Source organism: Misgurnus anguillicaudatus, chromosome 15 (genome assembly GCF_027580225.2).
Source record: "Misgurnus anguillicaudatus chromosome 15, ASM2758022v2, whole genome shotgun sequence".
Classification (NCBI taxonomy): Eukaryota; Metazoa; Chordata; class Actinopteri; order Cypriniformes; family Cobitidae; genus Misgurnus; species Misgurnus anguillicaudatus.
This window is the reverse complement of record NC_073351.2, coordinates 13,580,971-13,830,153: the sequence shown is the minus strand read 5'-3', so window position 1 is coordinate 13,830,153 and position 249,183 is coordinate 13,580,971. Positions and strand designations below refer to the sequence as shown.

Sequence of the window (249,183 nt, the reverse complement as noted above, 5' to 3'; positions counted from 1 at the left end):
CATTTTTGTTTACATTGGAATGGTTGTGTCAATCTCAAAGCGCTTACATTTTTTACACTTACCTGTGAGGAGCAGTCCCATTTGGTAGATTTGTTATCCATTTCTTAAAAAAAAATTAATAAGCATTAAAAAAAACATCTGAGGGCTAAAACACCACCATTGGCTGTATGATGCAACTTCCTTCGTTTCATTTAAGTTTGTGTATCCTAAGGGTTAATCGGTCATTTGGAGCTCTTGATTATTTAAACTTTTTTTAATCTGACTTTCGCACTATTCTGTTCTTCTGGTCAGTCTATTCTTGGTTATTTACATTATATTATTGCATGAGCTATACATTACATGATAACATTTAAAAGCGTCTCACATCTGTTTTTAATTCACATGTCAGACAGCCCTGGAGGAGCATCTCGTTCCTCACGTAAGCACTGACCAAACCATTACTAAGGTCTGAATCAGTTTGAAAACAGAACCGAATTAAAAAAAATTGTAATTCCTATACCAAGAAAGTGACAAGATGAAAAGTACTTTTTTCCATTACAAACTTTCAAATAGCATCTTTAGGTTATAATAACATTAAAAATTCAAATCCAGAATTTGATTTTCAAAGATTTATTATAAAAACGAATTATTTTTCCCTCAAAGTGCAATAAATTCAAGTTTTTTTTATTCTATAAATCTATTGAATCAATGTATAAATGTGCATTCATCTTTGCCATGTTATAGTCATTTAGTTGACTAGTGGTATACACTGATAAAAAAATAAACAATAATGGCATTAATCAAAACACTTACTTTGTTACATTAAGAACACTGTCATTGCTGCTGTCATCATTTAACTTTTTTGTAAATTATTCAATTTTGATGGCTAAGTTTCTTCTCTGCCACAGAAAACCACAACAGGTTTATCAATGCCATCAAAATAATTATTTCGTTTTTGTTTGTTTGTTGATCACGAAGTACAAAGAAGATGAGGAAAACTAGGATTCTTTGTGTATTCAAAGCGCTGCCATTGTTTGTTTACAATGTGTGGAATGGTGCGCTGTGATTTGTTGAGCGGATTTATTGCATTCTGCAGAGAAGCAGGACTGGCGTTTGTCACGGTTTGGAAAAAAAACGAGAAAGATGAAAGAATAACACGGCGGATATCGGATTTTTCATAAAATTAAGAATTTACTTTTTAATACTGACCAGGGCCCGGTTCCCCAAAACGTTCTTATCGCTAAGTAGTTCTTAACCTATTCCTTAACCTCTCTCTTAACTCTATGGCACGGTTCCCAAAACGTTCGTACGCTAAGTATATCTTCTGTAAGTCACACTTTCGTAATGTTGGTCTGGACCATTCGTAAGCTCTCTCTTAGCGTTGTTTGAGCGCAAAACGCTATCGCCGCAGTCTTTAGAAATCAGCGCAGCGCAGTACAAGTCAAACTATGGTATGCTGACAATGATTTTATGTTATGGACATTTTTAAGACCTATAATAGAATATGTTTGCAATGGATAGAGGACTATTTATGCAGTTGACTTTATTTGGTATCAGAACTAATGAATCAAAGACGGCGCCGGTGTTTGTTCCTCATTGAAGTCTGTTCCCTCTATGTTTATAACGTATTCATCACGTTATATTTATAATTTAATTCGAAAGATCAAAGATTTCAATTGGTTATACTAAAAAGCAATAATATCATGTATTCTATTACACAATTTATTAAATATTTCATATTTGACAGTTTTATGTCTTTTAACATATAGCCTGTCATTTTCTTTTCTTTTTTCTCTACTGTTTGATTTAAAACTGTTATGTTTCCAAACATAATAAATATATATTATACATATAATATGATTCATACTGTAAAAATAATTGACTTACAATCAAGAACAGTCAAGATACATTACATAAATGCACACATATACATCTCAGTAGCCATTAAAACTTTCAATGTATATAAAGAATAAACATATAATGTGATAAAAACGCGATAAAAAGACTAAACTAAAGGGAAACACAGGGGGCAGTGCCGGTCCTAGATGCTGGGGGGCCCTAAGCAAAGCTTTGTGAGGGGCCCTCTGTCAGTGCATTCAGACCCTGATAGCACACATGCATCTTGAAGACGTCTATTTGATGTCTGCGTTTACATCTGCAAGATGTCTTATTTAGATTGTTTTCTCATCTGCAATACGTCTGTAAGACGTCTCCTAAAAGATGTCATATAGACATATTGAAGACATCTGCAAGACGTTTTTGATTTAGAATGTATGTAAAGCAGCTCTTTTCCTTTATAAGATGTTTTTACCCACCAGATGTATTCCAGATCTCCAGATCTTTACCAGACATCTTACAGACGTACCTGTGCTATCTGGGTAAAACCCAGTCAATGTTGCTGTTAGTTAGTTGTTAACTAACCACATAGTGTATTATCTTATAGCTGTATATCATTCCCATATGCACATTACTTTGAAACCCTGACTGATAAACTTGCTGATTATAACATGAAACATGTATTTGCTGATAAGTTGTTTTGATTTTAAATGTGTTGTGAGAAGCACTAAAAAATTAACCTGATCTAAATGAATGTAATGAATCAAATTAAATTGAATATAAATACATACTGTTAATACACAGGGGTTAAATTGGGATTTGTTATGTGGGGGGGGGGGGGCTCTGTGGGGAGGGGTACTTTGAGGGGTAACATGTTTAATACTGATGACAGCAAAGCCACTGGTGTGTTTCAATGACATTCTGGACCTCTGATAGGATTTGATAAGTTTCAGCTTTAAAAGAGCATTTCACCCGTAGAAACATTAATCTTTATTGAAAGTGTTATATTTGTAGTCGAAATGTAACATGCATTTAGAATTTGGTGCCTATTTTACAAAGAAAAGGGGTGTTTGTAGTCTCACTCCCTCAACAAAGATATTGCACTTCCTTCTTTCAATGATGCAAAATGATGAAGTGTCCCTTTAAAGCTGTCATAGAGGTTGACCCCAAATATTTTAAAAATAGTTTCTGATTTTAAATATTGCAAATCTATGAGTTTGACACCCTATATCCATTTGTTGCACATGTCATTATGCACAATTGATCAAACTTTAAAGGAAGTTAAAAGAATCAATCTCCTTGAATAATTCTAGGCATAAGATGCCCCAAAGGACTAAGGTACAACACACAGTACTGTATCAGCAACATGTCTTATAAATTAGCCATAGAGATTCCCTATGCTGGTCAGCAGCTGAAAACAATCATATAGTTAGGTTTGATTTGTGTAATCAAAATACATTATTTTATTAAACTATACAATGAGTTATATCCAGTGTTATCCAGTTATTAAACGAGTGACATACACTTTAATACTTTACAAATTTCACGTCTTCTAATAAGTTTTCTCGACGTGGGCACCATTCTTACCTCTCTCTCTCTCTCTCTCTCTCTCTCTCTCTCTCTCTCTCTCTCTCATGATGTCAAATTATCCTGCGCGAGAGCGCGTTCTTGAAGTTCAAAGGGAAAAGCGCGTGTTTTCGCGGCAATTGCGTCACCCAATTCGCGTCATTTGCATCGCCCCATGCTAGGACGCGTGTGGATGCGTCTTTGCATTGCTTATATATGTAATCTGCTCGCGCAAATCCTTTATCTTGTTCCCTTGCTTCACGTTTTTTCCCCTTTATTCTGCCCCAGACGGATAGCTTTGTTTTAAATCAATGGTGGGCATATAATATGCGCATCGTTACCAAATCACTCTTCTGCGTCATCCACGCGGCCGTTTCTAAATTTGAAGGCTGCAACCTCCGGATGTCGCATTTGCGCGCTGCATACGTCATCAAGCCTGATTTATTTAAGTTAAATGAGCATTTCATTTGCAAGTCATAAACATAATATAACAATTAACCATTAACTAAGAATAATAGTCAACATTATAATTGTTAATATTCTGAAATACGTTTTTATGACGCATATGCAGCCTACAAATGTGACCTCTGAAGGCTGCAGCCTTCGGATTGAGAAACTGCCTGCATGTTGTCCGAGTATATCACTGATTTAAGAAATCATTAAGTATTTTTAAAAACCCGCATAAATTCGGAAGTTTGCAAATTATTTAAATTTTAGCGTCTTGTTTTCATTAAACATAATAATAATTTTTCTTTGATATAATGGTTTTAAATAATTCTGAGATCAAGGGGGCCCTCTAGTGGTGCGGGGCCCTATGCAAATTGCGTAGTTTGCGTATAGGAAAGACCGGCACTGACAGGGGGAACAGACTTTCACACAACACCGGTAACCCCGTAACCGTTTAGTCCATGCCGATTTTTTTTATTCGGCAACACTTAAAACCTTTTGACAATTTGCCTGACGTGGCTAAATAAAAAAATTGCCTCCCAAGACAACCCATTATGGAGCTGCTGGATCTTCTCAGACCATAATTCTGTATCTAATTCTCTCTCTCTCTCTCTCTCTCTCTCTCTCTCTCTCTCTCTCTCTCTCTCTCTGTTCATTGTAGATATTGCTTTTTATTGAAAACATTAAACAATGGCCAGCAATACCGCATTAAACTGAAGTAACTGCAGCTGCTTGCCAATCAATTCTGATCGTAGTACATTACCATTAGTATAAAAGGGTATTAAATATTTTTTTAAAGTCGTTAAACCCATGTTTAACGTGGATGATTAAGGAGGAATACCCGGTTCGTCTACCCGTATTAGTGACAATTTTATAATTTAATTAATAGTCTATATTTGACGGATAACTTAAACTGTGTTAAAATAAATGTTACTGGAATAATTTGAGTAATGTTCCATGTGTATAGAGCGTGTTGTCTTTCTTAACGCCGTAATGCACCTTCGCGTGAAGTGGAGAATCGATCCCTGAGAGATCGATCGCAAATAATTCAGCACCTTAACTTGGGACAGCGACATTGTTACGTCGTACTTAGAGGCAGCGTGTTAAGAAGCTTCCTAAGAGACACTTCGGGGAACACACTTAGGAACATAAACAACTTTGCTAAGATATATCTTTTTGAGCCTTCTTAGCGTGCTAAGAGTGAGCGTTATCGGGGAACCGGGCCCAGATACAATACTGATTTTGGTGGGACCATCCCCCTATATATACTATAATCTCTGATCATAATTTGTGTTCATTTCTTTTATGCCAAAAATCATTAGGTTATTATGCAAGGATCCATGAAGATTTTTTTGTAAATTTCCTACCATAACAAAACTTTATTTAGTCAACTTTAAAGGAGATTAATCTCAATTTTTTTTCTACTAGTTGTATCTCGGCCAAATGTCCTATCATAACAAACCATACATCAATGGAAAGCTTATTTATTATCTTTTGATGATGTATACATCTCAATTTAAAAAAAAAATACCCTTATGACTGGTTTTGTGGTCCAGGTCACATTTATGTTCGATGCCCTTGATTTTCAGCTGCTGGGCCTTTGCAATAAAGTGCACCTATTTCATTGCTAAAAACAATGCTATTTTGTGTATTTACGATAATACAATGGGTTCACATGGTTTATGGTTCAAAAACACATTATTTACCACATACCGTACATTTTTGTTGCTCCAGATTTCACTCTCTTCCTAAATACACGAATTTTGTACAAAACTCATCGATTTGAAAAGCGGTGGGTCCCTGATTTGCCAGTTGATCTGTACGATGTGATTGGCCTGAATACCTCTGACGTCAGCCGGAAATGTGACGCTCCTTAGCATGTTTGAAAAAAATTGCTCAAAATGCAATGCTAACAGGAGTTAACTTACAGACTGTGAGTCCAAGCGGAGGAATTATGATAATGTCGGTCTTGTCTACATCACCAATCCCAGGAAGTCAACTTTTGCCTACGTCCATGTGTTTGTTGTAGTCCAAGAAAAGAGATTAACGTTGGAAACGATACTTTGCATCATCGTTTACTTTGGGGTTTTGTACCTTTTGTATATCCTTAACATGAACTAATACACACTTACACACCAAAGGAAATGTAAAAACGTGAATCAGACCATAGATGCTCTTTATTAACTCCACACCAGAGACAAACATTAAAAAACACATACAGTATAATGTTAACCATATAGTGTGAATCTGTCGTTTTATGCTCATGTTTATTCATCTTAATATTGCACATCCAAGTCCAAAGCTATTATTACTACAGTTGAAAGAAAAGTTAAATTCTTGCCTGCATATGTAACAAAGAATAAAGCAACTGCAATATTTTAAAACCTGACAGGGGCTTAATACACTTGATCTCCTGCTAAAAAAAGCATATCAGAGGTTGATACATAATCCCCTTGTGTCTGAGAGAAGAAAATAAAGGGCTGTTTTTGTATATGGTGAATTTAATTTGTGGAAGGAAGTCCAGTAAACTAAACCCTGTGATTCAGCATCACACCATGTGGAGACCTTCTGGGAAACTGCGTCTTATGGGGATCTTAATGACTTCTGTCAGTGTGACCAAGACTCTTAAACACTGCAGATAGAGGAGATGAATGTGTCAGTGGTATGTTTTGGCCAACACATCCTGAGTAAGATTTCTAAGAAGACCATCCTGAATAATAAGAAGACTTCTGGAACAGAGCTGACTCCTAATGTCCTAATATCTGCAGGATACTGTATGGGATCAGAGATGAAGAAATCCTCCTTTCATCAAACCCTTCCTGTGGAATATATTTTATAATTCGCATGCATACGTGAGCCAGTCTGTTTGCTTTAGACAAAAGAACAGTGTGAACTAATAATCAGTAAGATTAAGAGTCCAGATTGAATTTTGGGAAACAACCGTATTTAGGCAAATGTTTGGTATTAGGTCACTGTTAATGTTATGACCAGACATTTAGAAAATCCTTGAGAATAAGCATAATAAGTTAAAGACAACAGATTAAATAGATGTTTTGACAGGCCACGATGACACAAAAAGAATAAATGTACAATGTGATTGGAAAACAATTATCACAATTAATGTAGACATGGCCATTGCATTCATCACCAGATGTCATGTCACTTTAAATACCCAATTCCTGCATTTAAACCCATGGGTATGGGTATAAGACAGATTTGGATATGTCTTCTAATCCAGGCCAAGGAGAAAAGGTCTGTCTGGCTGACATGGTTCATTTAGCCCCCTGCTATACACTGTTAACCCTGATATTGTCTTTACTTAAACAATCAAATAAACATCACTTAAAATTTTCTGTTTTGAAGCCAAAGCTTAAAAAGTTTAGTTGATTTAACTTTTAAGCTTAAAAAATCCATTAAACTAAAACATTCAAGTAGAATGAACTTAAAATTATTAGTTCATGTTGTGAGGAATACCCATAATCCTTTGCGCCTGAATACTTTGATTATTTTCTGCTTTTTCACAGAATAAAAACTGATAAGAACTTTCACTACTTAAATATTTGTAAATAAAATGTCATATAGGTTTAAGCTCTTATATTATTGATGTTGTTTTTTTGTAAATTATAATTTTGTAAAGTCACCGTTCAGGTGATCAGTGTTTCCGTACATGAAACCTGTCCAGAACCCTTTATTGTATTTCTCTCCACAGTACTGGCAATGCATGTCAAAAACACAGTTTTGTGTGTGTTTCTGTGGAGAATCACGTTTATTCAATGACTGACTTAAAATCAGTCATCAATTCTGTGTTATAATACCATTTATAACATCAAAAGTAATATAAAGTGATAAAAACTAAAGTTATATGCAAGGGGTTTCCTCACAAATTTCTAGTAATGTCAACTAATCTGGGTTAAGAGTGCAGGAATATTGGAAGAAGTCTATTCAACTTAAAATTGTTGTTAGAACAGTTTATATGTTTAAGTAAACTTCACTTAAAGTTTTTAAGTAATCATTGCTTAAAGTTTTTAGGGCAACAAGTTTGCTTCATTTTTTTTAAGTATATTCAACTTATCTGGGCTTACAGTGTGGTACTGAAGATGTCCAGCCTGATCTCATGGGAATTTGTTAGTATTTCATGAGGTGGCTAATTCCTATTAATTCATACAATGTACAGATATCATATGAATTCACCCAAATAAGCCAACTCATAAAATAGCTATGAATTTGCCAAGCTACATGCCATAACCACGCTATTATTGGTATAGGTGTGAGAGAGACAGCTTGAAAGAGTTAAACTTTATCTGTGGTTCTACATCAGTGATGTTCGCTGGTGTTTTGGGGTGTGCAGTTACTTGCTGAGTGGCTATTAAATGCACAGACGGCAATCACACAATTGGTTTATTTCCTGCAGATGGTAAAGTGTTCAGATCAGAAGAGTCAGACAGAGGACACAGGTCCTTTCAGGTCAAATGTATGAGAGTAAAAAACAACAAAATGTGCTGAGCTTTCAAGCTGAAACAGACCTGCTTTTTTCACCAGATCTGTGAATGTCCATAAGACTGCACAGATGCAATTTATTTGTGAAAGATGTTCGTTTAAGTAAATGGGATAAATAACATCAAAAACAGATTTCAATCAAACCAAAGAACACGGGTCCTGCATCAGGAACTAAGCCTTTTAACAATTTATTTAAAGATGCGTATGGGATAAACTCAGTATCAGTGTAAATAAACAAGATATTCTTTATAATCTTAAATGCCATGATCGAAGACAAAATATAGGTTATACATACACTATATGAACAAACAATATTAACAAAATAATTGCATTCATGAATATTATAACATACTGTATTACTATTTCATGTTTATACTAACAATGTAGAAAATATAATACAAATATGTAATGTTATACATTATTAAATAATGAATATTTATTTTATCATTTGATGTAACTGAACTTATTATGAAATGACCTTTTATTCTATCTAATTTGCACTCATTAACTGCTTTTCTCATGCATAATAACTTAAGTAAACTTAAATAAAGACAAGTTGTGAAAATTATGTAAATGGCATATTATGTATATAACGCAAAGCATGCTCAAGAACTTTAAAATTATTATTTTTTACAACCACTGGAACAATATAATACGTTCTGTATGTCTCTGTTCATTGACAAAGCACAACAGAGTGTCTTTAAACAGGTTCCCATTGCACTTTGGCAGCAACCAAAGCACTCTTTGTTTTGAGTTGTTTGTTCTTATAATACAAATGTCCTTTAGGTTAACATGTTTCTTCTAGTCTGAAAGACAAGAAGAAATGTGTGAAAAGTCACATAAAGATTGCAGAACTTAAAATATTGCATCAGTAACACTCTTATAAATATACAGCAAGCAAACTCTAAGCAAATTGGAGATCAGTCATTATCGTTTATCATTATGTTAATACAAAAGTCATTGTTTTGACTCCTAGGGATCACACATACTAATATAAGCAATGTATATATTGAATGCACTTTAAGTTGCTTTAGTGAAATGCACCTGCCAAATGACCAAAACAGTTCAATGTTGCAGGCATGCTTTGTAATTGCCATTAACAGTTGATGAAGCCTTTTTTGACCTTGTACTTTTAAATCATGTTTTTGTACTTTGGATATCTTTTGTTTATGCAGAAATGAAAGACTATCTGTTTATGAAAATGGATGAAAATATGTATGGAAAACATACAGTTAGAAGGTCACAAAATCATTTTTTTAGGGCGATTAGAACCCTGACTCAAGGTAAAAGCAGTTAATTTGTTTGTAAAGGCCGGCTGACTTGTGTCAAGCCAATGGTTTTATAGTAGGCCTATAAAAATATAGTTGTTCAGCATTTAATAATTGTTGTTAATGTTAGTTAATGTCAATAAAGTTTTTCATTATAGTTCATGGTGCATTGTGTTAATGTTTAATGTAACAGTTTAAAAGAACAGTATGTAAGAAATTTATATCAATGGATCATAAAATGGCCCTGATATGTCACTAGACATTAAGAAATCATTTTCATTTCCAATACTTATATCACTGACAACAGTGGTCTGGCCAGGATATTGTCATTTAAAACGTGGAGTTGCAGCCCTCAACTGATGTTTTCACGGCAAACGCGCCACCATATCGCGTCATTCGCATCGCCCCACGGGAGGACGAGTCTGATCGCGTCTTTGCATTGACTTTGTATGTAATCTACTCGCGCAAATCGTTGAACTTGCATCTGGTGTAAACCCACAGTAAGACATACAGCTGTTTGCCCTAGGGCGATAATTCCGGGTTTTATAAGTTGCGGAAGTGCGCCACCTGTTGGATAATAGCGGATTTGTGGATTGACGAGATAACTTGTCAATGGTGGGGAAAGAGTTAATAATATATCAGTAAAAGCTAAAACTAACATGAACTTAGATTAATGCTGTAGAAGTATTGTTTATTGATAGTTCATGTTAGCTAATATATTAACTAATTGTTAACAAATACAACCTTACTGTAAAGTGTTACCTATAGATGCACCGATAGGATTTTTTTGGGCTGATACCGATACTGATTTAAACAGACAACTTCTGGCCGATACCGATGCCGATACCGATTGCTACTTCAAAAAAAGTTGGACTTCTTTCCCCCCACTAAAGTGCAGTCTGTTTCTTTTATTGTTCAAGACATTTGAGACAGCTCAACAAAGGTTTTCTGTCGGTGCTTAAGTATAGTGCACAACAGAACATTAAATATTTTTAATTGAACAACAGACATGCAATTCATTGCCTTTATGTGGTTAATTAATAAACAATCGGTATCGGCCTTTCTTGTGCTATTGCCGATATGCCGATGGTTTAAAATTCATAAAAAATCGGCCGATAAATATCGGCGCCCGATACATCGGTGCATCAATATAGACATAAAGAAATATACAAATATTTATGATCTCACTTGCAAAAAACATAAAGCATCAACTTAAATAATGAAAAAAAACATGATGAGTTCAAAGGCAAAATCCGCTAAATGCCAGATAATAGTATTGACCGAATGGTCTGAGCACACATAATATGTTATGTATGTATGTATGTATGTATGTATGCGCTTAGAGGGTTTTGCATCTGAGCTCTCACGAGAATTCGTACATATTTTACGAGTTGGCTAATTGATATGAATTCATACAAAGTTAATTGTGCAAAACATAAGATTTTCATGAAAAAAAACAACAACAATGAAACCCAACCCCTAACCCCAATGCCACAGGGGTCAAGGCAAATCGTACAAAAATTTACGATCGTATGAATTAATACGAATTAGCCAACTCGTAAAATATGTACGAATTCTCATGAGATTGCATTGACTTTTCAAATATATATTTTGTCTATTTTAACCAACATGATCTCACGAAGTGGGATAGTCACTGAATTTTGTGCTCATTTTTCCGTGGCATTCTCACGGATCTCCGCATTTTTCCGTGGCCCTGCTACGGACTGTCTTTTTCCGTGGCATTCTCACGGATTGGTTACTCAACTGCTTTTTCCTATTTTCAAACCATTTTCGCTTCGATTTAGGGTTAGATTTGGTGTTTGCGTTAGTATGTTACTTTAACTATTGGTTCATACTATTTTTTCTGATTTATTCTTTTATATTTTCTAAACTTTAAACAATTGTCCCCTGGCGTTGGGGTTAGAGTTGGGTTTGGGTAGGGAGGTCATTTCATGTAAATCTAACCCTAAACCAAAGCGAAAATGGTAAGAAAATAGGACAAAACAGTCGAGCAACCAATCCGCGAGAACGCCACGCAAAAAGACAGTCCGCAGCAGGGCCACGGAAAAATGCGGAGACCCGCGAGAATGCCACTGAAAAACGATCACAACACAAAAATTAATTGTAAAGAATCTAAGAGACAATATAAGAAACATTTACCTCCATAATAAGATAATCTAAACTCTGTTTCCATTGGAGCATGAGATGGCAGAATGATATTTCCCTAAGGCACATTGTAAAGTTGAGTTGGTGGTGTGCCCCTGTGTCTCCACTGACTCCGGAGCCAAGCACACAACCTGTGTTAATCAGACACTCCATTGTGTCACATTTCTAAAATCACACTATGCCCAAAAACAGCTCTTTTGCCAAACTCCTGAAGAAAATAGCAGGAAAAGAAATACACAACACGTAACTACTACCTCTTAAGTCAGCCGCACCACAGAGCAAAGTAATGGATGACAAGTAATGGATGATAGGATCTCCCTATGGCGAAATATTTTGGGTCTAACCTTTGGCATTTAAACAACACAGTCTGTTCATGTTTACTCTATATCCCTGTACTAAAAACACACAGAATGAGTTTACCACAGTTTAATTAAACACTGTAAAACATAATGTCTCACTTAGATCCAGCAGAGCATTATTAACTTACACAGAACAGAGGAGAATTATAGGAATTAAAATGTGTCAGGTGTAATTGAATTAAAGAGGTGGAATGCCTGTAACCCGGAGAAGATGAGATTCAGGATTATTCATGCAGTAATGATATTTTGCACATATGTGCACATAAAAATGTGTGTGCACACTGGACACACTGAAGCCGACAGAGTTCATGATTAGCCAAGTTTGTTAATGTTATAAAATGGGACTGACCAAATTAAATACCCAACTAAATGGAAAAGAAGAAGACTTGTCACTCATAATTCATCTGTATTTGTTTGCTGCAGTATTATTTACCATTCATTTGAAAAATTTTGTCCATGCATGTTAAAGTACTGAAATCATATTTCAGAAGCTATACAGTAACCCCAAAAGTGTAAACAACACTGTTGCTCTGTGTGCTTTTAACCAAAGTGGTCATGATTTGTCTGGACATCATGAGCAAGTGAGCCTCTGCTGGTAGAGACTGGTTACTGCACCATTTTGCTACCAGACAGCATCCTAAAAAAGCGGGTAATGTGTAGACCCACTGGACAACCACCATCTGTCCCTAATTTAGCATTGACTTACACTCACCAACACATGCACTTTGATGTGCCTTATTCAGAGACATGTTCCCGGATTTGATTTAATAACAGAAGGATTTGATAATCATCACATCTGGAATCTGTGTTGATCTACAGTACAACTGGACTTTCAAAGGGGATTTACATAATACCAGGCTTATATAACCAAACTATTAATAGAATACGTGGTAACTTTTAAACTCAGAAAAATCAAAAGGTTGACATATAAAGCATTATAATTTAACCAGTTAGGGAAACTTCTGGCGATAGAAGAGACTGAAGTTACGGCATACTAAAGTGTGCTAAAGTGTGAAGGATCAGGTGGTCAGGCTGTGTTCTTGCACACTACGGGGTCTAAAAGGCACAGGCACACACCACGGCTACCACAACAATGTTGCCAATAGTTGCAATGACAGCCACCCACAGCCAGATGGCATCGCTGGAGAACTTGCCCTCTTCTTCCTGTTCGGCTGGTCGGGAGAAGTTTGCATTGAGGTTGGAGGTGGAAGTCTGATGGGATGAGTTGTCATTGCATGGAGAATCCATGAAGGCCCCGCTGACTGCTTGAAAATGCTGTAAGAAGAGAAAAACCCATGAGGTAAGGCACAGATTATCACTGTGAGCAAAGTCAAAATGACTTTGAGCAGTTTGATTGTGAAAACATTTAATAATTTTTGTGTTTATCACAATACGTTTCCAAAAGCTCCCATTTGTGTCTGGTAAATGATGTCAGCGGTCTGGAGAAACAGAGGCAGGGCATTATTTGTCCTTTTGCTTCTCTGATCTCCAAAATGATAAGAGCACTGTAGAAATTCCTTGTTGCACTTACATTTTTAAGTTTAATCAACTTGAATTTACAATTCATTTCAATTGGTAATGCTCACCAGGGTTCCCCCAACTTGGCTAACTTCAAATTCAAGGACCTTTCAAGGACTTTCCAGGTGCAATACCCTCAAATAATTCAAGAACTAAATGTGGGGACACATTTCAAGTGAGAGCAATTACATTGTGTTACCTTTTAAGATACATTGTTACAGTTTCCTTTCGAGGGAACTCACGCTGGGTCACTGCGGTGACACTTTGGGGACGACTCCAGGGGTAAGTGCGTCTGAATGTGTATATCAAAATCAACCAATGGTGAGGCTTAACGGCAAAGACAGGGTGCAGGAAGTATATCGCTATCTGAAATATTGCCAAAGACGGCGTTACAAGGATGCAGGAAGTATGACAAGGGAGACGCAGCGTCTCGTTCCCTTCTCGGGGAACAACAGTTACATACATAACCCGAGACGTTTTCACGTGTCAAACACAACTATGCAAAAAAGCATTTTGGTATGAATCAACATTCACATGCAGAAGATATAAGCATTTTAGCAACAGTTTAGCACGTGTGCTTAAAAAGTCTAGAATTTTTATGATATTATCCTACACTACACAGGGAATGTGGATTTTTTTCCAGAAAAAATAGATTCAAGCACTTTCAATGACCTGTATCTATGTATGTATATTTTCAAAAACTTCCCTGGGCCTTGAATTTTTTCACCCAGATTCACACACTTTCAAGGATTTTAAGGACCTGTGGGAACCCTGGCTCACTTATGAGGGGTCCTCCAAGAAAACAGTAATTTTTTTCATAAAATGAAAGATGTCTGTACGTTCTTTTAGAGCAGGCATGCTTTAGGCAACTATCAGTTAACCAAACTCGACAGAGAAGGGAATACCATCACATGTCTCTTCAAAACACTGCCCTTAAGAGAATGAATCATTTTAATAACTTTCCTGTTAATGCTGAGATGCATGATATTAGAGTATGCAGCCGAAATCTGAAAAATAAAATTAAACTCTAACCAAATTAAAGACTGAACAGAAATTTAGTTGAACTGGACTGATGTAAAACAAACACAAATTTTCAAAAGTGCAGCTTTTTAAACACATCACTCTAAAGCTGTGCAAATGTCACTTATAAAAGTTTTATAATGTCTTTTGCCTCAGTTGACTCCACAGCCCCATCATAAAGAATTAAGTACCAACCATCACTAAACCAAATCCACTGTCAATATCTTCCTTTCCATAAAAAAGATGTTTAATGCAAATAAACACATCAGATATACCAGGTTACCAAAGTTTGCAAAAAATCTATTTCAATGTGAACTCCATTGTTATTAAAATCAGACCGCCAAGCATTTGCAAAAGCATCATACTGTCAAGTCATGGATGGATAAAGTCAAGATAATGTATGCATACATGCAAATAATCACAAGCACACCTTGAAATGGGTTATAGGTTAATTTTACAACAAGGATGACATAAAGGAGAGACATGCCTAAGCAGTAAATATCAGTTAAAACAAATAAAATTAAAGTACCTTTAGTCGGGTTTCAGTTTAAAACAGACTGAAGAGGAAGATGTCTAACACATCACTGAGACAGATTGTATCCAGATCTGCATGTGTGTAAGAGCGAGAGTAATCTGACTGCAGTGGAATTGCTTCAAACAGATTACAGTCATCCTCTACTGATCTGCTGTCTTTATTCATCACACAGTAAATCCCACATTATTCAGCTACTGGCACGTCTATTACAAACAGCCAAAGCTGCTTTTCCTGCTTTATCTAACCACACTTTCTAGATCCACATGCATAACTACAGTGTGTGCATATCTACATGTGTATTTAAGTGTTTGTGTGTCAGACAGTATGTGCTTGTGTATTTGATAGTTAGAGCATACATGTGTATGTGCTATAACATCAAGGTTTGGGCTCACTCTTTCTAGCTCAGTCAAAAAACAAGAATTATGGGTAATAATCAGTAAATGTACACTTTAATTCAGGGGTGGGGAACCCTGGGTCCTGGAGGGCCACTGTCCTGCAGAGTTTAGTTCCAACCCTAATCAAATGCTGCGTCCGAAACCGCATACTGTATAGTAAATACTGAATTAGATGAAGTACCTACTTACTTGGCGTTAAAACAGTAGGTACTGTATAGTATGAATCCTGGTAGTATGAATGAGATTCGGACGTACTACATCCACCATACATCACGTAACATACGTCGTCATCACATTATTGTCATTTCAGCGCGAAAACAGCCGCATGCCTCTTCTTCTTTGGATAACTCCTCTCCCGGGGCATCATGGGATAGTGAAGTGTCCATCGTATGCACACTGCATAATCTAACCGGAAGTAGTAGGTCATCCGGGTACTTTTCGCATACTGTTTTTCGAATACTATGTATTCGGACATACTACTCGCCTCGCCTACTGCTTTTCGCGTACTATATGAAGTAGGCGGTTTCGGACGCAGCAAAAGTCTTCAGGATTACTTGAAAATTAAATTCAGGTGTGTTTAATTATTGTAAAAAAACAGTGTTACTTGCAGGTGGTTGTCAGTCATTTACCATAGATTTAAATTTGAAGAGTTTCGTTGCAAAACGAGATAACTTAAAAAATACAGCTAAGTAGCACCATAAAACTAAATAATAACATGATAACATAATAATAAACATGTGTTGACAAAAATGTTAAAAAATGGATTTATCTCGTTTTGCAACGAAACTCTTCATTTGTTATTTATGGTACGGTAAGTTACCGGCAACCAGCTGCAAGTAACACTGTAATTTCTACTGATTTTTTTTACAGTTGGAGCTAAACTCTGCAGGACAGTGGCCCTCAAGGACCCAGGATTCCCCACCCCTGCTTTAATTGGTCAGGCATAGAGATAACCCGATCTCAGAAATTCTTTTATATTTTAAAAGTGGGCTAATTCGAAATGAATCATACAAAAATGTACGATTATTAAAAAGAAAAAAAAAACAATAATGATACCATAACCCTAAACCCCGCCCCTAAACCCAATGTCATAGGGGCCAAATCAAATTTTCAAAGTTGGCATCATATTAATTACCAAATATGTACAAATTGTCATGAGATTGTGTTGTCTCTGCGCCATAAACTGCGATAGGAGAAAGTATTTTAATAAAAGAAAATTAAAGTTATGTCACAAGGAAATAAAACTGGTTTTAAAGATAAGACTATTAATGGCTGAAAGCATGTTTTGTTTTGTTTTACTTTTATGTAGTAATTTAGTGGAAAAGATTATTGGGCGGATTCCCGGACAGGGAATCGACCTAGAAAATCACAACTTTTCATTTTCTGTCGGTCTTACTACACAATGTAACTACAGAAGAGTCAAGTTTTAAAGGATTAGTCCATTTTCTTAAAAGAAAAATCCAGATAATTTACTCACCACCATGTCATCCAAAATGTTGATGTCTTTCTTTGTTCAGTCAAGAAGAAATTATGCTTTTTGAGCAAAACATTGCAGGATTTTTCTCATTTTAATGGACTTTAATAGAGCCAAACATTTAATACTTAACTCAACACTTAACAGTTTTTTCAACGGAGTTTCAAAGGACTATAAACAATCCCAAACGAGGCATAAGGGTCTTATCTAGCAAAACGATTGTCATTTTTGACAAGAAAAATAAAAAATATGTACTTTTACACCACAACTTTTCGTCTAGGTCCGGTGCAGCGCGACCTAACATAAATGCGTAGTGACGTAGGGAGGTGACGTGTTACATATATAAAACGGACATTTGCGGACCATTTTAAACAATAAACTGACACAAAGACATTAATTAGTATCATTCCACATACAACAACGTAGGGACGGTCCTTTTCTCAACACTTGTAAACACTGGGGCGGAGTTTCGCGTTCGTCCTCTGTGACCTCTTGACGTCATGACGTATTGCGTGGGGTCAGCTGGCGCATCACGACCGGATCTACATGATGAGAAGTTGTGCTTTAAAAGTGTATATTTGTTATTTTTATTGTCAAAAATGACAATCGTTTTGCTAGATAAGACCCTTATGCCTCGTTTGTGATCGTTTATAGTCCTTTGAAACTCCGTTGAAAAAAACTGTTAAGTGTTAGGTTAAGTATTAAATGTTGGGCTCTACTAAAGTCCATTAAATTGAGAAAAATCCTGGAATGTTTTCCTCAAAAAACATAATTTCTTCTCGACTGAACAAAGAAAGACATCAACATTTTGGATGACATGGTGGTGAGTAAATTATCTGGATTTTTCTTTTAAGAAAATGGACTAATCCTTTAAATAGGAAAAATATCAAAACTCATTAGCGTGATGCTAATGCTCTAATCAGATTCAATTAATTATGGTAAGCTATGCTAAAAGTGGTACCACCAGAACCGGAGATCAGGTGAATGAATTCCAAAACTCAGATGTTTAACTCTAGGGGAGCTGGAAAATGAACATATTTTACAAAAAAAGTGGAGTGTTTCTTTAATTTAACATATCTTAAAATATATCAGTGCCATTTTTTTTTGTCACAAGATGCGTATTGTTTTAACAAAGGCGTCTTTGTAAAAAATACTTAGATGTCCTAATTGGCCTAGTCCTGGATTAATCTATACCCTGTCCAGGAAAACTGCCATTATATCTTTATATAAGATATCTACATCTTAAACATAAATCAAAGCAGTCAAAATAATATACACTACAGTGAGCAATTTTGTAAATAACATCTCTTTACTGGGATAAATTGTGTATATCTGAAACATCATTTTTCTTCGTCACCTCTTTTCTGTTTATTTGTTTCATCTCTCTTCTAAGTTAATAAACCAGCTTAGATTTGCTCTAGTGCTAGTTAGATCTTCTGCAAAATGCATTAAATATCATCCATCATCAATGTAATCCAGTTAAATTTCACTATATTACTACAGTAGTTTTCATCAAGACCTCAAGGCAGACTGTACTGTAAGTGGAAAGATCTATCCATCTACCCAACTGCTTTGACAGTCAGATTAAAGAAAGTTTTAGCCTCAGGTAAAACAATATTTCTCATTTCTGCATGGTTATATTTGAATGTAAAGCATACAAAGTTTTAAATAGTATACATTTTAGTATTCATAAACACACAATTTTGCTTAACAAAGTCAAGAAATCTGTAATTATTATATTTATTTGATCAATCATTTAGAGATTATATGTTTTTACTACAAACTCTCTTGAGATCTTTTTGGATTTTACTTTAATTTGTCAGCTCTGTGTGTAAGTCAAAGATTGCCTTTTTTAGACATGTTTTAATGATTACTAGTTTCTATCTATCTATAAGAACTACTCATTCTCTTTGAAAGTTGAATGTTGCTACCTATTCTGGATGAATCAGCTGGATGAGTGAAACAGAACGTGCCCGCCCAATTCCCTCCGCCCTCAGATGCTCTGCCTCATCTGTCACTGAATTATGTTGCAGAGATCTCTGTGACCTGCTGGGATAGATATGGGTGGAGCTGGATGACATTGCTTCTCACTGTCATTTCCTGCCATTGAGCTGCTTATGAATCTCTGAGATGCCTTTCATGTAAACTTTAGGAAAGTCATCTTCACATTAGGTCATATTTACAGTGTAAAGGTGGCACATCTACAATATGGCACTTAGATGAATTTATACACACTGTTAAATGTTGCTTAGAGGTGGTACATGAATTTACACGGCAATTAAAATAGCATGAGTTTCATGTTTTAAATAGGCTTATACCACGGGTCTGTTGAATGCTGTATTCTGATTGGCTGAGAAATGTGTGGGTGTGCATTAATTTCTGATAACCGCACACCTAACTTTTCAAATGTCTTAAAAATAGGCACCAGAGCAATGTTTGTGGTAACCGTGGTATAAGAGGAATGCACACCCGCGGTGTAACGGATTAACGCATTGCACCTTGGGTGTGCATTATTTTCATATAATTCAATGGCCCGTCATCAATTATTCCTTACATATAAACATACAAACAATGAACATATGAATCTAAATGAATTATATAATTTGCTGGTCTGTTTTAATTATATAAGGTAATCAGCCAGACATTATTAAAAATAAACTATTGATAGGAAACACCAATACTAAATATCTGTGAATTAAATATTAATTAAAATATAATAATTTTATGTAGCCTGAACATGAGACATGTATTGTCTGTTTGAATGCATACCAAACATTTCATAGTTCATAGTTTATTGTTTATAAACAGCCAGTCTGTGTCTATGGCACATCCAATCATACAATATATCCAATATGTAGACATACAATTGTCTTTAAATCATTACATAGCAGTTTTTTGCACTATACTCAAACTATGCAAAACACACAATGAATAACTGATAATTTGCATTACTTTACATAACACAAAAACTATCACTGAAAAAAATGATTCATTCATCTTTTAAGGTAAGTGGTTGCAAACAATTTATTTAAGCTACATTTAGACTGAAAAGATTAGTAAAATAAAATAAAATAAAAAACTTATGTTTAAATGTACCTTAAAGGAACAGTATGTAGGATTGTGGCCAAAACTGGTATTGCAATCACAAAACTTGTGGCTAAAACTGGTACTGCAATCACACAACTGGTGGCCAATACACAAAATGACAACATAAACATCAGTTGAGGGCTGCAACTCCACTTTTAAAATGACAATATCCTGGCCGGACCACTGTTGTCAGTGATATAAGTATTTAAAATGAAAATGATTTCTTAATGTCTAGTGACATATCAGGGCCATTTTATAATTAATTGATATAAATTTCTTACATACTGTTCCTTTAAATAAATTGATTGCAACCACTTACCTTAAAAAATTGAGTAGATTGAATGAATAATTTTTTTTCAGTGCATTTTTCACATTTTGCTATTCCTATTTCAAAAATTTTGTGTTTTGGATTAATAATGAGTATAGGTAATTTCATTAAGTTAAACAACTAAGTTATGTCAACATATCAGAAGTCAAAATGTAAAAAAGTAGGTAGAAGTGACATGCATAATTAAGTTGTTATTACAAGTTGTTATCATATATATATATATATATATATATATATATATATATATATATATATATTTTTTTTTTTTTTTTTTCATTTAATAAACTTAAAAAAAAGTTTTACAAATATTTTACTGATTTCTAACCAGAGATTATTAGAATTAAATTGTATTATTACATCAATACTATTTATTAGCAAAACTAGACTTCCAGTACATAAATAAGTTACCTTCCATAAATACAAAAGCAGACTTTAGTCACAAAAAGCAAAAACGTAATTTCATGAGTTCTTAAAAATACTTTAGCCAGCAAAAGTTTATTGTACATATACGTTACATTGAAAACAACATACCAGTGAATTATATAGAGTATGTGGCACCACTGAAATCTTTCCCAAAGATTATTCATCTGACAGCCTGACACGTCACATTTGTATAAACTTATGCTAATTATATTTCAGAAGGCTATAAGCACAAATACGAACACATCATGCACCCCACATTAAAATATTCAGTAGGCTACCTTTATTTGTTGTTCTTGAGCCAATGAGAATGTAAATCATACCTGCGCTGCGATCAGTGATAACTCCATGTTTATCTTCTGCTGTGTGTCTGTGGCATGTGTAAAGATAAACTCTCTTCTGTGCTTCTCATTCAGAGGCGCGCCTCTCTCTATGCGCGCTATTGCCCGGCTGCGCGCACTTTAGTGAATACAGCTGCGGACATGCACGAGCGCGAGCACATCATCCTTGCAGAATTATTTATGCGATTTTTTCTTTGACAGTCAAATCATTTGACACTGCCCCAGCCCCACAGAACTATTGGGCTGTGAACAATATTGCTTTTATATTTTTGATGAATTATTGATTCACATCTAGTAACATTAACAAAATTGGAGAGATGAAAAAACTATCATCTTCCTTAGCAATGCTGTTGTATGCTTTTTAAAAGCTTTCTTAACTTCTTTGTTATTTTAGGCTATGTAATGGCTTGTTTCTATACAGTGAATTCATGTCCTGCTTTGGGGGCATATATCTTTATTTCTGGACAGTAATAGTTTAATAGGAATAGGTTTATATGTATATATGTGATAACAATTTGTAATAACAATTTAATTGCAAGTCAATTCTACCTACTTTTTTAAATTTTAACTTCTCATAACTTTACATAACTTAGAAATTGTTTAACCTAATTTGTAACATAAATGTGTTAATATGATATAATCTTTACAGTGTTCAGTGTATATGTATATTATAAAAGATATTATAAATTAAATTACATATACTCATTATTAATATATTTTCTCTCAATCAAAACACTAAACTTATGAAATAGGAATAAAAATGTGGAAAATGAGGAAAATATATTTATTGGATTACTGTGGTGAAGTAAAACTATCAATATAAATATATATAATATATTAAATAATTATTATATAATATATATCATTCATTCATGTAATTTAATAAACTTAAAAAAAAAATGTTTACAAAATATTTGACTGATTATTAACCAGAGATTATTAGTATTAAATTGTATTATTACATCAGGTTTCTTAGCAAAACTTAAAAAATATATTTTTAAATAGTTAGTGCTGCATGTTAAATTTGAAAGCTTTTATAATATGACATTATGCTCTTTAAGGCATATTCACAAAGCGAATAATGCAATACAAATGTCACTCAGAAACACTATTTACAATTTATATCCATGATGTGAAACAATGGCTTTGAACGAAGTGAAACACGATGACTTTATGAATCATCAAACTATTTGTTATTCTTAAATGTTACAAAGCTATTATTATTTTTCTTTAAAAGAAATGTCACGTTCCCTTTAAATTCTGCACAAATTGTGAGTCTCCTGGGTATAACAGCATCTGGAAAATGACTGCAGAGCATCACTAATTGTCTAGGGTTACTGTATATCTGCCAAACAATTTGGCACATACATCACAGTTTTACTTTTGACCAGATGTGTAATAGGTATATTACAAAAAAAATATGCACGTTTACTTCTATATATAGAGCAGTAATGTGTTATAAAGTAAACCTTCAAGGAATTCTTAGTCATTCTGAGCCAATCTGTTATTCACAGACGTCTTATTGCTAGAAGCTTGAATCACTTTAACTGTTTCATATTATTAACCTTCAGGCTAAAACAATTTTTGAGCATTTGCTCTATTACAGTAAGTTATAGCAAAAGATGAGGAACAGCTTCAGGATGATGGAAGCAGACATCTGTGGACTACTGTACAAACAGCATCGTAAAATCAGTGTTGAAGAATAAGTGTTAAAATGCAGTGAAGAGAGAAATAATATCCATTATAACGCCTCCAACACTATAAAAACAAGAGTTACTTTAGGTGTTTACACCCCTTTATTAGTTACCTTACATTTATGCATTTGATAATAACCTACTGTGCTATAGTCAAGTTTAATGTCCCGTTTTGTGGTTCTGTGTTTATAATACTGTACAGTGGACAGTACAGATACAGCCACAGGCACTGGTGTGAGCCCTGATCACGCATGATGAGAGTCAATGCTGTGCAGTGGTGTGTGTGTGCCCAGTCTACCTTTGACTCAGATGTTCATCATGTGACGTGACATTAGCAGACCTGCTCTGTGTGGGATTGATGGGCTCATCACGTTGCAGGGTTTGTTAATGCTTCATGCAGTATACAGCACTGTGCCAGCTGCTAGTTATCTGTGTGATATAACAGCATGAGACCTTGAGATGAGATGAGCTGGGAAAGCGAGGATTCGTGCAAACGTCTGTATATTTGCATGTAGTTCTGCCTATATGTTTGTGCATTGTTTAAAATTATAACAGTGTTGGAGACATTGCAAAGAATTTGTCTATATTGTTTCATATGTGTGAGGTAAACAAGCCCACAATATTCAAATTTCAATATTTTAGGAAACTACAGAAGTTATTAAAGTAATGCAGTATGAATACTTAAAGCTATTGTAGTATCTTGAAGGATTTATTTCATTCGAGCCATTTATAGGGACATCAAACAGATAATAAGATAAAAAGAATGCAGGAAGTAAACAAGTAACCAAATTAAACATGGACTTATTGCATAAAAGTAAAGACTTGCTTTCTGAAATGAGGGTATAAGACACTTAGTGCAGGAACAGATGGGACTTCTCAAGATCACAAAGCACCCCCCTCCACAGACACACGCACACACACACGCACGCACACGCACGCACGCACACTCATTTTATGAAACATGACAGAAAGGAACAGAATGTGTCTTAAGCTGAGATGGAAATAAATTGCTTTGGGGTGTTTACCAGCACTTCTGTCAAGAGGACAGAAAGAATGATGGGTGCATAGTGTTTAGTGTGAGTGGCATTGTGAGATTACAGTAAGAAATGGATTTAATAGTCATATTCTGCAGCACTTCACAGCATTTTAATCTGACATCTGTAAAAGGACAGCACATTTGGTTTTTACAAATTTAAAGACGTTTTGGTACCTCAGAACACGCAAGTCAAAAAGCTGAACAATAGACCCCTTCACAGTTCACGCCACAAGCGGTTCCCACTGCGCATGTCGGGGTCAAAAAAGTCATTACAGCAGATTGAGTTGCGTATTATTCGGTATCGTCAAAAACGCCTACTTGCGTTGTGGGCTTTGAAAATCGCACCAGGTCTTCCGTTAAGTTTTTCGGGATTCCTGCAGAATCTCAAAAACAAAAAATACAACATATGAGGCTGCAAGCAATTAACGTGCAGACTGGGACAATGCAAAGATCAAAGAGGCTTGTGTTTGTAGGGCTCACTTCATTTCAGGTAGGCTAAGTCATCATTTTACAGCCCTGTTAGATTAAACTAGAAAGCCTAAGTGGTAACAGTTTGACCCCATGCTGCGCGCGCACCCGATAGTCATTCAATGTACCTTGAAGGGTTTATTGCAACAAGTTTGTATAATTCCTACAACACCTATTCCCTTTAATTTCTCTTTCAGTAAACTGTCTTTGGCAAAAGATTGAGAACTTACTGTAAGTTTCTTTTTTTACAGAGATCCCCTCGCTCAGATTATCTTCCACTCTGCACCGCAGGCCGTTTCTCAATCCAAAGCCTGCAGCCTCTGGAGGTCGCATATCTAGGCTGCAACGTCATTAAGACTGTCGTATGAAAGCAATTTAACTATTATAAAGTTGACAAATATTCTATAGTTAATTGTGAATTGCAGTAATATGCTTATGACTTTCAAATGTAATGCTTAGTTAACTTAAATAAACCATGATTGATGACGTATGCAGCCTGCATGCGACCTCCGCAGGCTGCATACGTCATCAATCATGGTTTATTTAAGTTAACTAAGCATTACATAAGAAAAGGTCATAATCTTGGTTTACATTGTACCCCTGATTGAGAAACAATGATTTAGAAAACTTTAATCGATATTTTTCCGTTTCTGTAATTCCATTTTTGTCAACTAGTCGGCGCTGGATTAGAAGAAGTAGGCCTATGATGCAACAAAAACTTTGAATGGATGTAAGAGTCTTTCGTTTGTTGTGATGTCATTCTTTTCTTCTTTGTTTCTCTATTCATTAAAGATTGCTTGAGTACAATATAATGCACGCATTTCCTGCGCAAATCCAACACACTGTACTAACTGTTTTGCATCTTTTACGCTTTTTGCAAATATCCATGCAGTTTATAACATAAGCAACAGAGGGCGCAATAGCACTGATGAAATGTAATTCATTTTCAAGAAGAGAATCCACAGTAATACATCTCTCTCAGTTTAAACTTTTGAGGATTATTGAAAACCATTTAGATTACACATAATCTATAACAGAGGCCTACAAAGTGTTTTAGTTAGTTATTGTTAAAGATGATTTTACAGTAAGGATGATACTTTACTCTTGAATGTCTGGGAAGGCACAACACGTCTACAGTAATTTTATCAAACCCTACAATCCATAATGGTTTAATGATGTGCGATTTTAAGCTCGTTGTGTTATCATTGATTGTTATGGTCTGTCGAGTTATAGATAAGATGTAGAGAGCTTTCATTTATTGTTATAAATTAATACTGCGTCAAAGGAAATCAATTAGTCAATTAATACATTACTAGTCACTGTGAGCAAAACATAAAAAATACCACATACACACAGCTTTATGATTAATATTCATATTATAGAGTATTATCTGCAGATTTTTAATCAAATAAGTTTAGGAAACTTTTCTACAACCACCACAAAATTAATGCAGATCTATATTGCCTATGTAATCTTCTTTGGTTTCATTTAGTGTCTTAGTACTCGAGACTGGTGGCCTTGGCCTTGTCTAAGTCTCGACTGTGTTTGGTCTCAGTCTTATCTTGGTCTTGGTCTTGGCCCCTCAAAGTCTTGGTCTCGACACCCTCTGGTCTTGGTCTCGGTTTAGGTGGTCTCGACTACAACACTGGTTTTATGTTCTGTGAATCTCTCTGAGGGACACACAAGAAGAAGCTATTTACTATGTGGGGATTTCCATGCACCCTGACATTTTTCTCTACTTTGTGACACTCTTTATATCTTTTATAATGTGGCATCAAAGAGCTCATTCATTATAGACAGTATAATGGACAACACACTGAGCTTGTGTATTAGAAAACTTATCTAAAAAAATTTCTCCAACAACCACAGTGTTGGTTTATCATACAAATTCTGAATGTTCAGTTCTGTAGCAATTATAAGCATGTCTCACAGTGAATGTGCAGTGTTTAGGGCAGGGCTAGTCAACTGGTGGTCTGCTGGCCAAATGCGGCCCTCCAATTATCTTTATTCAGCCCGCCGGTCATTTTTGTCTAATTTAAAATCAGAGTGGTTACTTTTACTTTTCCACTGTACATGACAAATGAAAACGAAAAACTGGAAAGAGAGTCAGAAATGGGCTGCATGGGATGCCAACCATCTGCAGGTGCATAATTATTGGATCCAATTTGAGCTTTGGATGCATAAAAAATAGGGCTGGGAAAAGATTAATCGTGATTAATCGCATACAAAATAAAAGTGATTTTTGGCGTAATATATGAGTGTGTGCTGTGTGTAATTATTATGTACATATACACACACATTCATGTATGTATTTAAGAAATATTTACATGTGTATATATATTTATTTATATTTTTATATATTCTATATTATATATAAATAAAAAAATTATATATAAATAAAAAAATCTAACATGAGTTGATTATTAACACTTGCACTTTTTTGTGCAATGTTCATAGTTGAACTATAAGAATTTGGTTTTGCAATGTTTAACTGCAATTGTTTTTAAAATATTAAAAAAGAAAATATGAGTTTTCAGTAATTAAAAGGAAAAAAAACTTGTTACAAGAAGTGTGCATCTTTTTTGAAAATGCATGTTTTTTATTAATGCCCTAATAATATATAATAATTTAATAATAATAATAGATTATATATAAAAATATATATAGATCTAAAAGATAAAAATAGGGTTAAAAGTTTGGTCCCCATCATCATATTTACAATGTTAAAATCTGGCCTTCGAAGAAGAGTAGTTGAAGATCTCTGGTTTAGGGTAACATTTCCCTACTGAATGATTTAATGAATGACTTTAACTTTCGGAAATGTTTACGCAGACGCCCTTCATCCGGCACTGCCATATCTCTCTTGAACACCACTTAGTCCTTATCAGGACCTTCATATTAAATATTGATCATAAATAGTGTCATAGCATGTAAGTGCTTTCTTAAGAACCTGCAAGGCCAAAACCTCTTAAATATATTTTTTGTTTAATAAATTTGAAAGCCATGTGAAATTAAAAGAGTCAAGTAATGAGTTGAATACCATTTGGTGATCTCCACCTTGCAAAGTTAACAAACGCTTGATAAAAAGTGAGAAATGATTAATTCATATGGACTGTTTACTATTATTAAAATAGTAAATCTAGTGTAAAGAGAAGTGTGTGGGACATTGTTGTGCAGGTTTGCTTTAGGCAACAGTGTTTTCGCGCTGGTTTTACCATTGCAATGCGAATCTTGCGTTGCACCCTGTGAATATTTCATCAGCCTCTCTTCTAAAAATAAAAGAGCCTGTATAAAACACAGATATTTTGATGGAATTCGGCAGGACTCCGCCTCCTCCCCATGTTTTCTCATTCTGGCATATGTTACGCCTCTGTCCCCTCTGTGTCAGCTTTATCTGTCTCTGCATACCTACTATTTCTCTTTCTCTCTCTCTCTCTGTCTCTTACTACATCCTTAGTTTCCTGACTCACATGTCTTCAGCAGGCTGCTTTTGATGCGGTAAAAGTCTCCCTGGAGGCAGTTGCTAAGCAACTGGCTACTGTTGGATTATGGGTTAAATCAGAAGCAAGAACCATGGGAGATGGTCTGTTATGTGTGTGTGTGTGAGGCTGACTCAGGCCAACTGAATATGGTGGAGACCCCATTCCCCGAAAACTCTGTAATGGATGTTAATGGAAGGATATTATCACCTAAAATATCTGCATCCCTGGCAAAAGCTTTACTCCCTGTTGGCAATATTTGTCCATATGAAGGGTGTTATGAAAAGGACAGTTTACTCACCTGTGCTGAGTCATTTTAAGTACATATGGGGACTTTGAGAAGTTGAAAGAAAGTGCACAATTATTTATGTTAATTGACAGCAATGCATTTGACAGCACAGAGAATTAAATCTACATCTACACTGATAAAAAAATATTAATTCAATTTACTCAATTCTTTGCAATCAATTTATTTAAGCTATTAAACAAAAAAAGATAGAAAAATAAAACCAAATTATTTTTGTTTTTTGTTTTAATGTAGTGTAAATAAATTGATTGCAACCACTTACCTTAAAAAAATGAGTAAATTGAATTAATCATTTTCTTCAGTGAGATTACGCTCTTGAATAAAAGATCTTAGTAATTTTGTATATTTCAAAGATCTTAACAATTCGCCATAATACCAAAGTCTGCCAATAAATAGATTTCAGTATAAACTCAAATGTCTTGTTGAATTGAATTATAATGGATGAATTATTATTTTACACTGTCAAAAACGGTCAAAACTGGTTCCTCTGTCACTGGGACAGCACCCTTTCAAAAAATGCACATTTGCCATAGTAAAGAGTCCATATTATTACCTTAGATGCACATTTTGATCCAAAAAGTGCATATTAGTATAGCTCAAAAGTCCCAAATGTGTGCATTATGTATACCTACTGTAAATGGTTTTATATTAGGACCTTTAGAATGGGTACTGCCCCAGTGACAGCTTGGAACCATTTTTTGACCATTTGTTCTGACAATCTATAACTTTCTACTCTTACATTAGGTCAATAACTTTTTAAATGTCATTTATGCTTAAATGAAGCATAACTTTGATGTCAACTCCCAAGCTATGAAGCAGAAACTTTTGAGCAATGTGATATTGGTTTCAATATAGATGGTTTCAGCAGTAACCACATAAACAAACGGCTTTCGTGGTCTTCACGTAACTTCTGGTAAACTCCGCGAAGAATAAATAACAACAAAGTCCTTTAAAGTAGTTTATTTATATAACAAGCAAAATAAACAACATGTAGATTACATAGGAACCCAAAACACTTGTTATTCTCGACAAGGTATTTGTTTAAGAGTTCAGTTTCAGCAACTAATCAGACCATTAAACAAACAGAAACCGGAAGTAAAATTCGGACCAGACGGTCTATAGGGCTCTATCATACACCCGGCGCAATGCAGCGCAATGCGTGACGCAAGTATCTTTTGCTAGTTTCAACCCGCCGCAATTATAATTTTCACGTTTAGCGCCACTTAGTTTAAATAGCAAATGCATTTGCACCAAGTTTTGCGCCCATGGGCGTTCTGGTCTGAAAACGAGGTATGTTCAGCCGCATTGTTGGCACGTTGCTATTTTGAGGCAACTAAAATAGACTACGCCATTGACCAACAAAAACCTAGTCTAAAGTCAATTGCGCAATATGTTTTTTGTTATTTAAAGAGTGCATTAGTAATATGCGCCTATAAACGGGACGACAACGCGGGTTTGCTTATCACATACATGAATGTGCAGCAGCACAAAAATGCTTCTTAATATAATAGATTAAAGGATTGGAATGTAAAAGATTAAAGGATTGAAATGTAAAAGATTATTATTGAGTCTTTTGGATAAATGAGGACCGATTATGAGCTGCTTCACCTGTAACCTGGTAAGTAAATAAATGCTTTACTTTATACAAATGCATCTATTTTTAAACGTTTTTTAAAATGTTTTTAAATGCTACCCTACGGATTTATTGTATATGATAACTTTGTACCTGTGGATATGGTGAGGTGAGAAACATTTTAAGTAATGCTTTTTTTAAAAAAAAACATGGCACTGTCCAAGTGCTGAAACGCTTCGGCTTTCCGAAATTCTTTATCTCTTGTTTATATTTTTAGAGCACAAACCCTTTCTTGCATATTTGCTAATTATTTTATGAGTTTACAATGAATATGTAGGATATCAATACATTTACAGCAATTAAAAGCCTGCTATTTGTACTTCTATGACTGAAAGTCTTTTAAAAGGCTTTTAAAGGTTTTAATCCAAAAAAATAACAATTTCATTAAAAATGAAACAACACATTTTTTTAACATTATTCTTAAACTGGGGTCTCCTTAATCCGCTTAGTTTTTCAGTTTACAAAGTCCGTCATCTAAATAGGGATTAGACATAGCGCCCGCACAACTGGCTTTTAAAGGGGATGAGAGATAAGACTCTCATTGGTTACGCCCAAAACACACCCATTACTCATTAGAAGGATAAGAACAACCCTTTTCGACCATGCGCTCAGCGCATAAACCATTTTTCCCATCGTTAAATTAGCAAAAGTGGCATTGGACATGCCCATTTAGACTGTGCGCCGTGCGCTTTAGACAATGCGCTTAGATTATTAAAATGGGCCCATAGTCTGTAAAGTCAGATTGTATTATATATGCATGGATATGGGCTCATATTAACATGAAAAAATACAGTAATAGGTGCTATAAAAACTGACATTGGCTGCATTTCAGAATATCCTTCAGTTGGACAATCCACAATCACATTTACATTGTATTTGGTTATATGTGTGCGTGCATGCATGCATGTGTGTGCGTGTGTGTTTTGTGGCCAGTGATATGAATGAATCAGTCTGTTACTGTCTCTGGGATCTTCCATGTGAACCGAGTGGGGGTGGCAATGGTAGGGGTTTACAGAGAGTGGGTGAGCAACACAGAGGAAGAAAAGAGCAAGGGAGGGAGGAACTGATGAAGAGAGAAAGAGACAGAGAGAGAGAGCAGCTCTGAGCAACACTGAGAGGAAGAATCACGTCGAGAAGATGCCAGCCAAAATATAAAGTGAAGAGGAAAAATCGGAGCAGATAACTTGCATGCAAATAAAGCTGGGACTGATTTCTCCTGCACGGATGAAAAAATAAACTTACCACAGATTCTTAAACCAAAGGCTGCAGATTAAGAAAAGCACATCTGAACGTCAAAGCAAATTTGGGACATTTCAAGTCATCTGGACATTGGTTGAGGTAACTGATGTTTGCTCTTTTATGTCAGAAGGGATGGCGATATTTAATGATGCCCCCTGATGCCTCCTCCTCCCACCGATCCGGCTCTCTTCTGGAACTTATTGCATGATCCTTCTGACCTTTGACCGCTTATCTTGCCATCTCTGTCTATTCTTCCCTTGGCTTGATCTTTAGGTCTTCCAAGAAGGCGTCTTTCAGAAGCAAGCAAAAGCTGTCTTCCAGTAAAAAGAGAATCAATCTTCCATTAGAAAGGTCTTCCAGCTTGTATTGCAATTACTTCAGTTCCACCTTTAAGTGAAACATGATTTCTGAGAGACCGTACAAAGGATCATTTCTGTAAGACTGCAAGACAGTTCGACCAAGAATTGCAACTTCTGTCATCCTTAAATTCAACACAAGCTGGGCAACATCACCAAGGCGGACATCCAATGCCTACTTGATGAATGAAGACAGCAGGATTGACGAACTTCAGAATGATGACTTTACAGCAAAAATAACACAGCTTTATCACACAACACATCAACAAGCTAAATTACTCTGTGGTAGAGGAACAGTCTGAAAAATCTTTACAGAATCTGAACCAGAATCTGGTGAAAATTGTGACAGAATTGTGACAGAACTGGACCAGGCGGACGACAGGGTGCAGGGGCACAGGAGCAGGGCTGCAAGGGGCTACCAAAGGCTGTCGCAGGTCCTGAAGGCATGGATCCAATACAGGAATAAACAACAGGACGGGAGGTATCAGCTTTCCCACTGGTACAATGTGTGGTGAGAAACGGCACTGTGTGAGAGCTTCACGTGAGTTTTTTCGCTGGATTCATTTGGTTTTATTCTTTAAACAATAAGACTTAGTGCTTTAAAAACATTTTGATGACCAAAATTCACAAAAGATGTCGCCTGGATCAGGGGTTGTGCAGTGGTCACCACCTATACTGTAAAAAAATTCTGTAGAAATTACAGTATTTCTGGGTATTACTGGGAACTAGCTGCCAGAAACTTACTGTAGATTTTACATTTATGTTATTTACTGACAACAGTTTATTCAAAGTTAAATGGACATGAAACGTTTTCAATCTTTATCTTTTACAGTAAGTTACTGTCAACCAGCTGCATAATTACAGCAAATATTTTACAGTGTATCACTGATTGATTTAATTCTGTGTAAAAAATGTAATCATTATATTAGTTTTAACAAAAACCCTCTAGCTTAAAATTATTATTACAGAAGGCAAATAATTTTGCTGAAATAAAGTAGTACAAAAAGTATGTACATTCATGCATTGCTGTTCAATGTTATGGTTGCAATAAAGGCATCACTTTAAAAAAATTGCTGTAATTTTGCAACTGGTTGCCAGTAACTTACTGTAGAAGATAAAGTCTAAAAATGTTTCATGTTCATTTAACTTTGAACAAAATGTCGCCAGTAAATAACACAAATGTAAAATCTATGGTAAGTTACTGCAGCTAGTTGCCAGTAATACCCATTAATAATGTAATTTCTACAGAAATGTTTTACAGTGCATTCAATGGGTTGGTTTATTGTACATATGGCTCCAAATGTGCTTCAGCTGACACACTGTAAAAAAATTCCGTAGAAATTTCAATGTTATTGCAGCTGGGTTGCCGGTAATTTACTGTAGATTTAAATTTATGTTATTTACTGGCAAGAGTTTGTTCAAAGTTAAATACATTTTAAATATTAACAAGTCTTTATCTTTACGGAATAAAACTATACAATAACAGCCTCATGCAAAGCATTCTGGGAACCAGAAATCATCATCAACCTTTTTCTGTTTTTTGCTTCAGATTTTGTTTCCCAGAATGTTTTGCTTGATGCCGTTTTTTTGTTTTACTCTGTAAAAACAAAGACTTGTAAATGTTTAATGTTCATTTAACTTTGAACAAAATGTTGCCAGTAAAAAACATAAATTTAAATCTACGGTAAGTTACCGGCAACCCAGCTGCAATTTCTATGGAATTTTGTTTATGAGATAGTTGTGTATGATCAAAAAATGTCATGACTTATGAGGGATCCCTCATAACAATCAAAGGGATAGTTCACCCAAAAATGAAAATTCTGTCATCATTTACTCACTCATATGTTGTTACAAACCTGCATTTATTTCTTTATTCTGACGAACACAAATTAAGATATTTTGAGTATTGTTTGCAACCAAATCATTCATTTCCATGTTATAAATTTTTCCTACTATGGAAGTGAATGTGGCTCATTAAAGGTTTGGTTTCAACCATTCCTCAATATATCTTCCTGAGAGTGAGTAAATGATGACAGAATTTTCATTTTTGGGGTGAACTATTCCTTTAAGTGAACTGTTCAATTTGATTACGGTTGTCTAGCTAGTTAGGGCACAAATCAGTGTCCTTAAGCCATTTCTAATGCCGATTTTCCAGTGCAGTGAAAAGAAGACAACAGATTTATGAAATGTTTCCTGGCTACAGCTCTACAACAGGGAGTGTAAGTGAAGCGAGGGGGTGGAGGGGAGTTGATCCTTGAACAGTCTGAGCTTCATCACCTCTAATGGCCTCGAGTGATTGTACACAAGTTATTGATGCCCATAAACACCCCCCTGGGTGTTAGAAAATCTGTCCTCCTTAAGTGTGACAAATGTGAATCACTGTGAAGGCAATGATCAGGCATTCATCTTAGTGGGAAATTTCTCTTTTCATGTAAAAACTCTGTCTTCCTTACTAAAAAAGTATTATAGTTACCATCTGGCAAATTATTTACCAATTATTTACGTATTACTATATAGATTAATATCTGCATGAGAGTTTTAGAATATGTTGTGACATTACCTTTAAGAATCAGTTTGTGGAATGTGCATCATAGTAACAAAGCTCTGAACAAATTAAAAAATATATAAACAAAATGTAAATATTGTAGAAATAAAATAGCCTACCCATAAATTCCCCCATCTCAAAAAACGACAATTGAATCAAAGGTTTGGAGTTACCTTAAAGGAATCAATTCATTGCATGCAGAAGTTGATTACAATCATCTCTTAAAATCTGTGGAAGTTCACAGTAATAGGCTTTATGCCCAGCTGCACTACTTCCTGAACTTCAGCCAGCTCCTTGTTTTCTGTCTGCCATTATTGGACAAACTGATTAATCCAGGTGTCAGGCACACCAGGATTAATCAGTTTGTCCAATATTGGCAGACAGGAAACAAGGAGCTGGCTAAAGTTCAGGAAGTAGTGCAGCTGGGCATAAAGCCTATTGGTAGGACCATGTCTGCCGAAAGTTTACATACAGGTGTGCATGATTGGTTTCATATGCATCACTGCATTACTGAAAAGTTGATTACAACCATTTCTGCAGGAGAAACTGTTTAGATGGTTTCAATTCACTTTTTATACCATTAGCAAAACATTTGTTTTGTCATTATCAGGACAACTCGGAGGTATCAAGAACCGGAAGTGCACATTAAATAGCGCAAGCTTCGTCAGATAGTGTCTACTTCAAAATGCAAAATATACGTTAGCAGCCAATGTTAATCATTTATTATTTGGGACAAATATGATGTTATTTAATGTTAAACTATTTGCTGCTCTGTGGTGCGACAGGGATTTGAGCAACTTCCTGAGTTGTAGCTGGGCGGCGCGGACAGGCGCCACCTGTCGTTGCCGCCACCTGGTGTGCGTATAATACTCATAGAAAGCAATGTGTTTCGAGTTTTTAAGAATGTGTCCTGTGTGCGACCCCCTTAAGAATCAAAACTCTAAGGCAGCATCTCCAAATTGCATAAGCAGTGTTTGCTTCAGGACTTACATCTGACATTAATATACAGTAGGCCCACCCAATGATTCACAATACAAAATACCAACAAAATTGTCAGGCTAAAATTGATTAATGTTTGCATGATTAGTGTTCGGGAAAGTTACTTTTAAAAGTAATGCGTTTGATATTAAGTTACTCCCCAAAAAAGTAACTAATTGCGTTACTTACTTTTCATGGAAAGTAATGCTTACGTTACTTTTAAGTTACTTTTGCGGTACGTTTTCTTACTTGGCTTGCTGTCTTTCAGGCCTTGCATGTGTTTTTATGAAGTTCTGCATTCAGAAATTGCATATTTTCATTGCAAAAATGTCAAGCTTTGGCCTGCCATCTTCATTTCTGACTCAAACTGTTCCCGCTAAGGCACGCATAGATTGCGTAATTCTACGTGACTACAATTAGTTTAATTCAGTACATTTTTTTATCAAATTAACTCTTTCACCGCCAGCATTTTTCATGATTTTCACAAAAGTTTAATGCCTTCCAGAAAATGCTTCTTTTAAATATATAAACATACAATATATGAAATAAAAGAACAGACCATCTGCTTTCAAACAAAAAAATCTGTTTCATCCTACCTTCATGTGTTCTGTTTTTATCACTTCTCAAATATGTGTAGGTTTCATCAAAAACACCAAAGTTTGAGCAAAAAGCTGAGATAATTACATTTTTGTGAAGGACTTTTGATAGAGATCAGATGCAGAGCGATCTTTAAAACATACACGGACATACAGCTGTTTGCCCTAGGGCAATACCTCCGGTTTTTATAAGTTGCGGAAGAGCGCCACCTACGTGGTGGATAATAGCGGTATTGCAGATTGACAAGATAACTCGTTAATGCCGGGGAAAGAGTTCATTAAACTGAAAAGTAACTAGCATTATTTTTTTAAAAAAGTAACTTAAATATTAACATATGTACATTTGTAAAGTAATGCACTACTTTACTCGTTACTTCAGAAAAGTAATATTATTACGTAATGCACATTACTTGAAATGCATTACCCCAACACTGGAAATGACAATATGCAAAATTATGAACATGTCATGCTGAGAGTGCAAATACATTAAACACATTTACATATATGCATTTGACAGACACACTTTGGTTTGTCTTTTTTCAGATTTAACCAGCTATTTTTGGTTAGGAAGAACCAATGAATATATTAACCAAATATCTTTGAACATGAAGCAGTGTAATTGTCCATGTTTGTGTACAACAGGTTCCAGTTACACAGAATTAAGTATTATGGTGGAAACAACCTAAATAAATAAAAAATATTGGAGGTTAAAGTGATTTATAGTGAATTTAGTCTATATGTTTGTATGTGTGTTCACTGGTAATTAAGCACACGACCTTTGTGTTTTTATGGCAATGAGTTATTATTTGAGCCAAAGTAGCACAAGGCAACGTACTGATGCAATATTTGCCCAAATGAAAATTGCAAATTTGCATTAAAACACTGTATTGTAAAGATTTGAATCATTGCAAAACCTATTGCAATGATAAGAAATGTTTAAAGGTTTTCTTCCATTATAAAGATGATGTTTATTTTGCGCTTCCAGCTGTGCACTATTATGTTGCTGGCTGGATTTCATTATTTGCATTCTTCCCATACTGCAGCCCTATAAGATTAGAATGTGACCCAATTCTGGCTTGCAACACACGATGTGCATTAGCATGTGTATTTACATTTATATTTTTCATTGTGTGCTTTATAAAATATCTGGAAGCCCAATCGATTACCACGGTTGTAACCACTGCTCCAGCTGTTTCACAAAACTGAACATGACAGGAAAATCTATAATGAAATGAAAAAGTTAGGGAAACAATCTATCCAAATCTTGTGCTCAGGTCTCTTTTTGCCCCACCATGGTAGCATGAATCATCAACTCTTTGTGTGGGTGTATTGGTGAGAGAGAGAGAGAGAGAGAGAGAGAGAGAGAGAGAGAGAGAGAGAGAGAGAGAGAGAGAGAGAGAGAGAGAGAGAGAGAGAGATGTATGTGAGTAGGATGCCGACAGAATGACCACATTAGTAAATATGTCTGTTATGACACGTTAACGTGTTTACAGTTCTCCTTTAACAAATACGGCACACAGTTCTACTTCTTTAAGGAAGTACCAACGCACAATCATAATCAGTCTATTCCCACTTCTTGGGAATATCGTTGTCGTAAAATTCTCACTTTCTGTGGGCCTTAAGGTCTTCAGCATTGAATTGGTTCAGTGACCCATAGTAATCTCATTATTTCCTCTGTTACACAATCACTCAAAACTCTTCATGCTCATCATTTCAATTCAGTGGGTGTGTTTCAAATCATATCTATGCATGTCTTTGCCTTATTATTTACATCTTTACCATGGACCTCTCTCTCTCTCTCCAGTGCCGTGGTTGGATAGTGCAGATCAAGGGGTGGTATTATTATAATAAGATCCCCTTCTGACATCACAAGGGGAGCCAAATTTTAGTGTCACATTTTTTTCACGTGCTTACAGAGAATGGTTTACCAAAACTAAGTTACTGGGTTGTTCTTTTTCTAGATTCATTGAAGCATTTGGGACTCAATTATAGCTCTTAAACATGGTAAAAGTCCGATTTTCATGATATGTCCCCTTTAAAGACATCTAATAGAAACACAGCCCAGATAGGCTTAAACAAAGTCAAAATTTGGGCTGTCAGTGAAAATTTAATAGATGTCTAACCCAATAATCTAATTGATTGTAGGATTTTCGAGCATCTTGATTTCAGTCCAGTATGTAATAATGCAAAACAAAGTTACTTTGAAGTTACCATGAAGTTGTACTTTAATTTTTAGAGGAAATTCAGTTCACCTTCAAAGGTGAATCCAACCTGATTTTTAAATGTATTTAGAGATATCTGCTATGTGAATGTCCCCAACTTGTCTGGTCAGAGAGAGTAAACCAGCTTGGTGACTTTGAAGGCAGGCAGAACTAGGCCATAGACGGTCCATTAGGGAGGAAGATCTGCTATTTTGAGTCCTTGGGCATAAGAGGTCTTCATGTCAGACTAATTGTGTTTTTGGGACTCTGAAAAGAAATGGACATAAAATCAAATGTTTGGGCTTTGATGTTTTAAAAATAAACCTGCTGTACAAAACCTAAACAAGTCAAAGTTTTAGAGCATTCTGTAATTATTTATTTTGTGTGGCGTTTTCATTTCTTTTAAGCAGTTTTGTTTTATTCTTCAATTCCTGTTCCCTTGTGATAAGCTATTGTTTTCTTATGGCCTAAGCTGAAAAGAAACTCATGCACAGACGGTCATCCAGGCTGCTCCTCTTAATGTGTTACACTAAACCAATGAGAACTAGGGCATAAGTCCAAAGTATCTCAAGACAATTAATTGCTTTGATTGTTTTTGTGCCAGATAGAAATTTGGCATCTCTTCAGATGGACTTCCTGATTATCATTGATATGATTTGATCTGACTGCTCTCTCTTCACAATAGAGATGTTTATAAAGGGTCATTCTAGGTCAATAATTCAGATTGAACTGTTTATTCTTACTTTCTGAAAGTGTTCTTGTGGTGTGTCCCATTTTGAATACTATCTAACCTAAATAGTATTTGAAATTAATAGTAGTGTGCCCTAAATCCTAGTATGTTGAAATTAGTATCATTTGCAGTGAGAATAAGTACAAATGCATGTCCACAGTAACGGGTTATATTACCTGATATCCATCAAGAAATTAAAAAAGTGATGCTTTACTGATTAAAATATATATTTAATAAATATAATACAGTAACTTAAGAAATAATGAATTAAGAAAAGCTAAGATGCAAGAATTGTATTTTGAAATTATGTACATTTAGATCAATCACTTATGTTATGCAATAGTACCAAGGCCGCCTTAATGCACGGGCTTACCTGGGCTGAAGCCCAGGGGCCTCCCAAGTTCAAGGGCCTCCCAAGTTTGCGATCATGATGAGCTGAAAAGGTCATATTGTTTTGTAACTTGTCAGGTTTTCTGTCAATCACTCTAATTGCACGTTTCATGGCTGCTGATTGGTCCGTTGTAACTTAACGTGAAATAAAATGTTAGACGTAACATATTTTTTATTCCGCGTAATGTAATTAAGTGCGCGTTGTCAACTTGACATTCCTGCACGATAGACTGAGTGTGACAGAGAAAGGGAAATAATCCACCAACAAATAAAAGAGTAATTTCTGAAATTATATAATAAAAACTAGTGAGGTGCAGGTCTCTCTCTCTTTCGTGCGCGCGCTCGCTCGTTCGCTCTCTCTGTGCTCCTGCAGCTGTCTGAGTCTCTGGCATGCAGAAGTCTCTCCAAACGTACGCAAGAAACTGTGCCGCTAAATTAAGAAAGGAGTTCCCGCACATAATGCTCTTAGTTGTTATAAAGTTTAAGTTTACTCGCGTTTATATCAGTGACGCGTGCGCAGCTGGAGCGATGTAGTTTGACGCGACGTTAGCTCACAGTACACAAATCTGTTGGTTTAGAAAGACGAGAAAGAGACGCAACGGTAAAGGTGCAAGTCTAAGAAAGTAAAGAGCGACAAGACCATCTCAAATGATCATCCCTTGATAGCACCATTATAATCTCATTATCTAAAGATCTTATATACAGGTATGTTCCCTGTCTGTCTTGTGCATATTCATACTTGGTCGTTTTACATGCTTGTATGCATAAATACTAAATACAATGCATACTATATCTTCAATAGCCTACAAAATAAATAAATGATTAAAAAACAAGATTATGTCTATAAAGACTTATCTTTTGTTATCATTAATGCATTTAACAAGATTCTGTCTATAAAGACTTATCTTTTGTTATCATTAATGCATTTTCACTTTAAAACTAACTTTAACTTACTATATTTTTAAAACGGTGGTGAGCATTTAGTTAGTGAGTGGCAATTTTCTGCAAATTTGTATATTTCAAAAACTATATAAATATAAAGCTTATAAACATATATACTTTCACACATTTTGGTTTTATTATCACCACATGTTGCTGTGTGTGGTTGTTAAATAAAGTGTCTTGTGTTTATGCTCAAGTGGGCTCAGTGATATGTTAATAACAATATTATGGTGTTTTCTGGCTCAAAGAGGGAAAACTCACTGTTGTATGTCTCGAAAGAAACTAATGCATTTTGATATGTAGATTACCTAGATATTACACTTAAAAAAATTACACCATAAACCGAGAGGAAGGGGGGCCTACAAAACCTCTTAGCCCCGGGGCCTCACATTAGGTTAAGGCGGCCCTGAATAGTACAGAGGTCTTCGACCTTTTTTAGGCCAAGGACCCCTTTATGGATAGAGAGGAAGAGCTGGGGACCCCAGTACATGTATCAAATCAAATTATGGATGTACATACTTTTTTATTATAGTTACATTACAAAGATATTAAAACCATTATTTTTTGTATACACAAATACTTACTTTCCATACTACATTGCATGACTGTATTAAAATGAAGGTTCCCCATTTTAATCAAGTTTTATATCATTTTATATATGAACCATCATTTTAATCAAGTTTTTTTTCATTTCTATTATTAGACTTTTAATGCGTTTTTTTTTTTGATACCTAATTTCATTCAAAATAATAATTAATTTAAACAATATTTGGAGGCCCCCCAATAATACCACCACGGACCCCCTTGGGGCCTTGGACCCCCTGTTGAAGACCCATGCAATAGTATGTACTGGTAACTGCATACTCTTTTGCTATGCACTCACACACTTTTTCCATCACAGAAATATAGGACATGCTTTTTGTGTATATTAATGTGAACTGGGGTGCATTAGTGCTTTAAAGGAATACTTAAACAATTCAAATTAGCACATCACCTTAATGCCATCCTGGTGTATACTGTATGACTTTATTTCTTTAGCCAAACACAATTTAACGCTAGGCCTATATTAAATTTAGAGTCATTTTATAGGCTCCTTGTAATAGTACTAACTACTGGTCACGTGTTTGAAGCCCATCCATCATCAGAAAAGGAAATTGATAAAACTCCTGTGGGTAATGTCTAATGTGTCTCATAAATGCAGGTTTTCTCATGACACCTATCACGACTACTCACAAAACTCATAAATAATCAAAAATCGTCTTATATACTGACGTGAAACCTAGATTTTTGTGTAATCTGAATTCTTTTAAACGTGTATATGCAAGTTATTGGTCTCATGCTTTAGACATACTTTATTCACAGTTCAAATCCCTTGAAAAGTCTCTAAATCAATCTCATGGTTTTATATAATTAAATATCACATCATAATTTTTAATTAGCTTATTCCTCATAATAACACAAAATAACTAGCAATAATTATTAAAGCAGAAAATAAGTTTGTAAATCTGCTATACTGAATAATACATGAGGCACATTTGAAAATAATATGCTGCTTCTTATCCTGCATTATTATGTAATATAGACATTTCAGAAACTGATTGACACCTTCGAAGTTAAAGCAAAATGGCCGATGATGAGACTGATCAGAACAGCTGAGTGGAAAAGGTTTAAAAAGAGTTCCTACTTACACACTTACACTCCTTCTTCTTTTTTATTTCTTTCTTTACACACACACACACACACACACATAAACTTTCATTGGATATATGGCGATAAAGCCGCTGTGGCTGGTTACACGCAGGTCAAGGTGAACCATTAAATATATGGACACTCCATTGGTAGTTTCAGCAGAAAGTAGGAGACCTGTCACAAGGGCAGAGACCACAGAGACCCAGAAACTCATCTTCTCCTTGACAGATGCCCAAGGGACAGAAAATCAAGTAGTCTGAGAGCGGTTAGACTGAGAGAACGATCATATTGAGTGCTCTTTAACCCTTCAGTGGAAATTTAGAAAAGAGAAAGAAAGAAAGAGAACTTCTACTGTTTGCATTGTACTGTGTCCTGTTTATACTCGGATAGGGACTAAATTTAACCACATTAAACACACTTGTGTCTCCTTGAGATCCCTTATAATATTAATATTGCAGCATAGGCACTTGTAATGTGGGGATGTCTGAAGGGTTATGACTAATGTATGATTTGTGGACTGAACTAAAAGTGTATCACTGGACTTCTTTCTGAATTTAAACTGCATGAACAGATGCTTTCTAGAGTCAGAACAATCCGAATGACCTGGTGAATTTATGTCAGTCAATAAATGTTTATTGTAAATACACTGTTGATATAATATACACTCACCTTAAGGATTATTAGGAACACCATACTAATACTGTGTTTGACCCCCTTTCGCCTTCAGAACTGCCTTAATTCTATGTGGCATTGATTCAATAATGTGCTGAAAGCATTCTTTAGAAATGTTGGCGCATATTGATAGGATAGCATCTTGCAGTTGATGGAGATTTGTGGGATGCACATCCAGGGCACGAAGCTCCCGTTCCACCATATCCCAAGATGCTCTATTTGGGTTGAGATTTGGTGACTGTGGGGGCCATTTTAGTACAGTGAACTCATTGTAATGTTCAAGAAACCAATTTAAAATGATTTGAGCTTTGTGACATGGTGCATTATCCTGCTGGAAGTAGCTATCAGAGGATGGGTACATGGTGGTCATAAAGGGATGGACATGGTCAGAAACAATCCTCAGGTAGGCTGTGGCATTTAAATGGCACTAAGGGGCCTAAAGTGTCCCAAGAAAATATCCCCCACACCATTACACCACCACCACCAGCCTGCACAGTGGTGACAAGGCATGATAAATCCATGTTCTCATTCTGCTTACGCCAAATTCTGACTTTACCATCTGAATGCCTCAACAGAAATCGAGACTCATCAGACCAGGCAAAATTTTTCCAGTCTTCAACTGTCCAATTTTGGTGAGCTTGTGCAAATTGTAGCCTCTTTTTCCTATTTGTAGTGGAGATGAGTGGTACCCGGTGGGGTCTTCTGCTGTTGTAGCCCATCCGCCTCAAGGTTGTGTGTGTTGTGGCTTCACAAATGCTTTGCTGCATACCTTGGTTGTAACGAGTGGTTATTTCAGTCAAAGTTGCGCTTCTATCAGCTTGAATCAGTCGGCCCATTCTCCTCTGACCTCTAGCTTCAATAATTCATTTTTCGCCCACAGGACTGCCGCATACTGCATGTTTTTCCCTTTTCACACCATTCATTGTAAACCATAGAAACGGTTGTGCGTGAAAATCCCAGTAACTGAGCAGATTGTTAAATACTCAGACCAGCCCGTCTGGCACCAACAACCATACCAAGCTCAAAATTGCTTAAATCACCTTTCTTTCCCATTCTGACATTCAGTTTGGAGTTCATGAGATTGTCTTGACCAGGACCACACCCCTAAATGCATTGAAGCATCTGGCATGTGATTGGTTGATTAGATAATTGCATTAATGAGAAATTAAACAGGTGTTCCTTATAATCCATTAGGTGAGTGTATATACTGTATATATTGTAACTTTTAAATAGAGTGGTAATGATTTAAATATATTTTATAAAATGTTTAATTAAATTTTATAAAGAAGATATACAACACCATGTCAGAACCGCACCATGTGTCTGTCACAAATAGCATAAAACAAACGTAAGTCAACTGAACAGCAGCAGTGCTGTTTTGGTCTTGTGCTAGCATTGAATTATTTTAAAGAGGTACTTCGTACAATGGATAGAACAAGGTTGAGTCATTGAGTTCATTAGATTATGCTTATTTTTTTGACAGTAGTTTTAGGCTGTTGGGTTTGCACAGAGAGTCAACAAACACTGTAATCTTGCATTCTTCCTTTCCACCCCCACCTTTATTTCTTTTTTGTTGTTCTTTTGTTCTTATTATTCTGACACAGTGCAGGGGTTTTCTACAAGCTCTACAAGTTGTTGGGTTTTAAACATTTCCCTTGTATGAGGAACATCTCTGTGGGCCAGCAGGTGGGTAGTGTTTTACAACCTATCCTATACGACTGTTTAGGTCATTTGTTCATTCCCCCAAATGCGACCCACAGATGCGTTTATTATATTAGCAGGTGGAATTTAATATATTGGTGTGTGAAATTATATACTGGGGTATAATTTTGCAATGATGACATGCATTGGGAAATTATTTTCAATTTAATTGTTTTAATTGTATTAAAAACATAGTTTTTCATGCTCTTTTTTTCAAATCCAAATTTCAATCAACCAAAACAACTTATTTTTGCTTTTAAAGAAGTCTCACTTCCTGCTCCTTTATGTCTCCCCATCTCTGTGTTTCTCTTTCATTCTGCTTCCACTCCCCCTCATTTCCAGCAGCCGTTTGGATGCTTTGCGTGGGGATGTGCAATGTTCCTTTGAGCTTGCGAGGCAGTCGGGCCATGTGCGAGTGGCTTTCTGAGTGGGCCTGGAGCATGGAGGTGCCACTTGTATTTTCCCCTAATTGGGTTGGAAATAATTGTGTTTCACCGCTGAATGGTTACGCCAAAGCAGAGTGGAGAGAGGGTGACAGCCTTGTCTCACAGGGTCTCGTGGGTCTTTATGCTGCTGTAACAGCTGCCTAACTCACTGCTGTTTACCCCCGGCCATCTTCTGTGATGCGAAACTGTTAACAAACACCTGAGAAAATGTACCGTTTTGTTGGGCATATTTCATGGAAGCCCTCGAAGACGTGTGCATCTACTTGCTTCCCGTCCAATTGATTAGTCTTTTAATGACGAGGTGGCAAAACTGTCAACCCGTTATTACACTGAGCACGGATTATAAAATATTCACTTTGACATGTGGATCATGTCAGATTAGAGGGGTGGCCAGATTCATGAAACGAGACGGAAATGAGCTCTAAATTTAGGACATGCCCTTCAGTCATTTTGTGGATAATTGTAACATGCTCTTATGATTTAAACATTTGTTAGATTTCTCAACTTCAAACCAAACACGAGGACTCATGTGTGTGCATTACTGCAGTCTCAAAAAATATGAGTATTTAACACCTTACAAAACTTCAGTTTTACTATTCAGAAAACGTTAGCAACCACATAGCATCACGTTTACAACCATCTAAAACACCTCACCAGCCACCTACACCATAGCAACAACCCAGAACACCTGCAATGTCATAGCAACATGCTAACAACTATGAACTAACAAACGTCTTAGCATTTTAGCAGCCCAGCATTTAGTATGTCTTGCATGTATCTTCTTTCCTTAAATTCTCTCTCTTTCTGTTTCTCTATAGCAGGCTTGGCGCCTCCTGGAGGTGGCGATCAGTGATATTAAACATGCTCCCCCATGGCCATCATCACAGGTGCCGGGCCATTGTGGAGGAGTCGGAGAATGATCGGGAGGAGAGGATTCTTGCAATACTAGGGATTATTGGGACTGTGCTGAACCTACTGGTAGTCATCTTTGTCTACATCTACACCACTTTTTAAGATCCTAGGTTACAGGATGCCCTCATCAGCTAGAGGAATGGCAAAGGGGCAGAGAAGAACAACTGTGGGAAAAGACTTTTCAACAAAAACCTACAAGCAGTGCCTGATCTGTTCAGTCGGTCTACAAATGCTGAGATGTTTTAGATTCAGTTTAGTATAAAAGATTATATTTCATTTGTTTAATTATTCCATGTATCTGTTCATTTTGTATAGTCTTAAAAATAACTGCATGTTGTCTGATTTCTGACATAACTATTGCCGTATATGCTGTTTCTTTCAGATTTGTGTAACGTTCACTTACAGCAGACCTGATGTTGTCTGGGTCCAGAGAAGAGTAACATAAAGATCTACAGTACAGGGGATATTAAGGCACTAAATTCTGCTTTTAAGCATGCAGAGTTAGGAGAGAGTCTCTTTATTAGATTTGTCGATTTATTGCTTTAGTCAGATTTCTCTTAATATGAAGCACAAAACAGCAGAATAATAACTTTGATTTGTTCTCAGGCATTTAGCAGGCTAAGCAAAACTGGGAACTGATGGCCTCTTTTGTTGCTGTCACACTCATAATGTACCCTTTCTACTTAATGTACTTTTTGACAAATTTAAACCTGAGATAATAGTGCTGTAATAGTTTTGTATAACAAATGTGGTAAGAAATTCTGCACAATAAGAGATATGAATCATTTTGAAATGATAGAAAAGACAGTGTTGGACGAATAATATTGTTTTGAAAGAAAATGAAAGAAAATTAATAAAGTTAAAGAGAAACTGCATCCAAAATGTGTACTCATTTTAAATAATTTACCATTTCATTTTTTATCTGTGTGTGTGTGTGTTTATGGTTGTAGGTTTTAAATGGTGATTAACAGCTGATGATGATGGCAACCGAGTCATTACAGTGTGAATCCCTTGGAATTTCAAATGCAGTTGGGCCAGCTGGCAAAAGCATGAATTAAGACCTTTGGTGTGTGTTGCTCTCCAACACACAGCCATAGGAAAATAAACACAAAGATGATGTCTGTGGGTATAAAATAAAGATTTCTCTCTCTCAGATAAAGACGTCAGAAGAGAGAGAGAGAGAGAGAGAGAGAGAGAGAGAGAGAGAAAGAGAGAGAGCAGGAACCACTGAAAGCTGACATGGCTCCAGGAGACACATGCCATCTGCTCTCCTCATGAACAGTGGAGTTTATACCCACATTATGTCGTTTTATAGTTTTTAGTTTTCCTGTGTTGTTCTATAGAAATACACAATGTTTACATGCACTATTTTGTGTTACTATATTATTTACAAAGTGTATTCTCTACACTGTCAGAAAAAAAGTGCTGTCACTGGTACCTTGTACCTTTTAAAAAGGTACTAATGTGTGCCATTTAGGTACAGATATGTACCTTTGAGGTAACAGCATGTACTTTTGAGTTACTAGTATGCATCTTTTAGGTACAAAATTTGTATACTTTTTGAAAGGGTCTGCCCCAGTGACAGCTGTTCTTTTTTTTGCGAGTGTACATTATATTGTACAGTCACCTAAAGGATTATTAGGAACACCATACTAATACTGTGTTTGACCCCCTTTCGCCTTCAGAACTGCCTTAATTCCACATGGCATTGATTCAACAAGGTGCTGAAAGCATTCTTTAGAAATGTTGGCCCATATTGATAGGATAGCATCTTGCAGTTGATGGAGATTTGTGGGATGCACATCCAGGGCACGAAGCTCCCGTTCCACCACATCCCAAAGATGCTCTATTGGGTTAAGATCTGGTGGCTGTGGGGGCCATTTTAGTACAGTGAACTCATTGTCATGTTCAAGAAACCAATTTGAAATGATTCAAGCTTTGTGACATGGTGCATTATCCTGCTGGAAGTAGCCATCAGAGGATGGGTATGGTGGTCATAAAGGGATGGACATGGTCAGAAACAATGCTCTGGTAGGCCGTGGCATTTAAATGATGCCCAATTGGCACTAAGGGGACTAAAGTGTGCCAAGAATACATCCCCCACACCATTACACCACTAGCCTGCACAGTGGTAACAAGGCATGATGGATCCATGTTCTCATTCTGTTTATGGCAAATCCTACCATCTGAATGTCTCAACAGAAATCGAGACTCATCAGACCAGGCAACATTTTTTTAGTTTTCAACTGTCCAATTTTGGTGAGCTCGTGCAAATTGTATCCTCTTTTTCCTATTTGTAGTGGAGAAGAGTGGTACCCGGTAACTTCTGCTGTTGTAGCCCATCCGCCTCAAGGTTGTGCGTGTTGTGGCTTCACAAATGCTTTGCTGCATACCTCGGTTATAACGAGTGGTTATTTCAGTCAAAGTTGCTCTTCTATCAGCTTGAATCAGTCGGACCCATTCTCCTCTGACCTCTAGCATCAACAAGGCATTTTTCGGCCACAGGACTGCCACATACTGGATGTTTTTCCCATTTCACACAATTCTTTGTAAACCCTGGAGATGTGAAATACTCAGACCGGCCCGTCTGGCACCAACAACCATGCCACAGTCAAAATTGCTTGAATCACCTTTCTTTCCAATCCTGACATTCAGTTTGGAGTTCAGGAGATTGTCTTGACCAGGACCACATCCCTAAATGCATTGAAGCAACTGCCATGTGATTGGTTGATTAGATAATTGCATTAATGAGAAATTGAACAGGAGTTCCTAATAATCCTTTAGGTGAGTGTATATTGTTGTATTTGTATGAAATACACATTCATTCTTGACCTAATGTTTTATTTATTTGAATAATATGTAAAAAAAACACACATTTCATACTAAACAGGTTGTGAATACACATTTTACTTTTCTGTATTTCTCTAATGATTTGACTGTCCATCAATTGTAAACAAGTAAAAGGTTTCTTTCTTTTAAAAATGCTGGGTTGTTTTTAACCCAGGGCTGGGTTCACCCAGCAGCGTGTTCTGTCCAATAGTGACCCAGCCCTGGGTTAAAAACAACCCAGCATTTTTTAAAGATACTTTATCATTAATGTTATGTTTCTCGTTTTACAAAAGATTTACAAAACTTGTGACTATCATATCAAAGTGGCATAACCATCATAGAGGTAACTATTTTGTAGTCATGTGACAATCGCTCTTTGTCCTTGTTGACAGTACCCATTAACATCTATAGCAGGATAAAGAAATAAAGTCAATGGGTACAGTCTACTGTGTGCTTACCAACATTTATTTAAAAAATATCTTCTTTCCTGTTTTAAGGGCACCTATTATGCAAAATTTTACAAGTATGTGTGGGTACAAATGTGTGTTGGCAACACAACCACCCTTCAATGAAAAAATCTACCCACTTCTTTTTTTAATCCCCAAACTAGACATGCTGTCTTGATTCTCTTAATAATGTGATGTCATACTGATAAAGCCCCGCCCTGACCACTGACTGACAGACCTGCTTTACCATAGTTTCCACCCTCAGCGAGTTGTCTGCCATATTTCAAGAGTGAGACAGTATTGTCTCAGACTGTATTCAAAGGAATCAGATATATTTTAACTGAATGCGTTCACTGTCTCTTTTAGTAAGGGAGTGAGAAGCTGTAGCTCATTTGCATTTAAAGGTACAAACAAAAAAAACAGCAAGTTTTTGCTCCAACTCTAATAAGGGCATTACTATAATAAATTATCTATGGGGTATTTTGAGCTGAAACATTACAGACACATTCTGGTCAAGGCCGGGCTTTATTACATCTTGTAAAAATGGCCATAATAGGTGCACATTAAAGATATAGCGGAAGATTTTCTTTTTCCGGGTGGATCATCTAGACTATTGGTCATCCCAGTTGTCAATCATTCTGATGATATGTTGACGTAAGGCCGTCATACGTGTTCGTCCATAGGTTTGCTTTCTGCACATGCAAACTTTCAGGTGTATATGTGCGGTGGGTTATGGTTTCAACCATTAATTGAAGCTTGCATTCTCTCTGGAGCAGGTAGAGTGTTGCGCATGTGCATTTTTTTTTAAAAGTGGAGGGGCGGTTCTTTTCAAAAATTCGTGAAAATCTTCGGCTATACCTTTAACAGAATAAAAAGAACTCATACAGGTTTAGGACAACATGAGGGTGAATAAATGATGACAGAATTTCAATGTTTGGGTGAACTATCTCTTTAATGCCAAATGAGCAGAAAATTATTAGTCTAATCACGTGAATAGTACATTTTTGACTATTTTCAAATAGCAAATAGCTACAGTCATACTTGGATTACTGGCTTATCTGTAAAACCAAGTACCAGTAATGCTTTGATGTTTTAACTGAGTTTATTAAGAATACAAGGAACGCAATAACATGCTTTCATATTCCTATAGTCCTGAATCTTTTAAGTCTGTCAGCCACATACTAAAATCTTTTAAATATAAAGGCACTTAAATATTTCAATACCGTCATGAGACTGTTTGGTTTTTGTCTAAGGAGAACATGACTCTATTTAGAAACAGAATGCTTCTTTAATGGCGGATAAAGGGGATGCAAGGGAACTTCTTGTATTTGTTTTATTCCCTAATCAGGCATTACCTCTATATCAACCAAGCCATGGCAATATCTCAGAGAGATCAGTCTTTAGATCTGCTTGTCTGCTACACATCTCTACACGTTGTCCCAGGTACGTCAGACGCAGAGAACAGCATGTTCTCAAAATACAGACTGAGAAGATCCTGCAGCCCTTTCGACTGTTTCCTTAATTTTTTACACAGACCTTCTGTTTGGATTCTCTGTTTTAAAGGATTTTTATGTATGAATTTAACCATAAATGTTAACTGAGGCAGAAACATCACTTGTTACTACAAAACAGATTACGGTTTTAAATATACAAGAGCGTTATTCCAAGAACTACAGTGATCTAGAATAAATCTTTCACATAAAGCCCCACAACATAAACAAACGGCTTTTGTGGACCAAACTTAGCCGGAAGTTAACTTGGGCCCAGACGCCAACCATGTGCGTGCTTTCGATAAAAGGTCAATGATAAAAGAATATATAAAGGTATTGGATTAACAGGCAACATTTTTTGCCGTTTTCACTTATTTTACTATCATACTATCATGCTTTATACTATGTACTATCATGCTAGTTCTTTTTACTTCAGGACCTATTATCACACATTACGTGGCAGTGCAACACAGCACCTAACTAATAATGACCTTAAAACAAACTGATATGAAAGTGTGCTTAGACATCAATTTAGGGTTAGGGTTAGGTTAGGGTTAGGTTAGGGTTAGGAAAATATCTCACTACACACTATCAGAAAAATTGTCAAAATGGTCCCAAGCCGTCACTGCGGCTGTACCCTTTAAAAAGACCCTCGTGTACCATACATTTGATATCATTGTGTATACCTTTGCGGTATTAATATGCACTCTTTGGTACAAATATGTACTGTACCTCAAAGTCAGGTGCAAATGTGTACTTTTTAAAAGGATGCTTCCCCAGGGACTGATATGGACAATTTTTGATCATTTTTTTCTGACAGTGTGGTATCTTTAAGATTATGTAGCTTTGCATGGGGAAACACCCCACACATTTCTGCAGAAAATCTAGAAATCTAGTTGTCTTAATGAGATCATGCAGTTACATAATACAGCATAATGCAGCAACATCACTGAATATCTTATATATGCATATACCTTATACAGTGTACTCAGCCCTCTGGTGTAGCACTGATGAAAGACTCAGATATTGTCATAGGCTTTATCAAAAGTATGAGCTTCATTTTTTTCTCTGTTACTGGCTTTAATAGCATATTAAACACATTAATTCTGTTCTTTTCTTCAGTCTTTGTAGAAAACAATGTGCAGGACTAACAAAAAGCAAATAACTGCATATTAAACTGAAATAAAAAAAAATGCAATTTTCAATTTTATCCAAAGCGACTTAAAGTGATACTCCAGCCAATTATCAAAATGACCCCATGATTTGCTCACCCACAAGCAATCCAAAATACTTATGTCCATCTTTTATCAGACAAATACATTTGGAGTTATTTATGTCTTTGCTCTTCCCAGCTTAATAGAAAACAAGGGATCAGACTTCAAAAAAACTCAAAAAAGTGCATTCATCCTTCTCAAAGGTAATCTGCATGACTCCAAAATTATTCTAACAGTTTATAAAGTTTAAAATATGGATATTGTTCTTACGAAATTGCATTAACCCCTTGGAGCCGCATGGATTACATCTGTGAAGATGGATGCAGTTTTTTGGGCTTCAAGTCAAAAGTTGTTTCCTGATCCCTGTTTTCTATCATTATAAAGCTTGAAAGAGCAAATAACTTCAAATGTGTTAGTCTGAAAGATCATGGGCATGTGTATCTCGGATTACATGAGGGGGAGTACATCATGGGTAATTTTGATATTTGGCTGGAGTATCACTTTAAAGTGCATACAAGATAAAAATGTAACATGTGTTCCCTGGGAATCAAACCCCCAACCTTTTGTGCTGCTATCACAATTTGTTATCTTTTGAGCTACATGGACACCTCACTTTTCATTTCAAAATTTAAACCTTTAAATTCAATTTCTTATGAGTGACATTTTTTGAGTGTTTCTTGTCTGGTTCTTGGTCCCACGTTCCTCTTCTGACCTCTGGGCTATATATTATTGATCTCTGGCCTTTAATTGTTTCCCAGCTCCCCATTAGGAGTGTATTCAGGTAAGTTCAGAGTAGCTGTAATTGCCCATTATAACATTTTCGAGTTTCTTTCTAAGGTCTTATGCAATTAACCCTATGTCAGGTTTTGCCTGCCTGGTCCACAGGGTTTATGGTTTCTCTAGTGAAGGAAAAATTAAGTCATAGGACATGTCCCTAAAGATCCAGGCCAACAAATGTGTCTTGTTTTGTTCACTATGGGCCAGTACATTTCATTATTATCACTACAAAAATTAATAGAGCAACACAAAAGTACTTAATATGACTTATGCACTATTTATGGATCATATAGCCATTCTGTTTGACAGCTTTATAAAATAAGACAGTTTAAATCATTATTCATCTAAAATATTGACATTAAAAATCTTGCTTGACAGCTATTGTGTGGTCAATTTTTACATTTTCCTCAGCTTGGACGTTCTAGTAAGCAAGTCATGAGTGACTTCAAAAAAATCATTTTTGAGTGATTGATTCCTTTAATGAAGATTGATTGTCTCCAATCAATCTTCACGTCTCCATTCCTGTCGATTAAGGAAAGCCTTTGAAACCCATTGGGTCAATTTGGTCTCCGTGGCCTTTTGGGTAAAGCTCGGCAGTCAAAGGCTGTAGGCTTAAACAACTAGACAACAGAATGTTTGTTGAGGTTGGAATGAACACAGCAGGAGCCTTTCCATTCCTGATCGTAACCCCAGTCCAAAACCAGTGCACAGCAGATAATAAAGCAGTCCATATTTGAAGAAGGACTCTGCATTCATTTAGAGGGACACTAAGTGTATCCTGACTCTTTGTGAAAGATCTCCAGAGGAACACTAAGGAAGGAATGACAGTTGATCTGAAGACTAAAAGGGATATACAATTCAGTTGTGTGAAAAACAAAAGAACTATGGCTCAGGACAAAATACTTCAGGTAAAGTAAATAAGAAACATTGTGTGTGAAGTGCCTGTATATTAATAATTATAAGTCTATTTACCAAAATGTTTTTTGTGTGTGTGTGTGTGTTGGCTGTGTCTTTGCATGATGGTTTTAAACGTATATGCATGCAAAACAACAATAATGGAATTACCTCTACTTTACTTTTTACAGTTTTGCTGTTTCATGACTTTTGTGCTTTCAATTTGTTTAATTGTTTATTCTGTCTGGGTTAACTTACTGGGGCATGTTGTCACAGCCCTGCTCTGTATAGTGAAACACATCTGGATTTTAGTGCCATCTAGTGAATGTGAAGCAAAAGCACACATTAAGAGAAAAATATTCTTCAGAAAATGTATTTGTTGCTATTTTTCACATCGCATTCAATAAATAAATAAACAAATACAGTACTTTGTCAAATATATCAATATACATGAGTTTATGACAAGAATATAGCCAGTCATAGAAATTCTGTTTAATAATCAAACACAAGGGCTACAAGGGCAAACCAAACCAAACTGCATAAATGTACAACTTTGCCATGATAAAACTAAAATAACTGAATTAAAACCATAATACATTTCAAAATGGATAAAGCACCAGTTTCACTGAATGTTAGGACACAAATATGTACGTGTTTGCAAATCAAATCACAGAATAAAGGCGATGGAATTATATAAAAAATAAAATATTCCCAAATTCTCTGTCTCCTGTCTCACAGGAACAGCCCACACAGGTCGTAGCATTGGCCCCTAGTGAGGAGAGGCCGGTGGTGAGAGAAGACGATGGCAACAAAGATTGTGGAGAGAGAATATTCTGCCTTATCGGGGTTTCTGCTATCGTCCTCAATCTTCTAGTGGTGGTGTTTGTGTACATTTACACTCCTGTGTGAAGAGAAGTTCATTACTTTTGACCCAACCACCAACCTTCAGACATCTGGACTTTGTCACCACTCAGTAATGCAAAGGATTAAAAATGTATTTACAAATTGTGAGAACATATATGATTGTTGTTTTTATGTTGGTTTTATATGTCTTTTGTTACTGTCTTGAAATAATGCATAGCTGTGATGGATTAAGGTCTAGGCTAAAAGTAGAAGTAAAAGTCCTTCTTTGCATGTTGCATATTCAGACTGCTTATTCTAATTAAGAAATAAATATAAAAAGTCAAACACTTGGATTATAAAAAAATGAATAAATGTTTTATATATACATTTAACAATGACTTTATATCACCTTCACATTATTTATTGTTAATGGTCTGGTGTGTAGTAAGCATATTCTGTTTCAAGCATAGGTATACAGTATATAGGCTAGATTTTCTGTGAGGGTTTAATTTTGAAAAAATGCTAATTTGTGCACATACGATTATGACCAATTCTCATTGTTTCATTTTTAATGGGTTACAATAAAAATGAATAGTTTAATAATTTTTATAAAAAGAAAAATTTCACATTTTGCAGCTCCTGAATAAAACGTTTTATACATTTTGTAATAATTATATTTTTTGTATAAATATACAGCTAATATTATATACAAAGATAATAAAACGTAAATCGATTATGTAAATTAAAATCTGTTTTGAAACTGGTAACATTAAATAGAGTAACATGCAGCGTATTTGCTCGAATAATGTAGCGCTGCGCAGATTGTTTGGCATATGACATCAGAGTGCCGCGAGAGCGATTAGAGAGCAGGCTGCTCTGTAAGCTTTTCAATCTGTATCGCGATTCTATGATGTCATTCCTTCTGCGCAGTGCCACCCGACGTCGAACACAGCTATTCTGATTGGCTGAAAGTTTTCACACATCTCTCCTATTCATGTCACTCATGGAGTCTGAACACCAGCGAGTTTCAGCAGCCAGTGCAGAGATGGAGATGACGCCGTTACAATGAATGAATGAATCACGCACGAGTGATTTTATCTCCGTTTCAGAAACGTCGTGGAAAACTCATCAATTGAAAATTGCTACGATTTGAAAAACAATGTCAAAACAAAGGAGATTGTCATTGTGCATGTCTGGAAGTCTATTTATAGCCGTTATTTCACTCGCGATCGCAAACTCGTCAGTCAGTAATCAGATGTCACATAATATTCAAACTCGGAGCAAAGCACAGAGACACAGATCTCAGACCAGCACAAGGATACAGATAGATTTAAAAGGGTAAGTGTGTTATTTACACTCATTTCAAACGTCTGATATTTCATTTACACCTACAACTGTAAGAATGTATGTACTGTATGTAGGCCTATGTATGTAGCCTACTGTATGTGAAATTAGGAATTTCATCAGCAAAGCTGTGCATAATTTTAATACTTTTTAGATGATTATGCTATATTAAAACTAAAATTGACTTGAACTTCGGATGATATTATATAAATATATACGTTTTAGTAGTCCTGATGCTAGAGCTAAACCATAAACATAAAAAACAAGAAGACATACGTTTATTTTATTCTTTGCTTTATTTTGATTTTCTCCACATACACAAAGTACTTTACTGTAAGTCATTAAATTGCAGACAGACGCCATTGGATGATCTCAAATGTATGTGCTTATAATGCTTAATATGTATATAATACTTTTATTTATAGGATGTCCCTTATGTATACATTAGAAAGAGGTTGTATACATCTTTTAAGGTGTTTTGACTGTGATACCAAGTCAGATTCTTGTAAAAGAAGAAACGTCATGCTTTTAACCAGACATCAAATCCCCGACTTGTCCTGGTGTCTAAACTGTTGCCTTTTTGTCTCCATTTCGGGAAAGTGTTTCACATTTACAAGAAGATTACTGTATATGCTCCATTAGACAGCACATCACTTAACTTGGACCAGACTCCCACCACTTTTATAAAGAATTATCATAACACCAATAAAACATTCGCATTGATACAGTGATTCTCACATTTACTCCATGACCCTGTCTGTGAAATCCAGTCCCTCATAATCTAATTTTGAGATTTGGAGCATCAAAGTTTGATTTCACATTGATTTTAATCTTTGATACAATCTAACTGAGTCGATATTAAAAATATCAAGGTTATATTTTCACAGAATTTCCTTTATATGTAGAAAACCCAAAAAATGACTTTAGATTCAAAGACTGGGTCTCAAATGCTTCTCTAGACTTTGTCACCTGAAGTGTTGATCCTTCAAGCAATGAGAGGAATTCCTGATTATCCTGCAAAAGCTGAAACACAGTGACTGGTCTTTTTAAGCCAAAGCAGGAAATTACTTGCCCTCACAAATTCATATTGTGAGTGCAAATCATGCCATTGAACCATTGCAAAAGTTCATCAAGGATGCACCACTGCTCTTCTGAAACAATCCCACCTCCTCTTGACTTCATTGTGCCTACAGGTCAACCAAGGACATTGATTGTGTCCAAACGTGTCTGTTGTGGGGCAGCGGGGTTTTGCCGGGCGGTCGGGAGGATATAAGTACAGGCTGTGAAAGGAAAAGGAGGTGTTGTTGTGGAGTTCAGTAATGCGAACAGGCCAAATGCAGGTTCAACAGTTCAGCGCACGGAAGGCAAGTTTAGATACCGGCTCCTATTCAGACCCCATCAACACAGTCCTCTGAAATTTCAAAGGGGGACAGAAACACTATTATTTCCTTATTGATGGTGGTGCCATGCAAGTGGGAGCTTTGTGATAATCCAGCAGTAAATGCACATGTTTGACCTCGAGGATTGCAGTCAAAGCTTTATTGAAGTCTCTCTATGGCCCTCTGTTTTGGGATGCTAGGGGATAAAGTTGGGACCAAGAAAACCATAAACTTTTATTAGATTTTTTTGGATAGCCCAAGAAGTTATATATTTTTTCTAATTCAAAAGGCTAATTTAGATTCTTTGTTTTAAAGACTGTGAGGTGTTTATGGAAATATTTGAAGTTGTTTGACGTCTTAGAAAAACTGGCTTCTTTACAATCTTCTCACATAGGGAGAACAGAAAGTTGAATGTCGCCTGTAGGCCGAGAGAATGCAGCTGCAAAAACAGCTGGTAAACAACACATTTTAAATGTGAGATGATACCCAAAAGCCAACTTTAATTGTCCTTAAAATAAAATAAGTGCTGTGCATGATAAATAACACTCTTCTAACATTAAAGGAATATTCCATTTTCTTAAAAGAAAAATCCAGATAATTTACTCACCACCATGTCATCCAAAATGTTGATGTCTTTCTTTGTTCAGTCGAGAAGAAATTATGTTTTTTGAGGAAAACATTGCAAGATTTTTCTCATTTTAATGGACTTTAATAGACACCAACAATTAATACTTAACTCAACACATAACAGTTTTTTTCAACAGAGTTTTAAAGGACTATAAACAATCAAAAACGAGGCATAAGGGTCTTATCTAGCAAAACGATATATGTACTTTTAAACCACAACTTTTCGTGTAGGTCCGGTCCAGCGCGACCTAACGTAAATGCGTAGTGACGTAGGGAGGTCACGTGGTACATATATGAAATGCACATTTGTGGACCATTTTAAACAATAAACTGACACAAAGACATTAATTAGTATCATTCCATATACAACAACGTAGGAACGGTCCTCTTTCAAGACATTTGTAAACACTGGGGCGGAGTTTCGCGTTCGTCCTCTCTGACCTCTTGACGTCATGACGTATTGCGTGGGGTCAGCTTGCGCATCACGACCGGATCTACATGACGAGACGTTGTGCTTTAAAAGTGCCTATTTTTTATTTTTCTTGTCAAAAATGACAATCGTTTTGCTAGATAAGACCCTAATGCCTAGTTTGGGATCGTTTATAGTCCTTTGAAACTCCGTTGAAACTGTTAAGTGTTGAGTTAAGTATTAAGTGTTGGGCTCTATTAAAGTCCATTAAAATGAGAAAAATCCTGCAATGTTTTCTTCAAAAAACATAATATCTGCTCGATTGAACAAAGAAAGACATCAACATTTTGGATGACATGGTGGTGAGTAAATTATCTGGATTTTTATTTTAAGAAAATTTACTATTCCTTTAAACAAAACATATTAAATTATACAATGTAGTGCTGTTTGTTAGTAGTCTTATTTTTCTGAGGTTTAATTACAGAGAATTGACGATAAATGAATGCATTTTATAAAGTGTTTTAAAACGGATACCATCTTGCACCCCCCAAGGGAGGCCCACCCCCCAGTTTGAGAACCACTGCTTTAATGGGATGTGCATAATGTCACTTCCCTCACAGCTATGTAAACATTGCTCAGGTCTAATCTGGAATGTATCATTTAGGTGTCGAGTCCACATTAAAACCCAAACGGGGTATAAAAGCTGACTGTAACTTTCTGTTTTGTCATTTCAGGCATTTCCCTATTTGGGTCTAATGCAGGCCAAGTGAAGGGTCAAGGCCTAAATTTATGAGATTTATGAGACAGATAGGACGATGTTAAAGAGCTCAGTGTTACAAAGACGTTGTAACACAGTTTCAGTTTAAGGATGAATAGATGCATATTCATGTTTCTGTAACAGCCTGCGCTACTACTTATGCTGGGTCTTATTTTATGTAAAAATATCTGCATTACTGTATGGCAGATCAAATAAAGAGTGTCGAAAGAGATCTATTTCATATCTGTTTTACAATGGAATCTATCAAGCAGTATATTTTGAAATTTAATTGCACAAACATAACATTCATGTTTAAACCTCTCGTTCAATATTGTGTGGTTAAAGCTAAATCTTCACTTATGTTAAAAAGAGAGACTCACCTGTCTCTCTTTCGTACTTGAAACACCAGTAGTCGCTGTTTATAAGGTGCAGAATAAAGGCAGAAAACTAACTAACAAGCAAATCCCTCCCAGTGTTGTTAAAGGGTCAGGTGCTCAGGGTTATGCATGCTGTTCATGCACACAATAAAAAAGTAACTTGAATTAACTTGTAAATAACCCAGCATTGGGTCAAAAAGGGACAAACTCAGCTGTTTAAATTTTATGAAAATGTTTATAATTAACACAACAATGGGTTAAAACAGCCCAGCATTTGGGTCTGAAACAACCCAGCATAGGTTAAATACAACGCAGATAACCCAGCAGTTTTTAGAGTGTAGCATTTCAAGCAAGTTATCAGGATGGTTGGTTGCGCTAGTGTGCTTTTTGTGTTCACTCCTAGAAGCCACAAGACAAACAGATGATGCCATGGGTATCTGAAGACTCTTAATCCACCAAAGCTTACCTATCTGAGAAGTGCCGCGGCAGAGGCTGCCTACACCACTGTGGGAAACGCAATATTTCTCATGTGCCTGCGTGCAGAGGCCCAATGAGAGGGGCGTCCATAACACACTCACACCCCCTCTCGTTTTTATTCATTGCCGCTATTTGTCCAAGCTGAATACAACACGGGGTGAAGGGTCAGCTTAAACCCAAGCCTATTCACCCAGTCTAATGCATCTTATGGGGCCCGGGGCCACGGATTGTAAGTCTTTTAAAGCTGTCCTTTCAGAGGTGTTTAAATCGCGATTAATGCCGGACAGATTGATTCGGCGTGGAATCTGGAAAGTTGGAATAAAAGTGTCATATTTCTTAACTGTCCCTGTCGGTGTCTTAAAAAAGACTTATTGATTGCTAGAGGGTTGGCCTTTAGTTTTTACTTATTATATTTTTAATAACCTGAAGTTTCACTTTCACTTACTCTTTCTGCAGACCCAACATTTGTGGCAGCAGGTGTTGCCTTTCATGGGTAGTCAACCCCAAGACCAGACAATGCACAAAACGTGAGTAACTTTTTAAGCTTTTGATTCTATATAGAAAATCTATATAGTTCTATAATGTTTCTACAAATAAACACATACATCTCAATCCATTAACTCTTTCACTGCCAGCATTTTTCATGATTTTCACAAAAGTTTAATGCCTTCCAGAAAATGCTCCTTTTTATATATAAACATACAATATCTAAATTAAAAGAACAGACCCTCTGCTTTCAAACAAAAAATCTGTTTTATCCTACCTTCATGTGTTCTGTTTTTATCACCTCTCAAATATGTGTAGGTTTCATCAAAAACACAAAATTTTGAGCAATAAGCTGAGATAATTCCATTTTTGTGAAGGACTTTTGATAGAGATCAGATGCAGGGCGATCTTTAAAACATACATGGACATACAGCTGTTTGTCCTAGGGCAAAACTTCCGGGTTTTATAAGTTACGGATAATAGCGGTATTGCAGATTGACGAGAGAACTCGATAACTCGTCAATGGCGGGGAAAGAGTTAAAGGTGCACTTTGTAACTAATAGAGTAGTATTACATCCTTCATATCTCTGCAGTCTTTAGTTTTATCAGATTTATAAAAGACAGATCAGCTTTACTGATTCTTTCAAATAACATACAAAAAATTCAGAAGGAGGAGTTACGGGCTGCGGGAGGAACAAGTCACGAAGCATGCAACACTTTCTACAAATCTGACTGGATAATTTATGATTCACTACATGTTTGTGACGTTTATATAATATGCACTTATGTGCCTATTTCCAATATAACACAAAAGTCTTATTTACCACATGCAACTCATGACCCGGTTGGGACTTTTTAATGAAATCCAGTGTTAAACAAACACACACGCAAAACTCTGTAACATGTCCAACTGCTTTTTTGACAATTTGCATTTGTTTAGCATGAGGAAACCAACTCTTAAACTGTGTTTATAAATCATAATGCATGAAATACCGTTAAACCCCCTTTAATTGGTCTCACTTGTAAAATGTGCAAATGCACGTTTTCTTAATGAATAAATCTTAATGAATTACGGTGAAATGCCGCTACATCTAAAAGCCAAAGGGCGGCTCGTGCAGAAACTCCATTTGGGCGCATAAGAAGTACCATTACAAACACTATTCCAGGAAATGTCAAAAAACATATTTATATTGCTGTTCTTCAAATTGTTTTGGGTATAATAAAGAATATTTTGAACAACTGTGTTGACAAATGTTGCTTTTTTAATTATATTAAAGACTTGCATCATGTACAGTTGATTCATTTCAGTTTCAGCAGTAAAAACATACATTTTGTTTTTTTTAACCTATGCCTAAACATTACAGCATTCCTCTTAAGTAGGCCAACACTACTACTGTAGGCCAGTAGCAGGTTGAGGTTGCTTAAAGCAGCCTGATCTCTGTAGCATAATTAATCCAGTACCTCAGCTTTCTTCATCATAATCCTCACCTGGCTAATCCTTATGTCTGTAGATTTACACTTTAATAACTAACCCCTTGACCCAAGTGCCTTTAAAGAGCCAGTACAACTCAAACTCAGGGGAGACCAACTAGGAACACAGACTTTTTGATCCAAATTAGGGAGTGTGCACACCAAGGCGTTTACGCCTGTGGCCGGCGTATGTTTTCAATTGTTTACAACGCCAGCAGCTGGCGGGTTTTGTCCGTGCTGAGCATTGAGAGTTGAAAAATTTCAACTTTGGGTGAAACGCTCATCTTGTCAATGGCACTTCTCAATCCAATCACAGTGGAGGGGGCGGGACAAATATCACAACAACCAACGAGTGCATCGTTCAACGACTGATAAACAAAGCAGAAGTATCATAGCAACAAAGCGCTCAACTGATAAAAGGATGGCAATGCAGTCGGCATCCACCTGGTATTTTCAGCTGCGTTTAAATGCTTTGTTGTACACGCCCCCTAAATGTGGACAAAACTGACAGAAAATGGTAAAAAAAAATGTGTGGTACTTTTTGTCAATTTAGATTAGTTGCAACAGTCCAGTTTGCAAAGCTGTGAAAATGAGCGGGAAAGCACTGAAAAAACTGTGAAGACATTTTGCCAATGCGATAAATATTTTTTATTTGTCACTTTGTCACTAGCGAGATGTCATCCTCGATGCCACAATAAAGCAATTTGTCGTCGAACAAACATCTGTCAGTGTCGTCCGGGCTTCCACGGCCATCGATGTGAACATTCTAGCAGTTCTTCAGCGCCAAGCTCCTGGTTTAAGGCCCAGCTTGCTCCCACCATACCTTCAACAGCAGCCACATCTGCGTTCACTGCAGTTTCTACCATCACAACCACACCTGAGTCCACCACCACCCACCACAACATCTCTATGTTTGACTCAGACCGCCCTCCCAGAGATGCCAACCCAGATCTCCGTAAGACATACTCATCACACTGGGAACCACTCAAGTAAGTGAACTTAACACAGTACACGTGCAAGAGGGTTTTCAAACAATAGTGTTGTAAATTTCTGTTGCATGTTATTACTCCAGTTCAGAAGATGGGTCTCGGTTATCCTATAAGAAGTAAAGACTTAAAGGTGCCAAAGAATCCATTGATACAATATGTTAAATTGTTCTCTGATATCTACGTAGAAGGTATCTGGCTTTATTAAGTGCAAAAATTATCCAGAGATGGTTTCACTTGTCCATTTATAATCCTAGGATTTGTCCCTTGAATGAAATGGGCTTTTATTACCTTATTTGGAAGGGTCATAAATAATAATACTGAGCTCTGCTCTGATTGGCTTTTCACAGCGAGGCTCATGAGGCTCACATCAGTAGCTCACATTAGTAAACCTCATATGCTTGAGCCTGTATCAGACAAAGATACAGATTTTAATGAACAACTAATTGTTCAGAGATTGTTAATGGATGTTTCTGAGTGGTAAGTTTATTTTTTTTCAGTATGGACCTGAAAAAATTTCAGTCTAAACTTTAGCATATAGCATTAACTAGCATATAGCGCTAAAAAGCAGTCAACACTTTGATTTTAGCATTGTAACAACATTGTAATTAATTTAATGTTGGGGCGAACATTACAACTGTTACATTTGAAACAATTGTGTTTGAGACTCACAATATGTCATTGCTATGTACAGAACTTGTATTATTCATCTATGGCTAGGTAAATCTAGTTTTACATTTTATGGCACTTTTAAAGGCAGGGTCCATGATCTCTGAAAGCCTATGTTGACATTTGAAATCACCTAAACAAACACGCCCCTACCCCAATACAATCTGGACCTTCTTTTGATAAACCCGCCTCACACATACGCAACCCAGGCAACGATGTTGGTTAGCAGACACGCCTCTTGCTGTTGATTAGCTACAATGTGTTTTGGTAGTTGGCCCAACTTTCTATTCCAAAGCATTTTTCAGATATTGTGTACTCCACCTTTAACCAATTTTTAGTTGGGATTTAAAAAAAGCCACTAATATGTACCATTTAGGTACAAATACATTTGGTACCAATATGAACCTCTGAGGTACTAATATGAACTCTATAGGTGCAAAGATGTATTTATTAAAAGGGCACTGCCCCAATATAAAAAATATGCACAAAAAAAAGTGCTGCATACTGCAGAAATAGTATGGCACTATGTCATTCTGAAATTCCTATATAATAAAACTAGTCATTTTACTGTTAGGAATGCTGTATGCTCCGGTTTTGTTAGAAGTCACATTAGACTGTAATAATATTGTTGGAATAAAATAGTTTTCTCTCTTTATTTATTTATTCAAGCTTTAAATTAACACACGTTATCACTTACAGTCAGTCCTGCAGATGAAACCCACATGGTAATTTTGAATAAGGTATATACTTTTAATTTGTCTTATGTTTATTGGGTTGGTAAACATGATAACATCATATAATTCTCTCTTAAAACTTACCTTATGACTAAAATGGACATACACAAAAAATACATTCTGTATACTAGAACTTGCCTACAGAGGGCATTGTTATACTTCATATTCACATGGTCTACTGTAAATTCCCACACTACTGTACCTCACTGCCATCATGCTGCAGCACAAGACTTGCACACTGTATACTATGCTCCTTTAAGTAATCTTATGTTTATGTTTAGGCCTATATATTCTGTTCAATGGGTACACAGACTGTTGTAAAGAAATTATGTCAAATCAACATATATTTTGTTACTTTAACTTAACAAAATACATAAAACAATTTCAACTTGTTATAAAGTGTTATAAATTAAGTCACCTTATCACAAGTCAAAAAATAGTAGGTTGGATTGACTTGCACAACCAATTTGTTTCAACTTCATTCTGCATTGATTTTACGGTGCAGCTGTAACAATTGTATGCAATGAAGTTAGTTAATTTTTCTTTCTATACAGCTAGAGTCCTTAAGTTACCCTTATCTTTTTACAGCTTGTTCTCCACCCTAATGCAAAAAAAATCAAGCTATCACAATAATCTCACTTAATGTACTGCCAAAGCAAAATAATCTGAGCAAGATGATGGACTGTTCACTATTAAACTGACATATTAATGTAATAAGCAGCAGATTTGATTTAAAGAAGTCTTTTGTGTTGTGTTCAGATGCGAAAGAACAAAGGATGATCTTGTTTTAAAGGTTTTGAGGAAAATATTATTTTTGGAGAGCCACACCTTATCTGATCTCGGATTGATTTGTCCTTTAGAAGTTTTGGTATCCAAGATGGAATGGATCTACTCGCTCTCAAAACAAGATAGAAATAAAGATAGAAAGAACATTGGCAGTTGTGGTTCATGGTTGTCCAGTTGGATCTTAGAGAAACTATTTATATGTGGTTTTTAAAGGAACTCATCAATGCTAAACAAAAATGACAAGTTTAGGTTTTTTGTCTACAACCCAGTGATAATAGATTTTATTTGGATGTGTTCAGATTTAGGTTCTAAATCTCTTTTAGGCTCTGAAATAGTAAAACTCAATACACTTGTGTCCCAGTTTAAAGCTCATGTAACACACGCTGTTTCTGCATTTCTGATGTTAATCTGGAGTACCTATAGAGTAGTATTACATCCTTTATATCTCCGAAGAGTCTTTAGTTTAATCAGATTTATAAAAGAAAGATGCGCTTTACCGAATCTTTCCGATAACGTATGAAGGAGGAGGAGTTACTACCGCTGGAGGAACGATAAGAGTCATGCAACACAATACAACACTTATAACTTATATGATTCACTACATGTTCGTGTCATTTATATAATATGCACGCGCCTATTTCCAACATAAGACAGAAGTCTTACTTACCGCATGCAACTCATGACCCGGTTGGGAAAATCCAGCGCATCAAACACACACGCAAAACTACGCTGCTACCCCGGATAATAAACTATATCCATTGTTTCCATAAGGCTGGATTTTTTCTCCTTTCATCCAAAAACACACTTCTTCTTTCTTGCCATTGTTGAGTTTTAAAATGAAACAAGGCTTTGCCGCGTGATGTGATGTTTGTAAGTTCTAGCGCCTCCCGCTGATTGATGGGTGGGCAGGGTTTTCCGGGGGAAGTGCCAATATAAAGAAGTGATACGTATAGAAAACCCCTGAAACGTCAGCTGGACCTGTAATCGAAAAAAACTTACCGAAACTTGTACGAACCCTGACGAAGTGCATTCGGCACAGAAATACTCTGTAACACGCCCAACTGCTTTATTGACACTTTGCCTACGTTTAGCATGAGGAAACAACTCTATAACTGTGTTAATAAGTCAGAATGCTTAAAATACCATTGAACCGCCCCTTTAAGAGCTTTACTGCCTGTTTTAATGTAGTTAAGACCCACTTGGACTTTGCCATGATCTCAACTGTTGAGCAAGTTCTTCTCCGATGTTAAGTTTGGGAAGGAAGGGCCTGGTCCCGTAGAAACAGTTTGCTCACAATAGACTATTGAAAGTCTCCGCTTCAGGGTCCGCTTCAGTGATCTACCTGATGGGAGAGTGTTGCTTACCCAGTGTTGACAGGCTTTGGTTTCCCACAATTTTAGAAGCTTTTGTGATATCACATTCATTGTACAGTATTAACAAGATTGCATGATAAGTCCTTGTTTTTTTGCATGTCTCTATGCCAGGCAACTAATCCCAGAGGAAATAGTTGCAAAAACAGCCAAGTTCTGCTGTTATTTCCATGGCTTATCTGGATATGAATGCTTACTTTTGTCTGGTGTGAAAGGCATGCGGTCTATGTTTATCTTTTAGAAACCAAAAAGGTTGTACCACAATACAGAAAGGTTTAAAAATGTCACTTATAGAAAGTGTTTAGTGGACTTTTCCAAAAGCACAATTTGGTTTAGAAAGAAACAGTGGTGAGATCCATGGTGTATATGTAAAATTATTAAAATTGGAACTGCTTTGTCATTTTTTTTGTCCGTTTTGTTATAGGAAATCTCCAGGGCTGTGTATTAGGACCTGGCCAGTTGTCGCATGTCATGATTTTCTGTAAGGCCTTACTCACATACTCTCCTGTGGCTAGGATGTGTGTTTACATTGTGTCTGTGACACTGATTGTGGCATGTGGTCTATGTTTATCTTTTAGAAACCAAAAAGGTTGTACCACAATACAGAAAGGTTTAAAAATGTCCCTTATAGAAAGTGTTTAGTGGACTTTTCCAAAAGCACATGTTGTGTATATGTTCTTCACTGAGGTTCAAAATATGTCTCATGCTAAGATAGATTTCCCCAATTTGGTTTAGAAAGAAACAGTGGTGAGATCCATGGTGTATATGTAAAATTATTAAAATTGAAACTGCTTTGTCATTTTTTTGTCCGTTTTGTTATAGGAAATCTCCAGGGCTGTGTATTAGGACCTGGTCAGTTGTCGCATGTCATGATTTTCTGTAAGGCCTTACATCCTCTCCTGTGGCTAGGATGTGTGTTTACATTGTGTGCGGTCTATGTTTATCTTTTAGAAACCAAAAAGGTTGTACCACAATACAGAAAGGTTTAAAAATGTCACTTATAGAAAGTGTTTAGTGGACTTTTCCAAAAGCACATGTTGTGTATATATGTTCTTGACTGAGGTTCAAAATATGTCTCATGCTAAGATAGATTTCCCCAATTTGGTTTAGAAAGAAACTGTGGTGAGATTCATGGTGTATATGTAAAATTATTAAAATTGCTTTGTCATTTTTTTGTCCGTTTTGTTATAGGAAATCTCCAGGGCTGTGTATTAGGACCTGGCCAGTTGTCGCATGTCATGATTTTCTGTAAGGCCTTACTCACATCCTCTCCTGTGGCTAAGAGGTGTGTTTACATTGTGTCTGTGACACTGACTGTGGCATGCGGTCTATGTTTATCTTTTAGAAACCAAAAAGGTTGTACCACAATACAGAAAGGTTTAAAAATGTCCCTTATAGGAAAGTGTTTAGTGGACTTTTCCAAAAGCACATATTGTATATGGTCTTGACTGAGGTTCAAAATATGTCTCATGCTAAGATAGATTTCCCCAATTTGGTTTAGAAAGAAACAGTGGTGAGATCCATGGTCTATATGTAAAATTATTAAAACTGGAACTGCTTCGTTATTATGTTTTGCTATAGGAAATCTCCAGGGCTGTGTATTAGGACCTGGCCAGTTGTCGCATGTCATGATATTAAGTGAGGCCTTACTCACATCCTCTCCTGTGGCTAGGAGGTGTGTTTACATTGTGTCTGTGACACTGACTGTGGCATGCGGTCTATGTTTATCTTTTAGAAACCAAAAAGGTTGTACCACAATACAGAAAGGTTTAAAAATGTCCCTGATAGGAAAGTGTTTAGTGGACTTTTCCAAAAGCACATATTGTGTATATGTTCTTGACTGAGGTTCAAAATATGTCTCATGCTAAGATAGATTTCCCCAATTTGGTTTAGAAAGAAACAGTGGTGAGATCCATGGTCTATATGTAAAATTATTAAAACTGGCACTGCTTCGTTATTATGTTTTGTTATAGGAAATCTCCAGGGCTGTGTATTAGGACCTGGCCAGTTGTCTTATGTCATGGTTTTCAGTAAGGCCTTACTCGCCTCCTCTCCTGTGGCTAAGAGGTGTGTTTACATTGTGTGTGACACTGACAGTGGCTGTGTGGAAAATTCATATGGCTTGTTTAATAATGTGTTTTGCTATGGACTCTCACCAGCTTGTTGCGAGTTTTGAGAAAAATGCATTGGCATTTTAGTCAGCAATAGTACAGAGCTGTTTCTTTTACTCTGCAATATGAAACTCCAGGGTGGTGTGTGTACCTGTGCCCATTAAATTTTTGTATAAATATTCAAAGATGATGTCATTTTTAATGTCAAACCACTCGCTGTCAAATTTCACTCAAATGTTTTCATGTTTACTTGATGAGTCAGATGGTGGGTTTGGAGCAAGCAACATTTGGTTCAGCTTGGACATGCTGTTGTTCAGGAAACCACTGCAATGTGAGAAGAACATTGGTTTCTTCATTTCTCATGGTTGCTCTCCTGTAGTTTAAGCCAGAGTTCTTTTAATTATATTAATGGACTGTAAAACCACCATGCACAATTTGAATTAAAAGCAGAAATTTTAGATGGCTTGAATGAGTTTTCAGTGTAACAAATGTTTAAAATCTTGGAGGGTCTTATTTTGAATGGATTTTTCAAAACTTATGAATTAGAAGTATTATTTGTCTGTCATACATTTTAATGTACCAAACCTCAGATGTTCTCTTTGATCCTAATTCAAATTGAGATGCTTGTACATCCTTTTATAATGTATAACACATGTGCTTTCATATGGGTATGATGTTTTTCACAAAATGTTACTCTTGCATTATTAGCTTATACCTTTAAGGTTCCTGTTTATCATTTGGATCATACACATAATGAAATCTTTCTGTTTAATAGATTCCTATTTGTTCTGACAGTGTTTTGATTTGGCACCTTTTCTTTTATTACACTCATGGCTAATAAATGCATTGGTTTCATTTAAGGTTTAATATATTCACTGTATGTTACTGTTTCAGGTTTATGGAGGCACAGTCAGGTGTGTTGAAGAGGGCGCTGTACACTGGAACTGTTGGGGAGAAGATCACAGGTCTTATACTGAAATATATTGAATCAGAGAGAAGCAAACTGAAGTCATTCTCTTCTACTGGAGCAACAACACTGTCCAGCACAAAGACCTTCCACACTCAACGGGGCCAATACACCCTTATTTACACAGCAGGTCTGTCCACATGACATGAACAAATGTTAAAATATCTTGTTTATGCATACACGAGTGTATAAACCTTGCAAAGTATAGTTCTTTGTACTCATACACGTGCGCTGATGTTTGACGCATGCGCATTGTGACAACTTGCAATACTTCTTGTGGCCTACATACCACATGCACTGTTTCAGAAATAGTGTACAGTACAAGCGCACTTCTGATGACGATACTTGCGTCTATGCACTATGCGCAGACCCTCACGTACATGTAAAAAATGCACCTTAATGCCAAAAAAACACCTTATATTCCTCCCTAAATTAAATCTCAATTGTTTATCCTAGACAGCAATGCAATCATTTTGTTGTGGGAGTCTTTTGTTAAAGGCTTCTCATATTTTTCTGCTGACAAAAAGATCCCAGTAATCTCACCTGTGAATTTTCCTGTCTCAAACTATGCTCATATTTGCCAAGATACCAAAGTCTGTCAACATTTACCAACGAGTACCAGTAGGTTGCTGACAAGCTTTGGCTAGCTTGCTATGATTTACGGATTTCTTATTTTTTACTGTCTATAATTCTTACGGATACAGGAAATGGCTACAGAAGACAACATTTCACACCTTGACTGTCAAAGAAAGAAACGATACTTAAAAAAATATCTTGGTTAGGTTGTGATGCCTACTCGATCCCTGATGCGTTCTTCCAGCCGCTGTCCGCTGCTTCCGAACTAACATTTTTACAACACTAAGAAGGCTCGACACAACATGAAACTTTGCTTGAAGTATCACCTGGATCTCTACACATGAACGTGAACATTGAGAACATTGTTTGTGTACACAGAGTTTACTAAAAAGAAAGGTTTTGAACAACTGACTTTGGCTGTTTTGGTGTCCGCTCGCAATATTTGCCAGACATAAAGAATCGATCTCCGAATGTGAATTAATGAATCTCATACGAGGCTCCTTTTTCAACTAGAAGGTCAATATTGTTTTTCACTTGCGACAAAACAACAAATTATCCGTGCATTTATATGGAGCTATGCTTTAGGAGCTATCCCTCCTTACGTCGCATTCAGAGATCGATACATCTTGACTGGCAAGATGGCGGCGAGCGGACACCAAAACAGCCAAAGTCAGTTGTTCAAAACCGTCTTTTTAGTAAACTCTGTGTACACAAACAATGTTCTCAATGCTCGAGTTCACGTGTAGAGACACAGGTGATACTTTGAGCTTCTTAGTGTTGTAAAAATAGCGATTTTGATCCTCACAACATATTAAAGGCATAGCTTCTAGTTTTTTTGCGACCACTTCAGGTACTTAAAATGGCGGTTTGAGATGTGAGTGAAGTCAGCTGATATTCATGAATAGAATAGGCTATTTAATCTTTTTTTTTCTTGATACTCATATGTACTGTAATAATAATGTTGTATAACAGACCTTTTTTAAAATAAACGTTTCACACAACATACATAGGTTTTTATTAACATGTAAACCTTTGCACAGGGTGCAATTTGCTAGGGGGATTGGGGGGATTATCCCCCCTTTGGTCTTTATATCCCTGCCTCTGATGAATAATTTTTATCCCCAAAATGAATCTCTCTCATGATTAATGGTCATCAAACGGCAATATAAACGGACTAAAATTTTGTCATGACCGTTTTTTAATCCATGCCTGGATTTTTCAAATGTCGCCAAGACAAATAAATAATGAAAAGGATTCCAAGCAGCATATCATCGTATTTTACAGGACCATCACAAAACAAATCCAAGAAATATTACTATTGCCAATGAGACAGCCGAAACTACTGTTGTTAATCAAGGGGAACTCCCAGGATGACACAGGAAAGCAAAAAAAGAGGTCTAAAGTCGGTCATCAAACATGTCTTGTCTAAGTATGCATATATAGCCTATTTATTGTTCTATTGAGAGTATGTTGTGCATTGTATTTTTTTCTATTAAATATTATGATAACAAACAAGTGTTTTTGCATGTCTGGAGCAAAGCATAAAGAAGGAAAGCCTTCTGGCATGTACAGTACAGGTTAGGTTCCGTAATTGTTTTATTAAGTTTTTGTAAAGCCACACCAGAGCGGTTCGAATCTCACTTAGGACGGGTGCGAGTAGGACTGGATACATTTCTTTGTGTTAAATATTTTTATTAGAGATTTTAACTGCAAGTCCATTGTAATTACATTTTTTTATGCAGAACAAAACTTACATTTAACAAATACGCATTAAAAGAAAAAATACAAAACCCACACACAAGAGACATAAAAATTACTATTAAACAGAAAATATAAATAAAATTACCCTCCCCACCTAAAAAATACAACCTCTAAGTGCTATCCAATGGTGGTAATAGGTAAAGTAGGCCTGGTAAACAAATTAATCAATCACAAGATTGCAAAAAGGAAATAAAAGGGGACCAAATTTTTCCAAATATCAAAGTCTTGTCTATTAGCGTATATCTAATTCTCTCCCGATGTAGTGTCAGCCATAGTTTAAGAGCTGGCACTTCCTTTTTCTTCCAGAACAAAAGAATACGATTTTTAGCAGTTATTATCCCATACGAAAACAAACTGTTGTTGTACCTGAGTAAGTCTCAAAAATTCTTCTGAAATTCCAAATATAATTAAGGATCTGTCATGACATGGTAGGAGAGACAGGACGCAAACGCAAAGTTCGAAAATAAATAACATTTAATGATAAAACACGAGGGATAACATGGTGAATACAGTGAACACAGGAACATCCAACACAGGGAACAGACGAGGTAGCAATGACAATGACAATCTACCGGCAACCGGTGTGACAGAAACAAGGCATATAAATACAAAGACAATTAAACATAAGACAGGTGTGGTGTATTGGCTTAATGAGTCAATGAGAGTCCAGGTGAGACGGATCAGTGCAATACACAAAACATGACATGGACTAGCCGTGACATAACCCCTCCCTCTACGAGTGGCTACCAGACACTCAAATAAACACAAAAAAAAACAAAGTCTGGTAGCAAGAGTCCAAGGGAGGGGTGGAGGGCTTGGGGACCCTGGCGAAGCCTGCAGCCGCCGGGACGAGACCAACAGGAACGGTTGGCCGGACTGCGCCAGGAGAACCGGAGCGATCGCTCCGAGAACCGAGGCAGACAAATTACCCCCCTCCTGGGAATCGTCGACGATCAGCTGCCCCCGGAAGTCATCTCCCATCCCCTTGCGGAAACGGAGACCCTCTCTCGGTAGCCACCCCGGGGAAATGATCGGGCGTGGTCCATTCCGGATCCCCCTGCGAGCAGGATGGTGGTCCTCCGAGGGACCGTCGACGACGACTCAACCGTTGGGGGACCGCCTGGGCCGATCCTCCGCCCGCATGCTTGCGGGAGCGAGCGATCGCTCACGGGGGTCCCCAAGAGACATCGGGGCTGATGGGGAATACCCCCCGATGTCACTACTCCCCCTCGACGAAACTCCTGGGGGAGCCGCCCTCCGTGAACCCGCTGCGTCCAGTGCTGGCCGGATCATTCTGTCATGACACGGTAGGAGAGACAGGACGCAAACGCAAAGTTCGAAAATAAATAACATTTAATGATAAAACACGAGGGATAACATGGTGAATACAGTGAACACAGGAACATCCAACACAGGGAACAGACGAGGTAGCAATGACAATGACAATCTACCGGCAACCGGTGTGACAGAAACAAGGCATATAAATACAAAGACAATTAAACATAAGACAGGTGTGGTGTATTGGCTTAATGAGTCAATGAGAGTCCAGGTGAGACGGATCAGTGCAATACACAAAACTTGACACGGACTAGCCGTGACAGGATCAGGTTCAATAAGAGTATCCAAAGTATCTGAAAATACCTGGAAAATTTTGATCCAGAAACTTTGTAATTTTGGACACATGACATGAGACATCTGTGAGACAGGTTAGAGTCTAAAATTTGACATTTGTCACATACTGTAGACACTTCTGGGAAAATTTTATTTAATTTACACTTGGAATAATGAAGCCTATGAAGCACTTTAAATTGAATGAGACAATGTCTTGCATTAATGGAACATCTGTGGACCAGTTCAAGACTTTGTTCCCAAATTTCACTAGGAATTTCTACTGCAAGTTAGGACTGGATACATTTCTACACATTTTCATAAACAAAAATATTTGAAAACACCCCCCCCCCCTCTCAGATTATTTCACAAATCCCACCCTGCCTTGGCATTAATAGAAAGAGCAATGGCTTTAAAGTGCACCTATTTCATTACTAAACACAACGTTATTTTGTTTATTTAGTATACAATGTATTCGCATGGTTTATGGTAAAAAACACATTATTTTCCACATACCGTACATTTTTGTAGCTTCAGATTGTCTTCCTGAAATGTACGGACTTTGTACAAAACTCATCGATTTGAAAAGCGCTGTGTCCCTGATTGGCCAGCTAATCTGTATGTTGTGATTGGTCTGAATACCTCTGATGCCGGCAGCCCGAAATGTGACGCTCCTTACCATGTTTGAAAGATTCACTCACAATGCAATGCTAACAGGAGTTAACATACAGGCTGTGAGTCCAAGCGGGAGGAATTATGATAATGTCGGTCTTGTCTACATCACCAATCCCAGGAAGTAAACTGTTGCCTACAATCCGTGTGTTTGTTGTAGTCCAAGAAAATAGATTTACGTTGGAGATAATAACTCATGTCATAGTTTACTTTGGGGTATGTACCTTTTGCATATCGTTAACATGTATTAATACACACTTACACACAAAAGTAAATGTAAATCGGAAATCGGACCAATGGTGCTCTTTAAAATAAACAGCCCTTGGTAGAGAAGACAAGTATCTTGTTTTAAAAATTTGACATGTTTCCTGGTATGAAAATCTTTAGGTAGCGATAAGGTTTATCTGCCTGTAGATTCAGGCTCGTTTGGATTTAGACAGCCCCTGATATGCCATTGTAGCTTATTCCTGCCATTGTTTAGTTTGGCCAAGAGGTGTTGGTGCAGTTATTACTCAAGAGATGGATGTGGTGTTTTGCTAATGGGAACCCCTGTGTCTCCATGACCTCATGTGTTGGAATGGCCTTCTGTGGCAACAGATAGGAAGTGTGGGGAGACTGACCTCCTTTTCACTTACAAACACACACGTTGCAGAACGCATGCCTTCTGTTGCTTATCTCTAGATTTATGTTTTTAAAGCTCTTGAATAATCCAGAGCTGATAGGTGAAGGTCTAGGCATCCGAGATCAAGCTGCACGTCACAGTTTTTGTTTCTGTAATTCAAGGAATTTGCTTAAAATGAACCATGATTTTGTTCAGCTCGCTGAAATATTTATTTTGGTTTCTTTGAGCTTGTCTATACAATTTTACTCTGGCTGAGTGCAGTTTAACACAATGAAGTGTAGGCTATAGCAGATGCCACAAATATTTCCCAGAAGGCTCTTCTTAACATCAGTCCTGGGCCTTTAAATCTAGAGCCAGCGTGTAAACAACCTTCCGCTACCCGCGTAACCTCAGGGCTTCCCTGTTTGCCTTTCTTCGCCGGCATCACTACAGTAGTAATATACCTTTTCTGCTCACAGACTGTCGACGTTCGAAATGGAAAATGAAATAAGGCGTCGCCTGCCATAAAAAAAGACTAAAGCAGTCTAAAGCCAAATCTCTTGAAATCCAACACTTGATGCAGACTGTAAAGGTAAAGGTCCAAGTTTCCACGTCGGGAGAGTTCGTAATGTGGAGAGTGTCACATAGAAGTTGGGCATTCCAGTGAATTAGGAGACTTGCTTTTTTTATGAATGACCTATTTTTGCAACGACGAGCGAAATGGCACACTTTATAAATATTTACACTCATGTGATGATAGTTGTATTTCCCCAGTGTTATGAGTAAATAACACGAGAACAGATTGCAGCAGTCGCAGTGATATTGCTGAGGTTGGACTTGATGAAGACCTACTGTAGATCTTTATTGATGCAGTCAGGAGTTTTACACAATAGCTTGTCCCTCATAATCAACATTTAATTGTAGAGGTTGTTGCCAGATGTGAATGCTTGTGCGTGATGTTGTTAATAGTGGATTTAGAAAAGAAAAAAACTGATGAATAGTGTATTTTCCAGTGTCTGTTTTTCTTTCTGGTAAATGGCAAAGACTAAATGAGAATAAAGCTCTTTCATAACTTGAAGGTTAAAGGTGCAATGTGTAACTTTTAGATGATCTCTTGACAGAAATGCAATATAATATACATAACTATATTATCAGTGGTGTATAAAGATACATATACATAGATACAGGTCATTGCAAGTGCTTGAATCTATTTTATGCAAGAAGTTTTCTGGAAAAAAATCTGTTTTCTTCCCTGTGTAGTGTAGGATAATATCATACAAATTCTAGCTGTTTTAAGCACACATTTTAAACCGTTTGCTTTAAATGCTTATATCTTCTGTATGCAAATGTTGATTCATACCAAAATTATTTTTTGCATAATTGTGTTTGCCACATGAAAACGTTTTGGGTTAAGTATGTAGCTGTTGTTCCCTTAGAAAGGAATGAGACGCTGCGTCTCCCTTGCCGTACTTCCTGCGTCCCTGTAACGCTGTCTTTGGCAATAGTTCAGATAGCAATATACTTCCTGGCTCCCGAGTCACCCTGTCTTTGTCGTTAAGGCTCACCATTGGTTGAATTTGATATACACATTCAGATGCCCTTACCCCTGGAGGCGTCCCCAAAGTGTCACCGCAGTGACGCAGCGCAAGTTCCCTCGAAATGGAACTGTAACAATGTATCATAAAAGGTAACACGGTGTAACCTTGCTCTCACTTTAAATGTGTCCCCACATTTAGTCCTTGAATTTGAGGGTATTGGACCTGGAAAGTCCTTGAAAAGTCCTTGAATTTGAAGTTAACTAAGGTGTGGGAACCCTGAATGTATTTTGGACACTGAAATTAACTATTTTTCCTAACTGTTTTTAGTCGATAGTCAGTTCTATTGAGCGTTAAACTGCTACCCAATTAAAGTAACATGTTGTGATGAATATACATTTTGATGAATATATTGTGATGTAATAGCCTGGTAATACCATCCTCTGCTATTTTGCTTCGCTTCATAGACAGAGTCTGGCTGGGCATAATTGACAATCGTTTTCCTTCTCGTGGGAGGGGCTTGTCTGAAGTTTAAAATCATTGGTCTAAACGTAAGCCAATCACACATAACATTTGGATATGATGTGCTTTATGCGCCGGATCAGCCGCATCGAATCTCTGCTGTAAAATACACGTATGATGTGAAAACAAACCCATCGAGCGAAATACCAGAGTTAACATGGCTATGAACGACTTTTGCAGATTATGTAAAGTAAATCGGGCCAGAGCTAGTTGAACACTATCCTTACGGTGGCTTTCCACTCACGTCTAACGGGAGGAAAGCCCCTCTCTCCTCTCAAACTCTTCCACCAGACAACAATAACCATATGTAAATTAAATCTCCCTACCTTATTTTCTGGTTAATCAGGAATGTCACCAAAGAATGCTTGCCCACGCGTCCTCCAACATTAACTGTGAACAATATAATTCCCTTCCATGATTTCTCGATCGTTGTGCACGTCAAGCTGTGCTGCACACAGTTTCTCGCTGACGATCGGTAAAGTTGATAAATTAAACTTTTCCAAAAACTTGTCGGGAGCAGGGCAACAACATAATCTCCATTCAAATGTTTAACAAACACTTTTCTTGTTCGGGTTTAAGTTGGCAAGTGCCGGTTCTCCACAACAGAGCTTTCTGTAGGCTTGTTCGGCTTCATGCGGCGCCGCTGGAGCTGACAGACGGATGGCGTTAAGGTGCCGCGAGAGCGAGACGAAATTACACTTCGTATGATTTCTCGAATCGTTCTCGCGTTACTTTGACGTCGTCCGGCTGTCGGTTCTTGCGGCGCCGCGTGAAGTCGAACAAGCCTTGTGTCTTCATGTCCACAACAGACTACAACCGTGATTCGGCGTTTAGCGTCTACGTCACGGCTCTCAGCCCGCCCTCTGTTCGTTGATTGGACGGTCGTTTTGAGACCGGTGGAAAACGGTTTGAATGGGAGGTATCTCAGACTGAGTACAGAAGCGTAATGAAATTTAGCGGAAGTACGAAGTCTGACGTAGTCAGGCTAGTGATGTAATGCAATGAGACTCAAATACTTAATGATATTTTAAACAACAAGACTGGTTGCCATGGTAAAGCATGTTTGCCATTAACATGTATGTCTGAGATCATGAAACAGTGTGACAGCTACTCCCACATGACTGAATGACTTATGTTCCTGTCCAATTATAACAATCAGTCTGCATTATTTAATAACTTAAACTTTGTATTATTGTAAACGTAACAGCCTTTTGTTGTTACTGTTTTGCAGTGTGCACTAAAACAGTTTGAAATAAATGTTTTTGCATTCAAAAAGTACTGCTGTAATTCTTCCTGCAAGAAGGAATTGTATAGTCTTTGATACCATTGATAGACTACAGCAGGAGGTCATGTAAGGTACTCTAAAATGAATCATCATTCATACGGAGGTGAGCGGGGTCGAATCCTCCCCACGGTAGCGATTTAAATTTATCATCCCTCAAGGCTTCATTTCAGCAGCTGCAGTGACTCGCAGTCAATGTTTTGGACTACAGGTGTTGGGGAGAAATTTGTTCTTCTCCCAAAACAGAGTTTCCCCTTGAGTCTCTCACACAGAAAACAGGGTCATTTCTACTAGATTCAAAAACTGTGTCAGGTTGGACTGAATTAGAATAGATTTCATTTAATTTAATTTTTTAACATAAAAAGACGCAACTATAAACATTCATTCTGAATAGAGAAAACCATGTCAAATAGACGAAGTCTTAAAAAAACTGAGAAATAAAAAGTAAAGACCAAGTTAAATGCAGAGACTGGCTCTTATATTTTAATGGCCTTTAAAGCTGTTTTTATCTCTATTTTATTTATACTGTTCACTAAATTTGACAGCAATTTGTCTGACACTTAGAGGCTGTTTACACTTGGGCTTGGCATTAACATGCGTTTTTATCGATCGGATCACAAGTGGATGACGTTAATGCCAGGTGTAAACAGTGTTCAAAACGTTTTGAGCTCGTCCACTTTCGACCACTTTCAACCACATTCAGAGGAAGTCGAAACCACTTTTGATCTGATTGCGTTTGTATTGTAAACGCACATGTGGTTGAATGTGTTCAAACAGCCACAAGCGACCGCCTTCTCTCCGCCCATTTATCTAATCTGAGACACTAAACACAAATTTTACATCTTTTTTGACTTCTGGCATGAACAGACGGTGAACAGTGCTATTTTTAGCCTTTCATTGATAAAACTAAAGCGTCTGATCTCCGTAGTTTCGTTTTGAAAGCGTGTTGCGCGATCCTATTTCATCTATTGCGCTGAAAATTCAGAGAACGCTCTAACATATAAACATACAAAACACTGTGCAGCATGTTTACTTGCTAAACAAGCAGCGAACTCTGGCATAATATTAGTTCGCGTCCATATAAACTCATAATTACTCCCGCTCGCGTTTGAATGACAGCAGAGAGATTCGCCCACCGTCTCACAGACTACCCCCTCAGAGTATTCAGGACAGAAGCGGTCAAAAGTGAACAAAAGAGACGGATTTAAATACCAGGTGTAAACGTAATGTGTCTCTCTCGTCCACTTGTGATCCGATCGATGAAAACTACCAAAATGTACTTTTGAATGCAAACCATTATTAAACTGTTGTTGAATTGTATACTAAGTTTAATCATTCTGATTCCTAAATTTAATTTAATTTACAGAATCCAGAAAAATTAAAACAGAACAATGTTGTAAACTGTAAACGAAAAAAACAGAAAAACAGGGCCCTAAATACATATGCGCAATTTCAGTTGATATTTACATGCATTTGGCAGACTTACAGTGCATTCCATTGATACAATGTTTTGATTATCTTGATTTTGTTTTGATTATCTTTGGTATCTTGGCAAGCATGTTATATTGTTAATCTAGTTCACCCCCCCCCCCAAATGACAATTCTTAACCCATATTAGACCCATATGACCTACAGTGTAACACAGAAAGGTGTATTTTTAAGGTTTTTACTCCTTAAAAAAACTCAAGAATAGAATATCAAAATGAATCTATTTATTCACCAAATTTTCTGTCTAATCAGACACTAGTGCAAAGATGTATGGGCTACTTTTTGGATATTTTTTTGTTTATTTTTGGAGCTTGATGTGGAAAAAAACTATTTTCAAAATGTCAAATGTTGTGTTCCACAAAAAAGCAGAATTGTGCTTTTGGAACAACATGAGGGCAAGTAAATGATGATCGAGTTTTCTTTGTGGGTGAACAACCCCTTTAATGTTTCGAGGACACTGCAGGGGAAAAGTAAAATCTTGGCAAATGACAGTGTTGAAAATGTAGAGTAAAAGAAAAATACACCCTCCCTTCATCAACAAGCCCCCAATACATACACACACATTTAAAACAGCACTGACCTCACCCCCATGTGTAATGCCAGAGACTCAAAGTCTCTCTCTCTCCCCCCCTCTTGTTCTCTCTCATTCCTCCTCTCGTTCGCCGCCCACTCTGTTTCTCCTCCTCATATGAAAGAGAAACTTCTCCTCATGTAGCGAGCGCATGGAGAAGTCTGTCAGTGTGTTTGTCAGCACAAGACCGAGAGAGTTGGAGCGAGTGATGAATGGATACAGCCTCGCATAGCGTTTGGATTACAGCCACACCTTGCTTACAAAAACTTACAGGACTTCAAATACCAGGACAGCTCTCATCTACTTAACAAACCACTTTTTTGCACTTCTAAAAATATCAGCACACAGGTGCACAGGTGGCATGCATTACCCATAGTTCTTTGCACTGGAATTCGTAAAACGACTCTTGGGATATTGCAGGGAAAAACAGCAGGCGGACGATAAAAGATCAAAGATTATAAGAGACAATACTCCTCATCTTTAGCCACTTGGTTTGAGAAGTGTGTGACCGCATGTGTGCATGAGTCTGTGATGCGTCTGTAACCATGCGTCCTCACAGACTGACTTTGCTGCTCTGCTTTTCTCTCTGCCTCTGTTTAGTCAACGTTCAGCCGTCATCCGGCCAACATTCACCTGTAGTCGTCCGCGGGGGCGGCGAGCGGATCAAAGTTTTGTTCACCCCCACCATCTGCAGACTGCGCTGCACGCAGGGACGCTGCACCAACTACTGCGAACGTGGAAATGTCACCACTATCTACAACAGCGAACAGGGACAACAACCAGTGCCCGGATCTGGCTTCAGAGCTTGTAAGTACACACACAGTCAAAAAGTGGTACAATGTAACTGTTATATACTTACCATAACTTGTTTTAGAGTTTTTCAACTCAGTTAAATATTGTGGACAACCCAGAGGTAATTTGTCATGTGTAGCTCAACCAATTTGTCCCCAAACTATGTGAAGTATACATGCACAGACCTGCAGGTGTGTAAGACATACGTCTAAAAGTATTTACAAGCCGTTTGTGTTTGTATTTAGACATCTGTTGCACTGGTGCAGTTCAGGGACAACAAATATGAGGGTGTGGTCTTCACTGATGTTTAACAGCCTTGTGTTAAATGGTTTCATCAGCCTTGAGAGATGAAGGTCATGACCTGAACATGTGGTCTTATCAAACGTCAGCTTGGTTTATGGATTTTATCAGTAATGCCATGATATTCCTATAATGTACTTATGTAAAGGTGCAGGAGAACAATCTGAAAAATGGTGGGGTACAAATTGGCAGGTAAAAAACATTACACTATGACTTTGAAATATCTAAATAACGACTTTTGTAGCATTGCATATATGTCAAAAACCTGCAAGTAATGCATGTAAGCTCAAGGCAACTGTTGCTTGTATTTTGAATCTCTCACACATGGGCTGTACACTGGACATCGGTTTGCTTTCAGCTCCAACAACAACCCAGAAACATTGTGACCCATTTTCGCAAGGACAGCATGTTATCTTCATCAAGAGAAGCCCATTAGGGCTGCTGAAATGAACTTGTAAAACAACAAGCTTCCTCTTATACGGGGAAATGATCATTTGTCCATTGTCTGGTAAACATGCTTTCCCTCCATAAAAGGAGATTATTTATCAACAAGATCCAATGGTGTGGCACCCACATGCGGCCGACTTGAGCTGTTTAGACATAAATGTGCATAATCACAAATTTTAGGTTTGTAGAATCAAAGGAAGGGCTTTGGCTTCCAGTTCTGAGATAGCTGCAGGTATGTGTTGTTATCAAACTTTGACTCTATTTTAAACTCTATTATGGAAAATTAAGGTGCTACACAATCCTAAAGGCCCTTTAACATCCACAGAACCTTTCTGTTTCACCAAAGGTTCTTTGTAGTGGGAAAAGTTGGAAAAATTGGTTCTTTTAAGATCCTTTACCGAAAGGTTAAAGGGAACCAAAAACTGTTCTTCTGTGGTATCCCTGTGAAGAACCTTTTGTAGAGTATTCTGCACATGCTGACAAATGGATTCTGAGATCGGATCTTCTTCAGTGATTTTATAGTCAGACTGGTATCCATTGTTGAGTGCTGTTTGTAATTTTTTGAACCCATACTCCAGCCAAACATCAAAATTACCTGTGATGTATACTCACCCTCAAGCCATTTGAGATACATTTGTCCATCATCTTTCAGACAAGAAATGAACTTTCACTTTGGCCAATTTTACTTAATCCTTTTATGTTGTGATTACTTAAAGGACAAGTTCGGTATTTTACACTTAAAGCCCTGTTTTCAGATTGTTTATGATGAAATAGAATGGTTTTGACTGAAATTTCGACATATGCGGCTGCCCCGAGAATTTTCGTGTGTTTGTGTGTCACCTCTCACCTCTACAATGGGTTTATAGGTGCACTGGAACAATCCTTCCTAAAATGCATTAAACTTTCGTACAAATAATGAATTGCGTGTTTCCAAGATGGCGCCGATATGGAAGCTAGTTATTATGGTTCATAAAGTGAAGATATTGTTTTTAAAAATATTGCATTGATTACCCGTAAAAGACCTTTATTAACCCATTGAAGCCGTGTGAATTACTTTTGTGAAGGATGGATGAGCTTTTTTTAGGTTCAAAGTCAGAAGTTGTTTCCTGATCCCTGTTTTCTCCCATTATAAGCTTGGAAAAGTAAGGACATTTACTAAAATAACTCCAAATGTGTTCTTCTGAAAGATGATGGACATGGATCTTGGATTGCTTGATGGAGAGTACATCATGGTCATTTTGATATTTGGCTGGAGTATTGCTTTAACCCTAATAAGATCCTTGGGGTCAATTCTACCCCAAGCCACTTTTCTTTAGTTTAAAAAGGTAGGCCTGGTACCAGAGCACAAATGTTACATAGAAAATACATGCTCAATCACACACACACACGCACGCACGCACACACACACACACACACACACACACACACACACACACACAAACACACACAAACAAACAAACACACAGACACAAACACACAAAGGTATGACTGCCACAGAGAGCATTTCTTATAGAATTTGGCAAAAAACAGCCACAGATGCAAAACAAAGATGTAAAACACACACACACACACACACACACACACACACAAACACACAGAAACACAGAGTCACACACAAATAATTACACACACATAAAGACACAGACACACACACACACAGGCAAAAACACACGGACACACACACACTTACATTCAATCAAATTTCTGTGGCATTTTGTAAAAACAGACATTTCAAAATGCATCAAAAACTACAAAAAATTCTACTATTTGAAATAATATTTATTTTTAATGTCCTTTCTCAAGTTTATATTAACATAAATTCACAAAATGTTTCACTAAAGTACTGATGTTGAGCAGTTGGCCACATTCAGTGAAATGAATGTGTCTCTATGGGCCTCTGCTGGTCGAAGTGATTTATTTCCTAAACTGTAACCATAAAACTGTTTTTTTCTAAACACCAAATGGCTGAATTCAACACAAAACATCTAGATCAATATCTAAAAACAATTTCAATCAAATTTAGATCATAATTTATGTGAATTTTTCATAAAAATTTTAGATTTTTCAGGCAAGCTAATGGTGTAGTTGAGGAATTGAGTGGTAAATGGGTATAAAAGTACTTCATATCTCCCAAAAAACAGCATTAATGTATAGGTGGGAAGTAAATGAAAAAATTATATATTATTTGTATCATTAAAAATGTATATATTTTTTGTAATCACTCTTTTAATCTCTGGGGTCATTTTACCCCCAAGGGATTATAACGTATACAGAAAAATAGGGTATTATGAGGGTTAAGTAACATGACACCATCTGGACCCAAAATCCCATTTTCCTAAACGGTAATTAAAAAGTAGTTGGGTATTCCAATGAAATTACATTTTTGCAAGTGGCATATAAATCACAGCATGTTTATATTATAGCACTTTTTGGCACGTTTGGCTTTTTTGACAGGCTCAGGTGCAAGTGCCACCAGCATATCAGCACTGGTATGATGTCATCATTTTCCACTGGCTCTAAAGTAAAGAAAGTTTTTGGCTCGGGTGATTGCACGCTGCATTTCAGGTGGGGGCTGTGGTGGGTCCTGAACCAGCTGAGCAACTTTCATTGAGATGAATGGGAATGCCAACTGAATTATAGACCTCCTTACTTAGTAATGCCACATAGTAAAACTTGGACAAAAAGTCTGCATTCCTCTCTTCCCTTTACTTTTTATATAAATTATATTTACATTATGCAAGCCATGTTTCTGTTCATCTTGATGAATCTGGTTGTGATGAGAGTCATTTGCTTCCATAATTTTTCTAACTCTGCTCACTCTTTATTGTGTGGATTCATTTTAAGAATAAATTATACTTCCACTGATCTGGAAATGATTGTCATATGGTACTGATTTGATGACTTAACAATAGCTATGCATATAGATATCTAGCATATGTCTTCTATCCGAGGCACGTGTACTGTAGTCCCAGTTATAAGAGCTTGAATCCATCAATAGCATATTGCAAGTTCTGGGTGAACAAAATGTATAAGCTTGCAATCTTTCTTCTCCTTTAGCTGGAATCAGTGGGGGAAAACTGAGAAATGTACTTCCTGTGTGCATTCATTAATGTGTCTGTCGGAAGAGCAATCAAGCAACCATTACTTCTCACGCTGTACATGTGCAGTATCTCTCGGGGTTAATTCATTTACCTGCAGTAGACCTCAGGGACCCCAAACATCTGGACGATGGCACGGGGCCAGAGAATATTTTATGGCGTACCTCAATGTGTGTGCATCTGTTATTGCCCATGCATTTACGTGTGTGAATGATGTAACTACTCGCTAGTTGTTACAATAAAATGTATGCATGCTTTGATAGTGCAAGTATGCTTATGTATGTTAATGGATTTGTTATATATTGTACAGTAAACGTTTTAATTCTGGTGTATATGATAGATTATCTTTGTGTACCTTTGACATGGTTATTGCTGGATAGCATAATCTAGGCACTTACACTACATACTTGTACTGTATGCTTGGCTAGTCGAGCAACTGTAGTTAACACAAAACCACACAGACATGTTGAGTTTTTATTTTAGTTTTTTCTCTACTTAAAATTCAAATGGTACGATCCCAATTAAATCTATGCATTCCCAGCGTAAACTTCAGTGTTAAGTTCCCCGTATTGAAACTCTCCCACATTTATACATTTTAATAGCATATGTTTTAAATTTACCTCAGAGTATTTCTCCCTTGTCTTTATGACTTTTTGATTTAAGTGTTGATGCAGTCAGCCTTGAAGTTTATAGAGATAGACGCACATGAAGCCTTGAAGTTCATAGCTATACAAGTTCATAGAGATACTGTATGTGTGTATTTGTGTGTGGTGATACAAACTCCCCAAGGGTCTTCTTCAATAAACACTTTTTAAAGACCTGCTCTTTACTGAGATCTCGTAATTAAAACCATTAACTGTTCTCAGATCATATGGTAATTCACTAAGCTATCTCTGACAGGTTGGTTAGATATTTGTTTCTTAGCTGAAGTAACATGGCAGATAGTAACTGCGCTTTCCTATGGGTGAAGTTTTGAAGTGTATGAGAACGTAACTGATGCTCCATGCTTGGATCTTCTCCAATAAAAATCCCTCTTTATTACATGTGTATCCTATCAGATGTTTTATAATTTTGTTGTTTCAGTCAAGCAGAGAGTATTCCCGGTGTTTCTTCATTTCAAAAGAATTTTATTTACATATTTTCCCCTCGCTGAAGAGGCTTCCTGTTTTCTGAATGGAGCCAATATTTATCTGAACCCTCGATGGTTTCAAAACAGCAGAGCATCTATGGTCTTAAAAATTTATAAACTGAATATAGAAAGCAAACAGCTGTAGTGTTCTGAAGTGCAAGCTTACTGTTAGCTGTTTTTGTTTGCATGATTTAGCTAAAGGATGGTCAAAAATTTGTCTCTATCTGTCACTGTGGCGGTAGGTAACCATTCAAAAAGTACACATTAGCACCTAAAAAGTTAATATAACTACCACAAGGATACATATTGGTCCCAAATTTATACATATATGTACCTAAATGGGACATATTAGGACCTTTTTAAAGCGATCTGCCCCAGTGATGGGTAAGGGCCATTTTGTAAAATGAGACCTTCATCAGTAGTGGCTCCAAGGGTTCTCCCCCCAAGGGAAAACCTGTTCTGTATGTTCAGGGTTAAGCACAATTCTTTCATTCCCTGTCTACAGTACATGAAGAAAATGTGTCTCTCAACCAGGGACTGACCTTGGGTGCGCAATGTCAGACAGAGAGGCTGTTTACACATGGCATTAACATGCGTTTTCGTTGATCGGAATACAAGTGGATGACGTTAATGGCAGGTGTAAACGGTGTTCAAAACGTTTTGAGCTCGTCCACTTTCGACTACTTTCAACCACATTCAGAGGTAGTTGAAACCACTTTCGATTGGATCGCTTTGGAGTTGCGGAACGCACATGTGGTTGAATGTGTTCGAACAGCCACACGGGACCGCCTTCTCTCCACCCATTTATCTAATCTGAGGTACTAAATACAATGTTTTACGTCTTTTATATCTTCTGGCATGAACATACGGTAAACTGCGCTATTTTTAGCCTTTCATTTATAAAACTGAAGCGGCTGATCTCCGTAGTTTCGTTTTGAAAGCGTGTGAAAGTTGCGCGATCCTATTTCATCAATTGCGCTGAAAATTCAGAGAAAGCTCTTACATACACACATACACTCGTCCACAATGTGCGGCATGTTTACTCGCTAAACAAGCAGTGCAATCCGACATAATATTAGTTTGCGTCCATATAAACTCATAATTTCTCCCGCTCGCGTTTGAATGACAGCAGAGAGACTCGCCCACCGTCTCACAGACCAACCCCACACAGTATTCAGGACAGAAGTGGTCGAAAGTGGACAAAAGAGATGGATTTAAATACCAGGTGTAAACGTAATGTGTCTCTCTCGTCCACTTGTGATCCGATCGATGAAAACACATCTTAAAGGCGGAGTGCACAATGTTTGAAAAACTCTTTGGAAAAGGAGACGGGCCGACTACCAAAACACACTTATAGCCAATCAGCAGTAAGGAGCGTGTCTACTAACCGACATCCTTGCCGGGTTGCATATGTGTGGGGCGGGTCTTTTAAAAGAAGGTCCAGATTCTATTGGGGTAGGGGCGTGTTTGTTTAGGTGATTTCAAATATCAACATTGGCTTTCAACCATTGTGCACTCCGCCTTTAATACCAAGTGTAAACAGCCCCAGAAACGCCACTCACAGGTTGGGGAGCAGTAGTGGAAGGCCGCTCAGTAAAAAAGGCCTGTGGAGAGGGGCGCATCTCTTGCTGGCACATAAATTGCCTAGAGATGATAGGTGTGTTTTGGGCATTGAAACACTTCCTCCCAGTTTTCAGAGGACTTCATGTTCTGATAAGAACGGACAATATGTCAGTGGTCTCTTACAACAATCACCAAGGAGGTCTGAGGTTCTGTTGAGGTAGGGGCTGAGTGCCAGGGAATGAAGACTCCACCCTGAGGAGGTGGTGAAGCAGTTTTTTGTCCACAAATTGTCTAACAGATCTATTTGTGTCTCAGGAGACAACCCATTTGCCCTTTTTGTTTCTTCCAGACCCATCAGGGCTGGACGCTATGGTACAGAAGTGGCAGAGGCAATGCCTGTACAACTTCTTTCCCAAATTGTTCTGCTTCTTGGGGTTCTAGAGAACTGACAGCCATGGGTTTTTTTTGCAGCACAAGTTTGGTTTTCAGACCTCCTAGGAGGTCAAACTGATGAGCTTCTTCTGATGAGGCACCTTCTGATGTGGGCCGGGGGTGCCATATTTCCGGAATTATGGAAATTGTTGGTTTGGCCCCTATATGTGATTTGTGAATCAGTGTCTCTCAACTGAGGTTGTTGAGACCATACCTAACTCTCTCCCACAACAAACACTATACAATAAAGTGAAGAGTTTTCACTTCATGTGTAATAAAAGGCATATTGACCCAGTTAACTGTCTTGTGGCTTAAGTTCTGGAATTTCTACAAGAACTGATTTCCTCAGGTCTTGCGCCCTTTACTCTAATATTATATACTGCAGCCTTAGCTGCTTTTCACTTTCTCTCTGCGGAGGGTAGGTGACCTTTAAGCATTATCTGCTGCTTTATCTTGTCTGGAGTTTGCTCCAGGCAGAAGTAAAACCATTCTATAACCAAGTCCGGGATATATACCTAAGGTATGTGGCCAGAACCTTAATTCTTCAGTTCTTTTATCCTCACGAGTTGGCGGATCAACAAGATTATTCTTGTTATGCTGTTTTAGGGCATTTGAAGAGTATGTAAGAAGGTTTTCTCTGTGGAAAAGATCTGATAAACTTTTGCTTTGTTTTGGAGCCTTTAACAAGGCGCCTCCGAGCAGACCATCTGTAAATTAATTTTGGAAATTATTTTGCTAGCTTATGAGGTGCGCAGAGTGCCTTCACCTCTGCTAGTCGGGGCACATTTTACTAGGAGTATGGAATCTTCTCAGGCCCTTCTATCTGCGGCCTCCATGCGATATGTGTGTGGTGCTGCAGGATGATCCACCCCGCATATGTTTGTACCAGTTTGGACCTCTTATCTTGAAAAAACAGGTTATTATGTCCTGATCTGTGCATTACACCTTCACAACAGGACAGGCACAATCCTTTGAAAGTGGGCATTTAGTTGCCAAAGTGTCGTTTCATAACACAGCGTTGAGTTCCCTCGAAAGGAAATGTCTCGTTATGACTGTAACCTCTGTTCCCTGAGTTAGGGAACAAGACCCTGCATCTCATTGCTAGTCTTTGTGCCTGTAGCACTCGCTTCACTTTATTCCAGAAGCTTATATGCACTGTTTGCACTTCCCTTTTACACCTTCCGGTATCCGTCACACTTGTGACGTCATCTCTCGTCAGCTATAAGAGAGTAGTTTCTTAAATTATTCAGATGCTGGAATGCTGGTGCTGTTCCCAAAGTGCAATTTCATGACGCAGCGTCTCGGTCCCTATCTCAGGGAACAGAGGTTACTGCCAAGACGTTTTGGCCATTAATCTATCTTTAGGTCACTAAGTCAGCCATCTTGGTCTCTCCCCAAGCAGCTATTTTCTGTCTAGTTAAAGCAACACTATGTAGTTTTTTTACCTTTAAATAATGTCTCTAAAATTATTAACTTTTAACTGGACAAATTGTACTGTTGCTGCAACCTGAGCAGCCTCCTAGCTGCTACAAGCACACTCTGAAAGTGGCGGTGGAGGGTAGGAAACACAGCCCCGCCCCTCCCCCTGCCTGCAGAAGAGTGTCTGATACCAGGCACTGTTGCGCTTTTCAACCACATGGGGGAGCTGTAAGTAATTTTTACATGGAAACTACATAGTGTTGCTTTAATAGGCAAGAAACGTTTGCGAATATTACAGTAGCGTTTAATTCAGTAATAAGATCCTGCAACATATTTATTGTGAACCTTGTAATCATTCAGGTTTGCGTTAAAACTTGAGGTTTTACAGTATGTTCAGGGCTTTTGTCAGCTGCTACATATTCAAGTGTTCTACAGAAGAGCTATTCCAGGTTATGGATGTCACATGAAATATAAATTCTCTGAGAATGTATTGAACCATCTGTTTATTTTTTTCCTAGACCCCTGATGATTAAGTCCAGACATAAGAAAATAACTCTATACATGTGTTTTCTTTTTTAGTTTATGAAAATAAGCATGTGTTATGGATGTGACAAAATAGGAATTTTGCTTTGTATGAATTCTGTGAATTTATATATTTTATATGTGCATTTATGAGGAAGAAACAACATTATGCATGTGATATTTCTCTGTTATGAAGAGAGAAAAAATGGTTTAAAAACTTTAACATAGACTTCTTGTTCTGAGGTTCTTCAACACAAATATCCTTTCAGAGTAGCGAAAAGACTTGTAATGATACTAAACTACTGTATAATGATACTAAACAAGTCCAGTTGTAGTGACTGAACATTACATTTCATGTGACCTTAAAGAATGTGAGATGTTATCTGGACCAGTTGTCGGGGTGAAAATTAAAATAAACAACTTGCATATATCCATTGACAAGATGGAAAAACTAGGTCAACAAAAAAGATCCCTTAAACCAGATCACCTCCTGCTTCTTTTCTTAAATCGCTTCCTGTGCAATAAAACAATAAGTGGCGTAAAACAACAGCTCATTTATGGTGGAGAGATTAGAGTAGATTAAACCTAATAAAGAAATTGAAGGAAAGTGGTTTTTATGTAAGCCCATTTGCCAGTCACACTACACAAGGCAGAAACTATGTACTTAGGTCATTTCCTCTTTACACGACTGTAAGCCCTGTTTTTCCTTACCTGCTGCAATGGTGACATTAGCTTTTCATTTTCTAAGATGTATAGTAAGAATAATTGACATTTGGTCTCAGTCTCATCATGACCCTGGTAAAATATGTCATGATATGTTGTGTTTTGAATGTTGGTTTTATGATATTCAGCTACCTGGTACCAATTCAGCATAGAAAGTCATGAAGTAACAGGGCCGCTGGAAGTCATGTTGAACAGGGGGTGCTGGGATTTTTTTTTTTTACAAAAAACCTATGAGCCTATATGCCTATTTAAAATACATTTTAAAAATAAATACATTGAGTTTCACTACTTTATGGTCATATACACTTCAGTGCACACAGCCAGGGTCTGAAACACACAGACATCATCAGTTCTCATGTGAATATAAAGTATATGCGCTATTAATCAGAAGCAGGAATACTTTTAATAATATTAATTAAAAAATAATATTAATTAAATTTCACAATTTTCAATGTCCATGCAAACGAACATATTTTACTTTCGTTTTTAAGTTAGGATCACACGTCGATTAACAGTGGTAAAATAGTCACACATTAACATACCTAGTATATTTTTATATATTTTTTAGATATACTTTTATAAAGAAATACATGGTGTATAATTACATTTTAAGATTATATTAGGCTTTATATAAGGTTTGTACTCTAAAAATACTTTATTTGTTACAAACAAGAGATAAAGAATTTACAAACGTACGGAGAGCCGTTTCAGCACTCAGACAGCGCCATGTTTTTTTTTTAAAGCATTACTTAAAAGTGTTTCTCATCTCACCATATCCACAGGCACAGAGTCATTATATATAATAAATCCATGGGGTAGCATTAAAAAAAAAAAAAACATTTAAAAATAGATGCATTTGTTTAAAGCAAAGCATTTATTTACTTACCAGGGTAGCTACAGATGAAGCGGCTCTTTACACCTTCTAACATCTCATAATCGGTCATCATTTATGTCCAAGAGACTCAATAATAATCTTTTACATTTTAATCCTTTAAGTTTCACATTTAAAAGTGTTTTTCTGCTGCTGCGCATCCATGTATGTTATAAGCAAACCCGCATTGTCATCCCGTTAATACTGTATGCGCATATTAGGCTACTAACGCGCTCTTTACTTTAGCAAAAGACACTCACGTCACACATCCATACACAGTATTTAGTTCGATTACATCAGCTCTAATTAAATAACTGGAAAAATAAGAGAAATCCCTTACTTTACTTTTCAAAGAAAAAGTAATTAAATTACAGTAACTAATTACTTAGTAACTAGTTACACCCAACACTACGTCCAACCCTAGTAAAAAGTGGACAAAAGAGATGTATTAAAAAAAGAGGTGTGAACGGGAATGTGTCTCTCTCATCCATTTGTTATCCGATCAACCAGACGCATCATAATACTAGGTGTAAATGTGCTCCAAGAGCCTCTAAAAACATGTTTAAACCAACACACATGTGTCACCAGCCTAGAACCCTGACATAAAAATGATGGATACGTGTGGACTTTGGATGTCGTTCAGCCATTCGGCTTCCGCTAAACCTTGGCTAATAGATGTGCTTGTCTCTAAGGAATGAAAGGTAAAACTCATCTAACTGAACATAATTGGTTGGATGAACTCAGCGCCTCAAGTCCAAATTTAAATCAAATCACAAATACTTTTGTCACCACCAGCTGGGAGGAATTGGGCCAGCCACCCTTATGAAAATTAATCATGGTTTTACTACAGTAAAAAATGGTTTTACCAATACACCAAAAAATCATTGTTACTACACGTTTACAACAAAAACATGGTTAATTAAAAAGGGCTGACCTTTTCTCCTCGCCGAAACCTTACAGGATAACAAGATTGCTCATCTAATATATTGTGTAATTTCAGTAACTTTGTGGTTTCATTTAAACAGGCCCTCGCTGCCGAGTTTCCATGCTGTTCTCACATCATTCTTGTTAATATTTGAAACACAAGAGTATTTTACTGCTTTGGCCAACACATTTTGGCATCTGGTTTATACAGTACTATACTTTCACTGTAAAACCTCTTTGGTTAGATGACACTGATATAAAACAATCTGTTCTTATTTAAAGTCAAAATGAAACCCCATTAATTTTCTGTTTTCCTTTCATAATCTGATTTGCATAATCTAAGTGAAACAGGATATTCAAAGGAAAACTGCAGCATGGGACTGAAGTTTATTAATCGAAAATTATAGCGTCATGGAAAGTGGGCATTAAATCAATGAATGAAGCCGGATGGTTGGAGCAGCAGGGTTGAAAAATAGATTGATTTGTAATGTTGATTTGTAAAGAGTACCTCGACTATGAAGACTTGTATGCTTTAATATTTTGCATTTGCCTTTTAACACAAAAATCCTTTAATAGAAATAAACAAAATCAACTAATTGAAACCATTATGTTTTGCACATAATGCATTCTGGGTCGATGACGTGTAAAGGTTGTCACAAAATATTACTATAGTTTACTACAGTTAATACTGTGGTATCTGGGTCATTCTACAGAAAAGGTGGAATTCAGGTTATGGAAATTTGCTTAAATGAACTTCTTTCAACGTACCCAAAAATTCTTTAAAAGCATTAATTAACTTGTCAAATCTATGAATCCGCAAAACAGGGAGCTTAATCTAGGTTTAACTTTTTAAAACATTTTAATAAAGAATCCATTAGTAATTTATTTGTCATTGGTGTTACCAATGACAATTTACAGAAAAAAAATAATATTTTAACAAAATGGCTGCCATTAGCCATGTGCTATTTCATCAGAGATGTAACAATCACATACTTATTCAGTATAATGTATTTTTATGTAAAGATCTTAACACTCCCAGCTATAAAAAGAGAGTAACACTAATGACATCCAAAAAATCTTATCTCAAAATTCTTAGATATATCATGATATTTTAACAAATAAGGTAAGACATCTCAAAAACCTTTTGCCTTCCTCCACTGCACTTCTTTCACTGACCTCTTGACCCATGAAAAACTTGCATTCATTGTTTCAAAATAAAAGTGTTTTGGGGGACAAATATTTATTTGATATAATTCATATTAATAGTGTATTTTTATCATTTCAGTGTTGTAGTAAATTCATACAAGGTTAAAGTTAAATGTAAATTACAAAAAAAACATGGTTTTACATAATACGTACACAGTTCAACTTCCATGTATGATCAAAGGGACAGGGCAATTTTCAGGACCAGACATTTAAAAAAAAGTTTAAAAAAGGAAAAACAGAAAATTAAATAAATAAACTCTCTCATCATTTTAAGGACAGTCTATATTTATTAAAGGAATAGTCTACTCATTTTCAATATTAAAATATGTTATTACCTTAACTAAGAATTGTTGATACATCCCTCTATCATCTGTGTGCGTGCACGTAAGCCCTGGAGTGTGCTGCGACACTTCGATAGCATTTAGCTTAGCCCCATTCATTCAATGGTACCATTTAGAGATAAAGTTAGAAGTGACCAAACACATCAACATTTTTCCTATTTAAGACGAGTAGTTATATGAGCAAGTTTGGTGGTACAAAATAAAACGTAGCGCTTTTCTAAGCGGATTCAAAAGAGGAACTATATTTTATGGCGTAATAGCACTTTTGGGAGTACTTCGACTCGGCGCAGTAACACCCTCCCTCTCCCATTATGAGAGTGAGATGGGGAGCGGACTTTTCAGGCGAGTTGAAGTACTCCCAAAAGTGCTATTACGCAATAAAATATAGTTCCTCTTTTAAATTCGCTTAGAAAAGCGCTTACGTGCACGCACACAGATGATAAAGGGATGTATCAACAATTCTTAGTTAAGGTAATAACATAGTTTAATATTGAAAATGAGTAGACTATTCCTTTAAATATATATCATTATGGGATTATTGGGTCAAATTAAATGATTAAGAGGTCTGCAAAAGCAAGGGACAAGCATTTCCACCTTTTTTGTAGAATGAACCATCTACTGTGTTTCTCATGAGCGAATGTTTTACTCTCACTTTCTTATCACTCCGATCGTCTTTACTTTATGTTTTTTGTGTTGCTCTTCATTTGTGTTACTCTCTGGTTTATATTGAAATGGCTGAACAGAAGACATTGATGTGTTTTTAATGGCATGCAGGTGTCAATACCACATACCGCCACCTGCTGTCTGTGTGCATTCATAACTCATTCATTTATATATTATTTTACAGTCTACTGACTGAAGACTTGTTTAGTTTGTTTACCTCCCTGTAGCATTAATATAAAATATACAATTTTAATTGCAATCGTTGATGTCATGTATTGTAATGTAAACAAAAAGTAATTAATTTCCGAATTAAAAAAGTACTTTTTTCAAAGTTTATTAAAACTATGACATTTGTACTGTTTTTAATTTCACATTCATATACCCAGTCTATAAAGCCATACCCCTGCACATGTGTTTATAGGCGGGGTTCCTTTAAAGGAAGTCATTTAAGTTACTGATAGATTGCGTAGACAATATTTTTTTTTCTGAAATAACGTTCCCCTGAGGGTTGAAGAATAAGCAACCAGTAATAAGCATTAGCAAAGTACTGTTAATTTTTATTTCTTGTTTACATTAGATTTAGCCTGATTTTAGTTAGATCATGTGGTTTGGTCATGTTCTCTTTCTTAATCCTCCTTAAAATCAAACTTGTTGTCTCTCTCGTTCTTTCTTCGTTGCATTGGGTTTGTTATTCCCTTCATGTAAGGAGCTCTCCTTTGCATTTTGTTTGTATGACAGATGTGTTTGGATGTAGAGATTGCATTAGAGCGATTGCAGATGAATATTGTAAAAGCTCAGCTGACGACCACAGAGAGATCTTTTTCTCTAACTTTGGATCATATGCTACATTTATTTTCATTTATTTAGGCATGGTCCTGGTATAAGCTTTCCAAATGCATTAATACATCACAGACATTTGATATTGAAAGCATGTTCAGGCCCTAATGAAATAAAAGAAACAAAGCGAAGAGAAGGGATTGCATGACATTGATGTTTTTTATACCCAGAGGATATCTTGAATTAAGCTTATTTTTGATCCCACGCCATGAGTTTTTTATGTTTAAGCATAAATCTCACTCAGTTGTGTTAGATTTATGCTTACACGAAGACAAAAAAATGCATTTTTAAAGTTTACAGCATTTTTTTTCACATTGTTCATGTTAATTTCAGCATTTACTAATACAGCATGTTAAGTTGTATCTGTTAACATTGGTTAATGAACCTATAAGAACAATTGTATTGGAATTATTAGTTCATGTTAGTTAAACTGCATTTACTTATTTTCTCTTGTGTTTATATCACACATGATTTTTCTTTTTAGTATTTTTGATATCCTGGAGATATGCAGTATGATATTTGATTATTTGTTGTATCTTTAAGCTAACTTTCTTCTTCTCTTTCTCTGCAGTCGTGTGTCCTATGTTGTGTAAGAATGGAGGTGTGTGCATACAGAAGGACCAATGCCTGTGCCCTCCTAACTTTACTGGGAAGTTCTGCCACATCCCCGTCTCATCCGGCTCTTCCACCAATGACATTGATAAATCACCGTCAGGTGCCGTCGATTTAGCCAGTCCTCCGATGACCTCTGAGTACCTCCTGCCACTGCAGACTCCCGAACAAACCAACAATAATGGTAAGAGTCAGTGTGCACAGGATTTGATTTCTAAAGACATTTATACGCATTTATTTGTAAGCCAACAGTTTTTGCACCAATATTTAGCGAATCATGGGTTAAAGCTATACCAATTTTTTTTAAAGGGTACAGACTGTTGTCAGTCAAATCTGAAAGCAAAACACTGGAGCTTATAAGTAACTGAGTGTGTCTATTATAGGTTGTTTAATAGATTTAAAGGAATATATAAAGATTAAAATAAATACTGTATATCAATACCACTTGAATTCAGATACTTATAAATATGAGATGACCTGTCCCCAAAAATAAGAAAAATGGGCCGAAGTATACATCTAAAACTACTTAAAGGGGTAGTTCGGCCAAAAATGATATTAAACCCATAATTTACTCACCCCGAAGCCGTCTGAGATGCATATGTCCATAATTTTTCAGACGAACACATTTTCAGTTATTTAAGAAAATGTTTTAGATCTTTCAGTTAATCAAGTGTGAAGTTATGGGGTCCACGTCCTTCAAGTCCAAAAAATGTGCATCTATCCTTCACAAAATAAATGATAAACAATGATGATAAACAAAGGCCTTCTGAGGGAAATCCATGCCGTTTCGTTGTAGAAATATCCACATTTAAAACTTTATGAACGAAAATAACTAGCTTCCGGTAATGCCGGTGTTATGAGCAATTCAGTCCCCCCTGGCAATTCGGTCTCCCCTAGGACCCCGATTGGTACCTAGCACTAATTCCTGTTCAAAAATGTGTCATTGCGATATCTCGTCTGCGTTAGCGGACTAGCAAGCTAATTATGTTGTACAAAATTGAAGCATAAACATATTTTTTTAATAAAAGTTAAGCAAAAAAATAATATAATAAACTAATATTCATGTTGCAGACATGTCAGTACTTTTGTGACATCATCTGCTTTACAAAAACAATACTTTTTGGTAAATTATTAACACACTACACTTTTACTATTTAAAAAAATGCACTTTGTAAGGTATGTAATCATGGCTTATAAATTATAATTTTGATACAAATTTGTAAAGGGTACAGTATAATAATCTAAATAATAAAATGACACAAGCAATGTGTAGATTTCCCACCTATCGCTTTACTATATCATTTAAAAGACATCAATTGTAATTTTAACAACGTTCTAACTACATAAATCATAACGTGATTTTGTAGGAATTGCAATAAGGCGCTAAGAAAACTACCCATGAGGAGTTTTTCAGCCAATGGAATCACGCGGGGGTCCTAGGGGAGACCGAATTGCCAGGGGGGACCGAATTGCTCATGCCACCGGCATCTTAGTCGCGTCCACATTCAAGATGAGAGCGTACGCAGCTTACGAAGGTTTCTCTGCTGCTGCTCTGTGCTCCCACCCTCCGAATTTGTCATAGGTCACTAAGAAAAGTGCGTACACTACGCTAATACTCTTTCCTGAACACAGAGGAGTCTAAGATGGTGGCACTAACGGAAGCTAGTTATTTTCCTTTATAAAGTTTTAAATATGGATATTTCTACAACAACACCGGGCGGATTACCCTCAGAAGACCTTTGTTTATCATCCTGGAGCCGATTGGATTTCTTTAGGACAGGAAATATGCCCATTTTTTGGACTTGAAGGACGTGGACCCCGTAACTTTACTGTTTAGCAGCTGAAAGATATAAGACATTTTCTAAAATAACTGAACATGTGTTTGTCTGACAAATGATGGACATATTCATCTCGGACTGCTTTGGGGTGATTTAATCATGGGTTTATTTTCATTTTTGGTCGAACTATCCATTTAAGTACTTAATATTTCACACACATTATTTTTCACTTTGTACTTTATTTGTACAATGAATATATTACTAAGCAAGACTAATTGCATAAAATTGAATGAAAATTCTGAGAAAGGCTAAATATGTGCTTTGGCAACAAGATTAGTTATGTAACCCATGACCACATACGGAGACAGGCTGTTTTGATGATGAAAAATAACGGCGTCCCAGATTGGCGACATTTATTTTCTGTTTTCATCTGGCTGCGGCACGCAGTTTGGACGAATCCCAAAAGTGCCAGTATCAGCCCAGCCGTTGATGCAAAGTACAGTGCTGAATTAAAGCAGAAACATGCCCGATACATCATGCAAATGTCAGTCACATCTGGAATGTCTAAACATGGTAGTAGATCATGTGTCTGTCAAAACATCAAGACAGGATAAATGTGTGTTCATTGTACTGAGATTCCTGACTTGTACCGCATCCACAGAGAAACATAAGTTCTGAACTTTAACTTAATCAAGAAACTTTGGCCAGTCTCAGGTTGTGGCCCCTACTAACACATGATGGCATTTTTTTTTCTTTTTTTGTGGCTTTTTTGAAGAGTGAGAGAAAGTGGGTGGGGGAAAGGACCAGAACACATAACAGGCCAAATTTAAACCTGCATCTCCAACATAAGCCATGTGTCAACCTTTATAGCTCATGAATGCATGCTCCAATTGCTCCATTGACAATTTATAGGGCCATAAGAAAAAGTGTTTTTAACATTCAGTTTTGCACCATGCCTTGGAAAAATGTGGTAAAATGTCTATAAATAATTGCTTTGGGTGACTCATATTATTATTGGATCATTTTAACTATTAGTGTTGTCATATCTGTAGAGTGACAGTTGACATGTTAGGGTCTCTTGGCTATAGATCAAAGCACTTGTGATTTTCTCTGTTACACTTAGATGACTGACTAAATGTGTGTGTTTGTTATATGTCAGTCTGGTATGTCTAGAGACATTGTGTCAACAGATAAACTCCTTACTGTTCAGCTGTGACTTTTAAAACTATAATTACAGTCTGACAGACATCGCTCAGCTACTTTTTAATAAAATGACCTTCATGTTTATTTGTTAAATTTTTATTAATGAACACATGATTGATGTTTTTTCCATCTTTTATGTTTTTGGGTAGTGTCAGGTGAGTCAATTTTTTTATGTAGAAAGTAAACAGGCACACAAAGGCCTCCTCTGTAGCTTTTTAGGACCTTCTGCACTGCCTCTGGCCCTGTCCAAAAGGTGCATTTCATGTGAAATTGGGGTTTTCGTTGACTTACAGTGACCATGGTTTGCACATGTATGTTAGGTCCACAAGACCGTAGGTGTCCCATTTGATAATACTCAATGAACAACAAAACCTCGCAATAGCACTATTCAGATGGGATTCGTTTTCCAAACAACGTTTGGGTTTTACGACGTCTGTGATTTTATGTATCGCTTCGGATGGGACTGAAATTCACAGGCTATTCCAAAGGTGGGAGTGTCTGTTTCGTGCATTTGAGCATTCTGGATACGCGTGTTTGTGATGTTTAAAATTTTGCTTTAAATTTAAAATTATTACATGTAATTTATTAATTTAGTTTTAACAAATCAAAATAACTTAAACAAATCCTACTTAAAAACTGCATTTTGTGTTCACTTGTGTTATCTCTGACTAATATTTGAATTTGTTTGGTAGTCTGAAACATAAAAGTGTGACAAATATGCAAAAAAAAAATAAGAAATCTGTAGGGTTTTTAACTTTTTCACACCATTTTAACCCATGGTTGGGAAAATATTGAACAGTACCAACCGTTGTTTTTTTGTTTCAACCCATGTTTGGGTACATTAACAACAACAAAGCATGGGCTTATTTGGTTGTTTAATATTTTCCCAACCATTGGTTAAACCAACCCCTCCCCCCAAAAAAAACAACCATACAGTATCATCATCATCCATTGGCGTGGTTGCTATTTCAATAGTTCCTGTTTTTTAGTGTGACAGGCCTTTAATCTTGTGATGAAAACAATTATCTGAAGTGTTTCAGCTTTATTGTAAGAAATGGCTTCAGTATGACATAAAATTATAGTTCAGTTAGCTATCTTCCACCTTGTTAGACAAAATACTACTTTGGCATTTTGTTTCACTATTTTTTTAACTATATATTGGTTCTCATGCTCTTAGAGGTCAGTGCCATTCAGGACCACTTATTGTGCAAGCATTAACTTGGATCTGGGATTTAAGACCTAAATACTGTCTACACTGTTGTGTAACAATCCGATTCTCAAACTGAACCTAATGTTCCCTGATGGTGCTGGAGAGATGTGCTGCTCAAAATAAGCCTTATACTATCTGTATTTCATATCTATCCCCGCATTATATGAAAGGACTATATGTATTTAGTGCACAAATATTCATATAGTCTTTCAAACCATCTGCAGTTCTCCTTATATAACATGCAAGACGGGAAAGCAACATCATTGTGTTTTACTGTCCGTTTGGCAAGGAGAGGGCGATCCTGGAGGAAAATTGAAAAAGCTCTTTGCCAAGTTTAATCTGTGAGAGGCGGGAGGTGGCAGTGACTCACAGTTCGAACATGTTTTAGGAGAATAAGTGCTCTGTTTTCCGAGATCGTACTGCGTCTCTCCCTGTGCTTTTCTCTTTCATTGTGTTATTTCTGGAGCATCAGTCTGTTTATGCGAAAGACAGTAAATGCATTAAAAGACTTAGGACTTTCTTTTGCTCTTTCTCAAGGGGCGTGATTGACAGATGAGGCGGACTGTAAATTCCTGAACTTGGGTGCATTGTGTGTTTCACAGATAGTGTTATGATATGACCCGTGACAGCTGGCCTAGAAACAATGACGGAGGGGTCCGAATATTTCTGTGAGTAATGGTTATACAGGCCTTATTTAATGTTTACAGGCTTGTTCATGGGAAGCGGAGGGTTAGGATGTGTTGTTGTTTTTTTCCCGGGGCTTGATTTTTATTGCAACTAACAGATTCAGGTTTTTTCCTTCTGGTATATGTGGGTCACAGTTAATGGTCTTGGAAACTTTCAGTGTCTTCATCATTTATTTTTGCTCGTTTCCAAGCACCATTGATATATTGATTTTATTGTTTTACTTCTATTCTCAGATTTTCAACCTTTAGTTAGTGCTTATGTTAACTCTTTCCTTCACTGCAAAAAATGACTTTCTTACTAAGTATTTTTGTCTTGTTTTCAGTAGAAATATCAAAAAATTCTTAAATCAAGATGTATTTTCTTAATGAGCAAAATTACCTAAGAAAATAATACTAGTTTTTAGACAAAAAATATAGAATTTAAGTGAATTTGTGCTTAAAACAAGCAAAAATATCTGCCAATGGGGTGAGAAAATTTTACTTGAATTAAGTGATTAAGAAAAACAAAATCTTATTTCACCATTTTTTTCTCACCCCATTGGCAGATAATTTTGCTTGTTTTAAGGACAATTTCACTTAAATTGTATATTATTTGCCTTAAAACTAGAATTATTTTCTTGCTCATCAAAAAAGAAAAAGCATCTTAATTTAAGAATTTTTAGATATTTCTACTGAAAACAAGACAAAAATACTAAGTAAGAAAGTCATTTTTTGCAGTGTTGTCAGCGTTTTTAAAAAAAGTTGGCAGAATATTTTATGATTTTATTATTAAGTTTAATGCCTTCCAGAATATGTTATTCGTTAAATATATAAACATACAATATATCAAATGAAAGAACAGACCATCTGCTTTAAAAAAAAAAACATTTCATCCTACCTTTATTTGTTCTCTCTTTATCACCAATTGTGTTTTTGTGAAGGACTTTTAATAGAGATCAGATTCAGAGCGATCCTCAAAACATACACGGAGTTCTTACTGTTTGCTCTAAGGGGTTGCTTCTGGGTTTTATAAGTTGGATAAGAGCGCCACCTAGTGGATAATAGCAGAAATACGGATTGCCGGAAAAACTTGTCATTGGCAGGCAAAGAGTTAATACAGTGTGTATATGTCTACTGCATGAAGTTTATAATAAGCGTATACAGTCTGTTCAAAAACTATACGAACCAGACTTAATATATTTTACTATTATGTGTGATTTTCACCTACGACAAAAGACCTAAGGTCGATCATATTTCGATGCCAATCAAACAATCATGTTCAAAGTATGTGTTTGCATTAGCAATAATGTTGATCTGAGAATATGCTGACAGTCAAAAGTTTGTTTTATTCTCTCTGTCCTTCAGGTTCTCCCATGGTGAAGGTAAGAGTTCAGCACCCTCCAGAGGCCAGTGTAAAAATCCACCAGGTACTAAAGGTGGGTTACGGCCCCACCGTGCACGAACAATCCGAAACGGTCACTTGGTCTTCAGGGCTGTCAGGCGCCCGCCCGCGACACCTGCCAGGAGAGAGAGCGGAGGCCCCGCCCCCACGGATACAAGCCCAGACCATACGCGGTGATTCAGTCTACACCGAGTCATCTGGTTTCAAATACTGCTTTAGAGAAGTCCGCAATGGACAGGTAAGATAAAAACTCTCTGGTTCAAAACTATGTTCTCTCTGTTCATTATTTACATATCTTTCATCTTAGCAATAGAGCTGTCTGACTTTAGACTCAGATACAGCTGAAACAAAGCCAAGCAGTCTCTAAGCCTGGACTATGGTTGATAAATTGAGGTTGACTTGTCTATGACTCTGTGATATAATATTTTCAAATGACTCTCTTACATGATTAAAACATACTAAACTAGGTGGTACTAGGTCAGGTGGCCTTTCTTTGTGGAGTTGTGCATGTTTACTCCAGAGTTTATGTGGGTTTACTCTAGGTCAGTGGTTCTCAAGAACCACTGCTTTTGGGTAATCTGGTTTCCAGTTCGGCCTCCCACAGGCCAAAAACATGCAGGTTAGGTGAATTGGAGAGGCAAAATTGCCCCTTTTCCATCCAGTGTATGGATTAACCAGTTATACAGTTAGATTAAACCAATATACAGTAGATGCTGGAATGGCGTAAACATAAGACTAAACAAACAAACATAACTTATTATATCACTTTTTAATAGGTCCTGTGCATTTTTATCACAAAAATACATTCATATTTAAATTTGATAATTGTCTACCCTCTCTTCTAGGGTAGATGTACCTTTAAATAGATGTACCTTTAAGTAGTGGTACCTTTTTGATGTACCTTTATGACTTTAAATTTACGTCCTCACGTACTAATTCCATGCATATTGATGAATAGTTAAAGGCGGGGTGCATGATCTCTGAAAGCCAATGTTGATATTTGAAATCACCTAAACAAACACGCCCCTAGCCCAATAGAATTTGGACCTTCTTTTGATAGCCCCACACATACGCAACCCAAGCAATGATGTTGGTTAGTAGACACGCCTTTTACTGCTGATTGGCTACAAGTGTGTTTTGGTACTCGGCCCGACTCCCTTTTTCAAAGTGTTTTTCAAAAATCATGCACCTTGCCTTTAATATGTGAGTGGCCATATGTGAAAATGCTCATGGGTGTGATGTCATAACCATCTCTCGCATTACAGTGCAGTTCTCCTTTGCCTGGTCTGCGGAGTCAAGACACATGCTGCAGGGGAGCCGGGAAAGCCTGGGGTATCAACGAGTGTACGCTCTGTCCAACAGGCTTAGGTGAGTCTTGTTTCAGCTGGGTCGAAAACCCATGTCCCTGCTGTTGGACTGAACCAAATTTCCAACAATAAACACAAGTGTTCCTGTAGTTTTAATGGGAGAGTTTGTGTTAGCAGTGCAAAGGTCATGGGTTCGATTTCTCTTGAATGGACCGTAAGTCACTTTGGATAAAAGTATCTGCCAAAGCGTAAATGTAGTGGGATAGTTTATTTCCCTTCACTGTCAATTAAAATGGTCAATAAATGGTCCCTAGCTGTCACTGGGGTGGTACACTTTCAAAAAGTACACCTTTGCACCTATTAATACATCATGGGTACATAAATGTATAGATATCCGTACCCAAATGATACTTATTAGGAGCTTCTTAAAGGGTACTGTCCCATTGACACATTGGAACCATGTTTTGTCATTTTTTTGACAGTGTTTCTAGCAGCACAGTTTGTACTTTGAGAACAAAGTGTCAACAAAGTAAATAAAAACAGGTTTGCTCCTTCTGAACTCACAAGCACATGGATATCAGGTCAGCTGGCTAAACAAACACATGTCTGCCTTCCTTTAAACAAAATAATAAAAGCAGCAGACTCTCTGACTTCATATGATAAAATTAGCTTTGTTTTTTCTTTGAAAGGCTTTAAGTGTTGTTACTATGTTATTTAAACAGTCACTGTGTAAGCATCAAACAACTGAACATTACAGAGTATTTAATGCACTTGATTAAGTTGATAAATACTACAACTTTTCCCTTTATAGCTTTAATAGCAAGTGACATCATGTTTTATTAAACATGGTGATAAAAGATCAATAATCAAAAGTTATTTTATAAAACATTAATACAGAAACATGCAGTCTTGGACACAATGGTGCCAACATTTTATGGGGAATGTTGTCACACTGTATCAGGTATCAGGTTTAAAGGAATAATCTACTCATTTTCAATATTAAAATATGTTATTACCTTAACTAAGAATTGTTGATACATCCCTCTATCATCTGTGTGCGTGCACTTAAGCGCTGGAGCGCGCTGCAACGCTTCGATAGCATTTAGCTTAGCCCCATTCATTCAATGGTACCATTTAGAGATAAAGTTAGAAGTGACCAAACACATCAACGTTTTTCCTATTTAAGACGAGTAGTTATACCAGCAAGTTTGGTGGTACAAAATAAAACGTAGCGCTTTTCTAAGCGGATTTAAAAGAGGAGCTACATTTTATGGCGTAATAGCAGTTTTGGGAGTACTTCAACTCGGCGCAGTAACACCCTCCCTCTCCCATTACGAGAGGGAGAAGGGGAGCGGACTTTTCAGGCGAGTCGAAGTACTCCCAAAAGTGTTATTACGCCATAAAATATAGTTCCTCTTTTAAATCCGCTTAGAAAAGTGCTACGTTTTATTTTGTACCACCAAACTTGCTTGTATAACTACTCTTCCTAAATAGGAAAAACGTTGATGTGTTTGGTCACTTCTAACTTTATCTCTAAATGGTACCATTGAATGAATGGGGCTAAGCTAAATGCTATCGAAGCGTCGCAGCGCGCTCCAGCGCTTACGTGCACGCACACAGATGATAGAGGGATGTATCAACAATTCTTAGTTAAGGTAATAACATATTTTAATATTGAAAATGAGTAGACTATTCCTTTAATAGATCAACAAAAACGTAAAAGTTTATAAATAATGTAACCATTGATTTTAAAAAAGACCATATAAAACACAGGTGCCAGCTTGCCCCGCCCTGACATTTATGACCAAACCTTTATCTTGACAATGTATTTAGTTGAAATGTACTTGTTTTGTGTGCTTGAGTGGTTGGCTGTATCATATTCATTTGTTTTAATTTAAAACTAAATGTTTGAAACCAACATGAAAAATACACTGTTAAAGAAAACAAAAATTTTGGCAACAGGACTTTGGACTCAGAACTCAGTACTGAGACTTTTCTGTTGAAATGTCTTTTGGCCATTTTTGTTGCTTCTTTGTCTTGTTTGCCAAAGGAATATTTTCATAACTGATTGGCGACCCTAAAGGGTTGATAACATTGAGCACATGGTTATATAACCCAGTGCCGTAGCATGGCTAATACAACACAATGGTTTGTGTGTGCACAACGGCCCAGAGCCACAAATATTTAACCTCACAGGGACAAACAGTTATTTTTTCTCTTCGTGAGGCATTGTGGAAACTATGCCCAAGTCGCTGGAAGGCTTTGTTGTGAAAAATAGATCAGTGAACATGTCCTGTCGCATAAAGAGAAAAGTCACTCTGGATTAGATGATGAGGTGCAAAGCTTTGTACAGTTAAGTTCAAGAAAATGAAGGTTTTGCCCAACAACCAAAAGTTATAAAACATTTTCCTACTAGTAAAGCAAAAACAGGATATTCTGCTGAAGAAACCATCTTAGTCCAGTCTACTGTACACTAGTACAGGTTGGCAACATATAGGTTAAACATAAACATGTTTCTGTAGCTCATTTGGTGTAACATTGCGTTAGCAGCGTGAAGGTCATTGGTTTGATTCCTAGGGAACACACATACTGATAAAATTGACAGTATATTGATGATAAATCTCTTGCTTTGGCTTTTCCTCTTCAGAGGAAGGCAGTAGACAAACTCAGGTCACTGGAGCTCAATGTGCTAATATCTTTACAGGAAACAGTGTGAATGGACAGGGGAGTTGCCCGAAAGGCTTTGAGAGGGTCAATGGGACGCAATGTGTGGGTAAGAATCTTCTGCACTTTTCCTGTACTGGATGGATAATAGTGTTCATGTTCTTTTTCACAGGGGACAATACTACATTCATCTTCCTTTCATTCAGACAAATGCAAATCTTCGAATTCACTCTACTATAGTTGTTCTTAATTCGTGACTTTCATGAATCATGCATTTTGTAATTAAATTTATGAAATTTTATTTCATGTTGGCTAACTATTGTAATTGATGGCACAGTCAAAGTAATGGTCAATATATGTACCCAGCTTTCATTGGGACTGTACCCTTTTAAAAAGTACATCTTTGCACCTACAGAGTTCATATTATCTTAAAGACACATGTTAGTATCTCAAATTGTTCCTATCCATTGTTTCCATAATGCTGGCTTACTTCTCCTTGTTAGTGTCTCAAATACATGTGTTGGTATCTTAAAGACACATGTTAGTATCTCAAAGACACATGTTAGTATCTCAAAGACACATGTTATTATCTCAAAGACTTATGTTAGTATCTCAGAGACACATGTTATTATCTCAAAGACACATGTTAGTATCTCAAAGACACATGTTATTATCTCAAAGACACATGTTATTATCTCAAAGACTTATGTTATTATCTCAAAGACACATGTTAGTATCTCAAAGACACATGTTATTATCTCAAAGACTTATGTTATTATCTCAAAGACACATGTTAGTATTTCAAAGACACATGTTAGTATCTCAAAGGTACATGTTATTATCTCAAAACACATGTTAGTATCTCAAAGACACATGTTAGTATCTCAAAGACACACGTTAGTATCTCAAAGACACACGTTAGTATCTCAAAGACACACGTTAGTATCTCAAAGACACACGTTAGTATCTCAAAGACACATGTTAGTATCTCAAAGAGCCACGTTAGTATCTCAAAGACACATGTTAGTTTCTCAAAGACACATGTTAGTATCTCAAAGACACATGTTAGTATCTCAAAGACACATGTTAGTATCTCAAAGACACATGTTAGTATCTCAAAGACACATGTTAGTATCTCAAAGGTACATGTTAGTATCTCAAAGGTACATGTTAGTATCTCAAAGACACATGTTCGTATCTCAAAGACTCTTCCATTGTTCCTATCCATTATTTCCATAATGCTGGCTTATTTCTCCTTGTTAGTATTTCAAAGACATGTGTTGGTATCTCAAAGACATGTGTTGGTATCTCAAAGACACATTTAGTATCTCGAAGGTACATGTTAGTATCTCAAAGACACATGTTAGTATCTCAAAGACACATGTTAGTATCTCAAAGATACATGTTAGTATCTCAAAGACACTGTTCCATTGTTCCTATCCATTGTTTCCATAAAGCTGGCTTACTTCTCCTTACATCCAAAAACACACTTCTTCTTTCGTGCCATTGAGTTAAGTTTTGATATAAAAGAAATCTCGATTCTCGCTCTCCCACTGATTGACGTGTGGGCTTGCTTTTCCGGGGGAAGTGCCCATAAAAATAAATTATACGTAAGGTCTACCCATGATACATAAGATGTACCCATGTTCAAAAAAACTGGCGAACCCTGGGGAAGTGCATTCGGCACAGAAATACTCTGTAACTTGTTCAACTGCTTTTTTGAAACTTTTTGACACAGCCTATGTTTATCATGAGGAAACAACTCTTAAACTGTGTAAATAAGTCAGAATGCATGAAATACAGTTGAACCCCCTTTTAAAGGTACATGTCAGTATCTCAGAGGGACAGGTTAGTATCTCAAAGGTACATGTCAGTATTGCAGAGGTACACACTAGTATCTTAAAGATACATGTTATGATCTCAAAGTTACATATTAGTATCTCAAAGATACATATTAGTATCTCAAAGGCACACATTAGTGTCTCAAATATACATATTAATATCTCAAAGATACATATTATTATCTCAAAGGTACACATTAGTATCTCACATATACATATTGATATCTCAAATATACATATTAGTATCTCAAAGATACATATTAGTATCTCAAAAACACATGTTAGTACCATGTTAGCTACATATTGTCACCAAATTTATACTGTACTGTACATAGCAGTGCCTAATGGTACATTTTAGGGCTTTTATAAAGGGTACTGCCCCAGTGACAGCTGGGGTACATATTTTGACCAGTCGCCACACATGAAATACTCATAAAGCAGAGTGAATGCACTCTTTTGTTTTTCAGCTAACAAACAAATACGACCAAAAAGAACCACATTTGCTATGTGTTTACCGATTTTTATCATGTTATCACTGTACTCTTGAAAAACACATTGGACTACCATCTAAGTACTATGCTTCATACTATGTACTATATATATATATGTTAAAGTGCCATTTTATCACCATCTGAAATGGTACAGAATTTTTATTTGTTAAGGACCACTGGAAATCATAAGAGATTAGGAACATTGCTCAGCTATGCTTTAGTTTTGACTAAAGTACCATGAAGCATATCTAACATGGTTTTGCAACTCAAGAACAAAAAATATTTCAGTGCATAAAAAATCTGTTAACTCCAAGCAACAAGATGTTTGTAATTATGACTGAATAACTCTTTTTGTGATGTTTTATGTGAATATCTGTGAAAGATAATTGTAATACAGAAAGGAGGAGAATCTGCAGCATTGTTTCTTAATCTACTTTTCAATCTAGGCAGCTGACCAGGAGGTTTGATAAACAGACTGTAAAATCAGTTCATCAGGTTATACCTGGAGATGATCCGGTGGATCTCCACATCTATCTCTCTCTCTCTCTCTCTCTCTCTCTCTCTCTCTCTCTCTCTCTCACTCTCTCTCTCACACTATTTTTTGGAAACCATTGTGAAAAACATAATTTCAATAATTTCTTTTATCCTCATTTTCTGTTCAAGATGGTCTGACATAAACTAGCATACAAACACGCACACTGTAAAAAAAACTTTGCTGCCTTGGATTTTTTGTTGAGTCAACTCGGATTTACAAGTCATGTCAACAGAGATGAGTTGTCACAACTTATAAAATATAGTTGAGAAAAGTCAACTGAATTTTATAAGTTATAACAACTCACTTCTTGTCAAGATAAATAATAGTAAGTTGAGATGAATTGTAATTTCGAGTTGATTCAACAAAAAAATTTTAAGGCAGCAAAGTATTTTTTACAGTGCATCAAAATGGACACATGAACACATTTACTGTGTTGTGGGTTTGTGACAGCCGTGTTTCCTCCTCTGGTGTAGATATTAACGAGTGTTTGCAGCCTGGTTTCTGTGAGAATGGGAATTGTGTTAACACCCGAGGGAGCTACAGTTGTATCTGCAATAACGGCTACTTATTGGACGCCTCTCACGGGATCTGCGTCTGTGAGTATGGAGCTGTCGGATGCCAAGTTGTCGGCCGAGAGGACGCTGCTAACGGGAATACGGCAGGGCAGCCGTGCCGCACAGCTAATACCTTCAGTCATACATTGACTTAATATTAATCTGAGCCTTTTGATAGTTGCATGCCAATACACCTGCTGAAAAGACCAGCGTGGCATAAGGTCGGTTTATGCTTGCTTAGCTGGGTGAGTAGCATAAGCAAGATGTTAACCAGCTAATTTTAGTAAACATTTTTTGATCCACAGTAAACGTCAAAGCAAATGATTTGAAGGTTTTGGCTGTGTAGTGCTGTAGTTCTGTCTATTCCAGCAGGCATTTCTTGGCACCTGATTCTGCTTCAGAGATGACTGTTAGGTGGAGCTGTCCCTTGAGTCTTTGCATATGCATCTTTGCATCAGGGCCTGCCTGACCAACCCTGAACGCCAAATGTCTCCTGGTTTTCCATTTAATTTGGGGCTGCCTTTCGTTGGCTGTGTTGTTTGCAATTAGGGACTCTGATTCTGTTTCAATAACATTTTCTTCTTCGTCTGAATGTTGTCAAGCCTCCTTTAGACTCTGAGCGCATGTATAAGTGTGAGTCAGACTTCAGGTAAGTTTCCTTACGTGTACAGTCCACGTGTGTGTTAGATATGCGTGAGTCTGTGCACATTACTGCAGTGATTGCTCAAGCCGATCCGTATGTCATTTCCAGTGCCTCTGTGGCTGATTATTGTATGCCTGGCTCTACTTTAAACCATGTTTGTGCTTCTTAACCATTTAAAAGTGACAACTGTGCAGAATGATGTATGTGTGAAATGAATAACAAAGATATTTAATTCCACAGGACTGTTTTGTTCATTGAGTTGAATTAAAATTAATTAAATTCTTAGAGTAGATATCCCATACGTAACACGCCAAACCAGTTAGGGTGTCTCTATTAGTCTGACCTTAATATAATGAAACAGTTCAGCAGATAAATATATAAATAAATAAAAATCGGTCATTATTTATTCACTATCAAGACTATCCTAACAAATGGGATTTTTGGCAGAATGTCCAGTGCAAGTGTTGTTTAAGTCAAACTCGTGAGACAAAAAGTTCTGGTTTGTCTTTGACAGCCCTCGTATTCTTAATATATACAATAGCATTTTATGAAGAACAGACCGTTTATCTTTACAGAAAATTTTGCGAATTTTAATTTGTGCTTGCGCAATTGGCTTGCGAAGATGCGTCTTACAACGTTTGATCTCAGTGATTCTGAACATCATCTAGTAAATAATATGATATGTTTTAAATGGACTTAAAGGCGGAGTGCACAATGTTTGAAAGCCAATGTTGATATTTGAAATCACCTAAACAATCACGCCCCTAGGCCCCCTACAGAATCTGGACCTTCTTTTAAAAGACCCGCCCCACACATACGCAACCGGCAAGGATGTCGGTTAGTCGACACGCTCCTTACTGCTGATTGGCTATAAGTGTGTTTTGGTTGTCGGCCCGTCTCCTTTTCCAAAGCGTTTTTCAAACATTGTGCACTCCGCGTTTAAGCTGAGGCCTACTAAAAAATTTAAAAAATTGTAAGGAATAATTGAGGACGTTGATTTATTCGAAAATATTTTCAAATCATTCAGAGGAGAGGAGTCAGTCATTTCGCATATACCACGTTTACCACAGACATTGCTAAGACATTTCTCTGGTTGTTATTTAAAGACATTTGACAGGTTAGGTGTGCGTTTATCAAAATATAATGCATAACCGTGTAACATTTCACCAATCAGAATAAAGCATTTAACAACCCTGTTTATAATAAGTTATAATCTCATGGCCATAAATGTCTGAATCTTTGGATACTACACTGTCAAAAAAAAAAAGTACATTTAAAGGGGTCACACTCACAGTTGTCCATTTAGGTACACATATGTATACATTTGGTACCTTTAAGGTACTTATATGCACTCTTTGATACAAAGATGCACCTCTGACTAAATGACATCTTTATGTGCAAATGTGTACTTTTCGAAAGGGTACCGCCCCAGTGGTAGATAGGGATCATTTTTCTGACAGTGTATCATGACCACCAGTGTATCATGAATGTCTGACTCTTGATTATTATTATAAAAAAAGAATGATCCAGCTGTACTCGCAACACAATTAGAAAATAGATATGGGCGTAAGTAATGATGTAATGATGTAAAACACCTGACAATGAGATCATCGGTTTGCAACTGTATAAAGAAGGGCCGTTTTATATAAAATGGTTAGATGATCTCTAGGCATCTCAATTTTTTAGCTGTGAACAATAAAGTTTGATTGGCTTCTGGAACACTATTTAGAAGAGATTTCTAAAAACTTGGACAATACTCACAGATTTCTCCTTTAACTCATTCCCCGCCAGCATTTTTTTGGGATTTTTACAAAGTGCCTTCCAGGAAAGTTTTCTTCTATAAACATACAAATATATCAAATGAAAGAAAAGACCTCTGTTTCCAAACAAACAAACAAAGGGGGAAAAAGTTTCGTCTTCATTTGTCCTCTTTTTATAACTTCTTAAAGGTGCAAGGTGTAATTTTTAGAAGGATCTCTTGACAGAAATGCAAAATAATATTTAAAACTATATTATCAGGGCTGTATAAAGACCTTTCATAATGAACTGTTATGTGTTTATTACCTTTGAATGAGACGTTTTTATCTGCATATACAGAGTGTCCCCTTACATGGAAGTCGCCATTTTGTGCCGCCATGTTTCTACCGAAGCCTTTAACGGACAAATTTTGGGACAAAGTTGTCTGCGACAATGACGTGTTTGTCCGGTGGCGGCTACCGTAGCTTATCTATGTGTTTCAAAAGCGAGTGTTGAGCAGTGGTTGCAATTATCAACCTCACCACTAGATGCCGCTAAAATTTACACACTGCACCTTTAAATAAGGTTAGGTTTCTTCAGTGTTGGGGAAAGTTACTTTTAAAAGTAATGCATTACAATAGTAAGTTACTCCACAAAAAAGTAACTACATGCGTTACTTAGTTACTTTTCATGGAAAGTAATACTTACGTTACTTATAAGTTACTTTTGCGTTACTTTTTCTTACTTGGCTGAAGTTTGATCTCTTTCAGGCCTTGCAGGTGTTTTTTATGACTGAGAAGTTCTCCATTCAGAAATTGCATGTTTCCATCGCATTTCTAATTTATAAAACTGTGCGTAGGATCCTTACTAAAAGTCTACGTACGCAGAAAAGCCAAAAATGGCATACACTAATAAATATTAAGACTTAAAACAAAGCAATGTCCCCTTTATAAATCACAGATCACCTGCAAATGTGCTTACATGAATCATCCTCAGATCCCACGATGCAAGCCGATTCTCACGTTAAGTTTGTTTTTTATAGATCACAACCACATGGGAACTGGCGTACGCATGTTTCCATCCCCGTTTGGTGCGTGCGCACACTTTATAAATGAGACCCCAGGCCTGCCATCTCAGTTTCTGACTTAAACTGTTCCCGCTTAAGCGCACACGCATAGAGTGCATAATTCTACAAAACTACATTCAATTTAATTCAATATTTTTTAATAAAATGAATTAAACTAAAAAGTAACTCTTTTCAAAAAGTAACTCAAATATTAATGTGTACATTTATAAAGTAATGCGTGACTCATTACTTCAGAAAAGTAATATTATTACGTAATGCACGTTACTTGTAATGCGTTACCCCCAACACTGGGTTTCTTCAAAAATACCACATTTTGAGCAAAACGCTCAAATAATTGCATTTTCGTAAAGGAATTTTGTTAGAAATCAGATTTAGATCGATTATCAAAACATACAGAGTTTGAAATGTGTAAAATTCGTTTTTGCTTCAGTTTTCTTATAAATTAGGTAAGAGCACCGTCTAGTGCATAATAGTTGAATTACAGATTACCGTAAAAACTCGTCAGGAAAGCTCATTGGCACGGAAACGTTTTTCTATCAATTGACGAAATAACTCATCAATGGTGGGGAAACAGTTAATACATTAAAATTATGCAAGTAAGCAGAATTAAGACAAATCTCTATTAAAACTGCTTTGAAGGAATGTATCTGGAGCTGCATGTATGTTCCCGCATGTTTAGATCTCTGTTGCTGTTAAAAGTACAGTACGTATGATCTGCAAGTCAATTTTGTAATCCGTGAGTCTTAAGTAAGTATTATTCCACTGTTATAAATACAGCGCACATGGTGATATCTGAAGTGAAGGACCAATGTTTCCGAATCGTAAATCAGGCCTCCTGTTCGCTACCCATCTTGAGGAACATCACCAAGCAAATCTGCTGCTGCAGTCGAGTTGGCAAAGCCTGGGGGAAGAAGTGCGAGTTGTGTCCTTACTTCGGCTCAGGTAAGAAACGTTTCGGATTCACGAATCACACAGTATGGACGTTTGTGGAATGCATTTCCTATAAATTCCACTGGAACATCTTTGGTGCAGAGGAAGAGCGGATAAAGATGAATAATAGGACTGAGGACATTATTTAGTACAGAAGAATTTGAAACAGCATGAATTGGTTAAGCACAAAAGTTTTAACTGTTCCTCAAGGATGTCTTCCCACCCGCACGTCAGCAGTATTTCTTTGAAAATATCTGGCGGGATACCAGAAGAGTCAATATTTACCGTGCAATTTGTCTGTCTTCTTTCACATAACACTTGGGTTTCAAAACCAGTTAAGTTTGTTGTGTTGTCCCTCTTGACCGTTCCAGATAACTCTCAAGGTTTCTGGCACAACAAAAGCTGTTTATAGACTTAATTCTCTGATTTTTACATGAGCATTGTGTCCAAAGATGCTTTTAAAGAGATCTGTCCTGCTGGACCGGGGTACCATTATTCTGCGTCGACCATCAAGTTTAATCAGAAGCTAGCTGAGATGCTCGATACTGGTGGGCCCCCTTTGGTCTCTGAGAATGGACGCTCATCCGTGCATGAGGTGGGACTCCGACCTGCTGGGCCGGAAAGCACGCAAACCATTAGAGTCAATCAACCTCAATCAAGACCGGTCCAACCTGTAATCCGTCCTGGGAGCGGCGCCACGGCAACCAGCCAGCCAACCAGAGTGATCTCGAGTGAGTGACAGCATTTCTGATCGAAATTCGATAGATGCGCATTTATTATTGCGTTAGTTGTTGTGTATAAGTTCAATCTAATTGTTTTCAGCTTTTGTCCGGACCTACACCAGCCGGCCTTCTGTTAACAGACAGCCGATATCTCCAGCAAGACCACTTCCTGTGCCAGCGACGCCCCGCCCACTTCCACCTAGACAAGGTATGGTGGCCATTCCATTCTGATGGCCTGTCATACTTATAAGATAAGAAATATGACTTAGGCTTCTTCGTTCTTGTCTTATTTTTGCGACGCTGTGACGTAAATGACTTTCACAATTAATCTTTTCTTTTAGTAATGCAGATGTTGAGTATAATGAAGTAAATCTGACTCATAGATTGTTTAGAGGATGTTCTTATTATTTTTTGGCTTTAAGCTGAAAGGTAAAATTAGTAGCTATTCAGCTCAAGCAGGAACTCAAACAAAAAAATTAAACCGAACGTTACGGCGACTGGACTAACACAAAGACTTGGTTGTTGAAGAAATTGCCAGCACGCCAGGAAAACTCATACTTGACACAATGATGCCAATTTTATATCAGCATTTAAAAATGTAAAGCTGGAGAAAGCGTCGTAATGTTCTCATTATTTATGTGCCTCCAAATATACGCTTCAATAAAAACAGCTTGGAGAAGGATGAAATAGCGTCAGTCAAGAGCTCAGCATCTGAGATGTTATTTGAAACTGGTTATTGTGTGTGCTTCCTCCATATGTACGAGTTTGTGAATCAAGACCTCAGGTGTGTGGACCGGGTCGCTGCCATGACCTGCCAGGTGGCAGACACACCTGTTTGTGCAACACTGGGTATATATTCAATCCTCAGCAAGCTCGCTGCCAAGGTATGAATCTGTGTTATTGCATGAGATGAATAGAAATACAACGGTGTTATTTATATGATGTTAAAAGCAATTTTTATAGTGCAGATTGAGATTGTCAAGGTTTGTGTGGAACGAACCCAAGCGCAGACGTTGTAGAAAAAACTGAAGACTTTTATTTAACAAACAGAAAACAAAAACCCAGGATGGGGCAAAACCAACATGAAACAAGATATACCAAACACAAACAGGACTAGACTAGACTACATTAAACAATAGACAAAGAACTGGACTAAACTAGACTAGAATGACAATGAACAAAAACTTGACTTAACTTGATTCGAAGAACAAAACAGTACGATCACAGACAGAACAAAGAGCACAAGGACTTTAAATGGGGTAAACTAATGAGGGGAACAGGTGAAAATAATAACAAGTAAGAGAGCAGGTAAAAAGTGACGAGACTAAAGGAAATACGTGGTCTAGTATAGTTAATATAGACCATGTATTCCCCACACAAAACATTGTACTGTCAGAACCCTGCCTTACTGGGCTAAAACATAAAACAAGACAAGGTTCCGGCAGGATCCTGACAGAGATAACTTATAATATAGTTAAACTTTCTAAACATGCTTTCCAAATGCACATCTTAGATGTTTCATCCAAACTAAAGTTCCCACAATGTTTACTCTCTTCATGACTCAGTGATATTTGGCATTATTCAAGGATTCCTCTTTGTCTTTCTCCTCTTTCTCTCCACAAACACACACACACACACACACACACACACACACACACACACACACACACACACACACACACACACACAGATATAAACGAGTGCGTGTTGGCAACCAGGCCATGCTTTGCAGGACAGTGTGAGAACACAGAGGGAAGTTTCTTCTGTATGTGTCCATCAGGATACCAGACCAATCCACAGAAGACCCAATGCATGGGTCAGACATGATTAATTTTTTATTAGATTATGGTAAATTTGTCTTTATTGAATTTGCATGGATAGGAAATGTTCTTAAACAATTATGGATTAGGGTTTTGTTAGAATGCGAATAATACAGTGACCCAGTCTGTGTTATTCTTAAAGGAATATTCCATTTTCTTAAAAGAAAAATCCAGATAATTTACTCACCACCATGTCATCCAAAATGTTGATGTCTTTCTTAGTTCAGTGGAGGAGAAATTATGTTTTTTGAGGAAAACATTGCAGGATTTTTCTAATTTTAATGGACTTTAATAGACACCAACAATTAATACTCAACTCAACATTTAACAGTTTTTTTCAATGGAGTTTCAAAGGACTATAAATGATCCCAAACGAGGCATAAGGGTCTTATCTACCAAAACGATTGTCATTTTTGACAATAAAAATAACAAATATGCACTTTTGGAGCACAACTTCTCGTCTAAATCCGGGTCGTGATGCGCTAGCGTGACCCCACGCAGTATGTCATGACGTCAAGAGGTCACAGAGGACGAACGCGAATCTCCGCCCCAGTGTTCACAAGTGTTGAGAAAGAGGACCGTTCCTACGTTATTGTATGTCAACTGATACTAATTAATGTCTTTGTGTCAGTTTATTGTTTACAGTGGTCCGCAAATGTGCGTTTTATATATGTAACACGTGACCTCCCTACGTCACCACGCATTTATGTTAGGTCGCGCTGAACCGGACCTAGACAAAACGTTGTGGTTTAAAAGAGCATATTTTTCATTTTCCCTGTCAAAAATGACAATCGTTTTGCTAGATAAGACCTCGTTTGGTATTGTTTAGAGACCTTTGAAACTCCGTTAAAAAAAACTGTTACGTGTTGAGTTGAGTATTAATTGTTGGTGTCTATTAAAGTCCATTAAAATGAGAAAAATCCTGCAATGTTTTCTTCAAAAAACATAATTTCTTCTCGACTGAACAAAGAAAGACATCGGCATTTTGGATGACATGGTGGTGAGTAAATTATCTGGATTTTTCTTTTAAGAAAATGGAATATTCCTTTAAGTCTTAAGACCCAGTCTTGAGTTCTTTTTTGGGATTTACTGTTTTCTGCAAAAAATCATCCTACTTAATATAAAATAACCTTGATATTTTTAATATTGACTAAGTAAAGCCCGGTATACACTGTGCGATTTTAAATAGTCCTCTAGGATTGTGTCTTGCCACACTGTGCGATCAAGATCGTAGTTAAGTCCATGTCACACTGTATGATCTCAGTTTTCATCAATGTCAGACTGTACAAGTTTAAAGACTTTTAAAAATTGGACGCACGCAATCAAACGCTTTCATAGTTTTATGTCAGCGATCGGCGATGGCTAGCAAACCGAAACAACATCTACCGTTCATTTATTTATGACTTGTCTCGAGTATAAAAAGAAGAAAAAATGAAGGAGATGAGTACCTGGCATTTGTATTTCCAGTGCGATTTCTCTACAAGCTGCTTCCCATGGGTACAGTGGCGATGACACGTTCATAGTTGTACAAACACTCTTTATTTCTCCATAACTCCACAAGTTTCTCCTCCTGCTGTACAGTCTCACAGCTCTTGTTGACATTTTGTCTGTGTTGGTTTGTTGTTGTTGCACTACCTGTAATTGCATCATCGGGTTCTGTGCTTCTATTGGTTCTTGGTCTGCCGGTTGTCATATAGGGAGATGTCACACAGCAGGATTGTGTCTCAAAATTTCTGACACTGCCAGAATTTTGTCAGAGGATAATTTTGATCGCAACAGTCATTAATCGTCTGTCTGTGAAGATGTCATCAATCAAAGACGGCAGATTTCAGCCTAGGATTCCAGGAATCTTTTAGGATTTCAAAATTTGTCCCAGAAAATTAGTAAATCGTTGCTAAAATCTAACAGTGTGCACTGGGCTTAAGATCATGTCAAAGATTGAAATCAAACTTTGATGGGACTTTAACCTACGTTTTACAGACAGGGTCACAATACTACATTCATTGAGATCAATTGTTATAATTAATAAATATATAAATATTTCAAATGTCACAGAAGTTGATGAGTGCCGTCAGGTGCCTAACCCCTGTATTAATGGCCGCTGTGAGAACACACTTGGCAGCTTCAGGTGTGTGTGCAGACTTGGATACAAGCTAGAGGGAAATAGCTGTATAGGTAAGTAATTCATAATGGTAACATTTACATCAGAGTTAGAAAAAATAAAATCTTTTCTAATAAAGGCAGCATCAGAAAACATTTTTTGAATCTCAAATATCTTCTTTATATAGTGAAGATTAAAATATTTACTTAATATCTCTATTTTTTTAAGTAAATAACTTTGGTCAAAAGGGTTCGGCTGAAAAAAGTTTTTAAGTAAATATTTTAATAATGTAATTTAATAATTTGCATGTTTATATATATTAAAAAAATCATACATTTTAAAGTTTTTATCAGTCCTATTTTACAGAGTTATTATCATTGGACCTTCATCTAGTAATTTTCTTTTCTTGGTACATAAAATGTGTCTGTCCATTTTGCATGAGTTCTCAGTTTCCTGATATATTTTAGTATTGTGTAATGGCCACATAAATTGAAGATGAAAGAAATTAAATACATTATACATATTTTTGTTCATTATTTATTTAAATTTTATGATTTAATTATAATTGATATTTTTTATCAACTCACGAGTTTGTGAAACCCTGTATTTAGATATATTATCAGGATGTGACAGTGTAAGATAGTAAATTCAGTTATGTCACCTAAAAGTGTAAAATGATACGTTGTGTTTTGTTTATTCTTAGACATAGATGAGTGTGTTGATCCTCTTCGCTGTCCTGGTCAGGAATGTATTAACTCTCAGGGCTCATTCAGGTGTGTTTCCTGTAAGCCTGGCTTTGACTTACTCAACGGACAGTGTTCAGGTACGGCACATCACAGTCGAACGATTATTAAAAAGCACCAATGGTCTGATTCACAATTTTACATTTCCTTTGGTGTAGTAGTACAGGTTAAAAGAAAACACCACTGTTTTTCAATATTTTACTATGTTCTTACCTCAACTTAGACAAATTAATACATCCCTATCTTTTTTCAATGTTTTTTTCAATCTTTTTTCACTTTTAATCTTTGTACAGCGCTTTGTGAATGTGTTAGCATTTAGCTTAGCCTTATTCATTCCTATGGCTCCAAACAGGGATGAATTTAGAAGCCACCAAACACCATGTTTTTCCTATTTAAAGATTGTTACATGAGTAGTTACACAAGTAAGTATGGTGGCACAAAATAAAACTTTTGCCATAGGAATGAATGGGGCTAGGCTAAATGCTAACACATTCAAGAAGCGCTGTACAAAAATTGAAAGTGCACGCACTGAAAAAAGATAGGTATGTATTCATTCATCTAAGTTGAGGTAATAACATATTAAAATATTGAAAAATTGTGGTGTTTTCCTTTAACAATATACAAAAGGTACAAACCCCAAAGTAAATGATGATGCGAGTTATCGTCTCCAACGTAAATCTCTTTTCTTGGACTATAACAAACACAAAGATTTTAGGCAACAGTTTACTTCCTGGGATTAGTGATGTAGACAAGACCGACATTATCATAAATCCTCCCGCTTGGACTCTGTAAGTTAACTCCTGTTAGCATTGCATTGTGAGCGAATCTTTCAAACATGGTAATGAGCGTCACATTTCCGGCTGAAATCAAAGGTATTCAGGCCAATCACAACGTACACGTTAGCTGGCCAATCAGGGACAGTTTTGTACAAAATCCCTGCATTTCAGAAAGACAGAAACATCTGGAGCTACAAAAATGTACAGTGTGTGGAAAATGTGTTTTTAACCATAAACCAAGCTAACACATTGTATTATACAAAATACACAAAATAACTTGATGATGATAGGTGCTCTTTAATGAACATTTATTGTATAGTATTTTAGATGTATCTGTTGCACAACAGGGTGAAGTAGTAGAGTATATTTCTGTTTCAGATATCGATGAATGTCGTCGCACCCCGTCCCCCTGCGGAGAAGGCCGTTGTGAGAATACACCAGGCAGCTATAGGTGCTTGTGTCGAATCGGGTACAGATTCCAGGGTAACACTTGTGTGGGTAAGAAAACATCAATCATAAAGAGTTTGATTTGGTTATGCCTCGTTTCACAGACAAGACTTAAGTTTATAGTCCCAGACCAAAATGCATGTTTGACTGTCTTAACTGAAAACAGCTTGATCTGTTTTACGTTCTCCATTGGTCTAGGGGTTAGGGAAGGTAACGAGGTTTTGGTGAAGAGAAAGACATCTGGCTCTTGGTAAATGTACTAAACCACAATTGTGTGTGTGGTGGGTTTATGTGTACAGATGTAGATGAGTGTCAGGACCAATTGCAGTGTCCTGGTCAGGAGTGTGTGAACTCTCAGGGTTCGTACAAGTGTGTGTCGTGCAGACCTGGATTTGGCACCATCAACGGAAGGTGCTCAGGTAACAACAGCCATATACATACAAGCTCTCAAACCACCAGAAGGTGAAGTTATGTCCCTATAAAACAAAACACAGATAACAGAATGATAACCGATAATTATTATTTATTGATTTAGATATTGATGAATGTCGTCAGACACCGTCTCCTTGCTCTAACGGTCTGTGTGAGAATACACCTGGCAGTTTCAGGTGTACGTGCAGAACAGGATACAGACAGCAGGGCGGCACCTGCATAGGTACAGTTATTTATATTGAACTAATAATAAAAATGCAGTTTTGTGATTGTGTGTCGTGCATGTGTAAACATGTACGCTTGTTTCAGATGTGAATGAGTGTGAAGATCCCGCTCAATGTCCTGGTCAGGAGTGTGTGAACTCTCAAGGTTCCTATAGGTGTGTTTCCTGCAGGCCTGGATTTAACCTTAGAAATGGAGCGTGTGCAGATATCTAATATAACTCCCAAGTTTTAAAGACAACCAAAATAGTGACCCTGTCTGTGAATCCAGAATAATATGTATTATTTTAATAATAATGAAAATATTTAAAACATAATATAATAATAATTATTTAATTATGAGATTTTGAGCATCAAAGTTTGATTTTAATTCCACTTTAATTTCAATCTTTGACATGGCCTTACCCAGTCAATATTAAACATATCAATGTTATATTTTCACAAAATGTTCTTTACATTATGTAGAATGATTTTAGGTAGGAAACAGTAAATCACAATAAATGACTTCAGCTGGGTGTTTACAGACTGGGTCACAGCTAAGTTGAAATAATCATAGATATACATAATAAAGGCTAGATGTCTTACGCCGGAGTCTCTAACGTCATCACCGGCGGCCATCTTGTCACAGGCAAGCTTTCCGGTGTGCTCTGTGGTACCTAATGTAAGGTGAGTGATATGCACGAATACTCTTATCTCGCTGAAATCGTGACGGATTTACGAATGGTTTGGTTTCTTACAAACGTGGCTATAATTCTTGCATGCTTGAACATGTTTCATGAACATTATTCATAAGTATGCAGTGTCATAAGTACATCTCTGACGTTTATAACAAACCAAACAGTTTGAAAATCGGTAGAAATTGAGCAAGTTATGGTTATTTAAAAAGTGCATGCGCCATTAAAACAATGAGTGAGCGAGCTGCCTCTGACAAGATGGCCGTCAGGTGCCGACGTCGACCTACATTGGCCAGCGGGGCGGACAAGACATCTAGCCTTTATTATGTATATTTATATCATGTTGAAGAAAACAGGTGACCTGATGACATGATAGTCTACCAGGTCAACCTTAGTTCACTGCAAAAAAAGAGACTTTCTTTCTTGGTATTTTTGTCTTGTTTTCAGTAAAAATATCAAAAAATACTTAAATTAAGATGTTTTTTCTTGATTAGCAAATTACCTAGGAAAATGATTCTAGTTTTTAGACAAAAATATAAATTAGTGCTTAAAACAAGCAAAAAAGTCTGCCAATGGAATAAGAAAAAAAATTATTGAATTAAGTGTTTATTAAAAAAGTAAACTTATATCAATATTTTTTATTTTTTTTTGCTTGTTTTAAGCACTAATTTACTTAAAATGTATATTTTTTTTGTCTAAAAACTATTTATTAAAACTACTTTTACTACTTAAAAATATCTAAATTTTTGGATATTTTTACTGAAAACAAGACAGGGATACTAGGTGAGAAAGTCATTTTTTGCAGTGCTGTCTTCGGACCATTTAATGACCACAATGCAAAAAAATATTTTCAAGAAAAAATCGTGGTATTTTTGTCTTGTTTTCAGTACAAATATATAGAGGTTCTTGGATTGGGATGCTTTTTCTTGGTGAGCAAAATGACCCAAGAAAATAGGTCTGGTTTTTAGACCAAAAATATCAAATTTAAGTGATTTTGTGCATAAAACAGGCAAAAAGTCTGCCAATGGGGTAAGCAAAGAGATCTTGAACATTTTTCTTAAACACTAATTTCAAGAAAAATTTGCTTACCCCATTGGCAGATTTTTTTGCTTATTTTATGCACAAAATCACTTAAATTTTATATTTTTGGTCTAAAAACTAGACTTATTTTTATTTTATTTTTTATTATTTTAATCTTATAATGTAAAGAGCTGTCTTTTTTATTTTTATTTTTATTTATATAATGCAAACACAGAAAGTGAATCTATTTACATGTGGTAGATAACAATGTATAGAATAAAACAGAAACAATAAATATAGTCATTGCCCATACATACCGTGTTGTAAGTGTATGTGTGTGTGTGTAAAGAATGAGGCGTTATTTAAAGTAATGCATACATGTTTAGCAGTAGGTAATTCAATCAATAGATACATTTAGGTGAATTTATTTGGTTAGAATAGAGGAAGAGAAAAAAAAGGGGGGGGGGTAGAACAGACAGGGGGGTTGAAAGATGAGGGAGATGACAGAGAGTTGTTTTACTGTAACAACAGTAGAGCCATTTTTATTGCCATAACTAGACTTATTTCTTGGGTCTTTTGCTTATCAAGAAAAAGCATCTTAATTTAAGAATTTTTAGATATTTTTACTGAAAACGAGACAAAAATACTAAGAAATTTTTTCTTGAAAATCAATTTTTTTGCAATGCAGCTTCACCCATCAAACCATCTACCTAGATTTAGAAAGTCTGTATGAATTAAAATGTAGTGTCTATAAATATATCTCAGATATCGATGAGTGCCGCCAGACTCCTACACTGTGTGTTGACGGACGCTGTGAGAATACTGCAGGAAGCTACAGATGTCTGTGTCAACCTGGCTTCAGACTGGATGGAAACAAATGCAAAGGTATAGCAACCAGTGCATGAAATAACCATCAGTGCCGTTATATTACGTAACACCTTCTTAAACTCAACATTTTATTGCATTTTATAAGTTTCGCACTTATAGGTTATATAAAGTAGCCCAGGTCATGAAATAATGAAGTTTCTTTCTCCGTTCCAGATGTGAACGAGTGTGAAAATGGATTACAGTGCCCAGGGAAACAGTGCGTGAACTCGATCGGCTCCTTCAGTTGCGTGTCCTGCCAGCCGGGCTTCGAGGTTCTTAACGGCCAATGTCAAGGTAGCACTTCGGTTTTTAATAAATATGTGAAAACCCAGCTAGATTCATTTTTCGTGACATTGTGTAAGAACATATCTTTAATATTGACTTACGTCACGTCTAAGTTTGAAATCAATGTGAGATCAAACTTCTCTAGTAATCTCATATTTATATTATTAGACTGTAGCCTGGATTTCACAGACAGGGTCACATATTTTGCAGTCGCTATACTTTAGCTAACATATTCCTGCTTTATCTCACTTGTTTCTTTCCAGACATAGACGAATGTGTTCGAAATCCCTCACGCTGCGCTAACGGCGAGTGTAAAAATACTCCAGGCAGCTACAGATGTATTTGTTCTCTAGGCTTTCAACTAAAGGACGGTACCTGCGCTGGTAAGAGAGCATGCTGGGTCATTACATCATCATGCGATTTCTTTAATCTCATTGACGCAAGCTTTACGTGTTTCTTTATTAGACATAGACGAATGTTTGGATCCACTCCAGTGTCCCGGTCAGCAGTGCTTGAATTCTCTGGGCTCGTACCGTTGCGTTCGTTGCAGAGATGGGCACAGCATGCAAAACGGACGCTGTACAGGTTAGACGAGCCCTAAAATCTAAAACGCAGACCACAGGCGTTTCCGACATCTGGATCTATAAAACCACAATGACACTTTAAATCTTTGTAAATAGTTGTTGCGAATGCTTCTTGGAGCGACCCTTTATATTGTGGATCTTATAAATCCTCTTCAAGGTTATTTGAGTATAAACAGCTGCTGCTTTAGAATAAAGGATGTACTGGAGAAAGTTGGCTTTGGCAGACCAAAAACATTTAATGTGTCAGTACAGAGCCTCATTCCTCCAGGGAATATCTTTCTTACCTCAATTCGCTCTTCCTTCCGCTGTCTCTGAGATGAGGACAGGGGTGTTTAAGGGGGCATGTGGTCCACAGATGGCAGAACTCAAATCTCAGCCACATGTTTGAGCGCAATTATCTATATTCACGTAATGTTACTGTTTGAATCACGAGGGCGGCGAGATAAAGCGAAAAAGCAAAGTAAAGGTGGTGGGGTCGGGGGAGTGTGGAAAGGATAGACTCAAAACATCTGTCTGAAAGATCTGTCATCTGTCTACTTTAAGGATAGCTATACTTATAAACAACCCACTATGGAATCTTCTTAGTGTTGCGATGTCTATTTTGACATTTTAACTCTTTCCCCGCCAGCGTCTTTAAAAAAAAAAGGTGCCAGCCAGCGCCAGCATTTTTTATGATTTTCACAAAAGTTTAATGCTTTCCAGAAAATGTTCTTCTTTACATATATAAACATGCAATATATCAAATGAAAGAACAGATCATCTGCTTTCAAAACAAACTTCATCCTACCTTTATTTGTTCTCTTTTTATCACCTTTCAAATATGGTTAGGTTTCTTCAAAAATAACACATTTTGAGCAAAAAGCTGAGATAATTTCATTTTTGTAAAGGATTTTTGTTAGAGATCGGATTCTGAGCGATGATCAAAACATACACAGAGTATTATCTGTTTGCACTAAGGGAATACTTCCGGGTTTTATAAATTGGCGCCACCTGGTGGATAATAGCGGAAATACGGATTGCCTGAAAAACTCATCATTGGCGAGGAAAGAGTTAAGGTACAGAGCGTGCATGTGACACAATATTCGTCAGCAGAAGTGCCTGCGTGCTGTACTCGCACAGCCAGATTTTTGAAACCATGCGTACATTGTAGTGATGCACCGATGTATCGGCCGCTGATATTTATCAGCCGGTTTTTGATGAATTTGAAACCATCGGCATATCGGCAATAGCAAGAGAAAGGCCAATACCGATTGTTTATTAATTAACTGCATAAAGAAATCCATTATATGTAAAAAATGTGTTAATGTTGTTAATAAAATAAATGCTGACTAGCAAAAACCACCTTTGAAGGTTGTCATGCTGTCTTATTATATTTGTTTTAGCTTAATTTGTGCCTCTCTTATTATGTTGGTCAGTTGAATGTTAATTAGATCCAATCCATGTTCAGTAAAAATCATTTGCTAATAGCTAGCTAATAGACCAACTGTATAGTATTGTATACAAGTGTTTAATATCGCCATCGGCCAGAAGTTGTCTGTTTAAATCGGTATCGGCCCAAAAAAAAATCCTATCGGTGCATCCCTAGTACATTGTACGCGTAGGTTGCGCAATGCATTGCAATTTGTCACAATGTGCATGCGTCGAGCATCTGCGTACATGTTAGGGGTGGAACAATACATGTATTCGTTTCGAACCGAATCGGTACGGGGGTCGCGGTTCGGTGCATGCTTTTAAACGGAGAATACACGGTATGAAAATAAAAAAAACTAGCGTGCAAAATAATTAATGTAATGCGGAACTACTGTTAGATACGCGGGTTCTTTATGGACAGCTAATCTGTTGCCCCGCTTTAGCTCTGAAGCTCTGATTGGCGCCGATGCAGCCGAGCTCTGCCTATGTATGCGCTCTATCAGAGCCCGTCTACATTCTCTGGCACTCTGCATTTTTTGTGTCACGTCGACGCTGGTCCAGTCAGTGAATGAGCAGCCGACAGCGAGTATGGCAAGTTGTGTTCCACAAGAGTTAGACGGTCCGCCAGCCTCTTTAAGATCGCAAGTTTGGCAAAACTTCAGTTTTCCAGTCAGTTACAATAGTACAGGCGAGAGATTGGTGGAAAAGACGAGGACTTTGCATCGCCGTTGTTCAGCAGTTGTTAGGTATGTGAGTGGAAATACATCTAATCAGGGCTCTCAAGTCTCACGCATTCACCTTGACAAACACGCATTTCAGTCAGTTCAAACGCCACACTTTGTATTTCTCACGCTGAGAAGTAGGAGATAAATTGTCCTGCTATATACAACAGGCATACGCAGGGCAGTTCTGTCGAGTTCAGCTGCTTTCAGTTTTTTAAGCGTGCTCAACTTTACGCAGCGCCATCAGCGTCAGAGTACCGCGAGAAATCTTGCGGAGGAGGCTGATTTCAAATTGCTCTCGCGTTACTCTGACGTCATCCACTTGTCGTTTCTTGCAGCGCCTCGTGAAGTCGTACACACCTATTAATTCATCCTACAAGCCTATTTTTTGGTTCTTTTGTACATTAATATGAAATAAGGCCAAAATGTAATTTTAAAATGTATTTAGGTAACACTTGTAATACATTTGAACCCATATTTGTATGAAAGATGAGTACAAGATTACTTAAAGAGGTATACATTTTTGAAATACGAGATAGTATGTTAAATGCATTTTAGTTCATATTCATGACATCTGAAAATAACACTGATAAGGACACCTATGTTTTTAAGATTAGCTTAAGTACTAAAAAAAGGCCTTCTTCATTTTTGTTTTGCTTTTCCCTCCATTGTACCGAAAGTGAATCGAACCGTGGCGCCTGAACCGAGGTACGAACCGAACCGGGACTTCTGTGTACCGTTCCACCCCTAGTACATGTACGAGTCAAATAAACTACACTTTGCAAGGCTGTGCGCGTACGTGTGCATACGTTCATGTACACGTAAAGCACAGATTACAGTCTGTTTTTTACGTGCACGGTCGAACGCACAGCCGTGTAGGCTTTTAAAAAATCTTGTGGTGTGCGTACAGTACGCACGCACTCTTCTGATGACGAAATTGCAGCATGCGCAATATATGTGGACCCTTTGAAGCTGTAAAAATGGCCCATACTTCGGCCTTTTAAAAAAAAAGAGACTGTACTCTGTTCTTAAAGGGACACTCCACTTTTTTTGAAAATATGCTAATTTTCCAGCTCCCCTAGAGTTAAACATTAGATTTTTACCATTTTATTCAGCTGATCTCTGGGTCTGGCGCTAGCACTTTTAGCATAGCTAAGCATAATCCATTTAATCTGATTAGACCATGTTACGGCAGCAACGTCCTTGATTATTACGCCAAAATGAGAGTATAGTTCCTAGCCATATCTGCCTAGAAAATCGCAACTTTTATATTTACGTCGGTCTTAGTACACAATTTAACTGCAGAAAAGTGAAGTTTTAAATAGGAAAAAATTGAAACTCTTTGATTATTTTTGAGCGCGATGCTAATGGTCTAATCACATTCAATGGATTATGCTAAGCTATGCTAAAAGTGATATAGCCAGACCCGGAGATCAGCTGAATGGATTGCAAAACGGAAAAAATCTAATATTTACCTCTAGAGCTGGAATATGAGCATATTATTAAAAAAAATATGTTAACTATGTTAAAGGGGTCAACTCTTAATGCTCAGGTTTCAAAAAAATGCTGTATAGACCATTTCAAAAGATGTAAACAATACTGGTCCAGAAGCACTTCCTGTTTCCGTTTTTTAACACTAGATAAACGTTGGGATAAAATAAACCAACAGAACATATAAACCTGAATTAAATGAAGTTAAATAAACATCTTAAAGATAATAATATATGTAAAATAAAAAAATAACTGTCACAAACTGTAACAGGAAGTGTTTCTGGACCAGTGTTGTTTACATCTTTGAACTGGTCTATATGTAGCATGATGTTACAAAACATTGTAACTATTTTACAAGGTGGCTACTTCATTAGTTCGTACAATGAGAGTTGTACAAAAATGTACAATTGTTATAAAAAATCAGTAACGAAGCAACACCCTTAACCCAAGGTCACTGAGGAGAAAGAAAATCATACATAAACATACAAATAAGATTATCCACTTTTTAAATAGTTATCCATTATACTGTATGATGCAAGATAGTAAGACTAAGCCTATATCACCCGATCAGTCAGATATTTCTGTCTGTTGCGGTCTTGCACAGTCTCAGAGAAAAAGTACAACTTCTTTATATATTATTAGTGCCTCAGAGGTACATTTGTACCTAAATGGTACATATTTAGGGCCTTTTAAAAGGTACCATCCCCATGACAGCTTTTGTACCTAAGGGTCTAATACATGCTTAACATTAAAGGCTTTAACATAGCTTGTTTGCTTTTCTTTTCAGACATTGATGAATGTGCGAGCGCTCAGATCTGTGGATCACAGAGCTTGTGTGTGAATACAGACGGGTCCTATCGCTGTGACTGTCTGCCTGGATACAGAGCAGCTGGTGCCAGACGGCAATGCAGAGGTCAGCGAGCAGTTAACTTTACATCAGCCCTCATTCAATTTATTATACACAGATTCGGGAATTTTTCACACTTAAATTTCTTAACCCAGAGTCAAGCCTAACCCAGAGCAAATGATTATAAACATAATAATATATTTTTTATTCATATTTTATGAGGTAGGAACAGAGGACATTTATGAGTGGCTGTTTGTTGCCAACACTGATATCAGATCTAATTCTGTTGTTAATCTCTTTTAGACATTAATGAGTGTCTCGAAGGAGATTTCTGCTTTCCAAGAGGAGAGTGTGTGAACACGGACGGCTCGTATAAGTGCGTTTGCGCGCAAGGCTACAAGACCGGCATCAACTCGACATCCTGCCAAGGTACACGAGACATACACGAGATGCATATCTATGCATCACAAGGTTATACTGCCATCTATCAGAAAATGTGCAGAATGAGTGTTGCTATTGTCCTCAGAAATCTCAGACTATGGATTTGTGGATTTTTCAGGGAGTTATTTAACCCTAGAATGCATAAAGCTGGTCAAAATGACCCATATTGGATTTATTTTTATTTTTTTCATAAATAGGTGTCTAATTAATTAAACAATTACTGGAACACATATGCTTATTTATTCTTCTTCCTCGAATATGCACATTAGAAAATATTAAATTTATTAGTTATTTTATTAGTTTATTTATTTATTTATTTATTAGTCACAACATAATTTCTTTAGCTTTATTTGTGTTGTTACATTGTTTTCATAAGTTTTTATTTATAATTCAAAAATGTGGAAAGCAAAATATGAGTTAGTGACTTCACATTTTGAATAGCACTTAAAATATAAAGTTAACGCAAACCAGGTTAAATTCGATATTAAACTGAATTTGCAATTAATTTCTTAATTTCCCTACTTTAAAATGTGAGTTAAAGGCGGGGTGTATAATTTTTGAAAAACACTTTGGAAAAATCAGCAGTAAGGGGCATGTCTGCTAAGTTGCCTGGGTTGCGAGGTGGGTCTATCAAAAGAAGATCCAGATTCTATTGGAGTAGGGCCGTGTTTGTTTAAGTGATTTCAAATGTCAACATTGGCTTTCAGAGTTCATGCCCCCACCTTCAATGATGATAAGTTTAAATTTTTGGTACTAGAAAGTTACAAAAGTTGACACTGGCATGGCACCATTTTAAAAGACCAGTATGTACTAGAGGTCTCTACATGTCCACTTGGATCCGAAAACCCGAGGTCCGACCTGAATCATACAAATTACTTTTGTTTAGAATGATGTCATACTTTGCGTGCCTGTGTTATAAGATGACGATGAGTGTGCACGAGAGGGAGTTTGCCAGGACGGCCGCTGCATCAATACTGAGGGATCATTCCAGTGCCAATGCCGAACCGGATTCACCACCAACCCCGAGAAAACAGCCTGCCTGGGTACAAACATACATACACATGCAAAATTCAGAAAGAGTTTAGAAGTCAACTGGAATAATTTAACTCTTTCCCCGCCAGTGACAAATGATCTCGTCAATTAAGAGAAAACGCTTCCCTGCCAATGACTTCTTTTTTTGAAACGCACGATGCGAAGTTCGTAACAACATGTATGTAGCTTGTCATGTGTGTGGTTCGTCATTTCAAGATATGTGTTCTGCAGAAACCATGTGTGCCTCACGTGTCAAGCCAAGTAAAGTGCCTGCTGCCTTGAACTTGAAAGGAGATGCTCGCGTGTGCCACCTACTCGCACAATCTCATGCGTAATCAGAGTTTACTATTAAGGGAGTGTCTTGCGTGTATTTTGGGAACCCGTATGCAGCGGTCACTTGTTTTGGCAGAACACGTGATGCACACAGGATCTCTCCAAACGCATGACACATGTTTTGGAAAAGGGAACCACACACGTGACAATCCAAACACTTATTTTGAATTAGCGCATCCTTGGAAGAGCAGTCACGAGCCGCCACTGTTTTACCGCAATCCAAATTTCCGCTATTATCCGCTAGGTGGCACTCTTACCCAATACTAAAGCATACACTGATCCAAAAACAGTAAAAACTCTATGTATGTTTTGATCATAACTCTGAATCTAATCTCTCTTAAAAAGTACTTTAAAAAATGCAATTATCTCAGCTTTTTGCTTCAAATTTGAAGAAACCTATATAAATTTGAGAGTGATAAAAGAAAACAAATGAAGATAGGATGAAACTTTTTTATTTTTTGAAAGCAGATGGTCTGTTCTTTTATTTGATTCATTGTATGTTTATATATTTAAAGAAGAAATCTTTCTGAAAGGCATTAAACTTTTGTTAGAATCATAAAAAGCTGGCGCTGGCTGGCAACTTTTAAAAAAAATGCTGGTGGGGAAACAGTTAAGAAGTTAAAGTTTGACAGTGATTTGTTTTTGGTTTTTTTTTTTTCAATTACAAATTATATTGGAATGACATAAAGAGGAATTTGCAATTTAAGAAACTAAAAAAAGGATTCACAGAAGAGTCAAAAAATTGATTAATTGTATCACTGCAACACAAGATATGCTCCAAAATATAAATAATTAACTAATTCAATTTCATTTGATGGCACCCGACTTCCATAGTAGGAAAAAGTCAACTGTGTGTTTAACATCATTTACAGTATCAAAATATCGTCTTTTTTCATGTTAAAAATCTTTTAAATCCATTTATCCATTAATGATCATCTAACATTTTTGAAAATTCCCTTTATACTCTGTGGAGTCTATAATAACATGTCTGAATCTGATCTGAATTTTTCTTAAAACAGTTCAAAAGTCTCACAAAAATAAGTTTGCTTCAAGCTGTTTTCCCCTGCAGATGTAAATGAGTGTTTGGACTCCGAGGGAGCCGTGTGTGGATCCCAGCGCTGTGAGAACACCATTGGCTCTTTCCGCTGTTTGACATCCTGTGAGCCTGGATACCACATCACAGCAACAGGAGATTGTGTGGGTAAGATATAGAGCACCTATACAAATGACACAAAATAAACAAATAAAAAAACAACTTGTTTCTCACGCAGACATCAACGAGTGTGCCAATGAGACGGTTTGTGGAGACCATGCCTTCTGTCAGAATCTGTTTGGCACATACCAGTGCATGTGCGACCGGGGTTATGAGTCCGCAGGTGATAGGCAGGCGTGTATTGGTAAGTCATGTGCATAGAGACTCAGTGCTGCCCAACAATTCAATTCACATCTATTTGTACACAATGTAACATACATATCAAACACAAATCAGATTGTAGATAGTTAAGAGTAGTCCAGAATAGGCATCATCTGTCATCTTTCCACCTATGTGTTCATCTGATGGAGGCAGGACAGGTCCAGACTGGGAGCTAGTGCACAGTATTCGTCTAAATGAATGTTTTTCCCCAGACATTAATGAGTGTGAGACGATGCAGGGCGTGTGTGGCTCCGCCCGTTGCTGGAATGTGGGAGGATCTTTCACATGCGAATGTGAGAACGAACTGGAGGAGTTTGACCTGCATGCAAGGCAGTGTGTAAACAGAGCGAAGCCAGGTAAATACACATGGTCACACAAACACAAGCGTTATCTTAAAGGGAACATTTCACAAGACGCCAAATAAATTTTTGGTGTCCCACAGAGTACGCGTGTGAAGTTCTAGCTATAGATAATTTATTATAGCATGTTAACATTGCCACTTTGTGAGTGTGAGTAAAAATGTGCCGTTTTTGGGTGTGTCCTTCACAATGTAAATGAGTTGATCTCTGCACTAAATGGCAGTGTTGTGGTTGGATAGTACAGATTAAGGGGTGGTATTATTCCCTTCTGACATCACAAGGGGAGCCACATTTCAATGACCTACTTTTTCACATGCTTGCATAGAATGGTTTACCAAAACTAAGTTACTGGGTTGATAGAAGCACTTGGGACCCAATTATAGCACTTAAAGGAATAGTCCATTTTCTTAAAGGAAAAATCCAGAAAATTTACTCACCACCATGTCATCCAAAATGTTGATGTCTTTCTTTGTTTAGTCGAGAAGAATTTATGTATTTTGAGGAAAACATTGCAGGATTTTTCTCATTTTAATGGATTTTGATGGACACCAACAATTGATACTTGGCTCAACACTTAACGGTTTTTTTCGATGGAGTTTCAGGGGACTGTGGACGAGCCCAGGCGGGGCATGGGGGTCTTGTCTGGCGGGGCGATTGTCATTTTTGGCAATAGAAGTGACGAATGTACACTTTTGGACCACAATTTCTCTTCTAGATCCGGTCCAGCGCGACCTAACGTAAATGCGTAGTGACGTAGGGAGGTCACGTGTTACATATATAAAACGCACATTTGCGGACCATTTTAAACAAAAAAACTGACACAAAGACATTAATTAGTATCATTCCACATACCACAACGTCGGAACGGTCCTCTTTCGAAACACTGGGGTGGAGTTTCGCGTTCGTCCTCTGTGACCTCTTGACGTCATGACGTATTGCGTGAGGTCACGCTGACGCTTTCAGGACCAGATCTGGACGAGAAATTGGGGTTTGAAAGTGTATATTTGTTGTTTTTTTGTCAGGAGTGGCGGTCGTTTCGCTGGATGGGATCCTTGTGCCTCGTTTGGGATCGTTTGTGGTCCTTTGAAACTCCGTTGAGGGGAAGTGTTGCGTGTTTAGTTGAGTGTTGGGTGTTGGTGTCCGTTAGGGTCCATTTAAGTGAGAAAAATCCTGGAATGTTTTCCTTAAAAAACATAATTTCTTCTCGACTGGATTTTCTTTTAAGAAAATTGACTATTCCTGTAAACAAGGAAAAAGTCAGATTTTCATGATATGTCCCCTTTAAGCAGGAAGATGATCACTGTTCCAGTGCTGCCCTCTAGTGTTTATATTTTCCCCCTTGAGGTCCATGTATAACGTTTGTTTTTATTACTAGTTTTTATTACCAGAGAATATGTTAAACTTTGGTGCATAAATCTAACCGTCACCATCAACTTCAGCCATTTTACCATAACCAATATGTTACAATTTAAGCAGGTATTATTTTTGGAGTTTCTGTTTGTGAATTTACAGCAAGTCGCCCAGGACAGCCAGGCGGTGGTTCTTCTACCTCAGTTGGTCATGGATCGGTGGGTTCTTCTGGGTCAGGATCTGCTTCTCTTCCCAAAGCTCGTCCCGGAGAACTGAGAGAGTGTTACTACGGTATCTCCGACTCATACTCGTGTAAGATATTGTCTCCAAACAGCACACTACAGGAGTGCTGCTGTACGGCTGGCCAGGGTTGGGGTCTCCGCTGCCAGTACGACATTTGCCCAGAAGCTGGAACAGCTGAAAAAATATTCACGCTTTTTAGAGATTCGTCACACCTTATGCCTCTCATAACCTCTCACCATTAATAACTCTTGCCATTTAGCTGAATTCCAATCTCTGTGTCCCAATGGAAGGGGGTATGTTACTACAGAAACAGGAGCGTTCAACTACAAGGGTAAAACATAATGTTCACACATACACTGTATAAAATTTGCACATTTGTTCATTCTAATCTCTGTGCGTTGACCTCCGAACAGATGTGGATGAGTGTAAGCTGTTTGATACAGAGGTGTGTAAAGGTGGTGTGTGTGTCAACAACATTCCTGGCTATGCTTGTTACTGCACCAGTGGATACTACTATGACACAGAGGCGCTGGAATGTATCGGTCAGCATTCAAAACATTCCCAAAACTCATACGATCTGTTAATATGCCAGTCTGCATTATGTGAAATTTGGTAGATGTGATTAAAAAATTGCTACTGTAGTTAAACCATATAAACCATACTATGTCTATATAGTTATAGTTCTTGGTGTGAATGGGGTCTAATATGTGTTTTTCTATTTATTTCTGTTTCTTTAGATAATGATGAATGTCATAGTGAAGATTCGTGTACTGGTGGATTATGTGTAAATACATTGGGATCATTTTACTGTACGTGTGAGCCCCCCCTAGTGCTGGATGACACACAGCGCAGCTGCATCAATGCAACTGGTCTAACTGCAGGTATATTAACACACCAAATAAATTTTACACCCCTACCAGTTGTATGTGAATAAGGAAAATTTGTGTTGTACCTCTAATTAAAAAGAAAAATCTGGACACTACTATTCTAGTGAACTACCAACCGATATCAAAGCTTCCTTTTATTTCTAAAATCTTAGAAAAAATTGTTTTTGCATAATTACAATCCTATTTAAATACAAACGATACTTTAGAAATTTTTCAATCTGGTTTTAAAGCTTTTCATAGTACCGAGACTGCACTTTTACGAGTTTTTAATGATCTTTTATTAACTACAGACCGAGGGGACTCGGCGATTCTTGTGCTCTTAGATCTTACCACCGCCTTTGACACAATTGATCACGGCATTCTTATTTCTCGCCTAGAGCGTTGTGTAGGCATTCGTGATACTGCCCTGCAGTGGTTCAGATTATATCTATCTGACTGATTTTTTTCTGTAAAACTTGGTGACTTTACATCATCTATCGCCCCCCTTCTCTGTGGAGTCCCTCAAGGCTCAGTTCTTGGACCACTACTGTTCTCCTTCTCCCGCTTGGTAATATTTTTAAAAAACATGGCATTTCCTACCATTTTTATGCAGATGACTCACAAATCTATTTACCATTGAAAAAAGATGTGCACATTAAAGCTGCCCCTACCCTCCACACTTTTAAATGTCGTTTAAAAACATATTTCTATTCCCTGGCATTCCCTGCACTATGAAAGCTATTGTGGTCTTCGTTGTCGCTGTCATTGTTGGTGTTATTTTATTTATTTGGTGGTTCTGTTTTTATTATTATTTTATTATTATTTGGTCTTCTTTCTTTTCATTTTATTTTATATCTGAAAAGCACTTTGGTAACCTTGAGGTTTGTTTAAACTGTGCTCTATAAATAAAGTTGGATTGGATTTTATTGCCTATGCCCCTTATTATTTTTGCTAAAATGATTACCTGACATCTCTCTTTTTACCTGTATAGATGACAACTTAAATTTCTGTTGGCGCCATGTCACGGCAAGTCTGGTCTGTCAGAGCCCTCTGTTGGGAGCTCAGCTGAGCTTCACCGAGTGTTGTTGTTTGTATGGTGAGGCCTGGGGTATGCAGTGCGCCCTCTGTCCCCGCAAAGATGATGGTACACACACACGACCGGCCCTTAATCGGTAATTTTCTTCTCATGATTCTTTACACTGTCATAATGTTGTTAATGTGTTTTACTCCTGATCAGAAGCCCATGAGGCTTTATGTACTGAGTTCGGTCCACCTCCATATTCTCCTCGTTATTATGAGCGCTACGGCCCGGACACTCTTCCCGGGAGAGAAGGATACAGTCCGCCTTACGGCCCCCCTGAGTTTCCCGAAACCTTTCCTGGACGATCGGATTACACCCCTACTGATTATGATGACTACAGCATTTATAGGGGAGGGGACAGGAGGTCTGGGCTGAGAAGTAGACCGCCGACTTCATATGGACGCCCAGACCCCCCGTATAGACGCCCAGGTTTAGGGTAAGAATTCTTTTTTTATTAATTTTCCAAAAACATAGTTGGGTGATTCTCACGAAAACTTGGTTTTAAAAATGTCAAGCATGAAAATGTAAAAATTGCTTAAATTTACTTTTTTTTCCCACCAGACATTGAAAAACAAAGTCTGGAGTAAATGGGAAAATTAATTTAAAAACTTTTACTTATCATTTAACACTTTTTGTAACATAATTTAAAAAATTAGTCCTAAAATATCTCATTACCGCAACAGTCAGAAAACATCAACACTGAAATATTTTCAAAATGACATGACAAACCTGAAAGAACATAATTTGGAGATTCTGCACATGCATTTAAAATCAAAGTATTATGCTTCTATTAATTAAATTAACATTTAATAAGCATCTGTTGCGGTAATGATAATCAAAATGTTGTGTAAGCATTCTGACAAGACAATATTTCAAATTAACTGTAAAAAAATGATCTTACCTGGTAGTCATCTTGAAGTAACTGGTCCATGTGTTCGTCACACAAAATCAAACTTTATTAAAATTCTGTATGTGTGCTTAAACTGTTCTCAAAAAGTGTTGCGGAGGATGAGAACATCAGGCATGGACACATCATTTTCCTAATTTTTCTTCATTATTATTATACATGAATATTCAGTTAATATTTTTTCTGTCATCTAAAGTAGTCTAGCAAAACATCCATTTATTTTTTTCCCTAATATTTTTGTGTTAATTTGATTAAATGACAACATAACGCATGTTCAAACACAGCCGGACACATTGGGGTAATGAGAATTTCAGCAGAAAATGAGATAAAATTTCCAATTATAAATTCTTATGTTGAAATCACACATTGTGCAAGGTAGAACACAGTATTGTGTTAATTCTGATGATTTTTAATGTTACTATATTACACATTTTAAAGCTAAAATCATTAGTGCCGTGGTGTTTCAATGGTTTCGTGAGAATCACCCAGTTACTGTACTCACACCATTATTTTTTATTTATATGAATCATAAATGACTCTTAAACTGTAAAAAATCGTATTGATCACAGAGTGCTATTTATTTCCAGCGGAAGTCACTATTATGGGGGGGAAGATTACGAAAGCGCCCCTGGCCCTCCCTTCGGGATCCCGGATCCTCGCAGCGAGCGAGGGTTCGAGTCACGACCCCTGCCATCCCGAGCAGACGGGATGCCACTGAGTCTGGCCCCCCTCCCGGAAAATTCCCCCTACGCTGAGAGTGAGGGAGAGGAGACATGGAGAGCCCAGCCCCCATTCCCAATCCACCCTGACAGACGGGAGGGACCCCGGAGAGCCTATGACCGGAGTAAAAACACAGAGCACAGTTTTTATGTTTAAGGATGGGATTTTCTCTTCATTGTGATTACTTAAATTTATTGTGTTTTAGGGAGATACGAACCGTATGGAAGTCTGAGTTCAGAGGAGTGTGGAATTCTTCAGGGATGTGAGAATGGCCGCTGTATCCGTGTGGATGAAGGTTACACCTGTGACTGTTACGACGGCTACCATCTCGACATCACCACCATGACATGCATAGATGTGGCTTTATTGTGTTTCTCTCTCACACCTCCATGCTTTTAATTTCATTCGTTTTCTTTTTTATCCAATGATGGGTATTGGAATAGACTCAAAACAGAGCTTAAGTGTAATGTGAGGGCTTTTTGGCTTTGTTTGCTCGAGATAGGAGCCTATACGGTAGCCCGACTGGTAGAGCATAATGCGTTCAAATCCCAAATGACCAAAATACATACAGTAGTTTGGATGTATTAAGTTGTTTTAGATAGAAGCACCTGTGAAGTGAATACAGTGCAGTACATGGCTTGTCCATTAGGGGGTGCTTTAACAATATTATGACTTAAACCATATGCTTATGTGATTTTTGTAGATGTGGATGAGTGTGAGGAAGAAAATACAACAGACTGTATTAACAGTCGGTGTGTAAACACAGAAGGCTCGTACAGGTGCGTGTGTCTCAGGGGATTCATCATGTCCCGAAGACCCAACTACTGCATTCCTGCTTGAGCACACAAACCCCACAAAACACATTTATGTAAGTGCAAAAGCTGGACTGTCAATCATCTGTCAGACTGGAGTTTATTATCCGGATCGGTAGTAATTGTTTTTTGTTTCTTCCACTTTTCAGTGATGTAAAGTGTTTATTACTTTACAATATTTGTATGTATCAAAAAGCCCAATGCTGCAGCTTTACAAATTACACACACACACACATGAAAGACTTAAATACTATTGTATTCAACATAAAAATGATGTTTTATGCCTTGCAGTAAAGAATATCCAGTACTATATAAACCAGAAGCGCTTTGAACTAGTAAAATCTATATTGTTTACTTAAATGTCATATTTATGTACACATTTCAATGAAGGCAATTTCACGTATACTATGTAAAATATAAATGTATTTAGATGATTTTTTAATTTTCTTGTTTTATAGTCTTCTATAAGTCCATGTTATTATTTGATACTGTAAACTCTCGAATTTTCTGCCATTTGTTTCCTTTCGTCTGTTCAAACTAGTCTTGTCGCAAATCTTTTTTTTATGTAACATAAATGCACTGTATTTGTGGAGGAAATGCAGATGTGTGAGTTTTCATGCAACTACTATTGTACATTTTTTTTAAAGATGTCTTCGATGTTTGTTACAGTGCATATTTGTATGTATGTTTTTGATATCTTCTAAAACCATCTGAAAAATATATTTGCACACATTTTATTGTATTGCATGTTTGTTCTGTCGTTATTCATTGCAGAGGGATGCCCATTTTCGAGCCAGATAGATTTAGATGCATGCAACCTCCAAATCAAAGAAGCGTCCATTGATCTGTACTTGTCTTTATATCTGTTTAATATGCACAGTATTATCAGTTCTTTTGATCATGTTACATGCTACTTTATTCAGACAGCAAGTGCTGCAGATGCAGACGTCATCAGCATCTGAACTCATTACTGCTGCATTTTGCTATCTGAAAAATTAAAAAGCCATCAGGAACGCTCACAACATTTTCAAACCGCAGTACGGTAATGTGCAGTTAACCTCCGCTGTGTAGAAAATGTATGATTCAAAAAGTGACAGTCTTAACATGATAGCTTTCTAGATACATCATGGTACAACCCCAGAGTTCGCGGGGCACAGAGTCACATACTGTACATGTATTCTTACATATAAGGTCAAATTTAATGCAAAAAATGCATTCCTCTAATAATTATATATGAACATATTTTTGAAGGTCCTATAACACATGCTGTTTCTGTGTATCTGATGTTAATCTGGAGTACCTATAGAGTAGTATTACATCCTTTATATCTCCAAAGAGTCTTTAGTTTTATCAGATTTATAAAAGACAGATCAGCTTTACAGATTCTTTCAAATAACGTACGAAAAAATAAAGAAGGAGGAGTTACGAGCTGCGGGAGGAGCGAGTCACAGGTCATGCAACACTGACTGGATAACTTATGATTCACTACATGTTCGTGTCGTTTATATAATATGCGCTTACACGCCTACTTCCAACATATCTTGCCGCATGCAACTCATGACCCGGTTGGGACTTTTCAATGAAATCCAGCGTTAAACACACACGCAAAACTCAGCTGCTACCTCGGATAAACAAACTATATATGTTTCCATAATGCTGGCTTTCTTCTCCTTACATCCAAAAACACACTTTTTCTTTCGTGCCATTGTTGAGTCTTGATATAAAACAAAGCTGTCGCATGAAGTAATGCCTGTGACTTCTAGCGTCCTCGGTTCTCACTCTCCCGCTGATTGACATGCGGGCGTGGTTTTCTGGGGGACGTGCCCATAAAAAGAAGTGATACGTATAGCTTACCCCTGAAACGGCAGCTGGACTCGTATTTGAAAAAAACTTTCCGACAAACCCTGGCAAAGTGCATTCGGCACAGAAATACTCAGTAACACGTCCAGCTGCTTTTGTGACAAATTAGCATGAGGAAACAACTCTTAAACTGCGTTAATAAGCCACAATGCATGAAATACTATTGAACCCCCCTTCTGTTAATGTTTTTAATATTTGCAATTTTAACAAGTTGAAAATAACCTAAATAAAATAAATGCTGTAAAGTGTAGATTACAGCATTATTGCTTTTGCAGCGTTGAACATTAAAGGAACACGCCCACATTTTGGGAATTTAGCTTATTCACCGTATCCCCCAGAGTTAGATAAGTCCATACATACCTCTCTCCGTGCGTGCTGTAACTCTGTCTGACGCAGCCCCCGCTAGCTTAGCTTAGCACAAAGACTGGAAGTGGGTGGCTTTAGCTAGCATACTGCTCCCAATAAGTGACAAAATAACGCGATCATTTTCCTATTTATGTGTTGTGATTTGTATAGTCAAACCGTGTACAAATAACAAGGTGATATGAGACACAGCGATCTTTTAACAGTATACATACTGAGAACTATATTCTCTGAAGACGAAGCACTGCCGCATGGGCGGAGTGATTTGCACAATTCTGACCGAACTCTCTGCTCCTCACCAGGGGCTTCTCGTGTGCTGCGAGCAGATCACTCCGCCCATGCGGCAGTGCCCCGCCCTCAGAGGATACAGCTCTCAGCATGCACACTGTCAAAAGATCGCCGTGTCTCACATCACCTTGTTATTTGTACACGGTTTGACTATACAAATCACAACACATAAATAGGAAAATGATCGCGTTATTTTGTCACTTATTGGGAGCAGTATGCTAGCTAAAGCCACCCACTTCCAGTCTTTGTGCTAAGCTAAGCTAGCGGGGGCTGCGTCAGACAGAGTTACAGCACGCACGGAGATGAGAGAGGTATGTATGGACTTATCTAACTCTGGGGGATACGGTGAATAAGCTAAATTCCCAAAATGTGGGCGTGTTCCTTTAAAATCGATCACGTGACATCATTGTTTATACTTTATAGATTTAAAATGACATTAATTTTATAACATCACGCAGTTTTTGCAAATGCAGTAATGGCACAATTAAACAAGTCATTAAACAGAACGTAAATAAACAAACAATGCCATTTCAGATGTAATATGAGGCCAATATGTCACTATTCTGATCGAATTAATTGATATAAGTATTTGACATAAAATATAGTCAACAAATTTATTTTGGTGATTTCCAAACACCCTTAAAAATATTGGTGCACAAGGCCCCTGATTGATCGTCAAGCCTCCTAAAAAATAAAAATGATTCCTCTACTTACACAATAATTTGATTTTAATTTACAGTTGGATGAAAATCCAGCAGTGAGCCTTTAAATAGGCAGCCATAATTGAAATCCTGTTTGTTGTCATTCTTAGGCCCTCACGTGCTTTGTGTGAGAAGGCTTGTAACCAGCTTATCTCTGCGCATGGCCCTAATGTTCCTAGTGTTTATATGAATCCAGCTCATATGTCCTTTTATAGGCCAATCCACCTACAGCACAGGCAAGCTGATTTAAAGAGATCACTCCGCTCCTAATGTACTTCTGTGGATTGCAGCGGCCAGCGGAATATCAGCTTTCTCTTCATATGTTAACACCCAACAAAATGTAATAGAGAATTCCAGTTTTTCCTATAAACTTTCTCTGATCCTTGTTTGTTGATAGTGTATTGATGTGTTTAGTTTAAACACTGCCTGCCCTGAGCTGAAGTCAGTGCATTACTCACATGCACACATCTAAATTGTCTGTTAAATAGAGTTTACGAGTGGTTCTGTTGCCAAGTGGTTTATTATTAAGCTATTAGTAAATACATCAATTTACAAACTTTTGTAATTGCTACCTGCAGAAGCATAGGGTAATTGATTCACCATTTCGGCTTGTGCTTCTCCATGGGTGAATCTTATAAATGTTTGGGTCTGTTTCATCAAAAAAAATAATAATTTGAACAAATACCCCCCAAAATTGAGAACATTTCAGCATTGTAACATTATCATGACAATTATTATACAGTAACTACATCTTTTTTTTTAATAGAGGAATTTTAGGGAATGCAATATGATCCTTAATCATTTCCTTAGTCTTCAGGATAATCACTTGTGTGTAAGTGTGTCCCACTTGTTTAATTATTTGAAGTTTAGTGTGTTAGAGATAGTGAGAGTAACAGATTATCTCTCTCACCGTGACACTGCAGGAAAGCAACACACTGGCACAGTCCACTGCAGTGCCAGTGTGCCTGACCCACTGCCCCTGTTTTAGTAACGTTGGCACACCCTGCATATGCGCGTGTGTGTGTGTGTGTGTGTGTGTGTGTGTGTGTGTGTGTGTGTGTGTGTGTGCAAGAGATATTTAATGTAAATAGAAGCAAAGGAAGTGCATGAGTGCAATTTTAAGTGGTGTGCCATCATGCGCTCGTTATTCATAGTAAGCAATTACGATGTGCGCTTATCCTTACGAAATGTTTGCCAAAACTAATTGTCTCATTTTGTTGCTGAGGATGCTTTACCCGGATTAAGGCCTGTGCAGAACGAGACAGGTGTTACTTGGCGGCCTAGACATTAATCCTCTCACCTGCCTGAGATGGATACCAGGCTTGTGCTGGGTCAGAAATGGGTCAGTGTTCAATAATACTTCAGAACAGGGCCATCACCTCACTCCCAAAATAGGGTCAACATATCACAGTTGAGTGAGTGGAATGCCTCAATTTCGATAAACTGCTCTAATCCAGAATTTTACTTAGAGAGATTATTATTATAGGAAAAATGTATAAAAATTTGAGTTATATAATCAGAATTTAGTTTTAAAATGTTCACATATTTTATGTTTATTTATTACACGGCTCTTTGGAATGCTTGATTCTGATTGGCCAGTCGTGACATTTACAGGTTTGTTTCCCAGATAACAACCGCACAAAAAATTAATAACACACGTTAACCCAGATGCTGCTAATCATTTTGACAGGTAAAGTTTAAAGAGATAGTTCACACAAAAATTTGCATCATTTACTCACTATCATGTTGTTATAAACCTGCATAAATATTTGTGATCTGATAAACATGAAGGAAGATATTTTGAGGAATGTTTGTAACGAAACCATTCATGAGCCCCATTCACTCCCATAGTATTCTTTTATCCTACTATGGAAGTGAATAGGCCTCATTAACGATTTGGTTACAAACATTCCTCAAAATATCTTAATTTGTGTTCATCAAAACAAAGAAATCTATATTAGTTTATAACAACATGAGAGTTTTTGGCTAAACTATCCCTTTAATTTTACACAAAATTAAATATAAATATGTCTTTTAATAACATATGACGTTATATTTAACGTGTTTGTGACGTTTGAACGTCTTGTCTTATCTTAAAGGAATAGTCTACTCATTTTCAATATAATGTTATTACCTTAACTAAGAAGAGTTGATACATCCCTCTATCATCTGTGTGTGCGTGCACGTAGCGCTGGAGCGCGCTGCGACACTTCGATAGCATTTAGCTTAGCCCCATTCATTCAATGGTACCAATCAGAGATAAAGGTAGAAGTGACCAAACACATCAACGTTTTTCCTATTTAAGACGAGTAGTTATACGAGCAAGTTTGGTGGTACAAAATAAAACGTAGTGCTTTTCTAAGCGGATTTAAAAGAGGAACTATATTTTATGGCGTAATAGCACTTATGGGAGTACTTCGACTCGGCGCAGTAACACCCTCCCTCTCCCATTATTAGAGGAAGAAGGGGAGCGGACTTTTCAGGCGAGTCGAAGTACTCCCAAAAGTGCTATTACGCCATAAAATATAGTTCCTCTTTTAAATCCGCTTAGAAAAGCGCTACGTTTTATTTTGTATCACCAAACTTGCTCGTATAACTACTCGTCTTAAATAGGAAAAACGTTGATGTGTTTGGTCACTTTTAACTTTATCTCTGATTGGTACCATTGAATAAATGGGGCTAAGCTAAATGCTATCGAAGCGTCGCGGCGCGCTCCAGCGCTTGCGTGCGCGCGCACAGATGGTGGAGGGATGTGTCACCAATTCTTGGTTGGGGTGATAACATGGTTTAATATTGAAAATGAGTAGACTATTTGTAAATTACTAATAAGGATAGAAGCTAGTTCAGGCAAAGTGTTACCAGGATGGTGTGCCCATTAAAACACAGAAGCTCCAAATAATCCAGTTCCTTAACATTTATTGTCAGTCAAGCAATCATGAGACCAGAGTTGTATGTTTTAAATTCAAGGACTCATCAACTCTGAATCTCCCCATGTGCTGTTGGATGTCACACTGAACAAAGAGCCACTAATTAACAATTTAATGCAGCTGTGGAGACATAGCTCCTCCCACATTGCTACCTCAGAATTCTCAACAGCCGCCCCCAAATATGTAAACATATTTGCCCATAGAGAATTCTGTACAATCATAAATCATTTGAACACTCATTTAAAATGATTGACTAGACGTACATAGTGTTTAAAATCAATAAGTACATTCACAACTCTTACTATACCATCAGAACTTGGTAGGACCTTTGTTACAGTTCCTATAGGCCAAAGCCCTCGTGGGAGTTGAAGATCAACTACCATCCCTACAGCTGGTACACAGAATAGACTCTTCCATCCTCCTTCCACTTTTGGCGAGTCTGTAAACCAAGTAGATATAGTCTCTAATAAAGCTTGCCCAAAATCTGTCAATGATAACTTGGCTATGCCTCCATTTCCTATGTATGAGAGTATCAGAATCTGCATTAAAACTTTCGTAATTAGATTCTTCAGATACAAAACGAGAGGAGATTCTTCAGGTGCAGCATCCTGACTGGATTCTTCAGGTGCAGCCTGCGGAATGGCTTCTTCTGGTGCAGCCTCGTCAATGGAGTCTTCAGGTGCGGCCTGCTGACTGGATTCTTCAGGTGCAGCCTCCTGACTGGATTCTTCAGGTGCAGCATCCTGACTGGATTCTTCAGGTGCAGCATCCTGACTGGATTCTTCAGGTGCAGCATCCTGACTGGATTCTTCAGGTGCAGCATCCTGACTGGATTCTTCAGGTGCAGCATCCTGACTGGATTCTTCAGGTGCAGCATCCTGACTGGATTCTTCAGGTGCAGCATCCTGACTGGATTCTTCAGGTGCAGCATCCTGACTGGATTCTTCAGGTGCAGCATCCTGACTGGATTCTTCAGGTGCAGCATCCTGACTGGATTCTTCAGGTGCAGCATCCTGACTGGATTCTTCAGGTGCAGCATCCTGACTGGATTCACCACTGGTGTGGAATTCCTTGGGGGCATGTTTAGCACAAAGCAAGAGAGTACTAGATCTTGTCATCCCATTTACCTCAACTCGTTCTGTTCTCTTTTCCAAACACTCAAGAGCCTCTTGATCTTGCCTTGACCTATGAGTATTATTTGACATCTGGACATATGGAATTACATTCATGTGCCACATTTTTTCTACATCCATCTGTAGCGGATCCATAGATGAAGAAGCTAAGAAGTGACATTGAGAAACAGAGCTTGTCTTTTGCACTAATGGAATGGGTCCTTGTAATACCCATCCTAGACGAGTATGCAATGCAGCTGGGCTTCCGGGAGGGCCTAGCACCACTCTTTCAGTAGAACATAACAAATGGGGATGATCTGCACCTATAAGTAACAGAGGCTTAACTTGATGGAACTCTTCAAGAGGGATGTCTTTAATATGTTGATAACAACGTTGAAGACTATGGATGGGATAAGTCTGTTCAGGTAAGTCCAACATCTTGGCTGTGAATGCTGCCTTGATCTGATATTTTTTTTTGCTTCAAAGTTGCTGGAGAGACAGAAAAGGTAACATTAGCTCCATCAATCTCTTCAATACCTTGTCGAATCGTTCGCACCTTCAAGCACTCAGCCGCCCCGTTCAGGCCCAGCATCTCAGCAGCAGGAGACAAAAGCATGGTCTTTTCTGAACCATCATCAAGAATTGCATACGTTTCTAAAGTCTTCCCTTGAGCACTCAGAATGACTTTCACCACCTTCAAAAGCACAGAATTTAGGCCACTTGGTTTGCTTAAGTAGAATATGCCAGAGTCAGGTTTATAAGCATTAACTTCATGCAGGACTGCTAAATGACATTCTTTACAGGATGGACAATCTCTCCTCAAATTACAGTTAGAAGAATGATGTTTCCGTCCACATCTCCAACAACGATTGTTATCCAAGATCCATTTTCTCTTTGCATTTACATCAAACTGTAAGAACTCAGGACACTGATTCAAATGATGGGTTCTACCACAGAAGGCACAAAAGTTTTGGGGTTCTACTAGTTGCTTGCTATTTGAATTGTTAGATTGATTAACTATTCCATAGGGCTTCCCATTTCCCTCCTGATTAATACCCTGCAAGAAGGTAGCTGTAGAAGATAAAGATTTCAGTGGTCTCCCATCTCTACTTTGAAACTTTGTTGCTCCTTTAGACTGGTCAGATACTTGAACCACCAAGCTTTGGCATTCTGCTTCCTCCTCTAGCCATTTTGCAAAATCCACCAAATTATAAGGAACATCTGGCCGAACAGCTCGAGCATGTCTAGCAAAGTTGGACACATGATTTGCTGGAAGTTTACTTAATAGCTGGTGAACATGAGAAGCACACGCCAATTCATTAGCTTCTTCATTCTGCCCCCATGACTGAAGCATGCCTACTAAGGCCTGGACTCGTAGTGCAAACTGACTGAATCCAGTAGAATCCCCAGAACGAATGGCTGGTAAGCTCTGAATAAAAGCTATCTCCCGTAACACTAGGTGTTGAGGCTGACCATATTTTCTTTGAAGGGCTTTTAGGGCAGTAGTGTAAGGCTGAGGATCATGAGCATATGCAAGGGCTAAATGACGATCAGCATCCAACTTTAAGTGATCCAAAAGAATATGATATTTATATTGTTCAGTTTCCTCAATTGGCAGCAAATTTCTCAAGGCCATATTCAGCATTGCAAATTCTTGAGGATCATCAGTTTTGAAATACGGAAATGATGGTCTTTCTACCGCAGAGACTCTAGGAGGGCCCAGTGCTGAAGATGACTGAACACAGGCTGATATAGGTTGACTTACATTTGAATGTCCAATTTGGACTGTTGATGGAGGACCTGACAACATCTGAGGTAGGGGAGTATTACTACCAGTAGCCATTTGTGGAAGCCCTTGAAAGGGAGCACGGGCTGTAATATGAGTTGGCGGCATAGAAGGAGCTTGACTATATGAAGGTACTGACATTGGAAAGGCATGGCTTGGATGGACAAATGAACCATAAGGTGGATACAACACAGGAGGAGGAAAGGGGGCAGGATAGTTTGGGAGCATCCATGGAAAACATGCATTACTCTGCATCTGACTAGAACTAGGCCCATAGCTCCGTGTTGCTTGATCATTACACAGATAAACTGGATTAAATGGCTGTTGATGTAAAGATGGCCAAGGGAGACCATTACCAAACTGAACTTGACTCGTACTTGCAACAACAGGATTCTCTGAAAGCTGTGCCCTTAAGTGAACAGAATTAGCAGACTCATTTAACATAGGTAGATTAGGACATTGTGAGGAACCAGTCTCTAATGATACTCTACCATCTGGTGGCAATGGTGTAGGCAACATAGATCGTGGCGGAGGAGGGAGAGTACTTTGTCTACTAAGTCGAGGAGGTAATGTGGATGAATCAATATCTCTATTTGCTTCATGTTGTCTTAGACATTCACCCAATTCAAGGACAAGAGGAACTTTATTAATATCATCCACCTTAGTCTGGTGAACAACAGGAGATGCTTTAGTAGAACTGCAATCAGAACTAATAGAAAAGGAAGAACTTTGGCCTCTTAGCTGCATAGCTCTCATTGACTGTCCAAGTTCTGATAACATTCCCTTTATTTGTTGCACATCTTCAGACAGAATTCTCATCTCAGCTCTAGTATCAGATAGGGAAGCTCCCTCTGTCATCTCCACAGACACATGATCAGCAGACCTTGGTCTTTGTGTGCAAGCGGGTACGCTTGGCTGAGTGAGTAGATAATCTTGATGCCATTTAGGAGGTCTAACTGTCCGTTTAGGTCTCACTACATCATCTTTCTCCATCCTAGCAACCTATCCGGCTCGAAGGACCATATAAATTACTGATAAGGATAGAAGCTAGTTCAGGCAAAGTGTTACCAGGATGGTGTGCCCATTAAAACACAGAAGCTCCAAATAATCCAGTTCCTTGACATTTATTGTCAGTCAAGAAATCATGAGACCAGAGTTGTATGGTTTAAATTCAAGGACTCATCAACTCTGAATCTCCCCATGTGCTGTTGGATGTCACACTGAACAAAGAGCCACTAATTAACAATTTAATGCAGCTTTGGAGACATAGCTCCTCCCACATTGCTACCTCAGAATTCTCAACACTATTACTATAACAATGAGCAAACTATAGTGCTCTTCCGCCATACAATATAGTTCTCATTTTTTATCCACTTAAAAACTCGCCATGTTTTGTTTTGTGCCACCATACTTACTCATGTAACTACTCATGTAACAGCCTTTAAATAGGGAAAACATGGTTAAATATGGTAGTGTTTGGTGGCTTCTAAATTCATCCCTGTTTGGATCCTAAGGAATGTATGGGGCTAGGCTAAATGCTAACACATTCACGACGGGCTGTACAAAGATTAAGTGCACGCATTGAAAAAAGATAGGTATGTATAAATTCATCTAAGGTGAGGTAAGAACATAGTAAAATATTGAAAAACGGTGATGTTTTCCTTTAAAGAAAATTCAACTGGATAGGAGTTAAATATTCTGAACTACTTAGCATACGTCTAAAAATGTCAACTAAATAGTTTTGTTGTAATTGCATTATAAACATTAGTATTTAATGAAATTAGCATTTAAATAAAGAAGATATCATAATACAAATCTGACACTGATGTTCACTAATAATGAATGAAGACATGATTTGACCTGATTTTTCCATGTTTACTATGTGTTTACTATATGTTTTAGTGATGCAGAATTCCTGTTATTCTAGTACTCAGAGTAAACTCCATGAACTCAAGAGTGGACACTACCAACAAGGAAGGCAGCAACAAGGAAATGACAATGATTTTGGGAGAGGTTTGTTGGTGTTCTTAGCCAACTGCAGATACAGAATGTCTTGTATTTATTTACACACAACAAAACACGTAGGGTGGTGCTTTGATCACTGAAGTACAGGCAATGTGTTGGGATGTAATGGAAAAGTTTACCATAAATAAATCAATAAAGCACAAAAAATGATGCATGCTTAAAGTAATATTTTTATGATTTTCATCTGAATTATCCTCTGAATTGATTCTTTAACATGTATCATTAGAAATGATGCATATCATTTTATGAAACCTCACTTTGTCCATGAATATCACTTGGCCTTGATCGAGTGATTTGCAGTCGGCCTGCAAGTATTGTTGTTTTTGAGGATTTGACCTGTCAGTTATGAGAACTCATCAATAGGGTTTTAATCAGCATGCATCTGGATTAGACAGCTCGGCCCCGCCCCAACCCACTGCATCAGTTAAATAAACCTCAATCTGTGAAGGTCCTGGTTAGTGTGTCAGTACTCTTCCTTCTCTCTCATCTCTGCTGCTCTCTCTCCAACCTATCCTTCATCTTTTAGTCATAAACATTTCAAAGTCAAATCCCAGGGGAAAATACGTTATGGATCTAAAGGAGTTTTGCCTGAGTGAGAACTTCCATTTTCTAAACCAGCATGAGTAAGTTGGCCTTTACTTTTTTATAGCACTTTACAAAAGGTTTTATTGTATTTATTAACATTAGTTAATGCCTTAGCTAACATGAACTAACAATGAAAAATATACATTTACAGCATTTATTAATCTTAGTTCATTATAAATTGCTGGAATTGAATGATGAACTAATACATTTTAAAATCAAAAGTTAATATAAACTATTAGTATAAACTAACATGAACAATTGTATTGGGAATAACTAACATTAACAAGGATTAATATATGATGATAACTATTCTTGTTCATATTAGCTAATAGATTTAATGTCACCAAAAGTTTTAACAATATGTTTAATGTCGATGTGCAACTTATTTATTACTGCATGTCATTTTAAAATATTAATGACTGATTTTAATTCCAGTATTACCTATTTCTGACCTACACTTTACAAAATGTTGGGTTGTTTTAACCCATAGTGAGGTAAAAGATGCACAAACGCAACTGTTGGTTTAAATTAACCTTAAAAGTCCATATTTGGCTCAACCATCCATATTTTACCCAAGGGTTGAAACAACCTAGCATTAGCTTTGAGTGTAAAAATCAATATTTTTGCTTTTTTTAACAGTTTCTAATCCTAACATCCTGATTTGCCATTTTTGCAATGTACAGAGAATATGTATCCAATGCTTTTTATGTTTCTGCATAACTTCATGCCATAACAATTTATAATAAAAATGTTCGATAATATGTGAATAATAAAGCCAGAGATCATGTGCATCCATCTGCTTAACGTGGGGTCCTGATCACCATGTAGGGCAGTGGTTTTCAAACTGGGGGCCTCAAAATGGTGCCAGGGGGGCCCCAGTTTTATGACATTTTATGAAATACATTAATTTATCATGAATTCTGTGTAATTAAACCTAAAAAAATAAGGCTGCTAACCAAAAGCACTACTTATTTGTATAATTTAATGTTTTTTTTTATTAAAATGTTGAGTTTTAGAACAGTTTTTTGTCACAAATTTTCTTTGGGGGGCCGCGAAGGAATGCACGGTACACAAGGGGGGCCGCACGCTGAAAAAGTTTGGGAACCACTGATATAGGGGTTTATGTAGCAATAAGGTACGAGGGCTGTGTTGTATCATGGATAACTTAGGCCTAAGTGAATGACTTATTTACGATACAGCACTAGCCCCGATTACCTTTTTGCTTTTATAAAACAGTTACCACACAATATAAATATTTAAGCACAAAAATTCTATCAAAGCAACTTTGATGAAGTAAAAAGGTCACTAAAAGTTTTCCTTCCGCTGGAAAAAATAGTCCTGGCAGACTGTACAGCAACAGAAGGCAATCCCAAACAGCGTTTTTGCACACTTGAAAGGGACTTCGAAAAGGAACCCCACATTAAAAGTTGCTCCAGATAAGCAGAAAATTACATTGAATTAACTTACATTGTTTTTATTGCTCCATTTATTCGTTTATCAGAATCAATTACTAGAACTAATCATTTCATAATTTGAGATAACAAACGGCTGGATGTACATTATCCTGGTTATTACACTGGTACTTTCCACATGAGTAAATAAATGGATATAAAGTATTGATTTAAAATATTTTAATAGCTCATTTGCAACAAACCTGGCATTAGAAAAGAAATAGCGGAGTTATACATTAACTAGTACGATGTAAGATGACCTGCAGTCAGTTTTTGTCACAACTGACCAATCAGAATCAAGTGTTCCAGGAAAGTTATAAGAGCTATTAAAAGTTTTGACTTATACGTCAGACTAACTTTTCTGTTAAGCATCACGTATTAGCTTTCTTTATGTATAAATGTACCCTCTTCACAGCCTTTTGGATCCGTCATCCACCGATGATCCACCTTCCCCCACTGATCCGCCGGTAAAAGCCGATCCGCGAAGCCCGTTGTTCGGTCTGGACAGCAGCAGCCCGACCCCGTTCAGCCCCGGCAGCAGTTCGGACAGCAGCGGTTACAGTCTATTCTCACAGAGTCATGTGAACCCGGACTCTCCGGTCAGCTCCAGCTCTGTCGTCTTTAATCCTCTGTCCCTCAGCTGCGACTACATCCCGTCACTGAACCCCGGGCCCAAACGTCTCTGTCTGGTGTGCGGAGACTTCGCGTCCGGTTATCACTACGGCGTCGCGTCCTGTGAGGCCTGCAAGGCCTTCTTCAAAAGAACTATTCAAGGTAATCAGCTTTTATCTGTCTGTCTATCTGTAATATCTATATTATTATTAATAATATATATTATCATTATATTTTTTGCATATATAATATATTATTATATATTAATTTTTTTATTAAAACTTTTAAATTCTATATTTATAATTTATATAATAGGCTATATATTTTTATAATTTATTTATTTTATATAGGTAATTAAAATGAACATTTTAGCATTTTTTTATTCGTCTGAAATATCATAAAACTTTGATTAATATTTTTCATATAGTTGGGCATCTTTAACTGCCTTCACCCTGAAAAACTGTAGGCCTACTCGACATTTTAATAAAGCTTTTTGAAGTCCATGAGGTAAATTTTAAACAATTATCGAAGTTCTCTTATTGTCTTCATAATTTACTCCAAGTCATACATTTTAAAAACTTGTTTTAAATCAAATGTGCGACAAGAGAAATATGTATATTATATTACACATATATGCCTTCAGATAAAAGAGTTTACGATCAACAGTGAATATGTATTGTGCTTAACAACTGATCTATTAAGTGTTGTTTAATGTTAGTTAAGGATTATAATGAAAGTTTGTCAGGTGTTTGAATGTGTGTGTGTGTGTTTGACAGAGACTTGCGCTGCATTTTAAATCAGCACTGCTGTTAATGAATGCAGTGATCAATATTGCATCAGTTAAGTAACTGCCTGAGATTGATTTGTGTGTGAATACTCAGTGTGCTGCTGTTTTAATCAAAACACATCAGTAGCACACAGACTGATGCCTTTGTCAATAAATGTATCTTCTCAAAGTTTTAGTGATTCACAGTAGGAAAGCATTTTCACCATCAAAAGTGTTTTACATAATGGTAGACATTGTTGAATTTACAGCTTAATCAATCAAGCTCAAAGATATCACTTTAACAGGTATTATGTATAATGTATATGTAATATTGTGTCAATTTGTCTGATAAAATTTGTCTCTTTGTGCAAAGTGGTCTGGGTTCCTGGCGGAGGGAACATTTTTATTGGCTTTGGCTTTGGGCAGACAAGGTCCAGGAGTAGGCATGTGTTAACAACATATCAATATATTGAAGTGTTCAATCACTTAATGCATGTCTAATCCCACAGAGACTTGTCTAGTGTTGTGTTTGAGAGAAATCCATTGATCAAATTGAACTCCAGGATCTGCTTCTCTGCATTAATGCGGTCAATGTTCTGGCCCCTGGGAAAACACAATATTCGTAACTCTAATTATATTATTATTAAACTATGAGGCTGTATAAATCAATACATGAGATTTGTCTGGCCTCCTATGGATTTATGTGTAAAATCTCAGCTTGTGAAGCGTGGAACTTGAAGTCTGATTTAAATAAAAATGGCAGATGTATTCAATACATTACGAGTCAAAGTTTTTAAGTCCTGCATCACTGTCATCTTTATTTCCTGTCTCTCACCTGTACGAATTATGAAAGGGGTTTATATTGACTGCTACTACTACTACACTGTGCTGTGTAGATTGTAAATAGGTTTTGATTGTTGATGTTTCAGGAAACATTGAGTACAGCTGTCCTGTGGTAAATGATTGTGAGATCACTAAGAGACGAAGGAAGTCGTGCCAGGCATGTCGATTTCAGAAGTGTTTGCGTGCAGGCATGATGAGAGAGGGTAAGTTTATATGAAAATAAAGGTTTAAATGTTTGCTTACTTGGGTACATGCACTGTTAAAATTGCACTTTTATTTTTTAATTTAATCAACTTGAATTTACAATAAATTTTACTAGTAAGGTATTGCTATAAATTCTAAAATGCAGTTAAAATAACTTAGCTAATTCAACAATTTATAGCAACTCCTCACTAGTCAAAAAAGGTCACTGCACTGCAACAAAAGAAAACACATGCAAATAGGAAAAGCAGTTTAACAACACATGCAGTGCAGATACTACAACACAAACAAATACAGAAATGCATTGCAGATACTCACAACACAAACAAATACAGAAAAGCGTTGCAAATACTCACAACACATACAAATACAGAAACGCGTTGCAAATACTCACAACACACAAAAATACAGAAACGCGTTGCAAATACAGAACCACATTGCAGATACTCACAACACAAACAAATACAGAAATGCGTTGCAAATACTCACAACACATACACATACAGAAACGCATTGCAAATACTCACAACACATACAAATATAGAAATGCGTCGGAAATACAGAAACGCGTTGCAAATACTCACAACACATGCAAATACAGAAACACATTGCAAATACTCACAACACATACAAATACAGAAACGCATTGCAAATACTTAATACATTAATCTTTTTAAAATAAAAAATTTAAATGCAACAAGGAATTTTTTTTACAGTGTGTCCTTATACAGTTTTAAAAGTCTAGTGCAAATGACATTTTTAAGAAATTTATTTTCTTTTTTTTCGTTACAAATTATATTACAGTGGAATATACATATAGGAATTAACATCCAATTTGTTTAAAGGGGACATTTCACAATACTTTTTTAAGATGTAAAATAAATCTTTGGTGTCCCCAGAGTATATATGTGAATTTCTAGCTCAAAATACCATATATATCATTTATTATAGCATGTTGAAATTACCAGTTTGTAGCCGTGAGCAAAATTGTGCCGATTTTTGGTTTGTCCATTTAAATGCAAATGAGCTGATCTCTGCACTAAATGGCAGTGCTGTGGTTGGATAGGGCCGATTAAGGGGTGCCAGATTTCAATGACCTATTTTTTCACATGCTTGCAAAGAATGGTTTACCAAAACTAAGTTAATGGGTTTTTCTTTTACACATTTTCTAGGTTGATAGAAGCACTGGGGACCCAATTATAGCACTTAAACATGGAAAAAGACAAATTTCCCCTTTAAATGACAACACAGTACTGCGTCACAAATGATATTAAATCTCAGTTTTTAACATGGTCTCAGTCTTTTGGAACCAAACAGTTATCTATATATCTTCTAAAAGTCTGATGATCATGAACATAAGTACATGTTTTGTTCTCTAAAATAAACACTCAATTTTATTAACCTGGTGTTTAGGTGTGCGCATGGACCGTGTAAGAGGCGGCAGACAGAAGTACAAGTGCCGGCTGGATTCAGACAACTCTGTTTTCACCAGAACACATTACACACATCCAGGCAAATCAGTCAGTAAGTCTGAGAAAATACCGAGTTACGTTTATTTTGATTAAATAGTAACATATGTTCAGCACCAAAGGAAAACCCAAATATTAAAAACTGTCATTGAGGATTATGTTGGGTTCAGGATTTAACCTGCTTAAGGATTTAACATCATAATCAATAAAGGTCTCCATAAGCTGTGCATTGTTAAATTCTTTCCAACATCTAAACAGCTTTTGTTTTCCAGGAAACAAAGTCATCGCACAGCTCCTAGTTTCTGAACCAGCTACACTGCGAGCTGCCCCGGACCCCTCGACCCCTGACAGTGACCTTAAAACACTGCTGACCTTATGTGACCTATTAAACAGGGAACTACTGGTGATGATAGGCTGGGCCAAACACATACCAGGTAAACAGGATACAAGTTTTGGAATAAACTAGATAGGAAACGATCAGTTCATTTAAAATAGTCATTTCAAGTTTTAAAATATACTTATCCAGTATTATGTTATCTAGGATTCACGGGTCTGTCATTGGTGGATCAGATGGCCCTGCTTCAGAGTGGCTGGATGGAGACTTTAATGCTGGGCGTCGTGTGGAGATCTCAGGGCTTAACAGACGAACTTCAGTTTGCAGAGAACATGCGACTCAACGAGAGCCAGAGCAGCGCCATGGGACTGCATGATCTCTACACGGCACTCCGACATCTCACCTCCAAATACCAACAGATGGGCTTAAACCAAGAGGAGATGGTCACTCTCAAAGCCATGTCTCTGGCCAACTCAGGTGTGTTTATAGGGGAGAGCGGGGGCACAACCTAACGCTCTATCATTCAAAAAATATTTCAGTTTGATTTAATCTTTTTTTACACAATTAACACACACATATCTGCTACAAATGAACACTTAAAGTTTGTTTGTGGGACCTACTGTTATCGTACAATTACACCAAAAGTGTCAGGAGTGCAAACGTTACTACTTACCCCATAGGTGGGGTTCATTGTAACAAACAGAGGGTTTGTTGTAACACCTGCTAAAAAAATTTATTAAAAGACAAATAATTCAATAAAATTCTATATACTAAAGGTGGATATTGTTATATTTGCCTATAATAGATAGATATCCACACATTCATCCCTCTATGATAAGCATCAATGCATATAAATAGTTTTTTTGAAAGAGCTGCACAATTAAGACAAAAAAGGATAATTGTGAGTTATTTCCCCTGATATTGTATTAACAGTTATCATTTTGATGAATAGTATTTACATTGTTTTCATTTCATTATCATTGTATATTGAAGGTTTAATTGTAAAAAATGTTTTCAATCCCAGCTATCAGTTACTAGGACTTGCTGACATGTTTCAAAATGGAGTTTTAGGTAACAAGAAAGTGATTAAAATAATATAAGGTTGGATTTGGTGACTTACACACCCAACTTAGAAATCGGAAAAAAAATATAAGATTAAGAAATGTACTTGTATGCCTCAAAAACACTCTTTGTTCAATATCATATCCAAAACACATCAAAACTTTTTACAAATTCACAGGAAATCATCTTCTAAAAGTAAGAAAAAAAGACCAAAAGCACAGATTGCTCTGCCCTGTACAAATATGTAAAGTAGCTGCGTTACAATTAACCCCGCGTTAGTTTAAACCCGCTCACCCCTACTGTATATACATTATACACAACATTAAACCGATATACAGTACTAATATTGGTTGTTAGTATAAAGTATTTATAAGTGATTGCATTATAATCTATAAGTTAAAATCTGTTACAACATCTGTGTAATTATGTAAGTGCAGGTACAATTTGGTATCCAAACCATAATTTTTTCAGCTATTTACAAATGGTTACATTTTTTATATATAACTTGGTTCTCTGGGTTTCTATTCGAACAAAGAAAAAACAAACAAATGTGAATTAGGTGCATTTCCATCAAGTTGTTTGAGCGAATGATGGTAGCGTGGGTTTAATGTTCGTTACATCAGAATATATTTGGCAGATGCATTTCCATCTCCCATTATTTGCATTTACTCTTTTTCGCACAAGTCTCACCTCTACACCTTGAGTGTAAAAAACTTTTTCTTTCTTAAAAACTTTTGTGTTTCCATCACTTGTTTTTGATGCGATAGTTTAAAATGCACATGAAATGATGCCTACTGTTTCAGTTGTAGTTCACGCAAATGTTTTCTTATCACTTATACATCATTTTTATTTATGCGCATCTTGACGTTTGGGCGATTCTCACGAAATCCAGACTTAGAAGGTATCCAGCATCAGATTTTTTTTAAAAGCCCTTGAAGCCATTTTTTTTCACATATAAGATTTCTTCTTATGAACTTACTATAAGCATTATTTTTAGAGGATTTAAAAAATATTTCCTATAGAATTATTTACATTTTTTAGATTATCATCACATATAAGATTTCTTCTTATGAACTTACTATAAGAATTATTTTTAGAGGATTTAAAAAAAATATTTCCTTTAGAATTATTTACATTTTTTAGATTATCATCACATATAAGATTATTTCTTATGAACTTACTATAAGCATTATTTTTAGAGGATTTAAAAAATATTTCCTTTAGAATTATTTACATTTTTTAGATTATCATCACATATAAGATTATTTCTTATGAACTTACTATAAGCATTATTTTTAGAGGATTTAAAAAATATTTCCTTTAGAATTATTTACATTTTTTAGATTATCATCACATATAAGATTTCTTCTTATGAACTTACTATAAGCATTATTTTTAGAGGATTTAAAAAATATTTCCTTTAGAATTATTTACATTTTTTAGATTATCATCACATATAAGATTATTTCTTATGAACTTACTATAAGCATTATTTTTAGAGGATTTAAAAAATATTTCCTTTAGAATTATTTACATTTTTTAGATTATCATCACATATAAGATTTCTTCTTATGAACTTACTATAAGCATTATTTTTAGAGGATTTAAAAAATATTTCCTTTAGAATTATTTACATTTTTTAGATTATCATCACATATAAGATTTCTTCTTATGAACTTACTATAAGAATTATTTTTAGAGGATTTAAAAAAATATTTCCTTTAGAATTATTTACATTTTTTAGATTATCATCACATATAAGATTATTTCTTATGAACTTACTATAAGCATTATTTTTAGAGGATTTAAAAAATATTTCCTTTAGAATTATTTACATTTTTTAGATTATCATCACATATAAGATTTCTTCTTATGAACTTACTATAAGAATTATTTTTAGAGGATTTAAAAAATATTTCCTATAGAATTATTTACATTTTTTAGATTATCATCACATATAAGATTTCTTCTTATGAACTTACTATAAGCATTATTTTTAGAGGATTTAAAAAATATTTCCTTTAGAATTATTTAAATTTTTTAGAATATCATTATCAAAAATGATCATTACCACAATATGATATTACATTAAATATATGCATTTACAAACTCATGTTTAGGTAATGAGAACTAAAAAGTTACTATGACAAACAAAATTTTAACTTTTATCTGGAGAGAAAAAATAAGAACTGCTTACCTGGTAGCCATCTTGAGTGTTACAGTCAATTATGTCTCTTCCAACTATTTTTTTTTTTTTTTTTGAAAATGTTAGTAATTGAGGGCTTAAACAATGATTGAAAATTAGATTGAAAATATTATTGTCTTTACATTTACAAATTATCAGCACATGTTTCTTTACTGTAAATGTTTATAGTATAACATGCACTGAAGCTTTTTATTTTTTAATTATAAATATTTCCATGTCAAACAACCCAAATCCAGTCAAGGACATGTTGCGTAAATTAAAATTTTCCCCTTAAATGTGGAAAAACCAACAAAATTGGTTTGTAAGATGTCATTTGAAATCATGTTTATAACTGTATGCTTATTATTTTGATAGCATTTACTTTTATTATCACATTTTTATGACCCCCTCGCAAGTCTAATTTCGCGAGAATCACCCGTTTCCATAAAGCGTTTTTATGCGCATTTCCAATATGTACATAAACATAGGTGGGTGTAAACATAGCTATGGATTAAGATGTTACAGGCCATAACCATATAATATTTTCTGTAAAAGTCTTATATAGCCAAAAATCATGATTTCCTGTTATCCAAATTAGCCAATACAACACCTTTTATTTATTCTTCATTCATTCTTTATTATCAATATTTTCAGTGTTTATAGATTAAACTGTGCTGTGTTTAAAATGTGTTTGTAACTTGTATCTGTGAGATTCAAATTCATTTTAGTACCCATTTAAGTTGCAGACTCATTGACCAAGAAAAAAACAATCAATATGGATAAAGCAGTGCTGAGCTCAGATCAATAAATCCATCGATTGCTGACTCCCTAAATAATAAAACCATTAGTCTCGTCTCTCGGCTTGCATCTGACCGCAGGGCATTTTGGAGACAAACACTGCTCAAAAAAATTAGATATAAAAATCATCAGGGGTCCTTCCTGTTAACTGAGCATAACCAAATACAAAAGATGTCCTTGGCAAGTCCATTACGCATCAAAGGTTGGACAATGTGGTTTAAAGTAAACACAAAAGAGGGTTTAACTCTCAATCGGACACAAGAGCCCAGTTTGACCTTGACTCTCATTTTCTTTCAGATGCAGAGAACGTAGAGAGCGCAGATGCCTTACAGAGTTTTCAGGATGCTCTTCACGAAGCCCTCCAGGACTACGAGGGCAGCCAGAGACCCTCCGAGCCTCATCGTGCCGGGAGATTGCTCATGACCCTGCCCCTGTTACGGCAGACCGCTCACAGAGCCGTGCGCTGCTTCTGTCGGCTGCACACTGAAGGCCACGTTCCAATGCACAAACTCTTTCTGGAGATGCTGGATGCCAAGATCTAGGCTAGATCGGTTTAGAAGGAAGGCACTGCGTGATAAATGCCAAGGATAAAAAGCCCAGAGATTTTATTATAGGGAGGCTAAACCTTCACAGTGAAGAGTTTGTCCTCGACCAAGTCGCATACATGGAGACTACATGGAGTGATTTTTCAAACATGCGTCAGGAAGAGTTAGAGCGATTTTATGGAAGACTTAGGCAGCTAAACTTGCACTTGAAGATGAGAGGGACCCTGTTAGTCACCAAAAATGAAACCTCTGTCAATCATTAGTCACCAAACATCATGTTTTTAAACCCCTATTAGAAACCCTTTTACAAGGAACACAAAAATTGAGCGCTAGTGGCTGACACATTTTCTAAAAGCACAATATGAAGGTGAATGAAACATGACAGCAGACGACTCTGGGCCGGAGCTGCACCAGGGGCCCCATTTATACAATGCTGCGTAGAAAGCACGCTACATTTGATCTTACGATCATTTATTAAAAATGCAAACGTGATTCATAAATCGAACGTACGTACAGGAAATGCTCGTAACCCTTTCTTTCAGATGTGAAATCTATAAATCGCAAATGATCTTGAACTTGTGCGCAGCTGAGCAGTTTCAGTTCTCCGCCTTTAAACGACGCCTTATTAATTTCATAGACATATAAAAGAGCGCTTGTCAATATTTAAACCTTTTTCGAGCAGCAATAATGGCTTATATTTCCAAAAACCTGCAGCAATCAGACAAGCAAAAGTGCGTACGTCTGCTCAGACCCTGATGTGACGCTAAGCACTTTTCCACGTCAAAGACAGTTTTTATAAATATGCATTTTTGCGTACGCACACTTTATGATCAAATCTGTGCGTACACACGCTTTATAAATGTGGCCCCAGATCCGCTGACTTCGGCCCGGAGCTAATGCAGATTCAGCCCAGAGTCGTGTGCTGCCTATTTTTTGTGAATTGTACCTTTTATTTCATTCTCAGTGATGCACAATCTTGATATTTTACTATTTATTTATTTGATTTGTATGAATTTCAAGGAGATTATCATTTGATATGGTGTTGGCAATAAAGTTGATGCATTGTTTTTTATGATTTTGAAATATCAACAATTTTTGTATTCATTAGAATTTGTCAATCTAAATCAGTGGTTCTCAAACTTTTTGGCATGCCCCCCTCCCCTTTTGTGTAGGATGCAATTACATTACCCAAAGATAGCTGCCGCAAAGGAAATTCATTACATTAAACTTTATTACATAAAACATAAAATCTCAAACTTAGAATTTAAATTAAACAGAACATATTAAATTATAATTTTTTTGCTGGTGATTGGTAGTCTTGTTTTTTTTTATTTACCTTATTTATTTTTTCTGAGGTTTAATTGCATAGAATATATGATAAATTCAAGTATTTTATAAAATGTCATAAAACTGGGGTCGCCCTGGCACCGTCTCATTCCTCGCAAGGGGGGCCACCCAAGTTTGAGAAACACTGATCTAAAATAAGGAATTTGTAAAAAATGTGTTTTTGTGATGGCAAAGCTTTATTTTTGCAAAAATGCTGCAGAAGTCAAAAGTACAGTACACAATAATACTGTGTAAACACAATGCCTGTAGTGTGTTTTCATGCTAAAGTATGAAGCAATATGCCTTTCTATTTATTGTTTAATTTATTTAAAAAATCTACAGCTGTTTATATGAAAATAAATTATTTTTGGAATTTTGAAGAGTTCTTTTTTCAAAGCGTTATGAACAAACAAACTTATAATACGAAGATGTTTTATTGTGTTGTGGAAGAATTCAACTTCAGTTCAATCAAATGAAGATTCATCATTCTTTTGCAACACCTAAACAATTCCTCTTTGGGGTGGAAATCAATATATACCGTGCCAATAGCTGGCAACAATACCAGATCTGTAATCGTAAATGACAATGTATTAAATGGAAAGCACAAATTTAAACTTCAAAAGCAGCTGTACATTTACAGCGACGTTTCATGCTCATAATACAAAAATAGTCATGTGAACCGATACACTGTAAGGTAGACATCCCAATCCAAGATCATGTGGTTTAAGATTTTAAATACAAATGCTTAAAGGGGCTGTTTCCTGGACAGGGCTTATCCTAATCCCAGACTAAAATGCATGTTTGAGCTGCCTTAAAGGGACAGTAAGTAGGGTTTTAAGTATTTTATTAATCAAAATCAATGTCTTTATTCATAAATATGTCCTCGTTGGTGTCAAATGATCTCTGCCAGTGATCTGACTTTTCTTTGTAAGCTTAGAATTTTTTCTCTTTACTTACATTGAACGGGTAAGTCCAAGGAGGCTTGAACTATAATAGCAGAGAGGGACAAAAAGCACTAGTTTCCAAAACGCGTTTTCTATTCAGAACACATGAACCAGCTGAAACGGACAAGGAGATCAGTGATTACATAACGACTACCGTAGTTGCAACAGGCATTTGGAAAAGCGAGGCGCTAGAGAGCACTATTCATTTGAATGCAAAATACAATTTTACCACTAGATGGGGGTAAATCCTACTTATTGTCCCTTTAATTTTAAAACATTTTTTAAAAAAGTAGCCCTCCAGTTAGTTTTATCCATTGTGGTAGCCCTTGCTCACAAAAAGGTTGGAGACCCCTGATGTAAACCCTGTCCGGAAATCCGCCCCATAATGTAATTCATGTTTTTAGTATACATTAGTAGCCCGTTTACTGTTTCAATGGCACACCAGCAGCATTGTCTGCTTTACCCACAACAACCCACTCCTGTCAGGTTTAATGTAAACTGCTGATAGTCTCTCATCTACTGTATTTGCAGACATTGTTGGTTAACTCTCTATACAAGTTTCTCATTGAGGTCAACTGTAAGTTCAGCATCCTTTGTTTAACAGCAGTTTTGGATACAAATTATAATTTATCCTATTTTAATTATTACAGACTTTTTTGTCTTCTTTTTTTAAGTCTTATGGAATGTGGATATATCATTTACATGCAACATATTCTCTTAATGTCTCTAAATAAGGCACTCAGACACAAGGAAGACATAGTCTTTTCTTCATCAGAAGCTAGTTTCATTCATATGAGGTTTAGGGCTGGTGGAAGGTGGAGAGGCGGGGCTTTCACGGCCATGGCCGGTCCCGTTCTCATTGGGCGTGGCCTCATTGGTTGGAGATGTGAGAGGTCGTCTCGGAGACACGGAGGTTTGTGATCTCGATGGACTGACTGGTGAAGGGGTGGGGCTTGGTGTGCCAGGAGCAGGTCTTCTCATTGACACTGCTGATGATGACGTTGGAGTTGACGAGCAGGCCGCTGGCAGGGCGGGGAACGGAGACTGCATCCTGAGGCCCAGTCGCGCTTCAAGCTCACTGCATACCGCTAAACTCCGCCTCCCGGGATCAAGGCCGCCCATATCTGAGCACTTGGCTCTTTCTTGACAGCGCTCTACGAAGCTTCCTCTCCGGATAGCTCCCAGGTCTTTCTCCCGTTCCAGCGGGGCCCGGTTTGAATGGGGGCTGTTGTTACTGGCGAGAGAGGACTGGCTGAGGCCGAGGTGGGACGGTAGGTCGCGAGGTTTGCTGAGGGGTACTAAAGGGGCGTGGCGAGGCAGACTGCCATTAAGAGGAATAGGACTCCGGAAACCAGCGCCAGCTCGGCCGCTCTCACTCGACTGGGACTGCAGACTGAGGACATGAGAGAGAATCGAAATAAGCATTCAGTGCATTCAGTGCCAACTATTTACTTAAAAGAAGAAGCATTAATTATTATATCCCTTGCTGTACCTGCAGGTAGAGTTGCGAGAGGAATGTGTGAGAGAGACCGCAGGACTCATATCTGGGGTTCGAGTCAGTGCAAGATCACATTGGTCCAACAATTCCAAAAGCTCCTCTTCAGTCGGACCACCAAGAGCTATTGTACAAACACAAATAAAGATGATCAAACAAACTGGACACTATACTAAGTAGCACACTGGATTTTCTCTGGCTCAATTAGCACTGCGCTAGTTTGATTTTCAGCAAATGCATGTACTACTGGTAACCTGAATGAACTGGAAGTCGCTTCGGATAAAAGCGTCTACCAAGCGTCTTCCCTTCAATCACCTTTAATATCTACTTTTCCTGCAATCTCCATTGCCGTTGTGAGGTCCCACATCTGGATGCTGCCGTTACTATGACCACTGAAGAGGTACCGGCGGGGTCTGGAACCAATGCGGCTGGATCCTTCACATTCATGAACCACGAATGCCGTAATGGAGGTCCCATCCACCGACCGCACCTCACAAACCCTGCAGAAAAATTAGACCGTTAAAACACATGAGCTGCAATGTAGTACATTAACACTTATATTACATTATATTAAACTGACCTTTTCCCATTGGAGGAGAGCCTCACGTAGAGTTTATCGGTGTCAGGAACCACACGTTGGATAAACACCTGCTGCTCGTCTCTTTCCCCATACGGACCTGAGCACGCAAACAACAGTCAACTCATTTGACCACAACCCAGAATCGAAAATGGCGAGTTAAATGTCATATGTCAACCTGGATCACAAAACCAGTCCAAAGTCACAGGTATATTTGTAGTCATAGCCAACAAATGATTTTGCCATAAAAAAAATTATAATTTCGACCCATACAATGTATTATTGTATGGGTCAAAATTATATTTTTTTATGATATTAAGTGAAGATATTTTGTAAATTTCCTACCATAAATATATAAATTTTTTTATTTCAAATAGTACTATGTGTTGCTAAGGACTTCATTTGGACAACATTAAAAGGCGATTTTCTCAATATTTTTATTTTTTGCACCCTCAAAATTCCAGAATTTCTAAAAGTTATATCTCGACATATCCTAACAAACCATACATCAACAAAAAGCTTATTTATTTAAAAATTGAACTTAAAGGTGGGCTGCACGATTGTTTGAGAAATGCTTTGGAGTCGAAAAGGGAGTCGGGCGGAGCACCAAAACACACTTGTAGCCAATCAGCAGTAAGGGGCGTGTCTATTAACAGACATCGCTGCCTGGGTTGCGTATATCAAAAGAAGGTCCAGATTCTATTGGGGTAGGGGCGTGTTTGTTTAGGTGATTTCAAATGTCAACATTGGCTTTCAGAGATCATGCACCCCACATTTAAAAAAATGAATCCTTATGACTGGTTGTGTGGTCTAGGGTCACATATGAAATGCTGTATACTTTAATCTGCCGTTGGATCTTTTTTTTCCTCACCTATTTCTGTTCCCGCAGCACAGCCTCCATGGCCATCAATATCGTCCAATGACAGGATCTTAAAGGAAGTAAGGGGGGTGGAGCCAGGCTGGGTGGAGATCATACCTCGGAAACGCGTCACCGTCCATGTGCGGACATGATTGTTGTCAGCACACACTGCACAAAAGAAGATGTAGTTTGAGTTTTCGGCGGACTTCATTACAAAACAATTTTAAAATGAACTGTTTAAGGAGTTTACTATTACTCTTAAATGTCAAAATATAACAATGAGTAAGTGACTTTTGAACAGAAGTGATCTCTCTCACTTACCAGAGATGAGATGCTTCTCAGACAGCATGATCTTAGTAACCGGGCTGCGGTGTACGGAGAATGTCTGGAAGAGTTGTGGACCAGATCCTACGGTCTCTGGATGCTGCACTATAACACGTACAGTGCCTGAACTAGTACCATACGCTATCTCAATCCAGTTCCCACTATCACCTAACAAACACAAAAGCACATGAATAGATGTTAGATCCAAAAACTGTGCTAGTGATCAAGTCCTAATGTAGGCCGTACCTGCAATATTACACTAGTCTGACTGTGTGTGTGTGATAAAGAGTGTGATATGGTTGGCTGTGGTCGTACTTGTTTTGGGTGTCAGGTAGACGCTTAAAGCGGTAATAGCGTCTTCACTGGGGTCTCGATACAGTTCAGTCACCAACAAATCATTATCCTTCATCCGCAATGGAAACTTCTGGACATCTGGACAGATACACGAAACAACTTTATGTAAAGTATATAAAGTGAAAAAATAAACCTGATATTTTTATTATTGACTAGGGGTGTCACGATTCTCCAAATCCTCGATTCGATTACCTTTTTCCGATTGTAAGGTCACGGTTCGATTTGATTCTTGGTTTTTACTTTTTTTTTTTAAAGAACAGGTTGCCATGTCATTTTTAGACTAGCCTTTTATGAAATATAATATCTGACCTTGAACCCGGAGATGCCCTGCCATGTTAGTCGTGCTGCCAGTGGAAAAATATGATACACGCACATACCTGATAAAACTAAACTTCCTGTCAGATGAACATTCCTGCTTAAAACGCGCTTTTATTACAGTCAGTCGAGATTGTGAGACTATACTCCAATAAGTCATGTTTAAATACTGTTTTCATAACTCTTAAGCAAGTGAAATAAGTTTTTGTGAAACTTAAACAGATCTCAGTTCAAAGAAACGACCGGTCCTGGCACAGATGGTTTTTGTTTCCCATGAAAAGAGCAGCTTGCGTGGTGTCTCCTGCATCTGTCATGCTATCCTTTATCTGGCTGTAGCTAGCGAAGTTAGAAGAGGTTGACTCGCAGCACTCAACACATGTGTTTTTTTCCGCTTGGTAAGCCGACCGGACGTGACATGGGGACATGGCAGCATCGACGATTCCATTTTTAAATTCGAAGTTCGAGGTTGTGACTTAATTTCACCGCATCAAAGGTGCAAAGAGGCCACTGATGAGCACATTTCGAAGCGTAAAAATGACAGATGGGACAGCCTACGGCAGTGTTCTTCACTCCCAACCCTGGAGAGCCGGTGTCCTGCAGACTTTAGCTCCAACCTTAATCAAACACACCTGAAAGCTAATCAATGTCGTCTTCATGATCTCTAGAAAATTACAGGTACGTGTGTTTGATTACGGTTGGAGCTAAGCTCTGCAGGACACCGGCTCTCCAGGATTGGGAGTGAAGAACACTGGCCTACGGACTCATAGACTAAGCAATCACATGCAATTTAAGGCCACGAGACCAAAAGTCCACATGAAGTGCGCCATTTGGGACAGGGCCATTGACTAAGACGACGACATGTTTGTCCTGTGGCGGGTACCCTATGCGTTTTGAAACTGAGGGGTGAGCTGTTGGTTGCAGTTTACAATTTCACCACTAGAAGCCGCTAAAATGTACACACACAACCTTTAACTTTGTATCAACTTGCGTGGAAGACACATTTGAAGCGAAAATTGTGCGGATAATCTACACTCGCAAAACTTTGAAACAGTGTTTGGTATGTACACAGCATAAAGACAACATCAATCAATAAAAACTTCTAACTTTGATGCTCCAAATCTCATAATTAGATTATGAGACTTTTACCTTGATTTCACAGAAAGGGTCGCATATGACATTTACCTATGTAGTAAATAGATCCATTGTTACAGCCCAAAATGAGGAATGAGCCAGCTGTGTCATAACTGTTGATGGGAACCACATCCTGGTTCTGCATAAAGACAGATTAGGAGTACACATTAGGAAATAAGAACTGCTCACTTCATTACAACATCAATTGCATTCAGATGTGACATTAAATGCGTTTCATCCGGACATTAACAAATGCAGGAAATGTTGAGATCACAAAGCGTTTGAGCTTGACATTACCTGCCAGTGTTTAGTAACAGCGTTCCAAACTCCCACTTTACCCGTGTGACTGGTGGCAATGAGCTGATTTCCAACGAAGAATAAAGCCTCCACCGGCACATTCAGACTGAACACACCTGCACAAACAGATTCTTATCAATGAAGAACAAACTTTTATTAAGCTGATTTTGCTATCTGTAGGGAACTATTTTTGTAATAAGGCTGCATAACAATTAATTGTAACTTATCATTTGCAGAATAAAAGTTTTTGTTTACATCATATATGTGTACTGTGCATAATAATTATATAATATATATTTAAGAAATATTTACATGTGTATATACATATAAACATATAAATAAATATATTATGTATTTTTTATATTTAGTTTTTATATATATATTAGATTATATATAAAAACTAAATATAAAATACATAATTATTATACACAGTACACACACATAATGTAAACAAACAAAAAATATTCTGCACACAATTTGTTGCGATTAATTGTTATGCAGCACTAGTTTGTAAACTGTAAACAGATTTAAACCAAGAATTCCTACCGATTTCATTGCCATTTCCATCAGGACAGATAGCCCATAATATTATCTCTGTGCCTGATGCCACAGCCACCATCTTATCATTGTCCCCAAGTGAACCGCCCATGACTTTAGCATTAAGAGCAACCCTGTCGATCACCCAGTCCAGCCGTGGGCTCGTAAAGACCTGCTGCCATCCAGTAGACTCCTTAACCCTGAGAACAGAACAATGGTCTTACAATGTAAAAAAAAAAAACACCCCCTATGTACATCAAAAACATTTCTATTAGTACAGGACGCCTACCTGTAACAGACCACAAATTGAGTGTAGGCCACAGCAATCCAGTTATGATGACCGCATATGATTCGGACCATTCCTGGATCAGAGACTGGACCTGAGAACAGAAATCACACCATTCAAGAAATAAATCAAAACAGCTAAATAACTATAACATTCAAATAATTAACAATTTACTGTTTTGTACATAAAATCATCATACATAATGTAAAGAACATTCAGCAAAAATATAACCTTGATATCTGTAATATTGACTGAGTAAGATCATGTCAAAAATGTTATTAAATGTGAAATCAACGTCTGAAATCAAACTTAGATGCTCCTAATCTCACGATTAGATTATGGGACTTTAGCCTGGATTTCATAGATAGGGTAACAACTAGGTAGAACAGAAACCAAACAGCAAATAAGAATAAAACGGTGTGAAAAATAAATAAATAATAATATTCATATATGAAGTAAAAGAAAAACACAACACAGAGAAACTAAAAATGATGCAGAATCTTGACCTGGCACTCGCTCCTCCACAACAGCTCTGCCCAATATGCCAGCATTGCCCAGGTTAGGTGGCATTGTGTTACTTCTCCTCACAGGTGCTCTCTCTACAGGTCCTGCACGCCCACCAGGGAACTGTGAACCTGCAACACTGTGCCTGTTTCTGCGCTTCACTGGATACACTGTAGCACACACACACACACATACACACATATATAAAGCATTATGACTATATACTATATAGCTTCTTTTTAGGGATAAACCGAATGTTCTGCAACCGAAATTATTCGGCCGAAAATACTCATTCACTGTTTTCGGCCGAACAAGTAAAAAGACTTACTTGTAAAAAATTTTACCGAACAATGAGGTCTTTGATGACGCAATCAAATAGCAAACCAGCGCAGAGTCAAAGGCGTGCAAATGCAGCAAACATGTTGGTGAAAGCATTTTAAAGTGTCAAGACGTGAAAACATACTACAAGTTTCGTTTATAATTTAAAATAAAGACATCCTGAACACCATGCAGCGTATGAGAAAGACACGGCAGCGGCGATGATCCTGGGTATTTGTCTGCTGAATTCACAAGCACGGAGAACAAGAGACTTTAGCTCTCCTTTAGAAGAGGAACAACGAAGAGCATCAGCAGTATGTAATAAAAACTTCCTAGAACCAGTAAAGTCCTACAATGATAAACACGCTTATATTATATGAGAAATAAAATGTTTATTAACAAAAAGCTTTTTTACTCTGTTATGCTCATGTTGCCGTCTCACTCTCTCCCACTGCTCATGCTAGACCGTGCAATAAAAAAATGGTTAGATTGTTTGGTATTTGGCCGAGTGTTTCGTTTAATTTGACTACGGCCAAGAATTTTCCTTTCTGTGCATCCCTACTTCTTTTAGGAAACTGTTGTGTCTTTTCTTTAACTATATGGTGTAAAACCCCTGTGGTGTTCACCTGGTGGTGGCAGGTAGCCATTGAACAGGACGTTCCCACAAGAGGAGCGATCCAACTCATCACACAACTGCAGCTTTCTCACTAGAAACACAGAAATGTAATTAAATAGAAATACCAAACATGACATGTGGTACATGGTAATTTAATTATAATAATCAGGCAATATAAATGTGGCCTAAATCCGGATCCCACTTTCGACTTTACCTAGTGGAGTGATCCCATAAAACTCTGCCTCGTGCATTAACAGATGAACATCTATGGACCTGGAATAAAAACAGTATCATGCCATTTAAAACTAACATTGAATTAAACTTTTTGTTTTTTGTTTAAGGAAATAAAAAGCAATGCTGGGCAAACCTTGGGTGCAGCTCTTTAGTGCGCAGAAAATTCAGGATCGTAGCAAAAAGAGATGGATCCCTGTCTATGAAAATCTGAAAGTAGGAAATATTGCAATAGGATTACTAAAAAAATATTGTGTAAGAGTATTTTTAACAAGGGTGGACATCCGGTCAGAGTAAAAATGAAACCTTACCGCCCCAGTCTCATCCTTCAATGTCGATATCCGCCCACTTAACAAACTAGACAAAAGATATATATACACCTTTAGTTAGCTATTCATCCAGACATTTAAGTCAAAACATAATGTACAGTAATGTACAGACTCTTGGATACTGAGACTTACAAACAGTAACGTTACAAACCTTGAGAAAAATGAGTCAGGAACCCACGTCAGGGTCTGTCTGGAGGTACTGAACCTGTTTAAAAATAGGTCAGCATTGCGTCACAGATACTGGCGTTAAACAAAACGTTTACAAGAATCAATCTGAACTACTTTTTGTAGTTTCTATCCTTTCAAATAGGGCCTTACTGCTTGTATAGGTATGCAGATGTTTATAATGCCTTATGGTGGTACTTATAATAGACTAAATAAAAGAAGTAATCGTTGGTGTAGTCAACTGGACGTTATAAAACCTACCGTCAAGTTTCTAATGTAAAGTATAATTAAATGTTTATCTTTATAAAGTTTGTCATTATTAACAGGATATGAAGCTGATTTAATAAACAAACCTTTTTCCCCCGACGTTCAGATGAATGATGTCCCCAATCCTCGCCATGATAAAACATTCATGTCATTTCGGAAAATTAAGAAAGTGTTAACATAAACTGCATAATAAAAACACGAGTTTCTAGTTCTGGACTGTCTCACTAAACAGAAGAACAGCGGAAGCTGTGGAGAAATGTGGCTAGCGGAAATGCGATATTTTGTTTTTCAAAATAAAAGTGTGTAATAAAAACAAACTAAATCTTAAATCGTGATCTAAATTTCTCCATTTTTGGTCAAAATATCTTTGTAACCTAATTAACTAATAAGTACTTTACTGATTTTTTATAATAAAAGTATTTCGTTTATGAAAACTTTACTTTTTGTTTTACTGTAAATATCAAAATAAAAGCTTTTAAATGTTAGGCTATATAGGCAGGGCTCAACGTAAATATTTTTTTTATACTTGCCCTTTCGGGCCAGTGGTTCAGGTTTTCATTTGCCCTGCCAAAATTTTCTCTGGCCCCAATAAAAAAATGTTTCAAATATTTAAAAATAATAATTCAAAAGTCAAATATAATTGTTCCAACGAAAAAAGGCTACCAACTTTTCTGCTTTACCTGTAAACTGACAGCAAACTGTGCAAAATATTGCAGCGTTTTTTCGTCATGTTTTACCCAAGTAAATGTCTACTTCCAAGATGTTAAATAATATACATTGATGAAAATATATTTTAGTTACTGAGGGTTACAATACTTTTTACTGGCCCGCATGTCTCTCACGTTAGTCCTTTATGTTGAGCCTGATATAGGCATCAAAGCATTAAGCCAAATGCTTAAAGAAGTCTTCAAAAATGTGTTGATTTGGTGATCAAGTACGTTTTCAGATATATGTAGGGTACCAAATGTACCTAAAATGTATTTATTAGGACTTTTTTAATGGACATATTTTGTATCTTTTTATTCTTTCTTCCTTTTTAACCTCTTGCTGTATTAGTCACATGTATTTGTTGTTGATATCACTGCACCTTCTACAATATTTTTAATAAACATAAGTATCTGTTAGTTCACAAATTAACTAGGCTTAAACAAACGTTATAGTTTTTATTATTTTTATTTAGTTCAATGTTCATTCACAGGTATGTGTTCTCAATAATCACATCATCTTCAGTATTGCTAACACTAGAGGGTGCTGGAGAGCAGAAACTCTCTTCCTGTGGACAGACAACGCTCAGGTCCTTCTTGAAGGAGGTGACACTGTCATGTTGGTGAAGGCATGATCTCTCTACCCGAGATGAGCAGCAAAGCTTCTCCGCACACTCCTGCCCACAGCGCAAGCTGCAGCCTGAGTTGACTATTTGTCCAGCCTCATCACTATTCACTACATCATCATCACTCATGTCTGAAAGAAGAAATTCAGGCTGCACAGTGCAATGGTTTATACCGAAAGTGCTCAGCATCCTTGTGATCTTGACCATTAGATCTGAACACCCGTCTGCATTCAGCCATTTGGGGCAGTGGACATGCACAGATGCCACCACAAACGTGTCTGAAAGCTGCCACACATGCAACTCGTGGACCGACAGTACACCTGGCACACCAGCAAGGGAATCCCTCACCTCATTGATGCACAGGTGCAGCGGGGTTGCCTGTAGCACCAGCAGCCCATAGCGATAGAGCTTTGGCAGGGCAGTAGCTAATAAAACAAGCACAACCAGTATGGAAAAGCTTGTGTCAAAATAGACCAGAGGATGACAGTCTGAATGAGGACGATGGCAGTGTGGTTTGATGAGCAGGAGAACTAGACCATTAGCCAAAATGAGGGCTGGAGCCAGAAGGTCCTGGATCACATTGATGAGGTGTCTTCTGAACCTGGATCCTGCAGGAGTACGCTGGGATGTATGGTGAGCTCCGTGGTCATGTAGAGGCACTTTTGGTAAAAAAAAGAGAATGCATAATTATTCATATAAGAGGCAAATATTGTACATGATATAATATGTGTATGAAATATGTGAAGCAGCTTCTTACTGCAGGTAGGTTCCTCTGAAAGTTGCTCGGTTGGCTGAGGAACTTCCTGAGAACTTTCAGACATATTAGAGATCTGAGCATGAGCATCAGGAAGGGGTTTGGTAATGTTGTGGTTTTGTAATTCAGAGCATGTAGAAGAGCAGTCATGAAAGCTTTGATCTGGATCTAGAACGCTGGGTGCTTCAGGATTGCAGAACATCAGTGCATCATTCTGGAGAGCAATCTCTAAGACAAAAGAATCATTATAATGGATCTCAAATACATAACATAATATAGAGGCATTAAAGAGAAGACATTTTAATTAAAGTTAAAATGAAGTTAAATTAAAAACTTTTTTTGAATATTGGGGTATTTTCATAATCTTTAATCAAAAATGCAAATCTCCTACCCTCCTCACAATCTCTTTTTACTTCCGGAATGGCAGGAGGGCGGAAAAAGATTGCAGCACATAGCAACTTGCCCTCTTTCTAACGATCCAATCAGTTTTCGATGAACAAATTCAAGTCCCATCCTACCTTTTATTCTCATTTCAGAAGCTGTCTCACTCAAATATATGAGAGAGACAGAGAAAATAAGACAGTTGCTACATCTGTTTCATAGTGACTTTAAATAAAATGGTCTGTTCCTGCACTTTTTTTGCTTACCAGGCACTGTGGCTAGTGGTTTTCCGAAGTTATTAGCCACTCAATATTTTTACTGGCCACAATTTTGTTTTTGCGAAATTCTGTTTTATTATTAAAATTGACTATGGCGTTTGTGCTAAGATGTATAATGGAGCCAAAATGTTATTCTTACCTTTGATAAAGTAATTCACCTTTTTATGAAAAGTGTATTAAGACAAAGAAAATTGTCTTATTGCATGTAATAAAAGTGGTGAACACAAAACATTTTAAGCTATTATTTAATAGTTATTTAATAATCATGTAATTCTAGATATCAAAACCGAATGCACACTGCAAAAAAATGATAAACTTCTTACTTAGTATTTTTGTCTTGTTTTTAGTAAAAATATCTAAAAATTCAAATTTAAGCGAAGATAAACATTTAATTTAAGTGAATTTGTGCTTAAAACAAGCAAAAAATCTGCCAGTGGAATAAGTAACATTTTCTTGAATTAAGTGTTTATGAAAAAAGTAAGCTTATTTCAAGAATCTTTTTTATTCCATTGGCAGATTTTTTTGCTTGTTTTAAGCACTAATTTACTTAAAGTTTATATTTTTTGTCTAAAAACTAGACTTATTTTCCTAGGTCATTTTTCTCGTCAAGAAAATACATCTTTTTTTTTTTTACTGAAAACAAGACAAAAAATACTAAGTAAGAAAGTCATTTTTTTGCAGTGCACAAGGTGGAAAAAAGCCTTGTGTTTGGAGTACAACATTAGGCCTTCCCCTTATCTTAGATGTTGAGTTACATTTAAAGATGCGATTTTTATCACATTTCACATATAGGCTGCGTTCCACTCCAGTTTTAGACACGCACTCGCAAACTTCCCTAAACACTTCCCCTCTGAGAATCCCTGTCCCCATTTTGGAGTGTGTTCCACTTCGTCAAGTGGACGAGGGAAGTTTATATGGACAGACCCTCGCTCCCTTGATTTGGACCAAGGGAGCAAGGTCCTGTCCCAAATGGCACACTCCGGACTTGTGGTCCTCCTCAGAGTTCACACTTTGATGACATCATGTAGTGCAGACTTTAGGGACCCTTGATGCGAGTCCACACCGGAGTCGTATCTTGGGACAGACTCGAGCGTCAAGCCGAAAATAGGAAGAGAAGTTGCCCGTCAGTGTGAACTCCTCCCTTCCGTCGCCTGATTGCTCTTTCGCAAGGACTTCTGGTTTGGTAAAGTGCACGCAGCCTGCTGCAGTGCGGGCTTCGCCAAAGACCGCATCAAAGGGGCAAAGGGGGCGCTGATGAGCACACTTCGAAAAGTAAAAATGACAGATGGGACACCCTACGGACTCGTAGACTAAGCGAGCACGCGCAATTTAAGGCCACGAGACCGAAAGTCCACATGAAGTGCGCCATTTGGGACAGGGCCCGAGTCTGCTTATGTACACTGCAGGCAGCTCCATATACCACAATGCAACACGATTGTGACGTCACTTCAGCAGTTCGTGATTTGCACAGTTCAAATGATGGAGGGGCGGTCTCCACTTTTCATGTGATCAAGGGCTTAAGGCGATCCATTTGAACCTACTTCAAGTGTTCCAGCAGTAGGGGCACTCGTACAACGTAAGCAATGATGTACATCTGAGTGAACGAGACTGAGGGAGGTTAGCGAGGGAAGGTTATAAAAAACGAACTGGAACGCATGGCTAGTGGTGAGCTTGCAACCAACGGTTCAGTCCACAGCTCAACCCTTCCTTGCCAAACGCATAGAGAAGCTACTGTAGCCGCCACGGGACAAACACTTCATCGTCTGGTGAGACAACATATTGGCAAATGCGCTCTGTAGTACAGTTTGTTCATTTATGCAGAGTTTAGACTGCACGATTTTAGTCCCGATTTGACTCACCGACAGGTTTTGAGGAATCCCGTCAAATGCCCGAAATCACAGGCAAATCGGTGCTCGTTCATGCGAGTGACAATCAAACAGTGTGAACTATCAAAGACGCTATCTGAGAGAATCACGTACGAGTCGCCCACACCCATAAGAAGTCTGCCGTGAAGTGTGTTCTGACTGAAAATAACATCGACAATGGCCTACAGCCAATGAGAGAGCAACATACAGGGCAGCTGGAAGTTTCGAGGAGGAGTCTCCTCAACCATTTCCTCCTTCACAATCTTCTTTTTGCAAATTCTTTATGCAATGTGTATGGCAAGCTTCTTGCGGGCTACCATTTTTAATAATAATCCCAAGCTGTTTCTCAATGTCAAGGATACTTCCTTGGCAGGACTTGTCCTTACAAGTCACTTCCTTCAGAGGCTAGGCGAGGCTCCTCTTTAGCATTCGGAGAACACATGAACGGAACAGGCTAGCAAGTGCACGTCATTGCGTCATTACGCTTTCATCGCTGCGCGCATAGGATTGTGGGAGCGCAAAAGTGAAAAGGCTACACGTATGCATCCTTTCCTGTATGGAATATTTCTCAAACGAAGGACTCAGTCCTTGGTTGAAATTCCGAGGATCCTCGACACTGGAACAGTCCTTCGACGGATATTGACGATGACGTAACATCCTCGAAATTCTGGCTTTCGAGGATCCTTCCTTGACATTGAGAAACACCTCCAGTCTCACGTAAGAACTTCGGTCTTGAACGTGTGACCTCGCGTTGTTTCCTTGTCACTGTTCACATGCGTTTGGTTGTGAGACATAGTTTGCGGACCGGGGCAAAGTTGTCGCCGATTTTTCCTATAGTAAAGTCATGCAGTGTGAAACCCCCTGTCGCCAACACAGCAGCGACTGACACTATCCCAGATAGTCATGCAGTGTGAATAGTGCTGCGACCCGACTAGTTTAAAAATCGTGCAATCTGAACTCTGCTTTAGGGCTACTGCACGAAAAGGCGTATTCAATTTAAGGGGACCCGCGCTGTATGTAAATAAAAACAGCTAATTTTAAGGTATTAAAAATAATACAGTTCATTGTGTAAGGTCTGTATACACCACTGATAATATATTTATGTATATTATATTGCATTCCTGTCAAGAGATCCTTCTAATAGCTACACAATGTTCCTTTAAACATACCTGTGCTTTCTAATGTTGAATGAAGGTCTTGTTGTATCCTCTCATCTTCAGCTTCATTCATCTCTCTCCTTCTCCATCTCCAGGTCAACATTAGTGTATTAAATAACAGACTAGTTGCCCCAACCACAATGGACAAGAGTGGATGCTGAATGGATTCTGGCTGCACAAGGCGAGTGAGAATCTCCAAACTAACAGAGATGCACTGCGATGCCAACAGCAGAGCTGAGACCAGAATACCAAAAGGTTTAAGACGCATCCGGCTGTAGGGTTCCCCATCCGGGAGAGTCCTGGGTTTTCCCAGTGTCCCAGATGCTGGCTCAGATGACAGGGAGATGTTTGGATGAGATGAGCCAAGGGTAGTGGAGATGGGCAAATGGGAAACAGATTTATGCGGTTCTGACAAACAGGTAGAGGAAAGGTGGGGGTTAGCGATTAAGGTTGTAGGATGATGCTTCGACGCAGATATAGCCATATTTATAAAAACATAGAGCGTGTGGAAGCTGTCCACCGCGATGAGGAGGGACCCGCAGATTTGGCCAACCACAATCTCACAAACCATGAAGGAAAAAATCAAGACCAGCATGCATTTGTGAGCAGAGCCCCTCAGAAAAGCAGATATTTTCGTCATTGCACCTGTAAAACACAAATGCAATAAAGTATGCTGAAGAATGTTTAATTTAAATGTAGTGGTTGTGGAAAAATTTTGTGCAACTCATTGTAGATGGGTTGGCTGCAAGTGAAACCAAAAACAAAAGGAGTTGAGCTGAATACTAAGATTTAAAGATGTTGCTTCGTTGCCATGACCTCTATAAGGACTTCAGTGCATTCAGACTGCAAAAAAGACTCTTATTTGGACATGCACCAAAGTGAACTTACACTATAATAAAACCCAGGGGGAAACTAAAGCACAAAGTGAAAGTATGAAATTGCTTTAAGCAATATAGCTTTAAATGTGCTTATAGCTTGGCTGTGAGACAGCAATGCTTTTTAATGTGGCACGGGCATCTCCATATATTAAAAGGGATTTATTTATACAATGCGCTTTTGACATGACATGCATGGCACATAATTTTTCTGCGATAAACATAATAACTGTATTTAAATTATACAAGTATTTGCTAATATATGAGCATATGAATAAAAGGATGACATTTCTATATGTATATTATTTATCTGTTGCAAATTAATATTATTACATAGTTTGATTATTTTTTATATTTCACTTATTTTTTTGTGGTTAAATTAATGCGATCTATAATACAATAAAATACGCATTACATCACTCAAACTCATGCATAAATCAAGCAAATCTGTGTTTGTAAAATATTTACCTGTTTGAATCGGAATGTGCCGAGTGGTACAAAATTCCTCTTTTAAACTCCAGCTTGCATGGGATGCTGCCGTGAAGTTCACAAAATAAGTGCAGCAGGTTTAAAGAAACCCAAGACCACCGGAGACAGCTTCCCTTTAATCACTATCATGTGAGATAACTCTCTCCTGTCCCATTCACATAGACGGAGCAGAGTTTACGAGCTGGAATGAGTCTCGCCGGGGAAAAAAAGCCTACGAAAAGAATTCACATGGAGAGCTGTGGGCTCTTTAACTCTCTCCTTGCCAAAGGTTATATCTTCAGACAGATCTGGCAGAGAACAGTGGGTCAAAAACTAACAAGTCAGATTGAATCTGACAAGTGAATGGGTCTTTAGAGCACTAAATCAACAAACAGGCCAACAATCAGCAAACCACAAGCGCAGTGCAAATGATGCATACAGCATGGACACAGCCGTTAAAGGGATAGTTCACACAAAATGAAAATTCTGTCATAATTTACTCACCTACAATAAATGTCTTTGTTCTGCTGAACACAGAGGATATTTTGTAACCAAAACGTTTCTGAGCACCATTGACTTCCATACCATTTGTTTTTCCTACTATGGAAGTCAATGGTGCTCCAGTTTTCTGCTTCATTATACATATCTTCCTTTGTGTTCAAGCTGAGCAAAAATGTATACAGGACTGTAATAACTTGAGAGTGAGTAAATGATAACCGAATTTTAATTTTTGGGTAAACTGGGGTGTAGATCTTCTTGTATAGGAATCCCTTCTGAAACAGGTTTGTGTTTGTTTTGCTGATTTACTGTACTCACTGTATCTCAAATAACCCAGATATAATGTTGCTAGTCTAAAGGTCTAACCAGTTTGATCATGAGGTAGTTGTCGGGTCAGGTTGATCAGTAATTGTGAAAAAAGTCTAGGAGATGTTAATGTACAATTTGTAGAAAAGATCCAGTATTTTGTTTAGTTTATATGTAGGACTATTACATTTTCTTTGCACCTCATGATTTAGTCCTTGATAAACCCTTTAAAACCTTTTCATGTGTGATGTTTGAGTTGCAGTAAGTGGAGATCAGGAACTATTGTATAAAAAGTAATATCCCCGTAGAGCGCACAGGTTTGCTTCATATATTTGGTCTCCCTGTGGTCATGTGAAAAAAAGTTGACTGGGGATTACATAGAAATTCCTTTAACGTAGGTTTCAAGCATTATTGGTCAAATACCTCTAAAATCCTTTTATTAAAGTAACTTTCCACAAGTGCAGCATACGACTGCATTATACGTTTAAATAAAGTCAATAAAAACAAATAAGAAAGGATACTTATAATAAAATGCGCATCTAATTGAAATACATAGGGGCAGTTTCCCAGACAAGGATTAGACAAGTCCTATACTTAAATAAATGTAAACAACTTGGACTGACACATGTTTTGCCTCAAAATGCATGCCAGTAATGTTTTTAGTAAGGCATGTTTGTTAAAGGGATATTTCACATGACTTTTTTAAAACGTAAAATAAATCTTTGTTGTCCCCAGAGTATGTTTGTGAAGTTTGATCTCAAAATACCATATAGATCATTTATTATAACATGTTAAAATTGACACTTTGTAGGTGTGAGCAAAAAACAGTGTTTACATTTAAATGCAAATGAGTTGATCTCTGCACTAAATGGCAGTGTAGTGGTTGGATAGTGCAGAGTAAGGAGTGGTATTATCCCCTTCTGACATCACAAGGGGAGCCAAATATCAGTGACCTATTTTTCAAATGCTTGCAGTGAATGGTTTACCAAAACTAAGTCACTGAGTTGATCTTTTTCACATTTTGTAGGTTGATAGAGGCACTGGGGACCCAATCATAGCACTTAACCCTTTAACTGTCACCCCCCTTTTAAGTGTGTGTGGGGGGTGAAAAGGTGATCTGCACGTTCAAATTACTATAACTCTGGCATACTTTGGTCTAGAAGCCAAATCTTGGTCTCTTTTTAAAGAAGACAATTTATAGTTTTACACTGAAGTGTTTAAAGTTGTAAATATTAAATGAAAAAAAAAGTTTTACCCGTTTAAATGAATTTGAAATAATAAAAATAATGCAATAAAGTATATATTCTCTAATCAAATGTATATAAAAATTACAAGTGTTTTACTCTCAAAACACTACAACAATAAAAACACAAGTCTCAACTAGTTCTGAACCAAATTTCAAGTTAAAATAACAAAAAAAAAATGAAGTTTCGTCACACTTTTAGTGGTTTTACCAACCAAGGCCACTAGGTGTCAATGGTTAGTTGCATAAGTTAATAAATTACTGTCTCTGCATGAAATATGAAAACTACATTCTTAGAGCTTTCCAACGATATATAGGTTATCAAGATTTTTCAAGATTCAAAGATTCGCTTTGAAGAATATTAGAATTATGAATATATACGAATTTATATGTACTCCTACGGGATCAGTGACAATTAACAAAATGACTGTCACTACTAAATTTCCATAATCAAACGGCCTTGAAATATGAAAACTACATCCCTAGAGCTTTCCAATAATAGATAGTTTGTCAAGATTATTTCAAGTTTATAGGGTATTAGTGTTATAAATTTATAATCATTTATATGTATTCCTATGGGGTGAGTGACATTTAACAAAATGACTGTCACTTTACAATTTCTATCATCAAATGGCCTTAAAATATGAAAACTACATTCCCTGAGCTTTCCAACAATATATAGTTTGTCAAGGTTATTTCAGGTTATATTTACAAATAAATATGTAATAACACCTTGGGCCCACCTGTTGGCCTGCGACATTTTAGAAAATGACTCTTCCTACATATTTTTTTTCAAAACGGTGTTGAAATATAAAAACAACATTCTTAGAGCTTACCAACGGTATATAGTTTGTCAAGATTGGTGTAGCTTTAGACTATGAAATTATTGTTTTAAATATGTAATACCAAACGTCCCACCTGTGGGACATTGACAGTTATACGCGGAAAAAGTCAGATTTTCATAATATGTCCACTTTAAAACTAGTTATATTTCAAAATTAAACTAAGGCCTAGTCCAGGCTTAAGCTAATCCCTGTCCCGGAAACCACCCCATAATCAAAAAGCATCATTACACCATGGTGACAATTTTTAGCATAAAACAAACAATCAAACAGAAAACACACCTGAGAATATACATTCACTAAGTCTCTCTTGTGTTTATGTCCTCTTCATCGTCCATTACCTTTCTAATCTCAATGATTTTAGAGTCCTGGGGAATTGCTGTTTAAAGCTTGTCTGGTTGTTTAAGAATACCAGACCACCTTAAGTTACTTTATTTAATAATCAATAAACCCAAAATCACAGAAAAGCAAAGTAACAAGAACAGATTTTGATAATCTTTTCAGTAGGTAGCTGATCTCTTAAATATTGGAAAGTTCATTGTAGCTTACTGTTGCTTTTATTCATTTTTGAATGTTTTGAATTTATGTTGACCATTATTAATTTTATTTTCAATGTTCAAATTTTTGCCATGATTATGAGGAGTTCAGATGCAAAACCCTCTTAAGGCATCAGACGTTTTCTTGTATATGAGAATTGTTGTATCAGGCTCTTATGTTTAGGTTTTAGTAATTTCACTTTAATAGCAATGAAAAGGTTATTAGTGAGTAACTGAAATGCCTTTTTTTCACAAATGTTACTTTAGTCATTTGATTGTTATTTAACAAGTTTGACCGTCTTTCCCTGCAAAACCCTCTAAGTGCATGCAAGCTTTTTTTGGCAAAAACCACCACTTAAAAAATCCACTCCTTTGGACAAGACACAGTAAACAGTTGCAAAAATCACTAGATGCAACTAGAAACATCGCCAATGATGAAAGTCAATGTAAAAATGAAGAAACTGAACCACACATTAGGGGGCGCCGTGACCACATTCAGGTCGTTTTCAAGTGCAAGTACTCACAAGGGACACAAGCTTGAATGTGATCCACGATCGTTTCGCCCGCCATCATTCATCTAATTTACATTTCATGCACTTAAGAGGACTTTGCTTAAAAATTCACTTTCTGTCAACAAACCGATATTTCTGAATGGCCTGAGGCCAAAATTATGCGGATTTGAAACAAAGGTCTTGATGAATGCATAAAACGTGCCGAAAGCATTCGGTGAATATCATCATCTATTTTTTTTTTGACACAGGTGGCGTTTGGCAGCATTTGGGTGATTCTCGCGAAATTGGACTTATTATGTGTCATAAACCATTTAGATAAAAATGTAAATGCAAAGTAAGAGTATCAAAATAAGAAGCATCAGTTATAAACATCTCTTCACGTACTATTTTGCACATGATTTCAAATGACATCATACAAACCAATTTTTTTTCCACATTTAAGGGGAACATTTTCATTACCGCTACATGTCCATGACTGGATTTGGGTTCTTTGACATGGAAATATTTATAATTAAAAAATCTAAAAAATAAAAAGCTTCAGGGCATGTTATACTATAAACATTTACAGTAAAGAAACATGTGGGATTTGGTGATCGTTGGTAAATGTAGAGACAATAATAAGGAATATAAATGTGTCCAAGACCAATTTTCTCATCCTCCGCAAAAATTTTCAATCATTGTTTAAGCCCTCAATTTTCAAAAAAATTTATTGGAAGGGATATAATTGACTGTGACACTCAAAATGTCTAGCAGGTAAGCAGGTCTTATTTATTCTCTCCAGATAAAGGTTGAAATTTTGTTTGTCATAGTACCTAGACAACTTTTTAGTTCTCATTACCGAAACATGAGTTTGTAAATGCATATATTTAATGTCATATCATGTTGCGGTAATGATAATTTTTGATAATGATAATCTATAAAATGTAAATGATTCTATAGGAAATATTTTTTAAATCCTCTAAAAAAAAATGGTTATAGTAAGTTCAGACATTAATCTTATATGTGCAAAAAAATTGGCTTCTTAAAAAATCTGATGCTGGACACCTTCTAAGGATTTCGTGAGAATCACCATTTGCATCTGAGCTCTTCATGTGTACACTTCCATATACAAAAATATAAAAAACCTGCAAATGTTAAGAAAAAAAATTCACATCAAAAGATGTTTTAAAGCTAACTTCATCCTAAAATTATGCCTAAATTATTGTTCTTAAAAACGCTTGCCACACATTTTTTTGTCATTACATGCATTTATTTGAGAGGGAAAAAGCCATACACATCTCTTTGTGTTTACCAGTACACTTTGATTAATTTAACAGGTAATTTTAAAAATTACTAAAAATAAAGCATTACAAACATTGGGTTGGGGGCAGCGCAAAACTGTTGATTTTTAGGTTAAAGACAATCTGAATCTAGAGGCAAAGCTTCTCTGAAGTTCAATGAAGCCTGGCAGACATTACATCTCTCCTCAAAGTCAAGAGTCAACATCAACCAGACGTTACAGAGAAAGAAACCAAAAACAGCACCAGTCACAGACCCGGAAATGGTGTTCACTACTTTATTTATCCCAGGCCAGGCCTTCCTTGATGTCACAACCCTTATGTTCGTCCTAGAATCACTTATTAATCTTTTGCTGGTGGCTCAGTCCTTCTCTCGAGGTAAAGTTTAGTCTGTAGTGTCCCCAGCGGCAGTAGCTTCAAACAACATTAGTGTTTTCTTCATCAAGTCTCGTGGTCCAGCACTCCTACTGCCATATTGTAAAGAGCAGCCACAGGCCTCAGAGCTTTCACCCCCAAACACACTCTTGATTTACATTATATACTCTCCCCAGAGCTCCAGACCCATTTATATAAATCAACAGAGCCCCGATCCTTCCCCAAAACTCCCATCAATCAAAATAAGAAAAATTTAAACTTAATATTTGCTCTTTATAGAATCTGAAAATATACACCAACGGGACAAAACCCACAAAACAGCTTTAAAAAAAGACGCAAAACACAAAAAGGGGGAAAGAAATAAATCACTTATAGATGTGACGCTTCTAAAATAAATACAAACGGATTGAGCAAAGCAGCCAGAAGAAAGAGCATTAAAGGCCAAAGTGTCATGTGTTGTGTTTTGAAATGAGTATGTAAAGTGACAGAGGGGTTACCAATGGAAGACAGAATGAGTCTTTGTATTTGAATATATGTGCGTGAGCGAGAGACAGAGTTGTACATTTCATTCTGTGTAGACCTATCGTGCTTATTTCTTCACCAGATGATATTTTTTATCACAAAGTCAATCGCCCGGATCAGATGATTCACTAGAGATCAACAAACATCCAGCAAAGCAGATGTCAGTCGTTTCGACTTTCAGATATTCACGCAGGGTTCAAATGTTTTATAGGCTTTAGAAGTGCTGGCTCATGGAGGGAACCTGAAGAGATCAGAGAGTGGGTGCCTGTATTTTGACAGATCAAAGTTTCACCCACTGCTCAAATACAAAGATTCCTGAGCAGGACAAACAAAAGAAAAGCGGATGTGTAAAAGTCTTTTCTTCATGATACACAAGTCATCTTTACCACACTTCACATAAGATTCTTGGCTACCCAAGATCTGAAAACCAAATCCAATGGTCCAGCATTATGAACAAGTCAGTCTAACGTATTACAACCTCCGGTCCACTTGGGGGCAGCAGTGAGTGATGTGGCGTAGTCAACAGGGTAACATGGCGGTAGAGAAGAAAATGAACGGTTAGCGTGCTTTGCTCTGCTTGTGTCTTTGGTAACAGTATTTTTTTAGAACATCACCTCTGACTGAACATAGTGATGGGGAAAAAGACGACTTATTGACGTCGTTACATAAATGCTTTTTTGACACAGATGACATTTTAATTTGAGGGAGGACGAGTTCAGTGTGTTGTAATGAGCAGACAAAGTCTTGGAAAATGACAATGACAAGATAGAAAAGACAGAAAAAAAACGCGACCCGAGGAATTTGAGCGAACGCCAGGTTGCAACAACAAACAAATCCGTCGGTTTTCGCTGCATTTCTGGACCCTGAAAAGAGACAAAAAGGGTTATTAAAATGAAATTCGTAAAAAAACGAATCACAAAAAGTACTTGAAGGTACATTGTGTAACTTTTAGAAGGATCTCTTGACAGAAATGCAATATAATATACATAACTATAACTATATTATTAATTGTGTATAAGTTGGTGTAAAAACTTTCTTATTAACTATTTTCCCACCATTTACGAGTTATCTCGTCAATTAAGAGAAAACGTTTGCATGAAAAAACATGTTCCTCTTACCCAATTTATAAAAAACCTGAAGTAAAAAAAGTATTAATTAATTTTACACTCCGTGTACGTTTTGACAATCTGATCGCTAATAAAAATAATAATAAAAAAACCACAAAAATGTACATTTTGTATTTTTGAAGAAAATTTAACAGTTTATAAACAGAGAAAAAATAAAGATAGGATAAATAAAGTTTTTTTATATTTTGTTTGTTTGTTTGAAAGCAGAGGGTCTGTTCTTTCATTTGAAATATTTGTATGTTTATATATTTTTAGATGAAAATTTTCCTCGAAGGAATTTTGTGAAACTTTTGTGAAAGTAAAGAAAATGCTGGCGGGCAACTTCTCAAAATAAAGGCTTGCGGGAAATTAGTTAACTCGGAATGTTACGTTTTTATCTACATACACTGCGCCGCCATGTTTCTACTGTATTCCTAAAATTAAAAATGAATAAACTGCTTTACAGGGCTTGTTTCAATCACTGTGTTGTCACAAACGACAACATGTTTGTCGCGTGGAGTGGTTGCAAAACACAATCTCACCACTAGATGCTTCTAAAAATCTACACAGTGGACCTTTAATTTGTTTAAAAAAAGCTTTTACCCTTGATACAGTATTAAGGTGCATCTCTGCTGGTTTCTAGACTGGCATCTAGAAGCAGCTCCTCCAAATCTTGCCCACAGCTCAGCTCCGCTGTCACGCTCACTAACAAATAAGAAAAAAAAAACATGACAGAATTATTTAACAGACAGCATACCATACTCTACATGATTTTGTTGTGTTTCCACTACTCTTTAAATTGTGCAAATGGAAATTGCGAATTGAAAATGCACCTAATGGAAACATGGCAATTTCGCAATAACTTTTACACTCGGTGAGGTGGTTTATCACGCAATTCAAACAAGGAATATATCGCAAAACTGCAACAGAATTTTTTTTGCATTTACGTGCATAAAAGTCACATGATCATTCTTTAAATATGGCCCAGTATATTTCATTGGAGGACAAGACAAAAGCGATGTTTTCGACGTCACAAGAACCGACAAGCGGATGACATCAAAATACAGCGAAAGCGATTCAGGAGTCGATTGATCAGTTTCGAGTCGCTCTCGCTGTATTTCTATGTCATCCACATGCAGTCTGTGTAGTTGAACACACGTCACTATGCTTTTGGGAATGACGTGTCGACATTTAGAAAACAACGCTAAAGTTTTGCGCAAATCTTTAATGGAAATGCAGCTATTGTTAATCAGATTGAACCGTGTACAACAATGCACAAGTCTGACAGCTAGACGTCTTTTGGTAAAAAAAATTCTAAACAGACTTCTGTTTGCTTGATGTAAATACGTCACGAGAACAATATAAATATATTTCCGAAGAAACGTGTATAACAATGTGAAACCACACATCGCACCTGATATTTCCACTGTTGATGCAAACAACAACTCACGTGCTCCATAATGCAGCTGGCTGGTTTGAGTCCCTCTGGTTCGAGCAGGTGAAAGGCAAATTCTGGTTTGAGCCCATTGGGCAGTGTTGCCCATGCGTTCACAGTGGGAAGTTCCTCTGCTGTGGAGCTCTCGTCAGGAGACCCCTTTGACTCTACTTGTGTAACACAACCCCCCTGGGATTGTCCTGAAACGGATGGCTCTATTTGAGAAGGACTTGATTCCTGAACGTGACAGTCGCTGCTTGTTTCCTGATCCTCCTGCTCAGCACGAGAACATGCGGTTTGGTCCTGCTCATTGGTATTTTGTGTCTCTTGCGATTTTTGTGCCTCTGTGCTTATTGTTAATTGCTCTACGTGAGACTGATCGACAAGGACTAAGTCTGTTTGACCTTCTAATGGAGGTTGCTCTGATCGGTTAGCTTGAGGTTCCTGTGAGGATCCTAAAACTGAAGCTTGAACCTTGTCAGAACAAATCAGTTCTTTTACATTTTCCTGCTTGTCCACCGCAAGTGAAGGCGTTGACATCTTGTCGTTGCAAGCGAGAGACTCTGCAATTGTCGTGTTGAGCTCAGACTCGGTCAGTTGTGAGTTGACTTCATCTGGCTGAATCTGTGAAGGCAGATTTTCAGAGCCATGAACTTTCTCTGGTGTCAAATTGAGGCCAGCAGGAGAATCTGTTGATTTCTGTTCAGGCGGCTTTAAAGGTGCTGTTGTATCTATCTGTTTGGGTGTTGCAGATATTTGGTTCTCTGCTGCCCTCTCCTGGTTACCTGTAGGCGACGCAGTGATCTGTTGCTGTACTGGAGGGCTCTCCACTCGTGTTACCATAAATATCTTGTGTCCTCGGCCTGGGCTGGACACAGAGAAGACCCGCCCGGGAGATGATGGGGTACCGGGTGCCACAGTGGCTTCGGTCATCGCAATCCCCGATTTGACAGCTGGAGACGCAGGGGCTGGGGGTGTAGGGGGTATTACCGTACAGGTATATGAAGCCATGGGCGAGGCTGGGATCGGTATTGGAGATGTGGCCTGTGCAGAAACAACAGTCTCTTCGGCGACGTCCTCATCCTCGGTGTCCGAGTCGGAGTCGTCCTGCACTACTGGTTTTTGATCTTCAACCTCCTGCTTCTCAGGTGTCGTCTCATCACTTTCTTTCTTTGATGCCTCTCCCTGACCGTCAACGACTGCATTCTCGTCCGTTTCGGCAAAAGTAGGTATTTCCTCGTCTTCGACTTCTTGAGCCTGGTCCTCTGTGGCGATTTCTGCCATAGAGACTGACAGCCTCATCTTCTGTTCGGTCTCCTCTTTCTCTTTGGCCAAGATGAAGTTTCTCTTGCAGCCATTCTGAATGTCTGCCAGCAGGGCGCGCTGTGTCTCTATAAAGCTCTTCACCTGTGAGAAAAGTGAAAAGAGAGGCACAGAAATTATGTGAAAAGAAATGCTAGTGGCTCATAACAAGGTTTGTGCTGCGTCAACACCTATTTAAAGTGTATAAAAATATATATCAGGAAAGTAATACATACATTTATTTTACTCCTATCTAATCAACCTACCGTTTCTTTCTTGGGTTCCCGGTCCAGGTCGAGTCGAAGCAGAGATGTGTTTACTTTAAAGGCAAGGGAGAGAGCCATGAGGCCTCCCGTCTTGATTTCGTTCTCCCGCAGGTCAAGCCGAAGGAGCCGTGGACTCTCCGCGATAAACTCCGCTATAGCAACCGCTCCTGTTTTACATACACACACAGAGCAAATCACTACATGCTAACACACATTAAACAAGCCAAACTTTACATATACAACCATGTTAGACTTGGTTAATGTTTTAATCACATTAACTTTACTCTTATGTTGACCTTACCTTCACAGGACAGTTTGGTGGAGGCCAGGCCAAGTCTCAGGATGGAGCGGTTTCCGATCAGACCGTCTTTGAGTTTGTGCACTCCTTCCGTTCCCACAGCGTTATGTCCCAAGTTCAGTGTCTCCAGACTCTGAGTGTACGGCTACAGCAATGAATGAAAACAGATGGATCAGTAAAAACAAAGTGTTAGGAATGTGCTAAACTACGCACAGAAACTAAATGAAATGAAATGAATAGTAAATATAAAAAAAACTCTAAATTTCACCTTGCACAAAAAAAGCTCAACTAAGAATCAAACCTGATTCGTTCTTGCTGAGGCTACCCAGTGGCTTACAGTGCTACCCAGAGTCACTGTGTTGTTTAAAACACAATTTAAAACAAAACAAATGTATATCTGCAACTTCAAATCTCATCTCTTGACGAAATATCATATGACAACTAGTCATGAGATGATGGCCTATGATGGATGTATCTGCTTTTTGGAGCATTTTCGGTCCTATATATGCACATAGATTGATGGATATATAAAAAAATCATGTTCAGCTGACAAATAAGTCATATACATTTGAGATAGCATGAGGGTTACTATGTACGACGTGCATGACGTTTTCCAGGTGAAATCTCAGGACGCTTGACTGCTTCCGCTGATTGTTTAGTGCTATGATGTTCAGAGACGTTACTTACAAAAACATCCAAAACAGCCAAACCTAATTTTGTTGATGCTTGTTTCCTGTATATAGATGAAAAGTATATAGATGAAAGTATCTTTTTAAAAACGGGAGCGAAGCATAGCACTTTTAGCCACCACTACTGTGTGCTGCAGTATAACAGTGTTATAGACTAACTAGAAAGCAAGTAATCTGTATACTGTATCTGCGTTACCACCACTCTATTATTCATCTGTCCTTGACAGAATTGCATTTTTTATTCTTCTGAATTTTGTATAATAATCATCTATAGACGGTTTCAGCAGTAACAACATAAACAAGCGGCTGTCGTGGTCCGCACGTAACTTCCGGTAAACTCCGCTAAGAAAAAATAACAACAAAGTTCTTAAAAACGTAGTTTATTTATATAACAAGCAAAAAACAACACATAGATTACCTAGGAAACCAAAACATTTGTTATTTTCGATGAGGTTTTTGTTATTTGTTCAAGAGATCAGTTTTAGTGCTGCCTCACGATTAGTCGCGACTAATCGCTTGCAGAATAAAAGTTTTTGTTTACATAACGTATGTGTGTGTACAGTGTATAATAATTATGTCTATATAAATACACACGCATAAATGTATAATTTTAAGAAAAAATATATTTATATAATAAATATTTATATCTATATATAATATAAATTATATAAAAATATAAACGTGTATATATGCATGCAAATGTTTCTTAATTATATACATGCGTGCGTGTTTGTGTGTATTTATACATAATTATTATACACAGTACACACACATATATTATGTAAACAAAAACTTTTATTCTGCAAACAATTAGTCGCGACTAATCGTGAGGCAGCAATAATCAGTTTAGCAACTAGTCAGACCATAAAAAAAACGAAACCAGAAGTAAAGTTTTGATCCAGACGTGTATCGCGTCAGCGCACGTGCGTCCAATGAAACCGTCTATACAAGCCAAAATAACATTTGTGGTTATACAAGCTGAACAGTGGTATGTTAAAACAGTAAAAAAATTAGCATATATCAAGAAGAAAAATAAGTTTGGATGAAAATAAAACACACAAAAAAAACCATAACATAATACTGCCGTATTTTCCAGACTATAAGTCGCTCCGCAGTATAAGTCGCATCAATCAAAAATGCATCATAAAGATGAAAAAAACGTATAAGTTAAAACTTATTAATATAAGTCGCAATGGACTACACATTACATTTACTTAGAAAATTATTTCACAAAATCCAAGCTGAAGAACAGACATTAAATCTGGAAAGGCAAGTTATTCAACTAAACAATAGCACATAGAACAGCAGGCTGAATTGGTGTCCGTACGTTAACGTAATACAAACAGTTATTTACACGATACACAATAGCATACCGAACATACCTGGGAGGCTAAATAGGCTAAATAAACAGAACAAGCCAAAGAGCATCAAGTTCACAGGCTCGTCAATCCACGTCACTGAATTAATTGAAATACATAAATACAAGAGCAGCATATAGCAGACTCTCACGACTGTAGACGGTAATGTTGTCTCTTGGTTCATATATGTCAAAATTAATTTACACTGACTTACAAGTCGTGCCTGACTATAACACACAGCACCAGCCAAACTATGAAAACAAAGTGTGACTTATAGTCCAGAATATACCGTATATACACAGGGGTCGTAAGATAAATGAATAACACAAGGAATAAACCACTAAACAAAAGGAAAATAAATAAATACAGATTCCTAAAATGGATAGCGGTTCAGGGCTTTGCCATAGTTTATAGTCCTTTTAGCTTTGGTTTTCTTTACACCCTCCAGTGTTAAACTGACAGAACTCAAATTTAAATGTGCAAACTTTGGTATATTTCTAACCATCGATCAGCATTTGTGGATATGCAATTTACTTAAAATAGAACTGTTAAAACCCCAAACTTTGAACGTCACATTTAAGCTAGTCTTCATACTGAAGGTCTGGGAACCATGGCCACTTTGAATTCGTTTTTTGGTTAACTATTCCTTTAAAGCCACAATATATACACAATATTCAGTAATAAAATATCCAAAAGCCCTTGCACAATATAATATACTTCATGCAGTAACATTATCCTAAAAGTTTTCCCATTTTCATTCGTCCATTGTCATGGACCTTATATGCGCAATATCCTTGGTTTCCGTTGTATAAACAATAGCAACAGAAGTAGACAAATGTGGCACGCAGCTAGCTAATTCATTACAATATCACAAAATAATGTGATCAAATATACATGTAATCATAATCTCATCTGTGAACATGACTAGCAAATTCCATATATCTCTAGATGGTGAAAACAAACTCGTTACACTCTCCTTCATAACGTCATTAAGCTTCGTCTAAACGCAAAAAGCAAAAAGCGCAAGGTGCTCAGCGAGCATAACATTCGGTGCCCATAGAAAATCATTAAAAAAAGGCGCCTGCAACTGCCATAAACACTTTTGGTGTGATCGGCCCCTTAGGGTTGTGTCTGCCAGACAACAATCCAATACATAACTTAGCGCTATACAGACACTGTGCACTATCCTTCCAACAGGGCAAATTCATCAACACAATAGGCTAAACATGCTCTTACAAACTAACAGAGATCCAAAGTAAACAAATGCCAAGCAACTACGCTAAATAACCACACGGCCATCCTGACGGCCAATTATAAACTTGTATTTGCATGTGTATTTGGATATGGTTTAACATTACGAGTACAATAGTCCTGCTGTAAAGTGTGTGGAATGGACGCGCACACAGACAGTTTGCTATGATATGCCATAGTGGTTCCTAAGACCTGCAAGGCTGTGAAAACCTACCTTACTATCACACACCATCCTCAGTTGATGCTACTGTAGGACAAATGCTAACACGTGGGTGTCCAATCAGTGGCTGGCACACATAAACAGTACTGCAGTGGTCGTGCATCTCGATCTTTATAATGCCCGTTTCAATCTCTTCGTAACAAGCTACATTTATCCTTTAGATCGATATTTGTTTTCTTATCTCTTAAAACCTCACTGACCAATAGAGAGTTAGCTTTAAGGCCATGTGTCCAGAACCATAATTCAAACAAACCTATAACTGCTGATTGTTAAATCCAGGTTAATGTCTCATAATCTTAGAAGATTTGGAGCATCAACTTTGATTTCAATGTTTGACATGATCTTACTCAGTCAATATAAAAGATACCAAGGTTATATTTTCACAAAATGTCTTTACATTATGTAGGATGATTTCAGTAAATCAGAAATAAATAACTTTAGCCGGGTTTTCACAGGCATATTCACATAATATCAGTGTATGACTTGTGCATAAAGGCTTTAGTTGAATGGACAAGAGTGAATCAAGTGTGTGCATTTACCAAAGCGGCGGCCAAGTAGCCCATGCCATTGTGTGTTAGCTGGTTGTTCCAGAGCACCAGAGTGACCAGACCCTTTCTCTGCTCTTTGAGACCTTCACACACATACGCCAACCCTACACAGCATACGCACACATACACAAATCAGCAAAATTTGACAGGAAAGAGAAATAATGTGAAACAAATTTCTAAAGGACAGAAAAACAACACTGAATTCTACCAAAGAGATGCTGAGCAATATAAAAAGATCGAACCTGAGTCTAATATGTGATTGTTTCTCAGGTCCAGAATCTGGATGTTGTAGTTGAACTTCAGCAGGTTCCCCAATTGGGCTGAATCTTGGAGGCCATTGAGTTTGTTATCAGCCAGATACAACTCTTTGAGGTTCATGTTCATCTTCAGCGCTGTGGCTATACACACAAAATAAAGTTATCATTTAACTGACACGTTCACATTGCATAAAGTCCATAAAATTGAAGACAAGAGATTTAAAATAGCCTGTGTTTCCAACTTCACAAACATCACACCAACACAGCTGAACGCGTGGATCTGTAGTTTAATGTTATAGATATTATGTATGGACACCACATAGACATGAAACGATTGCAGCACAGCTGGGTAAGTGCTGTAACCTGTTAACTTGAGCGTTTAAAGATTAGTGCTGCAAATGCGCAGTTCACGTTTGCATTGTGTGAAACCGAACTTAGCAGTTATGTGTCTGAAACTGCCAAATGTAGCATATATTAACATACATATCTATGGTCCGAGGTGGTACAACGATTGGGGGCGGGGACTTTTTCGCATATTTATATGTATGATCCCAGCTGTGCAATAGAGGGTATGCTATGCACGTGACGACACCTTGGGCGAAAGTGCCTGCGGTTACGCCCACTGAGTGGCAAAAGACAGAGCAGCAGAATTTGAGTACAGTGTAAAGTCAGCGGAAACACAGGGATAACGTGTCTAAATGGGAAAAAGCTGTTGTGCGATTGACTGTACTAACAGATTAACAAGAATTCGGAGCTGGTGTTTTACAGACTGCCAAAAACCACTGAAAGGAGAAATAAATTGATCGTTCATGCCAACGTCCACAGACCAAAGGTGGGTTGACAAGTTGCTAGGGTCACTATCAAACAGAGGTTTTACTTTCTACTTGAAAAAATATCTTTTAAGTATTTGTATTTTATCCGTGTTTTTCTTTGGAAAACATACATTTCAAAGCATATTATCATAATTTTTACTCTATTACATTTCATAAATACAAGTTTTTGTTTTACATTTAATATTTAAGTACATTAACATACTTTTACATCAGGCCAACATGAGAGCCAGGGAATCCCTGTCAGAAATGTAGCCCAGAGAGGGCGGTGGTCAGCGGGGCAAGTGAACACTGACGTCCGCTCATGCTTTGGTTCTCATACGTACCGAATCTCACTAAGCAAACGTTCAAACAGGCGCTATCTTTACTAATCGACTGTAGATTTAAATATAATACATATACATTCTCGACTGAACTAATCTTAAAACTACACTTTGTGACCAAGAAATTGTAATATTTAAAAACGGCTAATCCGTCCATTGAGTTAATATGAGATTCAAAGCAGCCGAAAGTGTTACCTGTCATTCTGGCCGCCCTCAAATCCATGGCGGAAGTAGTAGTTCTCAAACAAAGAGGCTTTTAAAATTACTCCGTTGTTGTTTTCTAGTTTTCGTTTTTCAAACGTGTGCCGTTGAACTGTTGTATAAAAGCAATATCACTCTGTATAAAAGCAATATCGCTCTCGGAGTCGTGTGAGGCCTACGGCCTCGTGCCTCTGGCCTAATCACAGCCGTGATGATATAGAGCTATATCACACTCCTACTCGAGCGATATTGCTTAAATACACAGTATGATTCTATGCATAGTGCATAGATGCTATGTAGTGAAGTCAAATTTTCCAGTGCAAACACCATAATAAAGCACAGATGTAACTAAGTTTTTTGTCCACCTCTGCTATCAAGTCCAACTAAATTCAATTTAAGCTGATAATAGTCAGTTTTACTGGCATTTTCGCAGCGGCCGCTATGAAAACCAGCCATTTTGTTGAACGTTTGCCACTCGACGGGGCGAGTTCCGGCATGGTCACGTGGAAAAGGGACGTCAATGCATACCCACTATTGAGTAGAGGCGGAGACTAATTTGCATATTCATCGATCCATGTAGCCTACTAAATGAGGCAAGGTTTTAGAGTTACATACAAGCTGTTTTTTACTGTGACATGTAAAACTTTTTATATGCTATATTATGATAAAATTCTTGACTACAGTGACACTTTAATCTCATGTTAGTATTTAATGAAATATACTTTTATCTCATCTTCATTTCCATTACTTCTGAAAATTTTTATTGAGCTTGTTTCATTGCATTTTAAAAACACAATCTTGGCCAAAACAAGATCTTATAAAGCACCGTACATTAGTTTTGATGTTTGTGGCATATGATGCCTGAAAATGTTCCCTTGAACAGGAAGCTCACTAGAGATTTATTTTGTAAGGAATAATTGATGACGGGCTATTGAATTACTCTAAAATAATGCACATAATGCAATTATACACTTTGCTCTGGTGGTTATTTTAAGACGTTTGACAAGTTAGGTGTGCAGTTTACAAAAAATGTATCAACACCCATGGAACACTGCAAAAAATGACTTTCCCACTTAGCATTCCTGTCTTGTTTTCAGTAGAAATATCCAAAAATTCTCAAATCAAGATGTACCCTCCTGATGAGCAAAATGACCCAAGAAAACAATACTAGTTTTCAGACAAAAAATATACAATTTAAGTGAATTTGTGCCCAAAACAAGCAAAAATAACTGCCAATGGGGTGAGAAAATTTTACTTGAATTAAGTGTTTAAGAAAAAAGAAATCTTATTTCACAATTTTTTTCTCACCCCATTGGCAGATAACCTTGCTTGTTTCAAGGACAATTCCACCCAAATTGTATATTATCTGTCCCAAAACTAGACTTACTTACCTAGGTCATCTTGCTCATCAAGAAAAAGCATCTTAATTTTTAGAATTTTTAGATATTTCTACTGAAAACAAGACAAAAATACTAAGTGAGAAAGTCATTTTTTGCAGTGAACATTTCTCAACCAATTAGAATAAAGCATTCAACAGGCCCGTGGTATCAAAAAATAATATGCACTCTCTTACCCAGTAGCATAAGTGGTCGTCCTGAGAGGCCGGTGTTTTCAAGGTGCAAAACAGTCAGACTGCCGCTAATCCGCAAAGCTCTGGCTACGAACGGAGATGAATGGTCCAGCAGTGGGGTGTTACGGGCATCCAGGTACTGGAGAGAACTCGTCTACATGCACAGATACATATCAGTTGTGGCTAAATGAAACACGGGAAACAATTGTGAAGGGTGATCAATGTGTAAACAAATCCTAAATCCACACCTTCCTCATCATGTGGGCGGCGGCCTGCCAACCGCGAGTGCCGATGTGCTTGTTGAAGGAGATGTTGAGATGAGTGGCAGATTCATAGTACTCAATCATATCGAACAAAGCTGATGCTCCCTGAAACATAAACATATAAAAGTTTAAAGTCCTTCACAATAAAGCATGATTTAGTTGTGAGTTTCTTGTTTATAACAGATATAAAGGGCTATGAAATGAAAGTCAGAAAACATACGGCGACAATCTGAGTTTCCATTCCATTAATGATAACTTCTGAATTCTTACTCTTCCCTGGTTGAAACCCCATACTGTTTCCCATCTGACACGGCTGAGAATTACAGTACGTGTTTGTGCATGTGCCCGTGTGCATCTCAGGAGAAAGCATGGGTCTGTTTCCAATAGCTTTACACCAGAGATTTACTACATCAGCGTGAGTCACAACCTGTTCACACAGTGACCCAAGACAAGCCGAAACAAAACACTCTAAATATTGTGTTTATGACGAGAGAGAGAGAGAGAGAGAGAGAGAGAGAGAGAGAGAGACTTTTAAGAGTCCTTTTAATAAAAATTGGGTTATAAATAAATTCAAACAGCAGATTACAATTTCAACAATATACGTTTTCATACATTTAGTAAAACCAGTCTTATAATCTCACCAATTGAACACCAAGTTTCCATTTTCATTCACAATCACCAGTGCCTCTCTAACACCCCATCTCCATTCAAAAAAGGCAATATTGTCAGTATATCGATAATATGAATACTCAATAATCATTCGTGTTTTTACCAAGGACTTAAACATAGCTACCATATCAACATCCTGTCCTGCTTTTTTGCACTGATGGGATTTCAAAATGGCGCGCACAAGAGAGGCACCACCGAGCGCTCACAACAATAAATGAAGCAGTTTTAAATGAAAATAAAAATGTAAATGTTGCGGCCATTGTTGATTTGTGGCGCACACAAACAAATCAATGTATGGAAAACACTGCCAGGAGCAGAAGCCGCCATTACGCGAGAGGAATGTAAACAGCGTAATCGATGACGTCGACGCGTCGTTGCAGCACTATACAGTAGACATAAGCAAACAACACAAATGACACTTGACAATGTTTGCATTTACTGACATAATTAATTATAATAAAATAGTTTTCGCAAATGTAGCAACATTTACTTATTGAAGTACTTTTAAGTTTCTTGAATATTTGTAGTTTATAGACCATTTAATCTGACACACGCACGTTGTTGCGGTTAGGTGCCTAAACTGAAGTGAACTTCTGGTCTGTATTTATTTATTGGTCTGGCTAGTGGCTGAATGGATTTCTGAAACAAATACCTTGTCGAAAATAAAATGTTTTGGTTCGCTATAGAACGAGGGGAGACGACGAACTTGGATCACAACTGTGCAGAGAGGTTTGGCAGCCAGGCAAGAAATCAAGGACCTGTAGCTACCATTGTATACAGTTCATTCATTTCACACAGTAACATTAGCCCAGTGTAACAGTTAAGAGTAGATATATGAATGAAGGTCATTTAATTTAGTGATGCGCGGGTCAGGTTTTTTTCCAACCCGCGGTTCCCGCTTTTATGAAATTATTGGCCCGCCCCAACCCGCCCCGCATCACTGTATCTATTTTTACAACCCGCCCCGCCCGCACCCGCGAACATTAAATAGACGCATTGTAATGTAAATGAAAACAGGTTTTATTTCACCATATGAAACCAGCATGGTCATATTAATAACAATATATAAACATGTACAAAGCATCGTTTGTAATTATCTCTATAGAAGACCTATAAATATACCTCTAGGTCTAACAAATTACAGTAGCATATTTTAAAACAGAAAAAGGCTAAACAAATTCTCTTTCAGATTTTTTTAGTCCTACAGTTTACAGCCTACGCTACATAACCACTGAACATTTATTTAACACACGGAAATGTTTATTTGGCGTTTTTACGTTCACTGTGCAAAAAAAGAATTGCATCCACTGTACCGGGATTTAATCTATTTCGCCTAGCCTCGAGCACCCGACCAGCAGAGCTGAATGTGCGCTCGCTTGATGCGCTTGTGGCTGGGATACAAAGAATCATTTTTGATACTTTGGCAAGCACGGGAAAGGCGGTTGACTGCGACTGCCAGAAGCTTAGAATGTCCTCTCCGTCCCAGAAGAACTGACGCTCAATGTAGCGCTGAACCTCGTCTTTCTCAGCAACTTCTTCACTTCCATCCTCCCATTCACTAAACTCATCTCTTTTTCTTTTGACTCTCTCGGCGTCGTCAACTAAAAAGTAAAATATAACAATATTTAATATTTTACACATAGGTCTACCCATACGGCAATTTTTTTTATAATATATACAAAAAATGGCCAAAAAATAATATTTGCTAAAATATATATTTTCACTGATATAATTTTTGACCAATTTTTGTATAGGCTATTTTAAAACATATTTTAAAGTAAATATATTTTAATATATTTAGCACCTCATATATTAATCCAAGGAAAATATTCACGTCGCATTGGAAGAAAAACTTTGTTACGAACCTCTAAACATAACCATTTTAAAATTAAATGTAGCCTATTTTAAACTTCAAAAATAATTAACTTGTATGAATCATATATATAATATATATTTAGGCAAAAAATACAATTTTGTAATATGGGATGTAAAATTACAAATGTATATTGAAATACATTTTGAAATATAATTTAATACATGAAGGTTAAAACTAAATATAATTCCAAATTCAAAAATATATTCAATTGAGCATTACATTCTACAAAATGTATTTAGTATATATTTAAAATATATATATATTAGGGATGCACCGATAGGATTTTTTTGGGCCGATACCGATACCGATTTAAACAGACAACTTCTGGCCGATACCGATGCCGATACCGATATTAAACACTTTACAACACTATACAGTTGTTCTATTAGCTAGTTTATTTCTGCATCAAATTATTTTTACTGAACATGGATAGTATCTAATTAACATTCAACTGACCAACATAATAAGAGGCACAAATTAAGCTAAAACAAATATAATAAGACAACATGACAACCTTCAAAGGTGGTTTTTGCTATTCAGCATTTCTTTTATTAACAACATTAAAAATTTATTTTTACATATAATGGATTTCTTTAATAAACATAAATAATGCCAGTGCTATTTCTTTAAACAGAGTATAAATATTGCTACTTCAAAAAAAGTTGGACTTCTTGTGCAGTCTGTTTCTTTTATTGTCCAAGACATTTGAGCCAGCTCAACAAAGGTTTTCTGTCTGTGCTTAAGTATAGTGCACACTAGGGCTGGACCAGAATGTTCGAATATTCGTTCCGTTTTGATTTTCAGTTTTGAGATTCGAATATATATATATTTTACAGCGTTAATGCAGAGCTTTTGCCAAGCAGGAAGTGCGCTTCACGCTCCAGCTCTATAGGTGGCGCAGAGAGATCAACATCCATAGCCAACAGCCATCAAACGCAGCCAGTAGAAGAAGAGATCGCCTCAAACGGAAAGCGGGCTTCCTGCTTTGGCATTCACGCTAATAGTGTTGTAAATAACGTTCAGTTTCTTGCAAAAACGGATTGATTTGCTTCACAAGACGTCAATATGTCACACGGAGTTATGGGGGATTACTTTTGTATTAGATATATATGTTTAAAGTGGCGGATCGGTTGACTTGCATGACGGAGCACTGGGGTTTCTGCAAAATATCTTCTTTATTGGTTTACTGATGAAAAAACATATTGGATGGTGTAAGTGTTAGTAAATAAACTTGATTTTGAAAGTATGCTACCGTTTTATTACAGTTTGTTGAACTTCATTAATTCGTTCATTTATTTACGTTGTTTTATTTAAATGGCCAAAGTTACCCTTTACGTAATAAATAATTACTATGCTTCTAATTTCTGATACGGGAGTGTTTGTTTGTTAGAAAAATGTTAGGCTACCTTATTAAAAGTATTGCTGGTGTTTTGTTTCACTAATGCTGTTCTCGCAGCACGCGTGACATGCACGCCGCTACATACACACACAGATTCCTGCCTTTATTAAAGAGAAAAATATGTTCAGCCCCTCCTTCCGAAGCTTTGAATATTTGATTTGATTTCTACTAGAGCTTCGAAGCTCAAATGGTATTCGGAACAGTCCTAGTGCACACCCAAACATTAAATCATTTTAATTGAACAACAGACATGCAAGTCATTGCCTTTATGCGGTTAATTAATAAACAATCGGTATCGGCCTTTCTCGTGCTATTGCCGATATGCCGATGGTTTCAAATTCATCAAAAATCGGCCGATAAATATCGGCGGCCGATGCATCGGTGCATCACTAATATATATGGCCAGAAAAAAGCTATAACGTAAGACCCGAGCCTATCGCCCTATTCGCTGATGCGACTCACCTCGAGGCGTTGCCTCTGGCTCCGTCGCTGGGGCACTTGCTGGAGGTTTTACCACACTGTCAAATTCCCTGACAAGTCTTCTGGCCTGGTCGTACACAGCGTTTCTCTCATCCGCTTGAAACATCTTCAGTGACTTAAAACGGGGACAAAGAAAAGTTCCAAGCTTGTGGGTGATGCTGATGGACATTTTCTCGTTAAGCAGCTGCGTTGCCAATGCCCGAATATAAACCATGTACTCCGGATCACCGAATTGGGGCTCGCAGTGTTTCTTCAGTTTAAAAAACCAAAGCACGACCAGTTGAATAGTTGGATACTTATCACCCTCCATCTCTTCACTCGCAGTTTTAAAAGGCAACAAAAACTCAGTAACTGTGTTCAACACATCCAGCTGAATGCCATCAATTCTGTGGAGCTGATCTTTGTCCCTTAAGGCCTGTTGGATTTCACGGTACTGTTTAATGACTGACTGCATCATCGCAACTTTACTGTTCCATCGGGTTTCGCATTCCTGTGTCACGGTGTGTGGGAGCTGTCCCACAGTCCCCGATTTTTTCAGGTATCTGACAAGGCTTTTGCACTTCTCAATGGTATCACTCACGTCGCGCATGTATGCTGGTGTGTTCTCTTTAATATCAAACGTGTGTTTGAGAACGATGTTAATGACATGGGCTGCGCACGGTATCCACTTGTAGCTGCGAAGAGCAGCTTTTATGTTTGCGCCCTGGTCACTTACAAACATTACTTTTGATATGCGAGCAGGGTCAATACCAAAGTCATGCAGCTCCTTAATGATTTGGTCGTGGATGTTGTGCGCTGTCTTTTTAAGAGTAGAATCAAATTCAGCTGTGGTTATGACACGGCTCTCCAATTTCCAGTCGTCATTAATAAAGTGACCAGTAATCGCCGTGTATGCACGTTTGTTGTACTCATCAGTCCACATGTCAGTGGTAATAGCTATGCCACAATCCAGAGCTTTATTTATATTCTTTGAGAGGATTTCTTTTTTTTCTGTCGCGGTTGCTTTGGCTCTGTCGCAAACAGTTTGCCTGTGAGGGAGTACACTACTGGCATCCACACGCCCGTAACGTGAACCAATGTTAATTAGACACTGCGCTACGGCATGAAATCCATCTCCAGATACTATGTCGAAGGGCCGCAAATCTTGACAGCACAATTCAACACAAGCGTCTGTAACCTCGGACTTGACATGTGCCGGAACTTTACTTTTAAGAAAAGCGGTTATACTTTGAGACGTGTCATCCTTTTTCTTAGTCCCCCCACAAACATGCCTTGACATGCTGGAAGTGCCCGTTTTGTGGCTCTCGTGTTTGTACATTTTTTCACACGAGTTGCACTTAACGTAGCCGACACTGCTGTTGTCTCCTGCTGCAACTATTTCTGAAAACCGGTCCCAAACATTGGATTTTGTCGACTGACCTTCTTTTCTTCGAATTTTGTAAATTCCCGACCTTAGTTTCTCACGCACTTCGTCTTCCATCTTTATTTCTTTGATTTGTTGTTTTGGCTGTGGCGAGAGCTGCTTGCTTGGCGCTTGTGTGACGCGAAGCCAATCACTCAAGTTAGGTTGACTTGCTACGTTGGCCTACGTATCGCAACCTTATCAAAGAAGAACCACATAAAATATAAAATATATATTCCAAAATATTTATTATAGGCTATAGGAAATTGCACGCAACATACATGTTTTTTATATTTTGTTTTTAATGACCCGCCCCAACCCGCCCCGCAGTAAAGTGACAGTTTCTTTACCCGCCCCAACCCGACCCGCGGGTTACCCGCGGGACCCGCGGGTTATGAGACGACCCGCGCATCACTAATTTAATTGTCATTTATTTCAGAAATAAACTACTGTAAAAGGAATCTGTTGTTATTGATTCTTTGTGGAAGTCTACCGGAAGTTGCGCTTAGTCACAAGTTCCCTCATATCATCTCATATTTACATCACATCAAATGTCAAGAGATAACAGAGAGCCATATGAACATAACATCTTGACTGACAACAGGTGAAAAGACCACACGACACAGCTAACTGCTTAAAGTGCGTGTTGCAGGTTAACCACCACTGTCGATTAATAGGTACATAAATCACTCAAGATATGTATGTCATTTTTAAAATGTCTCATAAATGGTCTTAAAGACCACTTTTTTACGTTTTTGGTATTAACTTTTTTTTTACGCAATTCGGCGAAGACGTCACGTTGGGGAGAAGTGGAGAAAGCCTCAGCCAGAGCCATAGAGATAGATGAGACATTTATTGCTGTTTAATACTTACATATATAATTTGGAAATCATATATATACATCGTAGGAAATATATAATGTGGTATACTGCAAAGTTACCCTGCTAATTATTATTTATGATATATGTGGAGTTAAATAAAACTTCGCAAATCTGCTGATTTGATCCATTCATATCCTGACCACCAGGCTAGAGGATATTATCCTACACTACACAGGGAATTATGTTTTTTTTTTAAACATCCTTATTCCACACTTACTAGACTATCAAATAAAATCTCAAATATATTGTTTTGTGAAATAAAAGGATGCTTTGTTATATTGTTTATGCGATCATAACGAATCACACGATCATTTTATACACAGAAGCAGCGGTCAGCAGCTGCAGCACACTCGAATCCGACCGCATACATTACATACTGCAATAAGCAGGCGTTCGGTGTCTTTTTACATCAAATGATGTCAAAGGCTATGCCATTTGAGGAGGAACCGCTCATTGATCACCGTATTTTTATAAATCCTGTACATGGTTGGACCTGCCGAAAAGGTTGAGCAATTTTATATACTTTGTTGAACAGACTTGACATGCTGTTTGTGCTGACGATCGCATAAAGTTACACCCATTTGAGGCAGGATCATGGACCCCCTCAAGCCAGCACGTACGAGTATGTTAATTTTTGTTTACTTTCTACCTGAAGTTATGCTAACGTTATGCTATCTGGCTGTCTGCCTATCTCTCTATACTAGCCTATCCATCTGTCTGTCTGTCTGTCTGTCTGTCTGTCTATGTATTTATCTATAATCTGCGCCATCAGAACTGTACTTTATGCGGCTTTCACATAGGACGCGGTGCGCGTTGCGCTATGAAACCCATTCATTTCAATGGCTTGCGCCGCGCGAGGGCGGTTTGTTGTTGCGTCGAGCAAAGCGCAGGCGCAGGGAGCGCAGCTTGCGCTCACGCCACGGTCAAAGTTCAAAATAGTTTAACTTTTGCGCTGCGCTCTGTGACAATTACCCGCGCGGCCAATAGAAACGGGGCGTCCAAACAAAATGGACGAAGAGCTGCTTATACTCGGGTCTGGCCAGCAGAGCACAAGCGGCGAGCGCAGCGCACACCGCATCCTATGTGAAAGCCGCATTACTCGTCTCTATATAGACGGTTTCATCGGACGCACGTGATACACGTCTGGATCCGAAACTTACTTCCGGTTTCGTTTTTTTAATGGTCTAACTAGTTGCTAAACTCATCTCTTGAACAAATGCCTCGTCAAAAATAACAAATGTTTTGGTTTCCTATATAATCTATGTGTTGCTGTTGTTTTGCTTGTTATATAAATAAACTACGTTTAAAGTACTTTGTTGTTATTTATTATTCGCAGAGTTTACCGGAAGTTACTGCGGACCGTGACAGCCGCTTGTTTATGTTGTGACTGCTGAAACCGTCTATAGCAGTGTTCTTCAACCCTGGTCCTGGAGGACCCCCTTCCAGAATGTTTTAGATGTCTCCTTAATCAACACACCTGTTTTAACTTATCAGCTTGTTCGGGAGACATTCTGGAAGGAGGCTGATGAGTTGGCTCAGGTGTTTTAAATAAGGAGACATCTAAAACTTTCTGGAAGGGGGTCCTCCAGGACCAGGGTTGAAGAACACTGGTCTATAGTCACTCTCAATGCTCTCAAGGCGGCTTTGGTAAATTCTCTCCCCAGCGTGACGTCATACAGTGCGTTGTGGGGGAAAGGAGAATCATTGCAAACCGCTGTACTTTTAAGTATTATATTCCGTTTTGTGATACCCAACAACATAAAATACAATGAATAACAGTTTAAATGTTTAGCAACAAGCAAATTGTACAAATTTGTTGAAAAATTTAACCTGCAACACGCCCTTTAACATTAAATGATAGCAAAAGAGTTGCTTAATGTTGTGAAGCTTGTGCTTTGACTGTAGTGTTTCAAAGTACTCAAAGTGCATCTGGTGAAAAGGATTTCTTAAAGGTCACGTTCTTTCTGATCCTATTTTTTTAAACCCTAGTTAGTGTGTAATGTTGCTATGATCGCATAAATCAGGGGTGGGCATCGGGGGCCACAGTCCTGCAGAGTTTGGCTTCAGCCTTAATTAAACACACCTGACTGTCATTTCTAAACAGTCCTGAAGACTTCAATTCGATTTTTTCAGCTGTGTTTGATTGGGGTTGGAGCTGGACTCTACAAGGACACTGGCCCTCAGGACCAGGAGTTGCCCACCCCTGGCATAAATAAAACCTGTAAAATGATAAAGCTCAAAGTTCACTGCCAGGCAATTTATTTTCTTTAACAGAATTTCCCTTTCAAAGCCTACAGCAAACGACCGGTTAGGACTACAGCCCTTTACTTCCTGCTTTAATGACGTCACTAGAACAGTTTTTTGACCAAACTCCGCCCACAGGAATATGTCAGTCACCATCTAAGCTAACGACAAGCTAAGCTGCTATCGAATCACAACACCCTAAACAAGCCACAAAATCAGAACTCGTTACGTATTTCTGAAGGAGGGACTTCATAAAACAAGGAAGACATCAGCCTGTTTTGAGGACAGTGAAAACAACACTATACAGATAAGTAAATAATGTTAAAAATACCCCAGTTTTTTTACACGTGAACACGTTATATATCGTGCACTGTAAACACAATCAAAGAACAAAGAAAGAACAGGAGCTTTAAAAATAAAAGTAAATAGAAGTGATTAAGGTAAACTAAATCAAACACACCTTCAAGCTCTTTAATTTCTTATGCATCGTTTTTTTTTTGGACGTGACTCAAATGACCTACAGAAGCACATCGGCATTAAATTGGTCTGAGGTCATCTAAAGTATGGCGTGGTACTCCACCCTGAACACATACACATAATCCCACACACCCTGCAAACACAATGACTACACACAACGTTTCTCACTCACAGCAGAGGTGAGCGCTTTATGTGCTTAGAGGACACTGATGGGTTTTTACAGAGGGTTTGAAAATATTGAAGATGAAAAACACCAAATGAGCATTTACTACACAGAGCCAAATTTCACCGAGAAGCTAGGCAAAATCGCATACATTATGAACACATTATACTAAAGTATACACAATGTTTTTATGTGGGTTTCCAATCTCCATCTGAAAATGAAATGACTCCATCATCAAGACATTTATAAGTAAATGACTTCTGTTACAAGTGGTCAAGCTCTTTACTTAAATGGATAGTTTACCCAGAAATGCTTGTCATCATTTACTCACCCTCAATGACGGTAACCCACATAGTTGACCCATTGACTTTTATAGTAGGAAAACAAATATGGAAGCCAATGGGTGCCAACAACTATGTGGTTGACAATATTTATCAAAATGTTGTCTTTTGTATTCCACAGAATAAAGAAACTCATACAGGCTTAGAACAACATAAGGGTGAGTAAATGATGACCCATTTTTGGGTGAACCATCCCTTTATAAAGTGACTAACACCTCCTCTGCAGAGTTGCTGAATGAGCAAACATACATAGGTCTTACGCTGCATTATTTAGCAGTGTAAAGTGACTGGATTTTATTTCAACTTCCAGTTTTTCAGTGCAGACAGCTTTTGTTTTTACATACATTATGACGACATTAAAACCGGTTTATCCACGCTTGTCATTATTATTTTTGTGCCCACACTGTACTTTCTGCACCCAAGTAAAATGCGCTCGCGCCAACCTCTGCAAGCAAGCCAGGGCGCGATTATCAAACTGCGCCCCGGCAAACGGACAATGATCTTGGGGGTCAAACGCGCTTGGGTGGGGTTCGGTTTGGATAGTGTGTGTGCGCCCTAAGACAGTGATCCTAGACCAACCGTTATAGACAGTTTAAATCCCAAAGGCAGCAACTTTAAGCAGCAGGCAGTGGACTGGGCGAGATTTTACCACATATCATGCGGCATTTTAATTAAACTAAGTATACATACACACACATCAAAGAGCATTAGAGAACGTTTTTACACAGTACACTGAATCCTTTCACAAGAGTAAGAAAAATGCTGTTTAAATTGTGGTGTTGAGGAGTTTGTGTACACTATAGGACTTATGGTGAAATTAATGTGTTAATTAAAGCAAAGTCAACAAAGTATAGGAACGGCTGAATTTAGGTTTCCAGGGCCGTGTTTACATTGGACAAACAAACTGTATCAAAACAGTAAGAGCGTAATGCCTTACAGTAATAAAGTGCACATGCACACACTAACACACACACACACACGTACACACACAGGCATGCCGCAACCATAACTCAAAATGATAGACTTTTACCCACTAATTACTAACGAATTACAGCACTGACAAACATTTAGATTGTGTAACGGCACTGTTAAATGAAAACAAAACACTGCATCAATGCCACAAAAACAATAAGAGGTCGTAAAATGAGTTTAGTGAGGAACTCAAAGGCCGCATTCACACTGCATGTTTGAAGTGACTCAATTCCTTTATTTCCTCATGTAGCACAAATCGGATATGTAAGCAGGAAACAAGCGCACAGATTCCACATTCTCAGTTCGCTTTTTAGGCCAAATTCATATGCTGAAATAAATTGAATATTAATCGAATAAATGCATTCACGTTTGCAATGTAAGCAGAGAGATCTGGATATTCCCACGTCAAGACATGCATACGATTGACACCAACCACGATCAATCACATGACTCCTCTTCGCAGTGTAATGGAGGACAACGGCTCCACACATTTTATGTTTTGTTTCAAAAATAAAGGTGTATAATACTCAAACATTAATCATTTAATCTGTGTCCATTGCATATCGCAACATTTTACTCTCTCTGTGGTTTAATCTGTTCTGGGTCAGTACGTCTACCTTAAATAGTTTTGCCAAGTGTTTAGTATAAATGCAGATATGAGTTTAGCTAAAACTTTAACACACCTGCCTCAAAGTATCTAGGCTGCGTCCGAAACCGCATACTGTTCAGTAGGTACTGAATGAGATTACTTACTGACCGTTTAAACAGTAGGTACTGTATAATATGAATCCTGGTAGTATGAATGCGATTCGGACGTACTACATCCACCATGTTGCTAGATCACGTGACATACGTCGTCATCACGTCATGTCATTTCAGCGCGAAAACAACAGCATGCCTCGTCTTCTTCGTTGGATAACTCCTCTCCCGGGGCATCATGGGATAGTGAAGCGTCCATCGTATGCACGCTTCAAAATCTAACCGGAAGTAGTAGGTCATCTGGGTACTTTTCGCATACTGTTTTTGGAATACTATGTATTCGGACATACTACTCGCCTCGCCTACTGCTTTTCGCCTACTCTATAGTATGGAAGTAGCCAGTTTCGGACGCAGCACTAGTCTGCCTTGTAAGACCTTGATTAGCTGGATCAGGTGTGTTTGATTAGGGTTGGAATAAATCTCTGCAGAGACACCGGCCCTCCAGGAGCAGGAGTGGACACCCCTGATGTAAGCGGTTCGTCCAAAATAGAAAACTGATATAGTCAACAAATCGGAACTGGGCATCAAGATCTGCAGTGTAAATCGAGTCAAATTTGGAAGAAAAGAACAGAACGTACGTCCTCGTCCAGGTTGGTATGTTCCAGGTCTACCACTTTAAACTGGACCCTCTTAAAGATCTCCTCCAGAGATTCACAAGATTTGTAGTCTAGCTTCTCTCCTATACAGACATAAACAAAAAGAGATTGTAATACACACCAAATAACAATACACTTTCTTTACACACATACATTCTTTATTTATGCTGTAAAATACATCTGTGTGACAAAACAAAGTGTCTAAACAGAAAAACTTGTCCGCATATTCATGTTTTTTTGTGTGTGTTAAAGTTCCTGTTAGGGCTGTCATAATGATTAAATAATCGTGGTTGTTTGACATCATCGCAATGATTTTAGATCACCGCAATGATTGCATATCTCTCTAAATAACACAAGGGGGAGCTGCAGCACCTGTATAAGGTAAAGGAAGTGAAGGATGCTATTCTTAATGATCTGTAAATATATATATATATATTTTGCCGCCACTACAGTCATGTGGTTCAGTACTAATATGACCTTAGTAGGATTGGCTACTATTTAAGGCCTATTCTGGTATAGGCATATTATTTTGATTGCATTTTTATTTTCAGTTATTTTTCAGACACTTCTTTGTGTTTATTTCTTATGAAGAATTTTCAGTTTTTGAAAGATATTCATTAAGTAAGTAGATACCTTTAAATATGTGTTATGTGTATTAATATTTACTGCCAGGTAAACCTTGCAAAATACTTAATTAAATAATTACAACAATGTGTCAAAATTATTTCATGAACAAAATTTTTTTATGAGAATTAGAGACAATTTATTGTCATATCGTCAAAACCCTTAAACAGGCACTTAATCGTCATAATTTATTAGACAATTAACCGTCAGACGAATTTCATAACCGTGACAGCCATAGTTCCTGTCCCTTGCTGTGTGTTTACGAAGGTAGTGATTAGTGCGATGTGCTAACATCTATTTGTGGTGTTCAATTTTTAATTTTGTGGCGGACTGACAAATAAATGAATGTATGGGAAACACTGCATTCCAACGATGCTCGCTACCACTTTTTGTATTATGTCACAGCTGTAGACAGTGCAAATATAACGACAGCCTATAATCCCTCCCACTTTGAAGTGGTACTAAACTCAATGGAAAAGCTTACCAAACCAAAGTAAGGTGAGCTGACACGACCTGACCCGTAGGGTACTACGTAACAGAAAAGCGCCATAAGTGAACCGTGCCCGAGCCCACCCCTGCAACCGTTAACTAAACACTATTCAAACGAAGCAGGATTTGAGTGTCAAACGTGCATAAAATGAACCTCAGAAAATCATAAACCAGAAGAGCAATGCATGAATCAAACTCTCAAGACAGTTTCTAACAGTTCCCCACACAATATTTTGTATGATAGCTCTGCATGTGGGCAGAAACAAATCACACTGAACTGTAGAAAAAGTAAAGATTTTTTTAGTACCACTGAAAAATCCATGTAGCAAATGCTTGACTTAAAGGAAACGACTTGCATGCTCCTTAACTTTCATCTGCACTCTTTTGTTGCTCATCTACATAAAGCTAAACATTTCTTAACTTTGGGGAGTTGCTGGATGCGCCCACATCGCCATTACCCTCTCCAAAATATAAAAAATACTGAATACCGGTCGCTTTGTCTTTAAAATGCTCCTTTGACTTTGCTGCTGTATTACATACAGTAACTCTGACTCATTTGGGTGACAACGGACATCACAACAAACAGTTTGAAGACAAATCTCCACCCGTCTAAAGACACACACCATTTAACTACACAAACTAGAAAGGGAAATAAACTGGCCTCTACAGGTCAAACTCACCAAATGATGTGTTGTGTGTGTGTGTGTGTGTTGTGTGAGCGCATGAGTTTTCAGCTCACCTTTGAGGTCTAGGCACTCATTTCGCTGTGTCAGATCTTTTAAGTCCTGTTTAAAAAAAGAGATGGAGAAACAAAGTAAGAGACAAGATCAGATAATAAACACATCATTCTGATAGGATCACTGGTAACTGGCCCAGATCTTACAAAATTGCTGTACTTTAAGAAGTATGTGCCAATTTTTACTTGGTACCACCTCGTACAGTTAGTGGCAAGAAAAAGTATGTGAACCTTTTGGGATTTCATGGTTTTCAAAATAAATTTGTCATCAAATGTGATCAGTGGCCGGTTCAAGGCTGATCATAACCGTTTTAAGTATGTTACATAGAAAGGTAGATCAGTCTAATTTAAATTCAAATAATAAGACTGATTAGCCCTAACTAATTGCTAGTCAGTCAGAATCATTCTTAAGAAGCAGTCTTAACGTCACGGCTATGTTTATGCAACCGGCCACTGATCTTTACTTCATTTAAGTCAAGGGTATTGACAAACAATGTGTTTAAAAATAATAACACAAAAAATTACTGAGAACAACCAAAACACAAAATAGTGTTTGTGGAAAAAGTATGTGAACCTTTAAGTTAATGACCTCAATAAAGCTCACTGGAGTCCGTTTTTAGCACACCAGGAGTCTAGTTAAGATACGTTTGGAGGTGTGGACTACAGATACTTTGACTGATAAAAAACTCAAACTTCACTCAAAAGTTTGCTCTGCATAAGAACAACAAGCTTATGTAAGCCATGCCTTGCCAAAAAGAGCTTTCAGAGGAGCTATGATCAAGAATTGTTGCTTTACATAAAGCTGGAAAGACTTTAGAAATTGACCAGTCTACAGTTTGGCAAACAATCTACAACAAATGGAGACGCTTTGGGAGTGTTGCTACTCTAGAAAGAAGTCGGCGCTCAGTAAAAATGACATCAAGAGCACAACGAAGATTCATCAATGAGGTAAAGAAACAACGTCGAATGACAGCCAAAGATTAGAAGGCATCATTGGAACTTGCTAAACTTCTCTGTTCATGAGTCTCCTATACGTAAAACACTGAACAAGCAGGGGATCCACAGCAGGACACTACGAAGAAAGCCACTGCTTAGTAAAAAGTACATTGTTGCACGCCTGAAGTTTGCAAAATAACACATTGACACTCCACAGCAGTATTGGCAAAATGTTTTGTGGACTGATGAAACGAATATTGAACTATTTAGAAAAATACACAGCGCTACATCTGTCGTAGAGAGGGCACAGCATATAATCATGAAAACATCATCCCAACTGAAAAGTATCAGGGCCTGGCCAGCTTGCAATTATTGAGGGGAAGATGAATTCCCAAGTATATCAGACAATTCTTCAGGATAATGTGAGAATGTCTGTACGTCGGCTGATGCAACAGGCACATGACCCAAAACACAGGAGCAAGTCCACAACAGAATGGCTTCAGAAAAACAAAAAACACACTATATTTTATGGCGTAATAGCACTTTTGGGAGTAGTTCGACTCGCCTGAAAAGTCCACTCCCCTTCTCACTCTCTTAATGGGAGAGGGAGGGTGTTACTGCGCCGAGTCGAAGTACTCCCAAAAGTGCTATTACGCCATAAAATATAGTTCCTCTTTTAAATCCGCGTAGAAAAGCGCTAAGTTTTATTTTGTACCACCAAACTTGCTCGTATAACTACTTGTCTTAAATAGGAAAAACGTTGATGTGTTAGGTCACTTCTAACTTTATCTCTAAATGGTACCATTGAATGAATGGGGCTAAGCTAAATGCTATCAAAGCGTCGCAGCACGCTCCAGCGCTTACGTGCACGCACACAGATGATAGAGGGATGTATCAACAATTCTTAGTTAAGGTAATAACATATTTTAATATTGAAAATGAGTAGACTATTCCTTTAATACTAAGGGTTCACTTATTTTTTCCACTGCCATTTTAAATTTTGAATGAGGGTGTTCAATAAAGACCTGAAAGATCAGATTTTTTGAGTTATTATTTTTAGACACATCATGTTTGACAATACCCTTGACGATCAGATCACATTTTATGACAAATTTATTCAGAAAACCATACAATTCCAAAAGGTTCACATACTTAATTTTTGCCCCTGTATTTACACTACATAATCCATACAGTATTTTTTTCTAAATTGTATATAACTGTGTTAATAACTTTTGTCAGTTTGGTCAAAAATAAACATTACAAATCACAGCTTTATAACTTGGAAGGTGAAAAGTCAAATCAAGCACAATGCATTATGTGACACAGTACATACAGAAAGTACACATACTATATACTGCAGAAAAAGCGAGTAATATGCTAAACATGTGAGTTTTACAGGGTACTCGAGATGTGCGTTTGAAACCCGGAATCAGAACATGGTTACGTGCATGTTTGTGTTTGTACGTCCTTGATCATGTTCCTGCCTGAGAAAGCATTAGAACGCCAGGGGAAGTAACACATCTCAAGATTGCATTACACACCACCCTGCTGAACACCAGGAATTAAGATCAGAAATTATGTTGGGCTGGCGTAAACATTAACCGCTTTGGTAAACACTGATTTGCAGCAGAGGGACTGCTGCCCTAAACCTGATCTATGATCAGCACGGATGATAAGTTGGAATGACTCCCAAGCATTCAGTGTCACATTGGGACATTTAACACTGGCCTGCAAACAGCGTCTAACCATGAGCTTTATAATACTGCATGACGTCACTGAACTTTGTGTTAGTGCTGTTACACCAACCAACAGTGATCATCTTTATACCCAGGAATCCAATCTGCTGCATTAAGTATTGCAGCCCCATATAGTAGCCATGCTACTGTCTCAGTAGATAAAAAGTCCCTATCAAACAATTTTGACCTTTTGAAACAATGGTTCAGTTTTGTTGCGGATAAATAGAAAAAAAAAGCATTAAATCTTATTCCAAATAGTGGACGGGGAAGAGGAAATGAGAGGGAATCAGGAAATGACCCACCAGGCCATGCCACATAAACCAAAAATTTACAGAAGCATAAAATAAAATACTTATTATTAATATAAAGATGTATGTATTCTTCTGTAGCCAATTAAGGAAGAGAAACTCAAATCCGAAGGTCTCGATGGAGCGATAATTATACATTGCAGCTATTACAGTGTCTCTACGACATACAAGACTACTATGTTGTTAAAAAAAGGAAGTGAGGTATACATGATGTGACACTATTATGGGATAAATATCACACATGGCAAGTATGAATTTCTAAGGAGTTGGTCTGTATGTTATGTTATGAAAAATATGTTACACACAGCTGCGAGCATGGAAAAGATGTTTGTATTTCTGTTACTGACGGCATAAGATTCAACACAAAACTGTCAAAAGACACCCACTAGACATTTGACAAAAACCCAACACAGCTGAGTAATGCTGTTATGTCATGGTTAAAGATCTAGGCTAATTACCAAGTGGAAAGTGGTTCTGAGCCCACGACAAGCTATGAAATATTACCACGGTGACCAAGAGCTAGGAAATCAACCCAACCTTAGCTGTCCGATTTAAAAACAAACTGTAAATAACATGAACTAAAACTAACCAACTCCACAACACGACAACCCTACATACAGTTCACTGACTGTCTGATGAGTTCTGCACTCAAAATTAGCAAGTACCACAAGCTTTGATCTCATTGGCTAGCTTTATGCAACTTCCAGGTGTCCGTGTGCAGAGGCCTGCCTAAAGCTAGAAGTATAGTCACGTTTTAATAAATACGTGAGGGTCCTCGTACAGTTCACGTTATGCAAATTGTGTCATCAAAATAGTACACGTTCACTGTTCCCGCAACGGCAGATTTTGTAACCATGCACAAAAAGGTTACACATGCGCGTACAGGAGAGTGTAATGTGCAGTAGGGATGCACCGGTTGACCAGCCGTAAATCGGAACCGGACAGTTTTTGCTTATGATGCGCAATCGGTAAACCGGTGTTTTTTTTTTTGGTCTCACTCAACCATCTATGTCATGGTCTCATTTAACCACCTATGTTTGTAATGAATGTAGCCTATTTACTGCGCAGTTACTGCTGTTAATTTCAGATGGTTACAGTTATTGTTTTCAATAGCCAGAAACCAGTTTTAACCTGTTAAAAACCAAATAAACTTACCAAATATCAAAATCTTGTTTATGTATACTTTCATTAATTCTTGTTCGGTATCGGAATCAGTCAGTTTGCTTGTAAAAAAAATCTGAATCAGCCATAAAAAAATCATAACCGTGCATCTCTAGTGTGCAGCCAAGGAGATGCACTGCATTTTGCCACCATGCGCATGCATCGAATGTCTGCGTACATGTACGTACGAGTCAAATAAACGATGCTTTGCAAGGCTGTGCATTCTTACGTGCGCATACATTCGTGTCCATGTAAAAAACAAACTATACTCTGGGCTTAAGGGAAAACACCACTATTTTTCAATATTTTACTATGTTCTTACCTCAACTTAGACTAATTAACACATACCTATCTTTTTCAATGCATACACTTAAAGGAATAGTCTACTCATTTTCAATATTAAAATATGTTATAACCTAAATAAGAACTGTTGATACATCCCTCTATCATCTGTGTGCGTGCACGTAAGCGCTGGAGCGCGCTGCGACGCTTCGATAGCATTTAGCTTAGCCCCATTCATTCAATTGTACCATTTAGAGATAAAGTTAGAAGTGACCAAACACATCAACGTTTTTCCTATTTAAGACGAGTAGTTATACGAGCAAGTTTGGTGGTACAAAATAAAACGTAGTGCTTTTCTAAGCGATTTTAAAAGAGGAACTATATTTTTTTGGCGTAATAGCACTTTTGGGAGTACTTCAACTCGCCTGAAAAGTCCGCTCCCCTTCTCACTCTCATAATGGGAGAGGGAGGGTGTTACTGCGCCGAGTCGAAGTACTCCCAAAAGTGCTATTACGCCATAAAATATAGTTCCTCTTTTAAATCCGCTTAGAAAAGTGATACGTTTTATTTTGTACCACCAAACTTGCTCGTATAACTACTCGTCTTAAATAGGAAAAACGTTGATGTGCTTGGTCACTTCTAACTTTATCTCTAAATGGTACCATTGAATGAATGGGGCTAAGCTAAATGCTATCGAAGCGTCGCAGCGCGCTCCAGTGCTTACGTGCACGCACACAGATGATAGAGGGATGTATCAACAGTTCTTAGTTAAGGTAATAACATATTTTAATATTGAAAATTAGTAGACTATTCCTTTAACCTTTGTAAAGCGCGTTGAGAATGTGTTAGCATTTAGCCTAGCCCCATTCATTCCTTAAAATCCAAACAGGGATGAATTTAAAAGCCATCAAACACTTCCATGTTTTCCCTATTTAAAGACTGTTACATGAGTAGATACATGAGTAAGTATGGTGGCACAAAATAAAACGTGGTGATTTTTTAAGCAGATAAAAATGAGAACAATATTCTATGGCGGAAGAGCACTTGGTTTGCAGCACTTGGACCTTGGGAGCAGTAATATTGACAGAAGTTTGAGCGAGAGGTTGAGTAAGTCAGGAGTGATGATGTTACTGCGTGCCAAGGTCGAAGTGCTGTAAACTAAGTGCTCTTCCACCATACAATATAGTTTTCAGGACCTCAAAACGCAGCCGTGTAAACAAACAAACAAACAGCAAAGGACCTTTCCCGTTTATGGTAAACCACCTGCATAGGTAAAAAGAAAAAAAATTATAATTCAGGATGCAAAAATGCATTTAAAATGCATTCTCAATTAAACTCTGAATCATTATCACCTTGTTGCAATCACTCTCTCTCTCTTGTTGAGAGAGAGAGAGAGAAATCTGGCCACCTGCCACCCATGCAGAGTAAAGAAACATAAAGGTGCATTAATCTTCTCTGTTGCTCTCTCTCTCTCTCTAGCGCATTTCTTTTGCAGGCCTGTATGTGAAGTCATATTTCCAAGGGTGACTAAGCAATTAAGACAGAGGAACAGAAGAGCAGACAGAGGCGGTGGAAAAATACGTACATTTACACACAAGCAGTAATGGCCGGCTATTTCTGCTCTGGGGACTCCCAGTGGAAATTTACCACGATGTACTAAATTTAACAGACTGATGCCTTACAGCGTAACTATGTTATACAGAATGCTTAAGCGATGCTAACAAATTTCCTGCAGTAATAGGTACATGGCACACAGAAATTACAGCTGCAGACTAAGGTGAAGGATTGGAAAAGTTGGAAATGAGACTGGAAAGGGCAAAAAAAGGGGTGGAGAAGAGGAGCATGTGCTGGTTGGTGATCGACTGTGGGTGTTAGTTGGCATATATCTGCAAACATCAGATCATGATAACACAATCTCTCTTTCTGTTTGCCCTTCTGTTTGCTGTGACTCAGCTAGCAGCAGACGGGAGAATCTATCCTCTCTTCGATCAATCATGCAGTTTAAAGGGATCATGAAAGAATATATACACTTTTAAATCTATTGCTGTTCCCCTACATGCTCCAAAATCATAATTTCGCAGTGTTTCCCATTGGTGCAATTCAAATTTAGCAGTGTGTCCTGTTGGTGCATGCAGCATGTGCAGTGTTTCCCATACATTGATTTATTTGTGGTGGCCTACCACAGAATCAACACTGGCCCCCACAAATAGAATTTTCATGATTCCCATTTACATTTTTATTTCACTATTTAAAACAGCTTAATTCGGCTTAAAATATAATTTGAAAGAGTAGGAGTGAAACACATTTCAGGTGCCAACACTAGATCAAACGCAAACACGACATGATGACGTCACATATATGCTAATTAGCGGGTGACGTCATCACCACCACAGTCTCCTCAAAATCCTGTGGGAAACACTGACGTGTGTCATCACAAAGTGTCAGTCGTGAGCGCTAAGCCACGCCATTTTTAGAAATTACAAACCTGACAGCAATTAGTTACCCATTATTCACACATCTCCCTGGCGAATGCGCTGCCACAAATAAACTGGAAAAGACTGATTTAGTCTTCATTAATTGCATCTATGCCCTCTCTGACCCTCCCAAGTTAAACAGGGCTTTTAAATATGCTGTAACTGTAATAGGAAGCCTTAGTTAACTATTAACGGACAGGAAACATTCATGGTGAGCTAAGCTCCCACTAATGCTATATGTAAATAACAGTCTGGGAACCCATGATCTGTCAACATGGTGTGCGTGTCTATACCATCACAGACACACACGCTTATTTATGTCTACTGCAATGTTAACACAAGACCAACAAATTGTTTTCAACTTCAATATGGTATTGTGTTTCAGGCATGTGACTGGTTTAGATAGAGGTTGTTGAGGTTAAAAAGTTTGACTGACAGTAGACTGGGACTGCTTTGTGATCACAGTTCGAATGTAATCCAGCACACGTGAATGTAAGAGGCCAAACAAGGATACAGTAGAGATTACAAGTGCACACTATCAAGCAACACTTTGTTTATGCAGATCACGTGAGTGATGTATAGATGGACTCAAAAAAACAACCTATTAACAACCTATAATGCATTGCATGTCAGCAAAAATGTTCAATAATTATACATTAGGGTGAATCCAGATTAAGAAGGTGTCCAGCATCAGAATTTTTAAAAATCCCTTGAAGCCAATTTTTTTGAACATATATATGAACTTACTATAATCGTTATTTTTAGAGGATTTAAAAAATATTTCCTATATAATTATTTACATTTTTTTAGATTATCATTATCAAAAAATTATCATTACCGCAACATAACATTACATTAAACATATGCATTTACAAACTTATGTTTTGGTAATGAGAACTAAAAAGTTGTCTGGGTACTACGATAAACAAAATGTCGTAAACTTTTATCCGGAGAGAAAAAATAAGAACTGGTTACTTGGTAGCCATTTTGAGTGTCACAGTCAATTATGTCCCTTCCAACCATTTTTTTAAAAATGTAAGTTCCTTGAGGGTTTAAACAATGATTGAAAATTGTTGCGGAGGATGAGAAAATTGGCCTTGGACACATTTATATTCCTTATTATTGTCACTACATTTAACAATCACCAAATACCACATGTTTCTTTACATGTTTAAATGTTTATAGTATAACATGCACTGAAGCTTTTTATTTTTTAGATTTTTTAATTATAAATATTTCCATGTCAAAGAACCCAAATCCAGTCATGGACACGTTGCGGTAACGAAAAATTTCCCCTTAAATGTGGAAAAACCAACAAAATTGTTTTTTATGATGTCATTTGAAATCATGTGCAAAATAGTACACAAAGAGATGTTTATAACTGTGTGCTTATATTTTTTTTTTGATAGCATTTATTTTTATTATCGCAATGTTTCATGACACCTCGCAAGTCTAATTTCACGAGAGTCAGATATTTTAGTCAAACGTACAAAAACGTATAATTATTTATAAATAATGATACCCCAATCCCCATAACCCCAACATCACACAGAAGAAAGCAAACATTTGGATGAACTTTATCGTATAAACTAAATACTATACTACATACTAATGCACCACCATTTAAACAATCAAAAATGCATCAGAAAAATGTTTTTACATAATACATGTTATGCATGTTATGTTCAGTGTTTGTATCACATTTACGATGATGTCACAGCAGTAGAGGCAGCACAACACTAATGGTAAGTGTATAATCCCACCCACACATATAAGTGTAATCCCAAACATATAAGTGTATATAGGGCTGGGCGATATATATACAGAGCTGTACTTCACTGACAAGCTGGGCCATATCGCATTAATTATCGCAGGTGATACCTCCTCGATAATTAATGCAAAATTTCCCCGACTGTCAGCGAACTACGGCTCTGTGTAGTAAATGCAGCTCTATCTAAAAGCAGGTGATGGCGATTTACTACTAATCAAGGAACCAGCTTTACTGACGAGATGCGCATGACAATCCCCCGATATATATCGCCCAGCCCTACGTGTATAATGCAGGTACTAAACTGCAGTGGAAAAGCAAACAGAGATGAAGTAAAGCAAGCTGAGCCGCATTCAATGGAAAAACAACTTAAAGAATGGACTGAACTACTATAGCTAAACTCATACAACATGCTCTCTGAATGAATCTGTTTATTTTGTTACCTGTATCTGTTTGAGCACTTTGGGGACAGGTTTGCAGTTCAGTTTCTGGCATGCTTGTCTGTAGGCATTCAGAATCTCCTCCACAGTCACATTCTGGGCTGTAGGGACAAAACGACACAAGGTCAAAAGTCATGCAGAAGATTACAGTGTAAATCTAAATTAATATATCATCGTCTTTATTTTATTAGACAGTCGTGAAAGCTTGGGAATGATAATTCTTCATCCAGACTGAAGATTCAGTGTGTGTCTATTTGTAGTGTTTTGGCAAGAGTTTGAATGATGAAGGAAAACAGACAAGAGAAAGTGATCTGTTCTCATGGAGTCAGTTGGTAGATCAGTGCCCTGAGAGAAGTGTTTGCAATCCTCTGGCACTCTCAGTAAAGCCTTTGTATAACAGATGAACACACAGACTCAGAGAACCAACTGGTCTTGAGCTGAGCTCAGTCAGATGACTTCAACCCATTCAGACTTGTGCACTGGTGTGGTAGGGAGATCAAGACCCACACACACGCATGCACGCATACACACACGCACACTTTAGGAGAGTCAATTCAGGTGATCCAATCACATGAGCAGCTCTGAATACAGGTCAACAGGGTACAAATGTTTTGTATCTAATGACTCAAAATAGCACATTCAGAGGGAGTCAGTCATGTAACCACATTTGGAAAAACACATTTTTTAAATATGGTACAATATTACATTTAAAGTTACTCACGGAAGTACTCCTTATCACATTGAAAGAAAAATGTGCTTGTGTCCTCCATTGTCTTCCCTAGGGTTGTAACGATATAAATGGTTTCAGCAGTAACAACATAAACAAACGGCTTTACAAACGTAACTTCCGGTAAACTCCACTAAGACTCAATTACAACAAAGTCCTATTAGAGTAGTTAATTTCTGATAACAAGCAAAATAAACAACAAGTAGAATACCTTAGTTCATATTAGGGTGGACGATTTGGAGAAAAAATCTAATTGTGATTTTTCTGATCCAAATTGCGATTCGCGATTTATAGTGCGATTTACTAGTATATAATAAAAGAGCTAAATCCAGGTTTGTTGTGGTGGTTTTAACAGCACCAAAGAAAGATGCTGTGCTACTGTTTATTTAAAACCTCTTAAACATTGTACCAAGGTGTCTGCAGGACTTTGCTCTTCTGCAGACAAACTTTTTTAAATCAAAGAACATTAAGAGAATACATTTTAACAATTTATTGAAGGTTTTATTTAAAATAACATATAGGCCAATGTATTTTGGCTGTCACTACAGCAATGCTTCTGACAAGCAAATGTTTAGTTTTTTCTTTTAATCATAAGACTATACTCATCTTGTTTTACTTTTCAGGCATCTGTAATAAATTGTAAATATTAGTTATTAGAATATATGATTTAACATTAGCAAAAATACAAACAAAACACTGCACAGTCCTCACTGTATGATTTTAAATATGGAGCTGCAGAAGCTTGTTCAGTTAAGGAGTGATTTAAATTTTTGTGGGTAATAAACATTTCTAACACAGAAAGCACCAGGTTACTGTCACTTTAAGACCCAAGACAGCTTTAAAAGTGCTCTGCTTCAATATACTGATAAACATCCAGCTTCACTTAGTTCACTTAGACAAGAAAGAAAACTTAGTTTAGTGATCACGCGTGTGCTGACTACTCGCTGTGTGCGCGCTTCATGAACCCTCGTGCCTGTAAATATACTTTTAAAGCAGTGCAGATGTGCGCGTGCAAGAAAGTTTACTGTACCTCTTTCGTCTGCTGTGTTCCGGGCTTTAATGAAACCTGCTTATGCTCTGATAAGACGCTTGTCATTGTTTGCGATGCATGACGAGAAATGGACGTACCTTTCTTTAAGTCCAACATTACACAAAAGGGAAATGTTTTTGCGAATTTATGTCCTCTCATTTGCCGGTTAATGAGTTATAATGGGTTTTAAAAATGACAGAATCCAAAATCTGCCAACTTCCATAACATTCCGCGCTGTGCAGTTAATTCCATTTGTATGCATTTCGCGATTCTGTCCGTGTTTTCCGCATCGCGGAAATCATATGGCTGTACACTGCTGCTCGCACTCATGTTTTCCAAATGGCGTTATCTGACGTTCAGTCAGCACCTCAGTGTTAATGCACTCTATTGGTTTAAACTGCATCAAACGTAAAATGCGCATAAAGCGAACTGTCAAAAACTGTACTAGATGACTGTTATATTTGATAGTTCTGAATCGAAATAATCACAGCTGTTGTGATTCGAAAATCGCGTCCATTCAAATCGTGATTTCGGTTTAAAAAAAACGATTAATCGTGCAGGCCTAGTTCATATTTTATAGCTTAGGCTAGGGATGCACCGAAATTTCGGTCGCCGAAAATTTCGGCCGAAAATGGCATTATCGGTTTCGGGCCGAAATAAAAAAATTTAGCCGAAAATGTAAACTGAAAATGAATGTCAACCGCGCCCCTCCCATCTGTGCGCTAGCGCTTGGGTTTCACTCACTGTGATCAGTCGTCCCCCACCCCTCCCCTTCGTGCTCAATAGTGCTGCGACGACGCGTCGACGTCATTGATTACGTCGACTACGCGACGCGTCACGCTGTTTACATTAATCTCGCGTAATGGCGGCTTCTGCTCCTGGCAGTGTTATCCATACATTTATTTGTTTGTGTGCGCCACAAAATCAACAATGGTCGCAACATTTACATTTTTATTTTCATTTAAAACGGCTTCATTTACTGTTGTTAGCGCTCGGTGGTGCCTCTCTTGTGCAGGCTCTCTCTCTCTCTCTGTGCGTGAAGCCCCTAGACAACGCCTCTCATACATCACACTGAGTGAAAGAATTAAAAGTTGGATGTGTTTTCCATGCGGATTCCTCTGTGTACTTGCATTTTCACGTAAACATCAGATGTTACTGACAGAGAAGACGACTGATTCGAGTTTATCATGAAAGGTTAGCGGTGTTTTCCCACACACACTGGTGCTTGTGCTCGAGCTCTCTCTCTCCTATGCCCGCGCATGTCTTCTGTAGTAACTCTGTGTAATGGCAATTTTGTAATTTGCGCCGAATTGTCTACAATGTCTCGTTTATAAATCAAGATTTTAGTAACTTAGTAGTTAAAGTAACAGCTGGTTGGATTAAACACAAGGTTATTGGGTCATGTTTAGTCACTATTTTAATAGTCTTTGGGGTGGTTTCCTGGACAGAGATTAGCTTAAGCCAGAACCAGACCTTAGTTTAATTAGGAAATATAATTCGTTTAAACAAACATGCCTTACTAAAAACATTACTTGTGTGCATTTTGAGGACAAACTAAAGGCACTGATGTATTTAAAGATATGTCAAGTGCAAGATGTTTTCAGTTTGGACAGCTCTTATATTTATTTTAGTCTAGGACTAGTCTAATCCCTGTCTGGGAAAACGCCACTATATGTCTGACAACAGAACAGATAATATGTGAAAATAGCATTCAGTTGTGTTAAAATGCTAATTTCAGACCTTATTAATGTACAACTTTGTTCTTTTTTTTATAAATGTTTGCAATTTCTTTATTGTTTATTAGATTTTTCCCACCTTTTTGCTGATCCAAAAAAAATAATCTGATCTGTGCCTTAAAAACTGTAATGTGATCCGAACTGTGAGTTTTTTTAATTAGTCACACACCCCTAGTAAAGTTAGTACACAGTGATAGCCATAAATGCAATTCTACTAATAATTGGCATAATAATTTATTTCGGTGTTTCGGTTATTCGGCCTTGGTTTCCTTTTTCCGGTTTTTGGTTTCGGCCAAGAATTTTCATTTCGGTGCATCCCTAGCTAACGACACCGAGCTAACGTTTCTGTGTAAAATGTGTAGTATATAATGTATACAATGTTAACTACAAACCGGCTGTTAAACCCTCCATCACACAAGTGGTGATTCATGATCGCCATCTCCCCCCGTCTTTAGGAAACAGGTTATTTTTGATGAGGTATTTGTTCCAGAGTTCATTTTAGCCACTAGTAAGACCATTAAACAAACAGAAAGCAGAAGTAAAGTTCAGAACCGCGGCAACGCATGTGAGTCCGATGAAACCGTCTATACTGGTATGATGCGTTATTAACAAGCATGATTATCATACCGTGAACATTTGCTTACATATGGGGAAAAATTAAAGCAGATCTCACCTGCCCTATGAAATTTGAAAATGTGTCAGAACCAGAGGATACAAATTTTGATCTCTATCCTCCGCTGAAAAGTTAAAATCTGAAGTATGGAGGCAGAAAAACGCGATTATGCGATCGCATGATTCAATGCATAATCAGCCAAAGTCCGCATATTCATGCGGGGACCGCATTTTTTCCAAATACGCTGCACTTTTGCAGCATAAATTGTGGATTTCCATGGGCAAAATATGTGGGGCTTGCATGATTTCAGAATCCCCTGCATTTTTGTAGCAAAGATCCCATATATCTTAGCAGAAAGTTGAAAATGGTGCATTTACTTCACACAAGCGCAGCAATGTCCACTGTTGTCATGGGAACGTTATGAAGTGACGTGATTATGTGACGTGAACATCATTGAAAAGCTGCAAAAGCTGCAAACAGTTTTTGCAAGTTCCCGCAATTTCATCGCATAAATATAAGAAAACGTGCCGCAAGATCAATGATTTTTGCCCACAACAATCCCAAAAAAACTCTGCGTTTTTCTGGAAGGACTGTTTAGGTATCCGAAAATGCCTCTGCACGTTTTGAGCTCGCATTTATGCGGTTCAAGAGAATATCGGATTGGTGCATCCCTATTACGAGGGCAAACAAACTAAAAATAAATAAATAATAAATCGCTTTTTTATAAGGTCTTTTATAAAAAAGACACTACAAGTCGCAGAAGCCCCTCCCATGACACGAATTTCCGTGTGAATGTCTCCAATGACTAGAATTTCACGCGCCGATGAAGCGAATAAACTCAAATGTTCTAGCATCCAACTATGCGCGAAAAGTGCGTTTTTGCTGCCTCTACCGCGGCTGGTGTAAACGCAGCATAAGACTGCATCTGCAGGAACTGACATTTAAACAAAACAAAACCAACAGCATACTGTCCACATTGGAATACAATACAAAAAATGCAAACTGCCATGTAGTCACTCATAAAAAAATCATCTGGCAGAAAAAACGTGTATGTAACAGCAAAAAGGCATAAAGTTTTAGGATAAAATTACATCTGCTCAAGACAAAAAGAACACTAGGAATCTATCTAGATAGAGACTGCTCCTTAGTGAATATGATTATATGAATATGATTTCTGTGTCTGTGAGATAGGACCTATGTATCACACATAGTATTGTGATGATGACAGTGTAAATTTATATTCCATTAGTTTATGAGACAGAACTTGTGCATATTACAATCGGACACTTTAGCTACTAGTTTTGAAAATCAGTCTTATTGACTGACAATTTTTTTTATCTATAATACAGTGCTTAATACAGAGCATATACTCCAGGCGTCTAATACTGCATCTACAGAGCCCATGATTCACAGGCCCCATATCAGATCTGTAAGGAAAGCCCAGGCCTGGCACCGTTAACCCAGGCAGCTGGGCAGCACAGATAAAACACACTCAACATGAGTCAATCATACATACATCTGAGTTTGAAGAACGGGACCTTATGGGACCTTTTGAACCCGGCAAACTCTCAAAATGTTATTATAAACCAAAAATGTATCAACTATAACTACATTGTCTGGTGGAATGATAGACACAAATTAAAACTGCCTAATTCATGCAATTTTGGGATCAAAATATATCTAGCATACATTCATAATATATGTAAGGGCATGCCTGCAAATGTTGTCCCTGAGGCTGTTTGTCTCTTACTAGTAAGTTAGCTATGATGGCTTGTCATTTACCATGGAGTTTAGGTCTACTCTAGACAACATCTTACTTTAATAACAAATAAATATGCAATAACAAGGTTTGCCTATTATGAAAAGTGTCAAGTCATGAAACATTCAAAAAGATTTAAAAGATGATAACAACATTTCCACATCTGTGTATGTTTTATGGACACGGGGACTGAACAGGGCACAGAATGTACCATATGTACAGCATGTCCTTGGAAAAGCTTTACAAAGTTCCCACTGAGAGTGAGAGACTTCCCAAAACAGGACAACATCATCATTCCCTAGTTATTTTTCCAAATACTCACATACACATAAAAGCCTTAATTAAAATCCATACTTTAGTCAAAAACATTATAGTTTATTAGGTATTGAATGTATGTGTCCATAAAGTTTTCTCAAACAACAATTTTAAAATTACAACTTATTGATCACACTATTTGGTGGGTGATTCTCACGAAACCATTGAAACACCACGGCACTAATGATTTTAGCTTTAAAATGTGTAATATAGTAACATTAAAAAGCATCAGAATTAACACAATACTGTGTTCTACCTTGCACAATGTGTGATTTCAACATAAGAATTTATAATTGTACATTTTATCTCATTTTCTGCTGAAATTCTCATTACCGCAATGTGTCCGGCTGTGTTTGAACATGCCTTATGTTGTAATTTAATCAAATTAACACAAAAAAATGGATGTTTTGCTAGACTACTTTAGATGACAGAAAAAATATTTACTGAATATTCATGTATAATAATAATGAAGAAAAATTAGGAAAATGATGTGTCCGTGCCTGATGTTCTCATCCTCCGCAACACTTTTTGAGAACAGTTTAAGCACACATACAGAATTTTAATAAAGTTTGATTTTGAGTGACCAAGCACATGGACAAGTTACTTCAAGATGGCTACCAGGTAAGATCATTTTTTTACAGTTAATTTGAAATATTGTCTTGTCAGAATGCTTACACGACATTTTGATTATCATTACCGCAACAGATGCTTATTAAATGTTAATTTAATTAATAGAAGCATAATACTTTGATTTTAAATGCATGTGCAGAATCCCCAAATTATGTTCTTTCAGGTTTGTCGTGTATTTTTGAAAATATGTCAGTGTTGATGTTTTCTGACTGTTGCGGTAATGAGATTTTTTAGGACTAATTTTTTAAATTATGTTACAAAAAGTGTTAAATGATAAGTAAAAGTTTTTAAATTAATGTTCCCATTTCCTCCAGACTTTGTTTTTCAATGTCTAGTGGGAAAAAAAGTAAATTTAAGCAATTTTTACATTTTCATGCTTGACATGTTTAAAACCAAGTTTTCGTGAGAATCACCCTGGTAAGCTTCATAAGCCATATTTCTATGTCTGCGACTCTGATAGGGGCTCTGACACCTGAAAGCTTTCAAAAAATCCTTACATTACACTGGGCCAGCACAGTGGTGAGACTGAACTGAATACATAACAAAAGGTCCATATTGCAGAAAAATATGGATCATAACACACAGTACAGTATGATTTTTATGTGTAGGCGAACATGTGTACACAGAATAATATACAGCCAAAAGTATATTTTCTTTTGAATCGCACTTGTACACAGATGTTGGACACATGGGCATTGCGACAAAACGCATCTCCTGAGCTACATACTACATTCTCATGTACGCGCATGCACGACCTAATCAACAATGTACGCAGGGTTTCAAAAATCTGCCGATGTGCGTACAGTACACACACTCTTCTGAAGATGAAAACTTTAAAAAGTGGACCATACTTTGGTCTTAAAGGGGCCATGGCACAAGACATTTTTAAGATGTCCAATAAATCTTTGGTGTCCTCAGAGCACATGTGTGAAGTTTTAGCTCAAAATACCATATAAATAATTTATTATAGCATGTTAAAATTGCCACATTGTAGGTGTGCAAAAATGTGCTGTTTTGGGTGTGTCCTTTAAAATGCAAATGAGCGGATGAAGTGAAAACACTGATCACAATGATTGTGGTTTGTTGCAACTGAAACTTAATTGTGCTGTGAATTATTTTGACATCATAAGGAGAGCAAAATTTCAACAACCTATTTTTTCATGTGCTTAAAGAGAATGGTTTAACAACACTAAGTTACTGGGATGATTTTTTTCACAGTTTCTAGATTGATAGAAGCACTGGGGACCCAGCCATAGCAGTTAAACATGAAAAAAGTCAAATTTTCATGCCAAGGCCCATTTAAAGCCTTACAGTAACTCTTTTTATGAGTTTTACTAATCCAAACTATGGCTTTGTGAGAGTGGAGATAGTCAATGAAGAACAGTCGATCAGTCTTAGGAGAAGCCAGTAGTCCGCATTCCTGTAACTGGCAGCTTTCCGAGAGGAGCACAAGAGAACATTTACTAAAATGTCTACTGCTGACCAGCTCAGATTTCTAAATTAAAGTCTTCTGCTGTAACACTCATTAGATTTAGATTAATAAATACTGCTGCAGTGCTAAATCTGTGAGAAAAAGCTAAATAAAATAAAACAAAACGGCAGTTAAAACCCAAAAGGTGTTGGAATCTAAAAATTATTATTTAAATAAATTATATATGATATGTATTGGTGTAAAAAGATAAAGGCAGTGGCCTTATATAGACCTGGTATCAAGAGCTGTCTTGTGTGATACTTGTGTGAGTACATCTGATATAACTAACATGCCGGTCCTGTGAACTCTTTGAAGGGAGTGTTACCTCATGCATATTAGATCTGTGTTCTACTGTTGAAAAAAGCACAACAAATACAAAAGGAAGTTTATAGTTTCTTTAAAATTTACTTTTATATTTTTAGTTCACCACAAATGTTTGCATGCAGTAGACTGCTCATTGTTTACAGGTCATCCCTCTACTATGCAAACCATATACAAATAAGCTGAATACAACATTTAACTTAAATATACATGAATTGTTACAGAAATGTTAACTTTTGAAACATCATAAAAGACAAATCAACACCTAGATAATACAACTGTAAACTGTAAAATCAATTACTCTATTTACCGTAAAACTTCAAATAATAGCCCGGGCTTTTATTTTCCCAAACCTATCATCACACCAGGCGTCTAAAAGAGACAGGCGTCTATAAGAGACAGGCTTTTAATTTAATTGTTCCAGCATGACAGCAGGAGGTTACCACATATTACGTTTTATTTTTAATTTGAATGTGTTTAACAAATTAGTTTGTGTAATAACAACGGTCTTAATTTATTTGCAGTATAAATAAAGCAAACAATGATATGTTTTTTTTATTGGTTGTTGCGTGAAATCTTACCCAGATACAACAGTGCTATTTTCTGATTGGCTATTGTGTAGCCTCTTTCTTTTTTTGTATTGGCTCGCTCGACTAGAACTCTAGGGAAGACGGGCTTGATAGAGAGAGAGAGAGAAGTGCGGCCAGATACATTTTAGGCGCTGCAGCATATTAAATATGATAAATAGTGTTTCCGCATGAGAAATACAATGTGTGGCGGGAGTGCATGCATGACAAAAGACTGAAAGCCCGGCTATTATCAGCGGCCCCAAAACACTACCGGCCCACCGGGAAAAGTCCTGACTCTCCCGATTGCCACTTCGCTACTGTCATCATCACCTCAATCCTGGCGACGAAGCTTGTTGTGTTGTCATAGTGATGAGTAAAGGAACGACTGCGTCTGTCACGTGACATCTACCGGTAAGCAAAAAAAACTTTAGCGTGTTCAATCTGCACCATAGAACTGTCTTAAACAGACTATCTGCCGGGTTTTAGAAGATTAAATACAACCCGAAACTAAAAAACAGACCAGGCCTTTATTTGAGACAGGCGTTTATTTACCCAAACTTGTCACCACACCAGGCGTCTAAAAGAGACAGGCGTCTATTTGGGACTCGGCTATTATTTGAAGTTTTACGGTATATATCACTTTATAACATTACCTTATTTAAAATGTCTTTATATTGTTTTCTTTTAATTTTACTGTGTCATTCCTATTTATGTCTGCACTTCATTTTTGTTCTTCTGGACTGTAAGCTCCTGTCACAAAGACAAATTCCTTGTGTGTGCGTTAACGTACTTATATGTTATGAAGCTCTTTCTGATTCTAATTAGATGCAAGTGAAAAAGAGAGCTTGCAAATTATAAAAGGCATTTTGAATATAATACAGCCCCATTGTCTTATTGAGTAGGTGTGTTAATCACTGAAAACCTGAAAGCCCAGGTAACATTGTTCAACAAAATAAAGACATGTTCACACCCTCCCAAATGGTTAAACAGGTAATATAAGAGGTCTCAGGGATTTTACTTAAATACAACTTGCATACTTTCTAAAAGTATAATACAAACTAATACATCCAGGGCTTGACAGGATGGATGTTTTTGAATGACATGGTTGAAAACAGCAATTTTACAATTGTATACTTTTATACAAGATCAAATTTTTACTTAATTGAGTATCTCGTCAATTAAGAGAAAACGTTTCGTAACAACCCTTCCTAAATGCATTGAACTTTCATTTCCAAAGACGTGGAACTCACCGAGTGGTCAGTTTTTGTCCAACTCCATTGACTTGTATTAGATCTGCTGTGAGATACGGTATTACTCCGCAGCCGGAAACGGAGTTGTTTGTATTACTGCAATTGGCAAAGGTGGATTATCACCACCAACTGGGCTGGAGTGTCTATTATTCAAGCTCTCAGCGGAAGAATGTACGGGTGTGAGGTGTTTGGAAAAATAGGTCCACAAGTTTACAACGAATGCTAAAACACCTGTTGGCAAGCATCTTTTGCAGTGATTTTTGTGTGAGCATATTAGTGAACACCCCTGGCCACTCGCTGGGTTTCACGTCTTTGTGGACGAGAGTTTGGTGCATTTTGGGACAGATTGTTCCAGTGCACTTATGGACCCATTGTGAGGGTGGGGGTGTGATACCACAGAAACCGAAATTCTCGGGCCAGCAGCATGTGTCCAAATTTCAGTCAAAACCGTTTTATTTCATCATAAACCATCTGAAAACAGGGCTTTAAGTGTAAAATACCGAACTTGTCCTTTAAGTTTAAGGGGTTAAAAGATCATATTTTATATATTGTATAGATATTTACAATAAAAATGACTTCCAACCTGATTCCCTGGGCTTGAAACTAAAAAGCTGTTTTGGTTAGTGCTACATCACAGAAAATCAACAAAAAATTATTTGCTGCCATACCTTACCTGGCTGTACCATCCCCTTTAGATGTAAAATACAGCTTTAAAATTCTAAGAAATGAATCTACTTGCTTCTGCAATATAAGGATTATCTCCCCTACATAAATATGTGTTTGTTTAAGCTTAGGTGAGGCAACAAAGCCAAAGGCCAGATCTAATCAGAACAAAACAACCAGCAAATGAATTACATTATGCAAGCGAATTCTGCAGGCAGCACTGCGATTTGGTCTCAGTTTAAACAGACTACGAATGCTCAAAGTTTAAACAGTACAGCAAGTGGTCTTTCTCAGAGTAAAGATAATGACAGCTCCTCTAAACTATGCACTGCATGCGATAAGGATGACATGTAAACAAAAGCTTAATGTTGGCAATTAAAGCGAGGTGCTGTCGGCAGACAAAATCAAGCCCCTCGGGGTACAGACAGATATTTGCACTCTTAGGCAAGACTGTGCCGAGTCCCTCGGCTGCATCAAACAAGCCTAGACAGCAAGATCACTTCCTTTAAGCTGAAAGCATGAGACAAAATGCACCACACGAAGCAGCTTCAATATGCAATGTCTTATTCGTAAGCACATTTTTGAGCATTTATGCAGGGAGTTTCCCACACCTTATTTAACTTCAAATTCAAGGACCTTTCAAGGACTTTCCAGTTCCAATACCCTCAAATTCAAGGGTTAAATGTGGGGACATATTTCAAGTGAGTGCAAGGTTAAATTGTGTAACCTTTTAACATACAATGTTACAGTTCCCTTTTGAGGGAACTCGCGCTGCATCACTGCTGTGGCACTTTGGGGACGCGTCCAGGGGTAAGTGCGTCTGAATGTGTATATCAAATTTAACTAATAGTGAGGCTTAACGACAAAGACAGGGTGATCTAAAGCGAGGTGATCTAGCGATATACTTCCTGGGAGCAAGGAAGTATATCGCTATCTGAAATATTGCCAGAGACGCCGTTACAGGGACGCAGGAAGTATGACAATGGAGACGCAGCGTCTCGTTCCCTTCTCGGGGAACAACAGTTACATACATAACCCGAGACGTTTTCATGTGTCAAACACAACTATGCAAAAAAGCATTTTGGTATGAATCAACATTCGCATACAGAAGATATAAGCATTTAAAGTGAACAGTTTAGCACATGTGCTTAAAAGTCTAGAATTTTTATCCTACACTACACAGGGAATAATATGGATTTTTTCCAGAAAACTTCTTGCATAAAATAGATTCAAGCACTTTCAATGACCTCTATCTTAGGGGTGGCACGGTTCACAAAACCCTCGGTTCGGTTCGTATCACGGTTTTATGGTCACGGTTCTCGGTTCAGTACGGTTCTTGTTGTTATTTTTTTCTTTTAATTTTTAACACTCCAGAAATGTATTATCTTATTAATGTATTAATTATCCATAATTTAGGATACAGTATTAAAAAAGTTATATCATGTATGTAATCATGCACAAACTGAATTTGACTTTAAGCACATTATTGGGACCACCCCTGAGGAAAGCCAGGTGAGATTTTGATACAGCAGAGGGCAGACATTGATGATTTCAACATGCTTTTCATTTATTTGGCAAAAAAGAGAATGTGTATTGCCATCTACATGAACTTATGTGCCTTTTTAGCACACAAAGATAACTTGCATTTATCAAAATGCCAACTTCAGTGTAGCTCTTAGATTTATCACTGAGAGGCTGCTTAAATACTGCAGAGAGTATATGTGGACGAGAGAGAAACATAACGTTTACACCTGCAATATTTAAATCAGTCTCTTTTGTCCACTTTTGTCTACTAATGTCCTGATTACTTTGAGGGGCAATTTATGAAATAAGATTGCGCAACTTTCACACGGTAGCAAAATGAAACTACGCGGATATCAGCCGCTTTTGTTTTATTAATGAAAGGCTAAAAATAGCGCTGAATACGAAAAGACGTAAAACAGTGTTCAGTACCTCAGATTAGATAAATGGTCGGAGAGAAGGCGGTCTCCTGTGGCTGTTCGAACACATTCAACCCATAGACTGCAGTTCTATCTATCGTTTTATTTCCGCTGTCATCATATGTAACATAAAAAAATGTTTCCACACACCAGACTTATACGACGCTGGCGCATCCTCCAACTCCAGGCAGACTTCCTTTTCTCTCCCACTTGCCATTTCTACACGTAACATAACCAGTCACCTCTTCTTTCGCGCGAAAGGGAAACACGCTATCTGAGGTCACATACAGGGCATGTGGCTACATTGAGCATGCCATGGACCGTTGAACCGTGCGACGCATACGCGCCCCGAACCGAACGGTTCGGATTTTTTTCATGAACCGTGCCACCCCTACTATGCATGTATATTTTCAAAAACTTCCCAGGGCCTTGAATCCCCCCACCCCAGATTCATAAACTTTCAAGGACTTCAAGGACCTGTGGGAAACCTGTGGAAATGTGATAAAGCTCCAATGTACGGCTGCAACTAACATTTTTAATTGATTTAATCTAACGATTATTATAATAATGTAGGACTTAGTGACCTTAATAACAACCAGACCAATATCGATTCCCAAGCAGAGACTAACTAACATGCAACCAGTATGCTTTATGTGTTTTTCACTGTTTGGCAACCCTGGCTGTCTGCCTACCATAAATGCAACAGCAGCAGATAAGCCCAACTACATTTTTTCTTAGTGTCTCGAACCTAAATACCACTACCCAAATGTGTAGGTGGTCTTGAATCAAAATCTCATTTGCAAAGCAAAAAATAAATAAATCAATGAACTGTAAAGAGAAAGTTATTTATTTCTCATGTCTGTGTTAAATCATAGCTTTTGCTGTAAGGGCAGCAGTGACACCACTGAATTTACAGCATGGAAGGTCGTGTGCTTGGGTTGACACAGGGTTGAGACACAATCAGGGCTGGTCTCTTTGTTTGAACAGAGCAAACCAACCTGTCTGATAACACTGCTCAACAACATCAGACCATCTATTAGCCATTTTAAACCTATTATTCCTATTATCAACAAAAGCCCCAAACAATTTTGTTCAATGCATTTTTTATATTATGGCAGTTGGGTATAACATTTTAAACATATGTCGGAGCCCCTACAGAAGTTTGTGTCTGAGGTCTTTGGGGGGGGGGGTCAAAGGCAAACACAAGAGGAGAACTTTGCTAAACTCCGGGGACCCCGATGGCCAGTAACATCTAAGCGATGCCTTTCAAAATAGATCTTCACACCACTTTATGCCAGCTGACCTCAAAGTCATTCACACAGCAGTGTCACAGTCATGGGGGAACAAAAACACACCCACACTGCATCCATGCCCTTTCTGTAGAGCTAAATTACCTCAAAGATGACCTGAATGAACCATTAGCACTGTTGAAAGCCATCATGAACCCAGATTACATACACAGACTTGAGCCAACCTGTTAACCGGTTACTGACTTTTATATGGTTTGAGATTTACCACTCTGTATACCAGCTGAATAAAACAATTATTTGTCACACCATATTTTGAATGACAATAAAATGATATAGTTTATTTTCTTTTATTTTTTGGTGTAATGCTTTACTCAAGTTTCATAAATGCATCTCTGTGGATGCAGTGGCTGGCACGTGTACAATAAGTAGGTTTGCATCACATAGCACGTTTTCTGCTTTTGAAAGGAATCGTGGTTAATGATCAAATACACTGCCAGACACGAATCACGAGTGAAATCCACCCGACAGAAGCCTCAGGCAACATCTACAGTCATCCAAATCAAGGGCAACTGATCACAGCGGATGATGTCTGATTTATTTCAATAATATTTTCTGATTCAGGTGCTTTACTTGGATTTACGTCAGGTGGTTTACTATAAATGCATTAACGTGTGGGCACCTTTTCTGCGAAAGGGTTCAATGAATATAAATCTGCTGTTTTTTACATAAGCATAAATGATTTGTTTGACATGGGGACACGCCTTAATGTTTAGGGGTACCTGAACTGAGATTTCAGAGATAAGAGATTATAGCCTTATAAATTCATTATTTCATATTTAGCATGCAGGGCTCAACGCAAATAATTTTTTACACTTGCCCGGTCGGGCCAGTGGTTCAGGTTTTCACATGCGCCCTGCCATAATTATCACTGGCTCCACCAAAAAAAGATTTCTGTGTCACATATTTAAAATAATAATTCAAAAGTCAAAAATAATTGTATACATCTTATTCATCATTTGTTAAGACAATTTGAAATTTCACAATACTCTTATCAGGGTCAATAGTTTCAGGTATATCAGGATCAACTGCACAGAAATGGAGAACTCATATCAAAGAAATCCTGTGGTAAGGAAGATAATGAACCATTATTCATAAAACAATGTTATTAATATGCTGTGTGAATAATGTCTTTTGACACGCTTAAGTTAAAATGATCTCTTCATTCATAAGTCTCGCCATTAAATTTAGTGGACCAGATCAAGTGTTATTATCGGCAACCGTTTCAGACATCATGCACGCTATGTGCTGTCGGCTTTTCTCATGAGCTTCGTTTTGTTTACGTAGTAGCTTTTTCCAATGGAAAAGGCCCCCGACTTGTCTGCTTTACCTGGAAACTGACGGCAAACTGAGCAAAAACATTGCATTGTTTCTTTCATCGTGTTTTTAAGTAAATGTCTGCTTCCAAGATGTTAAATTACGTTTTCGTTTGGCCTCATAATTAGAGGCCGCCGGCGCCACCGCCATCTTAACGTCTCTGCTCTACCAGCTGACGTAACACATGCAACATTGTCCAAAACAACCCATAAGGTAGAAGAAACCTCCTGGCATTGCTGAAAATAGGGATGTCAAATTATGCAATTTCCCATAATCGATGATCATTTAACGATCAATCAATCAAATAATCATTAACAGTAATAGTGCAATAAGCCATTACAGCAATGGCATTTAGCCAATGACATAAAAGTGTGCGTAAAAATGGCAGCTTCCTCACGCGAATTAAAAGATTTTATTTTGTCTAAATAACATGCTAGTGGGATTGTAAAATGAGTCAATGTAGTTGGTGTTTTGATAAAAATCATCAATTTAATCTCCTAATGAAATATAATGACTAATAGACACAGTAAACTCCGCCTCATAACGGGCACTCCGCACAGTCAGATGAAAGTCTGTGCGTCCATGACAAAATAAAAGATTCATTATCATCAAGTGTTATTTTTCTAGTTATTCACCTAGCTTTCTGAGTCGTTGATACACCGGCGCTTGTTGTAATTATATCCAAGAAGCACACGAAGGGCACTTTTCTCGTCGTCACCTTAGCTTTAGACCTGCGGCGTACTTTCAGTAAAGACGCTTATATTAAGAAGATTTCAATCTTTCATTAGAAAACCCGCAACAGTGTTTAGCGTGTAGCGCCTCAGCCAGTCAATAATGATGATCAATGATTACGGGCGTTCAGAGTGTAACGACAGTCAGTTACAGTTTACTGTGACGGGTGACTTTTTTATCTTTAGTCATCTTACATAAGGACAGTTTGAACTATAATAATGATTGCTCGTTCAGTGCAATGGGTTTGACAATGACTCTGATCATGGCCAGGTGTTCCCTGATCGATTTGGTTTTTATACAGAGTGTTAATCAGACCCAGGACCAGAAGTAATTAAACTAGGAGTGGACCCGACTGAATCATTTAAAACAGGTACGGGTCCTGGGTCCTCAGTGAAGACCCTTACTTCCTGTAACTCCTGAAGTTTAGAGAAAAGACGACTGCTATCTTCAATACTTATAGGCTACAAAACTTATAGGCTCATATTTTTTTCAGAAGGTGCAAAAAAATAATAATAATAGACAAGTAATGTATGTTGTTGGATCTTTAAATATTAACATATCAATAATGAGTCATTACTGCAAATACAACAAAACAAGAAACTCAGAACTAAGTTGCTAGGTTTCTAAACATGGCCGGTGGGTCGCCCATGAAATCACATGAGTAGAAGTGCAGTGGATAAACACATACAAGTGTTTCCCTGATACAAAAGCTCAGGGTGGGAGGAAATGGTGTAGGAAACCAAGCTACAAAAGTGGGAAGTTCAGCTTTGGAATATAAGGAAATTATAAACCATACAGTGCAGGCAGGTGATTTAAACTACTTCCTCATTCCTAAATAACAACAGAACAATGTGTGATGTTGAAATAAGATCCTTCAAAGCCTCTTAAATAAAAAAAAAAACACTTCAACTAGGCTCTAAAAAGGTTTGCAGATGCATGATGATTTAGCCTTGGTACAAAGACAGAAAATAAAGGCTTTCTGGGGAAAAAGGCACGAGCAACTGGATTAAAAAGACTACAACTAGTGCGACAATCTATAGAAAAATCAAATAAGGGACTACCCTGCATACTCACATCACATGAGTGAATCAACTAGCTAGTTACTCAGTTACTGCATTGCAATTCACCCCAAGCAGTATATTTATTGCAAGGGCAGCCCTTTTAAAAGTCCGGTGGTGATGCAGGACAGCTGTAATTCTCCAGGGACAAAATTATCTGGAAATTAAACAGCAATCTTTGTGCTGGCTCATTAGCTCTTTAAACATTAGGTTATTACCACAAACAACCAGTAAGACAGGACTGATAAACTGCATTAATTCCAAGCTCTTTTTCTCAAGAAGAGAGAATAACCTAATGAACAAAACGTAGATAGCTGATCCCAAAATAGGAAACGTTATAACTTTCATCTACATTACTCATTTTAATCTAGTATACAAACATTTGAAACTCAAATAAGAAGGATGTGTGACTGTAGACCATAAGCCTTCACAATATCAATAAAAAAAACATCATATTTTTAATTTTCTAAGCAGGGCTCCAGACTAACTTTTTTCACTAGGAGCACAGTGGCCCCCAACTGAAAATTTTTAGGGGCGCAACCAGAAAATTTAGGGGCACACACCAAAAATCAACATGCTTACCAAATATTCACATTTCTACTAATTTCCACTGTATTACTAATAAATACTTTAATGACAGATGCAGAAAGTACAATGTGCTGTTTCAAATTCAGTGTCACATCACAAAAAAGGTCAAATACTGGTCGCACATGTGCGACTGGATGTAAAATTCAGTGCACACTCTCAAATTTTGGTGGCAGTCTGGAGCCCTGCTAAGCATCATAGATGTTTCTGTCCATGTGTTGAATTCCTAGTAAACACACAATCTGATAATGTACCTTGATGATAATGCACCGTAAGCCACTTTGGTGAAAGCATAAAGGTAACGCAAATATCACAAAGGACACAAACACCAGCTGTCAAACACAACGTTGTTTATTGTCTTGACGGCTTTGTTGTTTAACAGATTGTGCTTACTCAGACATAAGCAATGCACACTACACCTTGACCAGTGCACAACACAAAAGAGATTCCCTGCAGGGCATGGAGACACACCTCAAAACCTTTGCCCTAGACAAAAGCAAAGAACGTACTGTTATATTTTTGCTGGCTCAGAAACGTGCGTGTTTGCGAGTGTGACGTGACACTCTGTGATCAAAAGCACAATGACACGAGGTTCTAGGTTACCTTGCTTTATACGAGTTGCTGTAAAGCAACTGATATGTATGTTTGCTGGACCTCTGATGGGTTTAATGGCTACAGTTGTTATGTAGCTGTCAAGGACTCTGGGATCGAATGTCGTTTGGATCACGAGAGCCTTTCAGGAAACCACTGCTGTTTGTGCTCGCTCACTCTTTTCCTGAAGCGTAACAGGTAACAGAAGCCATGTTCAAAGTCGTGGCTTTAGTTCAAAATGGTCTGATCACAAAGTAAAATTATTTAAACCTTTGAGTGGAGCAACAATGCATGCCGCAGGAGGTGAGCTGTGCGTTTGGGAAGAAGTTCAAAGGTGCTGACAATGCAACCAAAAAGCATTCACACACTACAACACTGAGAAACCGTAAATGTCCACTTACCATGTCTCCAAGGGTCCTTCGGCTCAACCGCACCCGAGACGATGTCCTCATCAGACGGAAAGGTCACCCTTTTGGAGCCGTGCCTGACCCCCGCTTGGTCCACCGGCGTGGAAGCGGTGGAGATGGCCTCCACGCATGGACTTATCAAAGGTACATCATCAGTACTTTCCTCTGAAGGTGCCTGTGAATGCAGTTCGATGACAGTGTCTGAAATGAGGGCGTTATCGCAAATAGAGGCACTTCCATCGCTTAGATGTGTCTGGGCTGCTGGCTCCAACTCCAAAACTCCATTTTCACCCAGACTTAAATCCACACCCATATCCGTCTCACCATCATCACCTCCTCCATCTCCGATCGAGATTTCGGTCACTGGTGATTCCTCAAACTCCTCAATGCTTGTACCTTTTTGCAGTTCACCACTGGAACCGTTAACAGGGTCAACTGTAATTGCTGCCGATGCAATGGATCCATTGTTTTTACTGTGCAATGTTTTGATGTCCGCGGAAAGGTCAATAACCTCATCCTTGGAATGAACGTCTTTTAATCTCGCTAAGACAGCCGAGTCAGCAGCCTCTATGGCAGCACCCCGCACCCCCTGGTCTCCATCCGTCAGCACGTGACCATCACAGGGAATGATTTCGTCGGCGGGGTGTGATGTAGTGTTGTCATCGACGTTGGGTTTTGTCATGGCATTGCACAAATCTACAGCTTGATCCTCGCAATTCATTTTCTCATGTCCAGAGTCTGAACACGGCACTGCCTTTCACGCGTTAAAGACGACAAAAGTCACCTAAAACATAGTTTAAACCTATCAAGCTCCAGCAGAAACAGGTCTAGTTCTCCCTAACAAGTGCATTACCTGTAAACCTTCACATGACAGCAAAAATCACAACTTTGAAAGGGGTACCAGCATATATTTCCTAAAAAACAAGTCAATACACTTTACTTAGTTGTGCATTCACAACTTCATTGATACAATTGCTGTAGTGTTTTAGTACATTCTATGAGCCTAGCCATTCAATAACCATCACTTATGTTTTAAATACCTTTTTAAGTGCATATGCTCAATCCTGTGCTCTGATCAGGTTGTAGGAACGTACAATATAAGAGTTAAAGTCAAAATGTATCATTGTCAGCCACATTAAAAGAAAATATCTCACGTGGACATCACGTTGATACGATCACAGACCACCCTATCAGTAAACATCGTGTCTTGAAGGCCTGTTCTGCATCTCAACAACTGTTTCTGACTTCTTATCACGATCAATAACAAGAGTAAATCGCATTCATATTAAAGACAACAGTCTATAAATCAGGTTGGTGTGTGATATCAAGGTCTTTCAAAGCTGGCCTGCTCTCATGCGCCAAGATATTTGCGTTTAATAAAACAAACTCTTATAAGACAATGGCTTAAAGTGCAATACACTGTTTTTAGATCCAGTCGTGTCTTTAAAGTGCCAGGTCGATGAATCCGTCTATTTCACTTTCTGTGTCGCGGCGCTGGGCTCAAATAAAAACAGGCGTCACACTCCGGAGACCGTCTTCATCTTCAAAACTCGAAACAAACGGCCTTGTAAGCATCATACAAACACACTTTTCCTTTCGCCTCGAATGACTGATGTTGAATGGAACATAAAAACGCAAAAACAGCAGATAATAAGGGGAAATATTGGCTCCGGTGCAGCTTCAGTCCGGAGCGACTGTGTTTGTCTGTTGACTGCTCTGAGATACGTCATCAACCGACCTTGGAAAAGCGCGTGAGATTTAGCTGCAGCACTTTCAGCGCTTCAGTTCACCCGGGGTTTTAATAAATAAAGAGTTAATGTGTGCCAAATGGAAAATATTTTGGTGTGTTGTTTTTGGTATTTTTTCCGAAGCATTAACTCTGTTATTGGTGTCGATCGTTGCTTATACTAAATTGCTAGTATTTTCACGAATCAGCGTGGCAATGACATTTGAACTTTGCCAAACAGCTGTCACGTTGAATGGTTTACGACGCGGTTTACAGATAGGAAAAATAGATACAATGAAATCCCGAATTACAAACAGTCACTAATTTAATTAAACATTTAAAAAAAGAGAGTGAAATATTTTAATGTGGACTGCTTTATTTACAATTCGAAACAATTTTGGAAATACACATATTATTATAACTCTTGCATGAACATTCCCCAGATGTTCGTTATCCGGCCACATTTAATGATATTTGCTTGTCTCCCATTAATCTACAATCGTGTTTATTCTACGGCGGTAATTTAGCATTTAAATGGTTTCTGTGTACTAGGAATATGACGATATAATGGATGACAGGCACAAGTGTTCAAATGTTAAAAAGTGGAACCTGCGAATGGTGTCAACTCGACATCTTTGTGCCAGTGACTGCGAAGAGGCAAGTACTGATATTTACAAATATATTCCCTACAAAATGTATAAATAATGCATACTTTTTTTCATAATATCCGTATCCCAGGAAATCTATTGCAGTAATAAAGGAAAAAAAGAACTGACCAGAACAGAGACCTCATAAGATTTTGTTAAAGGGGCCATTTCACAAGACTTTTTTAAGATGTCAAATAAATCTTTGGTGTCCCCAGAGTACATATGTGAAGTTTTAGCTCAAAATATCATATAGATAATTTATTATGGCATGTTAAAATTCCACTTTGTAGGTGTGTGCAAAAATGTGCCATTTTGGGTGTGTCATTACACATGCAAATGAGCTCATCTCTGTACTAGAGGTCTTCTTGGGTCCAAATAAATGTACCTTACCCGAAATTACCCGAATTATTTTATACCAGAACCCGACATGCATAAATAATTTTTTTTAAAGAAAAACCCGACCCAAGATAATTAGACACGAGTCCTAGGGTTTTCAGATCTAAGTGGACCCGTGAAGACCTCTACTCCAGTGTTCTTCAACCCTGGTCTTGGAGGACCCCCTTCCAGAATGTTTTAGATGTCTCCTTAATCAACACACCTGTTTTAACTTATCAGCTTGTTAGGGAGACGTAGGCTGTTTCTCAATAAGAGTTCTTCAGCGATCTTGAGTCATCGTGTCCTCGCTCTACGTCATCATTAACGGCCAAAGTTCATTCCAATTCTCAAGAACGCAAGGACAGAGGACGCATGAAAATACCCGGATGTGTTCTTGATATCGAGGATGCATCGAGTGCAGACTTGCTGAAATCGCTTTACGCCCCAGAAGTCATTGCGGCAAAACTTCCGAGTTCGTTCTTCCAAGGTCGCCTGGCAAGACCGATCTCCACGAGGACGCAAGTCCGTTCTTTGCGTTCTTGGAATTGAGAAACAGCCATTCTGGAAGGAGGCTGATGAGTTGGTTCAGGTGTTTTAAATAAGGAGACATCTAAAACTTTCTGGAAGGGGGTCCTCCAAGACCAGGGTTGAAGAACACTGCTCTACTCTGTACCAAATGGCAGTGTCGTGGTTGGATAGTGCAGATTAAGGGGCTGTATTACCCCTTCTGACATCACCAGTTGAGACAAATTTCAATGACCTATTTTTTCTATTTCTTGCAGAGAATGGTTTACCAAAACTAAGTTACTGGGTTGATCTTATTCACATTTGCTAGGTGGATAAAAGCACTGGGGACCCAATTATAGCACTAAAACATGGAAAAAGTCAGATTTTCATAGTATGTCCCCTTTAAGCGTTTGAATCAACGTAAATAAGGATTCACATTTTTGTCTTAATATATGCGCTAAAGCAGAGGTGGCCAAACTAGAGCACTCTGGCCAAATGTGGCCCGCAAAGCAGTTTGTAATAATATTTTGGTACAGAATGACTTATTTGGTGCTATACCATCAACCAAAAGATGTCACTATAGTGCTGAAAACTTAACTAAAATAACAGACAAAATAGAAAAATGAACACTAAATGATGCATGTTTAAAACAAAATGGACAGCACAGACAGAAGCCGGTGTGTTATTTGCAAAACAAAAGTATTGCTATTTTTAAAGACCAAAAAATTGCTTATCATGGTGATATGCAATATCTACCAATGAACATCACATGATTTGCCCTTAAGCATGTTTTAACTACATTTAGCATATTTGTATTTGTTGTAACCACAAATTTACTATGGTCTCACCATGGGATTTTATTTATAGTAAAACTGGTAATAATAAAACGGGAATTAATCTGCTAAAAACATGGTTACTACTACAATAATAAAACCATGGTTACTCTTCCTTATGGTGACAACTGTAAAATTGCTCACAATCTTACTATGCTAAATACAGACTAAACTTGATCAAAACTTGATGTGGTCCATAGAGTAAGAAAAATTTGCCCACCTCATGCACTAAAGGAATTGTGTAAGATGTCTGTTTAAACTATTTATAAAGTGTAGCACTATATTGTAAATCATAGAAGATAGGAACATACAGTACATATATTCCCAGATGAACAATTATTATATATATTTTAGTAGATAGAGGGGCTTGTTAAAACTGTAACATATTCAGCTCACCATTTTATTATTACATCATTCCTATTCTAAATTATAATCTCCACACTTTACACTTTATTTTATCTTAAAAATATTACATTCATATTATTAGTATTGAAGAATTTATTAATTGCCAATTCAGTAAGGCTGAAAAACAATTATAAACACTACTTATATTAAGTAATTAAATGCTTGATTTAATAAAAAAAGGAACTGAAAGTGTTTGCTACAAAGCCAGGCTTGTTGACCTGGAATATTCCCAAATGCCTCTGGCTGACATGTTGCTATCTTAGTGTCTACACTACTTCACCAGTAGATGGCATTGTTTAGTAACATTCGTAAAGATTGTAAACAGTGCTTTAGTTTTTCTCCAATAATTGCATTTTCATTGAAGGTTTTCTTCTGGTTTGTTTCCAGTGCATACTTAGACCTCAGTGGTCAACTGAAAGATAGCCTGGACCACATTTTCTATGTTTCTTATGTTTTTAAAACCTCGGAGGCCTCATAGGAAACCTCTGAGTATCTGATAAATCATGTTTAGATCATTATGAACCATTAAAACAAGCCTCAACAACCTTAGCCTATCGTATAATTCTGAAATCACAAACCAAATTCACTTAAATATTTTTTTTTTTCATTATTTAAGAGTGCCTGATGTGCTATTGGACCTTTCACCTGCGCAGTAGACAGAAACAATTACCAGAACACTTTTTGCATTCTGGAATTGTAACTGTAATGCAGTTAGCAGCGATTTAATTTAGTGTCGGACTCGCAAGAGCGAGCGCAGACAGGAACCAGAGACCTCCCACAGGTGGCTGAAAGTAAATATTTTAACATCAAATTGGAGGCACTCGCTTAGCTTGTTTTTCTAAGTCATTTCTAGGCTCTCTCTGTTTCCTGCGCAATTATTAATGGCTAGTTGTGCCGCCGCCAGTCTCTCCTCATTGGCCGGGTTCAAGAAAACCATCCACCTTTCCTTTACCCAACCGTGAAAAGAAACTGAGACCGAATGTAGGAAAATAAAAGACTGATTTAAAGCGGTATGTTCAGGCTGATGTGGCATGACCGCGTTTTGTTTTATCGGTAGCCGGCCGAAATATGACTGAGTGCCGTTGTACTGTCAGGTGCGGATATGCCTTATTTGGCTCCACGGGAAACCGCAGATCTGTTTGAACTTCCTGTAAGGTTGCCATGGCTGCACTCCTTAAAACCTGCATTAGGTCTACCTCAGCATTTGATTTATTTTGCACATTGCGCAAATTGAAAACGTATCCAACAATGATCCTTGTCATATGGGATGTTGCCTTTTTTTGTCAGGACATTACTCATGTCGTCTTCTCGAGAGATCTATTTAACTGACACATGTTTTTGGATTTATGGGATTTGTCTGCAGTGTAGTAGAAGAAAGGTTTTGTGGAGGTCTTTGACTTAAAGATGCAGGGTTCAGATGTGTTGTGAAACATCCCCAGCTCAAATTTCAAAAGGATTAATATATGCCAGGAGTATTGGGAAAATGCTGAAGTGTGTTTATCCCATTCATCTTCATGTGAATGAAAACAGGACATCATAGGAGATAGGAATGTTTATGTTGGCCTTCTGCGAAGAGCGCTGTAGGTTTCAAGGCGTGGTTTTCAATTATTGGCCCCTTCCACCTGTTACTATAGTTTAACTATCAGGTGTGCATGTGTGCGGGAGGCAGGTGCATGGGAGCGGGAGCGGTTTTACTCCACACGTTGACTTCAGCACTTTACTGTCAGGGGGGCTCACATCTGCTCCAGGCAACTGTAAATCCACAAATGTGGTGAGTTGGAGGATTTTACTGTTACTTTATCTCAGGTCGGTTTTTTCTCTCCTATACTTTGCTTTATGGAGATGTCAAGCATAAGCTGGGGGAGAAATCCTCGGCTTCCAGAGGAAAAAATATTCTTCGAAATAAATCAAATCCAGGAGTTTTATGTTTTTCACACATTTAAGGAGTGAAAATGGGCCTTCGGTCAATGTAGCATTGAGGATTGTCTCTGATAGCTTTCTAGAACTTGACCCACCTGTAATTCATGAACTTTTTTTAAAAGCAATTTTTGCTTGTTTGCTTTTGGTTTAAGGTGTTGCAATAATCATCTTAATTTTGGAAAAATGAGAGCTGGTTAAGATTTGGCCTAACCACATAGCTTCTAACAATTTAATTACCTATTAACTGATGTTAACTACAATTACATTTATGTAGACACTTTTATCAAAGCAATTTACAGTGCATTACAAGGTATACATTTTTTATCAGCATGTGTGTTCGCTGGGAGTTGAACCCACAACTTTTACGCTGCTAATGAAGTGTTCTACCAATTGAATTTCAGGAATACAAAAACTTATGCTGCGTGCATGACTTTGTCGCTGTGTGTCACCCGTCTCTTTCAGTAAAATCATTAGGAGGTGTTCCTAATTCTGATTGTCCTAGTAAGAATTATAAATAAATTAGTAGTAACTGACGAAAGATGGATGACATGCATGAACTTCACTGCTTCATTCACTCCCATAGTCGCTCATGATTTGCATAAAGTTGAACTTTTCTCAACTTTATCACGTAGCTGGACACGCCCACAACCTGTCGCCAATGGTCACTTATGTTGAATGAGATTGTGTTGCTCTGCCATTGCTTGCCGCTGGCGGTGTGCACGCAGCTTAAGGTTCAGGCATAGGTGCCATGTGCTCTGGGGCTCGAGCACCCACCAAAATGGTGGAGCACCCATGGAAAAACACCAGGGGCCTCATGTATAAAACTGTGCGTAGGATTCTTACTAAAAGTCTACGTACGCACAAAAGCCAAAAATGGCATACATCAAAAATCATGAAGACTTATAAAACAAAGCAATGTTTCCTTTATAAATCACAGATCACCTGCAAGTGTGCGTACATGAATCATCCTCAGATCCCACCCTGCAAGCCCATTCTCCCATCAAGTTTGTTTTTTTATAAATCACAGCCTTTGCGTGGGAACTGGCGTACGCATGTTTCCAGCTCTGTTTTGTGCGTACGCACACTTTGTAAATGAGGCCCCAGATTTGCTCAATTTTAATAAAAATGCTTTTGAAATTTGGGAGCCTCTTTGATTGGAAATACCTTGATGAAAAAGCTGAATAAGGGGAGCTTCACATTTTGCATTTAAAACAATGAGGAAAACACGATTTCCTCCTTTCCAAAGTGTTTCTTGGAAAACTTAAAGGCGCTCTAAGCGAATCTGCGAGACATCAGTTTTTGTTGATGTGTGAACTGTTTTTAAACAAACGGAGCGTAGCCAACTCCTCCCCTCCCTTCCGTGCTTTCATGAACACGCCCAACCCCCACCCCCAAATCCTTCTTGTTGTTTATTGGCTGGAACTGTCATGGGCTTGCCAAACCTTTTGTACTAGACTCAGGACTGAGTGTATCTGGCAAGACCATGACAGTACTATGTTCTGTGTGGGGACATGTGGAGTCATATTGTGTGTGTGGCTTCCACGTGTTCCCAGTGTCTTGTCGCTGTCATGGTCTTGCCAGACCTTTGTGTAGATTCAGGTCTTATTTCAGAGGGCAAGATTATGGCAGCATTGTGTTCTGTGTGGGGACACGTGTTTGCACATTATGTATGTGTGGCACGTGTTCCCAGTGTCTTGTCACTTTCACCCGACTCCCTTATGTACTCGTGTCTTACGTAATTAATTATGTTCACCTGTTCCCCATTGATGTTGTGTCTTTATAATGCCCTCTCGTTCTCTGTCGTGTGCGCATTCGTTGTTGAATTTCTGTGTTCATGTTCTCCTTGTGCCTGAGTTCTGTTCCAGTGTTTTGTGTTCTCTCACAGTATTATTTCATCCTCTGTTTTGCCCCCACGTGTGTTTTTATGTTCTGTTTAATAAATATATAGTTTATTTTTGTACATTCCTTGTGTTTGGGTTCTTCCTTAGTTCCAGTCGTGACATAACGAACGCGCCAAACAGAACCCAGCAGGGATGTTTACCGGAGTTTTATGACTCGCTCGTATGCGGACCCGAAGCTAACGCCAGGCGGAGACCAGCCGGATCTGCCGGATACCCTCCGACTCCGTCCAGCCCGAGGGGCATTATGACCGGGGCGATCAGGCTTAGTAAATTCTTAGTATTTTTGTCTTGTTTTCAGTAAAAATATCAAAACATTCTTAAATTAAGATGCTTTTTCTTGATGAGCAAAACGACCCAAGAAAATAAGTCAAGTTTTTTAAACCAAAAATATCAAATTTAAGTGATTTTGTGCATAAAACAAGCAAAAAAATCTGCCAATTGGGGTAAGCTAATTTTTCTTGAATTTAGTGTTTAAGAAAAATGCTCAAGATTTTTTTGCTTACCCCACTGGCAGATAATTTGTGCCTGTTTTATGCACAAAATCACTTAAATTTGATAATTTTGGTTAAAAAAACTAGACTTATTTTCTTGGGTCGTTTTGCTCATCAAGGAAAAGCATCTTAATTTAAGAATTTTTAGATATTTTACTGAAAACAAGACAAAAATGCAAAGATTTTTTTCCTTGAAAATCATTTTTTTGCAGTGTGGACATGGATTATCTAACACCAGGACTAGGCCTTAATTTAATTAGGAAAATAACTATTTTAAACAAAAACTTACCTAAAACGTCTTGTGTCAATTTTAAGGCAAAACAAAGTGCACTGGGCTGCGTTCTCCGAAACTACCTTAACGCTACGTCGTTCTTAAGTTGTACCTTAAGCTGTACCTTATCGCTAATATGTGTTTTCCGAAACGTTCTTAGTAACGTATCACTTCTGTAAGTCATACGTTCGTAAGGTTGGTCTGGAGCGCTCTTAGCTATAGAGGGGTTGCAAGTTTACAAACATTACAGGGTGCGCGCGCATCCAGGAGGCAGAAAGCCCGATTGGTGAGCTGATCCGCTACTGCAACAACCTTAATTATTGAAGCTTTCTTTATTGTTTGTATATAAATAAGACTTGATTTTAGTTGGATCTGTTTTTCTGTCTTTATTTTTGCAGTGTTACTGTGATACATGTATGAATTATAATGTTAGGCTAGTAACGTAATAGTCGCATCTACTGGTATGTTAACATCAGGCACCCAGCACTGACTCTGTTGGTACTATTTTCCATGCAACAATTCCTTGGCATTTTGACTTACAGACACAGCTACTAGCATACAACACAATGCACTTCTCTTCTTTCTGCCTCTCGTTTGCGCGCGCAACCAGTTAGTGACGTCGCCGTGCAACCCGTCTATACCTTGTCCCACATGACTCCACTAGGGGCCATCACTTTCATAAAAGCTTACATTGCAGTCTATATAACTAAATATTTGTAAAAAAAAAAAACACTCTGTGTTTAATTAGGCAAATATTTTTATATTTAAAGAATAAAACATTCACATAATTAGACATCATTACATTGATGGTTGTTAGATTTTTAATTATGTTTTCCAAAGGGACATCAACTGCGAACTATTAAATGCTACAGGATTAAGAAACTATTTAAAAAATATATTTTGAGTGATGGAGTTGGTGAAACTGGCAGCTATACAGCGAATCCTACGATTTCATTTGTGCATTCATATCCATTAAATCTTAGTCTACCAACAAGTATTTTAGCTGCATAAATAAATCGGGTAAAATAAAAAACTAATTAGGATTGTTAATGTTAATTCGACTTTGCATCGAAGTTTTTTAATGTTTTATAACTTTGAGGCAACTGCATGCCATATTCTTTATAAACATTCAAAACAAACTGCGCACTTGCTTATAGTCTCCTAAGGTCAACACACTTTCCACATTAAAACTAAACAAATCTAAAATCTAAAGTAATCATAATATATATTTATTTATTATATAATATATATATATATATATATATATATATATATATATATATATATATATATATATATATATATATATATATATTTTATATGTTATATTTGAGGTGGACAGACAGGAATCCAGAAATGCGTCCATTAAGCTTTATCCACATTGTAACGACGCTGCTTGTGCATACAGTGTCCAAGCACAATAAACGCGTGAACTAATGAACAACAGCAGTTTGTTTTTATATATTTTAAGTGTAATGCACAACCAATTACTTGCATGACCCAGTTTATTCCCCTGTGCAACGCACTTATTGGGAACCCCTAATATAAATGATCCTTTCAAGGCATAGCGGAGGAATTGGAGCAGTTTAAAGATGATACGTTTTGAAATAAAGTTGCGGGTTTTGCACGGGTTTGATATAAAATATAGAAGGTTGAATTTAGTTGTTTGCAATTTGAAATATTTTTAACAGATATTCCTAATAAATTTAACTTGAACTATTTCTAAAATGTTTCTTTAATAAAGAACACCGCTATCTCATAACGCAGCGAAACCTATTACATAAAGTGAATAATTGATTGTCGAGCAATCGATACCAACCTATTCAGCACCTCCACCATCAACCATGGACAGCACCCGCTAAGGTTGAACTTAAGAAGGTTTACCTTAAGCAACATCCTAAGGTAAAGTTCAGAGAACACACGTAGGAAAGGTATACCTGAAGTTAAGGTGTACCTTTTGAGTCTTCGTATCGCACTAAGAGAGAACGTTATCGG

The 249,183-nt window shown here is 37.4% G+C and overlaps 7 protein-coding genes and 2 long non-coding RNA genes across 14 annotated transcripts; 4 read left to right on the top strand and 5 right to left on the bottom strand.

Annotated features, from left to right (window-relative positions):
- Positions 1–7,914: 7,914 nt before the first annotated feature.
- On the bottom strand, positions 7,915–21,385 carry LOC129419138 (uncharacterized protein C14orf132). Of its 3 annotated transcripts, none has more exons than XM_073853438.1 (4): positions 21,219–21,385; positions 13,245–13,393; positions 11,754–11,890; positions 7,915–9,131 (listed from the first exon to the last, which is right to left on the bottom strand). In XM_073853438.1, exons 1-3 carry the CDS (start codon positions 21,243–21,245, stop codon positions 11,818–11,820), a joined length of 249 nt encoding a protein of 82 aa, XP_073709539.1. In that variant the 5' UTR covers positions 21,246–21,385; the 3' UTR covers positions 7,915–9,131; positions 11,754–11,817. The 3 variants fall into 3 exon arrangements, with proteins under 3 accessions (XP_073709539.1, XP_073709541.1, XP_073709540.1); XM_073853440.1 differs by having other exon boundaries at positions 7,925–9,131; positions 12,014–13,393; positions 21,219–21,372; XM_073853439.1 differs by having other exon boundaries at positions 7,928–9,131; positions 11,754–13,393; positions 21,219–21,372.
- A 9,469-nt stretch (positions 21,386–30,854) lies between these two features.
- On the top strand, positions 30,855–46,125 carry LOC141349700 (protein TUNAR-like). 2 transcript variants are annotated; one of them, XM_073853437.1, is made up of 2 exons: positions 30,855–31,959; positions 45,160–46,125. In XM_073853437.1, the coding sequence occupies exon 2, from the start codon at positions 45,200–45,202 to the stop codon at positions 45,350–45,352; it is 153 nt and encodes a 50-aa protein (XP_073709538.1). In that variant the 5' UTR covers positions 30,855–31,959; positions 45,160–45,199; the 3' UTR covers positions 45,353–46,125. The 2 variants fall into 2 exon arrangements, with proteins under 2 accessions (XP_073709538.1, XP_073709537.1); XM_073853436.1 differs by having other exon boundaries at positions 30,869–31,959; positions 45,157–46,125.
- Positions 46,126–54,772: 8,647 nt separating this feature from the next.
- Positions 54,773–138,696, top strand: ltbp4 (latent transforming growth factor beta binding protein 4). Its single transcript, XM_073853441.1, has 40 exons — positions 54,773–55,081; positions 59,570–59,640; positions 61,740–62,058; positions 68,620–68,822; positions 79,909–80,115; positions 95,147–95,371; positions 101,409–101,683; positions 102,711–102,813; positions 105,457–105,525; positions 108,757–108,879; positions 113,082–113,246; positions 113,687–113,965; positions 114,057–114,164; positions 114,712–114,840; positions 115,647–115,772; positions 117,832–117,951; positions 118,581–118,700; positions 119,775–119,894; positions 120,143–120,262; positions 120,379–120,498; positions 120,585–120,709; positions 122,961–123,075; positions 123,232–123,351; positions 123,606–123,725; positions 123,808–123,927; positions 128,337–128,462; positions 128,700–128,825; positions 129,758–129,880; positions 131,272–131,403; positions 131,474–131,599; positions 131,829–131,972; positions 133,488–133,747; positions 133,833–133,899; positions 133,982–134,110; positions 134,306–134,449; positions 135,426–135,578; positions 135,672–135,951; positions 137,010–137,267; positions 137,352–137,512; positions 137,846–138,696. Exons 1-40 carry the CDS (start codon positions 54,903–54,905, stop codon positions 137,980–137,982), a joined length of 6,147 nt encoding a protein of 2,048 aa, XP_073709542.1. The 5' UTR covers positions 54,773–54,902; the 3' UTR covers positions 137,983–138,696.
- On the bottom strand, positions 129,747–131,826 carry LOC141349701 (uncharacterized). The gene is made up of 3 exons (XR_012357677.1): positions 131,545–131,826; positions 131,236–131,419; positions 129,747–129,876 (listed from the first exon to the last, which is right to left on the bottom strand). It is a non-coding gene; the product is annotated as an uncharacterized lncRNA (long non-coding RNA).
- Positions 138,697–149,480: 10,784 nt separating the features above from the next.
- esrrd (estrogen-related receptor delta) lies at positions 149,481–161,387 on the top strand. The gene is made up of 7 exons (XM_055174171.2): positions 149,481–149,639; positions 151,468–151,826; positions 153,360–153,476; positions 154,888–154,998; positions 155,216–155,377; positions 155,485–155,754; positions 159,620–161,387. Exons 1-7 carry the CDS (start codon positions 149,584–149,586, stop codon positions 159,862–159,864), a joined length of 1,320 nt encoding a protein of 439 aa, XP_055030146.2. The 5' UTR covers positions 149,481–149,583; the 3' UTR covers positions 159,865–161,387.
- A 221-nt stretch (positions 161,388–161,608) lies between these two features.
- Positions 161,609–171,014, bottom strand: shkbp1 (SH3KBP1 binding protein 1). The gene is made up of 18 exons (XM_055174167.2): positions 170,829–171,014; positions 170,462–170,515; positions 170,293–170,338; positions 170,118–170,191; positions 169,965–170,023; positions 169,761–169,841; positions 168,819–168,986; positions 168,316–168,406; positions 168,036–168,226; positions 167,490–167,605; positions 167,244–167,331; positions 165,708–165,824; positions 165,390–165,560; positions 165,081–165,236; positions 164,213–164,309; positions 163,948–164,132; positions 163,630–163,756; positions 161,609–163,530 (listed from the first exon to the last, which is right to left on the bottom strand). The coding sequence occupies exons 1-18, from the start codon at positions 170,873–170,875 to the stop codon at positions 162,909–162,911; spliced, it is 2,490 nt and encodes an 829-aa protein (XP_055030142.2). The 5' UTR covers positions 170,876–171,014; the 3' UTR covers positions 161,609–162,908.
- Positions 171,015–171,903: 889 nt separating this feature from the next.
- LOC129419675 (uncharacterized) lies at positions 171,904–178,435 on the bottom strand. Its single transcript, XM_055174841.2, has 4 exons — positions 177,851–178,435; positions 176,520–177,152; positions 172,830–173,054; positions 171,904–172,731 (listed from the first exon to the last, which is right to left on the bottom strand). Exons 2-4 carry the CDS (start codon positions 177,145–177,147, stop codon positions 171,935–171,937), a joined length of 1,650 nt encoding a protein of 549 aa, XP_055030816.2. The 5' UTR covers positions 177,148–177,152; positions 177,851–178,435; the 3' UTR covers positions 171,904–171,934.
- LOC141349702 (uncharacterized) lies at positions 172,569–177,678 on the top strand. Its single transcript, XR_012357678.1, has 2 exons — positions 172,569–172,705; positions 176,603–177,678. It is a non-coding gene; the product is annotated as an uncharacterized lncRNA (long non-coding RNA).
- Positions 178,436–183,102: 4,667 nt separating the features above from the next.
- On the bottom strand, positions 183,103–239,857 carry ppp1r37 (protein phosphatase 1, regulatory subunit 37). 3 transcript variants are annotated; one of them, XM_073853435.1, is made up of 14 exons: positions 239,153–239,857; positions 238,107–239,026; positions 219,095–219,192; positions 209,990–210,035; positions 208,120–208,220; positions 195,864–195,983; positions 195,619–195,769; positions 192,677–192,832; positions 192,426–192,538; positions 188,372–188,513; positions 188,071–188,237; positions 186,518–187,909; positions 185,671–185,773; positions 183,103–184,824 (listed from the first exon to the last, which is right to left on the bottom strand). In XM_073853435.1, the coding sequence occupies exons 2-13, from the start codon at positions 238,831–238,833 to the stop codon at positions 185,684–185,686; spliced, it is 3,303 nt and encodes a 1,100-aa protein (XP_073709536.1). In that variant the 5' UTR covers positions 238,834–239,026; positions 239,153–239,857; the 3' UTR covers positions 183,103–184,824; positions 185,671–185,683. The 3 variants fall into 3 exon arrangements, with proteins under 3 accessions (XP_073709536.1, XP_073709535.1, XP_073709534.1); XM_073853434.1 differs by having other exon boundaries at positions 185,671–185,767; positions 186,512–187,909; positions 238,107–239,857; XM_073853433.1 differs by having other exon boundaries at positions 238,107–239,857.
- Between the last annotated feature and the right edge of the window lie 9,326 nt (positions 239,858–249,183).

Bases quoted from the DNA above. Each gene is read 5' to 3' on its own strand.
- shkbp1 (XM_055174167.2), bottom strand. From the start codon at position 170,875: ATGGCGAGGATTGGGGACATCATTCATCTGAACGTCGGGGGAAAAAG. The intron at 163,757-163,947 runs GTGATTGAAGGG...TTTGTACAATAG, and splicing joins AGGAAAAGTAGATATTAAAG to CTCTTGGTGGTCCGACTGAA. The intron at 163,531-163,629 runs GTACAGCAAGGG...TCATGTCCTCAG, and splicing joins TCTCGCAACTCTACCTGCAG to TCTGCAGTCCCAGTCGAGTG.
- ltbp4 (XM_073853441.1), top strand. From the start codon at position 54,903: ATGTCAAAACAAAGGAGATTGTCATTGTGCATGTCTGGAAGTCTATTT. The intron at 101,684-102,710 runs GTAAGATAAAAA...CTCGCATTACAG, and splicing joins GAGAAGTCCGCAATGGACAG to TGCAGTTCTCCTTTGCCTGG. The intron at 120,710-122,960 runs TAATATAACTCC...ATCTCAGATATC, and splicing joins ATGGAGCGTGTGCAGATATC to GATGAGTGCCGCCAGACTCC.
- LOC141349700 (XM_073853437.1), top strand. From the start codon at position 45,200: ATGCTCCCCCATGGCCATCATCACAGGTGCCGGGCCATTGTGGAGGAG.
- LOC129419138 (XM_073853438.1), bottom strand. From the start codon at position 21,245: ATGGAGTTATCACTGATCGCAGCGCAG. The intron at 13,394-21,218 runs GTATGATTTACA...CTCTTCTTACAG, and splicing joins TATCACTGATCGCAGCGCAG to CATTTTCAAGCAGTCAGCGG. The intron at 11,891-13,244 runs GTGGGTGGCTGT...TGATTAACACAG, and splicing joins TCCAGCGATGCCATCTGGCT to GTTGTGTGCTTGGCTCCGGA.
- esrrd (XM_055174171.2), top strand. From the start codon at position 149,584: ATGGATCTAAAGGAGTTTTGCCTGAGTGAGAACTTCCATTTTCTAAAC. The intron at 149,640-151,467 runs GTAAGTTGGCCT...CCCTCTTCACAG, and splicing joins CATTTTCTAAACCAGCATGA to CCTTTTGGATCCGTCATCCA. The intron at 153,477-154,887 runs GTAAGTTTATAT...CCTGGTGTTTAG, and splicing joins TGCAGGCATGATGAGAGAGG to GTGTGCGCATGGACCGTGTA.
- ppp1r37 (XM_073853434.1), bottom strand. From the start codon at position 238,833: ATGAATTGCGAGGATCAAGCTGTAGATTTGTGCAATGCCATGACAAAA. The intron at 188,238-188,371 runs GTAAGGTCAACA...TATGTAAAACAG, and splicing joins CACCAAACTGTCCTGTGAAG to GAGCGGTTGCTATAGCGGAG. The intron at 187,910-188,070 runs GTAGGTTGATTA...CTTTTCTCACAG, and splicing joins GGGAACCCAAGAAAGAAACG to GTGAAGAGCTTTATAGAGAC.
- LOC129419675 (XM_055174841.2), bottom strand. From the start codon at position 177,147: ATGACGAAAATATCTGCTTTTCTGAGGGGCTCTGCTCACAAATGCATG. The intron at 173,055-176,519 runs GTATGTTTAAAG...CTTTTGTCTTAG, and splicing joins TTCAACATTAGAAAGCACAG to AGATTGCTCTCCAGAATGAT. The intron at 172,732-172,829 runs GTAAGAAGCTGC...TTTTACCAAAAG, and splicing joins TTCAGAGGAACCTACCTGCA to TGCCTCTACATGACCACGGA.